The following is a 288358-nucleotide window of genomic DNA, read 5'->3' on the forward strand; positions in this document are numbered from 1 at the left end:
CGAGGTAGATTTAATTCAACTTTTCTTTCAGAAAATATGTTGCAGCCACAAACAAGTTGGCACATTATTTATGCCTATTCCAAAAATTAACATTTTTGATAAATGTGTAGTAAGAAACAAGGAGCAGACAGACTGCAATCCAGCTAATACAAAGCGTAAAAAGCAAATGCGTTATGTTAAGGGTGAAATCTAAATTCAGACCGAGTTAATTTTGGTTCTCGATGCATTTTTACTCGTCTTTGATAGTTAATACTGCTGTAAAATTACTATTGGCTGTTTGAGTTTTAGTTTCTTTTACAACATCAAATTATGTAAGAGTCATATGACATGAATTAATCTCGAAATGATGCAGTGCAGAAAGATTACTGTTTTTAGAATAGAGAAGGAAAATTAATTTTACACTGCTAATTTAATCTTTTGCATATTCCTTATTTTTCTTACATATATATATGTACATATATCATTCGATGGTTGTGAATCATGACTTTGGTTATTATCTTTCTATTCATTTTATTTTCAGAATTATATAAAGGTAGTTTAAAATTTTGTAAAGAGAATTTATACAAATATTTTGTAATATGTTTATAGATATTGACGTGCATTAAGAAGGACGGGCTTGTAGGCTTCTAGATATTTTAAAATTTTTATTTATTCGCATTGAGTTTTATTTAAAATTACTTTACATGCTTTCTCCGCAATTTAGTTCTGTACATTTCATCAGTGCTAATTATGTACTTCTGCTGGTTTATGTTTTTATGGAAATTTGATTTACAGTTCTATTTTTGTGTATTGTTTTTTATAGGGATTCTGTATATGGATATCCGTTCTATGTACGGTTCTATGTATGGATACTCCACTATGGTATAATGCTATTGGTTCTGTTTATGGGTTTTGTGCAGCAATTTTTCCAAGAGGTACCTTTATTGGTCTGTGGATTTTTGTGTAGTGGTTTTTACAGGATTTGGCGTATGGGTGCCTGTATAGGTGTACATGCTTTTGTTTACTGGTTTTTACAAGGCATAGACCTACGGAATATCCATTTTATTAATGGAAATTTGGCCAATGGATATGCATATAAAGTTTTGATTTTTGGCTATGGGTTTTTACTGGGATTTTGTTTATAGTGCCTACAGTTCTACAGAGATTTGGCCTACTCCTATCCATACAGTCATACGGGTTTCTGTTTACAGGTTTTTTACGGGTATTTGGCCTACAGGTATTTATACAGCCGTGCAGGTTTCTTTCAGTGGGTTTTTACGGGTATTCGGCCTTTGGGTACCTGTACAATCGTACGGGTTTCTTTTTATGGGTTTTTACGGGAATTTGGCGTATGGGTACCCGTACAACCGTACAGGTTTCTTTCTATGGGTTTTTACGGGGATTTGGCCTACGGGTACCCGTACAACTGTACGGGTTTCTTTCTATGGGTTTTTACGGGGATTTGGCCTACGGGTACCCGTACAGTTGTACGGGTTTCCGTCTGTGGGTTTTTACGGGGATTTGGCCTACGGGTACCCGTACAACTGTACGGGTTTCTTTCTATGGGTTTTTACGGGGATTTGGCCTACGGGTACCCGTACAGTTGTACGGGTTTCTGTCTGTGGGTTTTTACGGGGATTTGGCCTACGGGTACCCGCAGAGCTGTACGGGTACCCGTAGGCCAATTCCCCGTAAAAAATTTTATGGGTTTCTACGGGGCATTTTTAGCAGGGAAGGCTTCCTTCTACTTAGTCAGATAGCCCTACTTTGGTTTGCGGTAAACAAATAAAGCAAACCAAAGCAAGCGACAGAAATTCATGTGCTGCATAGCGCGAAAACATTATACACATAACGAGAGTCAATGCCTTCTACAAGATTCAAAAGCGAATCAAAGGCTGTGTCAACCGGCTTCCCTATCAGCATGCCAGAAAGCGGACCAATTTTTTTGACATCAGAAGGAGAAATACATTTATAGATTATCCCTGGAGATACTAAATGCCATGGGACCATAAAAAATGCAAGAAGAAAAACACAATTTCAAATACAGCGCAGAATAGGAATATATTTTATACTTCAAAAACATGATCAATTCTGATCGAATCGCAGAGATGTGTACCATAAATATGAGTTCTGATGCAAAGGACAAAAAAAAAAAAAAAAAAAAAAAAAAAAAAAAAAAATCACATATATCTATAAAATGGAATGTTACATAAAAAGAAATAAAATTCCAGGGAAATTAGCGTTTGCCACAAATCAACTACATGTTTGTAAAAAAAACGTAACTAATTCGTCAAGGAAAAATTAAAATTAAAAACAAATTCAAAATATTAAAGCCGATTAGCTCATGACAATTTATCAGATATGAAACGTTTAAATCAGGGATATTGAAACTTTATGGCAATGCGGCTCCATAAAAATGTAAATAAATAAAAGAAAAAAAAAAAAAAAAAAACTTCACGACTCCAATCACACACTAGACGCTGAGTTATATACCATCCGTTAAGAAGTTTTAGAGCTTTTATTCACTTTTTGACCCCACTGCAAATTTTTGGGATTCCAAATGGAGTCACCAGCGTTTTTAATAATTTGCAACTACGACCTCGAAACAAGGGTCGACTTTGGTGACCGCGGTTTAACAAACTAGTTTCATAACGCAATGTTTTATTTCCAATCTGATGTGACACATAAATTAAAATTCCAAACTCACTTTTAATAAAAGGTATAAAATCTATATGATAAATGAAATTAAGTCAGAGGTAAACAGCAGGGATATTAAATTGGAATACAAAAGAGTTCCAAACAAATACGATTCCAATACTTGGCAGTTTGCATTCATTTTTGTTCCGAATGAAAATTCATTTTTCTTATAAAGATTTTTTTAAAGGAAAACATTTATACTCGTTTATAGTGCATCTGTTCTAGAATACGTTAATTTTATGGTACTCTCCTATTATCAGGAGCGGATTCAGAAATATACGTATATATGCTTATGTGTATGCACACACGCAGACACCTATGCACATACATATATACATTTGCATATATGAATCCATCCATCCATACATATATGCGTCTATACATTTCTGGACTCGCTGCCTAAACAGAAGTGTCATTTTTACCGTTAGATTTACTTTGAACGCACATTTAAAAAAACTGTAACATAAAACTTATTCAAAGATTTAAAGATAACAGATTTCATTATTCCTATCACGTTGCAATACGATCATTTTTAGAATATTTTATTTTCATAAATATATTTCAATTTTACTGCAGCTTGCATAATGATGACTGAAGTCTCAGGAAAGCGCTGGCATTAAATCGATGCACACATTGGTTAAAAATTAAATTTAAGAAAAAAAATCTTGTACCTAGTTGAGTCGCGTAAATTATGTCAGACTTGTAGAGATTAATATGAAAACATTAAAATTCAGGTTTTTAAAGAAAATCTGTGATACGCCTTTACTAACGTTTAAACAAATATATACAGCTTAGACAGATTGGACCGCCAAATACTTCGTAAATTTAATTCTTCAGATTTCAAAATATTTCAGATTTTTTCATGAACTGCATCTTACATGAAAATAAGTTTCGATTCGATGATGCCATGGATTATTAAAATTACAGTTTTACATTAGAATTATTATAAAAACAATTTAACCAATTTTTTACTTACTGGTTTATTCGTATACCACTCTGCTACATACATTTTAAAATTACAAAGCGATATATATATAAAAGTTTCTCTGATTTTTTTCAAATGAAATGGTATTGCCAATTTTAGGCGGAGCGGTAGTTTTGGAATAAATTTAAGTTTTAATGTTTACATTGTTTGGTTTTGTACGTACATCTTTTTAGTTTTCTGATCACCACCAATGCTTTTAAGAATGTAGTTGAGAAATTTGATTTAATGTGCGTGACAATGGCGCAACCCTTCATGTAAAGCTGATAGAATTTTAAAGAATTTCTAAAATCCTTATCCAGGGTTGCATGCTTAAGAATATACGTAAAGGCATATTATTCAAGTGAAACAAAAGGAACAGTTTGAAGGTTTTAAACGTTTTCGACCAAGAATTGATTTAGATTATAGAAAGCTAAATTACGTTTCATTCAAGGCCTCACGGACAATGTTTATCAATTAAAGTATTTAAATAGCAGTACATTTTTTCTGCTGATATTTAAGATGTTAAAACTGACTTTAAGCCTAAGGTATTGAGTATTAATATAGTTTTGCCAGGAAATTTTCTATATTTCTTTTATTCCTCGGTTTTACTTCTTTTTACGATTTGAGGTGGGTCAAGCTACCAGCGTTCAGCAGTTTTCCCTCTCAAGTGCTCAAATTTAAATACAAAGGAAAGAAGCCTCATCTTTATCATACTATTTTTATGACTAGAAGTCATCCTTTTAGATTTGCGTTCCATTTTCAGTTATAAACTGCAAGAATGGCTTAGACAACATTTTCTTGGAGTTTCACCAAACTTCCTTTGCGATTACACTTGAACAGCTCTTAAGGATACTGTATCTACAACATGTAATTTTGAATCTATATCTTCTAGATAATTTTGAATATCAGCTGCGAGGTTGATTTTCACGAATAGTTTAGTTTTTAATAAGATTTACACAACTGAGGCGAGCCCAGTTTTCAAAATAGGTTCCCATGCCGTTGCGCAATTTCAATTTAACAAAATATAATTTCCGAGATGATGATACAAAATAGTAATTTCCATGATGTATTAGATGGAAACTCTGTTATGAATTAGCATTTCATAGTACGAAAGAAACACTAATTCTATAAGCGAGTGGTCTTACGCGGCCATCTCACGTGGTCTTAGAGGCAATTGAAGCAGTCTTATGTGTAAAGCGAAAACATTTTCCATTCAGTTAATTAGCATGATTTCGACATTAAATTTTATGGAAACATTAATTGAAATTTTAATAATTTTAAGTACAGTTTTACATTACTTAAAAGTAAAAGTATATTACTTAAAAGTATATTTGCCATTGTAAACGATCATGAGTAACTCATCTAAAAATCTGTGACAGAAATTGTATCGAAAGATTTAAGCATACAGATGAGATTAATTATGTGACTTGGCATTACAATCGTTGTTAAAATACTTTATTTTCATAATTATATTTTTACATTTCTTGCAGCTTGTTTAAAGATGAGTGAAGTCTCTGGTAACTCTGGGTATTACAACAGAGCAAGCATTGGCTCCAGACATGTTAATTAAAAAAATAAAATTTAAGAAACAAATCTTATAACAATATGCAGAACAATTGTTTCGCAGTCACAATCAGTTTTCCGTACCCAGTTGAGCCACGTAAATTATGATAGATTTGTAGAGATTAACACAAAAATATTAAACCTGAGACTTGGTCGTTCAGGAAATTTCACGAATACTTCGTTTCTGTTTCAAAACAAATGCATAATATTCCCTTTATTTCTATGGATCAATCTTAGCATTTATCTCTCAGAACTTTTTTTTATCAAAAATCTGTGATAACCCTTTGTTAACATTTATACAAACGAATGCAGCTTTGAACAATTGGACTCTTAAATACTTCGGAAAATTAGTCCTTTAAACTTCAAAGAATTTCAGATTTCTTTATGAGACATATTTGACATGGAAACAGGTTTCGATTCGATTATGGCATGGATTTTTCAAATTATGTTTAGTCTGAGACTATAATAAGTTTGAGATGATTATACTTAGTTTGATGTTTAGTCTGAGACTATAATAAGTTTGAGATGATTATACTTAGTTTGATGTTTAGTCTGAGACTCTAATAAGTTTGAGATGATTATACTTAGTTTGATGTTTAGTCTGAGACTATAATAAGTTTGAGATGATTATACTTAGTTTGATGTTTAGTCTGAGAAATATTATAAAAACTGTTAATCATTGGTTTTCTCGTAAACGTTTGTGCTATATGTATTTTAAATAGATAAAGTCTTTAAATGAAACTGCGTTGTCTTCTTAAGGCGGATCGGTGGATAACAAATAAATCTTAGTTTTCTTCCGTTTGCTTTTCATTGCAAAAGATTATAAGAGCTTATTTCTCATATTTGATTTACAGCGTGAGTGATGACGATTCAATACCTGATGTAAAACGGAATCAATATTAGAGAAATTCTAAGGGATGCACTCTTTATACACGAGTCCCATTCTTCAAGGGAAACAAAATTAGCAGTTCCAAGGTTTTAAAATCTTCCAAAATGTTATTTAGGCTTTAAAAAGCTAAATTATGTTTAATTCAGAAGCGCAACGCCCCACAGAAAGGTTTTTATCAATAAAAGTACATCAGCAATAGAAAAGCCTTTAAGCTAAACTTTCAAATGATAAAACGTATTGTAACTTTAAAATGTATTCGAATGTGTCAAGTACTAATATATACTTATCAGCAATTTTCTATATTTTTTAACTTCAAGAAGATCCCGCTTATATCTTTCTGTGACTTGATGTGGAGACATACTACCAATATTCATAAGTTTTTCTCCACAGCTGGTGATTTGTTCTGCGCTATAATACACAAAGCTGCATATGTATCCTGGATAATAATCAACAAAAGAAAAACTTCTCATGCTCTGATATCCGCTTGAATATAAGCATTCATCAGTTATTGAATAGAGGCTGTTTTCTTTTTGATGCTTTAACGCAGAGGAGTCCAGCTTTTCAGCTTCCCTCGGCAACGCTGGTAACAGATGAGATATTTTGTCCTACACAAATGATTTCCTGTATTAATGGCGACTCCTCAGCTCCCAATTAAACGAATCTTTAATGTCGTAGGTTTCATTGAAAAATCTCGGATTTGCTCTGGGTTGACATCTGAAAAAAATTTCTGAATTTCAGTAGAGAAAAGGATGAGCGTGACTGCGTTATTTCAAATTCGCTCATTATGTACTATCTATAAAAAAAGAGTATATATAAACAACCTAACTGAATGAATGATTTACTTGAGTCATATGCCGAGCCGTCACTGCCGAACACTAGCGGCGGCTGAGGTGAAAAAAATTTATTTAATTTAAAAACTTTATTAATTTATAATGTTTACTTCACTATAAGAAGTAAAGGAAGTATTGGAATCATGAAAATTTCAGGGTACCATATTTCAGCGAAAATATCCATTTTGACCGTCTTGCAGTGTTTTTACAAACATTCATGTATTATCAAACATTACTGATAGTGCATACGTAATAGTCCATTTGTCATTTGCAATGTTGTATTCATCAATTTATTCGTAATAGGTCATAGTATTTCATGAAGCTATTTAGAGTTCAGTCACTGTATATAATTAATCATGGTAGATCGTCAAGATCAAGCTTATAAGAGACCGTATCTTTCATAGTTCATCATTTGTAGCATATATTTGTGTATTTTTAATTCGTAATGGTAAAATTTATTTATAATTCATCATAGAAGTATTTATAGTTACTCTGTGAGGTTATAATTATTATAATTATTGGATGGATAACTGAACTGTATTTTATTGATTAGTACAAAATTTTTCTCCTCTAGGTAAAAGGTATATTATGGTATTTTCTATTTTTTTCCTGAAATGCTGATTCTTGATTGCAAATTTAAAAAACGCATTGGCGTTTGAGGTAGATAATTTAATATGAAATGATCTACTTAAGGGACAGTCATTTATACAATGATTAGGGTCTGCTCTATTCCCACATACGCATTGACAAGAAGTAGAAATGTTTCTTAGTTGAAAATATGTGGGGAATGGGCCATGTCCTGTGAGAAAGCAATTTATGTAGTGGTTGACTATTGCGTATTGTGTTTGTTAACATGAAGAACAATTTCATACAGTCTGTTATCTGTGTCATTATTTTACATTTCATTTTCCCAGATATTCGTTTTAATTTTTGAAAGATGAAATCTTAGGTAGGATTTTGGCCAAGAATGCCGTATTATTGGCGTATTATTACAAGTTATGTCTGATTTTGCAGCTGCATCAGCTTTCTTGTTCCCGTGATTGGAACATGAGCTTTTACATATGAGATTCTTGAAGATAGGCGAGGATGTTGTAAGATAGTATCGATAATTTGGTGAATCAATTCAGATTTATGTTTAGTATTTCGGAGGGCTAGAATTGCTAACTGAGACTACCTGTAAAGATGTTTATTTGCTGCATGTTGTTAATTATTGAATAATTAATTGTTAATTTTATTGCTAGGAGTTCACCTTGAAAAATCCTATTTTCTTTTGCGAGACGTGCTTTTAGTGTAGTTTATTGTCTTAGATTCGGTAAGCACATCCAACACCTGATTCCACTTTAGAGTCGTCTGTATAGATAATAAATAAGAGGAGTTCTGGTTAGATGGATTCAATGTAGAAGATATTCTGGGATTGGTAGCTAGGTACTTGCAATAAGGGTTTCCCGGAGTTTCAAATGCTGTTAGATCAAATATTTCTAAATTTAATAAAATTTTTATAACTTTAAGAATTCGTAATATTTTGGGATAAAATCTATATAGATAGAAAGAGGAAATTTTTCTTTACAATCCTATTATAAAATTTAAATAAAATTTACGGAAAACGTTAGTTTATTATTAAAGTAAATGTTTATATATTTGGAGTTAATAATTTGGGAAAACATTTTTTATATATTTGGAATGTTTATATATTTGGTGCATTAACGTCTATCCAGCAATGGTTTTCTAAAACATTATATGTGCATTAAATATTTATTCAAGACATTTAAAGTTTTTAATTACTTTTAAAATTCTTTATATTATGATATAAAACTTATTAAGCATGAAAGAGAAAATTTTTCTTTATATAACTTTTAAAAAACTTATTACATTAATTATGCGCACTTCCTATCATTTTTTAAATTAAATCACGTATCTTTACGTTAGATGGTGGGATTATTGCTGTCTGTTGTTTAGGAGTTAATCTTCCAAAGGTATATCTTGTTTTTTAATGACTACTCACAAGTTGCTGGATGTATCCTTTAGGCGCTGGTGTCAAAGGATTCCTCTCTTTGAGGTCTTGCTGGTGATATAACTTTTAATGTTCAACTAATATTTTATACGCTCTACAATATCTTTGCTTTACTGAGCTCTGAAAAATATGTCACTCAATGTAAGCAAAATAACACCTATCGGTTTGTTACGCAGCACAACCTCACGAATTATCCAATCGCATAGCCATTTTCGAGTCACGACTATGTAACTGAGGCTTGTTAATTGCCGCGTCTTTGGGGCATTACAGACCTTAAAATGAGTCGAAACGAAATACCTTTTGAGAGTTAACCTGCGAACTTTTTGAACCGCTTTATTTTCGACGGCGATGTTTTGTACCACGATGTTTTCTCTTTGCTTCTTTTTTCCTTCGAAGGTTTGAACCACGTCGTTTTCGCCTTTGCATTGTTTTCTCCACGACGTTTTCTTCAGCGATGTTTTCGGCGGAAACCGTTAAAGGGATAAGCTACCTGCCTGATTTCCATGAAGCGTTCCATTTCTCACGTCGCAATTTATTTGCCGGGAAAGAAAAAATATTTATATTTTCCTTAAATTGGGAATTAATTTATAATCAAAATTGAAATTTAGTAAATAAATCTATACGAAAGCGCCACTTAACCGTTTCTTTTTCCCTTTACTAAGGAATTTTAAAACAATGACTTGTGGAGATTTATCTTCAACAGCTAGAAATTTAACACTACAGTATCATTAATAGAACGACTTTCCCAGTTTTTTTTTTTTTTAAATGGTCTTTTTTTAATATACATCTTTGCCCTCCAAATCGACTGAAATCAAATCTTGATATGAATCTATGCCAAACTCAAAGTTGTTGTGTTACTAATTTTATGTTTGAGTTTGTAAAATAGTCTTCATTAAGGCTGCTTTCTCTCGATATTTCTGACTTTTCTAAAATTCTTTATTACAAGTGTAATAAATCCTGATTTGTTCTTTTGAATGCTAAAACTATTTAATAATGCTTTCATAAGAAATTCAGAGGAATATTTTTTTAAAGAAGGCAAATTTTCACTAGCTGGGGACAAAAAACAATTAGAATTCCCATGAAAAGTTGCGGTTAAGAAATATGCATACTTTTTAGATGAAGTGAGCTGAAGTTTTTCACGTTTAAAATATTTATAAATATTTTATATACGTATATATATGTGTGTGTGCGATACGAATTTCTGGAATTATTAGTGTTTACGGGCAAAAATTCAAGGAAAGCAGGCTGCCGCAAATTCACAGCATGAGTGCTTACCATGAAAGACGAAGCTTCGACGGGAGGGTGCCGCCGAGCCACGTGGTCACCGTTAAGAAAACGATTTCGGCGAAAAAATTCGATTTTTTTTAATTGCCCAATTTCAAAGGTCAGTTTTGTGGGATTCCGAAAATGGTTCATTTTTACGTTTGTGATAATTAGAAGAGAAAATACAGCCAATTAACGGCACTGGAAGTGAAAGCAGAAAGACCGGAAGTGCCATTTAAAAGGCTCAACTTAAAGGTAAACAATGTTGTTATCCATGTTTTTTTTACCTGTTTGTGTGTAAATTGTGCTAAGAAATTTCATTTTAATTCTGGGTACTTTTTTTTGTTTCTGGCAATAATTATTTGGCTTAATGTTTTGAACTGGGACTGGCAACATTGCGGTTTTTTGAACTGGGTCTGACAACATTGCGATTAGGTATAAAGACTATGTTGCTGGGTGCATATATAGCAATTTTAATTTTTAATTCAGGGTATCTTGGATTACTTCTTGTGTTTGAACATTTAGGCATATCAATTGGGCAAGAAATGATTAAAAATTACTTTGGAATTGATAACGAAAGAATAAAGAACTCGAAACGTCATTCGTCGCTCATTTCGAAAATAGCCAGAAAAAAATTAAAATCAAATAGGAAATCAAAATTACTTAAGTATAAAGATATGGAGGGTGTGATGTACAAACGTGGAGAATTTTAAGTGTGTAAATACAACAGAACAGTTTTTCTGTTAATGTGAAATCTTTAAATGCGTTTTCTCGAAAACTAATTTTGCTAGTGTTTTTACATGCAAGAAATGTAATTACTCAAAATGTTCTAAAGGTATCTCTATTAAATTTCACTATAGTGTTTTCTATATTATTTACTAGGTTTTAAGCTAAAATCTAAGTTATATTTATTAATTTGATTGTTTTATAAGTATTTCTATATAAAACGATAAGAAATATTTTACAAAAAACTGTGTTTTTTCATGTAATTACACGTATTTTAGTAAATTTTAGAAATATCATAAACATTTTAGTTTATAACACAGATGAGTGTTGTAGTAGTATACAGTATAATTAAAATAGAAATATATGCTGTGGAAAAAAATATACGACATTTAACGCAAGTGTTAAACTCTCCTAAAAATATACATAAAATTGCATATATTTGAAAAATTTATGAAAATATTCCTAAAAATTTACCTATTTTCATGATTTGATATCATATTTTGACTAAATAAATATATATTTCATCAGAATTCTATGTTTTAAAAGAAAGTGCTCCGAACGTAGACCTTAAAAATTTCAAAAATCAATATCTTTGGATATAATCATCAATTGAAGAGGTTCAGGCACAAACGGAGAATCTCGTGAAGGGCCTTCCAAAACCCTAGTTCTAGAACTGTTTCTTGCTGAATAAAAATTTTGTCCTAAAGACATTTTACAGAAATATAAGTGAGAGTCCCAGAGAAGAAAATTTAAGAAATGTGAAAGAGAGGAGATTAGTTTCCCTAGGTTTGAGACATCAAAGTAGAGTTCTAATGGATTAAGTCATAGTAGAGAAAAGTCATAATAGTGAAAGTAGATGCAAAAGTACAAAGATAGAATTTAAATAAAGACAGAAAAATAAATATTTGCAAGAATACAAATACAGGAGTATATGCGTAGAGTTTACGTTGGAAAATTCAAATCTCTTGAGAGATGAACAGGATAAGCACGTAATTATTTATGTGCTTGTAGAATTTTGTATTGAAACGAGTTAAAATTCATGCCAGACTTACAACTAGTATATTTTCTTCAGAAATTGCGGGTGATTTTGTTGATAAACTTATCAATAGTTTCAATACTGAAGTCCTCGTGAAATATTTGATTGCGCAAGTCGAAGTGTGCGTTGGTAATAAATACGCAGATATTTATTTTGCGCTTGTTGGAATTTGAGCAGGTTATTTTTTGTAAATGTAATCCAAGCCAGCGAAGCATAGGTATCGTCTGAACGCACAATTGAGATATAATTGAAATGTTTCTTCATTAAATTTAATTTGAAATATATGCCAATAACTGGAAAAAGGCAGTAGATGACTTTTGTTGTTTTATTCTGTCATTTTCGATGCGATCATTCCTGTTATTACGTTTACATTGTTTGATATTAAAAGTTTTTTACGTTTGATATTAAAAGTGATACCAAGACATTTGGTATAATTTAAACCTTTTCTTCTCGTTATATATTTTCATCAAATTGCTTAAGATATAGTTCACAATGCTTTATTAGTTGCGCAAGGTTCTCTTAACGTAATTTACAGTTAAAACATTTTTTTTGAATTTCCAGGATAGTAAAATTTTTGTATTAAAAATTTATGTTTTAAATCTATCCATCTATGTACATATATGAAGAAAGTGACACTCTTACATACAGACACTCATGCATTTTTAGAGTTTCGAATTCTCTGAAATGCAAAGATATGCAGATGCCTGAAAACTAAATTTTGCTCTTCATTTTGTAGCGAGGTTTTTATTACGTCCTTGCAATCTCCATCTGAAGTTACATTCGTTCATAGGAGTATTATTCGTATAATTTCCAGAATAATCTTGTTTCGAAACATTATTTCTAAATATTTCCTTCTGTTAAATTTTCCCTATACGCCACTGCATCCAGAGTGAAGATAGCTTTTCTTATTTGCCTTACGATCACGATGGATATTAACTGAATTTCACTGATAATTTTGACTGAAATGTGAAAGATTAAATAAAAACAATGCTTTAAAACTGTAGTATTAGATATAGCGAAAGGAGGAACCTGAAAATGAAATAGTACTACTTTGTTTCCTGTAAGCAATTTTCTTCCCGGAACAAACTTACATCAATTTTATAAAAAATTGTTGCTTGTTCCCCCACTTGAAATTTTGTATAAGAAATCCAACTTTGTTAAATTCTGAAGTGAGTAACTGCATCGAGATACTGAATTTTGAGACAATAAGGCACTCTTGAACAAATTTAATAGTAGTTTCATTTGTAAACTACTGTTAACGAGGAAGTCAAGAATACCGACATACGCCGTATACAACATATCTCCCAAGGAATCTTTCACAGTTAATCCAATCTCCCTCTTTTAGATATTTTTTCAGCTTTATATATATATTTTTTAAATATCAATCAAAATTGTTTTATTTTCGATTAAAATTATCTTACCTTGGCATTTTAATTCTGACTTTCTACTTTCCAAAACTGTAGCACTTATTTTAGAACAAATTTTTTAAGAATTTACAGCTTTTGCACGCTGTCAAGCCACGCCCCATTTCGTAAGGACTCTACCGCTGGCATATCAAAAAGAGTATGTTTATGTGAGTAAGGTAAAGGCTCAAGGGCTGTCTCCCTAAGGGGAGGGATGCCTTAGTTGAAAACTTTCTAAGGGAAACTGGCTCGTATATGCAATAAAGATCAGCTCCAGGTTTCACTTTATGAAGGAGATATGCACGTTGGTACGACGTTTACCTGCTCCATAAATATTAGATCCGAAGGCCACTTGACAGTCCCGTGTTCGTAAGCGTAGATCTCCTAAGAGCAGCAGTGAGGGTAGAAGGGGGCCTCAGATCATTACAGGCCAGGTAAGACATATCTATCAAATTAAATAACAAGTGTGTAAAAATACATAAATATTTACAGCAGTATATACAGGTAATAATGGGTACACTTATAGAGCGGAATGTCATCGTATTCGCAGGTAGAGACCAATGCTTAAAACTTCAGTTAAGTGCGCCTAATGCCCAAATATTCAGGATATGACAACTAACCTCTTAAAATGTTCGTAACAGAATAGGCTACGATCAAAAAGTGTCTAGCGGACATTAGGGAACGTAAAATTCAGGAAGGAAAAAAAAATTGAGGCACGCAGGAGTCAGCTTCTGGGCGCGATAAGATCATTGAGCTCACAATTCATTAGATAGGGCGATTGCTGGTGAAGAGTCCTTACGAAATGGGGCGTGGCTTAAGGGTGTGTGAACCCTGGATTTTTTAAACTAATTTGGTATTGATTTAAAGAGGGAATGCTTCGTACGTAAATGTTGTTGATTTATAACGTAGAACCTTCAAATTTCTTTAAAATGTTCAAATGACATCATAATCAGGATCAATTAACGGTACAAAAGTATCCAAATGTAGCAACTAATTTGGGAGAGAAAGTGTACTATAATTCGTTTTCGTATGGATGGTCTGTTTCCAGAAATTCCCTGTTTGCCATCCCCTGCTTGCATTGTTGAGTATCCACATGCAAATCTTGATGAAAAGTTTGCTTTTGATGAAAAGTTTTATAATTTACCCTATAGGATTTGCGGTGATCTCCAGTACGTTAATCATAAAAATGTGCAGTCACAGAAATAAAAGTAATACAACTGTAAAGCTATACATTAAGGCAAAATTCTAATTATTAATTACAAGAAAAATTGAATATTAATATTAAAATATCAAAACTGTGATTATTGACGCAAATAGTGGCACAAAATCTGATTTATTGCTATCTGTAATATTGATAATTTTATATAAAGGAGTATTACTAATGTAGTGTCGATTCGATTACATCGAGTTATTGTTCAGCCTCTAGCTCTTGATAAAGTTGGAGTGGCAACATTAAGCCCCTGTGAAATCGAAAAGAACAATGGCTGATTTTCTGTTTTTGAAATTTGATATGAAAACTGTAGATAAAAGTTACTCTTTTCGGACTCAGAGTACTGTTTAGCATTAGCCTACATTCCAGATATTTCCACTAAAATTATCAAACGGCTTTCAAAAAATTGTAATGAATAATATAGTTTTCCATAAAAAATCTTTAAATAAAGAACTTCGAAAATTAAAAACTTGCATTGTCGACTTGTAAGTAAATTTATTCCTTCATGATATATCTTAGTAGGAGAAATGAAAACAAATTTAAACTGGTATGCAAACATTTTAACAAGTTAATTATAAATGAAAAAAAATTAAAATATCCGCTTTATAGCCTAAGCGATAAAATGAATTTAACAAAGTATTAATAACCCCATGTAACAAACATTTATAAAGTATCATGTCTGAAAGTTACTAGTTTTTCCAAAAGCATTCGATACGTATACTTCTAATGTTCATATTGGCAAGGCCTCTCCCTCACTGCGCTGTGACTGTAAAAAGTATTTATTCGCGATTACGAAACCGATAATAGTTCGGGAATCCTCCTTAGAGCTCAAGAAATACTCTTATATAATTAAAAAATGTCTCTTACACTAGAAACATTTTCGGGCAAATGTGATTCTCATACATTTCCGAAATTAATTATATACTTAGCTTAGCGGGAAAACGTTCACAAGTCGTTTGACACCAGAGACAGTTTAAACGATTAATCGTATTCTTGCAGTGTTCACAAACCAGGCTTTCAATGATTATATATATCACTTACACCTTTTCCACTTGTTAATAAAGGAATTTAACCGTTTCGAGTATGAAAGTCAGAATATTTTCCTCCATGCCCATAGCCTACTCACCTCCTCTTGTGATCACACTTATTTTGGCGTCATCTTTTCCTCTTTTTATTAATAAATTCTCTACAATAGTTTTTTTTTTTTTTTGTTATTTTTGAATTTGTTTCGCTTTTTTTTTTTGTATAAGCCCAAAAAGGACGTTTATCGCGAAGGAGATATGAGTCTCGAAACGGCATTTTGCGTCGAAACATTTACATGCTCTTTTCAAACTTTTCCCACCAAATATTATCGCCCGGTGTAATATTCAGAGAAATTAAATAATAGAAATTCTGCATGAATGTACGTATGTTTCTTGTACTGTGTAAAAGCAACAGCACTTAGAGCCATCCAATTTTGAACAGCTTAGTCCGCCAGCCTAACACGGCCACCAGAAGGTCCGAATCTGGATTTGTTTTATTGTCTTTTTTCATATTTTTAAGACCTTTAACGAATTTTTCATTAAGAAATTCAATGACCTCCAAGCGAGTTGTGGCAACACTGTACGGAATAAATCATTTTTATCTCCGGCGGGCGAGGCTGTCCATCGGAAATTCTAATGATATGGTGTTTTTAAATATTTTGGTACTTTGCTGTTGATTATAGAAATTTATGTGGCTTAAGCGCCAAGAATGTGGTACTTAATAATTTAAATAGACACAAAAAATGTTAATAATAAAAAGAGAAAATAACTTTTGTATGGATATCTTAGTAAGAAAATTGTACATCGATATGACGAACTGCGAAAAGACTGATAAAAAGAAGAGTAAAGTGTATGTCAATACTTAATACATCTTAAAGCTGCATCATGTGTTCTAAATGTACAGCGCTATGCTAATGAATTGTGAATTCAATTGAATTGTGATCGTATCGCGCCCGGAAGCTGACTCCTGCGTACCTCATTTTTTTTTTCTCTTCCTGAATTTTACGTTCCCTAATGTCCGCTAGACACTTTTTGATCGTAGAATATTCTGTTACGAACTTTTTAAGAGGTTAGTTGCCATATCCTGAATATTTGGGCATTAGGCGCACTTAACTGAAGTTTTATGCATTGGTCTCTCCCTGCGAATGCGATGACGTCCCGGTCTATAAGTGTACTCATTATTACGTATATATACTGCTGTAAAAACTGATGTATTTTATACACTTCTTACTTAATTCGATAGACGGAATTTATGTCTTACCTTGCCTGTAATCATCTGCGGGATCTCTTCTACCCCTCACTGCTGCTCTTCGGAGATCTACCATCAGGAACACATGACTAGCAAGTGGCTTTCGGATCTAATAGTTATGGTGCAGGTAAACGTCGTACCAACGTGCATATCTCCTTCATAAAGTGAAACCTGGAACTGATCTTTATTGTTTATACGAGCCAGTTTCCCTTAGAAAGTTCGGGCCCACCAGCGGCCGAGCGGTAAAGTCGCTGAACACTGCTAGTTCGGTCCGAGTTTCGAATCCCGCGAACGGGCTGGCTGCATGGGCGTTTTCGTGGTTTTTCCCATGCGTAACGTGTATACAAGCCAGTTTCCCTTAGAAAGTCCTCCACAAAGACATCCCTCCCCTTAGGCAGATAGCCCTAGTGTGCTTTGCCATAGTTAAATACACATCCTTAGAAAGTTCTCAACGAAGGCATCCCTCCCCTTAGAGAGACAGCCCTCGAGGCTTTGCCTTAATCACATAAACATAGTCTTTGTGATATGCTAGCGGTAGAGTCCTTACGAAATGGGGCGTGGCTTAACAGCGTGCGAAAGCTGCAAATTCGCATCGAAAAATGTGTCCTAAAAAAAGTGCTACAGTTCTGGAAAGTAGAAATTGAGAATGAAAATGCCAAGTTAAGATAATTTTAATCGAAATTGAAACAATTTTGATTGATATTTAAGGACTTTTTTCTCATGATATAGTTTCGGTATTACATGCGAAGTTTCGGGGAAGAAACATTGGGCGACAAAATTATATTCTAGAGAGATCGGTTATTTTGTACAGTTGCCTCCATCTGACATCCTAATGTTTTCCCAAATGTAGCTACTAATTTGAGATGACGAGACTATTAAATTACTGTTTATAGAAAAAAAAGTATTGCGTACCCGTTTTCTCCTTAACTTATACGGTAAAAAAAAAATTAGCTATCCTTGACAAAACGCGTAATTTGCTGCACATACAGACATTTTTGTAATGAAACTGCATTGCTCTTTAGAGGCAAAGCGGTGTTTTTTTTTAGTTAAAGATATCGCAGTTGGGAGATTTTTATGCATTTATTTTAACTGTATACGTTGCAGCATCATACTTCCGAACTTTTGTTGGAAAATTTAGCGCCGACAATTCTCCGTTCAGTGCAAATTCGTCAGAATACTGAAAATGCCTGATGTTCGATGTTATGCAAATTGTATTTCTTTCTTTGTACCGAGGAGCGGCGCAGACGCAAATTTGTTAGGTTTTTAAAGCTCGCGGTTAGAGCTTCGAGGTTGCGGTGAATTACTGGAGTTTCAACTAGGCAGAGGTTCTTCTGAGTTTGTGTTTGGTAAGCCGCCACTGAAGTCGGAGTTTGTGTGGTCTTCGCCGTTCCTCAACTAACTTACTCTTTGAAAATCAATAAAGAAGTTTCGGTCAACGTTATGAATCTGAGGTTTTTTGGGTTCTATACTGAAGTAATATCAAGTCAATTTACAGTCCACTATATTTAAACAACGGAACGTACATGTTTTATGGTCCGTCGGCTACGGAGTCACAGTAAATTTGGTGAGTCAGTGTGTTTTTTTATCTTTCTTATTAGATAATGGAATTTACAACGTTTAAGACTAAAAAGCGTGTAGCTAAAGCTAAGTTAAGTAAACTGAAAGAGAAAATTGCAGTGACTTACGATTCTGCTGATGTTGATCAGTTGGAACTTTTTAAATCTAGATTAAATGACTTAATGACCGAACTTTCGGATATTTTTAGTAACATATTTGTAGTGTGTGAAGAAAAAGATATTGATGTATTTATAGAAGAACAACAGGTCATACAAGATACTGTTGATGAGTTAATTTTAATGCTAACCAGAGTTAAGAATGTTAAAGACATTAGTGTGGAAACTAAATCTTGTGAAATAGCGAGTATACGCTTACCTAAGCTAACTCTTCCTGTATTTAGTGGCAGTACTGAAGAATGGTTATCATTTTTTGATTTATTTAAAACGGCGATAGTGGATAATGACCGTTTATCAGGTGCACAAAAGCTACAATATTTAAAGGGTTCTTTAAAAGGAGATGCTTTGCGGATTGTTCAAGCTTTAACTATTTGTGACAGGAATTTCGAAATAGCGTGGCATTTATTGTGTCAAAGATTTTCACATAAGAGAGAATTACTTTCATCGTTATTAAAGAAAATCTTGTATTTATCAAATTTACAAGCTGAAATTCCTAGTCAGATATTAGCGTTAGTAGACACTGTAAGAGAGTGTGTATGTTCGTTTGAAAATCTAGGATTCAAAGTGGAGCAATTCGCGGATACTATTTTAATGTTAATAGTACAGTTTAAATTGGATTCTTCGACGAGAGGATGGTGGGAAAGAACATTAAAGAGTGAGGAAATACCATCACTTAATAATCTGCTAGAGTTCTTGAAATCTCATGCCAGAACCTTGCAAGCAGGTAAACCGGAAGGTGTTAAAAAACAAGTTACAAAAGACAAATTAACTTCATTGACTTCAGAGATTCGCGCGCAGTGTACGTATTGTAAAGCCGGTCATTCAGTTTTTAAGTGTAATAAGTTTTTAAATCTGAATGTTCAGGAACGCGTTAATTTTGTCAAGAGAAATAATGTTTGTTTTAATTGTTTGGTTTCAAACCATAAAGCTTTCGAGTGTAGAAGTACACATAAATGTAAAAAGTGCTTTAAAAATCATCACACACTACTGCATTTCGAAAGAGTTCAAAATGAACCAAAGGCACGTAAAGGAGTTACGAACAGTTCGAATGAATTATCAGTGACGGCTAAGCCATTTTTCCCTGGCCAGAACCTCGCGCTCAATCGGCTGGGTCAGGGGAGAATATCGCAAGTTCTAGTCCAGTAATTAAATCTTGTGTTTCAGACTTTAATTTTCAGAGTGAAGTTTTATTATGTACGGCTGTTATTAAAGTGTTAGATTCATCGGGTGAATGCCAATTGTGTAGAGCCCTCCTTGACCCTGGCAGTCAAGCAAGCCTGATTTCAGAAGATTGTGTACAAAGGCTAGGGTTAGCAAGAAGAAATGCCAAAGTTTTTATTTCATGTTTAGGGTCTTTGGATACGAAAACTAATGGAATTACGGAAATAAACTTCGTTCCGCATTTTCCGGCAAAAGTGTCATTTAAAACACCAGTATTTATCATCAATAGAATTATTGGAACTTTGCCGCATTTTACATTGGATAAGAATAAAGTATAAAGGAATCAAGTACATTGAGGAATATAATGATTTAATGTTAGCAGATCCAACATTTTACAAAAGTGGGCCTGTTGATATACTTTTAGGCGTAGATATTGCCTTACCTCTTTTAAAGGGAGAAATAATTAAATGCGAAGAAGGTAAACCGCTAGCTTCTCGTTCTGAACTAGGATGGATTATTTCAGGTAGTGTGAATAATTCAACAGAAATTAATCCTACTATCTATGTTAATAATATACAAGTGGAAACTGATCAGATGCTGTCTGACTTTTGGAAATTGGATGCTGTACCTACGTTTGACATGCTTACTAAATCGGAGAGAGCATGTGAAGATTATTTCAAATCTACATATACGAGAGAGGAAAGTGGGGTATATACTGTGAAATTACCGTTTCACTCTCCGCCTTCTCAGCTTGGAGATTCCAGACAATTAGCTATGCGTAGATTCCAATCTTTAGAAAATTCACTTCTAAAAAGGCCTCAGATCCTCAGATGTATAAGGATTTCATGAGGGAATACCTTGAGCTGAGACATATGGAGGGAGTGCCTGAAGAAGAGATTCTTATTGACTCTACGTATTACATGCCTCATCATGCCGTATTAAAGGAATCAAGTACTACGACTAAACTGAGAGTTTCAGCTAAAACGACATCGGGTCTTTCAATAAATGTTATTTTGATGGTTGGGCCAAGAGTTCAGCAAGAGCTGTTTCCAATTCTTCTACGGTTTAGAACTCACAAAATTGCAGTATGTGCCGATGAAGAGAAGATGTTCAGACAAATTCGTGTCCACCCAGAAGATACAAATTGGCAACGAATGCTTTGGAGGGATAGTTCTAGTGAGCCCTTGAGTACATTTAGATTAGTGACAGTTACATATGGGACTGCCTGTGCACCATATTTGTCTACTAGAGTAATGAAACAACTTGCATTAGATGAACAAGTGAGATTCCCTTTAGCATCAAAAATTGCCCTTCGTGATTTTTATGTTGATGATTTGCTTTCAGGGGCACAAAGTGAAGAGGAAGCGAATGTTCTAGTTCAGCAGTTGAATGAAATGATGAAAAGGGGTGGATTCCGCTTAAGGAAGTGGATTTCAAACAGTTCAGCTATTTTAGAGAATATTCTCGAGTGCTTACGAGAATCCAGTATTTCTCTTGAAATAACCAGTGACAAGAAAGTAAAGGTATTGGGAATTAATTGGAACAACTCTAGTGACACATTTCATTTTTCGGGTATGCAAAAATAAGTGATAAAGAGTTTACTCAGAGGACTATTTTATCAGAGGCAGCCAAAATCTTTGATCCAATGGGATGGTTAGCGCCAACAATAATATACGCGAAAATATTATTACAAGTGTTATGGAACTTACAGCTGGGTTGGGATGAACTCGTTGATAAGAAAATAAGTAGAAAATGGAAGCGTTTCTATCTAGAATTGCTCTTACTTTCAAACTTACATTTTCCGAGGTATGTCTTGAGTTCGAAGGCAGTAGTTATAGAAATCCATGCTTTCTGCGACGCTTCAGAAAAGGCTTATTGTGCAGTCATCTATCTCCGAACAATCAACCTTGATTCGTCAGTCAATGTCAGCCTTCTGACATCGAAAACCAGAGTAGCGCCCTTAAAAACCCAGTCTCTTCCGAGACTAGAGTAGTGTGCTGCGTTACTTTTAACTAACCTCTTACATGCAGTATTATCATGCATAGAACTGCCTATTAACAATACTTACGCATGGACCGACTCGCGGGTTACATTGGCATGGGTTTTGTCAGAACCTCGCCGTTGGCTACCTTTTGTGGCAAATCGAGTTGCAAAAATCCAGGAAGCTTTTCCAGGTATTCAGTGGAATTATGTTGCTGGGAAACAAAATCCTGCAGACTGTGGGACCAGAGGTTTTATTCCATCAGAATTCTTACAATGTGAGTTATGGATGAAGGGACCGCAGTGGTTAAACGAATCCCTAATTCATGTACGGCAAAATTCAAGTGTAGAATTAGAGGGTGCGGTTATGTTGAAGGAATAGAAAAAGAGTTTCAGTTCAAATGCTTCCAATTTCGAAGAACCTAGTGTGTTTTCAAGATTTTTCATCATGTCTAAAGTTATGTCGAGTGTTAGCGTGGTGTTTAAGATTCAGAAATAATTGTAGTAAGTTACCTACAGAGCGTATAAAGGGTTATTTATCTACTGAAGAATTCTGTGAAGTTACTTCTATGATTGTTAGGATTGTACAAAGAGCCGAATTTCCAGAAGAATTATTCTGTTTAGATTCTGGTAAACCCTTGAAGACATCAAGTAAATTACTGTTTTTAAGTTCTTTCTTGGATTCCGCGGGAGTAATGCGCGTAGGCGGAAGGCTCAGAAACTCTACAGTTTCAAATAATCAGAAACATCCTATGATTTTACCTAATCACAATATTACGCGTTTAATTATTAAGCATTATCATGACACGTATCTTCACGCAGGTACGCAGCTACTCACTTCTGTTATACGACATAGATTTTGGTTTGTGAATGCAAGAGATATTATAAGAAAGTGTATAAACCAACGTGTTATCTGCCGTAGAGCGCAAACTGCAACTCAGCTAATGGCAGATTTACCCGCTTCAAGAGTTACTCAAAGTAGAGCTTTTTCTCGTGTAGGGATTGATTTAGCAGGACCATTTAACGTTAAATATCGTCCTGGTAGAGGAGTCAAAATCTTTAAGTGTTACGTATGTTTATTTATTTGGTTTACTACAAGAGCAATACACTTAGAATTAGTTGGAGATCTTTCAACAAAATCATTCCTCGCGACACTTAAGCGATTTGTAGCTCGTAAAGGCAAACCGTGTGAAATTCACAGTGATTGTGCAACGAATTTTATAGGAGCTAATAAAGAATTAAGGAAAGCCTTTTCTATTGTTCAACGTGATGAACAGCTACAGGGTTATATTTCTTCAGAAAATATTAAATGGTTATTTAATCCTCCCTCTGCCCCTCATTTTGGAGGGCTTTGGGAAGCGGGTATCAAGTCTATGAAACATCACTTAAAAAGATGTTTAGGAACACTTATTTTAACATACGAGGAATTTTTGACATTAATAAATAACCCAAATTGAATCCTGTCTTAATTCTAGGCCTTTGGTACCAGCTTCAAGTGATTGCAGCGACTTGGAGGCGATAACACCAGGACACATTTTAACCGAAGCGGCTTTAAGCGCTATTCCAGAATCTAACCAAATTCAAGAACCATGAGCTGCAGTGATCGTTGGAGGAACGTGCAAAGGTTATTTAAACATTTCTGGAAGAGATGGAGCAGTGAGTATTTATCTAGGTTGCAGCAGAGACCCAAGTGGTGCAAGTTACAACAAGATCTGAAGATTGGTGATATGGTTCCTATTAAGAACAAAAATCTACCTCCGCTACGTTGGAAATTAGGTAGAATTACTAAAGTGTATCCTGGTCTTGATGAGAAAGTTCGAGTGGTGAGTTTACGCACCTCCAATGGTGAAATAAAACGACCTATAGCAAAGCTATGTGCTTTGCCATTTAATTCCTGATTTAGAGACTTTAATTTTTATTTTCAGGTTTATTCAGTTCAACAGATTAAATTTATTGTTTGAACCCCCTTGGGACTTCAAGGCTGGGGGTATGTTCGATGTTATTCGTTCTTTGCCGTAATTAAATAACCTAAACTAATGTGTAGCAAATTGGTTACAAGATTTTTTTTTTCATAATAAATATAAGCTCAAACCGTAAATATAATTTTAAAAACCCATGACATTATCGAAAGAAACGAATTCCTATGTCAGATGCATTTTTATGAAGAAATATGATTTTTTTTCAAAATTTGAAGCTCTAAATTTCCGAAGTGTTTGATAGTCCAACCTATATATGCTGCATTCATTTGTTTAAAAGTTAGTAAATATTTATAACAGATTCTTTTTTAAAATCTATCAGAGTGAAAAAATAGTGCCCTTAAAAACTATTTAAGAGTATTCACAAAGCAAGTTTCGTAAAAATATAAATAAGTGTTTATTGAGACATGCTTGTTATTTACAATCGAAAATGTAACACAAATCTGAAACGACGACTTGTAGTAAAATAGTTGCTGTAGTTACTAATCTCGCTTGTCAGAATGACATCAAGACCACAAAATTCATCGTGGCAAGGATTGAAGATTGCACTTGTCTTTGGCAAGAATCTCTGACACCATACGGATGACTGTACGACTTTGCCGAGTTCGGCGCTTGATTTTGAACGTGAGTACCCCATGGAGGTAAGAAAGGAAGGAGTGGCCAAACCGGCGTTAGAAGTGAAGCACTGCTCCGAAGCTTCGGTCACCAGATGGGATGTTTTTTGTTTACATTCAGAAGCTCGCTTGACAAGATTCTGATAGTATTTTGACACACGATAGTTCCATAGAAATCGAAAAAGGGACACTTTCGCATGAAAGAAACATTCCTAGTGTGATGGATAATAGCAATTTGCATAGTTTAGTAATATTTACGCAAAAAACACATCTTGGTTATTTTTCGATAACTAACAACAGCGATTTTGATTATGAATTTTTTTTATAAAATTCTAAGCTGTTGAACTACAAAAATATAGATTTTAGCCAAAATGTTATGTTTAAAGAATGAAAAATAACTCACCGTACTTTTAAAATTGTATAGATCTTTCGATACTCTTGATACTCTTGATTCTCTACTTTTATTTTATGTTCTAAACGCCAAAATGCTTAAAGATTTCCACATGAAAAATATAAAATATGTATAGGTATTTATGCATGTGTTTGCAAAAAGCATGTGTCTGCAAAATGCGTAAATATTTATTAAAAATATTTATTAAATTATTTATAAATATATTTGAAATGAAGGATTTATTCATTCATAAACAACTGTGAAAGTTACTGTGAAGAAATATAATTATTAAATGTATCTAAATTTATAATGATTACAGATATTATTTAAATTTATAATTACATTAACACTGAATTGTAAACATAAATTGAAATCCTGTTGACAAATATGTTATAAAAATATTTAAGCAAGAATCTTTCGTACTGGGAAGCAATGTGTTAAAAGCAAATTCTATGAGATGTGTACTTAAGAAAGTGATATAGAAGACCTTTACAATATGTATTGTTGAAATTTAGGACTAAAAAATCTGATAAGTATAATTAAAAGAATTATTCCCCTTACATTTTATAATAACTCAGTTACAAGTTTTAAAAAATATTTAAAAAAAATATTCCCTTTCAGAAATATTCAGAGAAAGTTAAGTGCTGTTTAATATTTCGCTATTAAAATAAACGGTACTTTAGTTTGAAATGGACGGAATAGAGAATTAACTGTAAACTGACTTAGATGTTTCAGTTTAAGAGAGGCCTCAGAAGCTAAAACATTATGTCATATTTGAGAAGTATTTTAGAAAGAAGCTCTATAAATAGAAAAGAAATAATGCACAATTTTAATATTAATAATACAATAAACTTAATCCTTAATTTTTGTAATCCTTAATCGAATAAAATCGAATTATTTTATTTTTTTTTCCAATGTAATTAACGAAAACTTGTGAAAACATTTCATTCAAATTAAATCGTTCTGAGCAAACTGTTCAGTGAAACGTGTAGCATTTGATTCCATTCGGAATGAAATGTTCTTTAAAAATGTATTCTTTTCATATACTTTGGACTCTGAAATACTGTAGGAAAAGAAAATATATGCATTTATATGTATATTTGCGACATAATCACAAAATGTTTACATCCGATCGTGTCAAAAACCCATTGAACGTAATAGCAAATGACTCAATGTTTTAGTCACCACGAAGGGATAGCCAGGGCTTCAAAGCAGTGTATGGGGAAAACAGATTAGGGAGGATTAGGGCGAATCACTCTACTTCCTGACAGTGAAAGGAAATTTCATCAGTGGGAAGAGCGAAACGGCTTTATACGGGAATGAATGTAGCACGATGTGTTGATAAATTAGTAATGAAATGCGAAAGTGTTAGAAATCTGAAAGAATTGGGAAGAGCGAGACTCATTGTCGGCTTAATGTCTTGTCGATTAACTGTCCGTGTCGGCAAAATGGCCTGTCGGCTAACTTTTGTAGGTTAAGTGTCTCGTCGGTTAAGTGGTTGTTGACTACGTTTTCGCGACTGATTTACAAATATGCTGTTTAAAAAATAAAATTTAAGGAAAAAACCTTATAAGAAAATGCAGAACAATTTTCGCACTATGCGAGTCAATTTTCTGTACCTATTTGAGACACATCAGTTATGTCAGACTTGTGGAGATTAGTATTAAAATATTAAAATTGAGACAAATACTTCATCTCTCTTTCGAAGAAAATGTAGGATATTCTCGTTTATCACTTAGATTCTATATTATTACCGAGTTGTTGTAAGATGCAACTTTGCCGGTCCACGAATGATGACGTAATGATGATGCTCGAAGGCACATGACATAATGAGCACTGGAATTGCAGTGAATCTCGGAAGAGAAATCGGAGGCATGAGAAAGTAAAAGGAGGTTGGCCTAAAAGGACCAAAAGCCAAAGAGTAAATCAGACAAGTACCTGAAAACCAGACGAGAGTTGGAAAGAAAAACAAAAAGTTATGCAATGATCAAGTAATGCAAATACAAAACAGTTAAGATACTATATACAAAAAAAAATCATAAAATAATACATACTAAAACAGGATAAAAAGGAAAATCTAAACAATAGATTTACAAATGTTGAAATTAATTCCATACAATTTCAAAATCAACAAAGTTGAGAGCAGATATTTGAAAATGTATAGTCAACCACCGACCGAGGAGCTACGAAGCAAAATTATGCTCGCCATCGATAACAGTGTGTTCTGAAAGAGGTCTAATATTTTTGTCTTCGTGATGTATCTTGTGATTAAAAACTTATGCATAGTTAACGAAGTCGCATTGGACGGCTTTAGTAAAGAGTTTCTCATTGGTCCTTTTTGATGTATTCAGAGGTGGTGTCAAGACCGTTTACTAACTTTTAAACAAATGAATGGAGCTTATACAGGCTGGGCTGTCAAATAATTCGGAAATTGTGTTCTTAAAATTTTAAAAATACTTTATATTTCTTATTGAAATGCGTCTGACATTGAAACAGGTTTTCCTTCTATGACGCCATCGATATGTAAAATTATATTCAGAATTTTAGATTATAAATATTATAATCAATGTGTTACTCACTAGTTTTCTCATATACTCCTGCGCTTCATGTATTTGAAAATTGCTAACGTCGACGTATTTGTTGGAATAAGTACGCTTATTTTAATCAAGCTGCTTTGCTCCTTTTAGGCAGAGTGGTGGATTTTTGGAATAAAATATATTTTTCTTCTGTGTATTGCTTTAATTTGTGCTTGAATTGTTTCTTCAGTTTCTTTTTCGCCGCAAAGTCTTCCAGGAAGGTAATTCAGAAATCTGATTTAGAATGTGTGTGACGATGTAAGATAGGTGATTGATTCAGATGCTTGATTATTTTCTGATTAGATCTTATTTACGTCTGCAACAAGTGCCAATAATTAAATAATAAAAGGTATGGAAATATTTCGTCAGAACTCATTGATATACAAGTAAATAAAATACTTGCACTAATGAATAAAATACTCCTTATAGTTACCATTTGGACATTTCATATGCAATTTTGCTGAAATCTAATAATAATTTAGATTTACACTCAGAATGTAATTGTTTGTTGATACCTTTATAAACTTTGTTATACACAAATGTTTCCGCAAAATTATTACAATACAACATTAAGCTTACTCGTATTCAAGTTCCCTCTGCTGGAGAACTCGGTAAGGGACTTCTCACCACAACGCCCACGGTTGCATAATCTTAGTTTACTGCCAAGTACTACCTAAACATTAGAAACTCAGTATAATCACATACGTGTCAAAGTATCGGTTATCTCTGACTTCATCTGGGGGTCCACCAGCGGCCGAGCGGTAAAGAAGCTGAACACGGGTAGTTCGGTCCGAGGTTCTAATTTCGCGAACGGGCTGGCTGCATGGTCGTTTTCGTGGTCTTTCCCATGTGTAACGTGTATACGAGCCAGTTTCGCTTGAACATCCATCACGAAAGCATTCCTCATTTTAGGCAGGTAGCCCTCGTGTGCTTTGCCATAATTAAATAATCCAATCCAATCCTGATTTCCTCTGAGCTGGTGAAGCGCATCAGACCAACAATAAAGTGCAGTATTCACAATCAATTTTTCCATTTTCAGCTTTTGTCTATTTTCTCCTTTTGAATATCTCCTTTCACTTTTTGAATATCTGATCTGGAGTGAAACGATCCTTAAGGTTGTAGGTGCTTCGAAATTTATAATCCTTGATCTTTTGGTATTTAATAAGGAAATTTTTCAGCGCAAGACCTAGTGTAGAAGTATTTCAGATTACAGGGAAGTACTGCTATGTGCAGTAGAATTACATCTTCATCAAGGTATGAAACCGGATTTAAAGTTTTCATATGAACGTGGATTGCAGATGAAATTCAACTAGTTGCAAAAGAATAAAACTTTCAAATTTGTTTTGAGATGGCGTGAAAACAGTGTTGATGTGTTATCCAGCTGCATAGACCTATGAGCAGCCAAACAATAAAGGTGCTGAACACTGGTTAATGAACAACAATGATGCTGAACACAGAACAATAATGATGCTGAACACAGAACAATAATGATACTGAACACTTTGTTAATGAACAGTAATGATGCTGAACACAAAACAATAATGATGCTGAACACGGAGCTCGATTCTAGACAGACGGGCTGCCGGCATGGGCTTTTTCATGATAGGTCGTATGTTTAAGAAATATACTAAGAAGTTTCCCTTAAAAATCCTTCCAAGAAGGCATTCCCCCTTAGGCAGACAGTTCACGCGTGCTTTGCCATAATCACATTATACTCGTATTATATTACACAAAGGATCTTGCCACTGGGTATATATTTGTGGGTATATATTTACAAGGTATATGTTGAAAGAATAGACAAACACATTATTTGCAGCCATAATGCATATTCCATGCATTGTAAATAAAGTGTTCTCTCCCACAGACTTTCTTCAACTAAGTATAATTAAGTTAATATTTGTTTGCTTGTATCATACACTGCTAACCAAATGTTTACACAAATATTTGATGTTTTCTAGCATTCTTTGATTGTTAGTGTGATGCCAACCAACAAGATGTATAGAGGGCCCTGACTGTCAATCTGAAGGCACCAAAGTTTAGTTTCCAAGAGGGAGACCTACAGAGAGGTCATAGGGAAGGCTCGTGGGAGCCATTAATGAAACCGGTATTAACTTGTTTTACGTTATATATTTCAGTTATTAGTATTGTAGTTTAGTATTAGTTTTGTGTTTGTGCAATAAATATTTAAAATACGAAAGGGTGGAGTCATTTATCTATGAGGCGAAGGATGAAGAAAGGGGTGATATCACCCAGTTAGCCTGTAAGGCATTGTCTACCTAGATGATGTTGCCCGAAGGTAAAATACTTACAATGTATTAAGACGTATATGACTAATGAACAGTACTTTAGTACTAATGAATTTTTGTTTGGCATTGTTATAAAACAAGGAAGGAACATACTGACTATGAACGAAGATATTTAGTCAAACATTGTTCAAAGATGTTGCTTATTTTTCAGATAATATATTTTAGGGTAATTTATTTACTCAGGTTTGTTGTGCAGAGAATTCTCAAATTTATAGCTTGGCAAAAACCAATGATGTCCTGAATTTCGTTCAATAGACACTTTTAATATATTTCGAAAGGTAATTATATATCCCCAATTTCTTCAAACAATAAAGCATTTTACTCACTTTTGGTCATAAAAAAGAAACGGAAAGAATTTAAATAAAAGTAAGAAATCTATCTAAACATTTTGGGATGCGTTCTTAATACCTCATAGGACATTTTCTTGGTAAATAGAACTGCGAAATGTACACATATCTAAACGTAATAACGCAGAATAGTGAAATATAATCACACTAGTTTCTGTTCACAAGTAAAAATCTATTACTCCTATTGCCAAATGATAAAAGAGAATATAAAATGCTGTATTAAATTAAGACACCTTAAAATTAATATTCATTTTTATTATCTTTCCTTTTTCGATGTAAATGTTACAAACGATTAAAATATTTTCAGAAACGTTCTTGTATCAGAAATATTTCTAACAAATTTATCAAATGAAGTATATAGACGATTGCAAATGTTAGCCACTGAAGAATGGAAGTAAACAGACAAATGATTCTAAAATAATATAGCCAAACATTTATTTTAATGCCCAGTCCTTTGCTCTCCAATTCGTTTATTACAGTATCAAGAGTGCTATCCGGATCATATTTTTACAAATTTGCCGAACTACAATTAGCATTATTATTAGTAGTAGTCAAAAAGGGCAGTTTGCCCAGAAGGATTATTAATTTCATTTTGGCACTTTGCGTTGATTCAGTATAAATGTTGTTTCCGTTTTCAAATTGTTGCCACCAAATATTATCGCCTGTATTATATTTAATTATTTGAAGAATCTGCACAAATGTATGTACGTTGCTGGCACTATGATGAAATAATGGTACCTAGAGCCATCAAAGTTTGAATAACGTAATCCTCCTCCGAATATGGGCATCTGGAAGCCTAAATTTGGAATCTGAAATTTGTTTTATTATCGATTTCATATTTTGTAAAACTTATTATATTTTTATATTAATGTATAATAGTCTGAGAAATACAGATACCATCCAAAGTATTGTAAGGAGGTGGTCAACTGAGTATTCTTATATTATTATTTCTTTACTACATTATATTCTAGAATTAATCTTTTCTTCCATGCGAAACATGTGTGTGTATGCGTGTCATAATAAGCTTGAGGTTATTGCTATCAATGGCAAGCGAGCTTTAAGGAGGCAGCAAGTATGCAAAATCGGAAATCTGTGTTAAATTCCTAATTTGCAAGCCCATTATTCTTTTTCCTTGCTTAGTAATCTAAAGGCGCCTCGTCCCTCAGGCACTATTGTTTTCGTTTTGGCATTTTACGATGAAATTTTTAAAAGACTCTATCACTTTTCAAATTGTTGCCACCAAATATTATCGCCCTGTATTATATTTGGAGAAATTAAATAATGAAGAATGTGCATAAATGTATGTATGTTTCTCGCATTGTCATAAAACAATGGGACCTAGAGTCATCAAATTCTGAATAACCAAATCCTACTGCGAATATGGGCATCTGTAAGCCCAAATTTGAAATTTAGAATTTGTTTTATTACCGATTTCATGTTTTGTAAAACTTTCTGATTAACAAACTCAAAAATTTCAAAGCGAGCAATGGCAACGTTGTGCAGAAAAAAACAATTTTATCTCCAGCGCGCGAGACTGTGTATAGGAAACTCTAAAGATATGCTCAATTTAGAATTATTTTGCGATATTACTCTTGAACTGAATTTGATGGTTTAATTTCGGAGAAAATGATATTTAATATATAAATGTAACACACAAAATGTTAAAATAAAACGCCCCAATGGGCGTAATTTAAAATCTGAAACGCTTCATATTTTCTTTTTTTTTTTCTTTTTTTATGCAATATTTTTACTTGTAACAGTGTTTCTCTTTTAGTGCATTGTAGGTAACTTAAAATTTAAGCAGATGTTAGGAATGACCATCCTTTGGCAAAACATTTTTTTTTTTTTTTTTTTGTTTTGTTTTTCAAATTGTTAAACAAGCTGATGTGATGAAATCCCATTGTTTAATTTACCAATAAAAGAACTGAAATAGAGTGTTATACAAACATATGCAACGAGATACAGTGTTATGTGGATATATTTATAACCAAATCAATAATATATATATATTTACTCCATTATATCTTCAATTTTTTTTGCTTTAGTCAAACTATCCTCCTCTATGTTCCTCAATAGCAGTGACTCCAAATTAGCTTGCTTCATAGTACTACTTATTCCACCTTTTACAATTTTTTTATTTTGAAAAAGCTCTTTTGCCTTCAGCTTGCGTTATAGATAGAGTGAGTACATATATATATATATATGTTGTAAATGTTAAAAAATGTTATCGATGATGATTACATCAGTATGGCAGGCAATTACTGAATAAATGAATATTAAGTGTCATGTGCCGGAATGCTTTGCTGCGGCCTATACGGCGGTGCGGCTTACCCAATGAACTTTAAGTCGTTTTTTCGTAGTCAATTATCATATGTGCGGAGTATATGCCAGGGCAGCTTATCTACCTGAAATTACGGTAATACTAAATTGTATCTAATTAGCAACTACAAGTACAATGATTTACTTTTAAATTCAAATAGTACACAAATATTTTCATGCAAAAAATATTACATCAGGGCTCCTACTCCTGAGTTATTCCAACTAGATCTAGTTTTATTAATTGGCAAAAAGATTGATATTTTTTTAAAGAAAATTATCTCATTTTACGTGATTTATTAAATAAATAATGTATAAGGTATTTCTCCCGCCTTCCTAGCGTGCCTTCGTGGTGTAGTGGTTCTGCACACTGGGTCGATATTCCAGAGGTCCGTGGTTCGATTCCCGGTGAAAGGCGATTGCTAAGTTTTCCTTTCTCCGGCTTAACCTTATGTCTCTATAAATGTAATTTTAAATATGAACAATTTTCATTCGTGCAGTTTAGAGATGGTTCTTATTGATGTCTGCAGCATATTTAAATTAGTAAAGACATTTCTAACTCCATAGTTAAAAGATGATATGAAAAAAATCCGACTGACAGAGGAGCATCTAGTATCCTTGATGAAAATAATTTCGAGCAATTTCTCTCCAAGGCTATAAATTTTACCTTAATTGAACTGCCATCACTGAAGTAAGAGTGCATAATATAAGGTAACGCTGAAGTAACATGTGCACAATTATTTTTGTTCAAGCGTCAAAGGAAACTGTAGCTAATGAGAGAAAGAGACTTGGCTGTCGTTATTTTAATCTCAAATTTTTTCGCACATGAAACATTTCTCAGAAAACTTTGAAAGCTTTCATAATTTGTTTGTTTTTAGTTTAAATTAAATTATTTAACTAATTAAACATTTTAGAATTATTTGAAAGAAAGGTCATTCTGAGGATTTAATATTTAGCCGTTAATATACTTAAATTACAGTGTGCAATCAGGGAAAATGCATTTCAGGTACCAAACCTTACATTTCAAATGGAAAATAAATATAGAAGTCTGAGTTTTCTTCGCTTATGATACAATTATTATGATTATTGTTTGGTTTTCTTTGATAAATAGTTAGTCAGCTAAATTTAAAAGTTATTGGCCCAAACGGGCGTTAGCCGACAAGGGCTATTAGTCTCGAAACGGCATTTTGTGTCTAATCTCTGTAAAGGGCTGTATGACTTTTCCAGTTGTTACCACGAAATATTATCGCCCTGTTGTATATTTAAAGAAATCAATAATGAAGAATCTGCATGAATGTACGTACGTTTCTTGCATTGTGAAAAAATAACGATAACAAGAGCCATATAATTTTGAATAACATATTCCTCCAACCGAACATGGGCACTCGGAAGGCGGAACCTTTAATTTCAAAGTTGTTTCATTGCTTATTTTATACTTTTTAAACTTTAACGAATTTTTGATTAAGAAACTCAACGACTTGGCAGCACACTGTACGGAAGCACACTGTACTCGAGGCAGCACACTGTACGGAATAACATACTTTTATCTTCAGCGCGCGAGTCTGTTTATCGGAAATTCTAAATATATGATATGTTTTAAATATTTTAGTCCTAAGAGGCGTCATCTCAAACACTCTCTAAACTTGCTTGTATGAGTAAATGAAAGAAATTTCACTTTGGGCGTGATATAAAATCTGAAGCTTTCAGACTTTATTTCATATTTTGCTTTTGTAAAATCTAAATCCAAGCCTCTCTTGGTATAACATTTGCACAAATAGATCTTCCCTAACGACAATAAATCTTTGCACGTTCGAATAATATAAACGCACAAACGAAATTCTTTCCTGCTAATCTCTAAGGCAACTCCTTAATGTCCATTTAGTAAAAATGGGCCGAAATCTTTGTAAGAAACATATTTACAACTGTGGCATATAACAGAGAATTTATTCTTTGTTCATGTATCAAGATTTACGCCAAATAAAGTAAAATAATAAATTACTAACCTGCTGTTTATACTTTTCAAATGATGCTTTACGTACAAATTTTCGTAAAATATTATATTCGGAAATGCAGCATTTTACGGATCAAGACTTCCGCATTTGATGCATAATATAAATGATTGCAGTTTCATTTAATCATTCTTGCAGGAAACAAAAAATTGCTTTTAAATGTCAAAGCAAATTTTTGTCATATCATTGCAAACACTTTTAAGATAGTTATTGTTAGACAAAAAGAAACCTCAATTGGAGATTTCTGCATTTTCTACAGAGTTTTGTCCAATAAAGTATATTTGTAAAAGTATACTTTAAATATCTGAGTAATGTATTCATAATTTTGAGCGCTGGCATTTTCGGAGAATACAGATTTCAGTTATAATAAACTAAGGAAAATATTTCCTTATTAAAGCAAAATGAGCGCTCACTACAAATCTGAACAAATATGATGACAAATTACCTTGTCAAAAATCTTTCAGTTCTCTTTTATGATTTCAGGCTCTTTTTTTATAAAAAAAAATTCTTGTCTTGATACTCGTTTATCTATCAGGTATGCTTGTCTATTTAGCAGCTATGCTTGTCTGTCTAGAAGGAAAACTTCTCAATCCAACAGGTAATACAATACTGGAGATTGTATTATCTGCTTAACTTTCGAAATTCTTAATTTTACATTCTACCTTCAAATGCTGTATATATAACATTTCCATACTGTTTTTTCTCCGTTTATCTTGTGCCTCGAACTTTCTTAGGATTTATAAGATTAACACAAGTGCTTTAGTTCAGTGATAACTCTACAAGCCACAAACTGCAGAATTAACTTCATTCTTTCCTTAAGTAAAAAATGAAATGAATTGACTATTATACTTTACCAACTACCGTTGAAATGTATAGGTTATAAAGATTTCCAGAAGATCCTATTATGCAATCATAATCTACTTGACATGTCTTTCTATTAAATCACAGTTCAAAATCGTGCTTACAAAATAACAAATATAACCATATTTTTAAATTACAGTGCATTTTAAGACTTTTTAACCATCTCATTTTCTAAAACATTGGTATGCAAATTTTAGGCGAGCATATGGAGTGTCGTGTCATGCGTGTTCTAAATTGATACCATCGACAAAACATTTCTTTGCCAATGTATAATAATCTAAAAGCAAGAATATAAAATAAGGGGTTACGTACCAAAAGGACATGCAAATGGCAAAACATTTAGAAAGCGTAATAGGACATTTTTGCTATCATTTAGTAAGACCCAAACAAAACATATTTTAGTGAAGTTATTTTTTCTAATGGTATGACAATGCTGCTGCACTTATGGACATTCTGTTACTTTGCTTTCAAATGAAATCTTTGTATGGAATTTTCATATTCTGTGTTCAAAATGTAAATGCTTATTAAATTCCATTTCGGCCGAAGATTTTATTATTGATGGAGATGGCGAAAAGTCTTGCTTCACGTAGAGCGTGGTTCCAAACTGATGGCTACTTTACATTAGGTAAAGTAGCCATCAGTTTGGGAATAAATAATGATAAATAATAATAAATAATGATAGCGCGGTTTTAAAGTGGTGGCTACGTTATATTAGTTGGGTAAGTAAAGTGTCATCCGTTTCCACTGCTACTTCACATATTGTTATAAGGTAAATTAAATTATTTGAATGAGAGGAATTATGGTGTCCTTTTGAACTATTGGTTGAAAAATCTGTGATATTCACGCTGCTTAAGAGGAAATCAGCCGAGCGGCTCTCCTTTCGCCGTGTTCACGCCAAAGCCGAACTACCAGCTTTCAGCAATCTTAGCCGCTCGGCAACCGCAAATGCACCGCGCGATACAACGCAGGGCCTTTTCTTATCTCTGTAAGATAACAACTTGCCAGCAGTTCCTTTTCATATTTACGAAAAATCTGTCATGTTGCTATTAATAAATAGTTGTAACTATTAATTTAATAGTTGTAAAACTATTAAAATGTGTATTGTCTGTAGTTATACATCAGATATAATTTGAAAAGGAACAGTCGAAAGCTCGCTACAGCAATAATAGTAACAATATTATAATATGTAAAACCAGCATCTTAAAAAATATTTATGTGAATATGCTAATATTTGCATAAATTCAGTATCACATAAAATCGTGTGAATATTTAGAATTCACAAAACGAAAACTTTACTTAGGTCATCTCTTTTTCGCTTTATACCTTTCTCAAGGCCTTCACCTCAGGGCATGCAACGCATCCGCCCATAAATTTAAAACTGTAAAAAAGAATTACTATTTAACTCTATCATATAAGAAATCCTTATTAACCGCTTTTAATCTGGAGATATGCTCTGAATCAATGTTTTAAGAATCAGATTTTCAAAACGAAATGAACGGCATCGCTTCCTGCATCACTCTATCCATCCCCATGGTAAAAAGATGATGCATGCTGGCGATTGATGACATGTTTATAACAGGCATAGTTTCGAAGAATAAGGCCTGAGCACGAGCAGCTGATTGGTTAGTGTCGTCACGAGCTGAAGCTTGACAGAAAGTAGCGAAAGCTGCTCTAGCAATAATCCAGCGAATCTATAAACTGCGCGTTTAGTCCCGCTTTCTAAATTCGGACAATGTCTTTCGTTTGCAGTCTAATTTGAAATTCACATTTTAGATCTGTGGAAAATCGTTCAGACAACTAAACCTTTATATACTGTGTAGAATTGTTTTGTCCATATCCCCAGAAATTTCCTTTTCAAGCAGTCCATGTGTGAGTAATCAAAATAAACTATAAAATAAATATTAAATAATAATGAATTAATTTAATTAATGATAACTATGTATATAATTTAAATAGTAATAAATAATGATAAATAGGCCACGAAAATTAACAAACAAATAAAGAGTAAATGAGAAAACTACTGATATTTAATGTGATATTCGGACATGATACCACAAAATCAACGGTCAAATAACAGTAAATACTTTGAACAGCATTTTATTTTTGAATGATATTTGAACATATATGTATGAAAAAATTACATTATATAATGTAATTTTTTCATACATATATGTTCAAACATATATGGCAAAGTTGTTGAAAAATTTTATCGCGAACACATAAAATCAAACACTAAAATTTTTTAATTTAGTAAATGCAAAGAAGATTGAACAGTAAGCATGTTTAAAAGGTCTATTCTAAATTTGATTTTTAATTGAAGATATTTTCAGAATTTCTTCTAAGAATTTATGAAACTATCATTTCAAATGGAAGACAAATTAATATAAAACTCCTACTACAAAGGATTTGTAAACACAAAGTTAAAAAAATAAAATTGTATGACAAGCACAAGACTTCAAACGCATTCTAAATTATATGAAAATTTTACTTTTATTGTCGCATTTTTATAAATGGATCTTTACTTATGTGTAAAAATATTCTAAATTGTTTTAATTAAGAAGTTCAGAATATCAATGAATTTCAACAGACTGGTCTATTTAGCGTGAAATTAAGAGTATATTTCTTTCGAGTTTTTTATCTGGCGAAATATTCGAGAAAAGTTCGCATTAAGATTATGCGTTATATTTATACATTCATACAAATGTGATGCAGTGTTTATGATGTATATACCTTAAATTTCACAGTTTTACTTCTTTAAAGCCTGTTAATCTAGCATTTTGATTTAAATGCTTTTGATTTAATTCCGTATTTATTTCATTTAAGAAAAGGCGATTTTAAAAGAACTCGATATAATTATTAACGATTAAAGGCATGATTTGAATCAAACGGTTGAATCTGTTAGAAGATCTGATAGTCGTTAACCTCAATGTTTTAGAGACATGCCCCTATAATCTTAATTTGTTTGCAGAGCTTCGTCTCCTGAGGCATTTGTTGTTAAATTATAAAACATATACTACAGTTTTACATAAAATTTGACTTAAATTATTTACATATATGCAAAATTCGTGAATGTATATTTCCTCCCTCTTGCCATCGTTACGGAATGCCCTCGGTAGCATATTTCACAAGTGCACATCTGCGTAGACACCGAGGGAGTGGCTTCTAGGATGGACCAACGAGCATCCAGTAATATTTCTGTCATGTTACATTATCTTTCGCGTACTTTAAGATTTAAGCAAGATGGTTGAAAACATTCTGCCACGCAATTTTCTGTAATAAAATAGTCGATTTCTTTTGAACATTTTCAATGCGAAGTTAGATCAAACATAAGCAGTTGTGAAGATTTCACTACCTGGCTGAAAGAATTTGAAATAAATACAAGCACAACTTGGATTATCAGCAAAACTATCAGTCTGAAATATTACTTAATAAGTGGTAAATAAGATTTAAGAAAGAAATATGTGATAAACACCGGAGCCCAAATGCTATCTTTACATAAAACTAAGCATGTGAGAAAAATATTTACACCAATAATATATGTAAATAGAAGTCAGCACTTTTTATTGCAGTCTATTAGAAAAAGTTGTTCTTTAATAATAGCCAATGCAGAATCTTATTCAAAGTGAACTTTACTAATTTTTCATTTGTATATATTTAGTGTGTTAAATGTCACGTTTAATAACTGCTTACTCTTATGTACTGTCTGCACAAGAAATTCTCATCAAACAGAATAAATTTATTTTATTCGCAACGAATATATTCAATTTATTCCCATATAACTTTTAATGTTCACAATGGATATACTCAGATCATATGCAATATGTATTCTGAATCTTACACTGTAAAAATCAAAAGAATGCAAGCATTGAAATAATAAAACACTAGATTCATTGTAACTCTTCCAGCCATTCTCAGCTCAATTAAAATAAAACTATACACTTAAATTCTTTTAATCCACAGATGCTAGTAAATACATAATATTCGAGGCTAATTGTAGCTTGAGTCATTTCCTCGAGAGCGATAATATGCCGTGAACATCAACAAATTAAAATAACAAATAGAAATTAAAACGTAAACAACATACGCTCACATGCACGAAAATTTAGCGTCACAAGAGCAATAGAAGCTCATTGGTCCATTTTCGAAACCCCTCCCTCAGTGGCTACGCTGATGTGCACTTGTGAAATATGCGCTCCGGATAATGCATTCATAAATCAGGTATTGTCTTTCTATTTAGAAAATGTTCTTTCACAGAGTATAAATAAAAAGATGAATTTTGCCTAGAAGTACTAATCAACGTTTTATCAATTCAATCATAAGGGGAACGGTACTGATTTCGTCCATGATCAGTCTAACGTACTGGGGTTATAATCTAAGTTAATATATATTTTGATTAAATAAAGTTGAGCAATTTTGAAGTGTCTGGCACCGCGATATAAAAATTATTATTTCGCTATCGTGAACGAGTCCGAAGATTCGAATTCAAATATTAAATTTTGTTGAATACCTGAACTGAAAGACATATCTTAATCTTACAAACAGCCGTAGCATGAGTTTTTATTAAAGAAATGTTATGTCCTAAAAGTACGTTTAAATTCGTAAATACTTCCTTAAAAGCTCCAGGCAAGTTCTTAACGTATTGCTGTTCATAATATTTTGTGAGTCAAAAACATTTAAACCGTCCGAAAACTCAGGAATTTGAATTTTCACGATCCAAGAAGGCAAATCAGTGCTTAGATGAAATGAGTAAGTGTTACTTCAGGAATTCTTTTATTAGTATTGGGATCCGGAAAATACGGAATTTTTTTTCTATTGGTTTTACTAATTTTGCAGTTATGTTTATTTTTAACTCATTATTAAAAATGTAAATTAAAATATAATTTGTCACTATTAAGTAAACGGAACCCTATTCGTTTAATTCATTTTATATACACATCCATTATTAATAGAATTATGTAAATATTGTGAGTAAATGTTTGATTTATTCCAAAACGTAAAGCTGCGTCTTTCATCAGCAAATGAAATGCTTCCAGAAAGGTAAATTATTATTTTTTTTCATATATGACACTACCTCCATTGGATAAAGGTTTGCAGAGTACTTGATATTGAAAGTGACCTTGAGAAATAATGTTTTTGTAATTACTTATGTATGCGTCTAGCTTTAAATGTAGCACTAGTCTAGAGAATTTAAAGCCTACTGATGATTCCTAGAATGAACATTCCTTATTTCAGTAATAATTGGCAGTTGTTCATTGAAATACCGAAAATAGCTTTCAAAGTAAACATAGAAAACTATATTAGGAATCCCAATTTATATTCGAAAAATAATTAATAGTAATTGCTACTGTTACTTAACAGAGTTAAACCTTTGTTGCATACAAATAATCTAGAGAAGTTAAACAAAAATGTTCGTATTTTTTCTACCTAAAATAACCTCAGTAATAATAAAAAAATTAATTTTATTCAAATTTCAATTGAAATAATTGCTACAGTTTGTTCACTACTAGTTGTGGATAGCATGCATATGCGTACATGCATATAAATCTCTTCCCAACGATTTACGGTCATTGCATTTGAAATCATTCTCTGCCTTTTTTGCAGTGATCATTACTACCTTCTAAATGGTAAATCTACAACTGACATGTACATACAGATCCTTCATTTCGTCGATTGTGATTGAATTCATTTTGGTACGATTTTGTAACCTGTACCTATTGAATTCAAATGTCAAATGTTCTAGAAATTCCTTGCCAAACATAAACATTTTCAGTGGTGTTTTTGGCTTGATAAGCACTACATTTGGGTTTCAATTCATTATTTTTGGTAGATCTTTATCTACCCACTCCACAATTTTCTCAAACTGACATTTAGAATAAAATATCTAAAATTACTAATTATGAATAAAAAATGCAGTATATAAAATGTAAGCAATATTATATAATGTTTACTATGATAAATTGTACTAACTTTGAAACAGAAGTAGCAGCCACTTTCCAAATAGCAATGCTCTACATAGTGATGCTATACAGCCATCTATGATCGACAGTTGAAAGTTCAAATAATATAGAATTAATAAACACAGGAATGGAATCTGTTAAGGCATTTACAGAAGAATAAACAAATTTGAACTTTTGTCTACTAGAGTGGACATGATGCAACAAAGGGTAAATAAATCACTCCGTTTAGCGTTTAGTTTCAAATAAATTCCTGAATGAAACGTAGCTCTATTTCATATCTAGCCTAATCTCATTTTTCGCAAAAGCTTTCAAATCTCTAAAATTCGTAATTTTAAGTCAGTTCAAAAACCGTTCTGGTTTAAGCATATTTTTTTTTAAAGAAATGTCGAGATTAAAATTTTTGAATTTGTTACAATTTTCGCCAATTTCAAATTAATTGAATTTTCGTCACTCACGATGCAAATCAGTGTTCCGAAACCTATTGCAAACATATCTGGCAGTGAAGAAAAATTGAGGAAAGGTTCCTCAAACTACAGGAGACAGCATATACTCATGTACAATGCGTTCCGGACCACTGCGACATCACAGAAAATAAACAGGAGGGTAGAATCTCCAAGGAGGGATGCTCAATGTCTCAGGCCAACGCACCCTCTAACGTAGAGAACCATATGCAACAAAATTACATCGACAGTCAAGAAGACCATGGACGACTCGTCGTAGAAGAGGGGGAACGATAATAAAAAGATCCATTCCCAACAATCTGCACTTAGATATCGCTATGGAAATCTTCAGACTGATCACAGGCCAGGATTCCGTTCTGACCCATCTCCAATAAATCGACATTGTGAACTTCCCCACATGTCCTCTGTATAACTCAGGACAAAGGGATGTTGATCATCTCCACAGATGCAGCTCTCTGGAAGTAAAAACCCGAGAAGATATAATAGAAGGATTCGTACCGATGGTGTGGCGTAAAATAGCTGACCTGCAAAGACGGGTGTTGTCTGAAGAACATTTCAGCTAAAATCATTCGGTATTTGGCAGCTAAAAACATTCAAAAGACAACCCAGCTACAAAATACACTGCTCAACATTGAAAATGCTACACCAAGAGGGAGTGGTCAGAAATTTATGCAAATTTTAGAGGAAACGCACGTCACTGCGTTATGCGAATGATGTGAAATGCGCAGCTCTCCGACGCAAGTGAAGTAAGGTAGGAACGTCAGAATGGCAATATTCGTGTCGTAATTTCTGCCAGACGAATTATCGAAAAAAGTTGGTTTTTGTCCCGGAGGATACGTGTAATAGGAGAGAATGCCAGGGCGCCGTCAACGAAAGGACTTCCAGCAGATAGATGATTTTACGAGGTGTAAGAAGATTGGATTGAAAAGGGCGGATTGGTCCTTATGGTGAAATCGCAGCTGATACCCACATGAATGCGAGCACGGTGCATCGGCTGTGGAGAAAATGGTTGGAACAAGGAAATGTGGGAAGAAGGAGGGGTGCAGGTGCAGCCAGAGTGACGTCAGCACGTGTGGATCGACGCATTCGCCGACAAGCTGTGGCGGTCCCGCAAGTCACTTTTACCGCGATTCTGCAGCATGTGCAAGATACCCTGGATATTCCCGTGTCGACCAGAACCATTTCCCGTCGATTGGTTGAACGTGGCCTGCATTCACGGCGTCCTTTAAGAAGACTGCCATTGACCCCACAGCATAGGCGCCAACATTTAGAATGGTGCTGGACTGGAGCGATTTGGATGACAGAATGGAGAAACGTCGTGTTCTCAGATGAGTCACACTTCTGTTTATCCCATTGCGGCGCACTATACGTTAACGTCGGAATTTCAACAAAAAAGTTGTATGCAGTCTATTTAGTCCTAAAGGAGTATACAGGTAAAATTTTGTAAAAATTGCACTTACCGTTTTAATTCTGTGGGTGTTTCATGAGGTGGAACACTGCGCCGCCAGAGCTTTTAAAAGTGCGACTAAGCGAGCATTACAGTGAAGCACGAAAATGAGTAGAAGCGTTTGTATAAGAATGAAAAAACTCTGTATTATGGCTGTATACATGGTTTCCTGGATATACACAATATTCTTGAATATATACGGATAAATGAGATAAATATCTATATACACAAGTCCTATATACAAAAATATTTACAAATTTTCCTATTTCTTAGCTTCATGAAATTGTTCAAAGCAAGTCGCACCTTTTTGATGGAAACATAAATCAACTACGATTAAAATAATTAACTACGATTAATATTAACAATAAAGAAAAATAAGCCCATAATATATACATACACGAAAAATATCTACACAATTATTGAAAATAAACGGGAATGAGACTAAAAAGCTACAGCAAAAAATTCGCGCAGGTCTAAGTAAAGATGACTCAAGCTACTAATAAAATTCCAGCCTAAAAAAAAAAAAAATACTCCCAAAAAATTTGAGATGCCTATATTAAGGCTTTCATAACACAAAACACACCTCACCCCTCAATACTGCTTTCTTTGAATTCATTCCCCTCCCAAGACAATGGAAACAGAAAACGTAAAAAACGGATGTTCTCTCCTAAGCACAGATATTCTGATTCGTAACAGCATGAGATCGCTAATGGCGCAGTGTTCCAGCTAATGGAACACCCGGGTTTATTCAATAATTCTGCGTATGGTTTTTGTATGAAAGATTAAAAAAAAATATAGAACAAAAAATTTAAAGTACGCTTATTGGAATATCGCTTATTGGATGAGCACCATGACGCCCACATCTCTATAAATAAGGCTTCTCCTCGAGGTACAGAAGGAACGCTGAGATGGATGCTAAAATAAACGTATCACTTTATATTCCAAAAATTGTCTCATTCCTGTTGTCCCGGCTGCACAACACAAATAATGTATGAGATTCTGCATTTCATATATAAATATATACATATATATATATATATATATATAAAATTTATAGAAATTTTAACAAACATGTATATACGTAAAAAAGCAAATTTAAAGTTAAAATTTTAAAAAATTTGCAAACATATAAAAGATTTAATTTTCGAACTAATCTACAATATCATTTAAATTCAGATAGCATAAGTAAATCAAGTGCAAAACCAAACCATGAAAATAAATTCACCAATTTAGCAAATTAAAATTAATCTAAAAAGTTTTTTTTAAAAATGCATAAGTGAATGATTGTTGAGCAGGCAGGAGACAGACTTTTCTATGGGAAGTTGCCTCCAAACCTAACTCTTCAATCATTCAATTCGTGTTTCGTCATTCATGCAGGCAAGGGTAAAAGTCAAAACCAAAAGTAAATACATAGTTAAGAATGTCCAAAAACAAATAATAATAAACTGGTACCTTGAGAAATTAACAATTAAAAATTAAAGGTCTAAAAGGAAAATACCAATAATGAAGTAATTTGAGAAAAAAGCAATGTAACGTCTAGTATTAAATTAAATTTTTGAAAAATTAAATTTTAAGAAAAATTAATTTAGAACCAATGTATTTTAGAAACCCTTGTCTATCGAAACCTCCCCGACACGAATATGCATATAAATCAAAAAGAAACTAAAAAGGAACTAGATATAACATACAAAAAAATTAAAAAGAAATAATTCATAATTTATAAAAAACAAATATATACTTAAAAAATTACATATCTAGAAAATACTTAAATACTACACAAAAAATACTTAAAAGCAAATAAATAGTAAGTTTTAATTCTAACTTACCTACCATATAGCGTTGGGGTCTGCAAAAGTATTTCCTAAGTGATGTAAGTGTGTGTTCTGCAAATAATATAGATGGCGCTAAAGTAAGTAAAGTTGAGTGCCAAGCTGCTAGTTTGTTTTATTAAAAATTTTTGTAAACTTTAAAATTAAAAATTTAAATAATATAAATCTAGAAAAAATCAAAGAAAAAATATGTAATTTAAGTTTTAATTTTAACTAACCAACAATTTATGGTAGGGAGTTCAGTAGCTAAGCCAATCAAGAGATGTAAGTTTGCTCTGCAAATATCATAAAAATAGCACTCTAATTGAAGTAAAGTAGAATTAAGTAGTAATTGTGAATTAATAAATGTAAACTTGTTTGTAAAGTTAAATGTGTGTTCTGTTGCAAAATTGTGTAAATAATGCAAATAACGTAAAGTGAAAAAATTATTTTTTTGTGAAAATTGCAAATAAAAATTAATTAAAAAGTAATTAAATAAAACTGAAAAGTTTTAAAGTAAAATTTAAAATTTAAATTTAAAAATTTTAAATTTTAAATTTAAAAAAGTCTTAAAAGTCATAAAAATTCCTCTAATGTTTTTAAGTAAAATTTAAATTATGAAAAGATTTTTTAAATGAATTCCTAAACATTTTTTTATTTATTTAAAGAAAGAAAATATAAGTTAAAAAAGAAAATTCCCATAAATTTCCAGCAAATTTTCCAGAAATTTCCTAGAAATTTAAATGTTTAATAAAAGCTAAATATAAAGAAAGAAAATATTGAAAGTTTTAATAAACTTGATTTCAACTGGTATATCAAAACTTTACTAAATACTGGCTAAAGTATAGAAAATTAGAAGAAGATTAAATTCTTCACTCAATTCGGGCTATAATTGAGACTTTTGAAAAGAGTTGGCCCTTTATTAGTAAAAGGAAAGAATCCAGTATTGATTTATTATACATATTTAGAAATTTATTTACAATAAAAATTTACAAGATAATTCCTTTACTCTTCTATATCCTCCATTACCCTCCAGCTATGGTTTAAGGTAATGTTATCATACCATAAAGAGCCAAAAAATTATGAAGTAAAGTTAATGCCCGGCTTTTTAATATATAAATTAATAAATTTTGGTGGTACTTGGTTATCAACTTGAACATTAATTAGCTTTATTATTTCTTCCTTTAAATCTTCTATTTCAGTACATATATTTTTTATTCTTATTATTTGGCTATGAAACGTGTTTTCTATTACTTTTCTAGATGTATTAGAGTTTCAATTAATTAGCTTAATAGTAGAAAAATGGAAATTCCTTCTTTTATCATATAATTTAATTTTGTTGTGTTTAATAATTAGCAGGTCTAGGTATTCAATAGTATCTTGATTCGTATTCGTTTTATTAAGTGTTAAACTATTTGGGATTTAAATGATATTGTAGATTAGTTCGAAAATTAAATCTTTTATATGTTTGCACATTTTTTTAAATTTTAACTTTAATTTTTTAAAATTATTTTAACTTTAAGTTTGCTTTTTTACGTATATACATGTTTGTTAAAATTTTAATTTCATTCCTTGCAGCAATGGCGCAAAGAATTAATTAAATTTGTATTTAAATTCAATTTATTCTTTTGGAACAATTTAATTTATAGAAGTTACTTAGAAAATGGAATGAAAAAATCTGAAATATTAGAATTATCTTAAGTAGAAGATCCTTTTCGCTATTAAATGAGAAGGTTTTAATAAAGGAATAAACATTTATAGACGTGAATATATTTGCTTATTGTATGAAGTATTGTTGCTGAATCTGACAAAAGTTCACGAATGTACTGGAAAAATTACTTGGATGTATAATACATGTTCGTCGGTTTACTCTTTTTGTAAAACTCTTCTTTTCCTTGCAAAATCCCGAAATAAACAATAAAATATCGGAAATGAAGCAGTTCAACGCCATATTTTCCAGGCGCATGTCTAAAATATTGTCATTAAACATAATATAATAACAATGATAACGATGAACTTATCTTTTATCAAACGAAAACGAAACCCTCTTCATTTGTTATCCTTATCTATCCTATTTCTATGCTCAAGTGATGTCAAGTCTTTATCTGCCATCTTTTAAGACAGTGGAAAAACACATTTACAGAAATCAGCGCACAGCTGCGGTTACGAAACGACACTATTGTTGTGCACTTGAAAACATAAAATAAATGCGTATAATGATGGAAATGAATGAGAAGTAGTTGAGTAAAATACTCCACGTTATTTTGTGCCTATAGTGTATTTTTAGAACTTTAGAGAGATCTATTAATTCACAAGTCAGTTTCAAAAGAATAATTCCATTAAATGTTAGAAGACTGACGTCCTGCTTCTGAAAAATGAAATGAGTTGTTTTTTATTTGTTTTTTGAATTTATTTTAGCAGTTTTTCCTGAAATGACTGAATTTTACCTGAGCTTAAAATTTGAAGAGCTTTTTTTCGTTCTTTAAACAGACCTACTACGCAAATATTTGTCCATCCGTTCGTATTAGTAAGGTATTTACGGACGGCAAACAAAATAAAGTACCATTAAACGCATAATACAAGTACGTATTCGCGAAAATAATTAATTTTATTGTGGTATTTTTCAATCAGTAACGATTAGCTACTGTATATAACTGTCTTCCCTATATCAACTACGCTGGAGATAAATATATAGGATTTTGAGCAAATTTCCCTTTATGCATAAATAGCTAATGAAAATATACGCACTTAAAGAGAAAAGCGTAGATTATTAAGTTCAGTAGTATAGTTATAAGATATATGCATATAATATTGCCTATGCAACATATAATTCTGATATACAATAATAATATCCGCTTCTTGGACCGCGCTGATGCTTGCTTTGGGCGGCATGCGGGCTGAGATTTTCATATCCCTGATCTAGAGTATAATACTCGAAATTGATACTCACAAACACATTATTTGATTAAACAAAAATTTCAAAACAAAAATCAAATATTTAAGAAACAAGCACTAAACTTGCGATGTTAGAGCAAAAACAAAGAAAGTTATGAAAATGTTATTAAGAAAAGCTTAGATACAAAAAAAATATTATTTACAAAAATTTAGAAAATATAAAGGAAGAAGGAAGAGTTGTGGTAGATAAATCTGCTGTTAAATTCACTGTCCAAAATTATATTTAATGAATAAGATATTATTTATTACAATAATTGAGGTAAAATGTGTAAAGGCTTAAAAGTGACGATTTTTAAACAAGGAATGAACAACTTTTGCTACATCATCTCAGTGGGGAAATTTGCTATTGACGAAACATGAACAAATTAATAATAATAATAATAAATCTTATAATACATAACACATTCCAAAACTTTGAGTAATATAATTAATGTATGTAAATTATATAGTAAAGGAAATTACGTTACAAGATAAATTACATGCGAATACTTAGTACCAGTAGGCATCCGTGTCAGTGCACAGAATCCTCAGTGTAATTCAGTGCTTATATTTTTATGACGGCGCTAGATTTTTTAGGCTTTGGCCATTACTAAGTCCAGAAGCGGTGGTGATTATTTTATGGAGGCACCTAATAGACGCATAGTGCTTTTGCGTGCGTACGGGTTCGTAATAGACTGAATGCACACAGGTCAGATTATAGATTGCTAAAATTTATTTTATCAAAAGAACACTTCAGAGTTCTGCAGCTTTCACAGAAGTATTCGTATAGGTGTTCACAGTAACAGAGACTACAATCAGTACAGACATTTCAAACTGCTATGAACGTTAAACACAAAGCAAAGCAAAGCGAGTTAAAGAGGCGAAGCTTTTCCTACTCCTAAGTCGGTGAAAATATGCTTTAGCCACTGCTTGGCGACTTTTCGAAAATTGCCAATTTGGTTCATTTCTGTGGAACGTCTCTGGAATTGTAATCTCTCCGATACTTTCCGCAAAAATGTAAACAAAATGGCATCGAAGAAAGAGCAAATATTTTTAAAAAATGGCACAATGTTTTAAAGAAAAGATAACAAACTATTAAAAATAAACAACTTTAAAAATTTAAAGAACCATGAAAGAAAAATCTATTTTACTTACCCTTTTCAGAAAAAATAGAAAGTTTTTTTATATATATTTTTTAAAATTTATGTCAGAGGGAAAACCCCTAACCTCCCCCTACATCTTTAAGAGAATTTACTCCGTTTTATCTGCCGTTTCCAGTGGATAATATTTTAAGTGCCGTTAAAACGTTACGATAACATTCATCACTCAATGAGTGGTTGTGCAAATTTTACCACATATATTTCGGTTACATGTAAATCAAATTCGCATTCTGCGTGGTTTGTACAGCGACGCAAAGGACAATTGATTCCAGACTAAGTAACCTCTATGGAATTAGTGTGAGCACCTGTTTCGGTATCCCTGAAGTGCGGACTAAGATGGTCAAAACCTATATTTTTGTGTCCACCATATGCCTTCCAGCAGTCGCAAACCACAGTTGATCCTAGCAACACCCATTCAACTATTACTTTCTCCAAATTCACCTTTGATCTATTTTCAATCTCTTTAAGGAAACTATAACCTCGTTCCTCTTTCTATGCCACCTATTACACAGATTCATTCCCCATTTTCAAAAAGCAACACCTCGTAATACTCAAAACATCACATATACTCAAATGGCTGTGGCTCAAATGGCCTTTTCCTTTACTCCTACAAACATCATGCACATTTACTTTCTTTGCTTTCTACATCGCCATTCAAATCCATTCGTACTTCCCTTTCTCTCATACAAACATGTATTATCACCACACTTTGAGCAAACTAAAAATAGCTATCAAATAACTTACATACACCATTGAATCCCGGCGCGTTTCATTGCACTTCCAATAAAGTAATAAATGTAGATGTACACTGCTCAAAAAAAAAAAAAAAAAAAAAAAAAAAAAAAAAGGGACAGTGCTATATCTCCCGATCTACTGGGCCGATTGACAAAATTCAAATTGCGTTCTTCATGTCTCGAAAGCGCGACTTAGGATATATATTAGATTTATATATTGCACTATTCTAACATAGGTATTTTGACACAAAATCGAACTTTTTCTGAAATAACATACCAAGTTTTTTTTACATATTTCGATTCTACGACTCAAATTACGCCTAAATATGAAATTTTGTAAAATTTGGAGCGAAATTTACGGAGAAATTCACAAATTTATGTTGGCACATTTTTGTCAGTTTGCGCCAAGAATACTTCACTTGGCGAACTTCTTAATATATGGCAACCTAGTTTCCTTTCCCGTGAGAGGAAAAAAAGTCACTATCGTTTCTTTTTTCCAAATAATATTCTTTATATTATATTTTTAATCATAACTTATTATTTTAAGTAATTTTTTCTTTTTCGAATTTCATTTTAATTGTTTAAGTTGCACCTTTTTTTTTTTTTTTTTTCCTTCGAATAACTGTTTTAAAAATTTCTATTTACCTATTCGAACTGCGTAAATAAAGGTGCAGCGTTTATTTTTTTTTTGCAAGAAGTTTTTTTTTATGTATTTTTCGTCATAGTTATTATTTTAGGTAATTTTTAAATTTTTATACTTTTATTTTAATTGTTTGTGTTGCATTGTCTCTTCAGATAATTGTTTTAATATTTTCTATTTATTCCTTCGAACTGAGCATTTTAAATATATTTATTAATATCAGTTTTCCAGAATTTGATTTTATTTATTTGAACTGCGTTTCTTTCGGAAGAATACTTTGTAACCCAGACTACGATGAGTTTGAAAACTGCATACTATATTAAAAGAGAAAATACAGTAAAGCACAGTTTTACACGCCTTTCAATGTTCCGTTCAGAAAAGATATATATAAATAAGAGAGATGTATAACCGACATTTTAACTTAGGATGACTTGCATACAATGCTTTAAACAGTTTTATCATTGTGCCCATTGCTTTACACAATTTTATCCTACATTTGGTTTCTTAAAATGTTATTCATATTTTAGTCAAATATTTTATTTTTGAAATCGCAAGAATCAAATATCATAACATTGAAAAGTTTTAAATTTAAAAAAGTACAAATACTAAATTTTACGAAAAAATTTATTTTTCTTCTCTTTTTCTTTAAGCATTCTGAAAGTATGTTAAAAAGTATCCAACTTTTCGAAACATTTTGGTATTTCTGACAATCATTTTAAATAAAGTTATCGCCTTCCATTTCATAAAGGCCCGCAAACAGCCGAGCGGTAAACACGCTGATCACTGGTAGTTCGGTCCGAGGTTCGAATCCCGCGAACAGGCTGGTTGCATGGGTGTTTTCGCGGTTTTCCCCATGTGTAACGTGTATACGAACCAGTTTTCCTTAGAAATTCCTCCACGAAGGCATCCCTCCCTTTAGGCAGATAGCCCTCTTGTGCTTTGCCTTAATTAAATAATCCAATCCAATCCTTAATTAAATATAATTGATTTGTAACTTCTACTAGAACTGACGTTAAGAATTGAAGTGCAAATAAATAATATCGTGTGCAATCTTGATTAATATAAAATTAAAAATATTTGCATTCAGACAGAAAGTTTTTTGAAATATTTGCAATTACTTTATAAGAAGGATTTATTAATAACCGTAATAATTACTTATTATATTACTGATGATTAGGAATAAGTTCTTGACAATTACATTCTAAATTAGAATTTTAAGAATTATTAGAATTTTAAATTAGAATAATGAAAATACGCTACGCACAAAAATACATGTTAGGATAAAAAATGAGTTGATTTTTTAGGTTTTAAATCTTCTTGAATTCATTTAATAAACATCGTATCCTCGTTGTTAATTGAATTCAGAATGTTGGGTGTCGTTTATATAATTATTCTTACTTGTCCACGGAATCTGCTGAATTATCCAGCGATTAAGTAGCTGCAGATCATTTCTACATAACCATTGAACTTCCATTAATTCAGTCTCTAGAGGGTTGTATATTTATATCATAATTTGACTTTTATAAAAATGATTATTCTAAATCTTATGTTTCTATAAAAATATACTGTGCTTTAGAAATATGGATGATAGTACCAGCCGCTCTTTCAGCCACTTCAAAAGCATCATTTTGTTTAAAAATAAATTGTGCAGTTAATGTCATAAAATTCAAATAAACATCAAACAAAAATTCTCAGTTTCAGACAATTCGATTTAAACGAAGTAAAGTAGCAGACGATAAAACGCCGAAGGTAAAAATTTACTCTTACAAAAATGTACTCTTATAAAAAAAAAAAAAAAAAAAAAAAAAAAAAGATAGAAATTTAAAAATATATTAAAAAATGTATTTAAAAAAATAGCTTTTCATATAGTATTAATAAATATTTATTACGCATCATTGAGGGAAAATATGTCATATAATTAATTCTCCGTAAAATTTTACTTGAAATTTAAGGTTAAAAATAGCTGTGGCAATACAGTGTAACAAAAATCCGTAGACCACATTTGGCGTTATTATCGCTGAAAAAAAAAAGATTCCAAATTTCAAAACGCGAAAATATGTAAATTCGTGTATATCTTAGAAAATTTTGAATAAAAAAGTCTAATTTTTTGCAGATATGCTTAAAAATATACCTACTTTAAGACGATGGTAAAAATTTTATAGGTTATAATTCAAAAATTTTTTTTGAAAAATTTATAAAAATTATTTAAAAATAGAAATTTAAAAAATAAAACACAAAAAATGGGTAAATTTTATTTGGAATGAACCTAAGTTTCGAAATGTGAGAGAAAAAATCAAAAAAGGTTAATAAAAAAAGAGATATAAATAAATATTTGCCAAATTCAATTAACATTGAGGAGCTAAAATTTTGAGAGCTAATATTTCAAAATCTACTCGTACGATTTTTATAAAACTTGGTATTCTGGCATAATTTGAGTCGTAGAATCGAAACATGTAAAAAAATTGGTATGTTATTTCAGAAAAAGTCCGATTTTGTGTCAAAATACCTATGTTAGAATAGTGCTATATGTAAATCTAATATATATCCTAAGTCGCGCTTTCGAGACATGAAGAACGCAATTTGAATTTCGTGAATCGCCCCAGTAGAAGGAGAGATATAGCACTGTCCCATTTTTTTTTTTTTTTTTTTTGAGCAGTGTACTTTCACTCACCTCTCTCAGCATCAAAAATAAATCCATAGGGACTTGTCATCTAACGAAATATAGGCAGAAAAATGGCGAAAACAGACAGGAAAAAAAAAACACCCGATTGAGAACAACTACATAAGAACATTCAAACGGCAACTGAATTAACTGCTCAAATTAACAAGTAAAAATTTCAAAGAAATTGCTACGTCATCTCATACAGCCAATGAAATAGCTAGACAATCAAACGGCAATTAAATTTACAGTTACAAAATCGCCAAGCAGTGGACTGAATCGCAGTCGAGTCTTCACCCGTCCGCCAAGATACAGTGGTGAAATAAATTAAGAGAATTTTCATTTTGATCAACGATGTCCAGAACTACTGGAGAGATTTTAATAAAATTTGGTGTGAACATAGGTTGATATAAGACAACAAAATAAACATTTAACAGGTATAATAGACACGAACATTCGTGTGTAACACTCATGGGAGTCTGAAACAGCGGTTGCAGAAAACACAAAAGAAATGGGTTAATAGGGGGTATGGTCCCCTCTTACATCCATACAGGCCTCGCAGCGTAATGTCATACTGGAAATAAGGTAGTTTATCAGTGCCTGTGAAAGTTGGTCCCACTCATTCAGCAATGCTGTTTTCAGTTCCTGGATGGTTCTTGGAGGGGGCTTACGAGTTGCAATTGTCTTCCCCAGAGCGTCCCGGACTTGCTGTATAGGGTTGAGGTCTGGAGACCTGGCTGGCCAATCCACCCGGCGAATATCCTCACTCTCGAGAAATTCGTCGACCAGGAGAGCTCTATGTGGCTTCGCGTTATCGTCCTGTAAGATGAACTCGGGACCCACTGCACCCCGGAAAAGGCGAACGTAGGACTCCAAGACCTCTTCCCTAAACCTCACACCAGTCACAGAGCCTCTGTCAAAGACCTGTAAATGTATGCGGCCATCCAACATGATGCCTGCCCAGACCATTATACCGCCACTGCCATAATTGCTGATTTTGCGGACATTGGAGGGTAGATAGCAGGTCCCGGGCAATATGAAAATACGGCGAGAATCGGTGTTTACGCTAAAATGGGACTACATGCAGGTCTCGAGAGAGCTGAGAAGATGTAACCCCTCTGTTACGTCTCGCTAAAATGGACAAATACAGATCTTCTCTGGCCGTCGTGGCTCTTGGATGACCTTGCCCTGGCTCCGTACAAGATTTGCATTTTTATCTAGAAGCAGTGGTGTTTCCTTCAGTTCAGTTCTTTTCATGCTGCTCGATAGAATATGCAAAATCTCTTAATTTATTTCACCACTGTATTTCTAGTACTTTGTCTTTCTCGAAATTACTAGAAAGCACATGAGTGCAAAATGCAGTTGCAGTTACACATCAAATTAATTGCATTTATTCAATTACATTTACCTATTATGGTGATACAGGGGGCGGACAAAAATGTCGTCAAGTGATCGCCAAGTTTGGTGACTTTTGGCGATTTCCTGTCATATTTGGAGGCAAGATATGTCTCCAAAACCGTTGTCAGGGTTGCGATACCTCACAAATTACACAGATATCCATTTACACAATGTTAAATGGACTTATCCCTGTATTCTTATTTTTCCGGCATAGCTTTTCTCTAAATTTTTCATGTTACATTACGCAGAAAAATACAACTATTTCACATGTAAATGCACTAAAAGCATCTATCTATGTACAAAATTCATAACAATACTTCTTCATCTTTTCTCTGTTTGCCCCACATAATAAACATTTCCTCCCTTTGCACTGGAATTTTATTGTTAAAAAAAGTTTACCATTTAAGTTGGAATGAGTTATTCAATTATGGCAAAGCACACGAGGGCTATCTGCCTGAAGGGAGTAATGCCTTCGTGGAGGACTTTCTAAGGGAAACTGGATCATATGCACGTTACACATGGGAAAAACCACGAAAACGCCCATGCAGCCAACCCGTTCGCAGGATTCGCAACTTGGACCGAACTACCAGTGTTCAGTGTCTTTACCGCTCGGCCGCTGGTGGGCCCGTGTACCATTTAAGAAAGGAAATTCTGACGCAGTTTTTATGCAAACCTTTTATCAAAATTTCACTGCATTTTCGTGGGTAGGTTTGATTTGTATCCATTATTCGTATCTGAGTTAATATTATTTTATGAATTTCATTTTACGTATGTTTTACAACATACAGCAGTACCAAAAGCAATTACATTTTTTATTAAACGGAACTTGATTATGAGGGCACTTGATTAAGATCTTGAACAATCAAATGAGGGAGATTGAATACCTCCATTGCATGTTTAAAATGAAAATTTGTTTCAGGTTGTAAGCGAACATGCCTAAGTTACAACAGAAATTTCATTAGTACTGCAAAAGATGTATATATTAAAATAATCCAAAAATAAATTTCATAAATTGCAAACAGTATAAAATAAATGAATAGTTATGCTTACTGTAAACATTATGAACATTACTTTAATATATTTACTTATTCAATTTTCCAGGTTTAATAAATTGCTCCTGTAGCCAAAATAAGATTTCTGAAATTCACTGAGAATTAATCATGTGTTTTTAGTTTTTGATAAAGGACACAATTTTAAATATGTTACCAGATACTAAAACTGTGTTATGATTTTGCTATTATGTTTTGTTCAGTGATTAAGTTTCCTCCAAGTATTCTCAGACTCCTTTACTGATTTTCTTAGCTTCTTCATGACTGCATACGGAACTAAATATTTATGCAAATGAACGGTCATATCAATGAAACTAAATTTTATATTTATTAGTGGCATTGCATGCTTATTCGGTCTGTTTTAAAATAACACTCAGTGAATATAGCACTTTGAATACGATTCTCTCCATCGAAACCAGAAGAAATGGAAATTTAATATTCCTTTCTCGTTTGCTTGGTCTGCCGGTAGCATCATAGCAGGTTAAATTTTTTTTTCTGGGCTATCGACTGGCAGAGAGCTTAATTTGCCTCACGTCACAAAGACACAGATACATATGTTATAAATACACTTACAAACATCCAAACCTTCTCAGCAGTTCCATTCGAACCTGGGTACAAGGTTAACCGCTTTTAAAAGTTTGTTATTTGATATTAGTCCTTTGGACTCTTAACAAAACAATAGGTTTAAGAAAGTACTTATTTTCTTGATAAGAGAACAATATATTAAGAGTTTGAAATCTTTAAATATTATCTTGTGTACAAGATGTTCAATATGTATATATAAGGGAGGATTACAGCATTGAACATATCTTTCGCTGTTGAAGAGTAAGAAAAAATCCTTTACAGTGTTCGAGCAAATTTAAGAATTTGTGAAACAATCAGTTATGTCTCCGCTTATTTTCAATGCAATTTATTTCGGCATATTTAGTCTTACGGCAGTTACTTCAAAAGAAATAAAAGCAATGTCAGAATCATTTGATAACAGTGATATTTCTTATTCTGGAGGAAAGTTTTCAGAAATTTCTAACTATCTGGAAGTGTCTGAAAGTAAGATGAATTCAACTGAATTAAATCAGCAAGCAAGTATGTTATATTTCTTGATTAATTTTTAAATTTTATCACAGGCGTAAAAACTAAATAGCAAATATTTCCGATTAGTTATTTTTCAGTAGCTATCGGAGTTCTTAATTACAGTATTAATTTAGAAACACAAATCCCGACCTTAAACTTTTATTATAACATTTAATTTTTTAATGCTTTCTCTAAAATGTGTATTTCGGGATGTATCTCTCTTATTACCATAGAGAGTTGTATGAATACGTTTTCTTCATGTGACATCCAACTGTGATTAGATATATTTTAAGCGTATAAATGAAAACTGCTATATTTTAACATTACATTGAAGAGGAATGATTTATAAATCTTTAAAATTTGATATACGATTTTCGTAGAATATTATTGCTGTTGAAATTAAAATAATAAAATTAACGAGCAATATCTTTTCGAAACTCATTCTAATGAGGGTTACCTTTACTAAAGTAATAGGATCTTACATTTTAATGTGTATATTCACATTAACAAAAAATTAAAATTAAAAATATGGTTACTTAGCTCTAATAAAAATAAACGTTTTATTGATATCGGTTCTAAATCAACTATTGTTTTACGGGCATAGTATTTCTTGATTTTAAAAGATGAAACGTGCACCTTTCCTTACCGAATTGAGTTATTGAACTGAATAATACAAAATACATAGTTCTATTTTTTGTGAACGTTTCGCGTCGATATTTAGTTTAAAAATGGTTTATTTAACAGTGCCAATGAAGAATATCATAATAAATCAAAAAGAAATTTTTTAAAAAATCTCTTCTTAAAGCAAAAGGAGGCTGTATATTTTATTGTCTTTTTTATGTATGTATTTATTGTAGATATGTATGTATGTGTTTTTGTAAATTTTTCCGCAATATGCATATACATACACACACATTTATAAATACATCTATAATCTTTTTGTGCATACAAGCATTTTGTAAATATGTCATTTATGATTGCTTCGGAGGAATTAACTTTATGTTTGAAAATTATTAATTATTCATTTAAATACAAATTTTATACATTAGCTTTTTGGGATTCGAAGAATGTATGCACTGTTCTACATAATTTTTATGCATATGCTATTCTTTTTCTTTTTTGAAATATGCGATTTTAATGTATACCATTACAAATTTTAAACTTCTTTTAGTTAAAAGATTTTAATAGTTTTAACACATTCCCCTTAAGTATTAACATTTTCTAATTTCAGTCTGCAAACGTTTTACATTTTCTTGCCTAGGAAATAATCCTAAATAGAAAATTAATATTCATATTTTATGTACTTTATTCTAAATTTTCTACTTATGATTATTTCCTAGGGAAAAATTCATATACAGATATATATATATATATATATATATATATATATATATATAGATAGATAGATAGATAGATAGACAGATATAGCTAGATAGATAAATTTAATTATTAATTTTCTGTTTATGGCTATTTCCTAGAAAAAATATATGTGTGTGCGTGTGTGATACCATTAATCATATCCACTATTAGAAGACACATAATAAGATTTGGACATTTTGGTTTCTTCATATACTTAAATATGAGTATTTGCATTTATCTATATATCTTTATTTTTAATTTTAATATAGTTTACATTGTAACTAGAGATTTATGCACCTCTAACTCACGTATGCCAAAAACATATACCTTCTCTTTCCAACTGATTTTATTTTTATACCAACTAATTTTTATCCAATTTATTATTTCAAAATTTTGAACTGATACTTATATGACTTAAAACGCTAACAATTACTTTTGTCTTCATTTAGATTGCAAATGCATTAACGGAAAGTGCGTTCTGAATGAAAACGGTGAAAACGTCTGTAAATGCCCGCCGGAATTCAGTCACTATACACCAACAGAGTGCAAAGGTATGAGCAATGATTTCTTTATTAGCGGATTAAGGTAACCTAAAATAAACCGATTTCAAAAGCGAGTGTGAAGTCCCAGTTCCGTTTGCCTTCATAATATCCCCTTAAACTTTATAAATTGCTTTGATATCTGTTTAACTTAGGCCAAACTGTATGTAATTGCTAGCATTAAGGTCCCGCCCAAGTGGGATAGCGGTTAGTGACTCTGACTACCATACCGAGAGGCCCAAGTTTGAATCCCGAGAAAGGCATGGATGTTTGTAAATTTATACTGTCTTTGCGGCATGGGGGCACTCTAAATATGTAGCTATCTGAAAAGTTTCTCGTGTGGTTTGGCCGTAAGGAAACATGGGTGGGAGATCCTTGTAGCCGCCCCCCCCGAGCTGATGTCCCTCGAAATTCGAGTGAAACTGGCCATAATCATACTCTCATCTATACGGTGCCCAAAGTTCTTGCCAATGGCAGGCGTATTCTTGACTTCTTTCCACGATGCACTTCGTGGGCTTGTTTTGATGATGTCAGACGAGAGAGATAAGTCACAACAACAGCAATATCAGCAATATATTTCCAGTCCAGCTGTTGAATCATAAATACTGAATGGAAGATCTGTTCTGTGGGTTCGATAATTTTATTTTTCATACATAAAGATATTTTCACATAAAAAATACCATGCATACCGAAAGCGGCTGCGCCAGGGTGACCTTCGTCACGGAATAAAATTCTTCTTTGTTCTAGTAGACAAATATATCATTTAAATAAATAAAAACATAAACATAAATATGTACCAGAGGGACTCAACAGTCGTAATATCGTCTGCAATGCAGATTATAGCTATTCATTGAAAAGAGAAACCCTCTGGTAGTCTCTGTCGATATGATAGCATTCTTCTAAATCTGTCTTCACGAATGTTAGAATGGTTAGCGTAAACAGAGGGTTTCTTATGCCATTATGTCTAGGGTTATATCCCGTGTAAGTATATTTTGGACGCATAAAGGCAATTTAAATCTAGCGTATTCCGTTCAAAATATTAATCGTAGAGAAAAGTGGTCAAAGAAATTTTTGGTTTTCCATTCTGCGAGGACTTTTGTTCTGCCGATTATGTATATTCCATACACAAATAAGCCATACCGAACTAACAGTTCAGCAGAGCATACCAACTAAAGTACGCAGATACGCAGCGTAAGTACTGCTTTCGCTCATCAGTACTGACAGAATTTAAATACTCATTTCTCTCAGTACTACAACTCCTAGCAACAAAACGGCCGCTTGACACAGGTATATTTCCTCTAAATCATCAAGGATTCAGACCTGTAAAATTTCAGTTCACAGATCTAGTAGCTCTCCACAAACTGCAATTCAGGACACTAGTAAGAAATTTACAGCAAGAAAGGCTCATTCCAGGATTTTCTGTTCCTACAGCATCTATCCTTAATAAAATACAGCTTTAAAAAAATTTTTAAACAATACGTTTAGTTGAAAATAATATGACATCTAATGAACTCAAAACAGAAAAGTAATTTATCATACAGTTTTATGGAAACGAGAGATTAAATAAATCTCTTTAAAAATTCATATACAATTTTATAACACAAGTAATGAAAGCTTGCTAATTAGATGTAAATAATTACTTATTAGGAATATATTTAAGGAATTATTTATTAGTATGAACGACGTATTTCATAATAATTAATTAATTTATTAACTGTGTTATAAAATTTCAGATGAATTCCGTAAAAATAGGTATTTAATATTCTACTTCCGTTAACCATATGATATTTTTTTTTTTTTTTTTTTTTTTTGCTTTTTTTACTAATTATCATATTTATTTAAAATTAAAGCATTTTTTTGGAAAACCTTTTCTTACGTTTTAGTCTCAGCTACATGTTAACAATAAAAATGCAATTAAATAATTAATTTTTCATGATGTATAATGGTTCCACACGTTTAGAATAATCATTTTATCTTTAGTCAAAGTGAAGAAAGAGAAAGTCAATCAACATGCAATGAAAAACAAAATGCTAATAAAAACTTCGCTGAAAATAGAACATTCTGATACTCTTGAAGATAATAAAACTACTGCAAATGTACCTGAATTTAAGAATGACAATGGCTTATTAAACGATCCAAAAACATAAAATTACATCCCACGACAAAATTAAGAAAATCAGACTTTTAGTATGAAATGCTGAGAAAAAAGTACGTAAACATGTAATACGTAAAAAATGAAAAATGGTAGAATAGACTTTTATTCCCTGTAATTGTAGAAGCCTATTAAATGTTAAATTGCATGTTTTTATTACATTTACGTTTATAATTACGAAGACATTTGTCTATATATATATGAAAAAGCCATTACAGTCATGACATCATAGCCTTGTCTTGAAAGTAATATGTCTTCTAGCCGCAATGGCCGGTACAACTGGTCCCATCTCCTTCTACTTGAGAAGGTAACATATTTTTAAAGAAATGTAGAAAAATCGCTCTGTTGCTATTTGTTATAATTCTTGAAGAAAACAAAAAAGTTCTAAAAGAATGCAAGAGGTATTTCTCCACTTTGTTAGATACTGCAAACAGTAAGATTCTTATACGCTTTTCCTGTTCGTTAAATGAAGATATGTGCGAAAATTCGTTTCAACATTAACTTTTAAATTAGGCTTTAAAAAGCATATTTTGGTAAACTTGCATCACCACATTGTATCTTCATTCGACCACTAGTGTGTGTATCAACTTTGAACTCGATAGCTATCAGAAAGTAGAATAAAAATCATTGACAAAATCCTGTCACAGTGAAAAATCACGAAACAAGAAAATAAAAGCTTGTAAAAATATACCAGCAACATAATGTACATCGTACTACTCACTCCTCTGTCTTTCAATAGAACTTAGTTATATTTACTGATACAGTCACTTACTTTCTAAAAGAAAAAGTACGCCCAATGAAAACAACTTCCATCTACATCGTCGAAGTGTACACATAGGCATAACATTATGTGAACTGGGAATTAACTTGTGTATCAAGGCATACCTCGGAATATTAGAAGCCTTCTGTAGCCTTCTGTGGGGATCTTCAGAAAATGACGTAAACGCTATCTTACTGAGAGAGCGAAAATCTGATGAAGCCTTCCTGAACAATAGCAGAGTAATATTCTATATTCTAACCACACATAATGGCTATAAAGAGAAAAATTTTTATTTTGGTAGAAGTGCTGGATTCAATAAATTTGCACAAATGCATTTCAATAACCCTACAAGCTCCGATCAAGATTTTCGGAAATGAGGACTGGTGTCCACTCAAAACATCGCAGCAAAACCATCGCGAAAAGAAACGTCACGTGGAAAATAACGGAAGGTGAAAACGTCGTCGAACAAAATATCGCGGGGAAAAGAAAGCAAGGAGAAAACATGCAATTCTAAAACATCCATTTATTAAACATAATAGCCGAAAATAAAGCTGTTCGGAAACATTGCAGTTTTTAAGTTAGATTACAAAATATCTTGGAAAAAAGTAAAGCATTAACTATTTATAGGAAGAAATGAGTAAAAACCATCAAAGAATGAGGAATATGTTTAAGAAAGGGAAAGACAAAAAATTTTAATTTGAGTAACCTTATAAAGTTGCTCATATTTCCTTTTTTAATCTTTTAGGACTACATTTTTTTCATGAAAAAATACCAGTACAATTTTGCAAAAGAGATTTATTAAATTATGGCCTTTACTACTTATCTGCGCAAGTGTAAATAATATATTAACTGCAATGCGTAATATTAACTGTCTATTCATTTTCAGTTTTTAAATGTTTAAGTTTCCTTCTTGCTTTTTTAGCAAAAAGCCATTACTTGATTAAAACAATGCGAAGTATGGAGGATAAAAATATTAATTCCGTTTCGCTCTCACACGTTGTTATGGAAGTATACACATATACGACATTAAACCCTGAAAAATACATATTTGAGATGCTATCGTCGTTCGATGATTTCTAGATGCTTTAATTTTGCCACGATGTTTTGCATGACGAATTTTCGCCTTGCGTTGTTTTCTGTACGATGATTTGCCTGAAACCATGACAGCCAAAACGTAGACTAGAAATACATTTATGGACTCTAATTCTGACAAAGATCAGTAGGAACTGCGGGATATTCGTTACGTAACTGGAGCTATTCGTAAACAGTGTGTCTTTCTTACGAGTAATTTCCGAATTTTAGGATATGTGTGTAAAAGACTGCTCATTGAGACAAAATTTTATCCTGCTTAGACATAAGCAGGGCTTAAGCAGCATTGCTCATGAATTTATTTTATTTGAATTGTTTCCCTCTTTGCTTTTATCTTTGTATTTTCATTCTATACTCGCTTTTATAAAAAATGTATTTTCCGCCCCTTTTAAAATTGCACACTATTGACAAATGTAGCATAAATACAATCATTATTTTTTGCATTATCAGGTAGTATTGTACTGTTAGTACTCTTATTTCGTTAATCAATATCACTGTAATTATTCGATTTTATTCACAATATTCATTTAGTATCTTGCTTATTTAACTAATGTTAACTGGTTCAGGCAACATTGCTCATTAAAAGTTTTCCTATAGAGTTTCTTGAATGCGTTGTAGACGCATTATCAACTGCTTCAATACATAGTATAAACTAATATAATCACTGTACACATGTTACAATGCATTAATGTCTGTCTTCTATAAAATGTCATTTTGAGCGTCTTTGCTTATAGTAAACACTCGTGTCTTGACCGGAAATCCTGAAATTACCTGAGCAGGCTTCCGACTCAGAGTATTACATAATCTACACAAATAATAAATCTGCAGCATATTAGTCTTTGGCTAAGGCCTGGGGCATCTGTATTGTATACCTGTCTGTCATCCTCGGCCCGAGTTAGGCAGATCTTAGATTCCACTGCTGATGGATTAGGATGGCTACAAACTCAGACGCTGGTTATCTGTCCTGCCAGCGGGATAAATGAGGATCCTCAGATTACCTTCTTATCTAGTCATTTTCTGTATATGTATATTACATTTCTATTGTCAGCAGATATGTATTAAGCACTATATTTCATTTTTCTTTAAGAGTTTACGTTATAGAATACATTTACATTACAGAATTTACATTTTATCCTATTGATATCTTTATGATTTCATTCACAAAATGAGTTTTGTATCTGCGCATGTCACTAACATTGTATATAAAACAAATCTGATTCGTTGTTTAAAAAATAATGAAAACTGATTTGTTTTCTCAAAAATATTGTGAAAACTTTTGTATGTTGTATATTTTTTGTTATATCTTCTTCATCGTCCATTTATTGTTTATTATTTATTTATTAGTATGTACATTTTTTCCTTTGTATATCCGCATATATTTATTGTAACAATCTCAACTGTAGTGTACCATGAATATTTGCTTTTATTAATAACATAATTATTTTATTTTTCTCTGAGTACTCTATATTTGATTTTCATATAATATTTAATTTATTGGTGTATCACGTGTAGTTCATTTAATTTTTCTTGGAATGGTTTTCCGATTTACCTGCTTTTAAAGATAATGAAATCAATATTGACAAAATTGGTTTTTATAGCAAAATTATTTATCAAAATTATAAATATGTTATAAGTTTAGAATATTATATGAATTTAGAAGTTATGGAAATAAACAAATTTTAATAAAATCAGAAAAGTGACAGATAAAGAAATTTTAATAAAAGAGGAAATTTATTTTCGAGAATAAGTATGCAGATCTTTTAAGTTCTGAACTTACTGTCATACACTTTATATAGCTTAGAACTAATCCTTAATAAAATTAGCTATTCTTTTTCACGAGGCTCACATATGTTTAGATGTTAAACAGAAATTCCAGTTTTGTAAACGTTCATTATTGGATTTAAATAATTACATAATAGTCGAACCTATGCTATTACTATGATACTTTGACATTTTTCAAAGGGTTCTGTATGATGCTTCATTGGAACTTCGAAGTTATTTCCTTAACAAAGATTACCTGAAACTTGGAAAAATATCATTCATCTTTCGATACCTAATAATGCTTTGAATGATTCAGCCTTGTGCGTGAATTGCTGGAAAGGGAGAGATTACTGATAAACAAACCTTTAGTTCTGAGAAAGGAGAGGAGAGAGCATTTAAACAAAAATATGGATTATGCTGCTCAAATTTGCACCTGTTCTTTTATGTGTCAGTGAAATCAAAGAAATATAAAAGCACGAAGTAAAAATTACTAAGCTACTTCTTTTCCGATTTTAAGAACCTATACGAAAGTAAACTTCTACTTTTTGTAACATATACTTAATTTGAAATGTTTCCAAAAGATATATTATTGAATGTATAATATTACATCTTGAAGAGCAAAGCTGATATGCTTTTTTCATATATTATATTAGCTAAGCCTTTAGAGAGATTTTGGCAGCAACTTCGAAGACATTTGGGTTTCGTCACGACGGATCAAATATATTTAATATTCGAAAATAGAACTCAGTAGATCCATTTAGTTCTACCAAATCACCGTATTAAATGTTATGACGAAAAGAGGCAGTCATAGATCAAAGTGCTCAGACTTTAGCAATATAAAAAAAATGTAGCTGCTGAATTTATCTCAGTTGCAAATTAGGAACAAATGGAAAAAGAGAATCCTATTAAAGATCCTAACAAACTTATGTAAAACATCGGAATAAATTACTTTAAAGAAGTATTTAAGATCATTTGAAAAAAAATTAGAAAAATACGTAATTATGAGAACATGATGCTAATTTTCATTTACAAAAATTTTTCTTGTTTTTAATTGAAAGACAGACTCATAAGCGTAAGCGTTATATAATACATTTTTTCCATCGAGAATATTGTAGACCTCAAAGCAGCAGCATGATGTTTAATCAGTTATGCCAAAGAGCGGAAGAACTAGCCGTCTAAGAAAACAGGATGATCTCGTAAAGTCTTCTAAAAGAACTTAACTGATATTCAGGATACACCGGGGGAAAGCAACGAAATACTTAAGTAGCCAGTGTCTGCTGGGGTTGGAGTTAAGCCCATCAGCTGCCTTATACATTCGGAAATTAAGGAACTATATTTTTCAACATAGATTATGTCACAGATGTATTGTGTTCATTATTAGGTTCGATTCAATATTATTCAAGAGATCAACTTTCTTTTTAATATTACTTATCTATAAATAATAAATTACCTAAACGTATACAGAAAAAAAACTGCTAGAAATAAGTAATTGAAAAGTTTGCCGAAAGCAATGACAAGAAAGGAACATTACCTTTGATTTCCTGCTCCAGAGCGGAGGTGACCTGGGAAGATTTTAGATGCGCTTTCTTTAACCACAAGATCCAGGAATTTACGGGACAACTGCCCATTGAAAAGACCGCTATTTTCATCAACTTCAGTGCCATGCGAGATAAAGCCTTAACAAGCGTCCCTTATGAAAGAAGAAATACAGTTTAGCACTTTCAGAGTAAAGTACAGTCTTCTTCATCAGAGGTCTTTCTGCTGATACCAAGAAAGAGGATATTCAATGTTAAAAATTAAGCAATTCACCAGGAAAACTTCTGTGAAAGAAGAGAAACTTCCGTGGAAGAAAAGAAACTCCTTATTTTCATCGTGTCCCTAAGCCTCACTGTTCAGAAAAATCTTATACTCTCAAATGTATTCAGAGGCTGTACGTTAAGACTTTACCATCAGGGTAATCGCCTTGTTATGTGTTTCAGATATCAACGTTATGTACATAGTCAAATTTTTTGTAACAACAAACCTAGGTCCCACAAGTGTTGTGAAGATCACCTAACCTACACTTGTCAGCTACCTAAAGACACGAATCTCACTTATGTGAGATGCAAATCACAACACATTGCTTCTCACAAAGACTGTGTTTTTTCCAAAAATGCGAAAATCTGCATCTTCGAAGAAACCAGGTCTGACTAAGATTGAAGAAAGCTCCTATGCTGTTCAAAATAATAAGAATCTGCAGCCGGGTGTTATCGTACCGCCGCCGAAATTATCCTCTCCGTAACGCGCAAAGAGCTTTGTAAAGACATTAAATATTTTGGAAGCAGGAAGCAACGCCTTCGCTGGTCAGCGAAGCGCGGACCTCTGGAATACGCGCCCAGCGTGCAGACCACCTCACCTAGAAGGCATGACAAAAAGGTGGGAGAAATATCTTATAAAGTTTTTCTTGATAAAGATTTGTGAGACCTCATGTAAAAATTTTCAGTTTCTAAATTTAGGAGTTTGAAATCCCCTTTGCAGAAACAGAACTTTACGCTTTCGATATTGGAGATGTTTGATACTGAGAAAAATGAACATTCTTCTCTCCACGAATGATGAAGCAACGTGCACACCACGTGATGCAGCCCAAGAACGCACTGACGCTTTCTTGTACACCTCTTTTCTTCTCAGAACAGAATCTATATATTCGCGTACGCTTTACCAAGGGCATTCGTCTCGTCTCTCCAAAAATAAAGTGCATTCTTTTCTTCTTTCTTCTCACACGGAGAATTTCCTTCAGGTTTTCTTCAAGGTCAAGACCTTTAAGGGGCTCTCCCAGTGAACTTGGGGGCTGGCTGCATGGGCGTTTTCGTGGTTTTCCCCATGTGTAACGTGTATACGAGCCAGTTTCCCTTAGAAAGTCCTCCACGAAAGGCATCCCTCCCTTTAGGCAGATAGCCCTCGCGTGCTTTGCCATAATTAAATACACCACACCACCCTGTGAACTTGTAAGAGCAAGAAAAGTTATCTCTGCTAAATACCAGTATACCATTCAAAGTATCAAAATAAGAAAGAGATTAAAAGATTTACTTTCTTGATAGTTATCGGAATTTTGTATGCTAGTTTGTGTACGTGTTGTGTCCTCAGAAACTTAATTTTCTAATGTAGCTTATTAAAGCCCCTCTGGCGCTACCTAAGCAACTTTATAATCCGTATCCTTATCATTAGATAAGAAGTTTAAAGTCTATAATAAAAGTGTATTGTTTCTGTTTTGCAGAATGTGATTGCGGGGAAGAATCAAGTTGCACGTTTTCAAAGGGTACCTATAAGAGGAAAACATGCGTTTGTAAGGAAGGCTACTGGTTAAGAGGCTCAAAATGCAAAAGTAAGCTTCTTTTTTTAAAATGTATAAAATGTAGTAATTAAACATGATTTTGTTAATTTAGAGTTACGGACGCGTCTGTACATGCTGTGAAAACGATCTTTTAACGTCATATGAAAACGCATACATTGCTTACACTAAAATCAGTCTTAGCCTGCCATAGATTCAAAAATCAAAATTACATTTGCTGGTGAAATAGAGGGATTTGTGTCTGATGTCCCTCTAAATTAATGACCTTTAATCCTTCTCGCGCGATAGCTGCATGAGCAAATTTACAAAGATCCGCGGGTAAAAGTGTGCCAAATAAGTAACGCATTTCTAAGAGGGAAGTTTACAAGACTATAATTATTTGAAAGGGACACATCGGGTTACCAACTTATGTAATCTTCAACAGTTTGTGTTTTTTGCTTAAAAAATAATTTCAGTGGAAGTCGAATCAATGTACTTTGTAACTTCGAATTTTTTTAAATTAAAAAACAGCAAGAAGATGGCATTATATATATAGTACATAATGATGCTACAAAATCAATTCACAGTAAAAAAACTAACATTAATGGCGGGATGGAAGTCATTTCAGTCTTAATGAGAAATTTCTAATTGCTGAACTAAAGTTTCGATATACGGTTCCGATTCGTTTCCTCCAAGATATCCTTCGTTGATCTTCAGACTTGTTCTTGTTTTTGTAATCTTTATTTCATTAAACAATTTTTAACACATGTAGATATTTCGATGTAGATACTATAGATAGAAAAACTGAGCAAACAATGTTTTCGTATTCCTGGATATTTGTCTTCGGAAACACATTTCCAATAAAAAGTTATTAATCCAGAATTCTCAAAAAACTTCATTTTACTACATTACTGTCAGAAAATCATAAAAATGTATGATCAAATAGAGTTTTCCCTAGCAATTTAGATCATTATGATGACAACAATATCGTCAAGAAATTCAAAATATCTTTACCACTTCTCATCGGGGAACTCGTAAATGGATTTCATTATGGATTCCATGACTTGATGAACTTCATCTTTCAATGAAAACAGACGCTGAAGCATCGTTCCTCATCTCAACCATCGTACTTCTGAGTAATGTACAATATTGGTAGGTTCAACTTCTAAATATATGTAGGAGACTTGAAATTACTTTTGATTAAATCCTCTAGATCTGATGAGATGAACTACAATAATATAATAATATAATGAATAGCATTCGCATGTTTAAAGATTCAAAAATAATTCATGCGCATATTTTCTTGGTCGATGATACAGTAAAAAGCCATCACGGTATTATTTAAACATGGCTTTGCATCATATTTGAATAATGTTATTACCTCTGTTTTCTGTCTGGTCACAGAAAGAGCACCGGCACTGATTATAGCAGATATATTGCTCAAGTCTAAACCGCATTACCCAAAGTTTTTGTTTCTGTCAGTCTCAAATACAAATCTGGTGCAAAGACGTTGGCTGATTCATCTCTAATCCTTACACTCCTGAAATTTATATCCACGCCACGAATATGAATGAATATTTGTACAGTAACCGTTGCATCCGCTGTGCAGTTTGTGCAGTATCTGTTGCCATTTATTCATCTACCGCTACAGAATGAAACAGAAATTCCTTTCATTTGGATTTTGACGCATTAAATACATATGTTGCCGTATCCTCACGTGTCTTGCTACTGTCACACCACCAGATGATAATTTTCGGAAACTTTTCAACTGTACACTGAATACATTCCTTTGAATCAATAAAAGAAACCTTATGTTTAGCAATATACGAGTATTTCAGGTATCATGAAGCTTTTTGGGATTTTAGGACTTCTTATTCGCTCTGATGATAACTGAGCTTTCATTTACTGATTTTGAAGGTTTGAAAACATCTTTCGGTTAATCTAGATTATGGTAACTTGGCGATTTTTGACGAAAATTTGGCGACCAACCCTGTTAAACAACCTGCTGTTTTTTTTTTTTTTTTTTTCGACGCTACTTTGTTTTCACAAAGTAAAGGCATGTTTCATTCTCTTTTTTTTACACAACATTTTTTCCAACAATCTGATAGCCGAATTACGCTTATGCTAGAACTTTTATGGAGCAAAATTGCTTAATCATGACGAAGATTAGGTGCGAAATTGTTTCTAAGTTCTTATTAGCTAAAATCACGATCGGAATTTTCCGGAAAGTAGTGGAACACACTTGCACAGAAATTTATTTTTACAGAGCAAATTTATATATGAAACATGTAAATAATTTTTTTCATAAATTAGAAAAATGTGCACGAAAATGCAGGAACATTTTGTTAATCTTTAAAGTCGGTAAAAAGGACATATATGAAATTACCTGATCGCGAAAAAGTATGTATACCTGATCGCGGAAAAGTATATACCCTTTCCAAGAATGAACATTTGCACGTATAAAATGAATAAAATATCCAAGAACTTTTCCCTCTAAATTATCCATTATAAAGGTCACCTGCAAATTTATAAGGCAAACATTAAAAATGGTTAGAATACTGAAATGTATTCCAAAATGCTACAAACGCATAATCCACAAAATCACTATCATTTAATTTAAATATAATTAAATTAAAAAACACTAGTTAAAATATAAATAAACATACACATTAAATTAATAAAAATTAGCTTAAAATCTTAGTTACTTTAAACTAATTTATTGCTAATAAAAATTTTCTAATAATAGCATATTAATTTATTTATTGCTTATATTTAGACCAATGCATAAATATAATCTCTTCAAATGATTAAAAATACTAACTTACCTAATCTTCTTCAGAATCTTGAGTGTATGGCGGATAAACGTTTTTTATGGATTCAACAAAATCATTGAATGATTTTTTCTGTGAGTTTTTCCGCCATACATGCTATGCTAAATAAAAAGCAAAATTCTGCTTATTATAATGCTTAGGAATAACACTTTTTATAGCACCCCATGTGCCCTCAATCGTATTCGTATGTGCGCCTGTTTCAGGATTTTTGAAATGATACTTATGGTTAACAGCAAGATGCTGAAAACCTTCATCCTCCAAGCAGGCATATGATTTCCAGCAATCAGATATTATTATTGTACCAGGTAGAATATACTGCTTAATGAAACATGAAACTTAATAAGCAATCTTTACTTCTATCTCGCACAACCTTAAAAAAACACTTATTACTTCCCTTTTCAATCCCACCGAATACCCATTTTCCTTCCACTCTCCTACCTCTCAGATACTTGGGTTTCCCAAACTTACTTTCAACAATTTCAACAATGACATCCATACCACCTGCTAATTTCTAAATCGGAAATACAGTAGTCAACTGGCAGTCGATTCACCCAGTAGTAAGAAATAAATAAAATTTCACCCATACTCAAACGACTTTCAGCAAACCAGGTACCCTTCCTTGCACTCCGCTTCACAAAATGTCCATTTTCACTAGATTTCTTGCACCGCCATTCAAACTTATCTGTAATATCCTTCCTTTCACGCAATCTCATTTCATTCTCACATGTTGGACATTTATACTTATCTGTAATTAATCCTACACTCAATGGTAATGCTACCATTCAAGCAACTCTTTTGGATGATCACATAAATGCAATAAAAATTTGAAATTTACTCTAGATAAGGCCATGGGATCCAAATATTAAGCAACACTGTTTCACACAAGATGGAATGAAGCTAAACATACAAAATGGTATAAAGTATTGCAGGTATTTTTGCAAAATTCCCCTCCCCTTTTTGGATTAAATTACTGTGATTCGTCCATAAATGTCACATAGCGTATCTCATGATCTCTGATTTCTCTCAGATAAAATAATCTGTAATTGGAACTGTGTTCTTCTCAGATTATTGCTAAAGTCCTAGCTGGTAACCTTTATCGCCTACCAAAATGTCGCCAAACTGCCTGTTACCATATTCCAAAGATTAGCCCATCTTTCTAATATGGAATATTTCCTAATGTGCTTAGTATCACGGCGCATCTTTATGTTATATTCTTTCCTCACAGCTACGCTCTCATTGCGAATAATGAAAACTGACTTACACTTCTGCTTAGCGAGAAAGAAAAGAGATGGCCATTTTTCTTGCAAAAATCCCAGTTTTTTTTCAATTTTTCTTTTTTTCCCCCACGACTTGCCATTGTGCAATCATTCGAAGACCAAAAACGCTTCTGATTTTCAGAATTTGAAACGAGCATAACTAACCTAGCTTAATCAAGTGTGTAAAATCTGCGTATCGCCAGCTGGTTACGATGTTTTCATCCAACTGTTCCTTTTCCAACAACTTGCAATGTTGGAAGAAATATCATTCAATTCTTTTTCCCCCTTCCCCTCCACACTTTTTGAAAAGATGCGTATGCAGATATGAGAAAGACCCTATATATCTAAAATATAATTTTTCTTATGATCTTTAAATGCTACAGGAGCAGAAAATGATTTTATGATTTTATCTATGTAGATATAAAAGTGAGAGGGATTGAAAATTCTTTTGGCTGCCCCTTGGGGGAAGAAAACAATAAATTTTTGCATAATTTTGTTTATTACTCAATTTTCAATGAATATTATTATATTGATGTGTTTTTGTTCTGTTCTTGTTAGTAGATTTATCACCATGTAAAATTTAATTTTTGTTTATTATCTCTTGATTATTTAATTTTCTTCGCAGCTTTTTGTAAGCCTTTAATAATTACTAACTTTCAGAAATATATAATTTATATTCTATAATTTCTGTCTCTTTCTCTATATATAAAGAGAGAGAAAGACAAAAGTAAGAAACTTAGAACCAGTTTGACGAAGAGCCAAAAGAAATAAAATTCATTACTAACAAATTTCAGAATACCATATAAAGATCCGAAATAAGAATTAAAGAAATGTGAAATACTAAAATCTCAGAATTTACAAAAATCATAAAAAACGTAAAAGAAGAGGGACTCAATCAAACGCGCTTTTTTATTGTAATGCTTTCGCTGCTAGTCTTTTTTTCGTAATTTGTAGTTAAATTGATTAAAAATGTTATTTATTTTTTCCTTGAAAGTTTTGTATTTCTACATTTTAATATATTTTTTTTTTAAATTTTAATCTTGCGTTTTATGAAAAAGTACTTAACTATTTGAACATTGGGATTTTTTCAAATGAAATATTAGTGTATGTCTCTAAGGGATTAACTCTGCGAACAACGAGTAAGTTTCGTATTATTTAAATTTTATTTTTACTTTAAGATATCTAAGTAATTTCAATTGCTTAACTGGACTTAGACTTTTACATACGTAGCGTCTTAGAAAACTTCAAAAGTTTTGGGTGAACTGTTACAATTAAATACTTTGGAATCATTTATCATCTAATTTTAAATTACAGAAACGTAGTGGCTTTCAAGTGGAAGGGGGTGCAGTGAGTTTGACGTATCCTCCTGTTGAAGTGTTATATCAGATTCGAGTGAATTCTTCTTCATTTCGAGGTTTTAGTATTTCACATTTTTTTAATTCTTATTTTACATATTTATAAGGTATTTTAAAATTTAATGGTATTGAATTTCACTCCTTTTGGGTCTTTGTGAAACTGGTTCTAAATGTCTTACTTATTGTAATTTCATCAGCGTATTGCTGGAAAATAATAGGAATAATTTTGTTTTTAAATAAAAAATATTGTAATACTATGTTTCTTTCTATATATATATATATAGGTAGATATATAATTTAAATTTAAATTTAAGAAACCTATTCAAGTAGTAAAATAAAGAAAAGTAGGAAATTCATTCAAAACATTATATTCAATGTCTGTCTAATATTAATATAAGTAACAAGTTTTAAATGACTGAGTAATTTTGTGGAAAACTTAGCAGAAATTGAAAACTGACGGAAATTTCAAACTCCTGTTCAATTGCAGCAACTTGGAATAAAAACCAAATTCAATCAAAACAGTGCAATCAAACACTCGATAAATTCAAAAAAAATGGAAAATTAATTTAATTAAATGATTTTGTACTTCCCGTGGTATTTTGTCTTAAAATAGCCTGTTTGCGAATTAACACATGCAGAATTCAGAAAATGTATAACAAGTTTTTAATAATTTATATTTATATCCGATATACTATATACCATGTACACTGCTGGCCTTTAATACTGCTATATGACAAAGAGAATCAAATGGCAGAATTTTATTTATTGTGTATATATATTATGATGAAACAAGGAAATGATTTTTTCGCATTTTAGGGGAGACATAGAGTGCAGTACACAAGGCATCTACCTCTAATAGCAGCAACAACGGCTGTAATCCAGTTGACTTTAAGTGAAGTCGAACCCTCATACCGACAATGTTAGATTGGTCATTTTCGATTTATCTTTTCTCAAAATCTACTGCAGATAGAAGTTAGAAATTTTTGTGTAATTAAAGTACATCTATCTGATTATACTGAAATGAGCTTTTGGAACATTTTGAGTTTTAGCATTATTTGTAGAATGTTGTATTAGGCATAGTAAGATTGACAACCTTTCTCACAAAAAACATTTGTGAATTTGTTTCTTATTTCATAACAAAAAGCTCATTTCAGTAAATATAAGAAAATATAATAAATAAGAAATACAAAGTTTACATATGTGTGAGCACCATTTCTTGAGAAAAGGTACATAGAAAATAAAAAAATAAAATTTGGAGAAAAACGTACTTTTTTTGTAAAAGTACCCATTTATCAAAGCATTCAATGATAAATTAAAACTAGATTTTTTTACAGTTCTAATTTTCCTAGAGATTAAAATATGGTATTTTTAGAAAGCTGAAATACAGAGAATTTGAAAATGAAAAATCCCTAATTACCATTCCTTGAAGATTTTTGGCTTTCAGCTCCCTTATGTTGAAGTGAACTTCGATTTCAGATATGGGTACTTCAATCCAGGCTCCTTCCACTCCATGCCATACTTTATTCTTACTTAAGTCACACGCCAATAGTAGTTGGAAGCAAGTGTTGGAGTGCTAGACTCTCGAAAAAACATGACTAGATAATCTCAGGGGGTAAAAGATCTAAATAATTTTGTAATAAGGTCGCATAGAAGTTCTTTGCTAAGATGAATGATTTCAGAATACAGTGGTACCTCTTTCAGCCCAGAATAGAAATCGTTGTGCAATGAGGTGCCTTTGTTAATAATTCTGATTGCAGTGTCACTCCAAGGCGCAAAGAGGTAAAAGAAGTCTTCATCAGGGTCATAATATGGGCACCTTTGTTATGTATGACTGAAGGAACACCCCAGGAGTTCAGTGCAGGTAACGACACCGGGAGTTAGTAAGGTTTTGAGCAGGGAGGAATGAAAATGAATTTTCTGAGAAGCGCGAGGACTTTCCTGTGGAGCTATGCAATACTGGCCCGCTAGAACTATCACTCCTCGTGTAATTTTAACAGCGACATCGCATTCTTCCTGTTAACAAATTTCTGAAATTACGGGACTGAATATATCCAAGTCCCAAATCATCATGATCAGCAATTGTTAATGTTTTTATTTTTTTTTTAAATTCATTTCATGTTATTGTTAGAACTTGAGATAGAAGTTCATTTCAACCCTGTATTACAAGCCGGAGTTTGTGTAGCGGTTTCGGCCATTACACCAGCGGTTTTAGGATTGTTGCTGAGAGTAAATTTAGGAACGAACTTCTTGCGTGTGGACTCCAGCTAACAGGGTATGTTGCTTTCCGTATATCTTGTTGTGTGAGTGATCCGGATAGACGAATGGAAGTTCAAGAAGAGGCAGTGCTGTAAAGGACTTTAAATGTGTACTTGAGAGACTTTTTTCTCTGCAGAAGAACGATCTAATTTTGGTGCAAGGACAGTTCGCGTGGTGAAGCATCTTCAGAAAGTGAGTGTGTCTCAAAAGGGAATACCGAAGGAAGTGCGATCTAGTGCCGCGATATCGTGAAATTTCCCGGAAGAGTTATGTGTTACGTTAAGTTAATGCCAGGAGAGTCATCGAAGGCGTCATCAAATTGGTGAATACAATATTTGTGAATTTTGGAGAAATTATGCCAGTTACTGGAGAATAGGTTGATTATGGATATAGCTCTTATGGGGGATTAAAAGTTTTCTTGTGGTTAAACGTTTGCTAACTGAAATTTAACTGTGTGTTCTATTGTTCTAATAACTTTTTTAATTATTTGAAGTATTGTAACGATATGCTTTAGAAAAAATTTAGTTTTTAAATCAGTCTAGAGTTATAACACAAAAGTTTTATGGTTGAGCTAGTGCAGGAAAAAGTTTCATGTTAATTAGAATTAGCATTTCTAATTTATGTTTCGTATGTTTGTACGTATAGGTTAAACATTTAGAAATCATTAAGTGTTTCAAGGCAATTACTGTTCAGAATTATTAGAGAATTAGTCAGTTTTGGAGAAATGGACCTGATTATGTTTTTGTATTATGATGTAGGTTACTTTTCGTAACTTTATTTTTCCGTAATGGGTGAGGAATTATGAGGAAATTTACTAAAGCTCTGCTATTAGAATTAGTGGAGGAGTTTGATACAAATATGCCTCAGGCAAATAAAGTAAGAGAAATTAGGCAGGCTTCTCTTAATGCCGAAAAGGAAGAAGGAAGAGGAACCGGCTAAAGAATACGCGGCGAGAACTTGGGCTGCGGCTGAGCAGATAAAAGCAGAAGATATAGCCGAACAGGAGAGGGCAGAGCGGGAACGGGAATGTGAACTGGAGGTTTTCGAATTGGAGAAGTTGAAATTGATGAACTTGGTGGAGACTAATAGCTTAGCTTCCCCGGTTTCGACAGTTGAACAACCTAGAGATGAAGGGGCTAATTTGGAAGATCTAGTACCGTGTTTTGAAACGAGTAATATAGATATTTAATCATTCTTTATGCTATTTGAGAAACAGGCTCAAAAGAGAAAGTTAATGAGATTAATTGGATCTCGCAATTAATTCCTTTATTACCTCTCAGTTAAATGTAAAAGAACTAGCAGATAAAAAGGATGATTATCAGCACGTTAAGAAATCAGGTGCGAAAACTAATGCGAAGATTTAAGCTAAGTTCTTTGGCTCTAAGAACAAAATTTGAAGATCATTCTACAAATAACGTGATGCTGTGGATGGATGTAGTATATGAATCGAGGGTTCATTTAGACAACTGGTTGGATTCGGTGGAAGTTCGGGATTTTGAAAGTCTTAAGGAACTTATGCTCACCGAGCAAATTAAGCGGTGAATCCCTCTAGAAATAAGAAAGCACTACTTGAACAAGTGGGAAGAATTTAAAGCAGCTTCTATTTCAGCAGCGAAAGGGGACACGTATGACGTTTTGAGAAGAGATACGATGAGGGTAGAGTAGTGAGCGGTGTTTAAGGAACCATTTGAGAAAGCTAGAGAGCTGTATGTAAATTCCATTAGTAGTGATAATCAGAAAAGTAGTGGTCATAGAAGAATTAAATCGAAGGAGTATAGGAAAGGGGATGATTCTAAAAAAGAACAGAGTTTCAAGGAAGCAGTTTTCGAGAAACATCGGAAAATAAGGTATTATCAGTGTGGAAAGGACCGCCATATCCGACCTAACTGTTCAATCGGCAAATATAAGTAACTGCTTTTACGATATAAAGAGGAAATAAATAAATAATAAAAGAGAGTTAAGGACTTATTGTATGGATACGATGACGTGTGGTGGATACCCATTGCTTAAAGATTGGCAATGTGGGTGTTGTCCAGGCACACTAGTTATCCAGATGATTACACCCCACAAGTCTCACAGGAAACCTTACCAGGCGTTGCTTGCAATGCTTTGTATTGGTACCACGCTGCGGGCTGTGCCTTTCTTTTTTCCATTAAATATACATTGATATTTTCAAAGTTGGTGCCTTTCGCACTTACATGCTATGGAGGACAGCTCCAGGTTTGCTTACATACCATGTTTTAAGTAATATCTTTGTTATGTTATTCTACGCTATGTTGCATAGCTCTCTGCCTCTTGTGGACAAGAAGTTCATTATATTTATGATTTTTTTTCTGAGATGGTTGTTCTTGATAGCGTATCTTATAAAACGAATCATTTAACTCTCTGAATTCGGGACTTTTACAGGATGTTCAGCTGTGAGGCAGCATTTAAATAAATAATGTTCGTGACTGCCTCTTTCTCCACATACACACTCGTCTGATGTAGCTAAGTTCCTTGCATAAAAGTACGTAGGAAAAGGACCATGTCCGGATAAGAACCACGTTATTTCTCTTGTTATTAAACTGGGTGCTGTGCCTACTTTTGGGAATATTTGATAAGTCCTTCTTCTTTATTCGGCGTTTTCCCACCAGTTCTGCCATTCAGCTTTAGATTTCTTGCTTATGATTTTATTAAGGTGCGAGTCAGGCTATGGTACTGATAAATATTGTGCGTTTTGACCCCTAGCTGCGTCTTTGTCTAGGATCTCAGCCTCCTCGTTGCCTTTTACCCCTGCATGTGCCTTCAGCCAAGTGACAAAGAAGTGTTGATTTTGTGATGCTGAAGTTATTTCTGTAATCTCTTGGATTAATTTTGATTGGTGGTGCGGGTTTGCGATTGCATGCATCCCTGAAAGACTGTCTGTAAAAATATATGCTGTTTTCAGAGATTTGTGATGCTGCATTTTATTGCTTGAAGGAGCGCTACTGACTCCTTGGAATACACGCTTTTGACAATCTAGGTGGAACTTTCGTTCTGCTGTCGAATTGGGATCTAGGTAGATTATGATTGCGCTACCTTTACCTTCTTCTACACCGGAACCGTTTGCATAGAGTGGGGGGAATTTCTTTTCGTTTACTTCTTTTTTCATGCTTAATGTGATATTATCTTTCTTCCCTGCGTGATGCTCATATGGGTGTGCTGGTGTCTCGTATTTCTATGCTAAGAGTTCTAATGATTTGTAATGGCCCTTCTTTCGTAGCTGTAGTACTGTTGTCTTGTGGAATTCTTGTTCAGCGCGTATAAAAAAAAAGTGGTGTGCTGTTAGCGATTTGGAAGAGGTCCTCATTTGATGTTTTTCTGTAGCTTCCTGTGTAGTAGAGAAGGAAGGGTCGCTAGATTGTATGAAAGTTTTATTGTTTTATTTTGTCATTGGCTCTGCCCATATTGCTGCCCCGTAAGGGCAAACTTCTCGGACTTATTGTAATTTAAAGTTCATGTTCCATTCATTATTTTTTCCTCATATGTACACTGCTGGCATTTACACATGTCACATGATTGCTGCCTGGCGCTAATGACGCAGACACACAGATAACGCTTCAATCAAAAATAAATTAAAATTTGCAGATCGAAACTTAAGATTAACCTAGCAAAATTAAATTAACAAACCCAATCATTCTGAAAACTATTATCCTTTCCCTTCCCAACATGCTACCGCCTTCTACTACTGAAACAGGCGAATCCTATCAGAAACGAAATCGCAACTGATCTCGTTATCTAGCCTCATGTGTGTACCGTTCTTCTCAGAATACATGAGTTTAGGCTCCTTGTGCACTTGCTTAGTGAATGCTTTGCACATTGATAACCCAGCAGCCCAAAAGAAGGCATTTCTAATGCCTTTTTGCCTATTTAGATTGTTATGTAAATGTAAAAATGTACATCAGGCAAATGCCTTACAGGAAAAGAACGTTAGATGTTGCCATTTTACAGCTGAAAGCAAGCGAAATTTGGCGATTTCCATATATTCAGTCTTAAGGGGAAAAACACTTGTGAAGAAAAAAAAAAAAATTGAAATTCGTAATCTTCCGACGACGAAATTAAAATTGCCTTTAGGTTTTTTTGGGAGCATGAATTAACAAAATGAATAATAACTTCGCTTTTTTTCGAACTCCGGACATTCCGAATGTTAGCACGACATGCTTCGCGTTAATTCCACTAAAGCGCCCTACTGTAACGAAAAATAAAAATATCTTTCTTACATTTTCCCCACTTAAACAGCGACTGGGAAGAAAGAACCTGGTGGTGATGAATTTATGTCCTGCGTTTGGAGGTGAGTTATACAGAGTCCTTAGGCTAATTGGGAGCACGAAACAAAAAAAAAATTAAGAAATGCCTTTGCGGGGCTTCGATATCTTTAACTCTGTATCTTTCATGCGACTGCAACTAACTATTTATTTAAACCACGCTAATTTGAAAGAAGTAGTTACGGAAAGAATAAACGAACAAAGCAAAAATCTTATTTAAATAATGCTCGATGTATAACGCTATATATGACAAACTCTTTTTTAAAAAATATATTTTACGTGAACAAATTCTAATTCTTACTATATATTTAATTCGTTATTGACTAAAAAAGCAGTTCTTTAACTTTCATCTTTTATGTATATTTGTATCGCCCATTTTTTCATTACTGCAAATATTTCGTAATTTGTTTTTCAAACATGAAGGTTTATTGCATTCCAGGACGGGCAATAAAGCTTTGTCTTTTTCGAAGCTAAATAAGGAAATAAGATTGAGTTACCTTATCAAGCTTTTATTTAATAGAAACAAATCTGTGAAAACATATTTGTGTGTTTTTGCCTATTAGCTTAATGAATTCCTATAAAGAATGCACTTCCCAAGAATGAAACGTTTTTAATCGGTTACTGTGATTGTCATTTTACGCAACCAGATCCACCAGTGATATATATATATATATATATCAATATATATATATAAGGAACTGGTGGACCTGGTTGCGTAAAAATGCTAATCGATTAAACTTAGTGGCAACCCCTTTACTTTTAGCTATTTCTCGTATCTCTCAAATATAATTTATTAATTGTTGTTCCATTAGATGACATCCATGTAAATGTAATGCCGTGTCTGCATCAGACAACCTCAAACAATAGATTTATGAAAATCTTTTAACTGTATTTACATGCTTGCCTGCAACACCTGAAATATTAAATATATAGGGCGGACTAAAACCAGTCACAACTTTCGACTAAATATCCATACAGCTCATATTAAATTCAAAGCGACGCAAATGAATAGCACTCAAATTAATTCATCCAGTCAACTTAACTCCGTGGATCTAGAACATTTTAAATACTATAACTTCAACAATATTAAAATACAGATATTAGACATAATACCTAATTACGAAGAACGAATGTTTCAATAATCGCTATATGTTCTCAAACAATGTAAGCTCTGTCCTTACGGACTTAATACTTACATTCAAAGTCACAAAGGTAATTCCAGTAAATCAGTATTCAGGAAATTGAAACTTTACAACATCAAAACGCAAAGAAGAAAACGAGCAAGTAGAATCAACAATAAAAGGTATATACCAACTTTAGATACAATTAAATTGCTGATGCAATTAAAAAATTTATCTAATTCCGCTAATTTCGCCAAGAAACTAATCTAGTTACACTCTTGTACTAAAACATTTATTTTAATACTTGAAAAATGTTTTCTTTCAAAATGCAACGATCTACAGATTATTAAAAACCTAGGTATTGATTACTGTAAATATAAACTTTCTAACTATCATCCTAAATGCAAAATTTACATTAAAATCAATTTTCTTCATCTCCAATTTGACAAATTACTCTTCTCTCGAATTTTCAACAAATGTAAATTTTTCTTTCCAGCTTTAGACATCAGACCAGTGGTTGCATTTAAATGTATAGGCAACTTACTAACATGATACTTCATGTTAAGTTGCCTATACTTAAATGTATAGGCAACTTATCATGAAGTAGAAGAGTCGGTGGAATAACATTGCGAATTGCCTAAATTCAAGCCATACGTAGGTAATCATCATCAGGACATAATTGCTGGAAACTTGGAATAGCATTTAAAAACATGCAACTTTCTACTTCCTCTTTTTCTTCTTTACGTTTTGATGCTGTAAAGTTTAATTTGGCTGAATACTGATTTATAGGAATTACGTCCTAACTCATTCTCTCCTCCTGCATTCTCCTTCCTGGTTCGAATTCCAAATTCCATTCTGAGTACGAACAAAGTAACGGACCTATCTCACTTTAAAAAAAAACCTAGCAAATACGTAAGAGAATTAATTCATTTTCTTGCCATTTATTTACATTATGTACATTTCCTATTTTTACATTTTTAATTTTTACTTGTTTTATTGATTAGATTTTCAATTTTAATTATAACCTTTTGAATGTTTCAATTTTCAATAGTCTAGATTAATTTTTGACGTTTCCATTTAAAAAATTTTTCGAGATTCATTTTTAAGTATGTTATAAGTTACTTCATTTCACTATATTTCAAACTACTTTTAACCAAGGAACTAATTTATTTTTCTATTTTAAAAATTGTTTATTTCGTTTTGAAATTATAATTTTTCATATCTAATCGAATTGCAAAACAAGACTTTCTTACTATAGTTAATATTTTATTTTACAGTTTGTAAATGTGAGAATGGCAAATGTGTAGAAATTGAACCTGGGAAAACAATATGTCAATGTCCACCGGAATTCAGTCTATATTTGCATAATGAGTGCAGAGGTATGTAGATGTGTTTTGATTAATAAATTCGAGCTTTCTTGTTGAGGTCTTAAAATTTAAGAATTTATTATTTTATTTAAGAAATTCAATTTGTAAGAAATTATGGATAAGCGAATTTTTTATTCAAAGATTACTTTTTGCTTTCTGAGTAATTTGTTTTTTTTAAACTAATTAAAATTCAATGCCTATGTAAAAATATAAACCAGGCTAAGAAAGTTTTCGATAAAGAATGATAAAATTTTAAAGAATTAAATAAAGAACACTAAAAATGATAAATCAATATAGCATGATAAAATCTTCAGCTATTTTTACAGAATTACAAATGACTGAGATCTTGTGTAGGTGCCAGACTTACTAAATGACGATTTGAAAACAACGGAATGCTAAGAACATAGATATATTAACTGATTAATAATACCATATTTACTGGAGTATTTGTTTTCCCTTTTCTTTCTAATTTTACCGCTTGAAACCTCAGATGGAAAAAATTCAGGGATTATGTTATTTCTAAATGAACCGCTTAAATCATGCCACAACACATTAAAAAGCCTATATAAAGGCACACTAATAAGATCGTATTCAGAATTTCAAAGAACTTTTCCATTTCAGCACGATTTCTTTTACTTAAACGGTAGCATTTTCTATTTGCGAACATATCTTATATTGTTACCATTAATTAGAAGCTTGTCATATGTTGAGAAAATCTAAGGGAAAATAAGAAACTGGGAGAAATATGCGAGTAAATACGTTGTTTGAAATAATTATTAATTGATCAAAAATGCTTTTTGTGACTTAATTAAATGACCGCTTCAAGTCAGAGAGGTCTGATATCATATATGATTCAAGCAAATGATTTTTCCTCTTTTACCAGAAACCTTTCAAATAAGATTTTCAATATCTAAGCATATACAAATTCAGAAACTTAAATAAGTTACTCAAAAGAATTAGTAAACCAAAAGCAATATGAGCATAAAATTAGACAAAAGCGCAACTTCAGATTGGCCTATATTTTTAATAAAACTCTACCGACTTCCAGGGTGTTCATACATAGGTTTCCTTTTCTTTTGGATGCAAAACTTTATTCTTCTCTGAAGCAGAGTCACCTCTGTCTGATCGCCCAAGAAAACAGCAGAATTTATTTAAAATATATGTAAATCTAAAACTGCGTTTTTTTAACGTTTTATTTTGTACCGATGTGTTTTTTTTTTTTCATATTTAAACAGTTAGAAGTTTTACCCGATACTGGTTTGTTAAAACCATTTCCTCTACACCTACTAACAAATTACTGTAATACTTTTAGCAGCAGGGACTCATTTATTCTCATGTCCCTGCTGCTGAGGAAGTAATGTAAAGCAAACCCCTTTTGTGACGAGAAGCAGTCTTTCAAACATACTTCAAGCTTCATTATTCTTACTTGCAATTTTGTGTAGTATCTTGCATTTTCTTTAAAAGTTAGCAATAAACATAAATCATTTGTAAATCTGAAAAAAAATTAAATAATAAATTAATATAGACTGACTGAACTAGCACAAGTTTTGCTTTAAAATGATATTGCTCAAATATTCTATACTAGATTGCGTTTCCCTAGAAATGTTTACGAGAAAGAGTAATTTTTAACGAACGAGATCATCAAGCTACCCATAGTTCCCTTATAAAGATGAAGTTTCGTAATACCCTGACAGTACCTGACCGTTTTCAATGCGGAATACATTGATTGGGATTGGAGACTTAGTAGGACATAACGAGTCATTGACGGAAACATTCATTAATTCTTACTATATTTTTAATTCGTTATTGAATATAAAATAATCCTTTAATTTTCTTCTTTTTCGTACATTTAATCGCTCTTTTCCTCATTACTGCAAATATTTAGGAATTAATATTTTAAAATATCCAAGTTTACTGCATTGTAGGACGGACAATAAACCTTTGTTCTCGAACCTGAGTAAAAAAATGTGATTGAGTTACCATCTCAAACTTTCATTTAATAGAAATTATATCTGCGAATTTACTTTCTAAAAATAATATCGTAGAGTAATCAAAATCTCAATAAGAATCTTGTATTTAACGTGAGTATATTAAAACACTTAATCGATTTCGAGGGCAGCTAAGGGTCCCTCCTCATCAGGAGAACGAAACTCCTAAAAAGGGGAAAAAAAAGAAGAAATGTAAAGCAATGGCAAATGCGTCTCAGAAACACATGGTCGTTATCAGCACTGCACGTAGTCGTAACAACAGGATTTTGAATCAGAGTACGTGACGGCCAGTGTAACTCTGATTCAAAATCCTGTTGTTACGACCATCTGCAGTGCTCATAAGGACCACGTGTTTCTCAGGCTCCTTTGCCATTGCTTTATTTTTCTTCTTTCTTTCCCCTTTTTAAGAATGCCGTTCTCCTGAAGAGGAGGGATCTTTAGCTGCCCTCGAAATCGATTGAGTGTTTTAATATACTTACGCTAAATACAAGGTTGTTATTGCGATTTTCATTGTGACATTGGGTGTTTCTCTTCTATTCTAATATCTTAGAGTATTTATTATACATGTGATATTCTTTCAGCCTAGCATATAAATATAGGAAAAAATTCTGACATATGCCTCGTGAAGTGCTTTTATCTCATGATGAATATATTGTTTCTGTTGGGTTACTATTGTCTGTTTCTTTTTGCGTACACGACATACTCAAATAACGCCCGGAGAATGATCAAAACTCTTCAGCGGCTAGATAATGATATGATTGTGAGAAATTAACATATTTTGAAACATTTTTTAAAACACCAATGGACCCGTTTCAGGTATAGCGTGTGGCATCATCCTGCTGCATACAGATCTTCAAATTCTCCAACTCTTTCGGGCACACAGCGGCCGAGCGGTAAAGGCGCTGTACACTGGTAGTTCGGTCCGAGGTTCGAATCCCGCGAATGGGCTGGCTGCATGGGTGTTTTTGTGGTTTTTCCCATGTGTAACATGTATACGAGGCAGTTTCTCTTAGAAAATCCTCCACGAAGGCATCTCTACCCTTAGGCAGATAGCCCTAGTGTGCTTTGCCATAATTAAATACACCACCGCCAACTCTTTCGCCAAAAGTGTTGGTCTTTCTTTATAGACATTCTAATATTTTGCACATTTATTTCACTACGCCGAGCCGATGGCTATTCTGGTCGTGTTATATTTTCGTTTACGTTCTGCCCAAATTCCGTGATCCACGATTTAAATTAAGTTAATGCACCGGTTGATGTCGTATAAATCATAGTTCTACAGACACGGACGACTTATGTAATTAATAATGACTTTTTTTGTTGAAATGTTTAGATGAACAGTGCGTTTTTCAACTGCTATCATTTAATGATTTCTAAAATTCCCAGAACTGATATATCACTCAAAATATTACGCAATCCTTTCTCAAACTATTTTTCATATATGAGAATTGCTATTTGCATAAATTTATGACCCGACTCGTATTTTCATTTAAAAGTGAATTTTACTTTTTGATAACCTGTTACTGTGTGCTGTGTAATTCTAAATAACCTTAATAGGTTATTGACAATTGAAAAAAATGCAAAATGCTTATACAAAATGGGTTTACGTTTTACTTTCCTGCAGTTTAAGAATGTCTAATTTACAAATGTGATGTAAATGCAAATAAGGTCTTCAAGAGTTCGTGTACAAGAAATATATATATAATAAGAATTTTAATGGATGAATATGAATTGCTTAACATTGAGAGTATGAGTATCACATATACTAGACTGTTTAACTTGACTGCGTGAATGATTGCTATCTAAGTTGAAGAACACCGACAAGTGCTCATGTATTCGCTTTTATTTATCCTTTTAACTCGAACCTTAAACTTATTCATAAATAAGAATTATAGTTGATCTTTATGACCCTTAAATTAGATAAATATTCTGGTGATTCATGTTTCAGACATTACAATGCATTCTTATGATGTACATGTTAACATAATTAAGCCTCCTTGTGATACATACTGAGACGCATTAGAAATGCTACGCATCAAGTAAATGCTACAACTCCTTTCTTCTGCCTCTCGATGGCGAAAACATGGTTCTTCCCCCCCCCCCAGTCGACAAAATTTAATATGTGGATTCAAATTTAAAAGAATTTAATGAGTGGAAGTTGCCTTATTGGCGGTTGCAGCTGGCTACTTCGAATAATACATGATGGAAGTAAACGAAACAGAGTATTAAGGTGTTTCGTTCATATTTCAGATAAATTAAACATTTATGCCAATGTGGAAATTGTAAAACAGTCTAAATCTGTTTCAGTCTGTAAATATGACATTTAGAACCGTCTGAAATTTGTCATTATAACCGTATATTAAACCTAGTAGTCTGTGAGGTACCAATCTTATTAAATAACATTTGAGCGTTGTTAGTTTGAATAAAACGAAGGAGTAAGAATTTTGAGCTACTGATTTGGTAATAAAGTTAAAAGCAGAAACCTTGTTATTTGCGAGAAATAAGTGCATGGTTAAGTTAGCGATTCTAGACTGCCGATGTGCATATCGGAAACTTTTAAATATTTTAAGCATTTAAAAAAAAACTTCTAATACCGGAAAAAAAAACACTGTCTGCATGAACATTTTACGAAGTCATTGGATAGGAAGTCATTCTAGTTTTTCTTAGTTTTTTCCATACGCCAGAGTCTAAACTGGTTACTCTTATAAATGAGCGGTTTTCGTTTTAGATTTCAGCCATCAGAGCAATGTTTTCAGGGACAAGACGGTTAACTAAGTGATGGATGGCTTCCCTAAAGATAAAACGTCTTTAGACAGATAATTATTACGTATTTCTTCACATTATTTGTAAAAATAAAAAAAAAAAAAAAAAAAAAAAAAAAAAAAGATTATTTCAGCTTGGTTAGGCAAATCATGAGACTTCAGGGTAAATGATGGGAAAAAGCGTTGAGGATTAAAAATTGATTTCCAATACAAAACATCTGAAAAATAAAAAAAAGTAAGATGATCACCTATTCTCAGTTCAGGAAGAGAATCACCTATTCTCCATTTCTTCTCCTCGGACCATCTGGAGGGTACAACGCTGCCATGCTGTTGTCAGCCATCCTCAGCTGTTCAAAATACGCGTCGTTCTGGCTCTGTCTGTCCCTCTCCGTGTCTAGGCCGGCCTTATTCTTCATATGGCGGGATCCTTGGGGCGAAAACGAGGAAGAAATTTCACCCAAATTCTGCAATCTTCAGAGCAACGAACCTGCGTCTCTTTGGGGGAGTGGGTCTTTCGGCTTCCAGAAATTGGCACAATTGTCCCATATTCAATGCAGAACTTCAAGGCTACTCCGAGAGATCAAACATCCCTCCGATTTCCGAAGTCAAAAAAAATTCTTAGAGCTAGTCTCGTTTGCAGGGTCTTTACCTAATACAGAAAAGCGTTGAAAGGCCAAAATTTCCACCCGTCGCAAAGCGCACTCAGTAATTTCATTTTATTTTAGGAGAATTCAGCTAGTGAGTGAGTGCACAAATCCTTTCAAGCAACTTAAAACATTCGCTTATCCCATCTGTTGCGAATTGTGCCAGATTATATGCTCTTCCCAAAATTCAAAAAGGGGTGTTCCTTTCCGCCCTATTTTATCAAATTTATGTGCTGCCTCGTATTCTATAGCTAAATATTTAGTTTCTAGATTTTCAACTCTATTAGACAAGAATATTTACACCGTAGAAATTAAATAGAGTTTGTAAAAAAGGTTAAAAACATTTCTCCTAGGAATTTACTCACGGTTTCTTTTGATGTAAAATCAGTATTCACCAACATTCCAGTGGAGGGTCCATTAAGATGTCGAGAAACCAGATTTCGCGAATTTCATTTCTCTTGCATCGACATTGATGAGCTATTTTCTCGCACTCAACTCTGAAACAAACGCATTTTGATTTCCAAAATAAATATTACAAGCAAACTGAGGGATTAGACATGGGAAGCCCCCTCAGTCACATCCTAGTTGATATCTACATGCATTATTATGAATCAAAATTGTTTGAAACTTTAAACTTCCCGGTATAGTTCCGCTACGTAGACGATACTTTTACCCTGTTTGAAGGTACTAAAGATGATTTCAATAAAATTCTTTCAACAATGAATTCTATTGATCCTGTTATTGAGTTCCCTTTTGAACTTGAGACTTGCAGTTCTCTTCCGTTTCTCTACATTCTGGTCACACGTAACACATCCAACTTCATTACTGCGGTTTACCGTAAACCTTCATCGGTTTGCCTCCACCACACTTCAAATCATGTCATCCAACTAAACAAAAGTTAGCTTCATTTTATTCCTATGTTTTCCGTGCTCTATCCCTTGATGAAGAACTAAATTATTTAAAGCAATAGCTATTGACAGGGGCATTTCACCCAACATTATTAATCAAGCAGTTAAAAAATTTTTATCTCAACACACTAAAAGACACACTCTTGTTTTAGGAGATTATAAAAATTCTGTTGTCATCCCCTTCTTTCCATCAGTTAGCAATAAAGTTGCACTTATTTTGCAGAATTTAACTTTCGTGTCGTTTATTCTCCCATCAATAAAATTCCAAGTTACATGCTCAAGGACCCCCCCTTCCGGATATGACTTCCTGGTGTATTTACAGGATTCCTTGCCAGTGTGGTTTAATTTACATTGGCCAAACTAAGAGAGCCTTAAAATTTCGATTTAAGGAACATGAGGCATATGTTAGAAAAAATGAAACACAGAAGTCTTATGTTGCCTAACATTGTTGATTCGAAAATGAACTGGATTTTCTAGAGGCATTTCACATTCAAAAAAATTTTTCTGTTCTAGTTAATGACCCTAATTCCAATCCAGCTTTGCCTTCAGCCTTTAAAGAAATTATGTTTTAGTTCTGGTTTCATCAACAGAGGGCGCCAATAGCTTATCTCCTGCTCAGGCTTTCTTATCTTATCTTATCTAATCATTATATGTTATCTCATTCATTTGCGCTTTTGCAACTGAAGATGATGGTTCGGTAAAACCATCGAAACTAGTCCTGTGAAAATTTGAGAAAATAACGCTGATGTTTGTGTTCTGACTTATAAACTAATATTTGTTCAGCGTGTTATTGTATCTTAACTAGTTTAAAACTAAACATTTAATAAAAAATCCTATTAAAATTAAATTTTTGATAATCAAAATTAGGAAACAGTATTACATAATTTTTTCAGGTAATGCTGTGAGATGCACCACTTTTTATATGCTTCCGGAAGTCTAATCTATGCTGGTAGAATGAAGCTACGAATATTCATTAAATATGTACGGTGCAAATCATATATAAATGATTCAGAAAATCTTACGTCGATATTTTACTAGCAGTTTCGTGACTAATCTTCCGATTTAACAAGGAAAAATTAATGAACGTAGTCCATCAAAAGAATTTAAGTTAGAAATTTTAGGCTGAACATATATAAATTAACTTTTCAATGCACTTGTTGTTTTTCTGTGCCTGGAAAGGAAATACAAATCCAAGAATTGTGAATTATTACTCATAAAACTGCGTGTTTTTCAATACTTGAATGTCCAAGTATAGAAATAAGCTTAATGGTGCAGGAAAATACGATAAAAAGATCACATTAAAAATAAATCTCTCTTTAATATGAAAACTAGTTATATCAAACCTTTGTCAAAGAAAAGCATTCTATTCCAGCTTTTCTACACATAGGAATTTAAAATCCACGTTTTTCTGGTTTCAAATATATCTTCTGAGCATCAGCTTTCGGAGTCATTCAGCTATATCATCTGTATACGAAATCTCCAAAACTTTAATTAATTATTGTTATTTGAGATAAGTTATATTGCATAAGAATGGCCTTTTATGTTTGTTTTACAAATACGATAAACTTAATACATATGTTGGGAGTGTATATTTTTCAGCAGCTTATGTCCTTTACATAGGAGGTCTTAAACTCAAATAACATTTGGGTGAAATGCACGACCTAAAAACTGCAGACAGGCTTAATTTTACAGAAAAGGATTCTTTTTAGTAGTATGAAACGAATCTTTACCAAAGTAAATTTTTAAATATTTTATTTATATTTTACATTTAATGTACTAATATCAAACATTTCACGTCCTAAATATCAAAACATACATAAACACTAAATTTTTATTTATTTCTTATCTTAAATCGAAAGGTAATTTACAATTGAGTTATTTAATTGTCACTCCAACATTAATTTTAAATAATTCAAGTTATTTACTGTTTTCCAGGTGAGAAGGAAAGGGGAAATAAATAAGAATTTATCCTTTTTTCATTTATTCATTTTCTTATACATACATGTAAAAAGGATATTATGCATGTAAAAAATCACTAACTTCTTTACTTGACTCACTTGCGATTCTAACAAAGTTTGTAGACATGAATGGAGAATGTACGTTTTTTTCGAAATTATTACAAATAAGATATAAATTTTTATTACGTAGGACGTTTCAAAAGTACGTAATTTATAATTTGTTTTGGAAAGCAGGTGGCATTTTTCTTTTACCCTTGCCAAACATATAGATGTTACGTAGAAAGAAAAATAATATTTTTCATTTAACTTTTATCTCTTTAAAGCTGACTGCTTGGTGCCGCGACAAAAAAAGAAAAAAAAAAAAAAACTAACTACTCTAAACTTTGTACTTACATAATCAAAACTTTAAACTCTAAAAGACATCAAAGAAAGATATCCTCCCTGGTGTTTTGGTAGAAACACGATCATTTGACAAAAACAAAATTCGAAAATGCACTTCCACAAATCTTTAACACGGTATCTCTCACTAAATTAAAACTAATTTATATCTCCAAACTGTAAACACATAAATTTCAATACAAAATCTATAGATAGCCTTAAACCTTTAACATTTCAAATACCAAACAGAACTCTTCAAAACACCGGGGAAAGATACAATCTTACAATTAAGAAGTCTACTCAACAAAATCAAAATAAATTCAGTAAACAGATCGTATAGTCACCAACACTAAAACTGATTTTTTTCTACTACCACAATATAATTACCCAGGTTCGGTTGAAAAACCATGTTTCCGTTAGGATCACATGGGTGACCTACAGTAGACCACAATTAATACACACAAAAAAAAACATACAATATTAAAGATAATAAACACATTTATTGAAAATTCCCACACATTATAACTTAAGATAGCTGGCCAGACCACCCCTACAAAATCTTTTAAAGTTACTCATAGTTTTTTTTTTTTTTTTTTTTTTTTTTCCATAACAATCTCAATTTAAACATTATTCTATTAACACAAAAATCATAGTGAAACACGTCACAGTTCTTAATCATTTTAAGCAGGAACTCATAAGAGGTTAAATTCATTTAAAAAAACTAATTTAGAATAAAACATACTTAACATAGCACCTAAACACCAAAACAAAGATTCACTTCCTCCAATTAGTTCAATTGACTTCTGACTATTAAACATTAAATAAAAAATTACTATCCCAGCTAGAAATTTGGTAAAAATATTCAATTTTTATCTACTTAACATGTCAACTCTTGCTTTAGTATTAAACATTTCCAAATTTAAAAGGATTATGATCAAAATGAAACACCAATGAAAATTAAAAAGTCACTCACGAAATTGGCGTACCACCTTTGAGAGACTCAGGGAGCTGCCCCGATCTAAATTACAAATCCCGAAACAATAACTGCCAAATCTTCATCGTTGTTTTCCGGAACCGGAGCCTTTTCATAGTTCCAGTTTAAAGTTTTCAAATTCCTCCGTTAAGCAGCCCTTTCACTCAATCAACTTCCCGTTTTCGAAGTTCCACTGAAGATAAGAGAAAGAGGTCGAAACTGGAGACAAAAGACCAAAGCAGACCTCAGGCGATGACGACTTTCCATATTTCCATTTTTTCTAAAGCAAAATAGATACTCCAGCACGAACGAACAGTTCAGACTGTTCCACAAATGGGAAAAGAAATCTCAGCGACGAAATTGAAAATAATAGGCTGCAAGAATTGCCGCCGTCAAACATGTCGAGCACCCACACTGTCTCGGACCCTCCGTACCCAGAAATCTTGGAGATAAAAACTTAACTGTATACCGCGTTTTTCCTCCGCTCCATCTCAGCACCTCACTGACCGCGGCCGGCCCCGTAGGGCCCGCCGTCAAAGTAGCAAACCCCTAAGGCTCCAAAAAACCTCTTAAAAGTCTTCTCTAAACATCGCTTTTTTTTTCAAGTCCAAAAAGATCCCCTCCTTTTTCCGTGCAAAAGCTTACGAAACCTCGGTTTACACTCTCCAAGAAACGCCTCAAAATTACTATTGTTTCAAACAACACTAAAATTAAAAATTTAGCCAATATTAAGGAAAATGAGGTCATAAATCGCTACTGAAATTCTCAGAAATTCAGAACTTTCTACAAGATGACAGACCCTTTCTTTCCCACGCAACAGAAGAATGTTTCCAACCTATAACTCTGTCAAAAAATCGCTGCCCCTTAGAACTATTCGCCTCTGAACGAGAAAAACACGTATTTTCAAACCCCGCGAAAAAAGGGGAAAATGTAGCTGGACAGTGACCTCTAACCTCCAAAGAAGCCGAATCGTGAGAAACGGAAATACAACCGCGCCCTTTTAACTCTAACACATATTCAGCCAAACTTAAGGGAGCTTTGTCGTAAAGTTTAACAATATTCAATATTATACATTAATTTTAAAATAAGCACAATACAAATTCACAGTAAAATAATACGCAAAAATTATACACAACAAAAATACATAAGAATTTTCCATAACAATTCCCCCACGGTACGGAAAAAGAAAAATTTTGAGAAATAGTGTGTTTTGTATACAATTTCGGTTAAATTATTATTTGTTTCTGGTAATTGTATTCTTGTAGCTAAATTTTATAATCAATTAGTATAGTTGTGTAGTCTTCTTGGCTTATCATTGGTCGAGTGTTGCATTTGGATTTTACATATTTTGGCATGTGAGGTGGTGATCAAGTTGTCTTGGCTTGGAACTTTCTAGTCTCAATAGCCCGGGTTTGTTTTTTTTTGGAGGTTTGGCTGGGCTGGTCCCCGCTTTTCTCCTTTTCTTAAGTTCAAAAATTTTTTTTTTCTCTCTCTTGAAATCCCTTAGCCATGGTAGTCGGGATTTGTTTCGGTTAGAATTTTTGACTAGATAGTTTTCCAGCCAACACTTCGTGGTGATTGTCTTCTGTTCTTCTTAGTGAACTCGTTTTAGTTTTCTTATTCCAAGGATTTATTAGTAGTTTAGTCTGCGCTGTACAGTCGCGGTGTTTACTCGTTTGCCCTCTCGTATTGGTGGGGTGTCAGTTCATAGGGAAGTGAAATTCTGTGTGTTAGGGAAACTTAGGATTTATACGGTACACTTTTCCTTAAGCGTACTTTTGAGTTGATATTGTCACTTCAATGGGTGATTGCAAGAACTAGTTTGTTTACATTTTGTGTCAAGCGCCAGTAGCTCTTGAACTGTTTTGCTTTAAACACTCGTATACTCAGTGGTGTTTGTTTATTTACATATATTTTGTTTTACACACTTTTCACTTGATTTGCCTTTGGGGGGTTTCGTGATTTTACATTTTACTTTTCACATTTTATTTTAGGGCATGTCACGTGTTGTTTGACAACACTTTTATTTTGTTTTGATGTATGCTTGTTGTGTGCCAGGGACACTTCTTGACCCTCTTACTCGGTTCACTAATGGATCTTTGCTAACCATACAATTATGGTAGGATTTGGATTTGCTAACCATACAATTATGGTAGGACTTTGATTTTGCTAACCAATTTTGGTAGGATTTATATTTGCTAACCATGACTCATGGTAGGATTAATTGTAAATAGGTATATGTATCCTTCTTTGTGATTAACATGTGGTACCATTATGTACTCTTTTTTTTCCTCTTCGTATTTAGTAACTTATGTAAAACTTTTCCATTGTCTGTGGGTCCTAAAAATTTTTTGGCTTCGCGAAAAAAAATTTTTCCCGATCATAGGAGGGATGTTGTGTAGCGAATTTAATTCAATTCAGTCATTCATAAAAATCAAAATTTTAATTTGTAATTATTCAAAATTTGAGCTACAGAAGTTTGGTTATATTCTTTTTTGGCTTATTAATTCTAGTGTAATATATTTTGGCTTTCCGAGTTTACGCGAACTGCGTCGTCAATCTTGTACACGCAAACAATGGATAGGTGATTTTTTTTCACGTAATAAACTCAGATTTTCAGGTCAAAAATTAATTTGATTTCTTAGTATTTAATATCATTAGTTGCAGAAAAATTAGCTCTTTAATTTGACATAACTTTCGTTTTTCTAACTTTAATTGCATTTCAGTTATGAGCTTTAATTAGTAAATTTTTCTTCGTTTGCTTGTGATTTAGTTAAAGGGGGATGAAATACTTTTCTCTTTCCGGTTGAAAAGTCACTTTTTGCGAGTTTCAGGGTTCTTTCATTGGGACCCCTTGCAGGGTTGTTGAAATTCCTAATTTTTCCCTGCCACAGGTGGTGTTTATTTGGCGAGGGTTTGGCGACATAGAATTTCCGTTGAGGTTTCAAAGTAGTGGATTTGGCGAGTTTGATAGCATGAGGGTATGTTGTTGTTGCAACTATTTTAACTTTTGGCGAAGAGTGGGTTGTGCCAACTTGGCAGTCCGGCGTCCTCCCTTTTAACGGGTTGTTTTGGGGGACGAGCACACTTTTTGACACGTCTTCTGCTTTCTTTTGAATTCCTTTCGGTGCTGCGCGCATCGGCAGCAAATTCTGCCGAGAAAATGCTTTTCTTAACCGATAATGTTACGGGCCTCGTGCCTCCGCGCCTTGAGCGCGGGCTCTGGTTTACGGGTATCTTTGTCTATACCTAAGTCTTCGTAGCAACATCATATTTTTTTGGGTGTATGCGTTTACATTAAAGTTCTCAAGAAATTTAATGCTGAAAATCGTCGTCTAGAAAGTTGTCTCTACTGTCTCTACCTTGTTCTCTACCATAGAAATGCTTCATTTGTTTTTTTGGCTTCATCCAACACTCGCTTCTTCTTTGAACTTAGAAGTCGGACTCGCCTATTCCACCGACTGATTCCTGAGCTGAAATTTTCTCCTTGCTGACAGCTGTCGTCTCCAAGTCCTGGACTGTATTTCAAATTTCATCCAAGATGGGATCTTCCTTGTTCATCCTGAATCAATTAGAAAACCTCCTCGGCTCCCGTGATAACCTCCATATAATCGACGAACTCTCTTTTCTTGCTACTCGCTGCCGGCTTTACTCCTGAACTTCCAGGGACAATTTTGTTTCGGATGGTTAGATTTTGCCTGTTACTCAGCAACTGCTTACCTCAGATAAGTTATATTTTTTTTATGTTTTCTTTCCCGGTTAGATAAAGTATAATGAATTCTGCAGTTAAATGATTGAATTAATTGATGAGTTGAGCATTAAATTTTTTTTGTAGTAGACCAAGTTAACCTAACTCTATAGCAATCATTTTTTTGTGTGTGTGTGTGTCGATTAAGTAAAGTATTAAATTGACGAAGGATTTAATTTTTTTTATTATTGTAACTTAACTTAATTGTAAAGGAAAAATGCAGCTGGACAGTGACCTCTAACCTCCAAAGAAGCCTACGCGTGAGAAACGGAAATACAACCGCGCCCTTTTAACTGTAACACATATTCAGCCGAACTTAAGCGAGCTTTGCCGTAAAGTTTAACAATATTCAATATTATACATTAGTTTTAAAATAAGCACAATACAAATTCACAGTAAAATAATACGCAAAAATTATACACAACAAAAATGCATAAGAATTTTCCATAACATAGATTCCACAGTTTAATCTCTTAATTTAAACATCTATTATTATTCTTTTTATGACGACAACAAATACTTGTTGTTAAAGTTGTAATAGGTATTTGTTATTTACAACAAATTTAATAAATGAATTTTGCATGAAAGCAACACTTAGATATGCACAGTTCTAAACGATATGTACTGAAGTGATATAGATATAACACCGTATTATATTGATATCAATCACAAATAAATACATTTTATAAGCCGTATGACAGTTTATTTCCAATTACATAGTAATAAGTATTCCTGTGCATCTTTCTGTCAAACAAAGAATTGACTGAATCAAAAGTATCAACTTAGCATGGGAAAGAACTCCATTTCCCTATATTTTATTTACTTTGCCAATCCTTAACTACAAAATTGATGTTCATGCACTATTATCAGTCTATTGAACATTATTTTCACATCAATTCCTGCAGATTAAATTTGACGACGGATATTTCCTCCGATTTACATACCATGCTTATTAAGATTTAACAACTATGTGACCTAGGAACTTAATGACTTTAAATTTTATCCTATACACTTTTATCTTTTGTGGTATGTTTGTGTTTAAGAAATGAAGAATACCATAAAAACTTATAAATTATAAAACCTAGAGCTATCGGTATTCTGCCTAACTGAGTAATTATCGCAATATGCTCGTGATAAAAAAAAATCCTGAATCAAATCTTGTCAATCTTTGTAAATTTTTCCAAAATTTTAATATTCTTAAAAGTTTACCTTTATCCTTAAACTTTCTGAAACCATATTGACTTCTTCCTAATAAATTTGCTTACCTATTACCAAGTATTCTTTTCTCAATTCTACTCACTATTTTTAATTTTTTTTATGTACAGGTAGAGGATATTAAACATTAGGATATTAAACTCTGTAATAATTAATCCTTCGACCTTGGAGGGGAAAACCCAGGAATACCAAATAGCTACCAACTTTCAGCTGACGAACCTAACTTACAGATTGTACCGAAGTGAGAATTTCTCCCACGTTACCCCAGTCACAAGGCCTGGCATACGAGCATGCAATGATAAGCCCCATCTTATTTATTCTAAGCACCTTCCCTTCAAAATCAGTTCGTATCTCCATGTCTCTAAAACCCTAATGCAGCATTACAACAAATTCAAACTGAGATGGATTCGTGGTCTAAGTAAAATATTTTCGGGGGCACATGCAAGCCGCAGGATGAAGGCCATTGCCTTACATTTCCCATATTACCTGATTTCTGTCTGTTTTGTCAAAATATGCACTTTGTATACTTGACAAATCTATAGAAAACCTACACTTTTTTTATATTTAAATTTAAATGATTCGGTATTGAGATTCATAACATCATAGTACTGGAACTGTCGTTCATTAACTGAACTGTTGCTGCAAATATTCATAAAAACTTTTAGTTTATATATTTATTATATATAAGTATTATGCATTTTCTCTCAAATAAATTAGGCATAATATTAGAAATAAAACAGCTATAAAATTATTAAGGGTAATCATTAAGTATATTTTTAAAGCTATTGCTATTAAATCAATTCTTTAAGCATTAATATCTGTAACTTAAAAATTCAAGAACTTTTGGAACACTGAACTATTATTTGCCAAGTTTCATGACAGTTGAATGAAATATGTCACGTCTCGAGCAATTGCAATACATTTATAGCCAGACTTCTGGTATGTACCTAACACAAATTGCTACTTTAATTTATGTAATAAAAATGAATTCCGTTTGATAGTTGTACTCCTGCTTCGGTGACTACTGTTCACAAATTGAACAGTAAATAACAAATCAAATACATAAATAAAATATTTTTATCCGAATATTTTTGCGTTTTGTGTTACAAGTGAGGCTATTATTAGCAATGCGTTCTATATAAGCAACACAACTATCACATAATATGCGCAGTCAGAAAAATTATAATTTTGATATATTCGCTCACAAGTAAGAGTTTACGTAGAATTTAAGCACAGATATTGCTATTTTTAAATTATTATCTTAGCTGCTCTCTCTCATATCCCTTTAACCTACAAACGCGTCTCAGATAGCGAATAGCAGAATGTCTTAATAGTTTTCCTTTGGGGAAGGGGGTTGGAAGCCAAATAAAATACACTCCGCAGACAAACTTGCAGTAGTCCAGCCTTTCGACAATGACACTCCCTTTCTAGGTGAATTTACATTCAATACTTGTCATTAATGTTACCGCGTACGAGGCAGCCGATGTGGCATGCTCTGTTCATGCATGGAAGAGTGATGTGAAGCGTACTACGAGGACACTAAATTTTCTATAATTAAATATCAACAAAGAAACACAAAGAAAAAGTTTGAACTTCAAATTCTCCTAGAGAATAATAACATTCATATTACTTGTCTTTACTAGACTAAATATTGCTCTTCATTTTAGCAATAAGAACTATGCCTGCCTACGAAATGTTTGGCCCGCCAGAATCGGAGGAAGACTTGCTTTACATGTTAGAAATATCATTGTCAAATACAGAGAAATCAAAACTGATGGAGTGGAAAGCATCAAAAATCAGCATATGGAGATCAACTTCCAGAACATTCTTTCATCCTGATTAACGTCTATCACCCAGACGACTGTAGTATTTGATGCGAAATATCTCTACAGTTAAGCAGATATACTGTCTATCCGAAACCCAGACAAACGTTCTCACCTGGCCCTAAATTATAAAATCTCTAAATACGAAATAACTAGTGAGAATGCTCTAATGCGAAAATAACCATAATTTGTAAGATTCCTTTTAGATCTTCTCAGGGTGGATTGACTTAATAGTAGTAACCCGCGTAAGTCATATATAAAGCTTTAATTCCTATACAAACAAAATACAATATATATTTGAGAAGAGAAGATTCCTGTCATTGCAGGCCGGCAACTTCGGTTTCATTAATAAAACATAAAACAAAATTTTCAGCTCATAGCGTCGGCTACATAAAATTCTCTAAACATTCCCTCCCAGAATGAATTAGGTTCATCATAACTCAAATTTTCATGTATTCTGATAAATTTTAAAGCTTGATGAATATCTAATTTTACAAAATTTTTTAAATGTCTTAAATTTTGTAAAATAATACTATACGTTTTATATTATATTTATATGTAATACTAAATGACAACATTCAAATATTCAGTAATAAATTCACAAACAAATTAACATAAGAGGGACACTTAAAGTCTGTTAATTTAGTCAGTCCTTTTTTATGCACAAAACTAAAGAAAGTATGCCTTGCATTTGCAAGTGGGTACAGGAGTTGAACTGGGTTCCGCATTATTCCATCTTTAGTTTTAATACTCTAAGCTTTCATCTGACTGTCACGGCGGGGAAAACCTTCAGTGATTTTAAATATTTTTCAGATGTTCATGACAAATTTCATCGTTTATCAGCACCAGATCATTCATTTTGAAATTTCGGCCTTCTTTCGAGCTCCTCACTGTGTCCACTGATCGCAGGTTCACAAAATTTTCACTTCTCCATCCCCTTCAGAATAAAATTAGTACGTTTTCTCTGTAATTAAAACGTTTCAATAACATATCCTTGTTTGAAAAGTCTGAATTACTGATTTTTACGTACCGTCAACATAAGAGCCTTCTGCTAAGTAAGAGATGTGTAGGCGTTAAGAGAAGCTGTGTTAGATGCGTTAACTGTGCATCTTAAAGTTCTCTACTTTATGATTCCCTCAGTTTCGATTAGAACTTTCCCTATTTCTTTTACAGCCAATGAAGATCTTGCAACTGCTTTCCTAAATTTTGTTTTTACTGATCTAAACATCCTTTCCAAAAATCCACCCGACCATGTTTTTCTTTCAAGGATGTATTTCCATTTGATCTGATTGGATGAAAAATATTCCTTTATATCAGGGTGATTAATCCCTTTCCATATCTGGTTAAGTCTACTTCTATTCTCTTATTAGATTGATTACACTTTTGTAAATGGATTCTTGTTTCTCCTAAGAATTTTTACTCTGGATCGCATTTCAAAATGTGTAAACAATTAAATTCCCTTTCATTATAATTCGAAGATTTAACTCATCGGTTAAATAAATTCACGATAAAGAAACGCAGTGAAGCATTTTCAAATAATACCCTGATGATTTTCGATTTATATTTTTTTAAAATTCTCTCGGGCCTATTTGTAATAGAATTGAATTTGATTCTTTCTCTTGCTTTCAATTTGATACAGACGAAATTGTGGTTCGGTATTTACTGTCATTTTCTCTTATATTAACACTTTCCTTAGGGGAATTTTCGGTTTGTAAATTTATTTTCTTGAAACAAATGCTTTCGTGATTATTATTAAAATTACATTTTGTACACGGATTTAGTTTTGATCTACAATTCACACTCAAATGGGATTTTTGTAGCTTTCAAAACAAAAAACTATGAAAGGTAGAACCCTTCATAGTTTTCGCGTTTTCATTGCGGAAGCACTGTTCGACATTGATGCAAAGTTCACCAGTTTGTCTTTTTGTATTAGAATGTCACGCACTGTTGTTTCCGCGATTCCGTAATCCAATTCCATCTGCTGCCTTGTAGCGCCGTTTGCTACTTTGGAAATTAATTCTAGTTTTTGTGCAACCGTCAACATAACCTTCTTTCGTTGGTGGAGCGGGCACTACTACTAAATCACTTACTCATCAGAGGGAAAGGTTCCGAGAAGGCCTGGGATATCTTTGCTATAAATAAGCACGATGTTAGGAAATTTAACGTTTCGCTCAGTTTTGTGAACATTTTTATTTTCTTTGCTTTACGCTTGTAAAAATAAAAATAAAAATAAAAATAAAAATAAAAATAATAATAAAAAAAAAAACTGTGCGGCAGGCGCGGATAATCCAGAGTCTACTGTATCAGCAATAGTATCGGAAGAATTGACATCCGAAGTGGATGAGTCTGCCGTGTTGGAAATAGGAACTTTCACATATTTTAGCATAGCCCCTTCATTTTTTTATTCTTCCTTGGCTTTTCTTTTTTTTCGATACGAAGCCCCACTTTCTCTTACTCTTTTCATTTTTCGATGCTATTACAAGAAAATTTAAATTATTATTATGACTTGATCGGTGTTATTAATATTATTCATTAGTAAGATTCCCTTAGAATTTTCTTAAAACCTAGTTAATAAACTGAAAAATTAAAAATGGAAGATTACATATTCAAGTGTCCATTCAGTGCTAAAAACACGTTAAAATGTTACTCTTTAGTGCTACAGTTATTTAATTATTATAACCATTATATTCATTAATCAATAAATCTTAAAAAGCAAGATTCAGAAAATACTCGCGATATGATGAATTTAGAAATGTAAAAACCATTATATATTTTTAAAATTAAATTATTTCGTACTACAAAATAAGTATTAAAAGACTTATATGAAAAAAAATGGCAATTAATTCCAATATATTTTCTCTACATATTCATTTTATATTTTATTGTTAAATAATTTAAAAGATTTAACAAGACTTACCTGAAATTTTAGAATGAGTTCTCTGATTTTGTTAGAAATAAATACGGCTAGTAGAACTCAGATGTAAATGCAAAGCTGTGTTGGGCTTTCAGCAGAAAACAGAATCACTATTTTCTTGCACTGTGTTTAATTATTTTCTTTCTGATTCCCACGTCTTCTCTTCCGGGAAAAAACTGGACGGTAACAGTTTACGGTGACATCAAACTATCTTTACATGATTTACATTATGTAATTTATTGCTGTATTCCACCAGCACCACCGTAAGACTATTCCTACATGTTTAATCAAATTGTCCTCGTGCTTTGTGTAGGGGTATCGTCCGTATTCGTCATTCATTAAGCAAAGGGACGCTGTTTGGCTATCTCTGACCCCCTCTTCGTTCACATTCCCAGGCAATTGGAAAATATACCCAAAGGGTAAATCTGCTTTTCTTTCATCTCACCTACTAATTAGTTGATACTCAAAAACGAAATATCGCTCCTACCTTCCCCTCCCAAATGCACACATAGAGTGTATTCAAAAAGCATCCTGTAACATTTTTTGTTTAAAATAAAAACTGTCTTTGTAAAAATTTCTCCGTGCTTGATAGTTGCTTTTTAAAAACAACTTTCAAACACTAACACTATAAGAATTTAACTAACTGAATCTTGTCGGAAAGAACAATTATTGTTTTTTTTTATTTTGATGATTTAGTTCAGCTTAAAAAGAACTTTTCTCCCTAGTGTATGTGCTTGTTTCTTAAGAAATTTTTTACCACTTACTGACATATCTGTCGCCTTCAAAATAACGTAATGTTTCTGTAGAGCCACATATTTTATTTTGGTTTTAAGTCTATTCGTAGTGCATCTAAAAAACGAAAAGTAATAATTACTGACTCTCTACGAATTTTCGCAGCCTCGAGTAAGAAATCTCGATCTCAAAGATCGAGATGACATTTTATACATCCTACATCCTGGATGCAACCAATTTTCGCAGCCTCGAGTAAGAAATCTCGATCTCAAAGATCGAGATGACATTTTATACATCTTACATCCTGGATGCAACAAATTTTTGAGGGATTGTCACTCAGTGAAGAATGAATTTCAAGATACGCTTACAATAAGCTATGCAGTGTCATTTTCCTCTTTTTCTAATGAAAAAAGGGATAGAATTTAGGAAGTACAAATGCTAGAGTAAACACAAATGGAAACGTTAAATACGGATACTTAGATAGGATGACTCCTTTTACAGTTAAAGCATGGTAGTTGCCCGCACTGCGTATTGTTGCGGAATTTTTCGGCTTCATTGCTTCGCAGAGTTGAATTTCCTCTAATCTCCTTAGTATTTATTCAACGATAGGGAATCTGCCGCCCCTATCGAAGTGCCGCGTGAAGCAGATGCCCCCTTTGCCCCCCCCCACTACGCCAGTGATATCGGGTTTCAGAAGAAACGTTAGAGAGAGTTAAGATATAGCCGTCACCCCTCTTGCGTGAGCTTCTACTCCTGGAATTAACGCTGGTTTACGTGGTCACTAGTTTCGACACAGATTTAAGAAACAGGAGTATCTGAGCCCTGTAGCTTAATTTCTACTTCTTGTGAATATCTTTGAATTTTTAGTTTACTTCTGCTACTTCCGTTTCTGTAATTTAAGTTACTGACGAAGTAAGGCGTAGTGTGTTAGCGTCAAGGCGACGCAGAGTCAATTTTATAGAGTTTAATAAAGGGTTTTTTTAACCCTTCTCCTGTGTAGTCCTACAAGAACTTACGTTACAGTGTCATTTAGAAGATAAGCAAGTGATTCCTACAAGGTGATAGCCTCCCGTTTGGGCTGAAGCTTCCAGGAATGTCTTGTAGAAAGTAGAAAGTTTCTTTCTCATTTCTCAACAAGCAAAAGGACTTGCGGACTTTTTCGCTTCAAAGGCAGGTCTACTGCCAATCCTGCATGAAGCATTTTGATCACCAACAGAATCGACATTCCCGTAAACATGGTTTAAATAGTAAATCTGCATTCTTCAATGGTTACCAGCGTATGTCAGCAGCATAGGTAAAGAGAACGCAAATAAACTGGCAACAGAGAATCTAAATCTCAACAATAATAATAACGTAAATGTCACCCTCTCGGAATCAAATACCTTATTCAAATGCAGACTGAAAGATCATTCAGTTCCAATAAAGCGCCAGCTCATAACATTGACCTACGACTAAAATCATAGACAGGCTTAAAACTAGCTATCACAGAAGATTGAAAATTGAGAGAGGGATAAGAAATCCTACAGACTCTGTGATAACTGCCTTCACACAGAATTGACATCTGCACACATGTTTAATTATCCGGCCATTCTTACTCAGTAGCTAAAAATAGGGATCTTCACTAGGCGTCATCATAGAGACAACAAGGAAAACAATTTTCTCTTTCTAATCCCTTAAAATATATATCCCGGAAACTGCATTTTTAAGTAAGTGTCCGAATGACAGTTCAGAAAGACTGATCTAGCCGGTATTTCGCACAGTTACGGAGAATTTGCCAAAGTAAAATTTACTGGAATTGGTAATACTTTTATTAAGCAAACATTTTGCTTTTTTTGCATAAAAATTATATAAAAAACTTGCATAATATATTTATGAACAATGTTATGTAAATTTAAATATAAATTAACGTGTGTAAAGTAAGTAGTCAATATTCAATTCATTTCTAGCATGCAATTGCGGCAAAGGGAAGAACTGTACATTCGGTAGTTGGAACAGTGCATTTAGGGAGAAAGAAAAAGTCTGCATTTGTCAGGAAGGATCCGTAGACGCAAAAAGTACTTGCTTAAGTAAGTCATATTTTGTTACACTTATTTACTTATAGAACTATATGAAACGGACGATTCTATAAAGGTCGTTCCAATAAAAGTGGCATTATTATAACTACACCATTTGTACAGAAAGATATTAGACAGCGCAGAGTGCAGGGATAGCATGAGATATCATCAGATTCCGCCAGATGCGTGCGTCGGAGCACGTTAAAAGGCATCATTCGCATCATGGGTTCCTCCAAACCGTGTCAACGCGCGGTCGTGAATTTTTAACAGTGGGAAATACGAGTACTTCTGAAATCTATCGTCGAATCCAAATTCTGTATGACATGGAGAGTATGAAACGCAGATCGGTATTTCGATGGTGTAGGGATTTTCATAGTGGAAGATGCAGCACTGACGACAGGCCACAACTAGATCAAGCGCATGTGGTAATCACTCAGTGAGCAGTTCCAGATGTGGACAAGGATCAAGGAAGTTCATACCACGGAATTCATAGGCATAAACGCCTTTACCTCAGTCATCATTCGTGAATTTAGACTAGAATATAAGAATATAAGAGCAGGTGTTTTCTTGATACTTGATCATGCGACATCAGCAACGCGGAGAGCGAAGAGCCCGTAAGGAAAAGTCAATGGCCTTTGCTCTGTGAGCGCTTCTAAATGAGGAATGGGAGGGGAGTCGCGCTTAAGCGTCGAAAACGTTGCTGTGTTCAGTGGTCAGCTGACGGAGGGAGAAGTTTCTTTTTCGCCCGCTAGTCATTGCGGTGTTTAAAGGCCAAGTGATTGACACCTCTTAGTGGGGTGTTAAAAGCAAGTTACGGTAGCTTTTAATAGGGTTAAAAGATCTATTGAAAGTAAAGAGTGAGTCGATTGACTTTAGATTAAATAAGTTAAAAGCAGTCATATGCGACTGTGAAGCTTCTTCTTAAAGAAACGAGAAAGGGGTACCTCCGGTCAATGACCTAAGCATTCAAGACTCATTAGGCGGGAAAGGAAAGGAACGAGAGGTAATTATTCACATGGGAATCTGTGTGAGCATACCATGCCCGTTTGAATAGGTTAGCAGCATAATCCGGGTTGAGAACTGATATCGGTCTCTTCCTGGATTAAGCGACTGTAGGATATAAACAGGTAGCATAAGCAGCACAGGATTCGCATCATGTTGAATATTTTTGAAAAAGTTTTCCGAAAGTCGCTGTATAAAGTGATTGATGGGCATAATTTTGAGATCTTATGAATCTCTTCGCTCCCTATATACCAAGGAGCTTTAAGTATTTGCCGAAGCATTGTTGATTGAAATATGTGGACATGTTTTTTGTTAGTCAGCGCTGAAGGGCCCAAAATAGGGCATGCGTAAGCCAGAAAAGGCCTGATGATAGGCTTGTAGAGCAAAATCTTGTTGTCAGTTGACAGGTCGCTATTTAAAGCAAAGAAGGGGCTCAGATTGGATTTAACAGCCGTCGCATTCGCAATTTTTTTAATGTGAGTTTGCCAGGTTACTTTAGAATCAAGTAAAACACCAAGATATTTATATGAAGAAACCCAGGGAATAGGTTCATCGAAGAGTATTAAGTTATCTAAACGTGAGATATCTCTTCGGATGAACAGAGTGGCAGCACATTTTTCGACATTAATTTTGATATTTTACAAAACTAACCAGAGTTCTAAGGCTGAAAGGTAACTCTGTAAGGTATAGATTACCGTAGAGGTGTTGGAATGCTGTGCGATGATGGCTGTATCGTCCGCATATAATACTCGATCAATAGCAAGAGCCTTAGGAATGTCATTAACGTAGAGATTGAAGACTGAGGGCCCGATGACACTGCACTGAGGACATCCAGCATAGATCGGGCGGGGAGTGGAGAATTCAAGGTTAATTCGTAGGCGGAAATTTCGTCCGGTCAAGTACGAAATAAAAATTTTAATGAAATGAGCCAGAAAACTAAGCCGCATGAGCTTGTAAATAAGTCCGTCATGCCAAACCCTATCAAAGACTTTGGCCATGTCAAGATAGACGATGCCAGTTTTCTCTTGCTTACGAAAGCCTTCATGAATGAATTCCACTACACGTAATAATTGGTGTACAGTGGAGTGTTTTGGTCGAAAGCCTAATTGCTAGGGTATGATTAAATTTTGAGTTCGACAGAATTCATTCAGGCGATTAAGTAACACATCCAACTTCAGTACTACAGTTTACCGTAAACCTTCATCGGTTTGCCTTCCACCACACTTTAAATCATGTCATCCGACTAAACAAAAGTTAGCTTCATTTTATTCCTATGTTTTCCGTGCTCTTCAAGTTTGCTCCTCCAAACTAGCCCTTGATGAAGAACTAAATTATTTAAAAGCAATAGCTATTGACAGGGGCTTTTCACCCAACATTATTAATCAAGCAGTTAAAAAATTCTCATCTCAACACACTAAAAGCCACACTCTTATTTTAGGAGATTATAAAAATTCTGTTGTCATTCCCTTCTTTCCATCAATTAGCTATAAAGTTGCACATATTTTGCAGAAATTTAACTTTAGGGTTGTTTACTCTCCCATCAATAAAATTCCAACTTCTATACTCAAGGACCCCATTCCGGATATGAATTCCTGGGGTATTTATAGGATTCCTTGCCAGTGCGGTTTAATTTACATTGGCCAAACTAAGAGAGCCTTAAAATTTCGCGTCAAAGAACATGAGGCATATGTTAGAAAAAAGGAAACACAGAAGTCTTCTGTTGCTCAACATTGTTGGTCCGAAAATCACACTTTCAATTTTTCTGCTGCCAAAATTATTCAAAAAACATCTTCGATTGGAGAACTGGATTTTCTAGAGGCATTTCACATTCATAAAAATCTTTCTGTTCTAGTTAACGATCCTAATTCCAATCCAAATTTTCCTTCGGCTTTTAGAGAAATTATGTTTTAGTTCTGGTTTCGCCAACAGATAGCGCCACTTGCTTATTCTTGTCCAGGCTTTCTTATCTTATCTAAACATTATTTCCTATCTTGTTCATTTGCGGTTTTGCAGCTGAAGATGATGGTTCGGTAAAACCATCGAAACTAGTCCTGTGAAAATTTTGTGAATTAACGCTGATTTTTGTTGTTTGACTTCTGAATCACACATTATTTTATTTGATCATGGGGATTTTTTGATCATGCGGTTCGAAATAGTATCTATGACGGGGGCCTTGTCAGGTTTAATTTTGTCAATATAAACCATGACTTCAGTTGGGTCAGTAGGCCTGAGTTCAGGCGTGGAAGGCTGTGATAAAAAGTCTTCAACCTGTGAATGGATTCGCCCCTGTGTAACCGGGCGGTTACAGTAGGAGTCATTGTTGGGTGCGAATTGGGTGGCAAGGCTGTCAGTGATAGCTTCAGTCTTTTCTGAGTCTGTGTAGGCCATCTGTGGGCCATCGGCCGCTTCAAGGGGCTGAATGAGTTTGTGATGTTTGCGTAATCGGGCGGCTGCACGTCAAATCGATTTGTTTTCAGTCGTCAAGAACTCAATGTAAATTTTCCACTCCGCTTGCTTAAATAGGCGGGTTTCAGTCCTTATATCGTTTTGTATCTTGCGAAATTGGGGCCGGATACTGCAGAGTGGCGTCTCGAATGCGGTCAAGAGGGGGACCTTGACGTTAATTACGAAGGGGAAAATAAGCAGCTGCGTAAGGGGATATATATATTACAAAAGAAAAGTGTTTTTAGGTCTCATTCAGTATCAGTATATCAGGAATAAAAACTTGAATGGAGCTACAGAGTTCCATTGTCAGTAATGTATACAAGGATGTACATGATACTAGAATTTAGACAAATTATATAGGAGGCGAAAAGTTTTGAAGTTAAAATTCCATTTAATTGGTTTTAATTATTTATTTACTATATCGATTTATTACTAATCATAATGGATTGGAATATCTGAATATGAATTATCTGAATATTTAAGAAAAATATTATGCCTGCGTGAGTAGAAAAATATTTTTTGAATATTTGCTTTCTTATAGAATGCAGATTAATTCATTTTTACTCAATTAAAATCAAACTTTAGTAGCTAATTAATCTGTCCTCTATCGAGCTCCTTAGTTCAGTGATCCGTATTAATGTGCCGCTTTTTTTAAATTTAAGTGCTTCAAGAATAATTAGAAAAGGACTTAATTCTCTCCTTATCCTTAAATTTTTCATTAAAAAAACTGCAGTTTCAGCCATAATCAGGTAAAATAATTCTCTAAATGTAATTCAAAGCACAAAAATAAAGGTACATAAACGGCTTGGAAATGGAACTAGCATTGAGATTCTCTTTAAGAAATATGGTGAAGCTTAACAAAAAGTCTACAAAGCGAAATAATTCCGTAGAATATTTTCTAACTCTTTATGAATAAATTGCACTCAATTATACTTTAAAAATGACATGTAAATATAAATTAATGTATATGTGTGAGGGGGCTTCACTAGCGGCTGAGCGGTAAAGTCGTCGAAACCTGGTAGGTCGATCCGGGGTTTGAATCCCGGTGAACGCGATGGCTGTATTGGCGTTTTCGTGTTATTCTCCATGTGTAACTTGCATACGAGTGAGTTTTGCTTAGAAAGTTCTCCACGAGGCATCCTTACCCTTAGGCAAATAGCCGTCGAATGCTTTGCTATAATCACACAAACCAGATCAAACAATAGATATATAAATATGTAGCCTAAAAAACTGCTATATTTTATGCATACTTATAAAATAGTATATAAATATATATAATTATTAAAAGAAAGGAAAAGTCGAAACTTAATTGTTTGTATATAATTTAATCCCTATGAACATCCTAGCAATTCTTCCTCACTTAAAGTCGTAACCCAAAAGGAGAATAAGTAAAATTAAACTTCAGATACTTATACAGTACTGAATATAATACGAAAAATACAAAATATAAAAATAAATTATATATGTACGAAACCTAACTAACCGATTATATTGATATTACGTAAATATATTGTAATGTATTTTGTAGTAATTTACAAAACAGACAATCTTCTTAGTAGAACATAAATTTTATTTCTAGTTCACGGTGATAGACAAATTTTATACAATTCTTAAGTGGCAAAATTTTAATACTACTCCTAGCTGTAAAATCTTCATAATACTAATCTTTTTTTAACAATAACTCTCGTTGCTGAGTAACGGTTTGATACAAATGTGTCGTTGCCACTTCAACAATAATTATACTTATTTATTAAATAACAAGATATTACAACCTCTCCCCCTCCAGATAAACTTTAATTTATATTTTTATAAATTAAAGTTTACAGTTTTTTTTTTTTTTTTTTTTTCAAAACAACAACATCAGCACAATACAGAATTGAAATACAAGATATAACATAATATGATACACAGAGGAAGAGAGGAAGGAACAAAATATTTTTTTATCTACATAGAGAAACAAATTATTTAATCAGGCCAGGGAGTACGACTTAATACGTCTACATTTTTATGGTTTTTACCACTTCGATGAACGATCGTGTAATTGTAGGGTTGTAGTACCAGTGCCCATCTCATAAGTCGTGGATTTAGACTCACATTATTTTTGATTCAAACTAAGGGATTATGATCGGTCATGATGAGGAATTTAGTATGCCCGTCTAAATAACATTGAAGTTTCTTTACAGCAAATATTATGGCGGCGCATTCCTTTTCTGTGGTACAGTACTTTTTTTTCAGTTTCTGTAAACTTCTTACTGAGGTATAATACTGGATGTTCATTGTCTCGTTTAACTTTTTGAGCTAAAATGACACCCATACCAGAGTTTGACGCATCAGTTTGCAAAATAAACTCCTTATTGAAATCAGGTGCATGTAGTATAGGCCTTTGAGACAGTTTTTCCTTTAGCTCTTCAAATGCTTTTGTGCACTCTTCTGTCCAATTTATTTTCCCTTTCTTTAAGTTTCCTTTCAAAGTTTCTGTTAAAGGTGCTGCGATAGATGAGAACATGGGAATGTAATGATTATAATATCCCGCTAATCCTAAAAATGCTCTGAATTGACTTTTTGTGGATGGCACTGGAAAATCAAGAATAGCTTTTTACTTTCACTTCACTTGGCATTCTTATACCATGACCTACATTATGTCCTAGATATTTTACTCTATCTTGAGCAAATTTACATTTTATTGGTTTAATAGTTAAACCAGCGTCCTTTATTTTGGACAAAACGGCTTTCAGGTGACTTAGATGTTCTTCCCAGGTGTTTGAAAAGATTGCCACTTCATCTAAATATGGAACAGCAAAGTTTTCACAACCGTGAAGGATTTCGGCCATTATTTTACTAAATGAAAATGGTGCATTTTTAAGTCCGAAAGGCATCCGTAGAGGTCTAAATGTGCCAAAACTTGTAACAAAAGTGGCTAATCTTTGAGCATTAAGTGTTAAAGGTATTTGCCACTATCCCTTTGTTAAATCCAAAAGAGTTATATATTTTGCGCCTGCTACCGTTTCTACTCGTTGTTCGATGTTAGGCAAGGGGAAGAATTGTGCTTTAGTCAATTTATTCAATTTTCTATAGTCGATACAAGGTCTTGGATCCCTCCCTGTTACTTCTACTAAAATCATAGGAGAAGTGTAATCTGAATCTCCTATTTCAATTATTTTATGCTGAAGCATGCAGCATATCATGCAATTCTTGAATCTGTTGTTCATTTAGCTTATCACTTAAGGAGCTGTTTTCTTTGATGTCCTCAAAATCGAACAATGTTGGTTCAGAGTCAACTGTTGGGAAATTTTCCTCCATATCATCAATTTCAGATTGATCTTCTGTAATCATAAGGTTAACCGATTCTGCTCGTCTATGATAGGGTTTTAGCATGTTAACATGGTAGACTTGGTTAAAGTCATTTTTTTCTTCGAAACTCACAACATAATTAGTTTCGGATAATTTCTTCTCAAGCTTCCCAGGACCTTTCCATTCAACTGCTAGTCTGTTTGGTTTATTCGTTGATACAACTAATACAGAGAATTCTCTTTTTATAGCTTTACGATCGTACCACACCTTTCTTTTGGTTTGCATTTCCAGCATTTTATCTGTAGCCAGCTTTTTGCATCTTTTTAACCGATTTATCAATTGAAAAACGTATTCAACAACATTATTTCCTTCGTCTTTAGGATTCATCCATTGTTCATATAATAATGTTACAGGTGTTCTAAGATTTCGACCATATACTAATTCTGCAGGTGTAAATCCCGTACTTTCGTGCGTTATTGTTCTTAAAGCAAATAGAGCTGCGGGAACTTGCTTCTCCCACTCAGGGGCTGCTTCGATACATAAAACTTTTAAAATTCGTTTGATTGTTCGGTGAAATCTTTCAACAGGGTTGCTCTGCGGATGGTGTACTGAGCTTCTAGTTACTTTTATTCCAAATTTTTCTACAAATTCTATGGCTAGATTGCTCATAAAGGAGGTACCTTGATCAGTTTGTATTTCTTTCGGGAAACCCATTCTACTAAATATTTGTAACATGGCTTCAATTACTGACGTTGTGCCAATATTAGGAACAGGTACAGCATCCGGATATTTTGAAGCTAAACAAATAGCTGTAATTAAATATCTATTGCCATTCGGTGTTATTGGTAAAGGACCGAATGCGTCAAAGTTAATTTTTGAAAATACTTCTGCAATAATTGGTACTAAAGTCAAAGGTGCCTTGGCTTTATCATTAGATTTTCCCACTCTTTGACATGAATCGCAAGTTTTAACATACTCTTCTATTTCTTTATAGCAATTAGGCCAGTAAAAGTATCTTGTTAATCTATCTTTAGTTTTCACGACGCCTAAATATCCAGATGTGCTATCATGACATAATGACTTTATTTGATCCCTATATTTTTCAGGAATAACAATTCCCTTTCATTTCCGTTTTTATCTATTTTCCTTTTCACCAACAATCCGTTTTCTTTTACTTTGAAATCATTTGTCTTGCTGGAATTTTCATTTTTAGCTTTGTTAAGCAATGACACTAGATCTCTGCTTTGATGCTGAGATTCAATTAATTCCTTTGAATTAACATTAATCACTTTCTTAATTTCCTTGTCTTCCTCATCAGCTTGCGGTAAAATATCTTCGTCAGTTTCAATAAACTTCACTTCTTCTAGTTTCTCCATTTCAATTTCTCTGCTTCGGTCATCTTCATGAGATCTTTTTACTTGAGATCGTGTCAAAACCGCATTTATTTTTTCTAAATTTAAGAATAATTTATTTTTGAACAATTGTGCAGTTTTGTTACCCAATACATATCTTCCGGGATCATTTGTAACAACAGCTGCCTTTGTCTATATATTACCAAGTTCGCAATTAATTTCAACTTCCGCTAACGGTAGACACACTAAATGGTCATTTAAAAGATATTGTATCCAGACATGTTTTCCAGTCATTTTTGCGTTATCTATGTATTTCCGAGAAATAACATCAACAGTGGCTCCTGTGTCTCGAAGAATAGGCATTTCATACCCATTCACTAAACCGTTAATTGTATATGTCTCTAACAAATCATCATTTGAAGATACGCAATCTACCTTTTCATTTGGTTTTAAGCGAGGACACTGAGGCTTAAAATGTTCATATGACCCACACTCGAAACAACGTGGTCGATATCTTTTGTCATATAAATTTTCTTGGTTTTTGTTTTGGAACTGATTCCTTTGCTGATGATCTTTCTTGTATTTTGAATCATCCCATCCATCAGAATGCTTAAAATGAGGCGGATGCTCTATTTTTTTCACAAAATTATCATAACGCGGTTTAAATGATCCTTTGTTAAATTTCTCAGTCTGATTGGTAGAAAATTTCGGTTTTATTGTTTGTCTCACATCTTCAAAATCTTCAATTTTCTTAACCATTTCAGTAAGTGATGATGGTTGTCCATTGATCCATAAAATGTTCTTTGAAATCAGGAGAAGAACGCTTTTTTATTTGATCAACCAGCATGAGATCTTTTAGCTGTTCAAGAGTTTTAATGTTTAATCCGTTAAGCCATCCTTCTAAATAATTTTTTAATTCATAGTAGAAATCATACCAAGTACTTTCAGTAGATTTTTGGTGTTTATTAAATAGTTGTCGAATTTTTCCGCAGTCAATTTAAATCGTTGTAACAGTAAAGTTTTTACATATTCATAATTTTCGCTTCCTCTTCTGGTTCTCTAGCAATAAGCTGAACAATTCAGGAGGCAGTAATGAAATAAGTTGAGTCACCTGATTTTCAGCAGGTATATTCATTATTTTAGCTTGACGCTCAAATAACACCAGGAATAAACTTATTTCATCTTCTTTAGGGTTGAAACATGGCATGACATCGTGAATTCTGATTTTTAAAGGCTGCTTAGGTAACTGCGTAGTTTCTGCCAGCTGTGCTGTGGCAGCCATTGCTTCCAGCTGAAGTTTCTGTAGCTCAAAGGCTCTAATTCGCTCTTCTCTTTCAAGCTCTTCTTTTCTTTCTTCTCTTTCGCGTTCTTCTCTTCTTTCTCTTTCTTCTCTTTCGCGTTCTTCTCTTCTTTCTCTTTCTTCTCTTTCGCGTTCCTTTTCTCTTTCTCTTTCTTCTCTCTCGCATTCTTCTTTTCGTTCCCTTTCTTCTCTAATTGCAGCCAGTAGTCCTCGAGTAAACTCCTCATCATAATCGGGACTTTCAGTAATCAGTTTATGCAACTGAGCAATCTTAAATTCAGGTTTCACGGTTAAACCTAACTCTTCTGCTAGTACTTTTAAATCCTGTTTTTTACTCCTAGCTAAGAATGACATGTTGACACAAGTTACTTTTAATAGGCTTCCTTTTGAAATTCAATCTAAAAGCTCGTACTTGTATTAAAAATATATAATTTCTGGCGAGATTTAATTTCTCGAATACGAAATTCACACTAACCAATTGGAGAGAATTATTTAAACAACTTTGCCAGGTTGGCACAAAATAATTTAATAATACGTCGGGTTGACGTTTTAACTCACTATTCACAAGCCTCGTTAGCTATAACTATATAAACAACTTTGCCAGTTAGGCAATTACCCACGTCAGTTTGACGATTTTACTATCTATCTCCACGCCTCGTTGGCGATAACAAAAAATTTTTTGCCAGTTTGGCAATTCAACTTCTAGAATATACAATCTGTAATACGTCGGGATAACGTTACTATCTACCACACGCCTGGATAGCGAGAACTAAGAAAAAAACTTTTGCCAATTCTGCAGTATAATCAAATCACACTACGTCAGTTTGACGTTGCTACTTATTTTCCACGCGCCTGCTTGGCAACAAATTCAAAACTCAGCTAGCAGTTCTTTTTTTCCTTTTTTTTTATAAACGCCGGGATGGCTTACGCATATCAATTATCAACATAAAAATTCAATACAAATAAAAGTAAAGCATAAATAATAATTTTAAAATACTTCTTTACCACAAATATCAATTATAAATTTAAGCTGAATATTTTTAGCGTCAGTTATTTTAAACAAAATCTTACACGATAAACTATAATTCTGAAATAAAGTATTAAAATTCAATAAAAGCTTTTTTAAGAAAACCAAAAGTTAATCTTATTATCAGAGATCAGCAATATCCTATTTTTGACAGTTTTTGCTGGGACGCAAGTTACAGAAGCACAGAAGATAACCTTTAAATGATCTGCTTCAAATCTGGCTTTAAAACAAAAGACTTCTTACATCCATTTCTCCTTGAAATAAACAAACTTGGCAATTGGTATTAGCAAACTTGTTCTAAAAAATTCAGTAAATTTCTGGGATTAGGAGACCAGCATCATCGAAGTTAACAATTGCACTCCTAATCTCGGCGGAACCTCCAATTTATTAAGACTGTAATGTATTTTGCAGTAATTTACAAAACAGACAATCTTCTTAGTAGAACATAAATTTTATTTCTAGTTCACGGTGATAGACAAATTTTATACAATTCTTAAGTGGCAAAATTTTAATACTACTCCTAGCTGTAAAATCTTCGGAATACTAATCTTTTTTTAACAATATCTCTCGTTGCTGAGTAACGGTTTGATACAAATATGTCGTTGCCACTTCAACAATAATTATACTTATTTATTAGATAACAAGATATTACAATACGTATGGCAATGAACATTGTATAGTAAGGCTATTTTTCCTTTGATATTTTATAACTTGTTCTATATTTTGTTCCGTTTATATATGCCTATACATAGATACATGTATATATAATTTAAGGATTTCATATTCACTACTACACATATTACCCCAAAGTGCATCAATAATGTATTTTTCAGTATTATTTATTTTCAATCTGAAGAATTTTCTGCAGTCTAGTTTGCGTTATTTTATTCATGTCTCATATAAAAAGAATTATTGTTTATATGTCATTAGAAAATTAACCAAAAAGCGGCGACAACAATGTAATTGAGAAACAGTCCTTAGACGTGAAAAGGTTGAAAGCCATTTGGTTTATGAGTATTTTTTTAGATACTCAGCTACTTCCCATACATGTAACATAGCATTCGAAAGGAAAAACTCAGTATTAACACAAATTCATTGATGTAACAAATATCTGTCTTTCTACTCCTATGGCTTTAAAAAAAGACGTTATCTGCCTTACAGTTTATCGCTCAATAATACATTTTCATTGTACAAAATTGCATTCATTCGAAGAATTCAATTTGTATTTTCCTTTGTGCAAAACTGTATATAGAGAAGTTAAATGTTTAAACGACCCCCCACATTTTCTTAAGATCCCGACCGAGCAAAATTATCCCTCCTTTTCAGCTCCCTCCTCGTGAAAAAAGGGATTGGAAATTTACGACCTGACCGCATATAGGCTGATTTCTTACTGCAGATGTGGACAGTCTCGTGAAAATGAATTGGCGAATCAACATTAGAGAAATAAGGAGGGAAATGTGTATGAGCACAGGAAGTGTGCGCAGAATACTGCGTGCGATTCTGCAAGGTTTGTGCGCAATAGGTGCCAAAACATTTATTTGACAGAGGACCAGAAAATTCATCACATGTATATTTCCATACGACACCTTATGCGGTACCACAAAATGGGGAACCAAATCCTTTCAAGGACCATTGCCGGTGATGAAACATGATGCCATCACTTTGAGGCAACAACCAAGCGCATGAGCATGGAATAACAACATTCTTCATCTCCCCGCCCGAAGAAGGATCCTCGTGCACTAGAGCTATTAAAATCATGCTAGTGTGCTTCTTTGACGACGATGGCCCACAACTGTTGGAATGGTTTCTTACGGACATGACTGTCACTGCTGCCACGTACTGTGCTACATTTCAGAAATTGAGACAGAATATATAGAAACCACCGACGTGGCATGCTCTCACGTGGGATTATCCTTCTGCATGATAATCCTCGTCCTCATGTGGCTGTGGCGTGCGAAGCATTGTTACGGTAATGCCACTGAGAGGTTCTCTTATATCCCCCTTACAGCCAGGACATCTTGTCGTGGGACTACCATATCTTCGGTCTACTCAAAGAATCTCTGAAGGGACGGCAATTTGGTAGACAGAAGGGACAATAGAGAAAGAAGGGACAATAATGAGGTCCAAGCTGCCGTTGAAAATTGGTTCACAACGAACCTCGGAGCTTCTTCCCTCAGATATCGGTCGTCTCGCTCACCACTGCGAGACTTATTTCAGCTCCCAAGGTGACTTTGTCTAGCTCATCTGTTACGTCTGTATTACTCTTTTTTTTTTTGCAAACTATTTTATATTAATATCATTAAAAAAATTTCTCAAACCGACTGTAGTCCCAATTTCATTTGAATGACCCATGTACATTGTCTGTAATCAAGAGAGGAATTCTAGAAGATTCTCAAAATTCTGGTACCTAATCTTAGATTTCAGAAAATTTTCCTCTAATTATAATGATGAAAAGAAAAGAGTCTAAATTAAAAGGACCCATTAAAATTAACACCTAAAAATTTTAATTAAAGCAAGCATTTTAATATACGCATTAAATGCGCAGAAAATTATTAAAAATGCATTTTATTTAAAATACACATGTGTGTATAAAGGAAATAAAATTGGAATGTATTAAATGAAATACGCAGTAGCTATTTCTTTTTTCTCCAAATCATCTATGTGAATATGTTGCAACAAAGCTTTCATTTCCAGGCATACCGTAATTTTATATACTCTCAGAAAATGATTTGAAGGTACAGTCATTAACATTTAGTGCTTGCGTAAATTTGGAAATACGCGAACGAACTAATGAAATGAAACAAGAGCTGTTTTGTACCGATTGAGGTTCCTTTTACAGGTAAAAATAAATTTTTATTACTGATTCTTATGACAGAAGAATAGAATCCTAGAATACTTTCGACTCTATAAACACATTTTCGGATTTTCTGACATTCGGAAAACCATAAACTCAGAATATTTTACCAAATGTCGCCTAATGTATAATGCAGTGGCTGCCGTTAAATATAGAAATATTTTATTCTTGAAACCCATTTTGCGCTTAAATTTATTACTTTCAACGTTATATTGCCATTACAATTACGTACGCAATGTAGATATAAATATATGAATAAAACGCTTAAATTTTAAAGAAAGGAAATTGGCGATGAAGAAATATATTTTAATTAATAAAAATGTTATTGCATTAATAACTTCCTCTCCAGTTACAATTTAAGTACTGTAATTCCTCACCAATTTCTAAATCATTATCAGAGGAACGAAAGAATAGCCATTGAAATATCCCAACAGATCCTTTACGAAAAATATCAGTTGTTATAGACCTTCACATGACTTTCTGATTATAGTTATCTGTTCATTGCCATTCAAATACCTCATATGATTCGCGCCTAACTCAATTAAGAAAGCTGGTTGCTTTTAAGTTTATGGATTAGATGTAAGTAGTAATAACTTTCTGTTGCATTTCAGTGCCTTATCTCACCATTAGAATAGTCAGTAGGTTTTATATGACTAGAATAGTAACTAATATTTATATTTTAAACCTGTTAGTCTTGTGCAACAAATCATTCTTAAAAATCCCGTCTAAGAGCTCAGTACTTTTGTCAATATATCGAAACTTTGCTCCCAAAGTTTTTTTTTACTTATTTTCATTTTTAAACACATTCTTTGGCAGTAACATAAAATCAAAGAAAAGGTTTGTCCAAATTAAAACTGTCTTTGCTGTTGAAATTTGGACTAAAGCTACCAAAGTATTTAATCCAAACTTTTGTGGTTATCACATGTTCAGCTGCTCGCATCGCCAGTTGACGTCACATTCTTTCGCAATGCCTTCGCGCGCCATAAGCCGGCAACTCATGTCTTTACCACTGGTCCTATAAAGCTCGACTATCTTAGAAAAGCTCCTGTGCCCTTATGTATATACTGTGTTAATTACGTTGTTTGATTTAGCAACGTGGAGTCATAGGTTGTAAGGACCAACACCGAACCACATCTTAAAATGCTTACAATGATAAATTTGAGGTGATACAAGTAAAAAAACTGCGCTTACCTGAGCAGCTGTGATTTCTAGTATCCTATCCGCAATGTTGGCAGCTTTCCAAGACTAGAGAGTCTAAACATTTGGTGGCATGTGCTTAAAAAATAACTCCAAAAACAATGAAACGGATATAAAGTGTTTTTGACCATGACGTTTCATGACACAAAACAAATCGGAAGGCTTTCTGTCTCCAAGTTGTTCCCTGGCGAGTACTTTCTCGATTTCCTGGGTACTAGTTTCCCTACAACGCTCAGTAATGGCAGCTTTCAGCTCTTGATATGAAGCACAAGTGCGATCTTGAAGTATGATATCTCGAACCAAAGTAGTGGTCTTCAACGGCAAATGAGTGACTCAATAGTCGAATTTCCTCTTGAGACCTGTAATAATAGGTTTTGGTCTCGCTAATTCGAAAGTTGATTCACACATAGTAGACCACAGTGCATGATCAATAGGATTGTAGATCGGTGTGTTTACCGCTGCTCTTTCCTCCAAGATAGTGACTGAAGCGAAGGAAACTAGTCTTGGAACAAACAAGCTTTAAACCAATAAAACCAGTTTGAAGCTCGTCATTTTAAGCGTGTTTTGTAGTCGTGAATACATGTGTAATACATGTCCTTACATGTTATGACTCCAAAATGCTAAAGCAATCAATTTAATACGACTTCTTCGTTAACAAACACAAGCTACAACACGATACGCGAAGTTCACGGAACCGATTTGAAAGGTAATGTGTTGTCAGCTGATGGCATGCGCAGCCATTGCAAAACAGTGTCACCTCAGCTGGCGGCGGGAGCTGCTGAAAATGAGATAACCCCAATGAAACCCACTCAGGATCCTCAAAACCATCTTTCCCGCAACTTGCTTTAATTGACACGTTATGCTTAGTTGAAAAGCTCATAGATTCCTTTCACAGATTTAGTATTAGATTTTTCTCGGTTGCGATATTTCTTTGAAAATACTTTTAAACATTCCTACTTGTATTCATGTATAAAATTAGAAAGGAGAAACAAACACTATTTTCTTCAAATATTCTTTACCTTCTCTTTTGTACTAATGTATAGTTGAAAGGTAAATTATTCTTAAGTTTTTAACTAAAATCTGAATGAAATTCTTAAATGAAGCTTCCCACTATTCTTTTTTGGACATTTCTTTGAAATACTTGATCTGTAGGAAGGTGCTCCTACGAAGCTTATCCTGTCTGTCACGTGTTAGTTATCGCTCGCTAGTAAATTATGTCCAGTTTTCCTGTTCAAGCATTCTTTTCGGAATTAGAATTCCTAGCATTATCTTCCTCAATTTTACATTTTTAATTCACAGCCAATGCATCATAAAAAGAAATATTTTTTTTTAATCATGCCGCTTCTTTACTCTTTCTTCTATAATGCTCGATCTCTACGATCTCTAAACTACGATCTCTACATAAAATGATAGATCTTCATTTTATACATTTTGTTAGGAAGAAGTGAAATACAATGAAGTACAATCTCAAAGGACGAAATGCGGTTATTTAGACAACTTTAAAACTGTAGAGTTACGAGGTTTCGGAATGAGAAACATGAAAAATTAGCTATAGTGTCCCGGAGATTCGAACCAAATGTAGTTTGCTTGCTTCTAGACTTTCCTTTCTACAGTTAAGCATGAGAGAACACATGACAGAAGGCGATAGCTCTTTACAAAACCCTGACAAAACAGCCCACGACAAAATAGCCCAACTCAAATGCTTCTGAAGTGAGTCTCGCGAAATATTTTTCAATCCTTTAATTCCTAAATGTATGCAGGCGACATAAAAGAGCACGACGGCATATGCATAAATAAAAAAGTACATGGTACACGTAAAGGCATCATAAAAACGTGCACATTCAAATTTGATGCTTTCCACATATTTACAAATGTTGGCTGATAGGCGGCTCTTATTAAATATGTTTAACGAACCATAGTAATATATTCCACATAAAAATTACCGCGACATACAAATGTCTGGTATCCTCTGATATATATCCTAAATTCTAGCTTTGTATAATCTAAATTATAGCTACAAATGAAGTATAGAAATTATTTTTATTTATTAAAGCTGGATGTGAGTTTTGTTAAATGATATAAATATTCGGTATTCTCAAAAAATATTTTCGAAATTAAACTAGGAGTAAGATATTTGTAGAATCTCAAATTCTTAAAAAGCCTAAATAAGGCGAGATACAAGCTAATCCTAAGCTACTTATCGCTATGTTCAGTAAAATCAGACAGAGGACCTTTTTACGTTTAGTAAGGTCTTTACAGTCCTTTTCTTAAAACAGTAAAGTTACCGCCTTTGATAAAATTCAGTAAATTAATAGAAGACTTTCTGTGTTTACAAAACCAGCTAGTATTTATGGCGTAACTCATGAGGTATGAATTCAATTTAAAGCAAAGTTTAATTCGAAAGTTAGCCAAAGGCTTCACAGAATGAATCACGCGCAAGTTACCTGAAACTTATGCCGGCGTGAGAAGCCTCAATGGAAAGAATAATGTAAGCCTGCAAACAGACTGCCATTAAAGGGATTCAATTGATAAGGTGGCCTTCAGCAGGCGGAGCACGCTGTGATTCTACAGTTTAAAGACCTCTCTTTAAATACTATCCATTTCTACGTCATTTGAATACTCGCTGACTAAAATTTTCATTTTCGTAGGAAAGTGGAAAATAGAAATGAGAGTAAAATTATTGAGCATCAAATACCTTCACATATTCCCACGTTCTCACTTTCTAATACATATTTGTTCTAGTTAAGGATATCATTTAAAATTCACAAAGAATTTAGGTCAAGAATTTTGCAAATTTGCGTAGTAAAAGATTTAAATTTCTATACGATGCATTAAACTTCATCACGATTAGCTGACCTATTTCATTAACTCGTACAACTGGCATACTCAAACTGCAAATGATCAATCAAGGTGAAGCTGTTGTGCTTCAACTGTTTTACACATCTGTTGGTATCTCATTCCATTTTCGAGTTTCCATTTTCAGCAGTTTATGCTCGTATAACTCGAAATGCAGAACGTTTGCAAACTTGACTATATTATGATGCACGTTATGTTAATTAATTGGTTTCTATGACTCGGATCTATGTTATAACTTATCCTTTTTGTTAATCCTCAGCAAAAAAAATATTTTAAAGTTAGGATTTTTAATACTTTAGATATAGATCGCTTTGTAGCGACGCTTACATCTTTACATTTTATCGCGCAGTTCTATTTGTGAATATTCTGGCATTAGTCATTTCCTAGCTGTAGTGTAAACAAGAACGGTGTGAGCTACCATAGTTAGGCCAAAGTTTCGTAGCCTCTGATTACGATCATTTTTAAATTGTAAATTCAACTATATGTTACTTTAATAACCGCAAATGGAGAAGTTTTGAATGAACTTACAAATAGTAGCTTATGTTAAATTCTAGCTTGAAATATGGAAAAGGTAAATTTATTTAAAATGTTGTCGTACCTTTTCAGATTCAGGAATAACTTTCATTGACCGTTACATAATTAAGATCATATAATGTTACGTTCCCTTTTTTAAAACCATTACTAACCACATTAGGCTCTTAATGTAGTTATTGAAAATAAATATAGTAACTCCTCCTTATCTCACTTCAGAGTGGTAAACATTGCTCGAAAATCGGGATAACCACGTAGACTATGCGTGTAACAGTAGAAGCGCCAACGGCAGTCAATTTACTGCTCAGCGAATGAAATGTAAATATCGAAATGCAAATGCTTTATAATGCTTTGAAGAATATTACTTATAGTTGTTTAACAACTTCTTTAAAGAACAACAGGTTATTTTTATAAAAAAATATATATTTTATTATAAATTTCAACTTACCGTCAATAAAATTAATTTTATAGCTTTTCGCAAAATTTACACTGCACAACATTTTCAGTACTGAAAGTGTATTTTCCTCACACATAATAGGAGCATTTTTCACATATATCACTTGTTTTATTGCTGTTACAACGTCCAATCTGGCACTGACGCTTTTTCTTCTAGAGTTTATTGCTAGAGTTGGAAATTTCCTGGGGCAATCTTGCGGTTTTTCTTCTGTTTAAATGAAGCTCTCTTAATTCCTCTACTAATTCAAATAGGAAGCTGTGCTCGTAATATTTTCATCACATAATTTATGGCAGATAACATAGGCATTCATTCCTGCTAAATCCAGCACATTATGGAAAACATTCGCAGTCCATCTACGTGAAGCAGCCCGAGCAGAATATTCATCTGGAATATTCTATTCGGGCTGCTTCACGTAGATGGCCTGTGAACAGAATATCCGAAACAGAATTTCGAACGGGTCAATTGGTCAAGGATATCAACCCCACATTTGGTTTTGTTGTAGAATTCTGGTGTTTCTGGAAGTTTCTTCTTATTTTGTGACTCTACATTTACACTCAGATGTAAGGTACTCAGTAGTAGGATATTTGTATTCCTTTTTCCCTGATATACCGACAGTGTAGTTTCACCATTGTTTAGCAAAACTGTTTCAAAAAATTTGCCGGGTTTTTGATATCTTTACTTTATGCGAAATTTCTTTCGATGTCTTTTTAATGTGCCCACAGAACTTGTGTTTTTCATTTTAAGTCTTTTAACTAATGATAGTGAGCAAAAATAATTGTTCGATGTCAAATTTATACCTGAATTCAGGTAACGGCTTAGAAAGCGTTACTACATTTTCAGGAAGACGTTCAATTTCACTTCTCAACGTATCTTTTCCAAGATATGGAAAAGCACTGCACATAAACTTTGAGTCTACATCGAACTAGTCCAAAATTTGATACCTAATTTCTCTGGTTTATTCGGCATATACTATATAAACTTACACCTGGATTTTGATGGAAATAGCTGCTCATTCCAAACTACACTCATGTCCATAAATTAAGGATAATGCAAAATCACGCAAAGGAAGAGTTAGAAGCAAAACAAATTTGACTTATTTGTAAAGCTTATTTATTAAACAAAAGGTAAAGAGCAAAAAAAAGATGCTATATGTTTGATATTACTAAAAAAAAATTAGCGATTTTTTATCCCTAGATCAAATTACAAAAAGAACCTATTTACAAAAAACCAATATTACATGGTTGGTATGATTGTTAATACAATGTATGTCTCCCAGACGATGCGATACAGTCCGTACAACGCCTAGGCATGCGGAGTATCAAATTATCGATCTGATCTTGGGGGATATTACACCACTCAAAACGCAATGCCCTCCGAAGTTCCGGCAGACATGTAGGAAGAGGTTGACGGGCTGCAACTCGTTGGCCAAGCATGTCCCACACGTGCTATACTGGATTCAAGTCCGGTGAGAATGCTGGCCAGTCCATACGGGTGATATCGTCCGATTGAAGGCATTCGCTTACGATGTTTGCACTGTGAGGACGGCCTTGTCATCCATAAACACAAATTGTGCATCCATGGCGCCCCGACACAAACGTCAATGTTGTTCCAGAATGACGTCCCGATAGATTTGGCTTGTCATGGTTCCAATTTGAACATGCATGTCAGTTCTGGAACCCAGAATAATTCCACCCCAAACGAGCACTCCTGCACCACCGTAACGGTGCCGTTTAATGATGTTTTCTTGGTGGTAACGGGTACCTGAAGCTCTCCATATGAAAGTCCGGCCAGAATCAGACTGCAAGCTAAACCTGGACTCGTCGGAAAAATCACACAAGCCCACTGCTGCGGTGTCCACAATGCATGCTCTCTACTCCAGGCTAACCTGAGGAGACAGTGAGTTGCAGTAAGTGGAATGTATCTGACAGGTCTACGAGCATACAGACCAATCTGCCCTAAGCGTCTGTACACGGTCTGCCTTGAAATTGTCGTACCAGTGGCTGAAGAGAGCTTACGAGACAGGTCTGAGGCTGTGCTCCGCCTGTTTCTTTTGGCAGTAACTGCCAAATACCGGTCCTCATTCGACGTTGTAACTCTGGGGCGAACTGTGCTGTAACGTTTACTCACATTACCATCATCTTGAAATCGTTGCCAAAGCCTGGAGATGACACTCTGTGCAATTCCAAGTTCGTCTAATACTTCCAGTTGGGTACGCCCACATTCCAGACGGCCGATAATTCTACCACGTAAAAAATTATTCAAATGCGTCCTTTGTGTCATAACTATTCGGTTATTCCACTAAAATGCTTATAAAGCGCTTGCGAACAATTTTACTTCTTTGCCTGTATTCCTTATATATCACTCCCTTACACTCTCGTCATTGTGATGTACCATCGGTGTCATCTGGATACTTCCTGAAATTTGCATATGATTCTTGAAGATGTGTGTAGTGATTTTACAGGTGATATATTTATTTTAGAGTTCGATTTCCGCGTGACTCCGAATTATCATTAATTTACGGACATGAGTGTAGATTTTCTCCTTGCTTAATAGGAAATAGCACAGTTGTGTATAAATTTATTCCAAATATCTCAATAAAGTGCAAACTTATCTCTTTCTAAACGTTGAGTGCCAGTTGACGTCATGCCAAATCTTAGATATTTCATACTATCTTGAAAACCATCGCGAGGCTCTGTTTCTCGAAAAAAAAGGAGGAATACATGTATTATTCCATAAAAAATCATAATACATATCATTACAACCATATGCTCCTCTTGCATAAATAATAGTAATAAAAACATCAAGCTCTTCTAAAGATATTGCCCAATTTTCTTCATTGTTCCAAAACTGCTTCTGCTTCCGTGCACTTTTTAATACGGCTTAACATCGATTCATTTACAAACAACTCGACACATTGTCCCCGACAGTTCCTATTGCGTAAAATGTTGGACCTTGGCATTGCTTTTAGCACATTTTGAGCTCCATATTTCACAGCTGTAGTTTGTGAAGATGTCAGTCCACGGAGTTCCATCTTTCAAGACATATAGAGAGACTTTTTCGTGGTTTTGGGAAAGACGTCATCTCCCCTGTGAGTGCCCTGAATAAGGTAAATCATGTTTTACCTTTGATTCTGTACCTCGTTCATTAGTGGAACCTAAAAAATGTAGATGCATATTTTTCACCTCACGCCATTCCGAGCACGAGGCTGGTTCGTTTTATTTATGAAACACTCACCATAGCAGCAAAATAATCACAATCTGCTTTGCAGTTTTATCCACACATTTATTACACATAACGGTACACAATACACAATAAAAAAATTATATACTATTATACGTTAATATATATATACAGGATGGCTTTGCTCTAAGCGAACAAGCAACCTCTAATTAACTTTCGGCAATTTCAGGATCTTCCCCCTAAACCAGTACTTTCCAGAACATTCGAACCTATTACGTAACCGCTTCTATAAATAGAGAACTCGCGCCATTTTGTGTTAGAGAGACCGCTTTCTCCCTCTGCTTCTCAGATCCGTACTGCTGCTCTTCTGCCTTTCTTTGTTAGAATACTATGACGCAGTGAATTTCATCTTATTTAATAAAGAATGGCAATATGCCTGTGAATTGAATAAAAATTGGGAATCAAAACAATTAACCTTCTGTGTCATCATTGCCAAGCTTCATTTATGTGCCCGACTGCCAAAATATTACAGCTTTATTAATTAGCCAGTGGAATTTATTCTGCCTGGAAAGAAAGAGTTTCTCTAAATTTATTTTTCTAAATTCATCGTATACCGTTAAGCAGAGTCAAGGACATCAAGTGTCAATGATCTGCGAAACTTCCTGTGCTTTGCTTTCCTTCGTCGGCTACGAAATGTGGTGGTTCAAATCTGAATTTTGTGCAAACTGATTATCGGTGCTTCAAAAATGGAGACAAGAGCTAAAGTCGCGATGACAAATACGCAAGAATCAGTAGCCAATATCGACGTAACAAAATTCCAATTTGGAATTTTTGATGGATCCAAAAGTGATATTCCTGTGGATAATTACATTCTGCTATTTGAACAAAAATGCAACGCAAAAAATATCCAAGATAAACACAAACCGTAAATATTTTCTGAGTGCCTTGCAGACTTCTTTTGCGAGTGTTTAGACAAAGACTGGAAAGCTGTGAAAGCGAAAGTTTATCAATAGAAAACAGGTGAGTAAAAATGTTAAATTGGACAAGTTTTTTCAAAATAGTTTTGTATGTAAAAGTGATATTAGTACTAAAACGTCTGGTAGTTATTTTGAAAATAGTGCAAATTCTGATAGTAAATTACAAAAATTGTTGAATAGTTATAATCATATATTTGCTAAAAGTAAATATGATTTTGGTTGTATAAAGATTGAATCCCCCACAGTTGTATTAACTTCTGAATTACCTATAGCCTAGAGACCATATCGAAAATCTCCTAAAGATAATAGTGAAATTAAGAAGCAAATAGATGAGTTGTTAAATGCTGGAATAATTAAACCATCTTACAGTCCTTATGCTGCTCCTGTAACTTTAGCTTATAAGCGTGATGAACAGCAAAAACTAGATTGTGTATTGATTACAGAAAGCTTAATCAAATTACAAAAACTGATTTCGAGCCCGTTCCTAGAATTGGTGCTGTATTAGATCAATTAACAAATGAAAAAATTTTTTCTACATTTGATTTAGCATCAGGCTATTAGCATATAAAAATTAAATGAAAAAGACACTGAAAAATTAGCATTTACTATAAATTTTGGACTTTATGAATTTACTAGACTATTTTTTGGTTGGAAGAATTCCCCAACTGTTTTTCAAAGAGCTCTTAGACAAATTTTAAACAAATATCAGATTCAATTTGCTTTAAATTATTTTGATGATATTATAGTATTTTCTCCAACTTTTTATTAAAATTTAAACCATATTAAAATAATATTTGATATATGTGAAAAATAAAATATAAAATTAAAAAATCTAAATGTAATTTTGCTAAAGAAAAAATAAATTTTCTGGGATATGAAATCCAAGCAGGTAACCAGCCCAGTAATGCAAATATAGAGGTTATTAAGAAATTGCAACCCACTAAAAATGTCAAAGAGTTGCAAAAATTTTTATAAAGTAATTATGTATGTGATAAATTTATTCAAAATCATGCTAAAATTAGAGCTCCTCTAATAAATTTACTTAAGAAAGATACCCCCTATAAATGGACTGATGAATGACAAATAGCTTTTCAAAAATTAAAAAGATGTATTAATTTCTAGGCCTATTTTAACTTTGTTTAATCCTAAATAACCTTGTCATGAATTTGTTGATGCTTCTAAAGAAGCTGTTGTTTCTGTATTAAAACAAGAACATCCTGATGGTAATTTGCATCCAATTGCTTTTCATTCTGGAACATTAAGATCTTATGAACAAAATTATGCAATTACTGAGCTGGAATGTTTATCTATTATCGATGCTATTGATAAATTTTATTATTATTCACATGGTAATTATTTTACTGTACATACTGACCATGCTGCTCTAGTCTGCCTCAAAAATATAAAACATCCTACAGGTCGCTTATTTAGATGGTCTTTAAAATTATCTACGTATAATTTTGATATAAAGTATAAAAAGGGATTCACTAATGTTGAAGCTGACATGCTATCTAGAAATCCTATTTGTCAGCATTTAAGATTGCAAATTAATTTATTATCATTACAAGAAATAAAAGGATATCAACATCTAGAGAATGTTTGTAAACCTAAGTATAAGAAAAATGAATGATGTATTAACTAAAACCAAGGACTGTATAAAATTGTAATTCCAATATCTCTTCGTACAAAGCTACTTGAAAAAGCACATCTACAATTTGGCCATATTGGCGTGTCCTCAATGCTAAATTTATTATCTCCTCAATGTTATTCGCCAGGTATTGTTCAAGATGATAGAAATTATTGTAGGCATTGCAAAGTATGCCAGTTTAATAAGAAAAGTAAACAAAAGAAATTTGGTTTATTGCAAAACTTACCATCGGTCAGTGAACCTTTTGAAATATTGTCTATTGATACTGTTGGCGGTTTAAATTATTATAAGTCTACTAAGAAGTATATTCACATAATTATTGATCATGCAACCAGATATATTTGGACTTTTGCTTCTAAAAGTCTAACTACTGATACCTATGTCAATTGCTTAAGACAAATTTTTCAAATTCAGGTACCAAAAAAAAAATTTTAAGTGATAGGAACGCTGCTTTTACATCTTCAAAATTTAAGCACTTTTTTAGGCATCATAATGTAAAACAATTATTAACTACTGCAAATAGATCCCAAACTAACGGTAAAATTGAACCTGTTAATCAAAGGATTATAACTAGATTAAAATGTAAACTAAATTCCTATCAAGGTAATATTGCGTGGGCAAAATGATTACCCCAAGTAACTGAAGAATATAATAACACCCATCATTCTGTAACAAAATTCACACCATCATACTTAATGTACGGAAAATTTCCTTATGATTCCTTAAGGTATCCGCCCTCGTTCGGGTACCATTTTTTAAAAAATGGTTTTTATTTTAACTATAAACATATTAATTTGAAGATAAGCATATTAATGAGTGAAAACAATTTAAAACGTAATGCTAAGTAATTTTAATTTTGAAAAATAATGAAAAAAAGGATAATTTTTGCTTAAATTTTGCCTTTACGGCAACAACCACGGTGAACAATGTATATATAAATATGCAGTTTTTTAAATTTGTATTTATATTTACACTTGTTTTGTATGCAATGAAGCAAAATAATTAAGAAATATTCATATATTCTTGAGGATATGTCAAAATGTATAGTATTTACTGTATATTTTCCTATTATTGCATCCAAAATCTAAAAATAAAAAGTAACAATTCACTTTCTAATTAATATTTCTAAAATCTTTTGCTTCAAAGCATGCATTAGATTATATGAAATATGTATAGAAAGTATCATTAAATTTTATCCATAAAATTTTGAGTTATGGCTGTTACCATTGGCAATATTTACAGAAAAAACATTTTCCAGAAAACAAGTTTAAAGTTTTCATAAAACAATTCCTTAGTGAAAGAAGCATCCCTGATAATTAAAATTCCCCTGCTTTGTAAATTAACACCTTGTTTTTTTCTTCCCACACTTTGCACCTTTTCTTTCGAACAAAGCGTAATTTTTTCTTTGAGTTTTTGTAAAACTTGTGGAATGCCACCAAAAGTCAGGATTTTGCACTTTATCAAGTTTTCGAATTCCCTGCTCAGTGTAAAATTCAGGGCACATACCTAACCTTGAAAATGCTTCAAGCAAACCTATAAATCCATCATTAAATAACACAACACTTACATTTGCTCCAAACATTAATATTCGCAAGTTTATGAATGTTTCTTTCTGAACAAATTGAAATAAAATGCCATTAAAACGTTCCTTGATATTTTGAGTTTTGCCATGCAGACACTTTTTAATAATTCTTGTTTATGTATTCAACTCCATATAAATAGGTTTAATTAAATTCAAAATATATATTGATATACCAGAGGTTTTTGCTTAATTTTTTTCTTTCTGATTTTTTTCCTGATTTCTGAATCACACATCCATAGTTGCACCGATTCATTGATTATTCAGGAGGGCATTGGCTTTGAAGAAGAGCTACAATGGAACAAGCAGTTAGTACAACCTGCTGCATCTCAATTAAGTTTCAAACATGACTTCTAATTGCAATCCCTAATTCTGCAGTTTATCAATAAAAGAATCAGTCAGTTTACCTTTTCCTTTCAATTTAGTAGCGGAGTTTTTTACTTTTCGTAGTCCACTACCAACCCTTTTCTGTACATATTCAATGCATTCCACTTCCTTGACCGAATCTTTACCATATATATCTTTCACAATTAAAAACCCCTTAGAATCCCCATCCTCGTAATAACTCTGTGCTTCAGCTTTCGTAATGTAATAGATCATTCAAACAGGGAATAAGCACCAACTGCTTCCATACCCGAAGCTGCTTCTTTATAATTTGCAGAACAATTATATTACGCTTTACATATGTCGTGCTGAAGATTGCATGCCATTATGTTTATTTTGTTGCAAATGATGCAAAAATGTGACATAGCTTTCAAATCAAGCACTTTGTCAACGCTAATCGACAAAGCAGCAACACATACATTCAACGTCGAATACCCTCTGCGCCAAACTAAATACGAAATTAAGGGAAAAAACTAACACCAGATTCTTAAAATGTATTACAAAATATCTAAAATTAGTACGCAGTTTTATAATTTACAAAATCTTGATGATGAATAAAGTTTCTAAGCAGGTATATCATATTAAACGCTCACTTCCGGGCCAGATTATTGGAACTTCCGCTTTATTCAGTTACAGGAAAATGCTTATAACTTCAGTTCTAATTAACCTATCAACAAGCACAAACTTGTATTTGATAGCTAAAGATGCATTCTTTAAGATAATGTAATAAAGTCAAAATCGAAATTTTGACCGAAAATCGTCTTTGTACGAGGTCGGATACCTTAATTCAAAATCAAAAATATTGTCTATTGATACTGTTGGCGGTTTAAATTATTATAAGTCTACTAAGAAGTATATTCACATAATTATTGATCATGCAACCAGATATATTTGGACTGCAACCAGATATATCCACCAATAGAAGAAGCTAGAAAAATAACTCAAAAAGATCTGATAATTATCATAAAGCAAATAAAGAAAGATATGATACTCAATATAAACCTAGTAATTTTAAAATAGGTGATTTAGTAATGTATGTAGAATTTCAATATCCTAATACACGTAAACTTTCTCCTCCATTTTCGGGACCCTAAAAAATTCTAAAACAATATTCGAAAGTTACATATGAAATTGATAAACTTAATCTTCTAACTGAAAAGAAATCAGAAATTGTTCATTCAACTAGACTAAGACCTTTCAATCCAGCAAGTGAATTTAAATTAACTGTTAGAACTAGTAGAATTCCTATCTCTGTCCAAAATTAATTTATTTTTTATTTTTTTTAAATTCTCTATTAAAATTTTTCCTTATGATGACCTTTTAATACCTGACTTAGACGTAAAACCTAACTATGACGAATTATTTTCCCGATCTTGACCTTTTCCTAGTCTGGCTCCTTTCCCTTCTTTCCTAGAAGTTTTCCTTTCAAACATTTGGGCCCCCTGAGGGAAAACTCTAACCCACTTTCTGCATTGCACTAATCCACTTTGTGCACTGCATCATTGAAAATCTGGCCCGCATACCAGATTACCAATAAAAACAATGTCTGCTATGCGTTTTCAAAACGAGTGTGATATGTCGTTTTGAAAACAAACTTCTTGCGTTTTCTCTTTAGAGAGGGAGTAAGAAGTGATAACACACGCCCGATGCCCCCCCCTAGGTAATACTCCTAACACCCCCTCAATTTTTTTTTTTTTTTTGTAATTTTTGTTAGGAGAGTCAATTATAGTCAAGAAGTTGTTTAGCACATAATAGTTTAGCACATAAGGGCTCCTCCACACACACGTGCTACCAGACACACACAAACACGTATTTTTCACGTTTTTAGAAAATCAAATGTTTTCTTTCTTACATTATTTTGTAACATTTTTTTTCTTTCTTCTTGCTCTAAGGCAATATTCATTTCTAGTTTCCAAAATTCTAGCAAAGACTTTAACTTGATTATACAAGTTATTTGTCTTACATTTTAATTTTGTAGGATTTTGCATTTTTACAAAAACACTTTGATAAAATGTATGATGCCAAAAACCAGTTACCTTTTATTAGGCAACGCAGGCTTTTTGATGTTTTTACCTAGCAAACTAGTCATTTTTACCCTAACCATCAGCACAACGTTTCCCTAACCATCAGCAAACTAGTCATGCTGATCTGTTGGAGAGGACATGCAAAAGAATTTATTCAAGTGTTATTGTCTTACATTACATCATATTATTAGAGATTTATATTGAATTGTTTTCTTAAAGGTATTATATCATAATGTTTTGTATTGAATTTTTAAATAACTGTAAAATATGTCAATGTATTGTTAATTACCTTCCATGAGAAGAATGAAGGCAAATTATGCATAAATTGTATATCTTCTAAATTTTATATAAAAAAATGTTCCCTGCAAAAATTTCAAACATATTCTAGACAAAATGTATTATGGATCCATATTCATTGAAAAAAATGCATAATATCTGTGACCTTATTTTTATCTTGTGGACTTGTTGGCATCAAGAGACTTCAATCAGTATTGTCATTCGATGAAAAGGACTTCACAACAAAATTTTACTTTCAATGAACATTTTGAGAAAAATTGAGGAGTTTTATGATTGTAATTTTTTTATTTATTATTATTATTCTATATATCATTGTCGCATAGTTCTAAATTTAGTTATAGATTATATGTTTTTTTCATATTGTAAAATTATATAATTCAAAAATTTTATAATTATATCAGAAAGATCATGGTTTATGATAGGGCATAGTTAAAGCCTGTACGCTATATTCTGGATGTCTTTCTTCATGTCTTTTCTCAAACTTTTTACTTCGCTAATCTACTAAAACTTTGCTCGCCCAGCCTCTTGTTTTGAGGTGGAGATGTAAAATAGAAAAAAAATAGAACGGCTTTGCTCTATGCGAATAAGCAACCTCTAATTAACTTTCCGCAATTTCAGGATCTTCCTCCTAGACCAGTGCTTTCCAGAACATTCGAGCCTATTACTTAACCGCTTCTATAAATAAAGAACTCGCGCCATTTTTCGTTACAGAGATCACTTTCTCCCTCTGCTGCTCAGATGTGTGCTGCTGCTCTTCCGCCTTTCTTTCATAGAATACTATGACTCAATGAATTTAATCTTATTTAATAAAGAATGATAATATGCCTTTGAATTTAATAAGGATGTAGAATCAAAACGATTAACTTTGTGTGTCATCATTGCCAAGCTTAATTTATGTGCCCGAATGCCAAAATAATTACATACATATATATATATATATATATATACAATGTGCGCGAAACAAAACATGCTTTAGCTCTCTCTTTCCAAAACGGCATACTTCCCGGTCCACTCGCAAATCCAAACTTTAATTATTCACTTCACAAATCTGTCTCGACCGATTTCCGGGATCGTACTCTCACCCCTCGCGGATAAAAATTTCTGGAAAAGTCTTTCGCTAAGCGAAGGAACTTCACACCTGCCCTCTGGTTTATAAATATTTCCGACTTAGTCGAAATATTTGAAACCGTCTTGACTTTGAAACCCACAAAATAATCCCTCTTTTTCTGGGAGCAGCACAAATAAAACAGTAAAACCAGAGAGCAAAAAGGAGGGAAATGTTGACAGTTATAGACAATATAAAAAAACGCATACAAAACATAAACACTGCACATGTCCAAATTTCTATAGTAATACAAACAAAAACATTGCAATATCATTACAACTCTTTGACATATCTGCAATGAATAATTCTTTTAATTGAGCTATCATAATAACACAATTTATCAATAATGGCAATATCATTAATGTTTCTTTTTCTAGAGTACCCACAATAATAATAAAAAAAGGAAACGTATATAACTCTTCGACATATTAGCATTGAATGTCATCTTTTCTAGTGTTAGAATAACAAACAAACAAAAAAAAGTTATGATATCAAACATTTGTTTTCCTTGAATGATCACTTATACATTCATGAGGGATTCTGGGCAAGGCGTCTCCATCGGAGTTTTTAGCTCCTGGTTTATGCATTACAGTCACTTGGAATCTATATATAGCAACCTATGCAACCTAGCATTACGGGGTATCCCTTCGGTCAAATACGTTAAAGAGTGATGGTCGTTATGCAACACGATTTTGTTTCCATAGGTCCATGTTTCGAATTGGTTTAAAGCCCAAATAATAGCATACGCTTCTAATTCTATAGTACTCCATTTGGACTGAGCAGTAGTTAACATTTGACTAGCAAACTTTATAGGTATGGCTCTTCCATACTGATTTCGTTGCAGTAACACACCCCAATACCTATTAGTGAGAAATCTGTATTAATTTCAAAAGGTTTCCGTATAGCCGTCATACAGAAGATGATGCCACACACAATGCATCCCTTAATTCTTGGGATGCCTTGTGGGCTGCAGAACCCCAAAGTATATCATTAGGTATATATTTTCTCGTAAGATCAGTTAATGGCCTAGCTATTTTTACATAATTTGGAACATACTCTCTATAGTATTTTTATAACTCTAACACTGATCGTAATGCCTTTTTGGTTGTAGGTGACTTTAAATTTTTAATGACCTGCAATTTCTCTGCATCCGGACAGTATTTGCCCGACCTTATTATAGGGCCTAAATACTTTACTTCCAACTTGGCAAAAGAGCATTTCTCCAAATTAGCCGCAAAATTTAATGTCTGTAATGTACTGAGTACAGCTTTTAAATGTTTAAGATGTTCTTCCCACGTTGACGAATAAACAATTATGTCATCGATGAAACTTTCAGCATAATCACTATGTGATCTAAAAGCCTTGGTTCATAACTCTTTGGAATGTTCCAGCAGCACCTGGCAAACCGAACGGCATCACTTTACATTGATATTGCCCCTTCGGCGAAACAAACCTCGTAAGATATCTACTTTTCTTCTCCATAGGGATTTCCCAATAAACCTTAAGAATATCTAGTGTAGACAAATAACGTTATGTCACTGCCTTATACCGAAGCTCTTCTACGTTTTGCATAGGAAATGTTATTATCTGACTTCCTGCGTTAATCCCTGTATAATCCCAACACAAACGTACGCTTCCGTCTTTTTTCACTACACACACAATGGGACAAGCTATGCCAGCTGTTGAAGGTTCAACTAAACCCCTTTCTAACAAATCAGTAATTTGTTTTTCCGCCTGTGGTTTCAACGCCTCAGGTACCTTATAAACATGAGGTTGCTTCCTTTCAACTCCTGGCTTTAACCTGATGCTATCAACTGATCTTTTTGTGCCCTATCTAAAAGTTTCCATTTATCCGAAACACCGATCCTACGTACCTTTTCTACTTTCGAGTTTCTTTGAATAGGTGCATGAGCACCTCTCCAAATTCTGTGTCAGTTTCATAAGTTATTCCTACTGCATTTATTAATTGCATGTTGATCCACAACTTATTTTGATGCAAATGTCTAGACGATTCATCTGGCAATTTTACCAAATACGAATGTGGAGAGTTCTACTCAACTATTTCTCCAGGTCCTGTCCATTTCGAACACAGTTTATTTGTTCATGTCGGTATTAATACTACTACATCATCTGCTATCTCAAATTCTTTTTCCTTAGACCTCAAATTGCGATGATGAACATATTTCTGCAGCTTATTTCCTAATTTTCATTAGCAATTTTCTCCTCCTCCTGCAACCTATTTCTATGTGAAACTAAATATTGAGTAACTGATTTCCCAACTCCTTGTGGTAACACCGTCTCATCTACCCAACATGATTTAAGTATCATCAGCGGTCCAACTGGTACACGATCATATATTAACAAAAATGATGAGATTCCGGTAGTTGAATTCGATATCTCCCTATAAGTCGATAATAAGTTAGGTAACTGCTTATCCCAGTTTCGTCCTTGCGTAATTATAGCGTGATGTAACATTGAATTCATCGTTCTGATGCACCTTTCCACTACAGTGGTGGCCAAAATTGTGGACACTTTTGGAAATTTTTATGTTTTCGAACTTTGTATGCTTATAGAAAATGTTACGTTTCGCAAAATGCAAACTTGTATATATCATTTTAAAGAGAATTTATTACTGAATTCAATACAAAACACAAAATTCAAGTATTTGCCATACAAAAAAAGTTATTTGTACTTTAATATAAATAAAAAATACAGTTATGAAGCATTTTGTAATGTCTAGCTTTCCTGGCCAATCACTGTTCTTGTTCTGAGAACCAATCAAATGTTAGTAACTGCCAGTAGAAGCTGACATCATGTTTACACTTGAAACAATTCATTATTTTGCTTTGTTCTGTAGAAGGAGGACCTGTTTCTTATACACTGCAATTACAAGTGGGATTTTTGTAAAAAATTTTAATATTTAGTCAAGAAGCAATGACATCAAATAAAAGAGTAGATTGGACACCTAGAAAGAGATGTAATATTATTGTGTTACGAGAAAGTGTTCTTTCCTATGCTGAAATTGCAAGACAGGTCGTTCAGTTAATGCATCTGGAGTCCGAAAGTTTTGTTTACGATATCAGGAGACAAATTCAATAAAAAACAAAGAAGGAAAAGGCCGAAAAAGGTGCACCACATCTATTGATTACTGAAGAATAAAAAGACTATGTCTTCAAGATAGAAAAATGTCATCAGCGGACATCAGAAGTGATCTGAATGATGCTGGTGTTTCTGTCAGTTCAAGAACAATCAGGAGAAGATTAACAGATGTTGGACTGAGAGGTAGAATTCCATGAAAAAAACCTTATCTTAATTTTCAGCAACGAAAAAAAAAAGACTACAGTGGGCAAAGGAACACATTAATTGGGCAGATGATTAGTGGTCACAAGTTATATGGAGTGATGAAACTAAGATATAGTTATTCGGTAGTGATGGGCGAAAATATGCAAGACGTAGACTAGGGAAAGAGCTGCATCCTCACTGTATTCAAGCAACTGGGAAGAACCCAGTTAGTGTAATGATTTGGTCACGCATGTCAGCAGATGGTATTGGTCGCCTTCATGTCATCGATGGGACACTGAATGCCAGAAAATACATTGATACTATTCTAGAACCAAAACTTCTACCTTCCATCAGAGATCTCTTTCCCAACAATGCTTCGTTTATTTTTCAGCAGGATTCTGCTCCTTGCCACACGGCCAAAATATCGAAAGAGTGGTTTCGTACAAAGAGCATTAAATTGTTGTCATGGCCAGGAAACAGTCCTGACCTCAATCGTATCAAAAATTTGTGGCACCGTTTGAAAACTCTTGTCCGAATGAGGCGCTCATCAAATAAAAGGGAACTAATTGAGGCTATAATTCTTTCCTGGCATCATGTATTAACGAAAGAAGAGCTTAAAACTCTTGTCAGTTCAATGAAACGTCGATGTGAAGCCGTAATCAAAAATAAAGTGTACCCTACTAAGTACTGATAACTCACTGCAATCATCACTATCTAATGTATATCGATAACTATTATCGTTTAACTTTTTTTGTATTGCAAATAAGTGAATTTTGTGTTTTGTATTGAATTTAGTAATAAATTCTCTTTAAAATGATATATACAAGTTTGCATTTTGTGAAACGTAACGTTTTCTATAAGCATACAAAGTTCAAAAACATAAAAATTTCCAAAAGTGTGCACAATTTTGGCCACCACTGTAGCTCCTTTGACGGACGATAACCTGACGTAGAAAATTTTGGCGAGACCCCTAACCCACTCAAAAAACTCTTCGGTTAGTTTAGCCTTAAATTTCGTTCCATTATCCATGGCGACATTCTCAGAACTCCTGTTCGCATGAAAATGTCAATGAAAGCGTCACAGGTAGCCTTCGATGTCACCGCTTTCAGTGGAATCGCCTCTGGCCATCTGCTATGCTGATCAACAACACATAACACATACTGGTGTCCTCGTGATGATTTCTGTTCAATCGGCCCTAAAGTGTCCGCGTTTACCACTTGGAAAGCAATTTTCGAACTCCCTGCTGCTGCAGTTGGAGCGCTGTCCTGTACTTCTCTTTCCGCCGTCTTCTTTGCTGCGAAGTGCCACCCCCTTGTGAACTTTCGTGAGCCAACTTCACAATTTCTCTCCTACTGCATTAAGGAACAATTAATTTACTACAGCCATTGATACTTCCCGTATAGCCATTGATACTTCCCGTATAGTACCAAAATTCCTGAGTGTAGCCAATAGCCATTCTTGTTATTACGTACTTTCAACATAATAACAAGAATGGCTATTGGATAAGAATGGCTGTTCTTGTTATTAAACGCACTTTGCAACGAACCACAATCCGCTTGATCCTGTGTAAAACGTTGGATTTGTGATAGGTGTGGGCTATCAGCTGACACTTGCTCACTGTCTCCCAATTTACTTCCCCCTCGTCTTTACTCCTTGCCAAGTCTCTTGTTTAGCTGTTTCTGGCTGCCCTTTGACATCGTGACTGGCTTTTTCTGGATCTATGGATTCTTCTCCATCCAAGTTACGGGATACCTGACCTATTCCCAATACTAGTCCTTATTTTCTCCCCAGTAAATATCCTTTGTTTCCTGAGGATTCTACAATCTCGAGGTGTCACTAGCGCTTCCTCTTTCAAATTATGCGCCACTGCTGCATGAAAATATACATAATGCTGTACATCCTTTTCTCCGAACCAGATACTGATAGGTACTGTAACTAATTGGGCTTCTACCTGAGGTCCTACGGCGGATCATACTTTTCTTCCAGACTCCAAATATTTCTCTGTAACTACCGATTTTCGAACTAAATTAAGTTCTGCTCCGCTGTCAATCACTCCCTTAAACCTCCCCCGGGGGTCGACGTAGAGAACTCTGCGAAGCTACTGGCTGGGATCTGTACCTAGGCAGTCTCGGCCACGGGGGATAAAATTTATGAACTTGGTGGTTTTGAAGCTCCTGGAAAAGGTCACTTATCGGCCGGCCTCGGGGACTGGCATGTCCTGAGCGGTGTGGAACTGTAGCCGGAAGGCTTGGTTCCCCCGGTTTGCTGGGTAACGGCCCATTGCGACGGGCTCGCCCATGCGACTGGTAGGAGCATTAGACGACCGGTGCTTCCTGGTGAATTCCAGGTGGTGCGCTGCTCCTCTGGAGGGTAATAGTGGAGGTTGAACCTCCACGACGTGCCCAAAGGGGGCGCAGACCTGTAATGTGATTTAGTTCACGAGGCAGGGAAGCCTAAAACTTACTTACTTACTTACTTACTCCCTTAAACCTAGAGTTGCCTATCTGTAAATCTATCCTAAGTAATTCCCTGTTTGCCCTAGTTAGTGGAGTTTTTCAGCATAGTTAGCTAACTTCATCCCCATGCACATATTTTATTTAATCTCTTAGCTTTCACATGATCCGTATCCTCTTTTTCGATTCATCTCTTGGGTTTCGCTATCAGGTTTATTGCTGGTCAAAATCTTTTTATGTGTTCGTCACCCTGGCACTGGAAACATTTTAGAATTTTCTTATTTGTCTGCACAATGCCCTGAGGTTCTAAAGATTTTATCCCTTTGTACTTTTCGTTCTCGATCCTGTAATCAGAACTGAAATACCCCTTACTCTTATTTGGACGCGCTAACTATTACCCTTGTTATACCAGTTCCTGTTTTGGCCCCATTTTATTTACTTCTTAAGCACTCGTATTGCAATTTCTAGGCTAACATATTGTACGGCAGTGAATGCAGGTCATTAACAAAAACAGATGAAGAAAGAGTTCTAATCTTTCTACGGATGAAGAAAGACAGATGAAGATGAAGAAAGAGATGAAAGATGAAAGAAACAGATGAAGAAAGACTTCGGGATGCAACGGGACAACGGGATACAACAATACAACGGGAAAAATGTGTCCCAGTTTCAGAAAATAATAGATGGAGAATTTTGTTTAACCATGAGATATACAGAAAATACCAACAACTTAATATTGTCCGAGTCACCAAATATTAGCGTATCAGGTGGCATGGCATATTTTTAGGTGTGACAGCTTGAACCCTGTTACAAAAGTGACATTGGAAGATGTAGAGGGTACAAGTGAAAGGGATGATCTCGCACAAGATGAATAGTCTATGTGAAGGTAGATCTCAAGTTTAAAACAATCAATCATTGGCGGACCGTAGCGACTAATCGGATCTATTGGAGTAAGCTTGTTGATACGACCTTGGCTGTGATACGCAGTTGTACAACTGAAGAGGAAGAACTGCATTAACAGTTAATGATATATGAATTATTTAACATATATATAAATACGAAATATAAATCAGAAATGCTAATTAACATGAAAATTTTTCTGCACTATCTTAAGTATAATAATTTTTGCCCTGTAACTCTCGACAGATTAAAAAAAATAACTTGTTCCCTAAGTATACTGTTATAATACATCTACTATTTTAAAACCGTTAATAGACTAGTAGAACAACCAGTTAAATTTCAGTTAACAAAAGTTTAATCCGAAGAAAACTTTGAATCCCAATTAAAATAGCTCTAAATAACTGGCATAAAATATTTGGCATAACTTCTCTAAAATGAAAGAAGGCATTCACGAATCTGAAGAAGCCTTCGATAACTCTACTGCAATGCACTTGGGTTACATGTATATCTCGCGGAAAACTCCACAGCTCGACAGCACCAGATCGCATTTCCTCTGGTGATCCCTTCTGCCAGAAAATCACTTTTTGAAGATGCTTCGCCACGCGAAATGTCCTTGCACGAAAAATTATGTCGTTCTTGTGCAGAGAGGAATGTCTCTTGGATACTCACATGAGGTGTTTTACGAGACTGTCTTTTCTAGAACTTCTTTCGACTATCCAGAACCATCACACAATGAGATGTCCGTAAAACAACACTCGATGTTAGCTCAAGTCCATAGGAAGTTCGTTCATAAAATTACTTTAATCAATAATCGCAAACGCGGCCACCATTTACAGTCTTGCTACTGTTGTGTAGTGGCCGAACCCACAACCCAAAGCCGCTGTTGCAGTGCAGGATTTAGATGCATTTGCAACTAAATTTATAAACAACATTTATTTTAATGACACGACTTTAGCAGGTTCGGTTAAAAACGATTTGGAACTTACAAGGCAGTTTCAGAAATTTGCAACCGCAGTGTGATAGTTCAACAGCACTCCCTAAAAGTCATATTTCTAGCGGGTAAAAATGTCAATAATTTTAGCCAGAAGGTTCAGACCAACTCTCCTGAAAACTACCTTCGCCTCTTGCTGCAAAATTTTGTGTTGCTACTCCCCTCTGAATTCGGGGAATGAGAATTCCTCCTCTGTTACGCAACAAAAAGCGACCACATTCCGACCCCGGTAAAAGAATATTTAATATTTGGAACTTTTATGCGGCCTTGGAGTTGAGTTAAGTTGAGAGCAGAATCTGGACACCCGTGCGGCTTACTAAGACTATTCGGGTCTAGTCCAGGTTCCGCAACTATCCGGGGTAACACCTCATGGGGACTATAAGGGCATACGTTGGTCCTGTATACATGCTTACATAGTTCATAATATATGCTTACATAGTTACATAGTTCATAGTACATGCTTATATACAAGTAGTTCATAATACATAGATCTTGCTTACATAATGCTTGCTTACATAGTTCATACATATACATGCTTACATAGTACATAATATATTAAGCCTGCTACATAATACATACATAGTAGTTCATAATAATTTTCATTGGTCATAGTACATACATGTTTCAGAATATATACAGTGGGCCGTAATACATACATGTTTCATAATATATACAATAAAAATAAAAATAATAATAATAATTAAATAAATAAATAAAAAAAGATAGAAGAGAGAGAGAAGACAGATTGACAGGGAACTACTCCACACTGCACAAATCTGTTCCCAATTCCTCCAGTTTCTGCATTATCTTGCATATTTTGATGCGAAATGCTGGCTGTTTGATCAGATAACGCTTATGAGAAGTTGCCTGTTCCGAAAGCTGCACATGCCACTGTGCGGTTTGAGGACATTGGGTCAAGTAATGGTCTGGTTTACCAATGCCTCCACAGACACAACTTTCGGTATTTGCAATTCCTCTCTCATAGTAATAGGAGGTGAAAGGCCCGTGCCCGGTCACAAATCTCGTTATTTGTGGGGATGACTCGAGACGATCGAGCGAAACTTTATGGAAATATTCATAGGTCTTCCTGCTTTGTTCGGTAGAGTCCCATTCCCATTGCCACTGGTGCTGAGCTGCTGTCCTTGTCACTTTTTTAAGGTGAGACCACGGGAGTTTGGTAATTACGCATTGTGCATCTATATTGTGAGCTGCTTCTTTTGCTAGCCTGTCGGCTTCCTCATTACCTTGAATGCCGGCATGTGACTTTATCCAAGATATGAGGATATTCATTGTCGACGAACGCTCCTTCAGCGTGTCCTGAATCTCCGCTATGATAGGAGAAGGATGTCTGGGATTTCGTAAGGCATATATGACCGAGAGGCTGTCTGTAAGAATATTAAAAGTGGATTCTACTGGGGGGCTTGTTAACTCGACAGCTTTACGAATCGCAATTGCTTCAGCCTGGAAAACTGAATTATTCTGTCCCATGTGACCTTTCCATGTTATCAGCGTTTCCTTGTTCTTAGTTACTATAAGGCCACAGCCTACTTGTCCGTCAACTTTTGAACCATCCGTATAAACGTAATAATGATCCTTTATGTCAGAGTCATCTTTCCATGATGTGTGGGCCGAGACTCCTTTTCCGTAGTTAGACGAATGGATGACATTTACTGGCCTTATTTTTTCATGGAGGCTGTGCTGAGAGATGGTGTGTGCTACAACCCCTTTTCCATGGTGTGAAGGATGGGTTGCATTTATGAGACGTTTTGTTTTATACTCCTCTGGGTCATAGCATAGCGGTCCAAAAGTAGTGCAGAGATGTAATTGGAGAACAGTCGTTACTGCTGCTTCTTGTGCTGCTCTAATATGTAATGACAAAATTCCCGCCAGTATTGTGGCTGCCGCTGTCGATGTTGTACGGTATCCTTTTGTAATAGCCAGAGCCAAGGGGCGTTGTATACTACTGAGCAATTTCCTTTTCCTTTCGTTCATTGGAGTTGCCCAGATTGCCGCTCCATAGAGGGCCATTTTTTCCACAACGGACTGATAGAGGATTTTTAGGATATGTGGTCTAAGACCCCAGTCTGAGCCTTGAAGCCTCTTTAAGGTATTTGCAATTGCGTGTGTCCTCGCGCGGACTGCTCTGAGATGAGGCAGCCAGGAGAGCTTTTCATCGATTATAAGCCCCAGCAGTTTTAGTTCCCGAGTTCGTTTGATTGTACGGCCCTTTAGTTTCAAAACTGGATTTCTTGCAAGAGTTTGACCTGGTTTGTGTACGATCAAATACTTTGACCTTTGCTCCGAGATGGTGAGTTTCTTGCTTTCACAGAGCCGTACAAATTTTGCTATGGTCTCATTACTGTTACTTTCCAGCTGGTCTCTCGATTTGCCTCTGATGATAAATGTCGCATCATCAGCAAAAGCAATCACCTTTTCCGTAGTTGGCCACAGTGCTTTGAGAATGGAATTAAAAGTTGCATTCCATAGGTCAGGACCTGCACATGAACCCTGAGGGCAACCCCTGGTCTGCTTTCTCTCAAAAACTCCTCCGTCATGCACTGCTACAAGAGTGCGATCAGAGAGATAACTTTTGCACACCTGCAGTAGATTTGAAACCAGAATAATTAACAATGGGATCTTGATGCAATAGGATTCCTCCTGTGGTATGAAAGATGCACGACTGCATTCCACGGCCGGACACCCTGGGCGAAACCAGATAAGGACCATTTATGCGACCTTGTAATAACGATGATCGATTATGCACTGTTGATCGTAAAAAGTCACATAATGCGAGGTATAGCTAGCTTTACATAGCTATGCCTAAACGATAAAAATAATATGGAGATAAGAAGGATAAAAATAACATGGAAATAAGAAGGATAAAAATAACATGGAAATAAAGAGAGGATGAAATTTTTGGAATACTGGCATCATTATCTGGCTATTATTATTTGAGGAACAGTGTTATTGACCTTCTCTCTCCCGCCAGTCTCTCCTCTCTTGCAGTAAACGTTTCTTCGGCATTCCATATATCTCATGCTCCCATCTGAACATTATACGGTGCTGGTAAGAGCAAGCAGTTTCATCTCCTGCTTTAAACCAATATATCATCAAAGCTTCAAAGAAATGACTTCTCACTTTGGTCATACCCTTCCATTACTCATTAAGGTGCTGGAAAAATCTTCTTTAAAATAGCTGTATGGCAGCATAACATTTAGTTCAATTTGCAACGGAATTACTTACCTCCGATCTCCTCCCTATCGTTGTAATTCTTGGAATCCCAAAATCTGTTCCGAACTGTTCTAAATTATTATCGACTCAAGATTTTTTGAAAATCTGATGAAAGATCGGCCGCTTCAGTTGACAGCCTTCAGTCTGTAATTAGTGTCGACTCAGGGCTGTATTCTCACACGTAGTATTCATGATACTATCCTTGAGGCAAGCAAGGCTACTACGAACAGATAGAAAATCTATTGGGCCTATGCAAATATCTCTCCGATACGGCAAAGAAATAGGCTTAGAAAAACGTAACTCGCATGAGACTTCCGCAAACCGACAATTTAACAAACTGAATAAAAAGGTTCAGAAACTTCTTAATGAATGTAAAAAGGATTTATTGCAAGATAAAAATGCTAAACTTGGACACTAGATACCGTTCATTTTGGAATATCGATAAAAAAACATGAAGTGTTCCTTCGTTAGTAAACATTTACTACATTTTACCAACAAAAAACGCCACAACTAATTAGGAAAAAGCTCATATATTGAATCTTATTTAGAGACCGAGTCCACACCAAATGATTATCCAGTAGATTTTGACTTGATTGATCAGTTTATTGAATTAAAGACTCTCCTACGGGTTCCTAACTGAATTCTCCTACTGCGAGGAACATTATCAAGCTCACCGCTCCCACCGAAATATATGAAATCAATTAAAACATTCAGGCTGAAAAAAAAAACCAAGCAATCACTGGATTTCAAATGCCGCTTCCAAAATTTAAAAAAAAATACTGTGAGTAAAATCACCAGCATTATGAATGCCCGCCTCTTTACCTTGCATTTCTCTAAGCAATGCATGCAATGGATAACAGTTAAAGTGATCCTTACCCCAAAGCTGGAGCAAAATCAAAAAGCTTCAGGACATTACCTGCACTACCGCCACATGTATGGAGAGTAATGAGCTTCAAATGGTGTAAAGTAGATTTCTTTTAATAATTACGAATGCTTGCGATTTTGTGGCAGAGAACGCTTCTATGGTATTTTAAAAATTGACTCAATGGGTAAATTTCTGCAGTTTACTAATGATAAATTCTTCAACAGTTTCCGTGAATGTAAGCACGCGTGTTAATTCAATATTAACACGCGTGCTTAATTTGCAAGATCCTGAATGAGTGCAGATACGAACATCGATATACGGTTTTCCTCCTAAGCGAAAGAAAAGACCTTTCTATTTAGACTTGTTACGACCTGTGGTGTAAATTGCTTTTGCATTTGCAGAGCGGTGATGAAATGCAGCTGGGGTGGAACTCAGACTGCAAGGCCAAGTAGCCAGGACAGAGCTGCCCTGCACTAAGAGTTGTCCCTAGAAAATCAAGCAGACATTTCACTGAACATGCACCTGGATGGGTGATCACCCACGTGACCATGGCCTTCAATTAGCATGTTGTAAATGTGTACATAGCTTTTATGATTGACTTTAAGTGCATGTTTAGAGAAATTCATACAGAACACGTTGTAAATAGCATCCTTTGTACATAGCATTCTTTGTATACTTTTATATTGTGTATTTTTCTGTAGTTTCTTCTAGGAAATCACAGAGCCTATGCGATATTTTCTTGTTGCACAAGTAACAATTGATCACGCCCCTTTATCAAATTTTATATTCTGGCTCGTTGTTCGATATTATTTGTACTTGATGCTCTCTTCGTCTCTATTGGCACTTAATTTTATGACAACAGGATAACAACGTGCAAATCATACGTTATTTGTGGCGAACAGCGGATCAGTTGGAGATGGAAATTTTCAGCAGAAATTTTGTCGACCAACCAGACGTTTAGCAATTTCCATGCGTTTTTAAAACACTATCTGAAAGACTGAACTCGTCATGAAAATGCAGCACAACAATCTCAGAATACAGTGCAATAAAAAGAACCAGGAATGAGTACAGAAATCTGTAACTAATGTGAGTTTTACGCTTCTGCCGGTCTGTTTGGTTCATGTTTGCGTAACTGTAAGATTGCCCTTGGAACTATCGATCATAGTAATCACTGCATTAGAACAGAGGTCTTCTTTCATCTCTCATTCTTTAAACATTACCTCACCGAACTTCAAAGTAATAGCTCTTTAGGAAAACTTTTACTGAGCGAGTGAGGATCCATTCAGACTTTATAGGCTTGCATATCTGTTACATATCCGTCTGACGAAGAATTTAATTGAAATCTAATTAAAAATTCTGCGTCATCTTAATAATGTGAAAACTGTATAGTCTTCACTGAGAATTCCGGTAAAGTATTTGATCATTCCTAACGTCAGTGCACAATTGGTAGCTCATGTTTATTTTTCGAATGAAATTATTGATAATTTCGATAATAATACAAACCGTTTTCTTTCAGTATGATTTTCAGTTTTCTAACATAGCATTGGGAAATTATCGTGTTATAGGGATAATTGTTCAGGATTTCCATATGTATCCTGCGAGTTTTATGTCAGGAAATATTAGGGTAAATTTCTACTTACAGTGACCTCAAATATTTCCAATAAATCTTAGGAGATAGAACTAAAATAAATAAAAGGCAAATATGATTTTTACTAAATATTATCGTACAATATAGCTATACCAGAATTTTGGAATGAGGAGGAGAAGATCATACACCTTTCAGGTAAATTAAAATTAATTTATTTTTAACTTTTGTTTATTAACTGTGAAGAAATTCAAGTCTCGGATTATTCTGTTGGCTATATCTAAAAATATGTGCTTTAAGACACAATAACACTCCGAACAAATACTAATTCAGAAGTCAAACAACAAAAATCAGCGTTATATTTTCCATCTTTGCCTTCGGCCTTTAAAGAAATTATGTTTTATTTCTGGTTTCATCAACAGATGGCGCCACTAGCTAATTTTCTGTCCAGGCTTTCTTATCTAATCATTATATATCCTATCTCGTTCCTTTGCGATTTTGCAGCTGAAGATGGTGGTTCGTTAAAACCATCGAAACTAATCCTGTGAAAATTTGAAAATATAATGCTGATTTTTGTCGAAATCGAAATCGAGTGAGTGGTTAGGCGGCATTTAGTAGCCTCTGCTACTTTAACCCTCTCTGTTGGAGATATGGCGTTGGGAAGAATTAGAAAATTAGAGTGATTTACACCGCACCGATGAAGGTGAAGCTAGAACATATGCTAATGCACGTGAGTTGGACAAATAGACTTAGGAGAAGGAGGGTTCAAGCATCTGGTTCTTCATTGGCCGCAGTAGAAGCTGTGATGTATCTTCACTAGTTGAAGAAAGATGATACGTCGAGACCAGTCACGTCGGTGGTCACCCACACACACAAGTACTATCCCCGAGCTCTGCTACTGCAAACAGAGGAACCCGTGTGTTAGAAAAAACGGTAAAAATCATAAAAATTGGTGGAATTTCCTCATTTGCTTCTAAGCTGATGATTAATCTTCATTTTCAGCAAACCTCATCAGAGTCACGGCTGCTTTGCACCCGGCAGTAAACTTCTTACTTCTTCGTGGTTCTTGCAGCGCGGATCTTTTCTACATGCTCAACTATGCTGTTCAAAAATCTGCTGATTTTGGGATCTTGAATTCAGTCTATGGCTTCTTTATAATCATTAGGTGGTGGTTCCAATTTCCTTCTCACTCTATCGCTGTAGAGAGGTTTCTTCTGATTTTTACTGCTGTCTTCCTCTGCTTCAATGAGTTTCGGAAAGTCCGCCGGAGTGGGGATCTTAGATGCTGCATTTTTCCTTCAAAGCGTTTCTTGCACACGGGGCAACCCCTGCAGGAACTTACATGCGGCAGTGAGCAGAAAATGCACTTTGGTTTTTCATCAGGCTTTAATGGGTATTCCTTACTCTTATGTTGCTGTCCACACTTACAGCATCGCTCAGGATTTGAGCAGAGATGCTGCGAATGTCCGTACTCTTGACATCTGTAGCACTGGATCACTCGTCTTTTGGGGGCAAACTTCTCAATCTTGACATTAACACTTAGCATATTATTGAGTCCATGGATAGCATGTCCTTCCTTCGTTTTCTTCAGATCCAATAGGAATATCGGAAGTTTCTCGATAACATTCCCTCTACGTCTGGTAAACTGCTTTACTTTGCTTATCGGGAATTTCCTTTTCTCCAGGTCTGCCTGTATTATTTCTTCCTTCATCGTCGATGGGAGGCCATTAAGGACAACCTTAATAGGTTTTTTGCTGAGTAATTGAAAGTATGAAATGGTATACTTCTTTTCTGTAAAACCAGAGTTGCTTTTCTGTAATCGTCTACTGACTTTAACATATAGCAGTTTCATCTTCATATCGGCTTCAAATTCTTCACTGCAGGTATTGATAAGAATTTCATGAATTTTCGGCCAATCCACTTCGCTTTGCTAAAAACTATTGGGGGTGGAGTTTGCTCTTTTTCGACTGCCTACGGGACTGGGTCAGTATCCAAATATCTTAAGCACAACCCACTATCTCGGAGTCACAGCTCGAATTGATTTTTGTTGTTTGACTTCTGAATTTATATGCGCTTTGCCAATGAAAAAAAAAATCTGTAGAATTGAAGACAATTTTAGGAAAAAATACATTCAAAATTATGCTTTATAAAATTAAAAAGAATGCGGTTGAGTGTGATTCTTTGTCTGCTTTTCTACGGAAGTTTTTTTAAAAAAATTTTAATGAAAATAATTAATTAAATTAATTTAGTGTTTGTTTTCTGTAAAAATTCTGAAATGTTTTATTCAAACAATGTTAATAATGATTGATGCATGTAACTAAATATATTTTTCATTTTATATACGCATAGGGGGTACATGCGCTGTGAACGATGAGGGAAAGAATATTTGTCAATGTCGCCCGGGCTTTGGTCCATATTTGGGTAAAAGGTGCAAAGGTATGTGACATTTACTCATATTCGTTCATTAAAATGCACGTTCCAATATCTGATATTTCTTTAATATGTACAGGGAATCAAAATACATGAAATCAAAATTGATCATCATTTTTGAAATAATTAGTATTTTTAGCGTACCATTAGTATAATTAGTATTTTTTGCGTATAATTAGTATATTTAGCTGAAAATTTTGAATCAAGTGAGATATTTTTGATAACAGGTGATGTATGTTTTGTAGGAGTAAGATAGTTTTTGCACTTTAATACAGTGTTTCTCAACCTCTGGTCCTTCCAAATTCAGAAGCATTAAAACAATATACCTACCGTCGTTTACAAAAGAAAAATATTAAAATCTGGGAACGGTTATGTTTTCATGCGTACTGCGCAAAGCATTAGCTCAAGCTTTTTCATCGCGTCTGTTGTTATCTATTTAATTTACGTTTATTAGTATTAGAGGACCTATCGTGGTGCCACGAAATTGTATTTGAGGGTAACGAGTACACATATTAAATGATACATATTACTTTTTAGTGGAGAAACGATTATTATTCTTTTAAATTTGATGAATAATGGCAATTGTATTATTAGTGTAATAAATGGACCTATCATTTTGAATAATTTTAGTAAGAAGAAAACAGAAATTAAGCAAATGACAATGAAGATTTTTTAACGAAATTCAATTCTTATTATGAATTCCGATTATTTCAGCTGTTGCCACTTGAGCAAAGGAAAAGCGACGTGAAGATGTTGCTAAATGTTGCTTCAGTATGGTAGATCAAGGCTTCTCAACCGCTTGTTCAGCGGACCGTCATTTGTTACATGCAATGATTTTATGATTAATTTTATAAGTTCCTGAGATTTTTCTCAATTTTGTTTTACTTGTATGTAATTATATTATACATAATAATACTTACTTATCTTTACGTTTAATTATTATTTTAGGCAAACGATAATAAGAATGTTACAAATAACTTAAATAGTTATTCTTGTAATTCTTGAGTAATTGATTGAGTTATTGAGTAGTTCTTGAATACATTGTAACTTTTTTGGGGATGGACGGAAACCCACCGATCCGCGAAATGCTAAATGCTAAAAAAATATTTGGTAAATTTTACTGGTCAGGGGGGGCAAAAATGTTTGAGAATCGCTTACCTGCTTACTTTTGTTAGACATCCGATGTTCCCGTCCTCCGTCAGCTGTCACGTCATTGTAAATAGTTGTGTGCGTTTATTATTCTCCTACAAAACATAAGATTAAGAGAATAATTGTTGTAGAACAACTGTCTACTTGGAAGAGAAACCCGGTCGCGTAAATTTTGAAGTTAATCAAAAAGAAATTTATTTTGCTGCAGATTTTGATCTGTGATAATCCAAGTCGTTTTCTGTCAATATCTAAGATGATTTGACATGGGTTTCTCTTCTTTTTCTTACCTCATATTAAATCGTTCAAAGGTAGCTTAAATTTATCGTAATGTAAAACATGCGAGTAATTATTACTGAGATTGCAACTTAATTCCGGATTAAACATTAGTAAATTTTTGTTTCAAAATAAAATTTTTCAGCAATATCAGAAATTACTCCAATTATACAAGTTTCGTAAAATTATTATTATTCTCTGTCATTTCTTCGGTGATAGGTTTATCTAATTAGAAGATTTAACTCAGAAATGAGTTTTATAAAGACTTGAAAAAACTCTATAATCGACCACATTACTCGACTTAATAAGCGTTACTTCCAAACTGGCGCTGAGATGCTGTAAATGCTTCAGATTTTTTTTTTTTAACCAAATCCTTCTAAAAGGTAATTTGATCATACCCTTTGTTACTCACATGCCTGAGGATCACAACCTACATTTGACTGCCAACGTTTAGTTGTTTACTTATTCTTTTATCTTTCATCGCTTTCCAATAGACTGGAACACATGGAGTAAAGGCGACAGTAGTCTTCTCAATTTTACCTCACTTTTTTAACCTTTCCTGGATTTAATTCACGTGCCTCAGCGGCTTTATGTTCTTGGCTAGCTTATTAAGATCCGTTCTGGGACCACATAAGCAACTGCATAATGAGTATTAGTATCAGAAATAAGTGAAGCGTGTTTCTTTAGCTTAAAAAATCAATAAGAATTTGAAACAGGAAATAAAATTCTACATACAAAATAAAAAATTTAATAGTCAGTGATTTTAATGTACAAATTACAGATTTAAAGAAATGAATATCAACTTACTACAATGTACAAAACAAATTAAACTGAAAATCTATTTGAATTTCTGTAATTTCGTATCATAAAAGCATTCTTTTTCGCCCCATTATTTATAATATAATAATACAGAGGGAGATCTCTGCGGCAGTCTTAGTTCGTAAACTTTCAGAAAAATAGAAAAAATACTTAATGATGAAAATAATAATTTAATAGTTTCAAAGGCTTGGTGAAATAAAAAATCGCTTTAACACATAAGCTATATTGTTAATCAATGTCGTAAGCATATAAGAAACGTGCACAAGTTTATGCAGATTAAAACAATTCTAAAATGTAAGCGCAGCATATGTTTCAAAACTCAAGCCAGGAATAAATAGAAAGAAAAAATACAGAAATACTATTTTGCTGTAAACTTATTCAATTACGTGCAACAGTCTTCGTTTAACATACAGAGACATATTTAAATTAAGAACTAAGACGAAATTTTTTCTCGAATCCGAATCTGCAATTTATCTAAACTTTCATATAAGAATGTTCACAAAATGGGAAAAAAATATTATTTAATAATAAATATTTTAATAAAAGTAAGGTTTAAAATCGGTTTCTAATAATAAAACAAATTTAATAATACATTTTCAACATATTGTATTTATTAAGAAAATAAGAATTAAAGATAGTAAGAGTAGCGTACGATTAAATCTCTTAAATACGGAAGATCATTTCTGCAACATGTAATGACCTGAGTAAAGCTCAAGTTTTCTGGCATTTACTAAATAATTTTTATTAATTAAGGAAGTGTTAAGATGGAAGGGTAACAATCTCAAGAATAAATACAGATTAACATTAAACAGAGCTTAATTCTCCTCACAAAATTTAGATTGGATTACATAGGGGCGCTACAAGGAGATACTTCAGATCCACGCCAACTAAAAACTGCAACAATTGCTTTCCTCCTTTAGTGAATTCTTCTATTGGACATTAATAAAATGGTTTCCCTAAATTGTCAGTGAAAACGATTTTTAGTTTAGCATTCTAAAGATAGATCGAAAAGATACTGTTAGTTTAGCATTCCAAAGATAATCAGATTGAAAATATAATGTTAGTTTAGCATTCGAAAGATAATCAGGTTAGAAAGATAGTTTCAATTTAGCATTCGAAAGGTAGGTTTCAGTTTAGAATTCTTACTATGATAAGTTTTGAGTTAACATGATTTAAGTCTAGGATACAAAAGACTAAAATCTAAGAAGCTGAAGGTGAGATAAATTTAAACCTCTGTTAATGAGTTTGAGAAGTCTCTTATTTCTACTAACTTGAAAAATCAGCTATGGACACAACATGACTTCTTTATATGGCCGTATATACATATTTTTTTGCTGCAATTTACTTATACTTGTTTCCTGGAATTATTCCAACTTAATTAATCGATCTTACGGGGCAAGTTGAAAATGACAACAGGAGTTGGAAATTTTTAATTAAATATACTGTTAATGTTTGTCGTATAGGAGGTCAAACTTCTTAAAATTTTATATTTTCATAGCGAGTATAAAAATTTCCCAAAAGTAATTATAGGAGGCAGGAGATAGCAGATACTCATGATAACTTGCATTTAGCAAGTCCGGGTTTCCTTACTCATGTAAAATTATGTTTTTTTTTAAATTTCATATTGCTAAAACATGAAAATTGCCATATAAGCATGAATACGCCAAACCACAATACGGCATTTTTTCGCCGTATCGTGTGACGAAAAGTTCGCCGTATCGTCACACGACGCCATATCGTGTGACGAAGGTTCGGCGGAAGAACTAGCATTGGAACTACGGATGCATACCGGCAGAATAACTGGTTGAACAAGCGAAATGTACACCACCAAGTGGGGATGACAGAAAAAGAACGGCAAGCGTTGAAAAGAATAAAATGAGTCGTTTAAACTAGGGAACTATGCTGTTATTCACATCAGAATAAACGGAAAGCCCTTCAAATGCACCTGAACATGGTGGTGTTGAAAAATGTGGAATTAATCTCATATTGAGAACGTTTTGTAAGGAAGTCATCTAAACTGTTGTATAGAGATACAGATATTCTTGATGTTTTAATAAATGTTTTCAAAGAGCAGATTGTTTGAAATTTTAAAGAATTCATTACGACGCAGGAGCCTTTACGGCACTGTGAGTGCATAGGCAGCATGATATTAAGCACGCAGATTTAAAATCGGTGGAATTTAAAATGAAATGCGTCGTGTTTTATATGTGTTTAGGAGTTTGTAAGAAAGTATGCTATTGGCTTTGGAATTTTTTGGATCACTGGACCTGCAACTGGAAGAAATATCTTGCAATGCAACCACATTCCTGACACTAGAAGATAAAGAAAAGATTCAGAAGTTAATAAATTTGTTTTCGGCGCTCTTTAATAAAGCATCTGGGCTTACATGCAGTCATAGCTGCCAAATCTCTCAGTTGAACTGGGGTCTCCAAGTTTCTCCATCACATCTCCCGATTTTCCATCAGATCACCAAATCTTCTGGTTTTTAACTTTTAGCCTTTAGTGAAAGTGCTTTTCACAAAAACAGAAATTTATTGAATTAATGGAACTTGAAAAAAAATTGTACAAATTTCCCTACTTCTAGTTATCTTCTGCATAATTGTTCTTATTTTCTTTTTTTATTTTATTGGATCTCAAGCTTAAACTACTGTAGAAAAATGTTAAGGAAAATTTATATGAAAAACATATATATATATATATATATATATATATAATACATAAAATTCATGTAAATTTAGAAATTTATATGAAGTTTCAACCAATGTTTAACCAGGAACTATTTGTATTTACTTTTGTTTTACATCAATATATGGTACAATGATAAGTTTATTCATACAACAGTGTACATACTAATTATTGATTTTAATTTCAGAGTGCTTAAAAGTAATATGGTAAATTCGGTCTCTTTCCACTCAGAATATTCTGAGTATAACAGAGCAAGAAAATTACAATTTAGTCAAAAAGCATAAAAATTCTTAATATCTAATTACATAATTATAAGTTTAAAGAAATAGAATACCTGATTAAATATTAATGTACATAAATTAAATATACTGAATCATGCGTTCTAAACCGAGTTTAAGTCAATTTATGGCTCTCTTTAAATGTTACTACGCTGCAGCGCAAAACATTTCGAAATCTCCGGGTTCTTTGCGGGAGAAACTATCCGCTTTTCATATTTCAAGGTTGACAGCTAAAGATGAGATGGGCAAAAGACGTGTTCTCCGTGAAGAATAAAAACTCAAAAGAAATTTTTTGGTAAAAACTGCATAAGAGATAATTGAAAAACACATGGAAGAAATGACTAGAATTAAGACCATAATCTCAGCAAGTAGTCCTTACACTAGGATAATAATTTTGTTATCCTACTTTTGTTACCCTTTGTTATTCTTACACTAGTTTAAACTTACTCTAATTTAAAAAGAAAAACTTATTACCTACCATAAATTGCGGCGTTTTGCAATCAATTTGACACCTCTTACACGATAATGATCCTTTCTCTGATAACGGAAGAATGGTATCATGTTCCAGGTTCTCTTCAGATATAGGTACGCTGAGAATCATTGTCCAAGCTAAATCTAACACGTCTGTAGAGAGTGCAGGGCTCCACTGAAGTATGGCCCAAGGCGCATGTTGTCTGCATTGTGCTACACGCGCTGTATTACTTGCCGCAGTGAGCAGGATGCAAACAGCGGGTCTTCTGACTTGCAACCCTATTTCAAAAAGACTTCAAACTGTGACTGTGAAACTCGAGTTCTAGTGATGGCATTCAGCTCCCATGGGAGCTGTAAAGCTATAGCAGTCCAGTGTTCCCGAGATGAAACTGTCAATAAATAAACCTCACTTGTCGTTGTGGATGTTGGTCAACCTTGACCATGCCTTTTTGATGTGAATCAAGTGTCCTGAAAATGTTTTCACAACTCGCAGGTGACACTGGCTGTTACATTAAGTTTTATATGGATCTGTTGCTGTTATTGGACTACTTCCTGTCTACCGACAATATTCCATCTCTTTCTGTCATCCATATCTTCCTGGTTATTTCTTTTACTTTATACGTTATCAAATTTACTCTACTCTTCCGAGAAACATGAACAATGTCATGAAGGATTACGAGACTACAATCTAACAAAACCCCTCGCGCGCTTATATCTTTTCCATACTCACATACACATATACCCGTGTACCCTTAGGTATTCGAATCTGAATATTTCACAATACTTCGACGGAATAATTCGTACCGTTGTTACAATGCGTTTCGTAAAAATAGATATAATTTGCAAATTCTCTGAATTTTGCACACGAGCGTAATAGCAATTAAACATTAGCTGCCACCAAATACGAAAAAGGAACTAGTGATGATCATTTGGCGTCGTGCGCGCATAATATAGGGGTGTCAAAAGGGATTTTACAAATATTACAGAGCCCTGGTTGAAATCAAAAAGGTAAAATGCGTAGTTTAGTTTTTCAGAGTAGACGATTACAGCATTTAAGAAACTCAAAGATCAGGTATTCAACTTTCTGAGACTTAGAGGGAAATTGAGGTAGCGGCAGTTGCTTCTGATTTCACGGTTAGAGTTGTGCTTGTTCCAGATGACAAAAATAAAATGCAAGTGTATTTTAGTAAAACCCTCAAGCAAACACATAGAAATTACAGTGCGACCCAGAAACGTTGGCTGTCCTGGTAGTTTCACAGGTGACAGGTGACAGGTGACGGAGGACGGGGACGCCTGGTGTTTAACGGAGGTAAACAGGCAAATGTCCCACGCCGTCCCCTATATAGATACAAGAACTCTCTGGGGTCCCACAAGGGCGCACCGGGAGTTACTGAGCCTTCATGAAAACGTTTACATGGCCATACAGGGGCTATTCCAGTTTGACATTGGTTCTGTACAGATTCTTATGTTAATGGTGGACCTGGGTGTTCATAGGCCATAATGCATACATGAAACATAACATTACATACATGATATATGACATGACATTAATCTTATACATAATACTTGCATGAATTAGTACATACATACTTTACACTTCACATGACATTAGACTACACATACATAATGCATGACATTAATCTACACTTATTAGAGTTATAACCTGACTGTATACTACGTTAAGCTAATTGTATTGCGAACTTGCTAAGTTACTTTATAACTGGATTACTTTGGTAGTTTCACAGATAACTATGTATATGAAAAACGCCTCAGTCACTCTTTTATTATTAATTATTAAAGGCACACCAGCGGCCGAGCGGTAAAGTAGCTGAAGAGTAGTAGTTCAGTCCGAGGCTCGAACGCCACGAACGGGTTGGCTGCCTGAGCATTTTCTCGATTTTTCCCATCTGTAAAGTTTACATGAGAAAATCCTCCATGAAGGCATCCCTCCCCTTACGAGATAGCTCTAGAGGAGTACTTCTTCATAATCAAATAAACCTAAACCTATTTTTAATTTTTAATTTAAACCTTGTAGAGACATTAGGTTAATTGGAAAAGACGAAGAGATGAAAAATTAGCAAACGCCTTCGACGGGAATCGAACCTCGGACCTCTAGAATACCGGCCCAGCGTAGAGAACCACTACACCACGAAGACACGCTAGGAAGGAGGGAGAAATACCCTATATACTTCCTCTTTTAAAGGGCGACTGGGGTTTTCAGAGGTCACAATCGCCAAATCCTGGGTGTGGAGAGTCATCATCCACAACCCGTTTAGTTCGGGCGCCACTGTAGAGATATTAGGTATTTTTGGAAGCAGGCAATATGAAAAATTAGCAGCGCTTTCGCCGGGAATCGAAACACGGACCTCTGGAATTCTGGCCCAGTGCGCAGAACAACTACATCACGAAGGCACGCTAGGAAGGCGGGAGAACTACCTATTTTTTTAACTGATAAACAGCTGTTCGAACCGCACTGATTTATTTTCCGTGAACAATGGATAAAATCCCTTAATGACAAAGAATCTAATGCATTAATTAAAAAACTTATCACGTTGGTAATTTCACGCATACAAAATATTAATTCTTTGTTGTTTTACCTTTATAGCTTGCGAATGTGGTGAAGGTTCAAACTGCACATTCACTGGCATTTGGAACACGGAAAAGAAGTGCATTTGTAAGAAAGGGTACAAAGATGAAAATGGTACATGTGTAGGTATGCCTGTTTTGATTTCTTTACAGTGTTCCTTGTAACTCTTTTATCCTTTTTAATGAGCTATATATATTTTTCTTTCAGCCTTTAAGATCAACCAGTTCTCTTTGTCTAATGTAATTATTTCTCCAAATATCAATTATCATTCGTTACAGGGTATCCAAAACGAACATTTAGTCAAGTCAATAACTAATTTATAAAAATTCATTGACACTTAAAAGTCATTTATTCTAATTAAATACTTTCGTCATCCATTTAGCGTTTCCTTACGTGAGAAAAGGGTGCATTTTTGAAAAAAAAAAAAAAAAAAAAAAAAAAAAAGGAGGTACACACATATATATAGTATATATACATACACACACTTAAAAAATGTCAGCTCATTGTTGCACTATTTAATAACTTAAAATAAGATTTAACACCAAAACACTTGATTTTTATTTTATGGTAAGATTTCCGCAGTCGATTAATTTTTCATCATTTCAGTGTCTTGTATCCAATCAATGTTTTGCATCAAGTAGTGTCTTGCATCCAATCAATGTTTTGCATCAAGTAGTGTCTTGCATCCAATCAAAGCAATTCAGCGCACGTCTTATTTTCCCATGTCTTGTAATTTTAATGGCAGCTGTTTGCATGTTCTGGCGGATAGTCGAAAGTTAATTCAATAATTACAAAGTAGGTACATTTTTACTTCTTCTTCATAACCATGTGTTTATTTATGTAGATACATTAAAATCTGTGTATTAGTGAAGTATAACATACAAAGTGGCTGTTGAAACCCATTTGCAGGAATATTTTAATGATTCTGTTGGAGTGAATCCTACCGAGGCTAAAACCCATTTTCACCATTTTGTTGTTACTACTATATTTAACGTAGGTGAATAAAACTTTTAAAAGCGATTCTCGAGTATTCCAGGCTAAAACATGGTTCATAACATATTGCACACTTTTGTAAAAATAAATATTACATTGCATGCATTCCATTAGGAAACATTTTTGGCATTCTTTTCCTATATGGGTATAATGTCCTTGGGATACATACAGTTTCTTTCTCTGCGTAGTTTTCAACATACTTATAAAATTTCTATATTCACAATAATGCTTTATATAACGTGCATTTTCAAGTGATAATAAAATTTTATTTTTGCTAAGTTAACTTTTAAAACGTGTTTAATAAAAATGCAAAAGTTACAGATAAGCTCAAAAAATTAATCATGCATGGGGAAATTTTAAAAAATGCTTTGTCAGAATCAGTATCGGAACAAAATTTGTTGTTCAAGTATTTGTAAGCTTTAGAACTAAGCCATTTTATAATAATTCATTTAAGAGGCGTGAAAATAATTTTTGACGTGAAAATTTAAATATTGTTGGATAAAACTAAATTTATGGTTTAAGCATTCTCTGGAAGAAACTCTTGCAACAGTGTCAGTCATCACTGAAAGTGAGAGAAATTTCAAATTATCATCAACTTGCTGTTAATAAGTATGCATAATATTCAAGATTTTTTTCCTCTACAAAAATTTGCTGATAATTTCAAAGAATATGTTGATATTGATACCATTCCCTGAAAATTAGAATAAAATTAAAGCAATCTATTACCTTTAAAAATGCACTGGAATGTTTTGAAGTAATAAGTTTTCTAATTGTTTTGTTTTAAGCTTTTATTTATTAAATCTTATTGTATTATTAAAACATTTTTGAAACACAATCTAAGTTTTCCTTTTTATGAGCAGTATTTTTTCCGCAAAGATGCTTTGAATTTCGTTATTTAGCCACGCTGTCAAATACCCTGTTTACATGTAAAATTATTTGGCCAAACTTGATGTTTGAAAGTTTTCTGTTTTTCTTGGTTTATATTGAACTTTAGTTATTTTTATTATAGGCACTGTTACGATTGCTGCAAAGAGTTACTACAAAAGTACCAAACGTTTACAAATTTTGCTCTAAATAGTTATTCAGCTAGCATGAAAGTACTGCAAAAGTTGGATTTTTAAGAAATTCGGTGCATTTTCTTTGCCAAACTGGGAATAAAGTTCTGTTTTACTTAATCATATCCATGCTTTTGCAGAAATAAAATATCAATTCGTTGAATTTATCAAAATACTGTTATTATTTAAGTGGTAGTATTTTTCTTAGCTCAAGTGACAACAATATTGATTTCTTAATCCCTCTAATAATCCTACAAAATCATCTTTCTTTAAGGTTTTCGGTAGAACGGAAATGATTTTATAGAAGGGTTTTTAATTTTAACAAATCACATAATGCGTAACTTTTCCCATAAAGCACAAAAGTTTCATGCGAATTGAAGAATTTTTTAATTAATATTGTGCATTTCTAACTGCTCAGTTTGTGGACCGAAATCGCTTCCAAAAATTGCGTATTTTTTGTTGCACATTTTAAATCTATATATATTGGAGAATTGAAAAATGCACTTTATCTTTCTAGAAAATATTTTTATATAGACTTTTATCATGAGAAATTAAGTTGCCAGAAAAAACAATTTCAGATGTTATCACCAAAAAAATATTTTTTTTTAAATAAATTTCAGTCGAATTACAGTTAATTTCTATTTATTGCATAATATAAAAAAAGTAAAATGTATAAAATTTTAGAAAATAAAAAACAAAGCGCTGAGGGGAAAATACCTTAGAAATGCAGTTTAGTATGGTAGAGTTCAAAACAGGGTTCAAGGCAAAGTCCAACTTCACAGTCTTTTCACCAGATACAATATATCTAATTAATTATTAATCTAATTAATAAATATAATTAGTAATTCAATAGGTTAATTAAATAATCGAGATAATCGGTGGACGTATTCTAGCCGTTACTTCTGCAAGAAAAAAGCGGCAAAAAATGAAGTTCGCTAATACCACGTGCCTTCAAATGCCGCAATTAAGTGGACTACTAATGATATCTGTTGGCCAAAACGTAAACTAAAGGCCTAATACTGTATATAAATTATTTCAATGGTTAAACGGGGAAAAAACGGGCTGCGCTCCTCAATACAGGTAGAAAAACATATATGCCCGTGGAAATCGCGGGATGAGCAAATTTTGCTACATATGAGTTGCTCGTGGAAATCGCGAGATGATCAGCCAGAGGGTTAAAGTAATAGCAATTAAGAAGGATTTAATTTTTTTCTAACGTTGTTAAAAGGTGGTATTGGGATTGTTTTTCTGTCTAAATGTTTTGCAAAATGAAGTTCGACTGTTGAAAAGTAATTATTTCAAACGAATTACAATATGAGTTTTTTTCCTTCATGCAACCATTTTTTTAGTGTTAAATATGTCAGAATATTAAATTATAGAGTAATTACCATTCATTCAGTTCTTTATTTGGCAAGTCGCAAATGCATGATCTTCTTTCATAACTGGAAAATATCAAACGAAGATTTGAAAAGAGGATATATTTTTTGTTAATTGCACTGTGTAATTTATCACTGCGAAACTTTTGCATTTAACAATTAAAAGCAGATCATCCGCAAAAGCAATTTTAAAACAGTTTTAAATGCAGAAAATTATTTTAATAGCTCAAGAATTGTTATATTCCACAAAAAGTTTCCAAAGACTGATGGATGATGACAGCCGTTTTCCAAAGTATATTCTATCGTAATATTACCTAGAGAAAGTTCTACAGTGTGAGCATGAAAAAAATACTTGATCAGGTAAAACATGTTGCTAGGTACGTTAACACGTTTCAATAAATTTATGATTTCTGGATATTCGTCATTATTAAAAAAAACCATTTTCCAAGGCATGGATGTTTGTAAATGCACTGTTGTGCAAAACTTAAGCAACAACAGGGTCTTTTGCCATAACTCCACGCGAAATCAACTGAGAGACATGAAATGCAGAAATGAAGGAAAGTATTATGTACGTAAAGGATGACGAAAGTGTCGGAGCTGAAAAAGAAATACAATGTATACGGTATGGAATCAAACAAAAACAAGCTTTATTGAACGCATAGTATCGTGACTCATGATTGTCTATCCAAGAGGAAGAACAACAAGCAGATGTTCCTTAATATGGGATATGCCTTCCCCTCACTGCAATGGTTGCTTCGCACCGTCTCCGCATACTCAGAAACAGCTGGTGCAACATTTCTTGCGGTAGGAGTGTCCATTCCTCAATCATCATCTGTTTGAGTTGTTGGGTGTTCTCCGGAGAATGTAAGCGTGCTGCATTGCGTCTCCCCAAAGCATCCCACACATATTCGATGGGATTTAAATCTGGGGAGTACGCTGCTCAATCCATTCGAGTGATATCTTCACTTTCTAGTAGCTCCTCAACAACAAGAGTCCGATGTGGCCGTGCATTTTCATCCATAAAAATTAAGTCTGGACCAATGGTACCTCGGAACAGACGCACATGGGGATGGAGTACCTCCTCACAATAGCGATCCCCGGTTACAGACCCTCTGTCGAAAACGTGGAGCTCAGTTCATCCGTTCAGCATAATGCCTCCCCAGACAAGAACTCAAGGACCACCATTACGGTGTCGTTCCTTGATGTTACTGGGATAAAACCGGGTCCCGACCTCTCTCCAAATGAAAACGCTTTGAGAATCGCTTCTGGTGCTGAACCGACTCTCATCCGTAAAGAGGACAGGTGACAGGTGACGGAGGACGGGGACGCCTGATGTTTAACAGAGGTAAACACGCATATGTCCCACGTCCTCCCCTATCTAGTGGCAGAAACTCCTAGGAGTCTCATGAGGCCACCTCGGGAGTTTATTGAAGAATTTTACGTAATTGTACATGGCCATACAGAGGCGTCTTAGGAATACATTAGTTTTGATCGATAGGAGGATGATATGTTACACCTTGGTTTGTTAGACACTGTTAGACACTAATTACAGCATATACATACACATACAAGTACATACACTTGCACATATAAAGATACATACAAAACACTTGTAAAACACATATAAAAGCACATATATAACACATATAAAACATGTAAGCACATTGAAAAGAGGACACGACTCCATTGATCAGTTGTCCAGTCTTTGTGCTCTCTGCACCACTGTAAACGGTGGCGTCGATGGGTAACTTTCAACGGGAGGCAGGCGGATAGGCCCCCTTTGTGAAGGCGTCTGGCCACAGTAAACAGCGACACTTGTCGCCCCGTTGCTGTACAGAGTTGCTGAGCATTGGCGCCTACTGACTGCTGTCGGGCTCTTTTCGCCTGCAAGACGATATATCGGTCATTCCCTGCAGTTGTAGTCCTCGAACGGCCACTACCAACCTTTACAACAGCTGTACCTGTGGTTTGGAACGTTTTCCAAGCGCGCGAAACGACAATTTTGTTGTTTCCGAACTCGTTCCTAACTCGCATCTACTCTGGTGACTGTACACCCCTCCTCCAGCTTTCCGATCATTCTTCCACGTGTGAAGACGCCCAGGTGATTTCTTCTAGCCATATTTCACGAACTGACTCACTGGCACTTGCGGCGAATATGTAAAATTGCGCCTCCGTCCTTCCTTTTATTCTACTGTTGAGCTGCGCGCGCCTACATCACGCGTTTTGTGTACGCTCACGTCGCCTCTGACGTTTGGTTCATGATATTTGCATACGCATGACGTTTCTACTGACTTACGTGTTCATTGTACTGATATCCAGACCTCCTTTTCTGCAATTTCATGGCTATCTGCTAAATTTTTACATTTTTGCTTTTGCACACCAGTTTATGTCATCATAAGCAGAGAAGATTGTCTCAGCAGAACGCTGAGATGTAATGTCATTATTGATCCTCATATAAATGTTTTTGCTTCTTAAGTTACAATTAAATCTATGCATACAGAGCAGGCTAATACAACTGATATTTTCAATACAGCTTAACTTTATTATTTTTAGGAATAGTCACAATTCTAGCTTTCTTCAACACCACTGAAAAGTTTTCTGAGCTAGGCAGGTATTGAGTAATTTATACAAGATAGATGGACAAACATTGTGAAGATTCCAAATCATTTCATTTTTGATTCTGTCCGGCCTGTATGTTTCACCTAATTATAAACCGATAATAACATCATCAACTTCAGCTATGGAAATCGGTAAATATGCATAAAAAGAAGTCATCTTAGAACATAAATGTTTATGAATTTCCTCGTCGTGAACTAAGCTGTAAAGAGGAAATGACCGTTGTAGCATGACGTCTGGCCACAGTTTAGTTTCTGAAATTTAAATAATTTTAGAAAAATTCGAACTCAAAAGAAAATAGATCTTTTTCCAAATATTTTGCATCGTAATACCACTGAGAAACTCTTTCAAGAATTACGTTTACCTTCCTCGAGCTTAGACGTATATTTTAGCCTTATTTGCAAGTAATTGTTCATATAAATATCATTAAAATTGCTTTTTTGGTTCCTTGTCGTCAATATCTACTGCATTTAACTATTTGAGCATATCATCGAAAACAAGACAAAATCAAAATTTGGAACTGAAATATCAGGAATAACCCTGTTATAACCAATATTTTCTAAATCAAGGAAAGCAGGTACAGAGCTTGAGCGAATATTAATAGCCACATAAATAATTTCAGGGGTCGAATTGAAAAACAATTCTCTAAGTTTGTGAATATCTAGGAAGTGTTTCTTTGAAATAATAAGCTTCTTGAATAAGAGCAACATCAGCGTCCGCATTCTCATACTTCTCTGATTCTTTGCCTAACTCATCTAATTCAGGATTCTACTCTTTCAGTGCATTTATTAATTCTGCTTGACACCTTTTCAGCAATGAGTCTCCTGGTGCTAAACCTTGCTTTTCTTGGATCGATTCAGCTTTGATCAGTCTTTTAACCTCTTCCGCTTGTTTAAGATGACCATTTCTGTCAATGATGCATTTGCCGGAACATAATTTAGTAACAGTATTTGAAATTCCTAATAGATCTGTAGGGCTACAAGAAGTTTTTCTTTAACTTGAATTGTGGCTAATCGTTCCAAGGAACTTTCATTGTATAATCAGTTGATTTAGATTTAGTAATTTTTATATAACCATATAAATAATTTTTGAAAAAGTAACTGAAAGATTTTGCATGAAAATTAAAATCGAAGCTTTTTAATTCGCGATTTTTATAAGGGTCACTATTTCAAATAAAGCAATATATAAACATTATTTTTTATATTAGTTATAAATTAATTATACTGTAGGAATAGCAGTTACAATTTTCTGCATTAAAATTATCTGCTTGTATAGATATTTTTAAAGTAGACTAAACTGTTTGTAAACAAAACAAAAGTAAACACTGACTAAAGTGGTCTGAAGAAACCTTGAAGTTTCGGGTTCAAGATGTTGAGGTCAAGATGGAGATAAAATGCTCACCATTCAAAGCTTTGGCCCCAAAAATCATCCCAAAATGGTGATGAAATAGCTTTCTCGTATAATCTTTTTGCACACTTGTACTTTTCTAGACATGTTGGATATCGTCATTGTAACTGCTTAGTATTATTTTATTTCTCTGCAGGCTAAACCAGTGTCTGGCGCGAATTTTGCTGAACCGAGGGAGACGGTCTCCGAAGTCCTTTTCCTTTGATGACGCGTGGACGTCCAACACCTTGGCGTCTGTTGCTGGTTTCAACGTCATTTATCCACTTTGCATAAATATTAACAATGACAGATCGTCAACAACCTACGTGCACGAAACGCTACGTGTAGGAAACCTCGTACAGTTTTGGAGATACTCGTGTCGAGTCTTTGGGTCATTAAAAATCTGCCCTATATCAAATTCATTAAATAATTCATTAAGTAAATACAAGAATGACTCCTTACCATCTTCAGCAGCAGTTAAATACTATACTTAATCATGTGTCCTCCATGTCATCCAGACCAGTTCATTCAAAAATGTGCGGATGGTCGTAAAGTTTTGGCTCGCCCGCACAGATTTTATCCTCAATTTATATATAAAATTAAGATCTTGACTTATTAGTAAAAACAAACCAGTACCAGGCTTAATTTTGATAAGGGTAAAAGATCAGTATTTTACTTCATTCCTCTTTTTCAAGCTTTATGGTTCTAATCATATTAAAACACAATAGAAACTAAGCTAAATTAAAGCTCTTGAGAAAGTTTAAGAAATTTTTGTATTTTTGAGAATAGGGAGGTACAAAAATAAAAAGGATATGCTAGAAGCTAGAACCTGAAACGTTGACAACTAAAGCGGAAAGAAACCAACTGCCATACATTTATGTCTATGCACCGTACTGGTATTGTAAGGAGTTTAATGGAGACATCTTGTACTCTTGCTGACTTATAAAACTGTTATATATGTTGCCACATTTTACGAATTCGACCTTTATTATTCTGCTACATTTATTTTCTGATATATTTAGTTCGAAAAAAATTATTTTCTATTCCATGATGTAACGTTTGAAATTCTTATCAAAATTTAAAGATTTCAGGATGTCAAATTTAGAAAAACAGACAAAATTTCAAAATATGTGGGATTCTTCATACTGAATTTCATCAGAAATCAGAATTGCATGGCACTAAAGATTCCCTTTCCCGTGGTCGCTGCAGGAAAACCTGTGAAGCTAATGTCTAGGATCTGTACCTAGGCAGTCTCGACGACGGGGTCATAAATTCACGAGTTTGACGGTTTCAGAACTCGATCGAGCTTATTACGGTCAGATCCCATAGGATTGGCGTAAGTCCTAGAGGCGATGACATCAATAGTTTGGTAGGACGGTTGTGTTAGGTAATATCCTCGGTGACGGGCAGCCCGCCTAGTGATGGCAGGAGCATTTTTAACAAACAAATGTCCAAGTTCATACCGTACGAGTACCGCTGAGAACAGGGAGAGGTGGCCCCTCCGACCAGGCACCAAAGTGCTGTCGGAGAATTTTAGATAATCCGTATAAACCCGGAGCGGAACTGGGGTGCTCGTATATAAACTTGTATCACCTCCAAGGTGGCCTTTTTTGTTTGGAAAAGTTGTGATAACTTGTCTAAAACGAAGGTTTTCAGATGGGACTCCTGCCCATGTAGTTCCATTAAGTTGCAGGAGCACCCATTACTTCTCCACTTATATAATTACATCATGCCTTTCATAAAAACAAAAACGGATTCTTTATATCAGGAAGAATCTTCTTATATCAGTGGTAAGAATTTCGTATTTAGATAGGTAATTTTAGTAAAATTAATATTAAAATTGTGTAATTTTTTGTGTAATGTGTCGCGAGAGAAATTTTAAGACAAATCTATTCAGGAAAAAAAACACTACAGGGTTAAGTACATTTAACATTGAGTAAATAGGTATCCTCGTTAATAAGTATGGAAGTTGAGTAAATGTAATTGACCATTATGTTAGCTGTAGCCATAATTACACCCTCATATTGCTTTCCATTAATTTTGCGAGACAGAAAATACTATAAATATCTCGCGACCACTTGAAAACTATAAGAGCTCGGAAAGAGAGCATCAGAGGTCAGAATACATCTCGTACAATGTATCTCCCAAGCCTTGAATAAAATGAATGGTGTTGCTGCATGCTTCCTCGACTTTGAAAAAGCATTTGATAGATTATGGCATGCAGGCCTCATTCATTAAGCTCACAAATTTCCCACTTCCGGTCACTTTCATCAAATTGATCAGTTCATGCTTAAAACTCAGAACCTTCCAAAGTCAGTGCGGTTCCAAGTTTCAGGTTCGATATGGAGATTTCCTCTCTATAAAAAAGGCTATTAACAGTGGTATTCCATAAGGAAGCGTATTAGGACTAAAATGATCGGTTTTAGGACCAAACTAATTCGGCCCATCATTTTACATGCATTCCCTGCTTGGTCAATCGCCAACAAGACTGAAAGATGCACGTTACGTCTTCCAATGCAAAATATTAAGAGCTATAGTTAATTCTCCGTGATATGTGCGAAATATGCCAATTCATGCTGCCTGGTCCAAATACTGATTTCGGCCCATAATGTCTTTGAATCACTCAGAAATAGTCCTTTATGAATCTCTAAAACAAATCATTGATTTATATCCTGCAGAAAAAACATAGTAAAGTGACCTAGAACGAACCACCATAATGTATTGTGATGGTAGTATATGTATATAGTACTCATCATTATTTTATCTTTTTATTTGTCCCGACAAAGCAGGTGTGAAGGATTTATTTTGCCCTGGTAAAGAGAGATTGGACTTTGCCACGTTTATTTTCATTTTACTAATTGTTTACTCTTCATTTTATTAGTTTACTTTTTCACTAGAATTCGTATTTAATCAAGTGTTTTATTAGAAATCTAAGTCGCTGTTACTATCACATGACTGATCTCAGCCAATGGTTAAGTTGTAGAGATGTTAGGTATTTTTTTAGCAGGACAAATGAAAAAGGAGCAACGCCTTCTCTGGGAATCAAACCACGGACCTCTGGAATACGCGCCCAGAGTGCTGACCACTACTCTACGAAGGCATGCGAAGAAGGCGGGAGAAATACCTTATATACTCTCCCTTTTAAAGGGCAACTGGGCTTTAGGGGACCCAATGGCCAAATCCTGCGTGTGGAGAATCATCATCTGCCACCCTTATAGTTCGGGCGTCACTGTACAGTCATTAGGTATTTTGGAAGCAGAAGAGATGAAAAATGAGCAATGCCGTCGCCGAGACTCGAACCACGGACATCTCGAATACGCGCCGAATGAGTTGTCCTACACTACGAAGGCATGTTAAGAAGGCGGGAGAAAAACATTATAAAGTTTCCTACAATAATGGTATAGAATTTGCCTTTCACGTGACTTTATGCTCTCATTAAGTGCTAAATTCATTTCTATTCTCAATTAGAGGAAGGAAGCCGATCATGAAGTTTCGCTTATGATGAATGCAGCATTAACATCAAAATGCCATCATCCTCGCTACAAATTGCTTATCTATGCCATCACGGAAATGCCTAAATATTTGCTTACTATAATTGCTTCTTCGAAATAATTGCTTTAACTAATTGCCATTTAATGTCTCTGCTATGACTAACTGCCAAACAAATTGATTGCACGATTCTGTCCAAAAAAAAATTTCGCCTCCGAGTGCTGATGTTAAATAACACTATTTCTACAAATAATTACTGCAAAAGGCCTATGTAATGTATTTTAATTTACAAGTAAGGTTCTCTGAAGTCGTATGCCTACAGAAAAGAGAAGATCAAAGACCTGAAATCAGACGTTTAGTTAGCTGCTGCTGTTATTGTTGCTAGTTCAGTGTAAGATCGGTTTAGCTTTCTCTTTAGATGCGCTTTGCATTGCGTTTTGTTTAATGTTCTTAATAGTTTGTAGTGTAATTACTAAACATACTGTCTGATACTACGGACACTTCTCTGGAAAATTCAACAGTTCTAAGATATTTCTTTTGATAAAAATAAGTTTCTATTAACCTATTATCGGACTTGTGAGTTCAATGTATTACGAATCCGTACGCAGGCAACACTATGCATCTGAAGAGCATAGAAAATTTTATTTTGGGGATTAAATAAAAATATATTTATATCAAATAGAACTATTCTAGTTTAAAACTTCAGCTTTAAAACTTAATAAATTTATTCCAAATTAAATTTAATTTCTTAAAACGATATTTATAAAATTTCACTTCATAGCTAAAATTTATTTTAACTGTCTTCATTCTAAAAATAATTAAAATTGAATAATATAAATGAGCATTTTAGTGTAATTAGTTGGAACCTTTGATTTTTGTTTTTCCAAAAGGAGACCAACAATATATAGAAATACTTTAATGTGTCGTATTGCTTGAAACATTTCCAAAATATTCCGAAAGACCATAAGATTGTTAAATATGTTTAAAGCTTTCTACTTTAAAATTTGTACTAGCTTTGGCTGTTTGTTTCTACAGGGCCTTGTGCACCAAATCCGTGCGAAAACGGAGGCACGTGCTTGGATATCTCTGACTCTTACAGATGTATGTGTCCCTACGATTACACTGGTCAGAAATGCGAATCGAAGGGTAAGAGAAACAAAATGTGCCTGTAGATATAATTCTTTTTTCACATTAAAATATTTAATTTGTCTGTAAAAAACTCTAATTCGTTTAACCTTTATCGTTTTTCTACTAAAAAGAATTGTCTTTATTCAATTACGAAGTTTATATTTTCAAGAAAATTTGTTTTAGTTTCACACAAAATAATGAAACACATTATTAAAATTACAGCTGCATAGGCTTCTTTATTCACCAGATCAACGGCACAGACTATTGGTGCAAGAGCTTTATATAAACCATGTAAAAAATAATAAGATCACGACCGTGCAATCGATGTAACTAAAAATAACATATTTTCATCGACTCAAAAGTTCATATCAAGGTAGTCAATTTGATCACACAGTCTGCTTGTAAACTAGAATAAAGAAGTTAAGTATAATCGTAATCATTTATATATGTGAAATAAGATGAAACATTAAATCCAATTTTCAGTAGCACTTTAACATTCCTTTAACTTTTGTTATTTCAATTTTCCGTTGAAAATATAATAACTAATTATGAAAAGTGGTTTTGAACTGCTTCATTTTCAAATTAATTCATGTCACATGATTACTGAAGAAAGCTAAGGATACAGATACTTTCATAAGGCTGCAGTGATTTTAAATTAATTAATTGCCAAAATTAATTTCAAATTATTGATTACCAGTCGAAACAAAGATGTAAAATCATTCTGAATCGGGTGTTCACCTTAGACAAGTCCAGTTCTCTCTTTCCCTTCGCTTCTTTCAAATTGCTCACTCTTGCTGAATAAGTAAGATAAATTTGGGTAATATAAAATGCAAAGCGCGCAATAATTCCTTAACCTTCGTTTAAAATTTGGTTATTTATATTCTAAATTAGTAACTGCTTATAATAAACTACTGTAAATCTAGCCATTTCAAAATTAATCTCTATTTATTATTGGCTGAATGTCAATAATGATGCAGGTTACGTAAATAACACTTCAGCCAATAATGATATCAATCTATCAGAAAAGCTTAAAAGGGCTACAAAACCCTTGGTGCCATTTCCCTACGAAAACCCACCAGCGACAAAGCGCATTATAACACTTATAATTCTACCTGATCTGAAATTCCACCGAATGAGGTAGCAGAATAGTTTCTTGATTCTCACAATGTGTAATGTGAATATAAGATAGTACCTCTTAAAGGTCCTTCACGAAAACATACTTTTCTCTTCGCAAATAACTTTAATCAGCTCGCAAAATGAACTAATCCAGGCTATCTTTCTGGGGCCTCTTAAACAAAATTGGAAGAGCTTTAGCATGTAGCCCTCATATACTTCTAATAAATTAAATAACCTAATAAACTTTCTACGCTAAGCTACTTTATGTAGTAAAATATCGAAAGAATTGCATGCGCCATATTATAACCACTAACAGCTATTTTTTCTTATAGCCTGCATATGCTATGGTGGTACTTGCGTTGTGAACAAAGAAGGAGAACGTGTATGTGAGTGCCCGCCTGAATATGGTCTCGATGACAACACATGTAGAGGTATGAGAGCATTTATTGTATTTTGCCGGTGATTATCGAAAACCATGTTGTTAAACGTCTTCAGTGGGATTTTGAATTGCTTCTAGAACTATGTACCATTATAAAACTAGTAGAATTTTAGGCCTTTAAATAGGTTTCATGCAGAATTAAGACATACATTTCACAGTATGATTATTGAACGTAAGGATAATTATGCAAATAGCTTAAAGATTTTGTTCATATCTGATAAGTAATGCCTTCTCTAATCTAATTGCCTATGCATAGAGTTATTATCCTCTGTATTAATCAACAACAGTTTATAGTATATTTAAAAAAATCAGGTGTAATTAGGATAATTCGAAGTTACCTAAGTAAAATTCTACGCAAGATTCATTTTGCAATAAAAACAAAATATGGAAAGTGTTTCCAAAATCGTTCGCTATTTGAATTTCCATATACCTTTCTATTTTCCACATAATATTTTTGTATGTTTAAGCATTTATCCAAACAAACAAAGAGATTTGGGATGTCAACAAAGAGATGGTTGAGGAGATAGAGGACAAACCATATATCTGGGGATAAATATCCGCAGTTTTCAAGTTTCTTGCTCGTAAGAACGGAATCACTGAACTGTAGATCAGTTCCGGCGAGGAACACGATTTTCTTAAGCATTTATAAGCTCACAGTATGAAGCGTACAGACTGAATCCGTGAATGCAAGGGGCGTCAAGTTCCGAACACAGAATGAGAAAAGTCTCATTCTCACTAAAGTGTGAAATTTCAAATAGGATTCCCAAACAGGCATTACTCAAATATAACTTACGCAGGTACTTGCAAAATATTACTTAACAAGCTGAAAACATATTGTTACTCTCTTTCAGCTTGCATATGTGGTAAAGGATCAAACTGCACTTTCCGACGAAGCTGGTTTAACAGTAAAACCTGCATCTGTAAAGAAGGATACAAAGAAGAGAGAGGCATTTGCATAGGTAAGAGAAATTTAATTTGGTTTACAAACTCTTCGTAATTATTGTAGACAGGAGAGAAGTTACTAGACATCTCACCAGGATTTTCCTTTATCGATGCAGATGTATTGCATCGTCCTGCATCTGTAACTAAAATAACATTACTAAAGTCTTTATATATATAAGCGGCTAAAGTGTGTGTCGCCGATAGTTTATTGCTGCCACTAGGAAAAATGAGCACGAAAATTAAAGTTTCCGCAGTTTTTAATTAATATCTCAAACGATTAAAGTTGTACGAAGATAAGAACGGAATCGATGGATTCCAAGAATTTTTGGAATCCGAGGATACGCGTCTCAAATTTTAACTCGGCGCCGTTCCGTATATATTCAAGAAGAAAGAATTTGACACGTAGACAAATACCTCTAATAGGGAAAACCCAAGAAAGAAAGTGGAAAATGTAGGGAAAGCGTAGGGGAAAATTAGTTCTTAATTAATATATCGGCTAATTAAAGTCCCACGAAGACACGAATGGTCAAAATGACGTGCCACGGGCCTTCGGAATCCAGCAATGAGCTTCGCTAATCCCGGGAGCCAGCCGTTTCGGAGAAGTTACTTCACCCCATATATATGTCTGTTTGTCACCGATAGTTTATTGGTTGCTTGTGTAACTGTACTAGCCAATGGGGTGAAGTTACCACGGCACAGGGTTGGCGTTTCAATTGATACGTAGACAATTTCCTGTAAAACTTGCCTTTGCTATGACCATCAATAAGTCTCAGAGGCAAACGCTTAAGCGTGTTGGCATGTTTTTACATGAGCCTGCATTTGAAGACGGTCAACTTTATGTTGCCTGTTCAAGAGTTCGTGAAAGAACGGACGTAAAATTTAAAATATTGGATGGTCCTCTGCAAGGCGAGCTTAAAAATAATGGAAAGATTTAAGCAAGAAATGTTGTGTACAAAGAGATCTTTAACATGTGAATTAACAGTTCATTATTTAAATCTCCTTTATTTATATTGAGCTAGCGGTGGGCTCTTAAGAAATGTACCGTCAGTGGTTTCCTTTATTGTACTCTGAGCAATTAAGCAAGTAGAAGGGATAAACCCCGTGGAGCAGCAAGCAAAGGGGCGTCCTCGCCGCATGCCCTGGGTAATTCAGTTTAAATTAGCAGACATCTTTGCACAAATCATTTTAATTGCAATTTATAATTTTTAGAACAGAGGTCATTTCGTATGACCGGCGGGCTTTCTAGTACATCTATATAAAGTCATTGCGAAAGAAAATACACTTACATTTATATACCCTGTAGTAAATTATGCAAACACATTAGAATTCATAAAATTGATAGTACATACTTAAAAGATACTCAGGTTTGGGAGCTTCTATGAGCTTATCAATTCTGTAAAATTTCCTCGTTATGCGGGATGTCATAGGATTCATAAATTAAAGCTCTATGTAACATAGATTCTTGCCTCATAGGATGACATTGCAGAATATTAGATACAATAATATGCGTATGAACACATTTGATTTTTCATTGGGAAGCTCATGGGGATTTCTTTGCTGTATATGTTTCTTTGCTCCTTCTTGGTATGTGTTATTAATTTTTATATGCATATTTTTTTAGCTATTTAGTGAGATATATCTTGGACAATGTATCACTTTAGTTGTACATTTTAGCTCCTGCTACACTTGATTTAGGTCTTCATGGCTTAATCGTTGTTAGTTTTGGCACGATTTTGTCATCTTGTTAAAATGAATAGTTTACTAAGCATAAAGTGTTCGATTCATTGCAGGTTAGCTGACAATAAAGTCAAATAATTCAGTGTGTTATTTAATCTTCCTTTTTTTGGTTCAGAAGTTATAATACTATATTTAATACCTATCATTTTTATCCCGCTACAAGCAGTCTATGTGTTTTTGCTGTCACAAAATAATTTCTTTTCTGCGGTTCGTTATGTATTCAGTATATGTTTCTTTTACTTATAAGTTAAATTATTAACATTATTTTTAATGTGAAGGTTATTTTTTAATTCCCTCTTGGAATAAAAAAAGTAAGATTTTATCAAAATAGCACATTTTTCACTCAATTCGCATACTCTATTTTTCTGTCGAATTTCCTATTGAGTTCAAGCATTTACTGTATCGAATAACGAAGATTTGGATACCTTCATCCTATAACTCTTCCTGTGATGATAACCGTTCTTTTCCTGTATGTATTGCTCATTTTCATCTGTTTGGTTTTCCTCTCTGTATTATTGGTTTTCATTTGCTTACATCGTCTCTTTATGTGAATTAGATCGCAAAATGCCCGCACCAAATGGTCATTGGTTACAGATGGCCAGTCAGACCTCAATTTAGCATGGACGTTGCTCGACGTCTCTTTCAATAGTCATAGACATTCTTTACGCTTGACTATCCCGGAATGCTTCACGTAACGGACAACGAATATCCTATTGTGTAGTTAAATTAATTAATGAAAGTAATATTCTAAATTCATCTACACACTTCAATTTACTAACCAACCTTTAATTAGTGGTGTTAATAATTAATTCGTTAAAACTTAGTTTCTTTTATTTTGGAAAAGAAATTCGGCTATCTAGTTTAGCCTAATTCAATTAGGTTCGTCTTAAGTAATTTTTTGGATTATTATTGCATATTAAAAATACAAACTATTGCTTCATATCTTTGAAATTGATACACAGTGTACAATAAAATTTTGCCTTTTGGGAGAATTTTATTTCTTACATAGGTTAATTAGTCGAGAAATTTTCCGCAAATAAGCATATGTTTTCACTAGAAACGGCTTTTATCCCTGTTTTTAAGCAAAGTAACCCGCAAAAGCTGTTTTATTTGGTTTCACATTCTGTTTCTGAAGTGTCTCAAACCCCGCGAAAAACATTATTATATTTTTGGCTTGAGTGACGTCTAGGACGAAAGGTGTTGAGTTGAAATAACAAAAATGTAGAAATTTTGACATTGTTTTGTTTTTAGCTTGGACGCCAACAATTCTCCCATTTTTGGGGCATCTTCTGGAATGTGGTAGCATGCACTCTTTAAAGTGCGGGCGCTGTTTGGACATAGCTTATTTTTTGCCGTTTGATTCGACTTCATCTAGTCTCTGCCGCCCTCGATGGACTTTTGAGAAGGAAAAAAAGGATGATAAATATTGTAAATTAATTAACTGCATCGATTTAACTCAGCTAAAGATATGTTCTGAAGGAGAACTAATGAGCGGTTTAGATGGATAATGTGATGTAAAAAGTTCACCTCCTTCCTACTACTCGGGCGATGACTTGCCTTCTTCGTCTGCAGAGGCAGTTTTCTTTTCATCTACGGAGGATGTCTTCCCAGTATTTCCATCAAGAGGCGTATCGACCTGCATGAACCAAACATCTCTCGTACCAACAACGGTTGCTTTCCATACCACCTATTACCGTGCCGAATTCTTCTAAACGATGTTGCGCTTTTCAAATCTACTTTACTCCTCATTACACTCACCTGGCAGTTCCTGGCGACTATCGATCAGCGGATCGTTCTTGAACTATCAGGTGAAACCGCTTTAGGAGTTTATCATCAGTTTGAGATAAGTACCAACTTCTGGTTATTCACACTATACTTCTTTTGAGAAGGTTTTTAAAAATGTCTCATTTGTAGCAGATACTCTTTATAAAACCTGCTAAACGGACAGTTCAATTGCCAAAGGCTCGAGTATTGGAAAAACCCGCCATTTACTGTATCTGGAGTTGATTTCACTGATCCAGAATTTCTTCATTCCGGAAAGGACACTCAGCAAATATCATATACAACCTTATCCACACGTGGAGTTACTAGAGCACTTCATATCGTTTTAATTACTGATATGCCAATGAAAAGTTTTATTTTATCTTTAAGCCTTTTTTTTTTTTTTTTTAGACAAGAAGGGGGATTGTAAGGCCATCATTTCTGATAATGCTAATAGTTTTAAGACTACAGACAACATCTTAAAAGGTTTTCCCCAAATTTTGGCTGTTCAAACTTAAAGCATTTTGTTCCTCTACATGAAATAACGTGGCAGTTTATTGTCCCTCATACCCCATAGTGGGGGGTTGGTTCTATGAAAGACTCATGAGAAGCATAAAGGAACCTTAAAGAAACGTCCTTGGAAAGGCTTGTCTTAGCTTCGAGAAATAAGATTCTTGTGAAAATCAAATTGGTATTAAATTATAGACCCTTTATTTATGTAAGCAATGAATTAAATGACCGCAAAGGTCTTACTCCAGACCATTTTTGGTTTCTTGGTCAAGGCAGTGTAAGCTATCCTGTACATTTTGTTCAAATTTTCCGCAGTCAGCATTTATTCTGCAAAGGGAACTTTGACTCGTCGAAAATTGTATCATACTAAACGTTTGCGCCAACTCTGGATGAAATGGAAAGATAATTATTTAATGCAATTAAGAAATGCACAGACATATGTAAATCCATCACCAGGGAAGGATCTTAAAAGTGGAATATAGGTTTGCTTGAAGAGGCCGCTGAATCAAAATTTCTCTGGCCACTTGGTATTACTGAAGAAGTTTTCACTAGTCTTCACGGATGCGTACGTTCGGATGTCATTCGAACGGACAAGGAAGGGACAATATAAACGACCAGCCCAGTTAATTTATCCACTTCAAATAACCTGATATTTCTCTAGTATTATCTTATGCATAACAAATGTCATTAGGTACAGCGTATGCTCATGTAGTACTGTTTGCATTATGATATTTGTATTTGTGTTATACTTACTAAGTTGTGTTGTATTTGATCTCTTGCTAATATTTAATGTACTTTTAATAGAGTACATGTGAGGTCTGTTTAAAATTTTTGTATTTGTGCTACGATGCGCGCTAACACGCTCTGTGAGACTGTATGCGCAGTCTCAAAGCAGTATATAAAATATTTTTGCGTTACCATGGTTATTGTTGAAAATAAAATGAAAATGGATGTTCTGAAGACCTGTTTTAATTGTATATTCGGACAACATTTTTTTTTAATTCGTAAACAAATATTAAACTCATTATGCATTGTGAATATAACATAGTACACAAATATTAAATTAGTAGTTCACATTTTCACATAATGCACAAATATTAAGTCATTATGCATAGTGAATTAATTCACAAGAATATTGGAAACAAAATACAGACGCTTTTGAACTCAACCTGACATTTACAAATGGGAAGGAAGGAAATCGTAATGAATTCTCCGCAGTCAACATTCATTTTGTAAAGGGAACTTTGACTCGTCGAAAATTGTATCATACTAAACTTTTGCGTCAACTCTGGATGAAATGGAAAGATAATGATAAAGTGAAAGCATTTTGCTCTAAATCATTATAGCTTGTTGCAATGTTTATATGTGCCTGATAAACGTAATAAAATATTGCAAAGAAATTGTCTAATTTTTTTTATTTTAATAAACTCTTTCTCGCTTATTACTGTTGACATAGTTATCGTACGTCCAACATTATTTTTTATTTCTCTTAGATATAAATCATCACATTCATTTTATGGGACCAGCACATCAAGTATGCAATCACTAAAACCAGATTAAATTACATTGTCTTCTGTCCTTTGTTGGTTACAAATCAAATCCAGATCTTATGAGCAAAATAATTTTATGCATAATGTATAATGGCATGTTTCATAATCTGCTTTCCTAACCTGGGCAACGGCTACTCCAACAGATATAAATTAACTGCAAATTAGGACTAATACCGCCCAAACGGTGTAGTGGTTAACGTCGCGGGCTGCGGTTCGAACCCCGGAGAAGGCCTGAATGTTTGTAAATGTATAGTATCAGTGCAGTATGGTGGCGGACTAAATATGCGGTGAGTCGGAATCCTCCTGAGAGATTAAATTCTCCCTCTCGAGAGGGAAAGTGTGGTGGGAGACCCTCGGACCTGTTCCCCACTGGGTTCCCCACCGAAATACGACGTGCTCTTCGTCAAAATTGGGGTCGGAAAGGTAAATCGCACTATCATCTGTAAGGTGCTCTAGACTGTTGCCAACGACAGGCGTATTTTGCGCTTCTTGTCCCGAGGAAGTTCGGGGCTTGGACTGACTTTAGGTCAGACAAGTGAGCATTAGTCAACAACAACAACAACAAGTGACTAATGCTAGCATTCTCATAAGAAATTCCTTACTCCATAAAGAATTAAATGTCCTTCTGAATAACAAGCACCTCAACACTACCAACGAAAGGTTCTTTGCTAATCATTGTTTAATTTGGGCTTTTGTTCTTTGTGGTTCTTTGATTAAACCATTTAACAGCGCTACACTAAACTACCCATAGGCAGTTAATTATGTAGAACTAGAAAAGGTAAGCTTATTAGACAATTATCTGTCAATTTGTTAGGCAAACTTTGTTAGATAACTTAGTTTCTTACTTGTTTTCTTATTTTACGTACTTTACGGATTTTTGTTCTTTTCCATGTTTTGTTTTATAATTTGTAATCATTAATACTGGTCTAATTGCTATACAGATTTGTGATTTACTTTGTTTTACCTTACCTTTCTGTTATTATCTGTATTATGTGTTAGTGTTTGAGAATTTAGAACTGTGTACAAGATTGTATATCTTGACTTTTCATGAGCATACTGTTGTTGTACATAGCCTGATTTCACGTTTAGTATGACTTATTAAAAATTAATTTAACAATACTCTAAATCTATGCTACACAACGTGTATTTTATTTAATATCTGTGCTGATTTGTTTAATTTTAATTGGGGTTTTGGTATTGTACGCTCATTTGCACTCGTTACTTGTAAACGCGCTGATGCACAATGGAATCAGGTGCTTTTCTACGTAATAATCTTGATTTTATATTACTTAAGTTTACCCATTCATAACCCCTTAAGGACCAGCGTTGGGAAAACGAAGCGCAGTCACGGGACTGGACCCGCTGAAATGGATCGTCGCCACTGGCCCGCGCATTTTCAGCAGTTAAGCCTAATTTTGCAAAAACAATCGTACAAAATCAGCATTTTGATATTATGATTTCAATTTTGGGAGTTGTGTATTTAATGTACTTGTTTTTAATGTGTATTTATATAAAGAATATCAAAATAATAGCAACAAATTAAACAGGCAAAATACTATAATCATTATTATACACACAGCAATAAGAACTATAAATATGAAAAAAATTACAAATAAGGAATTAAAAAAAAACTAAACAAGAATTACCCATAGGTAATTAAATTCCAATTTAAAAATTCTGCTGTGTGGGAAATAATTCAAAACAAGGATCGACACACAGTCCTACATTGCATATTTCGCATTCCAAATACGTTGTTTGTTTTCGCTGTTCCTTGGTTTTAGCGTAACAACGTATCTTCTATTTTTATTACCTTTTCCATCAACGTAAATTTTCGGAAACAGTCTTCCAGTTAGACGGAAAGGTGGAATGTCCGGTGATTTTGGACAAATTTTTAAGTTTTTAATAAATTCTCTTAGCCATGGCTAATGGAATGACTCTGAATATAACCCCAACACATGTCCCAAAACGTTTTCAAAAGACACTCGGAAATATTTTATCCTTAAAACCCTGTGTGACATCAGGTTTATATTAGAAAACTTCATGTTTATATCGAAAACAGCCTTCACGATGACCGCAAAGTGATCAAGGAAAGACCCCCACTGGCAGGATATCCGTTATTGATCACGTCAATCTATACGGTGGCTATGCAAATGCGGTCAAGAGCAGGAGACTGACGTTCATTACGGAAGGGAAAAGTAAACGGCTGTGTTAGGGATCATAAAAGGAGATATATTTTAAAAGAAAAGTGTTTCTAGGTCTCATTCAGTATCAGTATATCAGGAATATATATCGCGCGCTGGAGATAAAAATGTTTTTTTCGTACAGTGTTGCCACTGCTCGCTTTGAAATTGCTGAGTTTGTTAATAAAAATTTCGTTGAAGTGTTATAAAATATGAAATCGATAATAAAACAAATTTTAAATTCGAATTAGGGCTTCCACACGCCGATATTCTATGGAAGATTGCGATATTTAAATTTTGATAACTCTAGGTACCGTCGTTTTATCATAAGCGAGAAACATACAGTGGATGGACAAAAATATGGAAACACCTTGTGAAATGCATGTTTGAAAAGAAAGATTGATTTTAATGAAATATGTAGGTGGCGCTTGCGTTTTTGACTACTGACGCCACCTATTCAACTTCGTAAATCTGCTAAACAGTTCAGTTGTTGTCGGAGTAGTGTTATGTGAGGTTGTCATTGCATTATGTCAGAGTTAACAGACTTCGAACGTGGGCAAATTGTTGGAGCACGTATGGTAGGTGCTTCCGTAAGCAAGGTAGCCGAGGTGTTTAGTGTTTCAAGAGGTACTGTATCGAAGATTTATTCTGCATATTTGAAAAGCGGAAAAACATCATCTGCTAAATCACAGCGCGGACGAAAGTGTGTCCTGAGTGATCGTGAAAAACGATCATTAAGGGCAATTATGACGAAAAATAAGAAGACCACAGCTGCAAAAGTTACTGCTGAAATGAATGTTGTGTTACCGAACCCTGTGAGTACCAAAACAATTAGAAGGGAGCTTCATAAACAGGGAATTGCTGGCCGTGCTGCAATTGAGAAGCCACTCATCAGTGATGCTAATGCCCGTAACAGGAAAAGGTGGTGTTTAAGTCATAAAGCCTGGACTATAGAGCAGTGGAAGCGAGTAATACGGTCTGACGAGTCTTCTTTCACATTGTTTCCCACTTCTGGCCGAATTTACGTCTGGAGAACGCCATCTCAAACCTATAATACAGACTGCTTGTTGCCAAGAGTGAAACATGGCGGGGGTTCTGTTATGGTAGGGCAGCCATATCGTGGTTCTCTGCTAGCCCCATGATGACTGTGTCAGGGCACATGACTGCCATGACTTATGTGAACATTTTGGTCGATCAAGTTCATCCCATGGTACAAACTTTGTTCCCCGATGGTGATGGTGTCTTCCAAGACGACAAAGCCCCTGTTCACACAGCTCACATTGTCCAGGACTGGTTTTCTGAGCACAAGGATGAGTGTCCCATCTCCCCTGGCCACCACAGTCACCAGACCTGAATATTATCGAACCTTTGTGGTCTACATTGGAACGGAAAGTGCGTTCTCGTCATCCACCGCCAACATCGTTATCTGAACTTGCCACCGTTTTGCAGGTAGAATGGTATAATATTCCCTTGGCAAACATACAGGGACTGTATTTATCCATTCCGAGAAGACTGCAAGCTGTTTTGGATGCCAACGGGTTTCCTACACCATATTAAGCAAAGAAACGTGTTTTTTTTAAAGGTGTTTCCATATTTTTGTCCAACCCTTGTACATACATTCATGCATAGTCTTAATTTTTTTTATTTCTTTAAATATAATACAGGTCGATAATATTTGATGACAACAATTTGAAAAGTGATTCGCCGTTTATAGTTTTCAACGCAAAATGCCAAAATGAAATTAATAATCCTTCTGGGCAAATTGCCCCTTTGGACTAATAATGTATTCTAAGAGCGATGGGCTGATACCTAGCAGTAAGGGTTTGGAATCAAGAATATATTTCGCAGAACCACTATATTACTTGCAAGTATTTCATTAATTGATACGTTAAATTTTGAAATTTTATATAAACTAGAAAAGGGATATAAAAAATTAGGAAATATTTTATTTTTAATTAAAACATTCGATTTCTGTGTAGATAGCTGCAAATATTTCACTCAGTTGTTGTCGCAGAGCTGTAATTTTATTGGGGGAAAACTAGGAAATTCCACTGGTTAAGTAATGGAAAATCGAGAAATTTTTGCGATCGAGGAGCAAAATGCTTTTTTCTGGGAGGGGGGTCTATAACAGAAAAGAAGCAATACACAGATAATTAGCATGTAACTAAATAAAATATTATACATTTTTTTAAAACTATAAATTTACATTTATTAAACAATTCAAGAAAGACATACAAAAGCATTAAAGTCAAGATTACTTTTTAATTTGACGGTATTTTTAGACATTATGCTGTATATAAAACGGCTTTTCTTCGTTAAGAAGTTCATTTTAAAAAGGAACCCTTTTTCATCGAAATCGTCGTCACTGATACGAAATGAAGGGCGATTTATACTCAATTTCCTGGCCTGTAAGACGAGCAGTGATTTATTATGTTAAACTTGGGAAAAAATATTTAGGCAGAAAAGGATTAAGTACCTATTTTAATGATAACACTTTATACAACGAAAACGGAATTGTTGCATTTAAAAATTAGCAAATACATCAGCATTTCTTAGAATCCCAGAAATTCGTCATCACTGTTGCTAAAATCATAGTTATTTTCATTCAGGTTGTCATTGTAACTAGATTTGCCACTTCCTTAAAACACAATTTCATCTTTATTTCTACCTAGTGCACTGCTAATTCCACACTTTTTAAAAGATTTATTGTAGGATAAGACTGGATGATAGGATAAATGTATTTTTCAGTATTAACTCATTTTATCCCAATTTATGTATTTTGTTCAAATTTGAAAAGAATTATATTTTCTAAGGTTAATTAAACCTAAACAAACTAAATATAACAAAATTAGAAAATTTTTTATATTTTATATAAGAAATCTGGCCCGTCCTCTAAATAGGACACTGGGATAAAGGGGATAAATTTGCACTTCATTCTGAATTAGTTTTCCCTTCAATAATGAAAAGTGATTTTCGTGTACAAATTTTACTTTATTCTACTAATACTTCCTTATTTACAAGCTAGTTCACTTTTCAGATGATATTCACCCTAATCTTGGTGGAAAGGTCCAAAGCAAGCCTGACAAAGTGTTTTGTCACATTTGCCACAGTATATTTTTGGTTTTCCTTTGCAGCTCTGTCTTTGACAACGACGTTGTTTTTCTCGCTTTAGTAAAAAATGACCAACACTATCTTTACGGATGTCTTCTTTTGCATCAGAAGGTACAGTCCAGATCCTAGGTCTACCTTTTGTTCTTATCACAGTTTCTTTTAGATAAACTCTTGTTACAGCTCTTCGGAACTCCTTCAAGTTTAGAGCTTCATTTTTGTTCAGAGTTTTGTGAACTATCCAGGCGTTTACCTTAGCCATATCCAGCGAACGTATAAAAAGTGTCCAGTGCCACATTTTTCCGCGAATTTTAATGGAGTAAAATCCAGCCAATCAGTCGTGGTGATCCACACCACCCATATGTTTATTGTAAGAATTAATCAAATTTGGCATCTTTAAGTTAACTTTATCTTTGTGTCCTCTGACTCGCCTCCTCAGATCAAAGAATGGTTCTAAAGTGCTGGAATTTGTAGCAACAGTGACTATTATCATTCCATCGCACCAGAAAAATCCAGATTTTTCGTCAAATGCAAAATTAGACGTGCCTCTTTCTTTCTTCCGCATAGACTTAGATTCTTCTAAAGGACACTCGTTGCTTATTCGATTTTCTCGTATGGTTCCTATAGCTCGAAAAGCCTGTTCACCAAGACTTTTCGAAAGATAAATGCTAGTAAAGAAGTTGTTTAAATATAAATTGTAGCTTGAAGGATTCACAATATTCTGTGTTACTTTCATCACAAACCGAGTACCAAGAAGAGTATCAATTCTCGCATCAGATTCCTTACCGCATCTGACCAGCAGTCACGTTCGCAGGTATTTGAATGATAACCAGTTAGAAGCAAAATTTCGATAAAAACACCTACTTCGTTGGCAGTGGTCAAGAAATCGTGTTCGTTTTTTTACATCTGTTGCATATCGCACAGATGCTTTTACAATGAGATCGTAGACTTCACTGAATTAAAACTGCTCAAAAAGCTCTGATGGAGTTTTATCTTTCAATGCAGTTTCCATCTACTTGAACAAGTTACTTGCAATTGATTCATCCTGTGTTTTCCATTTTGTATATTGTGGTGATTTATTCTTTATCCAAGATGACTGGTGTCTTTTAGCCTTTTTTTACTACTGTTTGTTGTGGAAATACTAAAGCCTGTGGACGGTTCAGGCTGGAAACTATCTTCAGTTATAACCTACAGAGAACCACGAACATCGGTTACAATAATCTCACCAGTATTTACTTCATTCTCATTCTCATTCCCTTCATCTTCATCAGTTAGTTCACAGGCATCTGGTGGTAGCACAGCAATTTCAAATTCGCTCTCATCTGAATCTAAACTATTAAATAGCTCTAATGCTTCCTCTAACTTCAGAAACCTTTGCACTGGCATAACTCAGCAGGGGTGAAACACTAGAATTTTTTTTTACTCTTATTTATAAAGAGGGAAAGAACGCGTCAATTGCATACTTATCGCCCCATTGTCCTATTTAGAGGACAGTTAAAAACCAATGCGCTAAAACTCACCTAATAACAATATAGCTTTCATTAAACAACAGGATTATAAGGAAAGAGTACTTTCACATACAAAATGCCCAGCCGAGTGTCCAAAGTAAACTGAAAACGAATTCTGCAACCACAAAGAGATGATACAAACCGCGCCCACTAATGCGATAAATAATCAAAGTGTCCAGAGGAAGTAGGAGGGGGCGAGACACATAACTCACGCTAGCAGATGCTAATACATATCCCTAAATATTCCAGCTGGCAAAATATTCGCACCAAGCAAATACTGATTTCTACATGCTATTTTTCAGCTGTCCATTAAATAGGACAGTGGGATAAAATGGGTTAACTTCATTCTGAAGAATTTTCTCCAGTCTAGTTTGCGTTATTTTATTCATAAGTCTCAAATTAAAAACAATTTAATGTTTATATGTCATTAGAAAATTAACCAAAAAGCAGCGACCACAATGTAATTGAAAAAGAGTGCTTAGACGTGAAAAGGTTGAAGGCCATTTGGGTAAGATTATATTCTCAGGTACTCAGCTACTTCGCATACATGTAACATAGCATTCAAAATGAAAAACTCAATATTTGCTACAAATTCATTGATGTAGCAAATATCTGTCTTTCAAATAAAAAGAAGAGACCTTTTTTGTCTTACAGTTTATAGTTCAATAATACATTTGCATTGTACAAAATTGCATTCATTCGAAGAATTCAATTTACATTTTCCTCTGTATAAAAACTGAATGTAGAGAAGTTAGATGTTTAAACGACCTCCACATTTTCTCAAGACAACGAGCAAAATTATCCCCTCCTTTTCACCCCCCCGTGAAAAAAGGGGTTCTAAATTTATGACCTGACCGCATATAGGGTGATTTCGTCTGTACATTATATATAATTACATTATATGTAAAGTAAATACATTATATACAAAAATATAATGCCTGTGTCATTATATATAATGACCTATGAAATCGAGTAAGAAAAACAAAAACGCTCCCTCTTTCTTGAGAAATGCGAGCAAGACGCATTCCGCGTTGAGAAAGCTGATAGTCTTTCCCCTACTGTAATAATGTTGTAATGTTACTTTTTAACTAACCAAGAAAGCTTATGTTGAGTTTCAAAATAAATAGGAAAAAAAAAAAAAGAAAGAAAAAGAAAATCCTAGCGAAATAAAAAAAAAAAAAAAATGCCTGTGCCTCTTTAATTCACAGGTGCACTTACAAAGAGCCGTGTTTTCCAGTTTGTTTATTTCAATAAATCTCTCCAAAACCAGAAGCGCAAAACAGAAACTAATGCTGGTACATGAAGGTCAAATGAATAAACCTATGTGAAAACAATTACCACATAGCTCCATTTACTGGCTTTTAAAAATTCAAATAAATCGTACCATTTTAATGCGGCCTACCAGCGGCCGAGCGGTAAAGTCGCGGATCACTGGTAGTTCGGTCCGAGGTTCGAATCCCATGAACGGGCTGCCTGCATGGGTGTTTTCATGGTTTTCCGCATGTGTAACGAGTATACGAGCCAGTTTAGCTTAGAAAGTCTTTCTCGAAGGCGTCTCTCCCATTAGACAGATAGCCCTACTGTGCTTTGCCATAAGTAAATACACCACACCGTTTTAATGTCAGTATACGCGACGCTTGGCTCGTAGGAACAGATTCGTTGCGTCGTGTACACGGGACGCTGGGGTGGTAGGAGAGGAACCGTTGCGTCACGTATACGCGACGCTGGTCCTGAACGGGTTAATTTATATCACTACAAGCAGAAAAAGTAGCTCTTTAATTTAAGATCACTTTCAAGAATCTACCTTTAACAGATTTTAAGATACAGTAAATTATTTAACTGAAATTTCCATTTTTCATTGTGTCGAAAAATTGGGGGAAGGGACTGGAAAAAAGACACGGTTTTCAGCAGATTTCTAACACTCTTGCTTACGCAGTTAAATGATTTCCTGTGGGGCGAGTCAGGTTGCCAGCTCGGTCTTTAGCAGGTGTTCCAGACTTGACGACAGTTTGGCGAGGTTTAAGTTTGTGTATAGTTCAAGGACTGGTAAAAAGGAGAAATTTTACAGAGCGTGAGGCAGTGGTTATAAAAACTGGGTTTTTCACAATTTCTAGTTCTTGTTAGCCAATGTGGCAGTCTCGTCATATCTAAAAGGAGTTGCAAGCAGGGATTTCGCCCCTTTTTTCTTGATGCTTCTGGCTCTCGCCATGTTCGCTTGATTTTTCTCAGCTCTGCGATAGGAAACGATAGCAAGAGTTCTCGTGGTTATAGCCCAAGAACAGAATTTCCGGCTTAATCTTGCCTTTCCATTAAGGAGCTTGTTGATAATCGCTAACTAAAGGAGATCATGATACAATATTCAGTTCGACAGCTAATTAGAAATAAACCATTCCGGTAATTATGCTTCCGCCGAATGGGACCAACAGTAAATCATCTAACTTCAGTTCCGTTAATTATGCTTCCGCTTATGAGCTTAATCAACAGTCATCTTTAATCAACTAAAGGAAAGTGTATTCGACTCCACCTTCATCGGGCGGCTGCAGAAGTTCTTAATCAGAAATTTTCAACATCTAATGTTCCGGTTTCTTTTCAACTGCTCTGAAGAAGAATTGGATCCCCAGTAATGATGTAATGATGTAACCTGCTTCTACCTAAATTCTTCGGTCGGCTGAATGTAGAGTTTTACCTTTCACATCGGACTTTTCCACCAGATTGCAGTTTATTTTTGGCTCCACCTGACCATCAGGAAGTCAGCCAGAAGGAAAGATAAGCGTTACTTTTTTATTTTTGTTTAGTTGTAATCTATTCGGACAATAGCTACCCTTTTTCTGCCTCGATTAACTTTAAAATTTGGTTGATTGATTTGATCAGTTTAAGAGTATAGTTTTTTTACTCAGTATCTATGGAAATTTTCTTGCAATGAAATTTCAGGAAATTTTAAGTTAACTATAACTAAAAAAATATTTTGTTAAAATTCTTAAACTAGTTAATTCTCCGAAATGGAGAATTACCTTCTCGTACCTGCTGCTAAGTAAAATTTACTGGAAGAAATAAATTAGGGCAATAGTTGTAAATTTATCAAATAATGGATTGTAAATAGATATTCCCGAGGTATTGCAGTGGGTTTTTATGTATATCCTGGCCAGTGCCTTTCCAGTTTCGGTCCTTTTAAGGCATTTTTCCTGGTTTATTGAAGCGTTCCTGATAAAGAAGGTCCCTGGGTACTACTTTAGCGCGTGATCGTTAGTGAATATACCTGACATTTGGAAGTTCCGGATCGACGTGAATTGTTACTATCTGGCTCTTGTGGTTCCTCACGCATAGAGATATGTTCTTGAAGAACGCACTTTTTTCTGATCGGGCGTTTAATTTTACAAAAAGGACTTCACCCCTTTTCCAGAAATTTTGTGCAGAGTGAACTTACACGCGCGAGTGTGTAACTGTAATTAAGGTGTTGGCTCAACGAAATAGACTTCCTCCGTGAGATAAATTGCACACTTTCCTCAAGATTATATGTTCCGGAAAATATGAGAGTGATTTGTAAATTTGTCTACCTCTCTATCTTTTCAAATTCCATAGAAGTAAATCATCTATTTTATATATGAAAACTACGAAGAATATTTTGAATAATGACCAGTTAATTTAAAGTCTGTAAATGAAGGTTTAAAGATTGGTTCACCAGCTTAATTAGTGAGCTATTGAATATCAAAAATAGTAAGCTTACAAATTAATATGAGTATGTTAATTTTTGAATGAGATATGTGTTATTTTTCATTTTAAGGTTTATTAATTGTTGTAAGCTGTAATTGCGTGTGACATTATATTTTACTTTTCATTGTTAAATATGTGGTAGGATTACTGATCACTTATCCAATATTTAGTAATATAAAATTATTATAGAATTCAATAAATGTGTATATTATAGTTTTATTTTATTTATTTATCTTGTGTGTATTTTTACGGTGGTCTGTTGACTTAATCCATTTTTTTGAGCGGGAATACTTTTTAAGAAACATGGAGTTTTATTGAATTTATTTTTATTCATTTTTCCTTTTACACGGGTTCTCACAACGCTTTAATTGTACTATTATTATAGTACAATTAAAGCGTTGTGAGAACTATACGAGTTAAAGTTTAAAAGATTAAAAACACATGATTTTTCTGCTTCGCAACATAATTTACTCGTACACTTCTGTCATCCTGTTGCATATTAGTGTTATGTTTGCATATCTGAAATTTTTTCCCTGGAATTGTCTCTCAATGTCACAACTGTATAGGGAGAAAAGTCTCCAGCCTCCTTCCCTCTCAGAGTCTTTGGAGTATTCACCTCATCAAACTGTTAAAAGTTATGGCGTTTCGGGCAAATATTAATTGAACGAGTGATGGACCAGTCAGGCTTGGATACTTATAATATTCCTGCATGCGTATCCAAAGATTCCACCTATAATTTTTATCAGCTGCGCACTCCATTTTATTCCCAAATACCAAAGTTTTTGAAGAATGAAAAATTCGCAACATGTGAAAGATTAGGTTATGTTACATGATTATCACAAAAATACATGCATTTCGGATGACCTTTCAATAGAAATCGGCTTATATTTCACATTAAAACGGGAAACACCCATTCAATTAGCCTATTCGCGTGGATTCGAACTCCGATCAATTATTCAGTGGTCTTAATCACTTGGTCCCCTATTAGGCTCAACATATGAAAGACTTGGCACGTTCGAAGAGGAAGTCGGGTAATTTCCGACATGTAACTAATGCCGTGCAGTTACCTTTTCTGTTCATAGAAAAGAATTCTATAGCATTTCGCTACATTTCCTATTTCGTATAGGACGTTCTTGATTTTAATGGCTGCATGCTTGTAGTGTTAGTCGGATTTATGAGAAAATTCGTGCTCTAATCTTGCGTTGCACCATGCTTCATATGAGAGTAATCGATTCTATTGAATAAAAAACTGTCCTCCAACATTTCCAATTCAAATATAAGAATAAGTTTGATCATCATTAATTCTGTATTGCGCAGAGATCTTTGTACTGCGTAAGAAATTATAGCGGCAGAAGAGGTGTACATTCTATCCTCTTACCTATCTGCAATCTTTTTTGCCACATATATATTTTGATTTACAGTGAATGCGATATAATATACAGGAGACTGTGCGATGATAGTTAATGTTATCATTTGGATACTGTTATTCAATTAACAGTCTCTCTCATCTATATGGGAAAACTTGGAAAACCCCTCCCTTATGGTGATCAACAAATCAATTAATGTTACCAAAAGAATATAGAATGAATATTTTAAATCGTAGTCGTCAAATAAAAGATAAATGATAAGTTTACCAGTAAAATCGAAATAGATTACAGATATTGCGGAATAACAGAGACTTCTCTGTAGTAACTGATTTTGTCCATATTAAGGCAAACACGAATGAAGGAACACGTTTTTTAAGTTTTAGGAAGATAGACTGGACTAACCAGTTCAGTGAAGCATGTTTGCGCTGGAATCTAGAAAAAGGAGTAATCATCTAGAGTAGCAATTTTACTTGTTAAACAGCTATGTCAAACTACCAAAAATGAGTCAACGAAATACAGCTCTTAAATGAAATATTTTCTCGCAATCCTGTTATGAAAGAATCTGAAGAATAGTGAGCCTATTATTTGCAAATAAAACTGAAATGAAATATCAAATGTATGTATAGCGGGAATGTTCATAGTGTTTGGAAACACATTAACGATTTAGTCATAAGAACGAAAGGATACTAATGGTCCATTAATGAAGCTGAAATTTGGAGACATAGTCCAAAATATTGTGAAAAGTGTTTCTGTAACAGTAGCTGGCTGGTTTAGCTGATGCAAGAAAAATAAAAATCCTTTTTACAAACATATTCATGGAGAAGCAAAACTTGTTGCAGGAACATGAGTGTCAAATGAATAGCCTAAATGGTCTATGAAGTACCGTCCTGAAAATATTTATAATGCCGATGAAACAGATTAATATTATTGTACATCGCCTAAGCTTGAGCGACATAGTTAACTAACATAACTAAACACAGTTGAAATTATTTAAAATTCTAATTTAAATTCTAAAACATATTTTCTTTGATGTTTTAAATTTGTGTTCCTTGGAGATGGAATATGGAAAGTTTTCTTATTATAAATTCATGGTTTATTACTTTGCAGGTTTAGCGCAAGCCATAGGCCTTTTTTATTTACTTTTAAATACTTTTTTTGAATTAATTTTCTAACTAGAAGCTTTTAGAGCTATTTTGTAAACAGCCTACTCTCTATGTAATATCTCCAAGAATAATTTCAATTTTCTCGCCAATTTAGGCTAAACTTTCTTTAACTTACTATTTTGATCTTTAAATTTCTAATTAACTGTTTGTTTTAAACTTTTAGTTTAAGATTCTATCATTTTTTTTATCTTCTTGGATTTAGAATCAAATTTTAATGTTCTAATATGTTTATTTCTGTTTTTGAATTTGAAATTGAGAGTGTAGGGGATATGTCTTCTAAAGTAAGCATCTCGTTCAGATTAATTGTGTTCTTATTGAGAAACTTTAATTTTAAGATTTATCGCTATTTTGTTTTACAAGATTCTATTGCCTTAAAGGGACTAATGTCTTTATTTGGATTGAGTATTTATGTGACTTATGGTTTGAATCTAGCAAATAATTTGATGCTTACTTAGAAATAAGATGAAACACTCTCTTAATTTAGTTAGGGCCCACCAGCGGCCGAGCGGTAAAGTCGCTGAACACTGGTAGTTCGGCCCGAGGTTCGAATCCCGCGAACGGGCTGGCTGCATGGGCGTTTTCGTTATTTTCCCCATGTGTAACGAGTATACGAGCCAGTTTCCCTTAGAAAGTCCTCCACGAAGGCATCCCTCCCCTTAGGCAGATAGCCCTCGAGGCTTTGCCATAATCACACACACACACTTAATTTACTTATTGTTAATTGATGATAGATTGGTTTATCCCCTTGATAAGTCGATTAATCTGTGATCAATGACAGTAGCTAATTTATCAATATTTAAGATTTACTTTTGATTTTTTTTTTTTTTTTTTTTTTTTTTTTTTTGCGATTAAGGATTTTTCTTAGCAGATTTTTAAACATAGTTGAAATTATTTAGAATTCTAATTTAAATTCCAAAAAATATTTTCATTGATGGTTTCAAATTTGTGTTCCTTGGAGATGGTATATGAAAAGTTTTCTTATTATAAATTTATGATTTATTACTTTGCAGGTTTAGCGCAAGTCATAGGCCTTTTTTATTTACTTACTTTGCAGGTTTAGCGCAAGTCATAGGCCTTTTTTATTTACTTTTAAATACTTCATTTTGAATATTTATTTATTTATTTATTTATGTGAAACCAAAAGTTTAAAAGGATGTAAAATATCGGAAAAATAAGTGACAGTTTTACGCTGTGTCAATATGAGTGGTTAAAGAAAGGAAAGAAAATAAAACTGTAGGTAATAGGAAAAAGAAAATTCCCGATGTTCTAAATGAATAAAGAGTTTACCAGTACACAGCGTATGAATTAAACGTCCGTCATGAACATTTTGAAGTTGCATATTTGCCAGCAAATGCCACTGTCATAATTCGGGAAAATGGAAGAGATTTTTGGAGCAACGAAAGAGCCTGTTTTGCCGTGAAACGAGTGTTAAGAATCCTGTATAACATCCGAATAGAAGTGCGAATGAATTCATTCTGTTGAAGCGCTGTGTTTGCTGAACATGTCTTAGAACAACCTCATTCTTAAGGCTAGCGACTTTTTATGCTAAAATTTGTATTCTATAAAATATATCACTAAGAAACATCCCTCATACTCATACCTTTATTGACAGACACAACACATGCAAATTCGGCTAGTTCCACATAAATGTTCTAAATGAAATTACCATAATAAATGCTCAGAAAATGGCTGACAGTTTTTAGTGAATTTAAGAAAGAAAATTCTGATTTAAATACAGTATTTTTTATTTAAGATAAAAGCAACTTTTCTATTCTCTTTACTTTTCTTAGGTACTTGTGACTCAAATCCTTGCAAAAATGGAGGTTCATGTCACAAATTTGATGAAGAATATAAATGCACGTGCAAATCGCCTTACTCTGGAAAGTTCTGCGAAACAGGTATTTAATTCAAATTAAACGTTCAAAGAATAGTATTTCGATTATTTTATGCACGATAAACAGAAAGATAATCTTGAATACTCAAATTTATATCGCACATCCATGCGCACAGTCCCTTGTAAGAACGGTGGCACACATGGATGCTCTTGCAAGCATACCTACTCTGGACGTTATTATGAAAAAGTTAATTTTTTATAACTGAAATATTCAAAAATAAAATTGTAAATATTTGTAATCAGAAAGACAAAAAGGAATAACTTTTAAACTTCAGATATTTTATTCCGATCCTTGCTATTGAAGTTCTTGTAGGAATGATGGGAAATGTAATGTTGTAAGAAATAATATAATTGCCCTGCATTAATCTATATTTAGGAAGATTATGTGAAAAATGTATTTTGTTTCATTTAAAAATTCAAGCACGGTAATTTCTGAAGTTTATTAATTTATCAAGAATATTCTTTTAAATATTCATCCTTTTATTTTAGGTCCTTGTGAACCAAATCCTTGTCAAAATGGAGGCAGCTGCTCGGTGTTAGGTCGAAGTTTCGTATGTTCGTGTTTAGCTCCATATTCAGGAATGAAATGTGAAAAAAGTATTTGCTTTAATTAAAATACTTGTAACTTTAATTGTTATTGCGTTTGTAACTCCGTTCATTGGCTAACCTTATAAACATGCATGACAACAAAGGGCTAAATAAGCGCAAAAATAAATAACAATAATAGAAATATAATAATAAATAAGAATAAATTGTTGTTTTGATTTTATTTTCTTTTTTAGATCCCTGCATCCTAAACCCTTGCCATAACGGAGGCAGATGCAGAGTGGTAGATGGGGATTATGTATGTTCGTGTTTATCCCCTTACTCAGGAAGGCAGTGTGAAAAAAGTATTTATTTAAATTCAATTACTTGTCTGTTCTAAAGATTAATTTTAAATTCTAAAAGTTTTAAGCGTAGTGGCTAATACTAAATTGCGCATGGCATGAATTATCTCCTCTGATCAATCAGGAATTTTTAATCTGTTTCAGCAATTTTAATAAGCATACCAATAAGTACACTAATTAAGAATATAGTTTTATTAGCATTTGCATGTAGTAAAACTTCTTGCTAGTTCCTAAACTAGAAGACTTGTATTGCTAACGTGTATTTCTTGTATTTATTTCGGAGTGATAAGTACAGGGAAGAATTACTCAAAATTTGACAGCGCGTGATTTGTCGAGATCACAATTCTTTACAAAATGCGATTGTCTAGCTCCTTTAAAACGGTATTATTGTGCTATAATAGTCCACTTTCAAGAACTTCTAAGAACGATTTGCTCGAGGGGGGAGAGGTACTTTTGGTGAATATTTCTTGAATAACTTCCAGATTCTCCCCTGTTGAAGTACAAACGCTTCTTCAAGTGTTTACCGCAGATACTGTAGTCACAAGTTTGGAAGAACTATCTTTGCGCATTTACAAAAGACACCCTACATTTCGTATTGGGATGCAGGCTGACACGACACAGTGCCAAGCATTGGATCATGCTGAGTTGCTCTAATCCTCTTAAATAATAATGTAAGTCAAATATTAAATAAATAGTTCTTCGCACTAGAGACCACAATATTTTTTTATTATGAGCAAATATTGTGATTTTTAAATAAAGTTATGAAGTTTTTATTTTGATTTTAAGAACGTATCAGCAATTTTAAGACAAGGCTATTTTTTAACCACTTTGAACAATGACGTCTGAGTACAATATTGTACTTTTCATGTTTATCTATTTTCTGGGACCAAATGCTTGCTGAAACGACAACACATGCGAGGTGGAATGCAATTTTGCTTATGTCTTTATTCAAGAAGGAATTGTCAACTGTGCAAGGCGCAAATTATTCTCTTGACAAAAACATCAGCGAGTTTTAATTACTATACCGACAGTTAAAATTAAAATAAATATAATAACTTACGACTAAGTTTTGTTTTACAAAAGCTATAAATCAGTGACACTTTAAAATGTGTTGGCATTGGCAATGGAAAAAGCAGATGTACTAAGCTCAGGATACAGGTAAGATCCCTGCATCCTAAGGCCGTACAGTTTTCTCTCCGACACTAGCTACAGTATTACCGCGTGTCAGAGACGTCAGTTCGCTCTTTGGACAGCTACATATGTAACACATTCATACCGCATTATTGAAAATGGGGCTTCGGGACGTCGATGTCATCACGCTTGGTATAGAAGAGTTATTATTATTGGTTGGCTTTGGTATAGAAGAGCAAACCTTATCGCAAAGTTTCCTTGTTACGTAGAATTTAGGGAACAATAGGGAAAGCAATGAACTTAAAAACTGTAAACTAAAAGCAAAAAAAAAAAAAAAAAAATCTATATGTTTTCTCAAAATTTCTTCTAAAAGAGTGTTAATTTAGAAACCACATAAGAGTTAAGTTTCATTCGTACTACTTATTATTTTAATCACTGACTAATTCCAGTGTGGCTCGAGCAATCATTTGCGCAATGGTTAGGTCTTAGAGCAGTCAGCCTTGCTAGAGAACGGTAGTAAGATACCAGCTCCTTATGCTCGAAAGGCCTGCATTATCGTTGACAGAGCAGAGATTCATAGAGATCCGATACTTCACGAAAGTTAAAATAATAACAATGACGATAATAATAATGATGATGATGATGAGGTTTTAATAACAATTTTCTAGATATATGTAGAGTTGAAATATATGTATTTTTGAATGTGTGTTACCTATCTGAATCACGAGACTGTAGTTGCGGTTTCTAGTGTTTGCTGCAATTACTACTAGCAATAGTTTTTTAGAAACAAGTTCTCCTTGTTTGTGGAAGGCATGCGAATTTTCACAGCACCCATTCTAGTTCTGCAGTATAGTCGTATCACGTATATAATGAACTTTGTAGCTGTACCCGCAGCAAGAACGAGGCGAAAGACGATGATGTCAAATGTTGATTCCACGCGAAGGTGGTAACAAAAGAACTCTGTTAAAATAGCAAGCGCGAGTAGACGCTGAGTAGCTATTTAAATACTTAAAGTCATGCGGACTGTATTTGGTCTAACAAGCGCCAGAACGCGCAACGGTACTGGTATTTATTTCAAATCTGTAGCTTTACTATTATATTTCATTAACTATTTTGTGGAAGTGTTACTTACTGAAGGATATCGTCTTGAACTCCCCACCCAGTTTTGTTACTCGGCTCAGTGATCTGAGTTTCTTTATTCTTATACATGCGTAACTTGTGCATTTTGTGCTTTAAAGATGATTGAATTATGTTATTCTTATCTTGCGGTTAAGGTTTTTATGCCTTTAGTAAATCTGCCTGCAATATTTGTACAATTAATCAACAATTTAAAAGTTGTTTAAGTGCGACTAAGCCTAATTACTTTTACCAAAGCAACAATATTTCTTTGCATTTAAAACTTTTCAGAATAGTAGATTTGTTGCCAATCTAGAGAAACTAAGCTTCGCAACAACAAAGATAAGGCCCTCTTTTATTATGGCGAATTAAATCATGCGTAATCCATTTTGGAATTTATTCGATGAAATTAGTGCTTAAGATTAACTTCGTATACCGATATTTTGAGGTTTTATGTATTATGAACTGAATTAATTGAATGAGAAATACTGAATCGCATGTGAAAACTGCTTCTTTTTTGTTTAATTTCTTTTATATATCGTTTTAGATTTATTATAGCAATTGAATAGAACATGTAGCAACGATTAGATAATTCTTCAGATGATATAAATTTTGTGGATTCTGAGTTTTAAAATGAATGAGATGAAACGCTGTTAAGTGAACCTAACGCCAGAATGTCGCTGTGGTAAAAAAATATAGTGAATTTTAAACAATGCATTTTTTCTCTTGTGGTTTATTCGCTATCTACGAAGTAGATTTAATTCAATTCAATAAGTTTAAATCATTTGCAAGAAAAAAAAATAATGTATAATTTAATATTCCATACAAGGAAGCCATGTGGTGTACTCATCACATTCTTATATTTTCGTAATCGTATCCCTTGTCATAAGTGTGAGAAATATAATATAACTGATTTCAAATAGAAACGTTCTTTTACTGCATTTTATGCAGAACTGAAACGTGAAAAATCTAATTGTTTTTATTTTTACATTGAAATTCTAGTGTTAAATCAATACAAATTAAATACTATATATTCTTTAATTGTTAAACAAACTAAAACAAACTTTCAATACTTCATAAATTTTTTTTTAGATCCGTGTAGCCCAAATCCTTGCCTAAATGCAGGCGAATGTGTAATAGGTGCAGATGTTTATATCTGCATTTGTGAAAACCCTTACTCAGGAACAAATTGCGAGAGAGGTACTTTTTTAAATTAAACATTCAAATATAATGATTTTTGAAAAACGTGGGTTTGAATATAAAAAACAGAAAAACTCAACCTAAATCAGAATTTTCTTTCTAGGTCCCTGCAGCTCAGATCCTTGTCAAAATGGTGGGAGTTGTAGTGTAGTAGAAGAACTGTATAACTGCACGTGCCCATATCCCTACTTTGGGAAACTGTGTGAGAAAAGTCCGTTACTGCACAAACATTCAAAAACTATTATTTTTATAATTGCTTTTGGTAAAGAAAAAAAATTATTACATTTTTTTTTCTTTCTTCAGGTCCTTGCAACCCAAATCCATGCAAAAATCACGGTAAATGCTCCGAGGTTGTTGGAGATTATAAATGCATTTGCAAACCTCCCTACTTCGGAAGAACATGTGAAAAAGGTATTTGGTTTTTGAATAAACTAAAAGCAAACTGCCAGCATTGCAATTTCAGAAGAAATAACCGTAAAAATTAAAATCATATAATGGAAAATGGTATATTTAAGTCCTTTGTAACATTTAGTATTTCGTAATTTGTAAATAGTAACATGTGATATTTAGTGTTCAGTACCTGTGAGTGGCTACAGTTTGGATATATGTAAAAATAGAACTATGATAATACTGCAGTTCTCAGCAATATTCAGTATTCTATTTTTATATAAAAATAGTTTAGGCAGTTAAAAGTGCATTCTCTTTCGCTTTATATCGTCAACAAAAATTTTATTTTGGAACTAACTTCCATCAGATAAAGCATTACAACCGTATTTGCAAGCACTGTACTTACATTCTTTTTCACGCAATTTAGAATATACTTTTTAATGCTTCGATGCTTTAGTTGCACATTCTGGCTTACAGCGGGAATTAATTCCGCTCTTACCAGAGCTTATTAAAGAATCATACGAGGGACCTCACAAAAGTTTAAATATTTTATCTTAAGATGCACACCATAAAGGTCTGCATCTTAAGATAAAATATAGTCAAAATAAGAAAACAATGAGATGCATTGTCTCTGAAATCTCACTGGCGGGTGAGGATGCGATGACAGAAGACTAACATTGTCCTATTAGGGATGTGGCAACAGTCCTATGACCCTTGAGCTACTGAAAGTTTTTAAAATCCAAAAATTAACAATATAATATATACTTTTTATAACCAAATAGATCTCTATTATAATAGTAAAATGTATTTTAAAATTACTAAATGTTATTTCAAACATTTCTTCCATAATTTTATCATTTCACGCTCAAGCAAGCGCCAGTCTTAAACATTATTTCTAAAATTTTTCTAACAGCAACACTTTCCAGCAGATGTTTTGAAATGTGTGTTTTGTTAATAATATAATATATTATAAAATATTTTTTTTGTTGTGTGGTCTTGCTTCATCTAGCACCTAATGGTAAAGTTTCTCTGCACTGTTAGTTCGATTCGAGTTCAAATTTTGGCGAACGCGTTGATATATGGGCATTTTCATGCTTTCCCCCTTGTGTAATATAGATACATGTCAATTTCCATTAAAACGTCTTCGAAGAAGACATCTCTTGCATTAAGCAGATCGGTGCCGTGAACTTTGCCATAATGAAACAAACTAAACCCTGCTGTCTCGTGGTTTTATGCAATTTTTACTCCCTTAGAGCTAAATTAAGTGCATCCAATTTTCTGCTGTCTTTTGTGGAAAAATGTGCTATGGTCCTCACGTTTAAAGAACTTTTGCTTATAAGTTTTCGGCATGGTCTTTTCTTGGTGGTGTTGTTTAACGGCCTACAATCTGAGTAGTCAGGATAAGCCACGTTTATAGAGAGAATACATAAAGCATTAAAAGCTATGTGCCATGGCAATAAAAAACTCATGTTAAAATATAATTATTCTAAAACATCTAAAATTGAATTTAAAAGAACAGAACAGTCAGTAAATTGCTTTGAAAACTAATTGTTTTACATTAATTTTTCAAAATGCACACATTTTTCTATGTTAAAAACACATTAATCTGGATTAAAACATATAATTGCAACAATTTAACTTTTAGAAAGCCAAATAGATTAAAATGAGGATTAATTTCAGTCAACTTGATTATAGCTGTGATGAAAGAACTAAAATGTTCCAATCTGAAAAATTTAATATTTCTACGGTCAGTTAAAATATTAACGACAGATAGTTGATAGTTGAGGGCAGGAGAGAGCATCAATGCTTTACCGGATTAACAAGATTTCAATGCATTAACAATATTTATCCTTCGACTTCTCTTTTGTGCAAGTCAAGCATTTTTCCAAATTTCAGTATTCCTCCAGCATTAATGGTTGACCAGATTATGAAAACGAATTGTTAGTATATGCTTGGCCCTTGCACTTATGGCAACCCGATGCTTATAACGAGACGTTTTGATGCGCACTTTTCTGAAACATAGTTCATACGAGATTTTGTAAAACGAACTGTAATGGCCAATTCATTTCATGTATGCGAAACACCTGGTAAAAGGACAAGAGAGATGGAGAAAATTGTTGGCTTAACGAAATTATTCATCATGTCGAAAATTCTTCATCAGGGTTCGCATAAATCTGTGCCTATGTGTGCTGCCATATTCATTATTTTGCTGATTTTGTTTTCTGTGTTCTTTCCCTTGTATGAAGAAGTTATTTTCCAATAGTTTTAATGGACGACTGTAGATATGTTTTCTTATTGAGCATTTAATATATATTGTAGACCTCCATGGGCCATGGTGTGACGGAATCTAGTTTATTTATGGAGTAGCTATAAGTCTATTAGTATCACAATTTGGAATTGAGAGTCGTCCTTGCCTTTTCATGGCATCCCATCCGTGTTACCATGTTGTCTGCTGTCTTTGTTATTGGTTGTACATTGGTAATGAGATGACTTCTTGGCTTTTTATGTACATCGATATAGCTTCTTTTGCAAGTTCATCTGCTTGCATAATACATGATAAGCCAAAAACAATGAAACATAGGCATTTCTACAAAGTGTGGCATTTGCTCCGTTTAGCGGACACTTATGGGTAATTCAAGAGTGATCAATCAGTAACTTCTTCTTGAACGTATCTTTTTCAATTTCTGCTCATCATCCAATACTTGATTTCAGACTTACATGCAGTAGCTTGTTGGGTATTTATATACCTTAGTCCTGCTGCCATTTCAGAAGAATTTGTTGCCACACATATTTTCTGATATCTGAATAAGTGTTATAAGGTCCATAGACTGCTTGAAAAGATTTAGCAACAGTGTCTGAGAGCTAATTGCTTTTATACAAATGTGGAGAGGATTCGAAGAATATCGTAAAGGATAATGTAAAGTTTGAAGATCTTCACTCAACAGAGGATTTTCTTAACTTCTATATTCAAACGATTTCATTGCACTCAGTGTGTCACAAAGAGTAAATTTTCTTTACCGTTGTTTTGAAATAAGAAAAACCGATTCAAGAATAGCAATAATGTCAGAAAATAAATAGAGAAATATTGCGTAGTGAATTTTTAATTGTACTTATTTAATTAATCAATATTTAGGTATTTAATTTAAACTGCAATTGTAAAGAACGTAGTGGAATGTATATATGTATATTGTAACAAGTTAAAATTAGCTACTTATTTTTTAATGGTTCAATTTTTGTAACAAAGATAGGGAGCATTTCTTGGGACGAAAACGACTTCTTTTTGAATAGCGTTTCACGATATCCAAGAGGCTTTCGTGCTGCTGAAGATTTGTTTTCTGGGTGTTAAAAGGAATACTTAATTGACTTTTTTCCCTTTCTCTGTGAATGCTGCAAGTGTTAAAAATGAGTTTCTTTAGGACTAAATGGCGCCTGTAAATTTCATTTTAAGGAGCAGCATTAATTCGTATCTCTTTGTTTTCCGCTTGTTAGCTTGGGGTCGAATTTTGGGTTCTCACGCCTTTGGGAGACTCACTGTTTCCAGCTGGTCAACAGGTTATTGTACCGCGTCTCTATTTTGATTTGTTGAGGGGGAAACTTTTCAGCAAATTAATAAAAAAAAAAGAAATTTTCGGATTGGTTAAGTTTAATTTTATGTGTAATTTTACGGCCTATAATTTTTAGTGGGTGGAGAAACCGAGTTTTCTTCGGAGTTTGTACGGGTGTAGAAGTCAAAGAGATTTGAGTCTTAGAGCAGTTAAGTTACTTTAAAGACATCGCGGGGAGTTTGCCCCGCTGCGGGCTCGGCCTGCTGCTGGCGGCCTGCGCCGGTATTTAAGAGAGACATATTTGAGTTTTATGATGTGAAGTTAGCAAAGAGAGATCGCGGGGCGTTTGCCCTGCGGCGGTCGTGGTCTGCTGCGGGCTGCCTGAAGCAGTTAGTTTGATACCGCGCTTAACGTGACCATGGGTTGAAAAGCATGTTTATTTGCGCTATGTCTTTACCAAAATTTTAAGTTAGATTTCCCTTCTTCGCTCTACTTCTTTATCTATTCCGAACACGAAAAATATACATTCTCGAGGCGGTTCACGACCCACAGAAGCGTGTCAGTCCTTAGCATCCGGCACCTGCGGTTCCTGGCAATGACGCGCTTCAGATGCACGCATTTGTCCTTGGATTCCGGCACATGCAATTCCTGACACAGATGCATTCCAGAATGGACATTCGCGAAGCAGTTCCTTATTTACGGGCGTAACAGTTAGAATTTTGTGTCCTTAGATCGATTCTTGACCCATAGATCCGTTCCAGATTTAAGTATTCGCTCTCAGTTTCGGCATCTGTTGTTCCTGAGAATAACTGAGGCATCCTAAAGTGTTTTTGCAAGAAAAATGGTCTTTGATCTTTTTTCCAGAATATTGGATTAGACACTATGGATCTTTTAATTTGGAAAAAATTGTATCCCACCTGTGAGTGAAATGTTGTTTAATTATTTTTCTCTCCCTTCTATGCCTTCTGATGGTTGTTCAGTGAGTTTTAACACTTTAACATTTTTAACAATATTTTAATTCACTATATAGAGAGCTTATTCTTAGGCCGCCGCCTTCAACATGAAAACATTTTTCTCTCACCTATGCGAGCAACAACGCCCTCTAGCCTTTTTCTTCAAATTATGCAACAGTACCCACCTGAACTCGGTGGAGAGTTTATCTTTTAATAATATATTCTAGAATATTCAATTAATATTCGACAATCAATCCTAGAGAAATGGCTAAATATAACAAACATGCATACATAATTATAAGCACATGAATTTTACAAAGAATTACATGATACCTATCAGCAAGGTCAGGAGAATCAAACCTAAAAATATAAAATAGAAACATTAGATAAGTTCCATATTATATAACAACTGTATAGGCCTTTTTAAGGTACCAGTAGATTTTTAATTATGCAAGATCTTATTTTACCATCTCTGACTGGCATTAATTCCAAAATTTTACCTATTGTCCAGAGATTTCTGGGATGTTATTTTACTAGCAGGCAGAGATAGTAGTCGTCTACCAACCAGAAATTGAGAGGGTGTTAGTGGAGAAGGTTCATTGGGATCGGAAAACACGTAGGTAATTGGTCTACAATTAATCATTGCCTCGATTTCAATGAGCACTGTTTCAGGTTCTTTCAGAGTAAGGGATGATCGACCAATAATTTTGGGTAAGCTGGATTTTATGGTTCGTACCATACGCTCCCAAACCCTCCCCACCATGGACCCCTCTCAACAATAAATTTCAAATTTATGCCTCTAGCAGAAAATAATTCTTTCACAGATGAGTCACTCAAAGTTTTGAAAATATGTTTTAGTTATTTGTCAGCTCTTTTAAAAGTCTTGGCATTATCGGAGTACACGGTGGTACACAGCCCTCGGCGAGTTAAAAATCTTCGGAAAGCTAGTAAAAACTTTCAGTGCTGAGATCAGTTACTATCTCTATATGTAAGGCACGAGTGACCGCACACGTTAAACTTTACCTTGCCTATCTTTCTTAAAATATGGGCCGGCGATACCCAACCCGGTCACAGCAAATGGAGGCGACTCTTGGATTCTGTCTGGAAGAAGTGGAGCGATATCCTGTACCCCAGGCCGAGCACTATATCGTCTGCATATCACACATTTGCTGATGATAGTCTTAACACGCTGTCATCCCTTAAAGATCCAATATTTGTCTCTGATGAGTTAGGGTCGAATTAACTTCAGCATGGAATATCTTTTCATGCGAATCCATGATGATTAACTCGTTAAACTTGCATTTAGAAAGTAATAGAATAGGGTGTTTTAAATTCTCGTGACAGTCTGCAAATTGAATGCGACCTTTCAACCGAATAATTCCCTCCTTATCAAGCCTTGGATTAAGGGAGTAGATAGAAGAATCGAGAATTGATTTTTTATTTAATAACTTAATTATTTCCACTTGATATGATTCTCGTTGCGTAATTTTTACCCAATAAAGTCCAGCTGCTTCAATCTCAAAAGAACTTAAAGGTCCATTCTCTGTAGACCTTTTCAGAAGGCTCACAATAAATCTTAATACATATGCAGTAATTCGAAGTAATTTTCCTAAAGAACTGAATTTTTGTATATGCAAAGTTGGGGATTTATTGTTAATTACAGGTGCAATCAAAATAATACATTTTCTTAACTCTAACGATTCTGAATTTGGTTGTAATTTCTTTTGTTTCGAAAAGTTTTCAGTAGGAAAACGTAACCAGTGTGGCACATGCCACGACAGATCATTCTTAACTAGTGACTGAGCTCTAATTCCTCGAGTCAGTAAATCTGAATGATTTTGTTTTCCTTAGCAGTAGTTCCACAATATTTTGTTGCATATACCTTGTATTTCTGTGACACGATTGGCGATAAATGGTTTTCAATTATTTGGCGAACCTTTAATCCAAGTAATGGCGATTTCGGAATCGCTCCAGAAATAAACAGCCTCAATTAAATCCCCAAACAATGTTTTTAAATATTTATGCATTCGACCAGCCACGAGTGTTCCCATTAACTATAAAGGAGGAAGAGTGATTGATTTTAAAGATGCAACCATGCATTTCGACATGATAAAGGAAGTTTTAATTTCTGAATAACTCGTACAGTATCTGAAATATGCGATGGCCCCATATGCCTTAAGACCATCTTTTTAAAAATAGAAAGCGGACGGTCATCATATACTCTTGTTTGCTTTCCTCACTCCCTCCCATACCCGTTTGGTGTAGGTAATGTTATTGCAGAAACGTAAGACACCTATGAATACTATATATTCCCAGAGGCAATTCGGTACTATTATATCCCTGGCATAAGAGGAGAAACTCGCATAAGAAATCCAAGGTTCCTATATTATGGAACAAAAATAAAATTCGTAACAAGCATGAAATACCTGGAAATAATTATAGACAACAAATTAACATTTACAGAACATTCTAGCTATGTTCATAGGAAAAGCAAGGGCATTTTGAATTTCTATAAACATAATTTTATACAAGACGTTTTCGCAAGAAAAAGTAATATAATATGCAAAATCTATAAAAACGTTATAATTCCAGTGATCACAACTGCTATTGGAGCATGGGGAACCAGAGCGTTGGAGCTTCAACGCCTAAGAATGAAATTAGGTACAATACAGAGAAGCTGGCTGCTGTGCGTGACCCGACCATTTAGAACTATCTCCACAGAGGTGCTGTGCGTGTTGTCGGGCATCCACCCTCTCTTGCTTTATCCTATATATATATATATTTTTTGAATTATTTTATTAAGGACTAGCAAAAAAGATTTTATAATCTACGAAGATTACTTTGTAACAGGAAGTGCCTTTGAAAAGCTAAATATCAATTTGATTCGCCCAATGGATAGAATATCGATCCCTTATATTAATAAGACACCAACAATAAGAGAAATAGACATATATACGGATGGTTCCGAGATTTGAGAGAGCATTGGATTGGCTTTTGTTGTATATTTTCATAGATGTAAAATGGGAAATAAAAAATAAAAAGTAGAGTAATTTAACTCTGTTTATCAAGCCGAATTAGCCGTCATCTTAAAAGCGATGAATTGGATGAAAGGAAACTTGTCACGGCACCATAAAATTCAGATTAATTTGATATCGTATGAGCATTAGAAAGCCTGTCTAGCCGAGATAAGTCGAGCTTTGGTATTCAAAAAGTGAAAGAACTGTATAGGAATCTTTCCTCAAAACGCCGAATAAAACTTTCTTGAGCGAAAGCGCACGCTGGATGCGAGGGAGGTGAGCAGGCGGACGCCTTTGCAAAAGAACCTGCTACTGAGGTAAATATAGAAAGAATAGATTATCGAGGATCTAAACGGAAAGCAATAAGGTAAATTGACCTAAATATGTATAAAGGATGGAATAAAAAAATGGAGAGATTCAGTCCGTAGAAAGGACGGGTCTAGGACATTTCGCCATCGGGACGTTTCGCCGTCAAGACATATATATTTTTCTTTACATTACTCTATTTTATCATGCCGTATTATAATCGTATTAAATTTATTTAGTTTAATAATTCTGATTATCTTTTACCTTTTGTATACTTAATAAAGTTTTATTAATATATATATAGTTGTACGAGATATAAAGAAAGTACGAGATATAAAGAAAGACACATTTAGTTGGAAAATTACATCAGTATCAAAGAGAAGTGGGGCTAAACATCTGATATAACAGAAGTTATATTATCGATTTTAAAATTATGCGTGTACAAAATTCGTCAAAATTTCGTCATGATTAGTCAAAATTTCTTGAAATTTTAATCGGCTAGTTCAGATAAATCACTGATACAAGTAGAAAATTCACATTTTTATGAAATCTGAATGGAAAACGGAATTACACTGGAATCCTTTCCACACCTTACTCTCTTAAAATTAATATGTCATGTGTAACGCTGTATTTGTCTAAAACTGTACACAAAAAACATTGTATATATTATATTTTTCAAATGTTTATTAAATTAAATTAAATTATTAAACTGAACAGAGTTATTAGTTTAATTCAACTTAAAATAATACGGCAAGATATAATACAGTCGTGTAAAGAAAAATATGTCTTGACGGCGAAACGGCCCGACGATAAGACCTTTGTCAGATCCTTTCAGGTCACGATACATTTCCGGCTTACCTAAATAGATTCAAAATTAAAGGAAACGCAGACTCTTTATTATGCGGAAAGCTGGGAAATAACAGGCACTATGAGCAAAAATGTGACTTAACAAAAGACCTCAGGAATAGCAAAATGGACTTTAAAAATGCGGTTTATACTGGAAACGAAGCAAAAAACAAAACAAAAGAGATTATGAAAAGAATTATTAAAACATTCATCTCATTTGGAATAGAAAATTACAAAGAACACACAATATGGCTGCTGGTGCCTTCGTTTATTCATATTGTGTTGTCCTTTATGTTTTTCCTTCATGGCCAGTCAAGAAAAGCCATAAGGCGAGCTTGGGCTTGCCGGGAGGGTGGACCGCGCCATAACTACCTACCTATGAATACCTCTAGCTGCGCTTGGATCACTCTTCGTTTCTGCGATTTTCCTTATTGAAGGTCAAGAGGCTGGTAATGGTACAGTAATGTCGAATGATTGTCCATGTTTTTCCCGAAGTCTATTACTGCTCAATAACGACCGAGAGGTTAATTCGCTGGCCACTGGTAGTTCTGACCTCTGCTCGAATCCCTGAGAAAGGCCTGGCTTCATGCCTTTTTGTTCGTGGTTTCGTCATGTGTAACTTTTATACGAGCCAGTTTTCCTTAGAAAAATCTCCACGAAGGCATCCTCACTTTGGGCAGATAGCCTTCGATAGCTTTGCCATAATTAAATAAATCAAACCAAATCTCTGATTTCTGTAAGTTCCCTTCCGTTTGTGGTTCTACAGCTGTTTTAGATACGCTGGTAATTTATTAAATGACATATTACGCGTTCTGATTCTAGATTACAGTATCTTTGACATATTCAGTTGCTTCATCAATCAAGGCTTCATTCACCATTGCTTCTGTCAAGTAGACATGGACAGGCTAGAGAGAAAATGGTCGAATCAATATCATGGTTGTATTCTTCTATTCTGATATAATAAGGATTGTCACCTTTATTTCGTAAATACAAAATTATTTTCCTCTATTTGCTTGAGTTTAAGTTTAACCCCCCCCCAAACAGAAGATTATGTCCATCAAAGCTAGCTAAAATTAGGTATGGTGTAGATAATTGCTCAACAGAGTTATTTAAGTTTCTCTGACTATTGCTTTCATTTGGAAGCTCCTACAATGAGCAAACAGTGAGCAACATTTTTATGTCTACCTAAGCAGCAAATGTCTGTTGGCAGGTTGCAAACTGTAAGGCATTCGAAAGATAATTCTGACGTATTTATTAAATCCACACCACTAGTAACATGATCCACGCTATTCTTTCAGTCATTTGGTACTAATGAGTGTCTCCGAAGCTCAATTTTCTGATCACGTTTTCAGCACGTTTCTTATACAGCAAAGGAATCGTGACGGTGGATTCCAGCCGGGTTCTTGATGTTATCAAAATCGTGGTGTACGGTAAGGCAGTTTCACGCCTGTTGGGTTAACCAATAAGAGAGTTTGGTTCGCTAATGTTGCTACATTTTTCGAAAAGAAAGCAGAATTTTGCGTAATTCTAATCCTTCTTCTACTTCCATACTCTCATAGTCACGTTCATTAGTATAGTCTCTTAAAAGAGACTTGGCAAATATTTATAGATCTTTGGGTGCTTAATCTGCTTTATAATATTTTCAGATTTACAGATACTTTTGCTTCTGGTTTTCTGCTAAACTAAGGTTTCTTATGTGGTTTCAGAGGTTTGTGTGTGTTTTTTAATGACACGCTGCTTTCATGCCGATTAATGTTACTGATTTCACAGTAATTATATAAGGTGTATTTGAATACTGTTCGGTGTTATTCACTGTGCTTCTAGCTTCTGCATAAGGTGCATTTCTGGTTATTTAGCGTAATAACCAGAAATGGATTCGTTCTATTTAATTTCTGCCTTCCAATTTACTTATGATCTTTAAAATGCTGGATGCTTGTTATTTGTAGTTTACGCAGAGACGTATATCAGTAAAATTATCCCTCTAGTGCCCAACCTGAGTCTAGAAGTCCGCGTGGCTAAGAATGCCATAGAATCCATATAGCCTAGACTTCGGCATAACTGAATTGGAGGCGCGTTTGTCTAAAATGCTGTTGAACGCGATTTTGAAGCATTTATGCTTAAGTTTCATTAATAAAATGTAATTTAATTTATATATCTCCTATTTGCCTCACTATGCATCAAAGTTCGCTTATTCTAGAATTCGTGTAGATTTGAGAGGCGAGCGCAGTTTCACCATTATAAAAACTTGCGCAATGAGCAAATTTTGGCCTGTTCGCCGTCACTTCGTTGCTGTGAAAAGTTTACTTCTCTCTTGGAGACTCTAACACTGGTCCCGAACTAAGTAAAATAAAGTTAGGCTGTTAAGTTAAATGTTTGAATCTCTATTGCAATCTTATCCGAAGCTTGTAATCTCGGCTAGGATAGAAGAAATTATTTTAATTCTTATCTGTTTCGAAGAAAGCTTGCAAATGAGCAAAAGCCAGTGGACTGCTAATTTGTATTATATTTTTTTATTTAAACCTTACAAGTGATGACAAATAATTTAAAAATTACTTTATTTCTATGTCTGTTTACTCTCGAGTTTGGAAAATGCAGTGGTGAGAATGCGCCTTAGAATCCATTTAACACCGCAAGTTGATTGCGGGTGAGTAAGCTTAGATGAATCCATTAAAGGTGTTACAATGTTTCAAAATCTATATTCATTACCTGCAAGGCTATGAAAAGCAGTCATAAATTTCTTTTTATAAATGCTCGTCTAAAGCATTCCCACTTCTTTCTTCAGCTTGTTCCAATAGGCTTTTGCAGATGTAGGACATCATCAGAAGTTTTCAAAGAAAACATTTCTTTTCCGAAATGAAAGGCTTACATCGAATTCCATTTGAAATACTCTACAAATCTGACTAACGTTACTATTAGCTATACACTGGCTATTGCTTAACCAAGCACTAATCTGAATAATATTTACAAACTGTAGGTAATAGCAAGGATTTATTACGATATTTTGCTATACTGCATTAATTATTAGAAGACAAATAACGCCTACAAACTTTACGCAATTTAAATTTGTAGATTACGAAATGATTTCATTTCAGTGGTCCGTTAATTTCATTGTCATGCTGTTCTTTTTTTGGTCTGTGTGGTTAAGAGTACATTTACTGAGGAAAGCTCTGAAACCCAATATTTGATTTTATTTTAATATCAAACTCTCAAATTATGAACAACACAGATTTTGAAAAGAAAAGTAATTGCAGAATTTTAATTTTCTACTTTTGATCTTCATAATCGCAGTGCTCGTCGTAACGGCGGCAAATGTTGTGCAATTGATCCCAAATATAAATACATTTCTATAACTCTTTACGTAGCCCTAATACGGCAAAGATCTATTTGTTTTTATTTCATCTCTCAGGTAATAGATTTAAATTAGTATGTGTGTTTTAATTCTTAATTGAAAAAATAGGCTTTGAGCACTTATCAAACTTTTTCAGATCTCTGCAGTCCAAATCCTTGTCAGAATTCGGGTAAATGCACAGTGGATAAAGACGGTTATGTCTGCTTATGTAAATACCCCTACTCAGGAAGAAAGTGTGAAATAGGTATTTCTTTATAGTAACCATTAAAATATAATGATTTTAAATGTGTGTGTTTGAACAAAAGGAGTATAAAATTGAATTTAAATCTCTAGCTTGCGGCTCAAATCCTTGCCAGAATGACGGAAGATGTAGCGTATTTGATGGAAAACATGATTGTAAATGCCCATCTCCCTACTTTGGGAAATTGTGTGAAAAAAGTACTTGCTTATTACTCAGACATCAAAATATTATTATTTCTTTTATAATTATTTTTAATATATAAATAGGAAAACAAATTGCATTATTCTCTATTTCCTCAGGTCCTTGCAACCCAAATCCATGCAAAAATGATGGTAAATGCAGGGTGGTTAAAACAGATTATAACTGCTCTTGCAAACCTCCTTACATCGGAAGAAAATGCGAAACAGGTATGTAGAATGACCTAATTATGGATTGCTAGCTTTCCGTTTTCAAAAGGCATGACAGTAAATTAAATAAATAAATTAATTAATTAATAAAAATATTGTGTAAAACGTTATGTCTTTACTCTCCCTAGGGAAAAAAACTTTAGTTGGAGTTTGTATTCCTCTGCAATTAAAATTAATAACCTCATTTTCAGGTACCGCAGTCACGTTCTTTTTCCCTTAACAAAAAATATTCTTTATAACCAAATATCTCTCTATTATGTAAAAACAGAAACTACTAAGTATTGTATGAAACATTTGTTCTATAATTCCATCATTATTACGGTTTGAAACGACTCCAGTCTTAAATATTATTACTGTATCGTTTAAAAATAGGACCAAGAAGACGGGAATTTCTAGTCAGCTCAGCTTAATTATTTTTGATGCATAATTCAGGTGATCCATGATACTGAGTTTTAAATGAAATTAAAGTTGGAAATTGCTGTTGTGACTTATCTCGCTTTTCTGAGTTATATTACAAGCCCACGGTTTGTGTCTGTCGTTGGCAACCACAATAGAGGGGTTTTGCATCATATACGTCACAGTACGACTTGAACTTAGAAGCTCATTTTCTCCCGCAATTTTGAAGGAGAGCACGCTGGAGGAGAACGGGTTTGAAGTTCTCGCACCCCTTTACCCCTGCCGCCAACATCTCGAGAAGATATTTAGATCGCCGCATATTTTGAGTGCTCCCATGCTGCACAGACATTATACTTTCACAAACATTCACGCCTTCTCCGAGATTCGAACTCGGATTCTTTTCACCGAAAGGCAGTCGGACTCAATAACCACTATCCTTGTTGGGCGTCAGTGGAGAATGTGGGTAGTAGAATGAATGCTGGTGAAAATTATACAGTAGATAATAACAGCAAGAAATCTGAGCAGAAGGGCAGAAATATTTAAATTGCTCTTTAAATTTATGGAGCAAAATATAAATATAGGACAATTATGAAAATTGAAACATTTCTGATATTTATTGGGTTGCCTGCTATGTCATGATGCAAGCTGCCTATCTTCTTCGAAGATTTCTATGTACGAGGGCAATCCCCCCAAAAAAAGGTCTCCTATTTTTGGGGACGTACAGAAAGTTTTAATACGGTTGTTGGCAACACTGTTGTGAGTGGTGGCTTCTCCGCTACCACATAAGCACGCAGGCGCTTCGCTCGGATGTTCAGTCTTGGCTTGGCAGCCATTCGAAATGGAGCTCCCGATAAACGTTACCGCCAATTGCGAAGTGAGCGCAGTTATTCGATTTTTGAACGCAAAAGGCGTTAAACCGGTTGAAATTCACCGCCTATTGACGGAAGTGTATGGACAGTCGTGCATGGATGTCAGAAACGTTCGCAAGTGGTGTAGAGAGTTTACAGCAGGTCGTACTGAAATTCATGACGAAGAAAGGAGCGGGAGGCCGTCAATTGCCGACGAGACAATCGCGAAAGTTGAGAAACTCATGCGTAAAGATCGGAGGATCGCTCTGGATGCTCTCTGCATTTTGGTTCCTGAGGTTTCCAGAAGCACCATTCACAGGATTTTAACGGAAAAGTTGCAATATTGGAAGGTGTGTGCAAGATGGGTGCCGCGTATGCTGACAGAAGACCACAAACGGCAATGTGTTGATTCTTCCCGCGAATTTCTTCGCCGCTATGGAGACGAAAAGGAGAACTTCTTGGACTCGATTGACGCTTCCTGAAGGGCATGGCGGCAAGCTGGTATGACATGGGCATTGTAAAACTGCCACAGCGTCTACAAAAATGCATCGACCGAAATGACGATTATGTTGAAAAATACAGCATGCTTCAATCTTTAAAGTGATGTAGCAATTATAGAAAATAAACGGTTCTTTGTATATCTAAAAATATAGAAGACCTTTTTTTGGGGATCGCCCTCGCACTTTGAAGCAAATTTTCTATGTTATATGTTCTTTTATATTTTCTATATTCATTTTTTATTACAAAAGAAAAATTATCAGTCCGTAGTACATTGCCCCTACTGTTTGAAAACTTACACCTAGCTTTATCGAACAAGGTGCTGATTTACGCCTTCATCTGAATTAAATGTTATACTACGAAAGAAATTTTGAAGAGAGCGAAACAAGTGAAAGTTGAAGACAAAAGATCAGGTGAGTATAATACGCTTGGCAACACTTTTCATCAAAACTCTAATAATTTTTGTCAGTGATAAAACCTGCGTGTTGTCCTATTTCCAAGCTCCTATTGGCCAGCAAATTAGTTCGGCTGCGTGCTTTCACCAGTTGGAGAGTTTAAACAAATCCATCTTTTAGAAACTTCCGGAGTTCATTATTCGTATTGGAACTGCATTTTATCCCAATAATACGAGACTACACGTCATTTTGATCAACTGACAAAAATGATTGGAATTTAGTTGACACGTGTTGCCACTTGTCTCAAACTCGCCTAAATTTGTGCCGTTAGTCTTTCAGTTCTTTCGTTCTTTTCAAAATGTTTTCGTGCCATAATATCCAGTTCTGATGTGGCCGTAAATAGGAACCTTATGCAGCTTTCCTCCGATAAAACTACATTGTTTTGTGAACGAGGAATTATGAAACTCATTGAAAAAAAAGGGAAAGGTTGTCTAAAAAACGGACAGCATATTATTAACTGATCATAATTCTTTACATAAATATAAGACCATCGCAGAACATAGAAAACTTCAGGAATTTTCAGAAACCCAGTAGCCCAAGGAAATGAAATCAAGGGTAACCGAGGAAATAACTGTCAATCACTTGTAGCCATATAGTTCGCCAAATAATAAATCAGAGCTACTTTAAAGTGAACTCTCCTGAAATAAGTGGAGTTTTCTGAAAATAACAATCACTCATGGTTATGGTTTAGCATTAATTAATCAGTCATGGCTTAGCATATTATAAACATTTGTATTTGGATATATATATAACATAAATACTGACTTTTGAAAGCAAAAAAAGATTTACTTTGTAAAATTTTAAAATATATTTTGGATTTTTTTCATAAATTTTAATACTTTTTTTTCATAGTTTAGTTTTGGATTTTCTTAGACAACTATGATCTTCCTTAAATTCGAATTAGTGAGTATCCACGTAGTATGCAGTAGTTGTAGAAAGAGTTTCAAGATAAAAGTGTTTCAAGCAAAGACTGTACGTTTGTTTGCATATTTACAGAGTGCTACTGTGGAAAAAATTCAACTTGTTTCCGTGATGAATACGGTTTTAAGCGGTGCGCCTGTGGAGATGGTTACCTAGAAATTGATGGAGAATGCAAAGGTGAATAATTTATTCAGTGTAATAATTAATTAACATTTTTGTATTCTTTGATTGTTAATTAAAATCCAAAACTATATTGCTTCCTAAAAGTAGGTTGTTTCCAAATAATCATTATATGAATGCAAATTCCAGTTTAAAATTTAAACTAAGAATTACGATGATTTGAAAAATAGAATTTTTAGTATGACAAAAGTGCTCATGAAAAGAATGTTATTAAGTGCTGTTTAAAAAAATTAACGTAAAATCGCATATTCCAATCAATAGATAGAAAGAAGTTAAATAGATCTCGCTCGAAATTAAGCTTCAAGAAGAATAAAATTATGATTCACAAAAGATGGTTAAAAATAACATCTTTATTAAGTTTGAGAAACTCAATGAGCTAATAATTTAATATTTCAACACACGTTACTGAGAATAACTGTAGTTTATTGCATGAAAAAACAAATTGTAAAGAAAAGACAAATGACAAAACATTATTTGAGAAAATAATATTACATCTTCAATAAGCGAAAGAGAAATGGATTACTCTTTATATTTAATCTGGTAACATTTCTTTACTTGATATGTGTGATAACATATTTGAAGCGAGACCATTCTGTGTATCTTCTTTCTGTCCAAAGTTTCAATCTTTTATTTAATAGGTTTGCTTGTCTGATGGAAACACTCAAGAGTAAATGCATTTTGAAATCCTCTTCAGGATCCAAAAATCCGGCTTCTTAATACTTTCCATCCGGACAAAAGGAGTACTAAACTAAACTCAGTGGCGTGGCGCAAGAGCCCTAGTGGGACAGGGCCAGTAGTGCCCCGAAATCTGCTTTCTTGACCGTGGGCTCCGGGGGGCGTAAGCGTATGACCTGAACATGTGTTCAGCTTGTCGCAGGACCCCAGTGTTTAGACCCCAAGCGAACTTGGTACTCTCTTTGGTCGACCCAAGGAATGGAAATCAAGGAATGAACGCCTGAATCGACCTTGCCCAGCCCAAGAATCGAACCACGGGCTTGTGGTGTTGCTGCGTAATGCGCTAGCCACTGCGCCACCGGGCCTCCCAAAATGAGTACTAATGACATGATTTTACATGCAGATTTTTTAGATAGAATTAAGTACAATAGTTGCATACCCCTGTATACTGTACTATATACTATTTAGTACAGTAGTCGCATACCTTATATATGGATCGAAAACAACTAGTTATATTAGACCAGCTTTTGTAATTAAACACTATGGAGGTATAAAATTGCACATTTGCTCTGTACTCATTTCCGAATTAACTGCTGTTTTTATGGTCTTTCATTTCTAGGGAATGTCAGACAAATTTTATAATTTATACTGAATAATAAAGTGTGCCAAAAACTCTAGAAATATTTTCAAATCCACAAAATTCAGTGTTATATGATATTCTAAATCTCAAATCATGGTTACCAAAATCTTTACTGCTTGGTTCCCAGACATGTTAATATTTAAGGAAATTAGTTAGCAGGCACGATAGCAAAAGTCTGCTGTTTAGCTGGTAGTTTATTCTCTTAAGAGATATGCGCACTGTTATCAGCGAGAAAATTTTGAAGACATAACAGCGAGTCTGGCATATGCAGCTGCATGGTAAGTTGAGAAACGTCAAATCTCACGTGGATTATTGAGAGGCTAGTAGCAACAGCAGGAACGAGGTTACTATAATTCGTCTTAGAAATGGGCACTTTCGCGCCACTCATAATTATCTTCTGAAGGTGAGAAGGAGCCCTTGTACTCACCTTTATTGGTGCGTCATATTGTCATAAACTTCTTATATATTAAAAAATTTCATTCGAAATATTTTAAAAATTGTTGCTTAATTCCTCATCGCTTAGTTCGAAAAGAAGTCAGTATTAATTTGTTTACATACCTTAGAGAGACTGTAATTCATAACTTAATTTGATTTGTTTTATTTGTCGCATAGATGTACTGTATACTTTAAAGCGTGTTATGTCCTTTGATATTAATTTATTTCATGCTTTGATTTACTTCTGTGTTTCATTCACTTGTCTAAATATTCATTTTAACATTATCATAAAACCATTTCAAAATTTCCTTTTATATTTTATCTCTGTTTGAGTCATATTAACGGTAGGTTTGGTTTATAATAACCGAAAATATAACTCTCCGTAAATATACAAAAAGAGACGAATATTCTTTACATGTTATTTTTCCATATACGATAACTTTAACTAAATAGAGTTCATAATAAGCTTATTGTGAAATTTAGAAATTTTGCTAATAGCGTTTGTTAATCGAAAATTATTTGAAATTATCCTACTTTGTCAGATCTGGGGTACAACTGTGCACAGTACTCTGTTCTCCCAGAAGGATTATCTGTTCTTTCTGAAAAAAGCGAAACAAAATAAATAACGCAATTGTAAATATAGAAAGGCGATAAAAACGCGAGGCGACCAACCATTTGTGTGCCGCTCATGTCACGTCACGGAAGGGAACGGTTGAGGTGGGCATATCAAGAGGTCCTCTGGACAGCTCACCAATGGAGGAGTTGTCCTCTTTAAGGATGAGTCCAGGTTTAGCCTTCAAAACGATAATAGGCGTTATTTGATTAGGAGAGAAATTAGAACCCTTTATTATTCTTCAAACAATCGTGAAAGGGATGCATACGAAGAAAGTATTTTCTGTATTTGGGTTGGTATCTTAATGAGTGGACTCACAAGCCTACCTCCATATCTTTTCATGCGGAACCATGAATGCTCAGGCATATAAAGATAACATCATGGAGGCTTATGTGTGCATTCATGCCCGAGTGTAAGTGACAATTTTCTGCTACACATCGACAGCGCCGGACCGCACAGCCATCGTCGAAGATTATCTTCAGCAGGAAACAATTCAGTACATGTAATGGCCAACTCGATCACCAGACCTGAATCCTGTCGAGCATGTCTGGCCTGCTTTAGGAACACGTATAGCTGATCTCAATCCTCGTCTTCAGATTCTTGCTACGCTTACAACTACTGTGAAAAAAATCAATTCCTCTCTTTTCCTATGGAAATGAGACTCCATAATTAACAGCATCGCACATGTATATGTGGTATTGTTCCTAGGGGCGATCATACTCCATATCGAAACTTATTTTTCTGTACCAAACTGACACATCCGATTTGTTCATTTTATACGTATGCTAATTTCTATAACACCATAATTGTCTGGTAATTTCTTTTCATGTTATAATATACCTTATTATGTGTTGTATACTGTGGATTAGTTTCATTAAATTATAAGTGTAATTTTTTGGGTAATTGTCATTTTTATGATTTTTCCCTAATTAATAATAGCCAGTGCAATATTTGCTAACATTTTACTAAATTTATTCCTGTCCTCATTTGCCTCTGAAATTTGCTTCTGCTTCTTTGTCAGATGCATGCAGTATTTATCCATGTGTGCATGGAACGTGTTTTAGAACTGTAGGAAAAGGCGTATTTTGCAAGTAAGTAATCTTACAGCTTTCCTCAGCACTTTTTTATTTTCTCTTATAAAATTGCTTTAATGTGAACAAACTGCATGTAATCAAAATTTACTAATATTAATGTAAAATTTAGAGTAGGTTGTAAGGATTTATATTTATTTTAAATAATCAATTTATTTAATTTGTTAGTCTTTCTTATAAGCTTTCATCTCCTAATTGTCAGTGCCAGCGTATTTAAATTTGGTAGCGCGCGTCAAGGAATGTAAATTCTACGTTGAAGAAAGAGATCAAAAACCGAGTTTCAGTAGGAAAGAGAGATAGTTCGGCTATTTGCCTTCACCTCTGTTGCTTAAGCGTCTGCTCCCCAGAGTTATTGCTGGTTCGCATGGCTTAATTCCTTTTACCTGCTGCCACTAGTTTTCGACGGTTTCATGATGAGTTTCTGAATTTTCTTCAGTGTTCTTGAGTGCAGGTGTTTCCCCAAGTTCCGCTTTCTTGGAATGGGAGTTTTGAAAAGGAATATCAGAATCTCGCACTAGGAAACATGGCTTTAGTCTGTCTATTGAAACTCTTTTAACTTTTCCTTGGATTTCAATATCGAAGTACTTATCCTTTCTTGCTCTTACAGGATACGGTCCAAGATAGACAGGCTGTAGCGACGAATTATTAATGTTGTTGTATAGGAATACGTGAGAACAGTTGGAAAGATGTTTAGAAACAAAGACTGTTCTATTTCCATGGGTGGTGGTAGAACTTGGCTTCATAGCTCTTATTATTTTCTGAAGGTTTTGAGAAAATTCAGACTGTTTCATATGAGGTACTGTTAAAAAGAATTCACCAGGTAATGCTAAAGGAGTTCCGTATACAAGTTCTGCGGATGAGCAACCTAAGTCTTCCTTGATGGCAGATCTTATCCCTAAAAGAACGAAAGGCAATGCTTCCAGCCATGATTTTGATTCGAGTAGATGACATTTCAGACTTGCTTTTAAAGTTCGGTGTTGTCTTTCGATCAGGCCATTTGCCTGTGGATGGTACGCAGTTGTAGTGTTTGTATGAAAACCAAGATATTTTCCTAAAGCTTGAAAAAGTTGGCTATCAAATTGCCGACCTTGGTCAGATGTTATGCGATTCGGAATTCCAAAGCGTGAAAACCAAGTATAAATCAAAGCTTTAGCAATAGATTCTGCTGATTGATCTTCTAACGGTACCGCTTCGATCCATCGTGTATAACGATCGATGTTGGTTAGAAGATATTTGAATCCTTTGCAAGGAGGTAGCGGACCCAACAGATCTATGCTTAAATGCTGGAATCTGTGTGGAGGTACTTTGAATTCTCCCAAAGATGAATGTGTGCGTCTGTGAACTTTAGATCTTTGGCAAGATAAACATGCTCTAGTCCATAGTTGGCAGTCTTTATTCATATTGGGCCATATGAAACGTCATGTTATCAATTTTATCGTGAATCTTATTCCAGGATGAGATAAATTATAGATTGAAGAAAATATTTTCTGCCGAAACTTTGCAGGGATGTATGGTCGATTATAATTTGTAGAAGTATTACAGTAAATTTTCTTGTCGCTGTCCGGTATAGGGATCTGTAGGAATTTACGTTTGGGTTGCTTTTTAGTGTCTCCAAGTCGTCATCTTCTTGACAGTCTACTATAGTTTGTAAGTCTATTGCAGATGGTACAGAAATGGTGTCTATGCGAGAGAGAGCGTCAGCGACGGTATTTTTCATGCCCTTGTATGAATCGGATATCGGTTGAGAACTGGCCTATATATGATAGTTGTCGAGCTTGTCGTGGCGAAGCTTTTTTCAAATTTTGTTGGAAGGCAAATGTTAGTGGTTTGTGATCCGTGTATATTGCAAAAGTTCGCCCTTCTAAGATGTATTTGAAATGTTTTACTGCTGTATAGATGGCTAAGATTTCTCTGTCGTAGGCACTATATTTTTGTTGTGCTGATGTCAAATTTCGGGAAAAGAAACTTAAGGGTTGTTTTTCATTATTCACAATCTGATGTAAAACTGCTCCAATGGCAGTATCGGAAGCATCAGTTGTTAGCGATATTTCAGCCCTTTCGGATGGGTGAGTTAAGTTTGTGGCATGAATAAGTGCATCTTTTAAGATCTGGAATGCGTTTCTTGTTTTTGCCGTCTACGTTATTTCTTTTCTGCAGTTCGTTTTAATACCACTGAGCAATGTTGTTAAAGGTTGTTGCAATTTCGCACAATTTGGTATGAATCTGTGATAAAAATTCACCATACCTAAAAATCGTCTTAAACTAATAAATGACTTCTGGTTTTGGGAAATTTTTGATGGCATCAAGTTTCGTTGAGAGAGGTTTAAGTCCTTCAGCTGACACTTCGTATCCCAGGAATGCAAGTTTTGTTTGACCAAATTTACACTTTGCCGCATTAATACACAGGCCATATTCGTTTAGTCTCTCGAGGACTGATCGTATATGTTTTCAATGAGTTTCTTCATCTGGAGAGGCTATTAGAATGTCATCCAAATAGCAAAACACGAATTCTAGTCCATTCAACACACTGTTCATGAAACGTTGGAACGTTTGGGCCGCATTTCGTAGGCCGAATGTCATGAATGGGAACTCGAATAAGCCAAAGGGAGTGAGAATGGCCGTTTTAGGTATATCTTCTTCGCGAACTGGAATTTGTTGGTACGCTCTAATGAGGTCTATGGATGAGAAAACTTTTTTTCCAGCTAAAATGGAACTGCAATCTGTTTTAAAAATGGGAGAGGGTATCTATCAGGAATCGTGACGTTGTTTAACGCTCGATAGTCTCCACAAGGTCTCCAATCACCTGATTTCTTCATAACGAGATGTAGTGGGCTTGACCAGTTACTTTTGGATGGCCTGCATAAACCCATTTGGAGCACAAATTCAAACTCCTTTTTAGCCGCTTAGTTTTTTTTCTCAGCTCTCAGAATTTAAGTTTCTCAGCTGATAGTCTCCTGGCTTTAGCGAAAACTGGTGGACCTCTGGTTTCGATATAATGTTCGATGTTATGATTTTTAACTTTATTATTAACTACATTCAGTTTTAACAAATCCGGAAATCGTTAATTATACATTTATATGGATCATTTGCGGCATTTAAAATCGGAATATTATTATTGTTATTTTGAAAACAAGGAGTTCCATTGGTTAAGAATGTAGTACCATCAATCAACTTGCGATTTTTAGAATCTACCAAAAGGTTAAAATTTGCAAGAAAATCCATGCCTATTATCGGTTTGTTTACGTCCGCAATTACAAAAGGCCATGTGAATGATCGTCTGAGTCCAAGATCAAGCTTGAGTAATTTTTGGCCATATGTTTTAATTTTCGTACCATTTGCAGCAAAGAGTTCTAATTTTGAGATGTTTTTTTATTTGCAGGCAAGGGAGGAATGACAGAAATTTCTGCCCCAGTATCTATTAAAAATTGGGTAGCCGATTCTTTGTCGCTGATGAAAAGACGACTCAGCTGCACAACCTTGTCCGTCCGTCGTCAATGAGAGACGGGGAGCTGGTTTTCCGGACTAATTGTCTGTGATGTTGATGAGTAGTTGCAGGGTTGTTTACACTTAAATCACTCATCACCGAATTTTTTATGATAGTAACAAATATCACTCATCATCTGTTACCACTGTAACTCCTATCTCTGGATTTGGATCGGTTACGACAATAGCGACGACTGTGGCGTTGCTTGTTTAAAGCAGAAACTTGTAAGCTAAATTCACTAACCTGTTTTTGTAAACTTTCAATCACTTCCGTTTTTACCGTTATGGATGATGCAGCAGCTATTTGGGGAGTAACAGGGTTTAATTCCCAAATCTTATCGGCCATTGTAGCCACTTTTGACAAATCTTCACTACTAACAGATATAATGCTACGCATATTAACGGGTAAACATAGTATCCGCAATGTTTTTAGGAAAGTATCTGTTACTTTACTGCCAGCCAAATTACGCATCTCACACAGTAATTGAGATGGCTTTTTGTCACCCAGTTCTAACTCACTCAGTAATTTTTGGGTTTTTTGAGTCTCTGAATCAGCATATAATGAAATTAGTCTATTTTTAATTGCCTCATATTTATTATCTTGTGGTGGACTTAGCAAAATATCAGATACCTGTGACAAAATTTCGGGTTCAATGGAACTTATAACATAATCATATTTTGTTTGATCTGCATTTATTTTTGCATTTCTAAATTGTGCTTCTAGTTGAATAAACCATATTTTAGGATCTGGCTTCCAAAAAGGAGGAACTTTAACGCTTACCTTGGCGATAGATGGAGTTGTTGCTTTAATTTCGATTTCGTCTTCGTCAGCCATTGTAGAATTCGATCACGCCGGGATACACTAGTGAAGTGTCTGGTGTGCAAATCTAGAAAAATAACACTTCTCTGACTCCAATGGAACCAATATTTTATTCCTTACGATGTTATAGATTCTTATTCATAAGATTTATTTACATTTTATATGCACGTAGCATCGCGTGACAAAAACTCGAAGTTTGTTTACTTCGTTCTTCGCGGAGACTAGAAGGTGTTGCCATTTCGCTTTAACTAAATTTCATTAGAAACTTAACGGAACTGAAGCAACACTACAAAGACTATAAAATCCAAAAAGTTACTCAGATGACTAGGAGCAGGACAAGGCAATTAATGCCACTTTTTCAAGTTCAGATAATACCTACCCCTAATGTTGAAAATATATATCATGTTACCCATATGTCACTATTCATAGTTAAAATAGATAAGTATGTAAATAAGAATTTAATTCCCCAGTGTCATAATTATTAGCGATGGCACCATTCGTCTGATAACTGTTTCCTAGCTTCCTGTTGCGTGAAATGCGCCGGGGAACATAAATCTGCATTATGTCCCCAAAAAGGATTCATTGAAAACTCCGTTTACGCCAATTGTAACAATTCTCATCCGGCCTCATATAGGGTGTGTGAAAAGTTTCCAAAACCCAAAGTTAACAATCTCATAAGTGCCAAAAATATCATATTCTGAAATATTGAACAGTAAAGTGCAAAAGCCCAAACAATTTCAATCTGAAAAGTCAACAGCTAATTCAGTTATGGAACCAAACTATCCCTCATCCAAAAGCAGAACATCAGAAACAAAACAGGCAAATAACACCAATGGAGAATCAAATAAGTCTAGATAAGATGAAAATTTTAATTCAGCCGGATTCTTAGAGTTGTTTAAGGTTATTAAGGAATTAGAGTCCATCCTTGGCTTTATCCAAAGATCTAAACTGACAGCAATAATTAGCAAAAACCTCAGTCAGCTACGCGCTGCAAAAACACAGATGGAGAAACTATATATACTATTCTTAATAATGGAAGAACTTAATGAATAAATTGCCATTAGCTCATTATTCTAAGAATTTGTATGTGTTTAGCTAGTTTTTATTGTTGTAGTGAATAATTGATAAAATAGAATTAATTTATCTTCAATGTATGTATATCACATGATGGACATGTAGAATATACCTCTAAGTTCAGCAGGCTCTGATACCAAATTAACCCCTCCTCCTCATTACCATTCGGCCGCCCTTCTAAATTTGTATGGTTTGGAAACAGTCTCTAGCCCCTCCCCCTTAGAGCACAAACTTGAATCTTAGCCTATGCCCTATCAGTATCTCTCCTGGCTCTAGCGAAGATTATCATCCAACCCTTACTCCTGACTATTCACCCAGCTACGGAACCTCATCGCTGACGTCTGCACATCTTTCTTCACAGAGTAACTACAATGAATATCTGGCTTCAACACTTCTTACGGATTTATAAAGACGACCTTTACCTTCTACGAACTCTCTTCAATCCCCCTGCTACTACAGATCTACCAAATTTTCTTCCGACTTCAACTCTGATATTTAGGACTTCTATTATGCTATTTAATGTTCGAAAAGTTCCCTACATGTTACATTAGGATAGGGAATCTTCCCAGGCGCCCAAAGAAAATGAACTTTGTTCACGAAGCTATATGCTTTAAATAGATTTTGTTGATACTACTCATAGACCCAAAGATTACATTTAGGGCTATTTGAATTAAGAATAACTGATTTGTTATTCACATAAACCCAGAACCAACGCCAGGGCTCATATGGCCGCACCGGGTCGAGAATTGAGAACCCACATAGACTGCATCAGATATCTAGCGCCGGCCCTCAATAAGGCTTATGTATACGTGGGGATTTATTTATTCAGATCTCTGATAAGTCTTAAGGATGTGCAAGAAACAGACATAAGTATAATAAATGACTAAAGAAATACGATTCAGGCTTAATTGAGCGCGTGATAGTAGAAAGATAAAATTTAACGAAACTACATGTCGTTAGTCGCCAATCTCATTATGAATATCCATATATGAATAGTCGTGAACGATAGCTAAATTTGATGATGATAGCCGCGAATTTAAAATTTTTTCGGATATCGCAAAACACAGGTGAAATTTTCCAGTTAACGGATTTGGTAAAGAAATGTGGAGAAACGGTAATAAATGAAGATGATATAAAATAATTTTTATATTGTGATGACAATGCTTTTCGATCATCAATCAATTAATGAATGGCGAAATTTGTAGATCCAGAAATATCGCTACCGATAGTAAGAAAGTGACAGAGAAGTTACTGAAAACGAAAAAAGTCCGATTGACAAGTTAGTCGGATTTCTCGACACGGCAGTTACATGATTTTAACAATGTAACTAAACAAGAGATTATGTCTGTCTACAGAATTAAAGAGAAAGTATTAGCACGAAAAAAGAAGCAACTTAAACAACTTACATTGAAAGAAATGTTTAATAAGTTACACCAATAAATGTTAAGCTTTTATTGTAGATTTTGATACCCTTTAGATCATATATAGTTCATTATTTCATAAATCACGATTTCATATTTTTAATTTTATAATTGCTACATACCATCTTACTAGATTAACACTGATGATCTAATATCCCGAAAAATCCCAAATCCGGAATCACCGAAGTCCCGACAACTCTAGATTTCGGACATTGTACTGTATTTTATACCACTGTGCTAGATTATTTTCCTGTAACTGCCAATAATTAATTTTTCTTTTTTTACTCTATTTTTACTTACTTTTGACGTGTATCTAACATCAGTTTCTATAAATTGATGTTTCAATGTTGTTATTTAAGTTAGGAGCCAAACACCTTGTAAAATTTCTACAGAGATTTAAAATCGACAAGTCCGGGGTTCGAGTCCCGGAGAAGGTATTGCTCATTTTTCCTATTCCCTGCTTCGAAATAACCTAATGTCTCCACAAGTTATATAGTTTTTGAAATATATACCATAGATGTTTTGGTAATTTAAATTATTTTTCTTTAGTCCCGAAAGTCGAAGTCCCGACAACTCCGGATTTCGGACATAGTACTGTATTCTCCAGAACCCCAGAACCTTCCGTGACTACTGATCCCGAGCGTAAAAAATCCTACATAATCTGAGTTTGAACTTAAACTTCTCAGTATTTTTATCAATATTATATATGATTTATGCAATTGTCATATTGCTGAATATTATCAAACTATGAACACGTTTAGATTTCATCCTTTCCGACAACAAATATCCTATAACAGTTCACTGCTCTTCTTAATGCACTATTACAGGGACGCGCGGTTTTTTAAACTGTTTCCGATCTTCCAGTGAGTGACACAGGCGTTTTACTACCGTGGCTATGAGTAGTTTCAAGTCAGCACCTTGCGTACCCGATATCACAAAATAACAGTTGTACAACACTACTTCTAATAATATTACTGAATTACTATTATTTACTAAACAAATTTAATTCTAATCCTCAATCAGTTTGATAAAACGAAAAGCTTTCCTCTATTACATATCTCATTATTAATATTGAAACTAGTGGTTCTCAACTTTTTTTTATGCACCTCTTTTGCCGTTGCTGAACGATCTTTCCCCTCTCTGAAAATGCATATAAATTTACGTGAATTTAGATTGTTTTGATAAAAACCAGAAATAAATAAATAGAAAACAAGAAAATGAATTAAACAAAAAAATATATAAAATTTTATTAAAGATGAAAACTTGAAAAAGGTAGTTTTTACACTCGTTGTAAGGTTCCTCACTCTTTTTATCTAAAGTAAACGTCGGGGAACCTAGTGAACTGTTTAGCGACTTATCGCTGATTTCAAATAACTAAAGATGTAGACTCAGAAAGAGTTAAAATACCCTTTATTTCACTCAACTAAGAATAGCAGTTGGCCCCTTTCTCGGGCTTATAACAAAGCCTCCACTCGGTCTTAAACTCAGAATAAGAAATAAGAACTAAACTATAACTAACTAAGAGAGACTTAGCCGAAGCTAACACAAGTATCTAACGTAGTTAGCCCTTAATTTACACTAGTCGGCGAATATAAAAAGACCCTTGATTTACACTAGTCGGCGAATATATGGCCGAGCGTAAGAACGTGAAGAGAGACAGCCCGAAGGCAACACACGCTACTCAGCATTTCTAGCTCTCTCTCACGAAGTAAGCTGAACATTCCTTAAACACTTCCTCTAAATCATTTGCATTCAACGCGATTCTGAAAACTCATTCCGGTAGGGAGTAGTAGGTGGAAACAAAAATTGGTAGGAAACCACTTTTAAATTAAAATAACTGCCATAAAATTAAAATATACCTTATATATAAACTAAGTATAATATTTAAACTAAAACTAAGTACTTAACAGTTAAATAAAAGACTGACCGCATTCAAACTGCAAATAAGAAGTCCCCCCCGTTACGTGTATCCGTCGAATTAGTAGACTGTAAGTTAGTTTTACAACAAAAACTTTAATGAACAGAACTATTTACAATTACAGAAATTACAGTTACATGTTTCGTACCGAGAACAGAAGCATCGTTGCTTAATGACTGCGTAGGTTGAGAGTGAAACTCTCTTCCTCGTTGCCTAGACGATCTCCACTCGCGCTTGCGCAGCGTTGCCACAAAAGTTCAAAGAAATAAATATTTCAAACTCGTAACCCCCCCATTCCTGTTTGGTTTAAGGAACTAACGTATTTTATAATTTCAGGTGCGAAGAGAATTACAAAGGTATCTCCTGCGATACCCCACTAGAAAATATTGGCGGTATGTATACTTAAATAGTGTGAGAAAGAATTTGATTTTATATTATAACAAATTCTACATATGTGTAAATAATTTTAGTGAAATTATATGTAAATTGTATAATCTCTTTTAAAAAGTAACTAGAGAAGCCTCAAGTGTGTGAAATATGTAATTCTAGTATGAAATGTAGTTGTGGTTCTGCTAATACTACTACACAAAAAGAAATTTAAATTTAAATTTTTAACTCTTGCGTATGATGACTCAAATTGAAACTTTTAGTTATATGATGGGGAATTTGAAATAGTGGCGTTTCTCTAATAAATTATGTTTCTCAAATCATAAATATTACAGTTCTAAATAAGATACTGATCCAACTTAAGGAAAAGTCAATGCTGTTCACAGAGACCGTTTAGTACAGAGACACTAGAAATAAATAAATTATCATATTAAAGAATAGCTAGTTTATTTACAATGACCTGTAGTTTTATATTTTTTTACCTTTATTTCTATCATATGCGATATGATACAAAAGACTGGAAGACAATAATAACTGTTGTTTAAAGATCATATCACAAGATTATTTAACCAATAAAGATGGCACATACGTCGAGAAAGATTTGAAGGCATGGAAATCTCGCTTAATTGTAAATTTAAGGGAATAAATTAGTTAACTATGGCAAATATCCGAGGACTTTGTCTTTTAAGACAGAAATCCCGCCACAGCGTTCGTTTAAGGTTCGCATAGAACAAAGTAGAGACAAAACGAGAAGAAATTTGAATCATGAAATATTACCAATATTTTGTGTGTATCGATCTTGTTTTCTGCTTATGTATACGTGAACATTGTAAGCGCGTAACGTATGATAATCAAACTTTTATTTATGCATTGTTTCCAACGATAATGTCTCTTCATCTCCTAATATTCACATATATGCGAGTATATCATTGCAGCTTTGATTGAAAGCAGAAAAGCAAAACGTCTGAGTAATTTGATAGAAATTGAACTGAAGAAATATTTCTAGAAACAGCATTAAAATTGGCATATTTCATAAAAAACAGTCCATTATTCCTCTTGTATTTTGGAAATGAAGCCGTTTAAGAAATTTCAGTTACATTTTTCAGGTCAGCTTTTCTTTAGTTGTATGCTAATTATGAGATTCTTACATGGACCTGAAGATTAGGGTGTTTTTAACATAGCTTCAATTTCCTATATCTCAAAGGCATCCTAAATACTCTAAGGGTCCTTTATAGTTTCCAAATCTGAAAACGGAATGTCAAGAAAGTGTAATTGGAAACAATACAAAGAATTTACTTATTCGAACTCTAATTATTTATATTCAAATACTATCAAGAATAACGAGAAATGTCTACGAAGGGAAACCATATTGTGCAGCAATTTTAATTTATATCCTATTGATATTTCATGTGCAACGGAAATCTATCTCCAGAAGATTGATTAAAAATATACACTTATAAATTAAATTATCTCCCTGAACGGCAGTGCAGTTTAAAAACAATAATTTTTCTGCGGCAACGAATTGCCGTCAATTAGATTTAGGAGCAAATAGTAATTTAATTCATTCGAAAATGCAGCGTCGTCAGAAAGGCAGCGTCAGAGGACGTCAGAACCCTCTAGTGGAAATATCTTCTGAGTCGCATTCATCTGCAAGCCCCTCCCATATTCTTACTCCTTCTCTATCGCGGCATCTGTAGAAATTAGCATGTATGAATTTATACATATTTAGCCTAATATTAGATTGACCAAAAAGTAATGCAAGACTATGGTTTACGAAAAGTCATCTGTGTATACAATGACTTTGCAATCAAAATATGAATTAAAATTCACAGCCTGCATCTGTGTTTCTCTTGAAGGAAAGTATTGCAGAAAAGCTAGTGGAAGATTTTTCCAATCTGCGCCGATATTCTATGTCAATGTTGCTTCAAAGTTTGCGTTTAAAAGTCCCAAAGTAGAAATTCCAGTTTTGAATCTAATCCAAATTACCTTACTGTAAGTTTTAGCATATGACTTTACATTCAGCTTAATTATTTAAACAGAATGGTCGATCACTTGAAGTCCAGGTTGGGTTATTTGAATGCTACAAAGCACCGAGGCTTTCTATGTAAGAAAAGGGATGCCTTCGTGGAGGATTTTCTGAGGGAAACTAGCTGGTATTCACATTATACAAGGGAAAACTCACGAAATCCATCTATGCGGATAATCCGTTTGCCTGGGATCAGATCCAAACAAGATTGAATTGCCAGTTTTTTGCGGTCTTAACAGTTAGGCCACTGGTATGCTAGATCGGGTTGAAAAAACTGAAAATTTTCTCGTGCTTGTATTTGAGCTCCACAAGAACTCACTGCTGCAGACCTTTAGCAAAGAGTTTTATATTCAATTGTGTGAGAGCATTTGTTAAATGGAATTGGAGGGGTCATATTTGGAGATGAGAAAAACATTGTTTTTGCTACCTTAGTAAAAATAAGTAGCGATTGACCGTGAAATGAAGGCAAATCTCACTGAACAATTGGGATTATATTCAAGCCTGATGAAAGGGGTGACAACGTAGGTATTTCTGTGCTGTTACCCATGTGTAGCATTAATGTGGTCCTGTTTCATTAAGAAAATCTTGCTCAAATTTTATTCCACACTGTAAAAAAAAAGGTCGTTCTTTACAGGCAAAAGTTTTGTAAAGTTACAGAAATTAAAAAGTTACACCCGAATTTCCTGTAATGTTAACAGTTTGAAAGCGAAATGGGGCGAGTACAGATCATTAGCCTGTAGCATTACAGATAATGTTTCAGAAGCTGAGCGGAAAAATCACGTAACTGACTGGAGATCAGGAGAAAAGCATTTGAAAGCTAGTCGCAGAAAAAAAAAACATGCCTGAGTGCCTGTTGGTTGCATAGCGGAGGTACGTAACAAAACTTTTAAAATTACTGTTTGAAATATTTTTTGTTCATTTTATGCAGATTATTCTCATGCGTTTTGGACTGTTGTATGTACACGGTGATCAGCGAATAAGCCCTGATTTCAAAATTAAATATCTCTACAACAAAGATCGATAGAATTATGCGGTAAACTGTACGTTTATTAGCAAAACTGTAAAAATGGTGTGCAAAAGTTTAGAAACTTTAGTTACGAAAATCGTTAATAGATGGAGCTCTAATTGCAATGACCTATCAATAGCTTTTAAAAATGTGCTTTGAATTCGAAAATGATCAGTAGGACTTCTGGCTAGTGAAAAAAGGCTAGCGTAGAAAGTGAAATAATGTATTCCATTGAACAACGTGTTTTTTAGGTTTTTGAATTTTACCGATTAGAACACAATGCTACGCAACACGTCGCAGTTTTCAAAACCGATTCAATGTTCCAGTTGGACCTGATGCGAAAACCATTCGCATACTCTTCGTGAAATTTGAACGGGCTGGCAGCGTGGCTGAGGATCGAAAGGGAAATGTTGGGCCTAGGCAAACTGTAGTCACTCCTGAAAATGCAGCCAAAGTTTCTAGAATTGTTCATCAAAATCCTAGGAAAAGCATCCGACGGATGACATCAGAGACAGGTTTGAAGTAAAGCACGAGCACGCAAAAAATATTAAAAAATAGCCTACGGCTGTTTCCATACAAAATCCAAAGTCATCAGACCAACCCATGAATGCTGTGCAACAAAAGGTTGACTCTGCGAATCAGATTCTAACGATGGTCGACAACGACAGATTTGATGTGAGCTGCATCTGGTTCACAGATGAAGCACATTTTCATTTGAATGGAATCGTTAATAAACAAAACTGGAGATTTTGGGGGACCGAAAATCCTCATTTGTGTTAAGAGAAAGCACTGCATTCGCCTAAAGTTAATGGGCTGCGGTATGCGCCAGAAGCATTATCCAACCATTTTTCGTACGAGAAACGATAACTACTGAACGTTATGTTACAATTTTGGAACAATTTGTCAGCATTCAACTAGCGTTGGAGTTTCGACCAGGTATCGACTGGTTCATGGAAGATGGGGCTCGACCACATCGAACAGATAAAGTTTTCCGTTTTCTTCATGAATACTTTGGGAATAGAGAAATTGCATAAATTATCCGCAATTTACTGACACAGGAATAGCTTGGCCTCCATATTCTTCCGATCTGAGTCTTTGCGACTTCTTTCTGTGGAGCACATTGAAAGACACTGTCTATCGAAACAATCCCGCTGCTCTGGATAAGCTTGAATCGTTGATTGGTGTTGCATGTGATTCCATTTCCGTTGAGGCATTGCAAGACGTGATGTCAAATTTCATTATTCGTTTACGCCACCTCATTGTTTCGAACGGTGAACATTTTGAAAAAACTGTATTTTGATTGCAAAAGCTGCTTCACTTTATAGTTTTTTTAACTCCTTTCAGAGAAAGTTTTTTCAGCGCAGAGCGCCATCTGTTAACGATTTTCGTAACTAAATTTTCTAAACTTTTGTACATAATTTTTTACAGTTTTGCTAATGAACGTACAGTTTACCGCATAATTCTATCGATCTTTGTTGTAGAGATATTTAATTTTGAAATCAGGGCTTATTCGCTGGTCACCCTATATTAAGTAAATATTTTAACGTGCAGCCTTTGCTATTAATAAATATCAGTGCTGTGACTGTGTCCTTTGTAAATTAAATTATTCGCCTAATTTTTCCCTCTCAATTTTCGGATGATAAAATCCTAAAAATAAGTGGGGATACGGCATCAAGAGAATTACATATCCCCATTTTCTTGAAGGTGTTCACTATTACTGTTTCATCAATGATAGGCCATGTACCCAAACTCCACCAGCAAATCAGTTAGTAAGATGAAAGCGACCACTACGCGGACAAAAAAGTTAGGGTAACTTGTTTTGTGAGCTTAAGGAAGACAAACAATAGATGGCAGCACGCAAAAACGAGAAGATCGCCACCTCGGCCGGCTTCTGGACTTTATTTCTTACTCCTTCGCCAGTTTTCAAGGGAATTGCTTGAGATATTTTTCTTCTTTTTTTCTCCCTCTACCTTCTCAGAACAGCCTCCATGAAGAAATAAGCCAGTAAATGTCATCCATTCGTCTAACTACGGAAAAGGAGTCTCTGCCCACACATCATGTAAAGATGACTCTGACATAAAGGATCAATATTATGTTTATACGGAATTGCGATTCGCAAAGCTATCGAGTTAACAAGTCCCCAGTAGGATCCACTATTAATATTCTTACAGACAGCCTCTCGGTCATATATGCCTTAAGAAATCTCATACATCCTTCTCGTATCATAGCGGAGATTCAGGACACGCTGAAGGGGCGTTCGTCGACAATGAATATCCTCATATCTTGGATAAAGGCGCATGCCGGCATTGAAGATAATGAGGAAGCCGACAGGCTAGCAAAAGAAGCAGCTCACAATATCAATGCACAATGCGTAATTACCAAACTTCCGTGGTCTCACCTTAAAAAAGTGACAAGGACAGCAGCTCAGCGCCAGTGTCAATGGGAATGGGACTCTACCGAACAAAGCAGAAAGACCTATGAATATTACCATAAAGTTTCGCTCGATCGTCTCGAGTCATCCCCACAAATAACGAGATTTGTGACGGGGCACGGGCCTTTCCCCTCCTATTACTATGAGAGAGGAATTGCAAATACCGAAAGTTGTGTCTGTGGAAGCATTGGTAAACCAGACCATTACTTGACCTAATGCCCTCTAACCGCACAGTTTCCATGTGCAGCTTCCAGAACAGGCAATTTCTCGTAAGTGTTATCTGATCAAACAGCCAGCGTTTCGCATCAAAATATGCAAGATAATGCAGAAACTGGAAGAATTGGGAACAGATTTGTGCAGTGTGGAATAGTTGCCTGTCAATCTCTCTTCTCTCTCTCTCTTTTTTTTATTTTTTTTTACTGTATATATTATGAAACATGTATGTATTATGGCCAATGAAAATTATTATGAACTATGTAAGCAACTATGAACTATGTAATCATGTATATGTATGAACTATGTAAGCAAGTATTATGAAAGATCTATGTATTATGAACTACTTGTATATAAGCATGTACTATGAACTATGTAACTATGTAAGCATATATTAAGAACTATGTAACTATAAGCATATGTTATGAACTATGTAAGCATGTATACAGGACCAATGTATGTCCTTATAGGCCCCGTGAGGTGTTGCCCCGGATAGTTGCGGAACCTGGACTAGACCCGAATAGTCTTAGTAAGCCGCACGGGTGTCCAAATTCTGCTCTCAACTCAACTCAACTCCCTCTACCACCTCTACCTCCATGGGATTTATCCAGGAACCTTTCAACACGATGCCCATTGTGGATTTCCTTCAGGCTTACACTGTATCTGTATCAACCTCTGTATCTGTATCAATGGAAGACAAACATTACCTAAATCATTAAAAGAGTGTCAGAACATTATGCTAAAAGAAAGCTAGGGGGAATTGTTGTTCGAGTCCCAGTGATTCATTTGGACCAATATGTCATATTTTTTTTAGGAATTTAATAATCATAATATTTTTCGAATGCTAGAACAGTTTGAGAAATTTATTCAAATTATGTTGGTGTTGGTGTTGGTGTATTTAATTATGGCAAAGCACACAAGGGCTATCTGCCTAAGGGGGAGGGATGCCTTCGTGGAGGACTTTCTAAGGGAAACTGGCTCAAATACACGTTACACATGGGGAAAACCACGAAAACACCCATGCAGCCAGCCCGTTCGCGGGATTCGAACCTCGGACCGAACTACCAGTGTTCAGCGACTGTACCGTTCGGCCGCTGGTGGGCCCTTTTTCGAATTATGAATTCTAAATATAAGTCTACTGTATATTATATTTAATATCTATGATAGCTTCATTTATGAAACATTTTGCATATTGGCTGTTTTCGTACAATGAACTTTCTCTACGCTTAATACCGGAAGATTTTGATCTTCAATGAAAGTGGGCATCCCAGAGAAGTTATGTTCGCTAATTAGTTATTTTATGAAGAATACTGGTTAAATTTTAAAAGTTATTGCTTGAGGTACCTTGTAATGAAACGGTTCACTGAAATAAATTTTTTAAAGAATTTAAGTTATTCATAATTACTTAAGGTATTATAAAGAAATATGATTAAATGTCTTATACAGCACATGTTTAAAATATCTATTAAGATAATTCTTATAAGCATTCTGAGGGCATAATTTTTAAAAGAAATTATGTTTTTTTTCTTTATTTAGGAGACATAGTTTACATATGCAAAGAGGGAAAACCATTCATTCATTTTTTCCAAGCAGTCGAAATGAGTTTTATGAAATGTTATATTGTGTTATATTTTAAAAAATTCTTCTTTCAGGTTTTATGTAAAGTTTATGAATTAATTAATAAATTATTTTTACTTCTGTATTTTAATTAGCATGTTATTTAATGCAATAAACTTTATTTATTAACATGGTGTATATATGCAGGGCATAAAGTTTGTTTTCTGTTGTCACATGTATATTTCACAATTTTGTATGCAAATCTCGAAATTTATAATGACTAAGAATATTTTTAATATCACGTTCTGAATGGTATTGTTTTTGAATTAAAATGAATCTTTTAATAATTTCTTGTGCAAAAAAAAAAGGCAGTGTCCCATTTATGTCTTTTATTGAATCTTATTTGTAATTAAGGTAACTTTTTATAGTAATATCAAAAAACAGATTTTGAATATTAGAAATTAGATCTAAATTAAATTAATAAATAAATCATCGTCTTCTCTGAACCAGTTAAAATCATTTATTTGTATTTATAAAACAAGATCAGTAGTAGATAACAAACAAAGTGGAAAGGTGAAGTTTCCAATACTTTCTGAAACTACGTAGTATTTATTATGCAGTATGTATTGAAAATTCATACCTGTCATTTAGAAATTTGTAGGCAATTTTGTGATGCCTATTATGTGATTTACATTTGGTGAATATGCAATTTTCCTATGTGAGAAATGGTAAAGTTTGAAGGATGATAGTGTCATTTTAGCATAGAAAGAGAACAAGGAATTTAGTGGAATATAATTATAATAAAATCTTTTTTTAAATATTTGAAAATGAGTTGGAGATGTAAAGCTTTTTCAGCTATGAAAATTGCAGTTTTTTATCGTATTGTTTATTGTCTATGAGAATCTCATAATAAAGAGGATTATTTAACCAACAATGGAATCGCTTGCAATTTAATATCGAGTAAATTGATTATCAAAGCTGCAGAAAATTTGAAGAAACCTTATAAAATATGCAAGTTTATAAAATGAAAAGCATTTTAAATTCAACATATCAAAATAAATACAGCATAAAAATATTTTTTTAATGTTTGTAATTACGGAATACATGTGTAAATATGTACAATTCAACTGAGTAACCGCTGTACCTGCACTTAAAATGCTATCTTTTACTTCTATTCACTGTTGATTACTTTAATGTAGCTTTATGTTTTAACTTAAAATATTAATTTAATAGAAAAAAATATAATAAAATAATTATGTGTATTTAAATTCATTATCAAAATTATAGTGAATACCAGCTTTAGAGTTTTGCACTAAATATAGTTTAAATGAGTTGAATTGCATTTTTATATGTAATTTTTATATATAATTTTTTATATGTAGTTTTACATATATAAAAACATATTACATTAGTTTTACATTTAAAAACTCATCTGCCAGAAATATTTGTTTTCAGAATATCAACGTTGATTGTTGTGGCAGCTTTGCTTCACATACACTGGTGTGCAAAAATTAAGGACGAGACGGTTTTTTCAATATAACTTTGTACAAAAGCTTTCCAAACAACACATTTAATACCGTAAGATCCCCAATACGTAAGGACATGAGTAATGTAAGCAACACATACTAAAAGAGAAATCAGAGGGATAAAAAGAAGCTTTATTGAAAAAGTAGCATGGAACGAAATGCGACTGAAGGCCGAAACATCCCTGTGATGGGTGTCCAGCAAGAAACATCCGGTCTTTAACAGGGGATATGATCTCCCCTGATTGCTAGGCAGGTTTCACACAGTCTGCCCATGCTGAGAATGAGGGTGTCAATGAGTTGTTGAGGCATTGCTGCCCATTCGTCTTGCAGCGCCAATCGAAGCTCTGGAATCGTTACTGGTGGTAAGGTACGAGCTGCCAAGCGTCTGCCTAGAAAATCCCATACATGCTCGATGGGATTGAGATCCGGAGATCGTGCCGACCAATCCATACGTTCAATATCTTCACTCTCTAAGAGCTGTTCGGCAGCTACTGTGCGATGACATGGTGCATTGTCGTCCATGAAAAGGAACTACGGACCCATAACGCCTCTAAAAAGATGCACATATGGAAGAAGAATCTCGTTACAATAACGGGTCCCGTTGACTGAACCTGCGTCGAAGATGTGAAGGTCTGTACGACTACCAAGCATGATGCCTCCCCAAACGAGAACACCGCCAACTCCATACCTGTCCCTTTCAATTTTGTTCGAGGGATGATTGCTGCTTCCCCGCTCTCTCCAGACGAGTATGTGATAAGAATCGCTACTCAGACTGAATCTGCTCTCATCTGTAAAGAGTACTCGTCCCCATTCATTGTCTCTCCAATTCCGGTGTTCGCGGCACCACAGAGAACGCCTTCTCCGATGGGCAGGCGTTAGGGGTACACACCGTACAGGGCGTCGTGCAAACAGACCACCACCTTGCAGTCTTCTGGCCACGGTAAAACGCGATATTGGTCGTCCAGTCGCCTGTGTCGTGTGTCTAGCGATTTCTCCCGCTGTCTGCCGCCTGTTTCTTCTGGCCTGTAAGGCAATATACCGGTCATCTGAGGGTGTGGTTCCTCGTGGACGACCACTACTAAACCCCCGGATAGCTGTTCCTATACTTTGAAATTGTCTTGAAATTCGTGAAACGATGCTGTGAGCAATTCCGAACTCTGCAGCCACACTTTTCACACTGCGGCCTTCCTCCAGCTTCCCAATGGTTCGACCTCGGGTAAAAGCGTCCAGATGTCGTCTAACAGATTGATTATTCGCCATTTCTCGCTGAGGCAGCAACTCGGTGTGATTTTAACTGCTATACGGCGTGCAATCTCTTTGCCAGAAATACTGATCTTACACCGACAACATGCTTTATACTACTCAGACACTCCCGTAATTTACGAATTTTTAGAAAGTTTTTAGGGGAAAGATGGAAATGACCTAAACGAATTTTTAAAAAAAACATTTTAGGTCATTTCCATCTTTCCACTTGTTGATATCGGTATATTAAAATATATGGATTAATTAAGTTGCATTTAATTAGAAAACAAAACATTAAGAAAAGTATGATGCGACATATTTTTAATCAACATAATTATTTCATTTTGGAATTGTAACATTTTTGTAAGAAATTATTACCACTGAAAATACAATCTTATTACTCTAAAGAATAAACGAGATTCTCGCAAGACCGTGTTGTTCAAGTTTTTCTAATTTTAATTTGTAACACATCTTGTACATATTAGACTGAATTATAAACCAAGTGTAATTAATCAGGTAATCTTAGAAAAAGAATAAACTTAGTAAGCAAGTATATACATTACATTAAGAATTCTAAGTGTTTACATAAACTTTTCTCGCAAGGCCTGGCGGGAAAAATATGTCAAACGTTCTTTGGTCAGACGATTGCAAACGAACGCTAACATTCAAAACCGTGAAAAACAACCTTATATTTAGCGTAGGTATAATGAAACACTCAATCGATTTCGAGGGCAGCTAAAGGTCCCTCCTCATCAGGAGAAAGAAATACATAGAAAGAAGAAAATAGGAATCACAGAAACACGTGGTGCTTATCAGCACTGCACGTCGTTATAACTAGATTTTTAATCAGAGTTGCACTGGCCGCCTACTTTTACTGAGCCAGGCTGTCTGATCAAGCATAAAGAAATATTAGCGAAGTTAAAATAGGGAGCGAGGGGCAAATGCACATTACGCTCAAAATCTGAACTTCAAATAATGGAAATCAACCACTGAATGGATTTTTATACCCTCTGGTAGTACCAAGTGCGAGGAGGTAACGCCATCTATCGGCAAAAATAATTGAATTAAGACAGTAGAATTTTAAAGGCATTAGGAAGGACTGGATTGGACTTCAAATCATTAACTAAACTTTCTAAATCTTTATGAATGTGAAAAGCCTCAAGAAAATCCAATTCGCCTATGGAAGAAGCCTTTTGGATGATTTTTGCAGACCCAAAATCAAAATTATGGTTAAAAGTCCAGCTATGATACGCTATTGAAAACTTGTTAATTTCCCCTTTTTCGACATAAGATTCATGTTCCTTGATACGAAACTTCAACGCTCTTTTTGTTTGGCCAATATATCTTAAACCACACTGACATGATATACTATAAATTCCCCAAGAATTCAAGACAGAAACGCAATCTTTTAGAATCGAAGGGTGAATTTTATTAATAGGGGAGAAACCGACTTGAAAATTGAATTTCTGGAGAATCCGTGCAATTTTATAGCTAACAGAAGGATAAAATGGAAGCACGACAAGGTCATTGATATTATTTCTAACAGTGGAATGTCTTCTTTGATGGGAATCTGAAAATTTTTTTTTTTTTTTGACGGCTTTATCAATAATCACGGGAGAAAATCCACGGTCAATCGCAACTGCTCTCAAATAATTAAGTTCATTGGTAAGCAAAGATTCAGAGGAACAAACTTTTAGCGCGCGGAAAACATAATAGTAAAAAGAAGCCATTTTTTGCTTAACAGGGTGGCATGACTTGGCATGGGGTGGTAAACAAACTGCAAAGGGTTTACGGTACACAGTGGTGCTAAAATCGGTTTCATTGCGGATTATAAGAATATCGAGGAAGGGGAGGGAATTGTTGGATTCAATTTCAAGAGTGAATTGGATGGCTGGATCAATTGAATTCATAATAGATAGAAATTGAATCCAACAATTCCCTCCCCTTCCTCGATATTCTTATAATCCGCAATGAAACCGATTTTAGCACCACTGTGTACCGTAAACCCTTTGCAGTTTGTTTACCACCCCATGCCAAGTCATGCCACCCTGTTAAGCAAAAAATGGCTTCTTTTTACTATTATGTTTTCCGCGCGCTAAAAGTTTGTTCCTCTGAATCTTTGCTTACCAATGAACTTAATTATTTGAGAGCAGTTGCGATTGACCGTGGATTTTCTCCCGTGATTATTGATAAAGCCGTCAAAAAAAAAAAAAAAAAATTTTCAGATTCCCATCAAAGAAGACATTCCACTGTTAGAAATAATATCAATGACCTTGTCGTGCTTCCATTTTATCCTTCTGTTAGCTATAAAATTGCACGGATTCTCCAGAAATTCAATTTTCAAGTCGGTTTCTCCCCTATTAATAAAATTCACCCTTCGATTCTAAAAGATTGCGTTTCTGTCTTGAATTCTTGGGGAATTTATAGTATATCATGTCAGTGTGGTTTAAGATATATTGGCCAAACAAAAAGAGCATTGAAGTTTCGTATCAAGGAACATGAATCTTATGTCAAAAAAGGGGAAATTAACAAGTCTTCAATAGCGTATCATAGCTGGACTTTTAACCATAATTTTGATTTTGGGTCTGCAAAAATCATCCAAAAGGCTTCTTCCATAGGCGAATTGGATTTTCTTGAGGCTTTTCACATTCATAAAGATTTAGAAAGTTTAGTTAATGATTTGAAGTCCAATCCAGTCCTTCCTAATGCCTTTAAAATTCTACTGTCTTAATTCAATTATTTTTGCCGATAGATGGCGTTACCTCCTCGCACTTGGTACTACCAGAGGGTATAAAAATCCGTTCAGTGGTTGATTTCCATTATTTGAAGTTCAGATTTTGAGCGTAATGTGCATTTGCCCCTCGCTCCCTATTTTAACTTCGCTAATATTTCTTTATGCTTGATCAGACAGCCTGGCTCAGTAAAAGTAGGCGGCCAGTGCAACTCTGATTAAAAATCTAGTTATAACGACGTGCAGTGCTGATAAGCACCACGTGTTTCTGTGATTCCTATTTTCTTCTTTCTATGTATTTCTTTCTCCTGATGAGGAGGGACCTTTAGCTGCCCTCGAAATCGATTGAGTGTTTCATTATACCTACGCTAAATATAAGGTTGTTTTTCACGGTTTTGATTGTCACATTAGCGTGTTTCTCTTCTAGTCTAGAACGCTAACATGATTAATTTTGTTTTCAACAACCACATTACCGTTTCTGTTAAACAATACAACAGTGATTAAATTTTGGAATAATTAGTTACAAATGATACAGTCAATTTCAATCGTAATTTATCGGATGCGCAATGATGAAATACTACTATTAGATCTGCATTTGGAATTTTGCACTCTTTCAAATTAAAATCATTAGACTTTACGAACACTAGTATTTATTAATAGCAAAGCCTACACGTTAAATTACTTACTCAATACTTATAATAGTGCAAAGTGCATGAGAATAATCTGAATAAAATGAATAAAAAATATTTCAAACAGTAATTGTAAAAGTTTAGCTACTTACCTCCAATATACAACCAAAATGCAGTCAGCTATGTTTTTCCTACGACTAGCTTTCAAACGCTTTTCTCCTGATCGGCTGAACGACTTTTTTTTTTTTTTTTTTTTTTTTTTTTTTACATTGTACGGCTGCTATCACACGGCGGTTTGTTTCGGAGGAACAACTGTTTGGAACAATTTTTCTGCTTTGTCACAACAGCCAATCACCATAGATCTCTTTGCGGTTAACACACGGGAACTGGTTCCTCATTACAAACAAGCTGATAGCTGATTGGTTGAATACGAACAACTTGCAATTTGTTTGGAAAGGAAGGAAAAAGTCGCACGTCTTTCTTTCAAAAGTAAACTAGTGAAAAAAATTGTCCAAAATAGTTGTTCGAGTGAAACAAAAGTCGTGTGATATGGGCTTAACAGGATTCTTCAGAAAGATAATGCTAAACCCCACATTATATGAGTAGTTCTACAAAAACTTCTTAGGCAAATTATTACCGATGTTACCAGTAGCTTTAAAACTCAAAATATTGCCCACTATAGTAGATCACTGAAGATACTGATATTACTATAGTTCACCTCTGTAGATTTTATGAAGCAGAAACTGCCACAAAATACCATAAGAAAACCGGAAAATATAAAAAAATGAAATTTTTGCAGTAAAAGAGACTGTTGCAAAGAACAAAAAATTGCTTGGAAGTTGTATGATGAATATTTTAGGAATAAGTAAATTTATCAAACGCGTTTTCCAATCAAAACGCGTTTGTCTTAATTCTGCATAGTTTTCCATTCAAACCAAAATGTTCTATATAAGCGTAAAATACGCATAATATATATTTTTGAAGCATTTATAAATGAAATCACAGAGTAATTATTTTATCATTATGCATTTATTAATTGTATTGTTTTTTGTGTCCACAGAAAGTAAGAAACAGGATCTTCTTTTTCCAATTCTTCTTGGAGCCATGCTACTTTTGACATTGGTTCTCTTCGTGAGTTTGGGTTATGTACTTTGCAGGAAGTGAGTACATGCTTTTGAATTTTCTTAGTCATATTATAAATTATTGTTTTTCCGATGTACTTTTCAAATTATGCAAAATATATCTGCAGAAATTACCTAAGTGTTAATAAATTTTATATTTTGTTCTAAAATTGGAAAAAATCATAAATTTTTGTAACATTAATAAAAATATTATATTAGTATTATAATAGCAAGAGTTACAGATAAATTTACAGTAATGGATAACATGCGTCTGAAAGCTATCATACAAATTTCATTCTTCTAAATTCCAGATATGATATTTTTGACTTCGAAATCAATTACATATTAAAATATTCTTATGTTCACAAATATATAACATACCTTAATAAATAAATTGCATACTTTCACATTTGTAAACTAAATATTTTCACAAATAGACTTCATACCTTTTATATTTATAAATTGTATCCCTTATCCTATACTACCTTAATATTCCTGAATTGAAAATAAATTTCACAGCTTCACAAATAAATTGCATATCTTCAGATTGATAAATTGTATATCTTCACAAATGAAGTTAAAAATTATTTCAAATAAATTTATTTCAAATAAATTTTACCTTTACATAAGGTCATGTAATGAATCTACACATTATTCCAAATAATTTTCCAAATAAGAAATTCGCTTGATAGTCTTACTATTTATACACAAAATTACTCATATTTGTTCTGTGCGCATGCGCTGTAACACATTTCATTCAAATTTGACGTCTGCTGCATGTTGTCTACTGAATTCAAGTCATTTTAATGGCCTGCTCCATAACTTAAATATATGTATATATATATATATATATATATATATATATTGCTTTTAAATGACGTACCTAATTCTCATGTTATATACCATAATATATATTTTGCAGTCTTTTCTATTTAATTGCTTTATATCGGAAAAACACAGTTTTTAACATAACCGCTAATTTGCTAATTTTGCTGATACTTTTTACAACAATTTGCTTTATTACATAATTAATATCTTAAGATCTTAAAGCTTTTGCGCATTGCACAATAAAAATTTCCGTCACTTCTTTTTTATCAACAGGTAATATGCGATCTATACTAGTCTGATAAATTTTAATATAAAAATTTATATTCTTTGCAAATCTTCTGGTTTATTCAGTAATTTAAAACATTTGTTAATTGCTTCCAAGTACTTGTTTTCCGGATTAACTTTTAAGCGATTATAATACAATTTGTGTATGAGTTAAATGCTCCATATTTTAATTTGAACTATTTATGTATGAATACATGTAAACCATTTCTATATATGTGTGTTTAAAATTTCAGGAAATAGATGAACAAGAAAAGCGAGTTAGATGAACAATTTAGTGCACTCTCTTGAAAATATTGTTTACAAGAAACATCAGACTATTGAAAGGGACTCTGCATGTTATATCTACTAAATATTCCTCATCTCAGAGGGAATGATTAAGACGCTGGCATAAAAAATTGCTATTTGCAAAAGTCGCATAATGTTACATTTTTAAAGTAATAAAATGTTCTTAGAAGGAAGAAGTATTTTTCAAATTTAGTGACATGCTAGATATCTACTGTACACGAACATTTTGTACACATTTTATCTTTGTTTACACAATAATATCCTTGTACACGAACATGTTGTACACTGCTCAAAAAAAAAAAAAAAAAAAAAAAAATGAGACAGTTCTATATCCCCGTTCTACTGGGCCGATTCACAAAATTCAAATTGAGTTCTTCATGTCTCGAAAGCGCGACTTAGGATATATATTAGATTTATATATAGCACTATTATAACATAGGTATTTTGACATAAAATCGGCCTTTTTCTGAAATAACATACCAATTTTTTACATATTTCGATTCTACAACTCATATTACGCCTAAATATGAAATTTTGTAAAATGTTTAGCGAAATTTACGGAGAAATTCACAAATTTATGTTGGCACTTTTTTTTTCAGTTTGCGCCAAGAATAGTTCACTTGGCGAACTTCTTAATATATGGCAACCTCGTTTCCTTTCCTGTGAGAGGAAAAAAAAGACACCATCGTCCCTTTTTTCCAAATAATATTCTTTATATTATATTTTTAATCATAACTTATTATTTTAAGTAATTTTTTCTTTTTCGAATTTCATTTTAATTGTTTAAGTTGCATGGTTTTTTTTCGAATAACTGTTTTAAAAATTTCTATTTACCAATTCGAACTGCTTAAATAAAGATGGAGCATTTATTTTTTATCAAATAATTTTCTTTATATATACATTTTTGTCATAGTTATTATTTTAGATAATTTTTAAATTTTTATACTTTTATTTTAATTGTTTGTGTTGCATTGTCTTAAAATTTCCTATTTATTCCTTCGAACTGAGCATAAATATATTTATTAATATAAATTTTCCAGAATTTGATTTTATTTATTTGGAATTGCGTTTCTTTCCGAAGAATACTTTGTAACCCAGACTACGATGCGTTTGAAAACTGCATATATTAAAAGAGAAAATACAGTAAAGCACAATTAACACGCCTTTCAATGTTCCGTTCAGAAAAGATATATATAAATAAGAGAGATGTATAACCGACATTTTAACTTAGGATGACTTCAATACACTGCTTTAAGCAGTTTTATCATCGTGCCCATTGCTTTACACAATTTTATCCTACATTTGGTTTCTTAAAATGTTATTCATATTTTAGTCAAATATTTTATTTTGGAAATCGCAAGATTCAAATATCATAAGATTAAAAGGTTTTAAATTAAAAAAAAAAAAATACTAATACTAAATTTTACGCAAAAATGTATTTTTCCTTCTCTTTTTCTTCAGGCATTCTACTTTATTCTTGGTCTTTTTCTTTAAGCATTCTGCAAGTATATTAAAAAGCATCCAATTTTTCGAAATATCTTGATATTTTTGACAATCATTTTAAATAAAGTTATCGCCTTCCATTTAATAAAGGCCCACAAACGGCCGAGCGGTAAAGTCGCTGAACACTGGTAGTTTACTCCAGGGTTTGAATCCCGGTAAACGGGTTGATTGCATGGGCGTTTTCGTGGATTTTTCTCATGTGTACCGTGTATGACAGCTGGTTTCTCTTAGAAAGTTCTTCACGAAGTATTTGGTCAGAGCCTTTATCAGTCTTTAGAGGCTAAACATTTTGAAGGTATGAGATAAAAGGGAAGACTGGTTTCATCAAGAGGTTTTGGTTTATTTAATTATGACAAAGCACACTAGGGCTCTTTGTCTAAGGGGAGGGATGCCTTCGTGGAGGACTTTCTAAGGGAAACTGGCTCGCATACACGTTACACATGGGGAAAATCACGAAAACGCCCATGCAGCCAGCCCGTTTGCGGGATTCAAACCTCAGACCGAATTACCAGTGTTCAGCGACTTTACCGTTCAGCCGCTGTTTCATCAGGAGGGAAAAAAACGCCTTTAAGTGACATCCACATACATCACTGGATAAACTCCTGAATCTTCAAATAATTCGACTGAGAAAATCATGGGATTCTCCATTTATGATACGATATGATTTTCTATAACGTAATTTAAATTTATACAACCATATAGTCTAAAACCAGTCGCTCTTCACTTTAATCTGCAATGATATCGTTTTTGTTGTATTTTCTGTTAATACAAGCTCAATTGATAGTATTTGCTGGTGCACACGTCCAAATGTTTTCTCTTTGAACACCTAAATTCTTTGAAGTATCCTGAAAGTATATTCAAAAGCGTCCAACTTTTTGAAACATCTTCGTATGTCTGACAGCCAAATTTCCCTGCAAATTTTTGCTTACTTTTCTCCCTAATTTTCTTCTTTCCTTCTACAGTTATTTTCAGTGCTCACACAAGAAAATTAAGATTTTTCGACTGCTAGACTTCCATACATTTTGCATTCTTGTCAATTTTTTAAAATATCAATTATATGAATTGCGTTTCAGCTAAAGACAGCTTTTCATTTTGTAGTCATTTTAGCTATAAAAAGTTTAAAGCGAAGTCCAAAGGATAAATATTTTAATTAAAAGATTTTTGCTAAATGACAAAGAAATAAAACAGTCCAGCAGGGTTTATTCTGTACCACAGAGTAACCCGATTCTTATATCGGCTGAAACAATCTAAATCATACTAAAGATCATGATTTTTTTATGCAGTCTATAACGCGAGAGAAAAATTAGCTTCTTAGAACATTCTTTCTAAGAGGATTAATATAAAAGATTATATTTATATATATATTTTTAAAGCTGGGACTTGAACCAAACTGTCAAACTTTTAAAGTTTAATTTACATGGTGGTTATAATTAAAGTTTCAAATTGAAATGGTCATAAAAAAAAAACTACCCGACCAAATGTTATCAAACTTGGGAATCGTGTAAAGGAGGTTATGGGAATTTATTTTCGGTGGAAAAAAAAAAGAGTTCAAAAACTCACCATCAGGGGAAAAATGGCGCTGTATACAATATTGTTAAATGAAATAAGACACGAAAACATCTGTTTAAAATGTGTTTAATATTTTCCGAAACGTGTTGCAAAGCATGTTCAATGTAGCGTCCAGCATTTTCCGAAAGCAAGTTAAATCATGTTACTGCATTCTCAACAGCAGCTCTTAGCATATCAGGTTTGGTTTTGGTTTGGTTTATTAGATTACGGCAAAGCACTCGAGGACTATCTGCCTTAAGGGAGGGATGCCTTCGTAGAGGACTTTTTAAGGGAAACTGGCTCGTATACACGTTACACATAGCATATCAGGAGGAATGTTATCAGTGTATCACATTTTTCATTTCTGCCAAATTGTTTAGATTATCACCATAAACAGTGCTTTTGAGATAACCTCATAGACAAAAGTCACAGAGGTTGAGGTCTGGTGGGAAGAGGGGAAGTGTTGGCCTATAAGACGTTCATTCGTGAAATGTTGCCTAAGTAACTATGCGACACTCTTGAGGTGGTGCCCAGCCCTGCATAAAAATCGTAGTATCTAAAATTCCACGTTACTGCAGTTCATGTATCACGAAACATTTTAATATTGAAACATTTTAATATTGAAGTGAGCTGCAATCGCAGTGGTCCAGCTGTCGACTGCTCTTCAGAAAAAAATGGTTCTGTTATAAAACTAGCTGTCATTCAACAGTAAACGGTGTGAAATGACTGTTATGCAATCGAATGCAGTAGGAGAATGCAATGGAACTAGATAGATAACATGAGAGATTTCTTTGGCCCAAATCGATTAAAAGCGTTTTGAATCAGTATCTTCATGTTTTAGTGCCTAATTCAGGCTTAAAAATTTACAAATTAGCGATCTGTAAGAAAACGATTTCCAGATTGTACGCACTTGTGAGAGTGATTTGCGATCTCACATTTTCTAATCGCTAATTCGTGGTTTTCACGGACGAAATTCTCACTTACAGTCGCACTCGACATTTATCGAATTTAACGTCTTTAAATGGTAATTTGCCTACTTCAAAGTTTTTTAAAGGTATACAACATATTAAACCCGTTTAACAAAAGGTTAAGTTAGATTCCGACCCATATTTCGTTTAACAATATTGCATACAGCGCCATTTCCCCCTGGTGGTGAGGTTTCGAACTTCCTTTTTTTCGCGGAAAATAAATTCCCATGACCTCCTTTACACGATTTCCAAGTTTGATAACATTTGATCCAGTAGTTTTCCTTTTATGACCGTTTCAATGTGGAACTTTAATTATAACTACTCTGTATATTATTAAATTTTAATTTGAAGCTATGCGTTATATGTATACCATGCGTAAAATTTTCGCTTTTATGGAAAAATAAAAAATCGAAGCAAATATACTTAGTATAATGGACCAAAACTGAAAACATTTCCCCTCCCTCCGAAAATAAAATATTGAAATTTCGAACTTGAATTTATTGAGTTATCGAAATATTTAATTTGACTTATCTTCTAAGTCCTAGTTCCGACAACAATTCCGTCAAAAAATTCCGAATTACTTAAGCTAAAGTAAAAGATTTAGTATATATTCACTGTATGTTAATAAAGTAATCAGAGTGTAATAAAAATAGATTATAGAATTTACGCTGATGTAACTTTTTGTCTGACTGCACAACATGTAATGGAAGAGAAGGTTAGTAGAGATCTGTTTTTGACATGCCTCTAAAAGTAGATGTCATATTAATTTTGTCTCTTCAATGTCAAAAAACTTTCCTCTGAGAGGCAACTTTAGTTTTTGGGAAAGAAAAAAAATCGCAAGAAGACAAATTTGAAGAACATGCAGGACGATTGAGTACACATACTTATTTTCGGAACACAAGCGGTTCCCCGACTGGTTATTGAATAATGAAAAGATGCATTGTCATGCAATACAAAACATTTGGAATACGTTTTCTGGCTGAATAACGTAAGATTAAAAGTCATCTACTTAATTCACATCCATTTACAAGTCAACTACTCGGGCAATTGCAGAATCGTTTTGATCCTGAGCTTGTAAGACAAACCTAATATCACTGGATTTAAACACTTCTTTAATCTTCCGAGAACGTTCCTTCTTTAGCACATATTCCAAGAATATTAAGTGAATACAATTATTGCCAAAGAAATTGAATATTCATTTGCACTACGGCTTGGTAGTTTACTAACGAGTTAACAAAACTTAAATTCTGCTTTTTGTGTCTAAGAATACAACAATATTTTAAATATTTACAAATAAAATATTAAATTGGAGCCTCATCAGTTGCCTAGCATTTGAAAAAAAAAAAAAGATTGTTAAATACTAATTGTTTTCTGCTCAGTCTAACCCAGGCTGCATGGTTGGTTTTCGTAGTTTTTTAGGTTCTCTTTGCAAAGATTCTCTAAAAAAGCATCTTAATCAAATAGCTCCCATGTTCTTTCTATGTTCCAATAACCAACTAACCTAGTTTAAGCGCGATTTCCAAGTGAAGTTACTTGTAAAATCCGAATACTCATTAAAAATCATGTAGCTAGCCAATCGGGAGTAGCATGAAAGATACGGCGCCAATAATTGAAATGTTGTTACGGTACGCTGTTTCTTAACTTAGATGGTCATTCCTTAATTAAATAGCCCACCAACGGCCGAGCGGTAAAGAGGCTGAACACTGGTAGTTCAGTCCGAGGTTCGAATCCCGCGAACGGGCTGGTTGCATGGGCGGTTTCGTGGTTTTCCCCATGTGTAACATGTATACGAGCCAGTTTTCCTTAGAAAGTCCTCCACGAAGGCATCCCTCCCTTTAGGCAGATAGCCCTCTTGTGCTTTGCCATAATTAAATAATCCAATCCAATCCTTAATTAAATATAATTGATTTGTAACTTCTACTAGAACTGACGGTAAGAATTGAAGTGGAAATAAGTAATAGGGTGTGCAATCTTGATTAATATAAAATTAAAAATATATGCATAGAAAAATGTTTGCATTCAGACAGAAAGTTTTTTGAAGTATTTGCAATTACTTTATAAAAAGGATTTATTAATAACCGTAATAATTACTTATTATATTACTGATGATTAGGATTCAGTTCTTGACAATTACATTCTAAATTAGAATTTTAAGGATATAATGAAAATACGCTACGCACAAAAATACATTTTAGGAAAAAAAATGAGTTGATTTTTTATGTTTTAAAACTTCTTAAATTCATTTAGTAAACATCGTATCCTCGTTGTTTATTGAATCCAGAATGTTGGTGTCGTTTATATAATTATTCTTACTTGTCCACAGAATTTGCTGACTTATCCAGCCATTAAGTAGCTGCAGATCATTTCTACATAACCATTGAACTTCCATTAATTCAGCGTCTAGAGGGTTGTATGTTTATATCATAATTTGACTTTTATAAAAAATGATTATTCTAAATCTTATGTTTCTATAAAAATATACTGTGCTTTAAAAATATGGATGATAGTATCATCCGCTCTTTCAGCCACTTCAAAAGCAACAGTTTGTTTAGAAATAAATTATGCAGTTAATGTCATAAAATTCAAATAAATATCAAACGAAAATTCTCAGTTTTAGACAATTCGATTTAAACGAAGTAAAGTAGCAGACGATAAAACGCCGAAGGTAAAAATTTACTCTTACAAAAACTTACTCTTAAATTTTTTAAAAAAAGAAAAGATACGAGAGAAATTAAAAAAAAATAGTTAAAAATTTGAATAATATCACCTATAATTTAAAAAATAGTCTTTCATATAGTATTAATAAATATTTATTACGCATCATTGAGGGAAAAAATGTCATATAATTAATTCTTCGTAAAATTTTACTTGAAGTTTAAGGTTAAAAATAGCTGTGGCAATTCAGTGTAACAAAAATCATTAGACCACATTTGGCGTTATTATCGCTCAAAAAAAAGGTGCCAAATTTCAAAACGCGAAAATATGTAAATTTGTGTATATCTTAGAAAATTTTGAATAAAAAAGTCTAATTTTTTGCAGATATGCTTAAAAATATACCTACTTTAAGATGATGGTAAAAATTTTATAGGTTATAATTCAAAATTTTTTTCGAAAAATTTATAAAAATTATTTAAAAATAGAAATTTAAAAAATAAAACACAAAAAATGGGTAAATTTTATTTGGAATGAACCTAAATTTCGAAATGTGAGAGAAAAAATCAAAAAAGTTTAATAAAAAAAGAGATATAAATAAATATTTGCCAAATTCAATTAACATTGAGGAGCTAAAATTTTGAGAGCTAATATTTTAAAAACTATTCGTACGATTTTTACAAAACTTGGTATTCTGGCATAATTTGAATCGTAGAATCGAAATATGTAAAAAAATTGGTATGTTATTTCAGAAAAATTCCGATTTTGTGTCAAACTACCTATGTTAGAATAGTGCTATATATAAATCTAATATATATCCTAAGTCGCGCTTTCGAGACATGAAAAACGCAGTTTGCCTTTTTTTTTTTTTTTTTTTTTTTTTTTTTTGAGCAGTGTACATGATCAGATGTAAGTTCTACCTTGACTTCCAAGGAAATAGGGATAGAAGAATTTGTAAAGATGTTATCCAGGATGTCCGAGAGATTTGGTGAGGCAGGACGATAGAACTTGGATCTTGGATCATGGGCGGAGCGAATATGAAGACCTCGCACCATGCTTAACCGCAGCGGTGTCTATTCAAGGCTGGCCGTCAGCATCAGCATCAACGGAAGGGATATTTACTCGTCTGAACTAGATTCAAATAAAATGCGTTTTCAATGGCCAGACAAACCGAGCCCAGATAAATACTTACATTAAAATTTATATTTCATCACGCTAGACAAACATAAATGGCAAAAATACGCAGCTTTACATTTTCATTTGATAGACGCATATCAAATATCAAGATTTTAGGAAAAGGTGCCAAAATTATTGTATTTTTGCATCTTCTTAATCAGTTCATAAACTTAACATCATTGTTTTTATCAGAAAAGCATTAAAGCAGGGGCATCACACACCCTCATGAAATCAACTATGAATGAGATACAAGAAGTGAGTGGGAAGTCTCAGAGAAATATTAAGACACGCCCCCATGATATACTTAACGTTGTCATAGGGATTCAAGCACGGCCCATAGAAAAACGGGTACACCGAACTCTCCGAACTGGGTTGAAATAAAATGGTTTCTGAATGCTGAGATAAAGCCAGTCAAAATAAATACATTCAACAAATTTACAATTCAATAAGCCAGACAAAGATAACTCTAAAAAAGTAGAAATAATAGGCAGTCAAAATTTTTGATTTCATACACGAATATGAAAATTCAAGGCTCTCGAAAGAGAAATAAAAATGCTTGTCTTTTCGCGACTCTGTTTACATTCGATATAGATATTGCCAACAAATTTTCAGATACATCATTTTGTCGGAATTTTATAAATCATGCCTACCGAGTGATAAATATGCTTCAATGCATGGTCATGCGTTGTTCATTTTCATCCTTATATGGCATTACGTATATTGTGAACAAATATCTTCAATACACGGCTCAGTGAGGTCAATTGTTTTATCATTATATGTTAGTAAAATTTTGCATTTTTTTGCTTTAAAAATGATGGAATTACATTGTTCTTATCTTCTGGATAATGTATATATTCCTTTAGTTAATCTGCATGCAACAGTTGTAGAATTATCAACAATTTAAAAGTTGTTTAAGCTTAATTTTTTTACATTAGCAGCCATATTTCTTTACATTTGAAACTTCGCAGAATACTGAATTAAGTGAGTTTCTGCCCTTCCGGTGTCTTTTTTCCGTTTAGGACCAAAAGTAAGCTTTCACTTTTGTACACCAAAAAATTTGCCTTCTAGGTCCCTGGCCTAATTGCTTGTTTTTACCTACAAACTTTAATTTTAAAGGAAAAAATCGTTTTTTTTAATTACTTTAACTGAATGTGCTGTTTTATACTTTTCTATATTTTTCAATTTTTGATGAAGGTATTTTGAGTTTTTCAGGTATTTTTGCCTTGCAAGAATTAAATTAATTGAATAAGAAATATATCTCTAATTAAATTCGTGGAAAAACGTTTAAATGAAATGCAGCACAAAATACGTATAGTTGGAATATTCTCTATAATGAAATCGGTATCCGGACATAATCCCGACAGCCGAAATCCCGACAAGCCAGAATCCCGACAGACGGAATCCCGACAGACGGAATCCCGACAAGCCAAAATCCCGACAGGGTCGAAATCCCGGCAAGCCAAAATCATGACAGGGTCGAAATCCCGATTGTCCAATATCCCGACAGGGTCAAAATCCCGACACGGGCGAAATCCCAAAAAGGCCTAATGACCCCTTAACATACTTCCACAGCTTCTTACGGAGGGACATCGTAATGACAAAGGGTCGGCTGACCTCACGCGAAGGTCATTTCTTATCTTTTAAGCCTTTTATAATCTATGTGAATAGGAGAAAGAGGGAACTATTTCACAATAATCTATGTGAATAGGAGAAAGAGGGAACTATTTCACAATGACGGAATGATACAGCTCTAGGCTTTCTACATGCTATAGGGTTACGTTCGCCTCGAGATAGACAGTGCTCGATTGCCGGTTTATTTTTTGCTCATTAAATTGTTCCAAAATATAGCTGAAATTTGTGAAATTGTTCCGTCTCAAAAAGGAAGCAATAAAATTAATGCACGTGGTTATTTAATGGTGAAAGATAAGAATCGCGAAGATTTATATTATTGGTGTTGTGAAAAAAGAAAATACGATGTGTGCAAAAGTCGAGTAACAACAATATTTATGAATGGACAACATTATCTCCGTAAATTTACTCAGCATAACCATGCTCCAAAAGCGAGTGCAGCTGCTATCGCAAAATGTATTAGCCAATTGAAAGAAGATGCTCGGCATACCGGAAGTGAACCGTGTCAGATAATTCAAAGCAACTTCGTAAAAACCTCTCAGAACATTCGCCCATACCCTCCATCAAAAGAAGCTATTCGGAAAAAAATTAAACGGGTCAGGCAAAATGAAAGGCCACCAGAACCAAAAACATTGAATGAAATTGATATTCCAGCTACTTTAAGAAATACTTTAACTGGTGAATTATTTTTAGTGAGAGATTCTGCAGTTGGAGATGAGAGAATTCTAATGTTTACAACAGTTGCAAATGTTAAACATTTATCACAGGCACCTTATTGGATTATGGACTGCACATTTAAAACGGTGCCCACAATATTTTACCAGCTGTATATACAATTCACGCACCTGTTGGATCTCAAAATTTTAGAATTCTTCCACTAGTATATGCTTTGATGCCTAGCAAATCTGAAGAAAATTACAAAACATTATTCCAAGATTTAATTGATTTCGCTGAAGAAAATAATATTGAACTGAGGCCATCTAGAATCATTAGTGATCTAGAAAAGGCAGCTATAAATGCTTCAAAATCAGAGTTCCCTGACGTTATTAATAAGGCTTGTTTTTTCCATCTGTGTCAGTGTGGTTGGAGAAAAATCCAATCGAGTGGATTGGCTTCTCGCTACGGCACAGATGAAAGATTTAGTTTAATGCTTCGTCATTTATTTGCGTTAGCGTTTATACCAGCTGACGAAATTTCAGCAGTATTTGACACTTTACTTCCTCACTTGCCACCCGATGCTCAAGAAGTCGTTCAGTGGTTCGAAGACAACTACGTTCGTAGAAGAATGCGGCGCCATTTGCGTAATGGCATTGCCGTTCGCGTTCCTTCGATGTTCCCATCATCACTCTGGAGCGTGTTTGATTCCCTACAACTGGGAACTCCGCGCACTCAAAATGCTGTCGAGGCTTGGCACAGAAGATGGGAATTGGGCGGGCCCATGTTGGCGTTTATAACATCATAGAAGGATTTCAAAAAGAACATGAACATGTAGAATACCAAGTTGAATGCATTCTTCGCGGAGAACAACAACCAAAACGTAGGAAGGTAGATGATGACAGAGAAAGGAGAATTATGACTGTTGTGGACGATCGTGATAATCGACCTGTGATGGAATATCTTCGTGGTATCGCTCACAATGTGTCACTGTAAATATGTCGTTTGCATGTGTAAGTGATGTTTTCTTTTTCTTAATAAAAAGAATTTTATAAATCTTCATTTCAAATTTTAACGGTCATTTCAATTTGATAAAAATTATTTTAAGTAATGACATAATTTTTATGATTTTTTGATTTAAACTTTTAATTAGTAATATGTAATAGTTAGTTAAAAATTGTATTTTATTAAGCTAAATTGAGTGTTTGTATTTAGATATTAACTTGTCGGGATTCTGGACAATGGGATTCTGACCCTGTCGGGAATCTGGCTTGTCGGGATTTTGACCCTGTCGGGATTTCGACCGTGTCGGGACTTTGGGTTGTCGGGATTTCGGCCCTGTCGGGGTTTTGGACTGTCGGGATTCTGGCTTGTCGGGATTTCGGCTGTCGGGATTATGACCCAGACACAATGAAATCATGTGGTGTATACATCAGACGTTTTTTTTTTTAATTTGCTGGATAAATATGCAGCTTCGTGACTGGAGTACTCGGAAAATTAAAAGTTCTTTTTTGATTACAGTGGGGGACTCACCGGCAGCCGAGAGAGGAAATTGTTGATCACTAGATATTTGATCCAGTTCGAATCAACAAAGGATGTAGGATAGATTTTCGTGGAGACAAAAAAAGAAGAAAATTTGCAGACAAAAATAAATTAATACGTAACTCCTTTATAATACGTTTTAACATTTGAAAGTTTAGCAAAAAGCCTTTACAGTATTTTAAATACTCCAATTGTTAAACTTTTCAGGTGAGGCAATAGAAATATGCGTCTGAATGAAACATTATTGAACTTTTAAGACTTAATGTTTTCAAAATTTTTTAAATCTTCAAACTGTTAATTGCTTTTTCTATAAGAATGTGCATCTATGTTATATTCTTGAAAATGGATCCACAGATAAAGATTTTAAAATTCCTTTAAAATTCTATCTCAGCCTCGCACACGCAGTAAATCAAACGTACGAAAAGCGTTCTTGAAAGCTTTTGCAATGAACAACAAAAGAAAAATACCTACAATTTATCAAAGCTGAATGTAAGTAAAGCGTCGACACTTTAATGGGAGAACTCGCGCTTCGAAGCGACCGCAACGCTCGTAGCGGTAGCGATGTGGAAACACAATCAGTAAAATTGCGCATGCTCTTTTTCTTTTCAGTCATTGGTTGTTTTCTATTCCAGATATTCTACAGATTTGTTTGATTCTACCCAAATCTTGTTAGCTGCTAACGTGAATTTCTTGTGTTAGTTATAATTTATTAATTTGTTCTTTTTAATTATAAAAGGCTCTTTTCAGAACCATTTTTAAAAATTTCTTATAATGGCGTATCGATACTGCCGATTTAAGGATTGCAAGAGTAAGATTTCGTCAAAATCCGATGGAATACATTTCTACACATTTCCTCGAGACGAACAAAGGTTAGTACTCAATTATTTTTCACTTTTACTATTTGTAAGGGGATTCGAAATGTGATATATTGTTGTGTGTTTATATTTAAACGTGAGAATAATTTTGTCGTGCATGGTATGGTTCATAAAATATTGTGTGTCCTTAAAAATCTATCGGTTTACACTGGAAAAACAATTATGTGATTTACAGTTAGCATTTTATCAGCAACATTTAGGGCATTTTAGTAATGTTTACTTTATTTAAAATTTATGTAGTGAAATTTTTTATAAAAAATAATAAAAAATTTTAATGAAAAATTGTATGTATTGGGTTAAAAAAAGGTCTCATTTAATTCATAGACTGTTTTTAACAACCTTGAAACCCTGTGGTATAGTTGCAAGTAAAGTTTGTGGATATATAGAAAGAAATTTAGATCTTAACAGTAAAAAAGTCTCTTAAAAGCGTAGAGGAATCAGTGCCATACTGAATGATGACGAAAATTTATAATTGGTGTTCAACATAAAATTATGAAACTTAGTGTTAAATCTATGTACAGGCGCTGTTCCCAGTACAAGTGTCCCACTCATCAAGGTGTCCAACTTAAGAGGTTTCACTGTATTTAATTTTTAATACTTGCTAGAGAGAAAAGAAATGCATTTGTACTGTAATTTTAAGACGCTAACAAATTTATTGATTTCGTATGTGTATGTGTGGAACGTTGTAATGTAAACTTTTAGGTCTCATGCAAAACTAGCTTACAGTAGACTTGAAGCAACTATTCATTTTGTCTGATATGACTATAAGGTCAGATGGCTGCAAAAGTTAAAACAACATTTTTATTTTAAAAATTCAGAACATAAAAGCACTTTCTTCTTGCTCAAAATACGCCAACACTTGTTTTGAAGAACTAAACAGTATTAAAATAAACTCAAATATTCAATTTGAAAATATTGGCTCATGATTTCTACACTAACTTAGACCAACGACAACCAGAATGGCAAGCCCGGGTTTTAGAATGCAATACTATCAAAGTAACGAGCACATAACAGAGTCTGCTCTAAAAGCACATCCTCCCTCACACACACACTTTTAGCCTCAAACATATCTACTTAAATACTGTAACTTATTTGCATTCTGGTGAGGAACGAAAAAAGTGGACTTGACAGCAAAAATTCAAATAATAAAAATAAATGGTTAATTAACATAAGAACCTTAAATTATAGATATTTCAAAAGGCCTTAGCAATCAAAAGGTTTGAAATAAGCTACAACTCTATAATTTTGAAAAGTTAGTAATGTTTATGAATAATTTTTAATTATTGTATGTTTGAATATAATCCATGTATTATACTTTTCTTTTCAGATGCCAAGCATGGGTTAAGGCTTCCCAAAATGATAAGCTCATTGGCATTCCCGCTTCTGAGTTGTATAAAAAAGCATATCTCTGCATGTTTCATTTTCAAGACTGGTGTTTTACAAATGTTACTACGAAACATCGTCTGGTTCACAATGCTGTGCCATGTTGTCCGAAATCGCACGTAACAAAGAATGCAGTTTCAAATCAGCATGTGCCTAATTTAAGTGACACTCCTTTCTCAAGTGCTATGGATAATCATTTAATATCCCCATTTCCTGTTCAAGGACCAAGTAACCGACAAACACCAGTAGCCTGCAGCACACCAAAGTCGCATTATTCAGCGAGAAAATATACGCCCAGAAAATCAGTATTGGCAAATACTGTTAAAAAGTATCGGGACATGGCAAGACGACTAAAATTAAAAGTGGCATCTTCAGAGAGAAAATCTATAGCTTATTCTTTTGAAAAAAAAATTAGTCAAAGGGTTAGCAAAAAATGTTCATTCATTCAGCGGCAGGTAATATTGAACACTCAAAAAACAAAAGGCAGGCGTTTTACGCAATCTGACAAAATTGATGCCTATCGCATCTACAGTAGAAGTAGAGCAGCATATCGTGTTTTAAAAGAATTTCTTCAGCTACCAGATGAACGAGCTCTTCAGCGTTTTGTGTCATCGAAGCTCTCATACACAGGGATTAGTGCAGATGTTATATTTGCATTGAAACAAGTTCTGCAAAATAAGGAGAAACATGAAAAAATGTTTGCCTTAATCTTTGACGAAATATCATTGAAACCTTCTCTAGTGTATGACCGACAAAAAGATCATGTAATTGGATTTGAGGACTTTGGTGGTTTACGAAGCGATTCATTTGCCAATCATGCACTGGTACTAATGCTGAGAAGTTTGACTAGCAAGAAAAAGCTACCACTTGGTTTTTACTTCTCAAGCCATGCCATGAATGCAGAACGACTTCGAGATATAGTAATGGAGGCATTGTCAAAATTGTCTTCTGCTAATGCTACAGTTAAGGCTCTGGTTTGTGACCAGAGTGGAAGTAATTGTAGATTGTTTGGTCTCCTAGGAACAGAATCTACAAAGCCATTCTTCTATTTTAATGGGCAGAAGGTTTTTTGTTTGTTCGATCCACCACACCTTTTAAAAAATTTACGACGTAGCCTTATGAAATATGACCTCCAAACTAATAAAGGACTTGTGTCATTCAAGCACATTCGAGACTTTTACACAGTGGATCAAACACTTCTTGTTCGCTGTGCACCAAAAATTACCGATGCACACATATACGTGGCTGGCATGAATTCCATGAAATTTGCGCTTGCTGTGCAAGTTTTTAGCCACACAGTAGCAGCAGGAATGAATATGTGTGTCCTATCTGGACTAATAGAAGCAAGTGCTGCTCCAACGGTAGAATTTATACAAGAGATAGACAATTTGTTCGATTCTATGAATGGAATTCGAAAAAATCCCTTAAGGGGAAAACAATTACATTGTGCTGTAACAGAAGGTTCTGAACATGTTAAATTTTGGACAAACATGCTGTCATTCATTGACTCATGGGTTTTTCTGAAACCACTTGCACAAAATCAAGAAGGTCCTAGAAGGCATGTCGCAGGATGCGGTAGTAGAAAAGGTTGGACCCAGACAATAACAGCCATGTTGCAGCTTTCGGAAGAGATGCTGAAAGAACGCGAATTCTTTATGACAAAGAGATGCAACCAAGATTGCCTTGAAAACTTTTTTAGTCGTATCCGAGGAAGTGGTGGAAACCGTACAAATCCATCGGCTTACGAGTTTTCATCAGTATTCAAGATTGCATCACTAAATTCATTCCGATGTAAAAGTAAATTCTCCAACTGTGAACCAGATGGGGATCAATTTATGTTTTTTATTTTGGCTCCTGTACCTCCATCTACAAGTATAGAAAGTAAAGGAGATGCAGAGGAGGAGGATGAACAAAATAGTAGAAATAAGGATTTTGATGATAGTTTAGTCATTCACTGTGATTCTTCCTGCTGTGATGCAAGTTTTCAAAAACTTGACAATTTCACTAAATGTAGTTGCTTTCTTAAGTGGATATTTATCCAGAAGAGTATTACGTTGCCTAAAGCTAAATGAGTGCGATACATGTAAAGTGGCTCTTATAGATAGGGCAAAGCCTATGCTACAGCATACTCTGTTCTTACATTTTAAAGAATATAAGGATCAAGATGTAACAGAAGGAGGACTAACACATCCGTCAGAAAAGATGACATTATGCATTGCTGAACTTCTGCATATATCAGCCACTTTTTTATCTAGCCGCTTGTCATCACCTGACATCCTGCGGAATTTGAAAAATCTCTTGTCGCAGTCGTCAATGTTTGAATTTCTAAACTGTGAGCTTCATGCTGAAAATGTTAAAGGAAAGGTTTTGTCTTTTGCCTCTGCTCTCTTTCTGAAAATTCATCTTCGTGAAAAAAATAGAAAGATTGCAAAATCTAAAGTCGATTTAAAAAAAGTACGAAAGGGACAACTTAAATAGAACTGATAAGGGTTCTAGTGTAGAATTGAGTGTACGTTCGATTACGAACAATTTTGTTAAATTTTGGTGACGAAACCTCATTTCTGGTTACCATGATAGTTTTAGCTCCCTGTTTTTTCTGAATGAAAATAAGATTAATGTGTACATGGACTCGGGTAAAGGTTACCATGTGCTGATATATGAATAACCTGTCTACAAATAAGTGTTTCACCCATTAATAGAACTTTTCTCGGAAATTCGAAGTTCATGCTTGCTTTTTAATGTACGTAGGTCTCATTTCATAGACAAAGAATGGCTATCGAGAGCATAATTACAATATTTGCCCTCAGTATCGTAACTAAAAAGTGGCAAAATTTTCGATTCTCAACTAACTCTCTCATGGATTAAAGATTTCTCTGAGAAATTGAGAACCAGTAACAGCAAAGGTATTGAATGCTCTGCCAAAATATATTTTCTAGAAGATTTGAGTTTGATAATAAATGTATTCTAAAACGTGTTTCAAAGTGTGAAACTTGATGGCTGACTGTAAATATAAAATTTTGTATGTTAAAATATTTCTAATTAGGCATATAAGGTTAAGTTTTTGTTAAATAGAGTAAGTCAGGCAAGGGTTATCTGCCTAAATGGAGAGATGCCATCGTGAAGGAATTTCAACGCAAAACAGACCTTTGAGTGTGTATTAAAAATAATGCATGTAATTTTCATTCAAATTATATTCATACATATTTCCCCTTATGTAAAAATGTTGGGTATACGCTAAATTATTATAGATTACTTTACTCAAAAAAGATTGTAAATGCACAGAAATTAAAGATTTGCACATGCCGAAAGTGTGCAATATGTATGGGTATTTATGCTTGTATTTGCAAAAAGTATATATCTGCCTTTAACAAGATACGTAAATATTTATTAAATTATTTATAAATGTATTTGAAATAAAAAAAACTCCCGTGAAAATTACTTTGAAGAAATCTAATTATTAAATGTATCTAAATTTATAATAATTATAAATATTATCTAAATATATAATAACCTTAACATTAAATTGTAAACATAAATTGTAATTCTGCTGACAAATACATTATAAAACTATTTAAGCATGAATTGTTTGTACTGGAAAGCAATCTGTTAAAAGGTACTGCAAAGCAAATTCTATGAGATGCGTACTTAAGGAAGTAATAAAGAAGAGTTTTAGGATATGTATTGTTGAAATTAAGGATAAAAAAGTCTGATAAGTATAATTAAAATAATTATTGCCCTACATTTTGTAATAACGCAAGTACAAGTTTTAAATAATATTTTAAAAAATCCTTTTTTATTCCCTTTTTAACGTAGTATTTCACTATTAAAATAAAAGGAGAGCTAATTTGAAATGGACCGAATAGAGCATTAATTACAAATTGACTTGGATTTTTTTCATTTAAAAGATGCATCAGAAGCTAAAAAAAATCATGTCATATTTGAGAAAGTATTTTAGGCAGAAGTTCTATAAGTAGAGAAGAAATAATGCGTAATTTTAATGTTAATAACACAATAAAATTTGTTTAAAAATGTATTCTTTCCGTACACTTAGGACTCTGAAATATTGTAGAAATAGAAAATATATAAATGTATAATTACGACGCACTTACAAAATATTTACATTCGATCGTGGCCAAACCCATTGATCTTAAATCCCCCAGTGTTTTGGTCAACGCGAAGGGATCGCAGTGCTTCAAAACCGATTAGGGACCCTCCATCTTACTTTCTACCTCCATGCGTCTCTGTAGGGGAGAGGAGGAGGGGGAGAGATTTAGTTTACATCGCCACCACTGCAATGAATTGGCGCTGCAATTTGGCGTCAGGTTATAGTATGGGAGTGCCGACGCTTTACTTACATTCAGCTTTGCAATTTATGACATAACCACGACTTTGTCTTTAATAGACAAAGCAGTTTAGTTTAATAGTGAAAAATGAGTAAATAGTCTACTGAATTTTCAACTCCAACTCCACCTTGCTTTATTTGCCGCGATTAACCTGCGAAATCGCAGGTTGTGTTCCGGCTATCGAACTTTGGTGCTTCTAGGAGCGCTGCAGGTAAGGAAATGCCGAACGTAGTTCTCGTGGAGACAGGATAGCAGATGCAGGGGGTGTGACCAATGTCACGTGATGAGCGATAAGACATCTGGTTGGCGATGAGGTATCCAGGCATCGTAGCGCTGTAAATCTGAAGTTTTACAGTAGTTATACATAAAATAGTACTATATCAGTTCATAAAAGGTGTGTGTTGCAGTCATAAATGCAGAAAATAAAATACGATTCCAAAAAGTATAATAGTATATACAGGAAAAATATAAGTAATATCTTGTGGGCGTGGCTGTGTGTGTCACATGATCATCCGGCTAAGATTTCTAAACATCATTATTTAGAAGTCAAATAAGTTTTTCAGAGTACTACATACTTAAAAACACAAATTATGTTGGAAAATCCTGGTTTCCACTGAGTAGAAAAGCGGCATATGGACGGAGGTGCCTGTCCTCGTGTAAAATTTCATAGTGAAATAGGTTGAAAATGTCCATATGTTGGCACTCCTTAGCGGCGTCATAAAATGCCGTGTTAGTTCTTAAATATTCCACTATTGTATCCATTTTTAAATCTTCATGGAGACGTTTGTTCTTCACATACGGGTGTGCATTTGTGATAATTCTTAAAAATTGGTTTTGCACAACTTGTAATTTTTGGATTTCACCCTTCGTAGCGGTAGTCCATGCTGGCGAAGCGTACGTCATGATGGGTCGGATTGTGGCTAGATAAATAAGTCGTTTCTTGTCTAACGAAAGTTTTGAATATTTCCCTATCATAGGATATAAACATTTCATGACTTTAATCGCTTTATCCCTGATTTGTTGGATGTGATGCTGCCATGTAAGCTTGTCGTTGATGGTGATGCCCAGATATTTGGCTTATTTCACGATAGGCACAGCCTCGTTAAAAAGATAAACACTTTGCCTGATCGGAACATTTTTCTTCCTTTTCCTTATGAGTAGGAGCTGCGATTTTTGAGCGTTAATTCGTATCTTCCAATATCCACACCATTGTTCTATGGAGGGAATAGTGTCTTGGAGTTTCCGAATAGCATGATTGATGTTAGCAGACTTCACTGCCAGGGCAGTGTCGTCTGCATAACAGGCTAGCATAGAATTATGATTTAAATGCAATCTCGGAAAGTCTGAAACGTAGAATGGATAGAGTATAGGGCCAGTCACAGAACCCTGTGGAACACCGCTAGTCATTATTTTAGTGCTGGATAATTCATTTTTTACCGAGACTCTGAATGTCCGATCCCTGATAAAAGAATGGATTAGCAGAATGAGTTCTCTGTCCAGTTGAAGGTCAAGTAATTTAGCAATTAAGCCCTTGTGCCAGACGCGTTCGAATGCTTACTGAATTTTCGTGAAAAAAAAATTTGTATATAGAGAAAACGTGTACGGAAAAACTACTGATTAATAAATTTTTTTCTTATATTTTTCATAATAAACATAATTTCAAACGGTAAACATTATTTTGAAAATGCATGATGTTTCATTAGATTTGAAACATCTTTCCATGTCAGCTATATTTCATGAATAACTCTTAAAGTCTTTGAAATTTGAAGAATGAATTTTCCGAACGATTTCATTGTCCATCCTGTATAAGGTGTATTCGTTTGTTTAAATTTTTGTGAAGTGTTACCACAGATTTTCTTAAACGGTCGAGAATATTATGCATTTTTTTTAAACCGAAAGGAAGGATTTGTGAGATTGGCTGCTCTACCAAGTCTCAGATTTAATGTTTTTATATTACCTCTAAAAGTCTGATATAATTTGCGTGTCTTACTATGTACGGAAAATTGATTCTGACTGTGAAAAAAAATTCATCTGCTATTTGTTACAAGACTTTTTTCTTAAATTTAATTTTTTATGTACTGATTTAATGCCGAAAGTTCCTTGAGATATCGGTCACCATTATACAAGCTGCAGTAAAAGTAAAACACAAATGTGAAAATAAAATTTCCTAGTAACGATGGTAATGCTAATAAATAATCTAGTCTACTTTCAAATCTTTGAATAAGAATTGTATTACCGTTTGCAAATATTCAGACGCGTTACTGATGCTCGTTTTTAATGGTAATCAAAAATATGTAAAATTGGGCTAAAAGCCATTAAAATCTTGCCAATGCCAATGATTTCCAATTTTCGGAGTGCCTATGATTCAAAACCATTTACCTCTACATCAGAATTACTAAAAGTGAGCAAATAGGAAAAATTTGGCATAAGTGATTTACTTGATGCTCAATAGAGGGAGCCACAGGCTCGAGAAAGTTTAAGGATAGAAATGAAAAAATAAAAATTTAAGTATCATAATTCTTTTTATAAGTTTTTATAATTTTTTTGTATTTTATATTTTATACTTTTTTTGGTTTTTATAATTTTTTATACACAATACAAAAACTAAAGCAAAAAGCGGATAGGAAAGAGTTTACGATTAATAGGCACATTGGCATGTGGCTTGTGTAGGAGAGTGCAAATAATTAATGGGATCGCGATGAAAATATTCTTAGGCAGATTTAGAATCTGCGGGAGATGTGATTCTTAAGTAAACAGATTGATAACTTTGCTTGAAGATCTTGGATTGCAGTTGTAAAAGATGAAATAAGCAATTATATGGCAGCTCGTTGAAGAGACGTCCTTCCTTTTAGGGCGGGGAGGCTGGAACTGATGTTGAGAGTCTTGTCTTGTCTTTTGAATGGTTAGGAGGCAATTAGCAGCCTCTGCTGCTTTAACCACCGCTTTTGAAAAAAATGCCCTTAGGTGTTGGTATATATAATTGCAAAAATGGGCGTGTAACGCCGCGCCTACTAGGCGAAGCTGAAGCAAATACAAAGGTATGTAGAGTGAAAAAGCATCTGGGAGCTGTTCGAGCTGTGACAAAAGATATAACTAGCTAAAAAGTTTGCTTAATAAAGCATTTGAAAAAATAAAGATTAAGTAATTTAAATTAAGTATGCTTTTGAAACAGGTTCAGAATGAAATGGATCGTAATTATACTGGTGGGAGTGGCTCAAATGTCAACAGTAACATATTTCTGGTGAATTTCAAGAGTTCTCGTACGAGAAATGTTAAAGTCATATAAATTAACAGTATTCACAAACAGTTCACACTGTACAAAGTTCTGGAATAAACACACTTTTTAAGAAACACTTGTAATTTTAAAAGACACAATATTTCAGCATAAGTCACAGTTTAGAAGGCGGGATGGTGAAACACACATAATTAAGTCAGTTTGTGTGTCCCTAACAAAGTCTTTTTATAGGAACACTAATAAAATATAAAATTCTTGAAAATAATGATATAAAGTAGTAATCCACTGAGCTTTTTTAAGTCCTAAATAAGTTGAAAAAAACACAAAAGTCTCTAGTGGGGAAATATTTACAGTATGTACAGCTATTTACAAGTTTCACCACCTTGGATTATGAAAAATGCTCCTAGGACGCTTAGCAGCATTTTCAAGTGTTGGATCATAATTGATTAATTCCTTAATATGATCATATTGAGACTGTTCAATTTTACTATAAAAGTTGTGGCAGCTTGAAATAATTTGGTCAGCAATTGGTCTGATTTTTAATTCTTTGTGTATTTGCAAATTTCTAACGAACCAAGGAGAATTAACTATTTCTCTTAGAATCTTGTTTTGAAAGACTTGTAACTTGTGTCTGTATGTTTTGAACACTGTAGCCCATATGGGAATTGCGTAAAGTAGTGTCGGTCTAATCAGCATCATGTAAACTCTTTTCTTTAATTGAATGTTTAATTTTGAGTCTCTTTTGATGAGAGGGTACAGAGCCATTTTTGCGACTGTAGCTTTCCGTAAGGCATATGCAGTCTGTTCCTTAAAGAGGAGTTGTGAATCGAAAATGACACCCAGGTATTTAGTACTATTGACGACGGGGAGCTGATCTTCTATCTTTATATTTACGTTTACTGGAGTAAATTTTCTATACCTTCTAAAGAGCAGAATTTGACATTTAGCCGGATTGACTTTAAGTTTCCAAGATTTGAGGTAATGCGCGAAAATGTTAACTGCTTCTTCTAATTTGTCTACAACAAACTGTGGTTTTAAAGATTTTGTAAAAATAGCGGTGTCATCTGCATATTTCACAAGTTTTGAATTTAGTGGGATTGGCATATCATTAGTAAAGATATTAAAGAGAATTGGCCCCAAAACACTTCCCTGGGCGACGCCGCTTTTGATTCTTTTTCTTGAGGATAAAGTGTTATTGATTTTGACATGAAAATTGCGATTTTTTAGATAACATTGCATTAGTTTGATAAAATTTATAGGCAGATGAGCAAGGTGTAGCTTAAAGAGGAGTCTCTCATGCCACACCTTGTCAAATGCCTTTTCTAAATCTAGGAAACAGCTTGCAATAGTATTTTTTTTGGAAAAGGAATCGGCAATAAATTCAGTAACATTGAGAAGTTGATGTACTGTGCTATGCTGTGGGCGAAAACCAAACTGTTCATTTTGAATTATCCCTCTATCTTCCAAGTGTCTCGTCAGCCGTTTCTGTAGAACTCGCTCAAAAACTTTGCTAAGACTTGGAAGCAGGCTAATTGGACGATAAGAGTTAACATTTTTTGGATCTTTGCCAGGTTTAACAAAAGTAATGATATGTGCCATTTTCCACTGCTGCGGAAAATAGTTAAGCCTTATGCAGGCATTAATTATGTTGGTAATTAGGACAATATATCCCTTGGGGAGAATTTTGAGCACTTTATTTGTTATCCCGTCGTAGCCGGGGGCCTTTCTATTTTTCAGATTTTTTATAATGTTTTGAATTTCAATGGGCGAGGTGTAATCAATATGCTGTCCATCTGTTCTATCAGGAAGGTGAATAATGAAATTAAAAACTTCCTCTTCTGTATCTTCATCTTGTGAGTTATTTGTCGTGAAGGTTTTTTCAAGATGAGTTGCAAGAACTTCTGCCATATCTTTTTCAGAATATGCGATTCCAGTATCGGTGTGCAACGGTCCAATGTTGTGGCTATGAGTTTTTCTGAGCGCTTTCCCAATACGCCACACTGTATCAGGGTTGAAGTCCATTGAGTCTAATAAATTATTCCAACTATCAGATCTGTATTCACTTAGAAGATTTTTAATATTCCTATTTTTTCTGTTAAGAATTCTTTTGATATTAGGATCAGCAGTACGGCGCCAAATTTTAGCGGTGCGATTTTTGTCCTTAATTTTGTCAATAATGTCATCCGGAAGTTTTTCTTTTTTATGTTCTTCATATTTAGTAGATTTGTCAAGAGCACTTTTTATACAATTATTGACCTTAGTGATTTGATACTCAATGTCAGTAATATCGGCTAAAGCAGGATGCGCTGGTAGTTTTTCCAGAGAATGAATGAATTTATCCCAGTTTATGATTTTTCTAAGTGGAATATTTTTTTCAAAGCCGTAATAAGTAAATCTGACAGGGAGATGATCGGAAGTTAGCTGGTGTGAAACTTGTAGGAAGGGAATTTGTGCAATATTTTTTGTGATAACAATATCAAGAACTTCAGCGCTGCCAGTATGGCTGTATCTGGTGGGATCCGTTGGTCCAAAGATACTTAAATCATTTGTAAGGGCATAATTATAAAGGAAGTTCCCGTTTGCATTTGCACGTCGAGAGTTCCAGGAGTGATGCTTCGCGTTTAAGTCTCCGGCTAGTATTGTGGGAAGCATAATGCCGCTAAAGATGCTCATGTCACTGTTGCTGATATTATATCCCGGGGGATTATAAGCAGAAATAATCACAATAGGTTCATTAGTGCGAGAGTGAGCTATGATGGCAGTAGTTTCAATATTACTAGAACTTGGGAGATTAAAATAGGTGGCCTGCAAGTGTGATGTTGAGAGGGCGTGTCTTGCCCTTTTGGATGGCGGATAGATGCCGAACTCTCGGCAAATCACGGCTCAAGGATCAAGGAAGTGCAATTTACGGAGTTCATAGGCAATTACGCCTTTACCTCCACATCTTCAAAGGAATTTAAATCATCCGAAAGAGGGTATTATCAAATAGGATAAAAATTTTGATAAGCCGAATGACTTGGAGTAAGTGCCTTCACACTGAGTCAAAAAAAGGCAAAAAACTCAGAAGGTCTTAAGTTTGCGCCGAAAAAGGGCCAGAATAATTTAGATAGGGGCAGCCAGAAAAATTTTGACTAGAAAAATAAAAGGTGAAGTTTCCTTGAACCTTGATAATCATTTTCTTTGCATACGTCAGATGAAGAACACGCAGGGGAATTCCGATGCGCGTTCTTCGAGGTGGGAGGGAGGGGGGAACCTGTTTACAGGTCGAAAAAGTAGTTCTGTCAGTGATCAGCTGGGAGGGAGAAGTTTCATTTTTGACTGCTATTCAATGCGGTTTTTAAAAGCCAAAAGGACGCTGTTAAGCGCCTAAGAAAGTTCCTTTTTAAAGGAAGAGAGAAGTTAAAGTTTAAAGAATCTTTTTCAGTTTTATTGCAGTTGATTGATTAAAGTATGTTAAATCAGTCCTATTTGACTGTGATGTTTCTTATTAAAGAAACGTTAAGGAGGTTCCTCGAGTTAATGCCGTGTGCATTAAAGAACTTTAGAGGCGGGGGGGGGGTTAAGGAACGAGAGGTAGTTATTCACGTGGCTATCAGTGTGCTCATATCTAGCCCGTTTAAATGGCAGAGCTGAATATTCCCTGTTAAGAACCGCTCTGGGTCTTTTTCGGGAAGAAGCAACAGCAGGATCGTATACGGGTAGCATATGAAGCACAGGATTTGCAACACGTTGAATATTTTTGAAAAATTTTTCCGAAAGTCGCTGTATATAGCGATTAATGGGCATAATTTTGAGGTCGTTATGAATCTCTTCGTTCCGTACAAACCACGGAGCCTTTAGAATTTGCCGAAGCATTTTAGATTGAAAAATTTGGACATGTTTTCTGTTAGTCAGTGCACATGGGCCCCATACGGGACACGCATACGTAAGAACCGGCCTAATCACTGATTTGTAGAGCAAGATTTTGTTATCAGTTGACAGGTCGCTATGACTAGCTAAGAGGGGGCGTAGGGCGGTTTTGACAGCTGTCGCACCCGCTATGAGTTTGCGGATGTGAGGCTGCCAAGTTAATTTTGAGTCTAGTAAAACACCTAGATATTTGTAAGAAGAGACCCAGGGAATGGGTTCACCGAAGAGCATTAAGTTAGGTAAATTTGGGATATTTCTTCGGATGAACATGGTGGCAGCACATTTTGCGACATTAATTTTGATTTTATACAGACCGAGCCAGATTTCTAAAGTCGAAAGGTAACTCTGCAATTGTGAGATTACCTGGAGGGTGTTGGAGTGTTGAGAAATGATGGCTGTATCGTCTGCGTATAATGCAAGATCGATATTTGGGGCCTTAGGAATATCATTTACATAAAGGTTAAAGATTGCGGGGGCAAGGAGACTTCCTTGAGCCACCCCAGCATAGATTGGGCGGGGAGAGGAGAATTCGTGGTTAACTCGCACGTGGAAACTGCGTCCGGTCAAGTACGAGTTAATAATTTTAATGAGATGAGCCGAAAAACCAAGCCGCATGAGCTTGTAAATAATCCCGTCATGCCAAGTCCTGTCAAAAGCTTTGGCAACGTCTAAATAGACAATTCCAGTTTTCTCTCGCTTACGAAAGCCTTCATGAATGAATTCCACTACACGGAGTAACTGGTGTACCGTGGAGTGTTTAGGTCGGAAGCCGAATTGTTCCGGGATTAGTAAATTTTGATCCCGACAGAATTCATTCAGGCGATTAAGTAAGGCAAATTCATAGATCTTAGAGAGAGAAGATAACAGACTGATGGGTCTGTAATTGACGGTCAGGTTTAAATTTTGTCCCGGTTTTGGAATGGGAACGACTGCTGCAATTTTCCAGCAGTCGGGGAAATAGCTTCTCCTGAGCATTAAATTTATGAGTACCGTGATCCATACGATAAACATAGGGGGGAAGTTTTTGATCATGCGATTCGAAATAGAATCTATGCCAGGTGCCTTGTCAGGTTTCAGTTTGTCTATGAAAACCATGACTTCAGAAGAGTCCGTCGGCCTGAGTTCAGATGTGGTAGGTTGTGTTAAAAAATCTTTAACCCGTGCTTGTATGCGCCCCTGTGTAACCGGTCGGTTACAGTAGGAGTCGTGGTTTGTTGTGAATTGAGTTGCAAGGCTGTCAGCTATGACATTCGCCTTTTCTGAGTCAGTGTAGGCCATCTGCGCGCCATCGGCCGTTTGAAGGGGCGGAATGTGTGTTTTATGTTTGCGTAATCGGGCAGCTGCGCGCCAAATCGATTTGTCTTCAGTCGTTAGGGTCTCAATGAATGTTTTCCACTCCTCTTGTTTTAATAAACGGGTTTCGGTCCTTATCTCGTTCTGTATCTTGCGAAATTGGGCACGGATATTGGGATCTCGTGGCCTTTGCCAAATTCTTCGCAAGTAATTTCGCTGCTTAATTTTGAATTTAGTCTCAGGTGGGAGCCTAGCACCTGGGTGTTTGCGTGGTTTTGAAGCCGCAGCTCTCGCTACTTTCAGTAAAGACTCCAAATTTTTTATATGGCTGTCAAAGTCCGAATTGCTGGAAATTTTGATGGGAGGGAGTGAAGTTTTTTCCAAAATAAATCTAAAGTCGTCCCAATTTGTTGAGACTTGCTCCTCTAATTTTGAGTATCGATTTTGAATATCTAGGGATATCAAAACGGGGTAGTGATCAGAGTCCAATTCCTGAATCACTTTTATCTCATGCCGAAAAAATATATTATAAAAGGCAACCAGATCAAGAACTGCAGGGGACCCTCTAATAGGGTAAAAAGTCGGGAGGGTAGGAGCTATGATCTGTACATGGTTACTCTGGCACCATGAATTTAGACTAATACCATACCTGTTCCTATTAGAACAAAACCATGCGGTATGGCGTGAATTTAGATCACCAGCAATTATTAGGTGATTTGAAATATTCAAAAGTTTATCAAAATCACTGACAGGAAAAGCTGGCCTTCCACGTGCTGTAGACAGTGGAGGTAGATAAGCTGAGACTATTGTCAGCGGGGAGGAATTTTGAAGGAAAATTTTGATGATTGTCGCTTCCAAAAAATTTAAATCAGGGGACGGTATGATGTGGTGCTTTATCGAACGCTTCACATAGATACAAGTGCCACCACAGGGATTTCTGCCCTGTGACAGCCTGTCAGTACAATAAATGTCATAATTCCCAATTTTGGGAGTATTCCCTGGGGTAAGGTGAGTCTCTTGGACTAAAAACACGTCAATATCGTGCTCTACTACAAAATCACGAACTTCGTGAATTTTTTATGTTAATCCATTGGCATTCCACGTGCAAATGGTCAGTTCTCTGATGGTATTTGAACTGTTATTCATACAATTGAATTTTAAGCCGTTATTAGAGGTTCATCACTGAAAAACAGAAGACATGGGTCTAAAAAAGCCGAATTAGGTTGAAAGCTCAACATAGCTTTCATAAATATAAAATGCCCTCATTAAAGCATCTGCTTGCCTGAGTTTAGGCATTGCTTTTTTGAAGGCAAGGAACAGAATATGCTTGTCTACCGCTGGGTCGCGGGAGATTTCGATTAAGCATTTTAGTGTAGATGAGAAGACATCGTCTGAATCATTGCTACACTCTGCTGTGGCTGACACTGCTGGGGCTGCAGGGGCTTCTGCAACCGGCAGTCTTGGATTCGTGGATTTGAATCCGTGCTCGGTGGTGTTCTTCACCATCTGTGCATAAGATGGTGAACTGACGTTGCTTGGGGGAGCAGGCATGGGACGTCGTGTCTCAGCATTTGCTGGAGGCTTAGAAGAACCCTGCGGGGGGCTGTCTGAGCAGCTGCCCTAGTCCTAGGCGCGGAATTTTTACCGCGAGCCCGTTTATTGCCTGGGTATCGGGGACAAGATTTATACGAAGCTGGATGATCTCCACCGCAGTTGCAGCAAGTGGCAGGTACGTCTAAGCCTTTGGTACACTCACGTGCCCAATGGGGTCCAGAGCATCTGACACAACGGATTGGAAGGGTGCAGAGTTCCGAAGAATGGAAAAAGCCCTGGCACCGAAAGCACTGAGTAGGGCCCTTGCGGCCGCGGTAACGCTCAATCCTGATCTCTGTGCCCCACATGTCAGTGACGGCAAACAGACGATCGAGGAAGGGGTGTGGGATAACTTGTAAATAAACAAGTGGCATTGGGTGTCTGGAGCCAGGCTGAGTAAGCCGAACGATGCGATGCACTTTAAATCCCATCGCCTCAACTTCCTCTTTGATATCCCCGATTTCAGTTTCAACAAGGAGGCCTCTGATGACAATTTTGACTGGCCGGTCCTGCTTTAGATCAAAAGTTTTGAACTGGATGCCGGCTTGCTTCATCCAGCGGGTGACCTCCCTGAACTCCAGCTCTGTCTGAACAAAAATTTTGAGATAAGGTCCAGTCAGGATGCTCCGTAAATTAGGGGCAATTTCTCTCATGAAAGACACTTGTGTCTTCCAGTTTTTGCTGCTTTTGAGATGTATTGCCGGAATCTCAGACTGCGGTGGGGGGTACGTTCCGTGCCTGCTTGGAATTAACTCCCTCACTAGTACTTGCAGTAACAATTTCTGCATCGTTGGATTGATCATTGATTAATGAATTTTTGATTTTTTCATACTTGTTAGTATTCCTCTCCTTTTTAGGAGTAGCATTTTTTGAAGTGGCTGTCAATTTGGAATTTGGAATAATATTATTTGCATCTTTAGTGTTCAAAGCCAAATCATCTATTGTGAGATCCACAATAGGCGCCTTCCCTTGCTTTCGAGCCGCGGGGGTGATAAGCCCGTCGGAGTCGATAATCTGCGTCTTTCGCTTCCGCGATGACGTCGACTGGACCGGTTTCCCCCGCACCTCGTGCATGGAAATAGATGCCTCGTGCTTACTAGGATCTTCTGCGGATTGAGCGGCTGCCATCTTGGCTAAGCGCTCGCTCTCCAAGATATTTAGAAATTCCTCTCTGGTTGAGGGAAGGTGAAAAATGAGTACATCTAGAGCATTAGCAATGTCATAAATCTTATGGAAAAGTGACTTACCCGCCCGGTCGAGCTGATCCACTTGTATCCAACGGAGTAGGAGTCCGCTTCATGAAGCTCTTCTGCCGTTGTATCGCTTCAAACTGCTGCTTCAGGTCGTAAAATTGAATCACAAGGTTCATGCGCTCGTCATCTGGCGACGCCGATTGCACAGAGGGAGCTTGATCCCTAAATTCATTCATATCCTGGTCAATAGTAATATTATTTTCACCAAAATTCGGAGAATTGCCCTGCATTGGCGGGAGCTCGTTACACGAGCGACCGTCAACCTCGCTGTCTATCCTCGGAATCCCCCAAATCACGGCTCTCGGTCTCTTCTGTGAGCTGCGAATAGCAGGGTCGTATGCTGGTATCTGCTGAAGTGCTCGGTTATCATTCTGTTCAATTTTGAGGAATAAATTTTGACTAAGCTTTTTAATATGGTAATCTACAGGTTTAATATTAAGGTCCGAATGAATCACATCTGTACGGACGTACCAGGCTGCATTCAGGGCCATACGTAAGGTCTTACTTTGAAAAGATTGAAGTTTTTTGACATGAGTTTTTGCAGCAGTACCCCAGATTGTACATGCATACATGAAGACAGGTCTTATAATTGATGTATAGAGAAGAATTTTGTTTTTAATTGACAGATGGCTCTTTCGAGCTAAGAGAGGGTAAAGTTGGGTTCTAGCACCTTTTGCTTTATTGAGAACATTTTCAATGTGAAGGCGCCAGGTTAATTTTGAATCAAGTACAACTCCTAGGTACTTGTAAGAATTTGACCAGGGAACATAATCGTCGAAAAACTTTAAATTAATGGAAGGGTATGGGAGGGGGCTACGTTTGAATATCATAGCAGCACATTTAGCAACATTAATTTTGATTTTCCAAGTGATGAGCCAGTGCTCAAGGCTGGAGAGATATCTCTGAATGGTGTGAACCAAGTTTTCAAGGCGTTTGTGTTGGGCTAGGATGGCCGTATCATCTGCATAAAGTGCAACAGTGATACTAGGTGATTTTAGTATGTCATTTATGAAAATGTTGAACAAATTTGGGCCTAAAAATGACCCTTGGGGGACGCCGCTTAGTATTGGACGGGGTGCCGAAATGAAAGAATTAACTCGTACAGAAAAAGATCTATTAGTGAGGTACGAATTAATTATATGAATTAAATGGGCCGAAACGTCAAGTCGTATGAGCTTGATAATGATTCCTATATGCCAAGTCCTATCAAATGCTTTGGCTATATCAAAAAATAAAGCGCCAGTTACGAAACCCTTCGTGAATGAACTCCACTGTCCTCAGCAGCAGGTGCGTAGCGCAGTGTTTTGCTCGAAATCCAAATTGTTCATCGATCAGAACGTTGTGATTTCGGAGAAAATCATTCAGGCGTTTAAGTAACATAAATTCGTATATCTTAGATAACGATGATAGGAGGCTGATAGGTCTATAATTTTGAGGATTTGAAAGGCTTTGGCCTGGCTTTGGAATAGGCACAATGAGTGCTTGTTTCCAGCTTTGAGGATAATAGCAATGCTCTATCATAAAATTTAATAGCATTACTAAGAAAAATAGATAACTGGTGGGTAAATTTTTAATCATACGATTAGAAATAGAGTCCATACCAGGGGCTTTTTTGGGTTTGAGCTTGGTAATGTATTCACTTACCTCGCTCATGGATCTGTATTGTATTTCTCTCGCGAAAGGCGAGGAGAGGAAACGTTCAACATCTTGTGGGAAAGAACTTGCGGTGTTCGCAAAAATTCCTTCATTATGTGGTGTAAATTGAGTTTGAAGAGAATCCGCAATTAATTCGGATTTCTCAGCGTCTGTGTGAGCCACCGCTGCGTCCGTAGCTTCTTGGATCTTGGATCTTGGATCATATCTTTACTGCTGGCTTTAGCTACTAGGAGCTCTTACCAGTATATTATCATTTTACCATAGGCCATAAAGTTAAAAATTTAAGAGGTGTATTTAAAATACACCGCGCCCGAAGGCGAAATCAATAAATGAGAGAACTCATAAGTTTTGCTAAATTGCATATCATGGCATAGCATGGGTGATTATATACGTAAATGGTGGCGAGAAGCGAAGTGAAAGTCTAAGCTTCTGCGTGAGTCAAGAAGTGCAGAAACACGTGATCAGCGTCCGGCATTTAGATTGGTCGAGGAGTCAGAGTTCGAAAAATGAAGTTTTTGTAGTTTTTGGCAATAAATACAGTTCGAACATAGTAAAAGCAACATCTATTTGTGAATTTAAGAGTCTTATGTCTTTTGAAACACTTGAAAATCTTCTAAACTTGCGATATAATCATTAAATGAATAGGAAACTGTAAAAGGCGAAAATGAGGTCATGTAGCTCACTAGGGCTAATGAGTGAGAGTAAGCACTTGGTGTTACCGAACTTTGATTTTAAAACACATGATACGAAATAGTAAAAATAAAAAGTAAAAGTAAAAATCTTGGTTAAATAAGTAGTAAAACGAAGAATTCATCGATGAAAAATAAAGTCCTAATTTTGCAAAGTTCATCTTTCTTGAATAGTAACTGCAAAGGAACAGTAATATTTTTTTTTTTTTTTACATATTATATACACTACCACCACTTAGAATTGTGGTGGATCGTTCGAGGTCTTTTCACTACGTTCTCAATAGTAGGGTCATAGTCTGTAAGCGATTTAATAGCTTCATAAGGAGAATTTCTCATATCTTCAAAGAAGTTGTGTGCAGAAATTAGGATTTGGTCGTGAATTGGATTGATATCCAGGTCTTTGTGAATTTGAGAATTTCGCACGAACCAGGGTGCGTTCACTATGCTACGTAAGATTTTTTTTTGAAGTACATTTAATTTTTGTCTGTCTATTTTTCGGGCAGTAGCCCAGGCTGGAACTGCATAGAGGATTATTGGTCGAATAAGTGAGATGTAGATATTTTTCTTGGTACGGAGGTTTAACTTAGAGTTTCTTCCAATTAATGAGTAGAGAGCAATGAAAGCAGCGTTAGCCTTATTTGTAACATATTGAATATGATCTTTGAAATTTAGGGTTTTGTCAATATAGACACCTAAGTATTTATAGGAGTTGGCAACAGGAAAATCTTGGTTATTGAGTCGGATATTTATATTCACTGGGATATTTTTTCTGTATGTGCGAAAGAGAACTACGCAGCATTTATCAGTATTTAGTTTGATTTTCCAGTCTTGACAAAATTTGTTAATAATGTTGACTTGGAGCTGAAGTTTCTCTAAACCATTATTTGGACTTCGTGAACTGGTCAGGATGACTATGTCGTCGGCATATTTGAGTATATTAGAATGAAAAGGTAGAGGCATATATTTTATGAATATTGTAAAAAGCTTCGGTCCTAAAACACGGCCTTGAGCTACTCCACTGTAAATCACTTTTTTTGAAGAGATTGCTTCACCACAGCGCACTTGAAAAGTACGATGTTTAAAATAAGAATGCATAAGCTTAATAAAGCTGTTTGGTAAAAGGAAGTTAGATAGCTTATGAAGTAAGCCAGCATGCCACACTTGATCGAAATCTTTTTCGAAATCGAGGAAGCATGCCGCTACTCCGTTCTTTTTTGTAAATTCTTGGGCAATAAATTCAACTAAATTTAATATTTGATGTGTGGTATTGTGGCCTTTGCGGAATCCAAATTGATGCTTGTCTATTAGATTAAGGCGTTCTAGATGATTGGTGAGCCGACCACAAAGTACTCGTTCGAAAACTTTTCCAAGCGCTGGCAGAAGACTGATGGGACTGTAATTTTTTGCTAGCTTTGGATCTTTTCCTGGTTTCGGGATCGTAACAATGATCGAATGTTTCCACTGCGATGGAAAGTAGCTGAGTCTAATACAAGCATTAAAAATATTTGTAATAAAGACTACGCATCTTCTAGGTAAAGCTTGCAACGCTTCATTAGAAATCATGTCATATCCTTTAGCTTTGCGCTTCTTTAATTTTTTAATAATTTGCTGAACTTCGTTTGGAGATGCAGGCGTAAAAAAATTAATGCTGGGACTGTTGAGGATGCTATTGACAGAGTAATTAACATCTTTTTCGTGATCAGATTTTTTATTTTCATGTTGTTTAAAAATGTTTTCTAATTCTTTTGCATGAATTTCAGCAATGGAGTCTTCGGAGTGGTGAATTTTTCCCATGTGATAAAGGGGGTTAATTTGATTGGGTGAAAGATTTCTGAGTGATTTAGCTACTTTCCAAACAGAGTTTGGGTAAAGATCCATGTTTTCTAGGAAATTATCCCACGAATTTGATCGATGGGTGGCGATGTCTTCTTTTATTTTTCTGTTTAAATAATTAATATGACGTTTTTCAGTAGGATTGCGAGTAATATGCCATCTTTTTCTAAGTCTATTTCTTTCTTGTATAAGGGATTTAATTTCATCTGGGATGCCATAGGGATTTTTATTCTTGACTGTATAGGTAGCATTATTGATAGCGTTTTGAATTTTGGAGTTTAATCTGGTGATTTCCAGCTCAATATCGCAGTCATAACGAAGTGTGGCTCTGCTGTTAACAGAATTTAGCTGTTCGGTAACCATATACCAATTAACTTTTGTATGAGCTTTAGGGAGAGGGGGATAAAATCCATAGAAGTTGAAGACTATAGGGAGATGGTCAGATGAAAGCTCTGGGAGAACATCAAGATTAGGAATATTAGGAAGGTTTTTCATCAAAACTATATCTAAAATATCCCCTAGTCCGTTGTGCGTATAGTGCGTTGGGTGATTGGGAGCAATGAGATTGATGTTACTATTGTGGATGAAGTTGCTTAAATTTTCTCCACTTCTATTTGTGACTCTACAGTTCCAAGAGGAATGTTTAGCATTTAAATCACCTGCTATTAAGGTGGGGTAGTTATTTTCAGTAAGTAGTTTCAGATTATTGAGATCAAGAGTGCTGGTGGGGGGATTGTAGACGGAGATAAAAAGAAAAGGTTCTCTAAAACCACTATAGATAAGTACTGCAGCATTTTCTATAGTACAAGCAGGATTTAAATCATATTTGGCTGTTTTGATATGGTTTTCAATAAGAATTGCGTTTCCTCCCCCTCTATTATGTCTTCTGTCTTTTCTGTAGATGCGGTAGCCTTGTATTTTAAATTTGTCGCAAGAGCGGAGATGGGTTTCATTTACTAGCATAACATCAATGTTATGTCTAGTAAGAAAATTTGAAATTTCCACTTGTTGGTATCTGATGCCGTTTGCATTATAGTAACAAATCTTTAAGAAGCTATTTGTAGCTGAGATAAAATTTATTTGACTATGAGTTTGATTAAAATTCATAGTTTAGATTTGAGAAATATTCGAAGGCCGCCATACCGACCTCTAGTTTTTCTAATATTGTTTTTGCTGTTTTAAATTTCTGGAAGAATTCTTTAACTTGAGTGAATTGGATTTTTATCCAGTCAAAAAAGCCAAGTGGGTTTGAGTTTGTGTCTTCTGTTTTACTAGTGTTTTCATTTTCCTTGGTAGTATTCCATGCATTTTTTGGTTTGTTCTCAGGGAGTGAAGGAAAATCCTTTTTGTTAAATTTAAATTGTTCTTTTTTCTTTTCTTCTTTGAAAGCTTTAGATTCTTCGATTTGCTTCTGAACATTATAAGGATGTTTACTGCAACCTTTGAAGGAAGAAACGTGATTTTGCCCACAGAGGGCACAGACAGGGAGTTTGTTGTCATTTTTTGTTTGTTTACAAGTGAATGTTTCATGAGGCTCTGCACATTTTAAACAGCGAGGTTTATAGTGACATTTGTCCCTTGTGTGCCCGTACCTTTGGCACTTATGGCACTGCACGGGTCCAGGGCGAGCTTTAAAAGGCTCGATGAAGACATCCAGACCTCTGAGTTTCTTTAGATCATATATTCTTTTACCTTCTTTATTTCTAGTACATTCTGCTATAAAAACAGGAAGATGAACTTTCTTTCCTTCAATAGTGTGAATTACTTGTCGAATTTTTTGAATTGGGATACCTTCTTGGGCAATTTCGTTTTTGATTAGTTCCATATTAGCTGTTTTTGGAAGTTTTTTAATTATTGCCTTGATAGGCTTTTCACTGTTGAGTTTAAAAGTATGAAAAGGAATAAGTAGTTTAGTTAGGTATTCAGTAACTGTGCGGTAGTGGTCTGAGTCATAAACTCTTATGGTCAGTGTACCTCCACTTAGGTTTCCACGATATTTTTTGATATTTAATTGCTCTTCAAAATCTTCTTTCATCTTATCCCAATCCCCCGTGAAGTCTGCTAAGACTATAGGGGGAATGTGTCCTGCTTTTTTGTTGGGTGTAATAAATTCACCTTCCTCTTCTTCCATATTGTCTTCAGGGTTTAGTTCCTCGAATTTATTTTTTTGAGCTGGTTCTTCAACTTCGGAATTTGATAGAGTTCTTTTATGAGTTTTTCTAGGGGTTATGTATCCTTCTTTATCTATTGTGGTTTTCTTTTTAAATCTAGATTTTTGACTAGCAGTAATATCAGATTGATTTGTTTCCTCTGTTGGATTATTTAGGGTTTCTTTTTGTTTCATTTCATTAATGTATAATTCTAAGATTTGTATATCCTTTTCCATAGCATTGACGTGGGCTAAGTGAACTTCAGTCGCATTATTTGGATTAAATGAATTTTGATAAGCATGAAACTCAGAAAGCATAAGTTGCTTAAGTTTTTCTAAGTTATCGCAGGTAACTTCCAGATTTCTGTGATTACACACAGATTTGATACGGTTTTCGATCGCCTCCTTGTCCATGATATGCATGAATCCTAACTTTTAACCTAATGGCGAAAAGAATAAAGAAAACATACTTATCGTGAACATAGAGAAGAGACGACAGCAACTCAGGATCAGCTTCAGTAGTGAGAGCAATGTCGTTGTCCCTTACTTCACAAAATCGCAGGAATAAAGCAACGCCGTAAACAGAAAGAACAATTTCTTTAATCAACAGCAACACCTCATGCCACCACTACCAAATCGAAAGTCGTCCGTAGCTAAGGACGGAATGTGAGATTTGTGGCTGATGCGCGCCAAAGACTGTTATCATTGGTCGTTAGGGACTGAATGTAATTCGTGTATTGTGATTGGAAGAACTGGTCACATGATGCCTTGATCTCATTTTGGAGAGTACGGAGTTGAATTTTTAAGCCAGGATTTCTATTTCTTTGCCAAAGTCTCCGTACTTTATTCTTTTCTTTAATTTTGAGTTTAATTTCTTGAGGTATTTTACGAAAATTGGGTCTGAGGGTGGGTTTTGATACTTCCTTATAAGTATCAGTTAGGGTGTTCGTTAATTGATCTACTGCCTTGTCTATATAATGGCTGGATTTAATTTCGAGGGAGGGTAAGCTTTTAGAATTTAGTTTAAAACGAAAATTGTCCCAATTTGTTGAGACGAGTGCCGGAAAATTTTGAGTAAAAATAGTACAGCTAAGGTCCATGATCTCGGGGTTGTGATCTGATGATAAACAATTTTCAACAGTCACTTGGTATCCAAAAGGGGTGTTTCTAAAAAGTGCCAAGTCAATAAAAGAGGGGGCACCCCGTGAACCGTATCTAGTGGAGGAATCCGGCGCAATAATTTTAATTTGGGCGCACTGAGCCCATTTTAGGAGGCCACGACCAGCAGGGTTTGATCTATGATAACGCCAATGCTGATGGTGACAATTTAAATCACCAGCTATGATAAGATTATTTGAAAAATTGAGCAGTTTGTTAAAATCTACCACAGGAAAATTTCCACCTGGTGGGAGATAGGCAGAGATCATAACTAGGGATGGCGAATTTTGAATAAAAATTTCGATAATTGTTGCTTCAAGTTTGCTCATATTTGGTGTGTCAATTCTGCGATGAGGTATTGAATTTTTTATGTAAATACAAGTGCCACCATGATAAACATCACGTGAATCTGAAGCTTGTCTGTCATTTTTATATAGTGCATAGTTTACAAGCTTGGGAGCTCTCCCTAGCTGGAGTTTGGTCTCTTGGACAAAAATGATATCAAAATCCTTCTCTTCTACATAGTCTCTAAACTCATGAAATTTGGAAAGAATGCCATTTGCATTCCAGGTGCATAGTTTAAGATTTTTCAACCCTTTCAAAGTATTGAATTTTAATGAATGTGGGAATCAGAGAATTGGAGAGTGACATAGCTCTCAAAGATGTAGTAAGCCGCTTCAGCACCAGATGGAGCCATTCTGAGCTCCGGTAAGGCGTTTTTGAATGCCAAAAGTAATTTGCTTTGGTCAATACCAGGCTGGTTAGAAATTTGGATAATAGCCAAAAGGATTTCGGTGCAATTTAGATTCGAATTTACTCCAGTGGGGACCGATAAATTTGGAATAAGTGGGGGTGCAGTCTGTTGCATACCCGTAAGGGCAGCAGAGTATGAAACTCCAGGGCGAATATTATTTGCACTGGGAGTGTGTGCAGCCGGCAGTGTTGGAAATGTATTGTGTTGTAAATTAAATTTGTTCGTGTTGTCAACAGTCTGACTGGGCTTGGTACTTGGTTTAGGTGGCTGTCGATTTTTCGATCCTGGAAATCTCGGGCATGATCTCCAGTTAGCTGCATGGCTCCCGGAGCAGTTGGCACATTTATTTGGTTCTTCGAAGGGCTTGGTGCAGTCTTTCGCCTGATGCGGACCAGCGCATCTTACACATCGTTGGGGTAGCGTACAAACCTCCGAAGAATGAAAGAATCCCTGGCAACGCCAGCATTGAGAGGGACCTTTCTGCCCTTTGAAATGCTCCATTACCACTTCTGTTCCAAGGAGTTCGGTGACTGAGTAGATTTCTGATGCTTTGAGGCTATTGTGAATTTGAAAATAGAAGAGAGGCATTGGCATTTTGGTCTTGAATATTTTGAGTTGGGAGATCTTGTGGATTTTATAACCAAGTACTTCGACCGCAGTCTGTACAACGTTGATCGGTGTGTTGGAGGGCAATCCCCTAATGACCACTTTGAGTGGTCTGTCCGATTTTAGTGTGTGTGATTTAAATTGTATGTTGTTTTCTGTGAGAAATCTAACGACTGTCCTGTAATCTGATTCGTTAGTGGTGGTGAGGCGTAGAAATTCAATGTCTTGTTTGGATTGGACAGTCGGTGCATGTCTGCGTAACTGATTTAGTAAAAATAACCAATCAGCGCGCGGTTTAATGAAGATGGGTGGTGGTGTTTGAATTTTAGGTGTTGTAGTTTCAGCCGGCTGCTGCGGGCTGAAACTACAACACTTAAAATTCAAACACCACCACCCATCTTCATTAAACCGCGTGCTGGCAATCACGTTTTCGTGCAAACAGGCAATCACCTGCAAACAGGCAATCATGTTTGCAAACAGGCACGTGCGTTCACGTTTGCAAACAGGCACATCACGCATGCAAACAGGCAATCACGTTTTTGTGCTCACTTTTGGTTTGGATTTGCTTCGAGCTGGTTGTCTTTCACGCATCCGTATTTTTGGTAAGCATTTTCAAGCTTTGTTCTTAGCGATTGTTTTCTTTTGATGAAAAATGCCTTGCTTCGAGTTACGTTAAGGATCTCGTAAAGTTTAGGTTTTGTTATGGATTTAGATTTTCTTAGGAATAGGGATTTAATTCATATTATTGATCATGGCACTCCGGAAGGTAAGTATAAGTTATGGATTAACTTAAATACGCATCGTAATCAAATTCTAAATGGAAAGGTTACTGTTGCTCCTGATATTCTTGATGAAATTTGTAAACTCACTGAAGACCTTAACTTAGGCATGAAAATGTTCAAAAACGTTGATGAACTTAATGAAAATTTTCCCATTGATAATGAATTTTCTGTTAGTAAGCCTAGTACTAGTAAACCAACTGATTCTCAAAATATGCAAAGCATAATAATACCTCCCGATAATATTCAGAAGGCTACTGCTGATAAACAGAAAGAGGAATGGATCTATCCCAAAAAAACCCACAAACCCAATCTTAGCGAAGATAGCAATCATTCAACCACATCTGTTAAAAATAAATATTCCGCTGTCCCTAACGAAGACGATATGGATGTTCAAGTCATCAGTTCTCAGAATTCTCAAGATAGCGAAGGATTCGTTAAACCCAGAAAAACCGCTAATAGAATACCTCCTATAATCATTTCGGACGTAAACGATTGGAAAAAACTCCGCGATGAAATTAAGAAACTAACTTCCCAAATGGAATGCAACTTTAAAGGCACTGATATACACATCAAAGTTAAAAGTTCAGATGATTACAGATTAATCACTAAATTCTTAGATGATAAAACTATCTCGTATCACACATTTCCTCTGCCAACTGAAAAACCCATACGCGCTGTGATTAAAAAACTCCCAGCACACACTAAAACAGAAGACATCTTTGAAGAGTTAACTGAAAAAGGGATCCCAGTTAAAGCTGTTAAGCAGTTCACCAAGAAAATTAATGGCGAAATTGTCAAAATGCCCACCTTCTTAGTGGAAGTAAAAAGAAGCATCGAAGGGAAAAATATTTATAAAATGACACATATCCTAGATTTAGGAATTAAAGTTGTTAGCTTCAAAACTACGCCAGGTCCGACACAGTGTCACAACTGTCAAAGGTACCGTCATAGTAAAATGCACTGCAAGCATAAAACGCGCTGCCTAAAATGTGGCCAAAATCATGCTACGTATACTTGTACTAAAGATAAAAATCTACCTGGTACCTGTGCCCTTTGCGGAGGTCCGCATATAAGTTCTTATCGTGGGTGTGAAATGCACACTGATAATATAAAAGAGAAGATAGCCCAGCAGAAATCAAGAGAAGAAAATCGTAATACCAGAAGAAATAACCCACCCCCACCTTCAAGGGACTTAGAAAATTTTCCGCCGCTTCCTACTCATAATCAAACCCAAAATGTTGAAAATAATAACAACGAAAATAATACAAGTCAAACCAATCGGAACACAGAATGTTCAGGAGAAGCACAAAACTCCGCCCCCGGATTCATATTATGGCTAAAAAACTTATTCAACCAAGGCAAATTACTTTTCCAAAAATTTATGACAGCAAAATCACTAATTGACAAAATCCAAATCGGATTTGAAGCATTTGAACTCTTAAGCAATATGAACTATGAATTCTAATCCTTATATTAATGTTAGTAGTTATCATATCACTGCCTCGAGTAGTTTAAATGTCGCATATTTTAACGCAAATGGTATAAAAAATAAAAATACCGAGATACTTAATTACATTAATCATCATGATATTGATATTTTTCTCGCTAACGAAACTCATCTCAGAGCATGTGACAAATTTAAAATACAAGGATTTAGAACTTATCGTTCTGACCGCTCTCATAATAGAGGAGGCGGGACTTTGATTCTTGTTAAAAATTATCTTCGCTCCACTCCATTTAGCCTCAGCGGCAATACCAGCATCGAACACACAGCTATCATTGTGCACTCTCGTACCAACGAACCAGTGGTTTTTATCTCTGCCTACAATCCACCAAGGAACACCATCAGTGGTCACGATCTCATCAGCTTTAGCAACATCGCTTTTTCGGTTGTCATAGCCGGCGACCTTAATGCCAAACATAATTCATGGAACTCAAGAATCAGGAACACTAATGGTAACATACTCTATAATTTCGCACTAAATAACGATCTCAGAATTTATGGCCCTACTGACCCTACCCGTTACCACCATACAGGTACAGCTGATGTTCTTGACATTGTCATTACGAAAAATATTCTCCAAATTCCATATCTTAAAGTGAATAATGAAATTAGTTCAGATCACCTTCCAGTCAATTTCACATTTTATGGATATGAAAGGTCACTCCCTCTCAAAAGCATGACTAACTGGACTAAATTTAAGGAAATCCTTGAAACACTACCTGCACATCCGGTTTTAGCTGATATTTCACACATCGAAGAACAAATCACTAAAATCAACAGAAGAATTAACACTGCTATTATCAATTCTACTACTTTTAAAGAATATCAGAAGCCTAAATTACCTGACTACTTAATTGATAAAATTAAAGACAAAAATAGGACTGCCAAGCAATGGAGAAGGACGGCTGTTCCTACTATTAAAAACGATTTAAATAGAAAAATCCGTGAAATTCAAGAAGCTATCTCTGAATATAGGTCAAATTCTTGGGATGATCTCCTTGATTCCATGGACTTTAACCCAGGAACTGTCTGGAAAATTGCAAAAACACTCCGTAAAAATCAAGACTATAATATTGGTCCTATTAACACTAATTATGGCATCGCCTACTCTGAAAAAGATACTGCAGAAGCTCTTGCCGCCCATCTGGAAAATACTTTTACTAACAACAATTATTACAATGAGGAAATAGAAGAGGATGTTTATAATTTTAATATTCACCTCTCGGACCGTATTGGTAATGAGCGTATTAATCCCACCTCACCTAATGAAATTTATGACATAATCAAAAATATAAAAATCAGAAAAGCTCCGGGTTTCGACGCGATTTCAAATAAAATTCTAAAAATTCTGCGTAAAAGCTACATTGTCCTAACAACTAATATAATAAATGCGTGTCTCAGGTTAAACTATTTTCCACAGCAGTGGAAACATGCAAATATTGTTACTTTCCTTAAACCGGGGGAAAATCCAAGAGAGCTTAACTCATATCGTCCAATTAGTCTGCTTCCTGGGCTGGGCAAAGTTTTCGAAAGGGTCATACAAAGAAGACTTACAAAGCACCTTCAAGATAAAAATATCATAAATAGTGAACAATTCGGCTTCAGAACTGGACACAGTACTGTTCATCAACTGCTTAATGTAACAGAGTATATCGCTGATTCATTCGTTAAAAAGAATACAATTGCAAGTTGTTTTTTGGACTTAGAAAAAGCATTTGACAAGGTGTGGCATGATGGTTTAATTTACAAGCTACACCTTGCTCATCTGCCAATTAACTTCATTAAACTTCTAAAACGTTATCTGAGAAACCGTACCTTTCAAGTAAAAATTAACAACACTTATTCTACGAAGAAATATATCAAAAGCGGAATTCCACAAGGAAGTGTTCTTGGACCCAGTCTTTTTTGCATTTATACAAATGACATGCCCGTCCCACTTAATTCAAAAATAGTTAAGTTTGCTGATGATACAGCGATATTGACCAGATCAATGAAACCACAACTTGCTGTTGATAAGCTTGAAATTGCAGTGAATCACGTTGTGCATTACCTTAAATCATGGAGACTCAGCATTAATCCCTCTAAAAGCAACATTCTACTTTTTCGCCGACATCGAAAATTCACCCCAGTTGAAGTGAACATTAAAATTAATAATCAAGAAGTTCCTGTGGCTAGCAACACTAAATATTTAGGTATCTATTTTGATTCACAATTGCTCTTTAAAGAACATTCCGAATATGCACTCAGAAAAGCGACTGTCGCACAAATTGCTCTTCAACCCTTGATTGGCAGAAAATCCAAGTTAAATGTGAGAATTAAAAAGAAAATATATATTACACTTATTCGTCCGATACTTCTGTACGCTATCCCTGTTTGGGCCACCGTTTATAAAACCTACAGAAGAAGATTACAAATTTTTCAAAATAAAATTCTACGCGATATCATCAATACGCCGTGGTTTGTCAGAAACTTACAGATTCATAAAGAATTGAAAATCCGGCCCGTTCCTGATGAGATACTCACTACAAGCCACAATTTCTTTCAAAAAATAGCTAACTCAAGATATGACCATATAAGGGAGCTAATTAATTATGATCCTACCCTGGAATGTGCTGCAAAAAGGCCCAGAAGCATCTTCCATAATGTGAAGTGGTGAATTGTAAATAGTGTATATAAACAATTTTATTATATGAGACTACAATATCCCACAGCATCGGACTTTGGATTAAAGCTCACTTATTCTTCGTATTTTCAACTACCTCAGATGAACATTGCGACATCCTAATGGATAATGGCATTGCTCTTTGGTAGCTTTTTATATTTTTTATGTTCAATTTGTTTTCTACTACTTATGATTGACTTTGCGACACCCAAATGGGTAATGGCTTAGCTCATAGGTATCTGCTTTTGTGTACATATTGTGTATATAGAGAAATTCATCACTTCGCGTTTTGAGAATAACAGCTACAGAGTACAAGACTAAACCCACTGTCTGTTGGTTGATCAAGTGTTCTCTTGCTGTTTCATTGTGTATACATTTAATTTGTCACTGTAATGTGTGTCACACTTGAAGACACACAATAATTGCTTTACAATTATTGTGTGTCTTCAAGTGTGAATTCTTCATTTTCACTTTATTATTTGACTGTGCTTTCCTGCAAGTACTGATTTCTTTTTCCACCGAAGTGTGAACTTTCAAGAAACATTTGCCGAGGTCAGTTTACGGGAGGGTGACTCCTGTCGTAACTGCCGCCGACCTACGACGTTTCAAGCCACACCCACTGGGTAGAACTCATTGCAATTCAGCCTAGCAAGTGCCATTTGATTTAAATTATGAAATTCAAAGTATTAGTGATTTAATTATGATTCTTCATCACTAGTTTACTACATAACTTAATATATTTTCATATTTTGTTGCCAGCTCTAACAGTTTCCCAGATGCACTTCTAAATTCTAAATTTCATTGTGTACTCATGTACTATTCTAGCTCCGCCTATAGAGGCGCGGCGGTTACCGCCTTATTCTCATTTTTCCAAGCCTTAGGGCAATACCATGACAGGCAGTTAAAGCAGTGGGCTGCTAAATGCTGTCTAAATCAGATAACTGAACTGAACTGAAAGCCGGCTGCTGCGTTAAGTTTTCTGTGTTTTCTGAGACGTTTTGTATGTTTGTGTAAGAATTTGTGGTTGGAATGTTGTTAGTATTATCGTTAGTGCTGGGTAGTTTCTTTGCAATCAAGTGTTTGGGGGGGGGGGGACTGCAAAGCCGTCACTGTCGACTGGTCTGGTTCTCTTTTTGGGATCAGGTTTAGAATTTTCTTTGGGTGAGTCTGAGGATGAGGGTGAGTTAGATTTTGGATTTTTGGTTTCAGGATCAGATGCTATTGTGGTTTTTTGAAATTCTCTAATAAATTCTTCTTCTGTTGCAGGTAGGGTGAAAAGATTAATGTTGAGTCTGGTGCAAAGTGTGTGTAAAGAAAATAAAATTTTCTCACCCTCATCCTGTAGTTGCTTCATCATCAGTTCCTTGTTGGGAGTTTCCAATCGTTGTAAGCGTTGAATGTCGAACAGTAGATCCGTGTGTCTGGTCTTCAGAGCGTAAATCTGTAGTGCGCTTTTCGAAAGTTCGTGAGCAGAAGGAGTTGAGTGCGTAGTGTCAATATCCGTTTGTACTTGTAATGGCAGAGAAGTCGAGTGGTTGCCTGCTGGCGGCGCCGCATTCGAGGTTTCCGTTTTCGCATTGCGGAGCTCAGAGCTCGCACGTCTGTCGCTCTTGGCGTCCATGACGCGAATCCAATGTCCCATTAAAATCTTAAACTTTCCCAAATTCTTTCTATACAAATTAATTTAATAATAAAGTGGTAATTTAATCCTAAATTACATATAAAAATTTCTGATATGTATTTTTATATGAAGGAAGGTACTAAGGAAGTTTCATAACATAAGATTACTTTATAATACAGAAAGATACATTAAATCAAGCTGAGCTTTAGACTAGAAATGAGCAAATTTTCCAAAAAAGATTTTTTTTTTAACCTCAGTTGATAATACGTAAATACTAATAAACTATTTTTAGATACATTAATTAACCTATTGAACAGAGTCAGAGAGAAACATTTTGCTTAGCTTAATGATCAATTTACAATAACAGCATTCCGTTAACATGCAGTTATATATGAAATTTAGGAAAAGGAAATAATTTGTTCAACTAAATATTTAGACAAGCAAATGTTTTCTGTTTTTTAAAATTGGCCTCTAATGACATTAGAATAAAAAGGACAATACCTTATAAATATACATAATCGCGGTTTAAAATTTTGTTTTAATATCTTATGCTTAAGTTTTACAGATATCAGAATGAGAGTTATTTTAATGAAATGCAAGGGAATGTATGCACTAAATTAGCAGCATGACCAATAGCACATTTTATTTTGAAAACGTCTAGAATGAAATATGATAACAAAATGTAATATCCTTATTTACTAAAATAATGTAAGGATAAAGAACATAATATAAATCAAAGGATCTTCAAAAATGCTATAGTTAAAAGCACAGAAACATTTCATTTTCAATTTCAAGGCAAATTCATTTAAGGTGGAATTCAGTCTTGTTTCGTCAAGAATATTGGTGCGAAATCATAATGAAATTTCACATCTAACATGCGCCATAACTGGTTGCTTAAAAACTTAACTTATGATGTTAAACAGAATGGAAATTCCAGTAGTGTAGTACTATTTGAACTAATGAACAAATTGATGTTTTAGTACATAACGATGACTAAAACATTCTGGTGTTTTGATTTAAAATAAAAGTTTAAAATAATTCAAATTGCTACATTGGTGATGTTATATGGTTAACATTATCTTTTGCTTACTTTATATAAGTACTAAAAACATATTTAACACCAGGAAGTTTTATAAAGTTTATTCTGCGACACATTACCTTTTGAATAACTGGAGTCTAATTAGAACGATTACTTCGATTGCCTGCGAGTGAAGTCTGATAGAAGGCGATGTTCGGTTGTCGACAAATAAAAGCTAAGCCTTCTTTTAGCAAATTAAAACTGTAACTCTTGTCGTGGAGATAAATATTTGCTCCAAGCTTATATTGACTAATTTAAGTCCTTGAGCATTTTAAATAACAAAAAACATTCGTTTATTTACAGCTGCAACTTTGGAATAAAAAATTAAATTTAATTCCGAGTTTCAGACGATCATAAAAGAATTTCGCATTTAGGAAGTTTGCGACAACTATTCATAAGTTTTACTAACTCTTACATTTTCATGTCTGCCATCTTTCTTTACTTACGCCAGAATGTTTGCTCAAATCAAAAAGTTACATAAATTTAAGGTAACAGTATAGCTTGGCTAGTGGAGTGTTCGCCACTACGCTTTTTTAAATTGAAATTTAACTACAAGAGAAAACAGCCTCATCCTTGTCATACTACTTTTAATAAAACAAGTCAGCGTTTTTGATTTGTGTTGTATTTTCGGTAATAAACCTCAAGAATAAAGTAATCATTTTCTTTGGATTTTCTCCACATTTCTTTTGTGATTAC

At 34.4% G+C, this 288358-nt stretch overlaps 1 protein-coding gene across 2 annotated transcripts; it reads left to right on the plus strand.

The window, feature by feature from the left end:
• Positions 1 to 56158: 56158 nt before the first annotated feature.
• On the plus strand, positions 56159 to 241790 carry LOC118201430 (uncharacterized). 2 transcript variants are annotated; one of them, XM_085826620.1, is made up of 24 exons: positions 56161 to 56442; positions 58239 to 58340; positions 67344 to 67451; positions 81777 to 81878; positions 103856 to 103975; positions 149123 to 149209; positions 157484 to 157591; positions 169416 to 169526; positions 170957 to 171055; positions 171915 to 172022; positions 192391 to 192498; positions 192984 to 193091; positions 193277 to 193384; positions 196721 to 196828; positions 196932 to 197039; positions 197132 to 197239; positions 209368 to 209475; positions 209565 to 209669; positions 209772 to 209879; positions 213073 to 213174; positions 216562 to 216631; positions 225684 to 225739; positions 240156 to 240255; positions 241563 to 241790. In XM_085826620.1, exons 1-24 carry the CDS (start codon positions 56244 to 56246, stop codon positions 241567 to 241569), a joined length of 2448 nt encoding a protein of 815 aa, XP_085682746.1. In that variant the 5' UTR covers positions 56161 to 56243; the 3' UTR covers positions 241570 to 241790. The 2 variants fall into 2 exon arrangements, with proteins under 2 accessions (XP_085682747.1, XP_085682746.1); XM_085826621.1 differs by lacking the exons at positions 209368 to 209475; positions 209565 to 209669 and having other exon boundaries at positions 56159 to 56442.
• Positions 241791 to 288358: the final 46568 nt, after the last annotated feature.

The sequence above is a fragment of the Stegodyphus dumicola genome, chromosome 11, assembly GCF_044657685.1.
Source record: "Stegodyphus dumicola isolate Sdum_Otavi_A_Nest chromosome 11, ASM4465768v1".
In the NCBI taxonomy this organism is placed as follows: domain Eukaryota; kingdom Metazoa; phylum Arthropoda; class Arachnida; order Araneae; family Eresidae; genus Stegodyphus; species Stegodyphus dumicola.

Excerpts from the sequence above, each read along its gene's own strand:
- LOC118201430 (XM_085826620.1), top strand. The coding sequence starts at position 56,244 with ATGTCTCCGCTTATTTTCAATGCAATTTATTTCGGCATATTTAGTCTT. Across the intron at positions 149,210-157,483 it reads TTTGGGTAAAAGGTGCAAAG|CTTGCGAATGTGGTGAAGGT; the intron begins GTATGTGACATT and ends TTACCTTTATAG. Across the intron at positions 192,499-192,983 it reads TGGAAAGTTCTGCGAAACAG|GTCCTTGTGAACCAAATCCT; the intron begins GTATTTAATTCA and ends CTTTTATTTTAG.